Source organism: Gopherus evgoodei, chromosome 5 (genome assembly GCF_007399415.2).
Source record: "Gopherus evgoodei ecotype Sinaloan lineage chromosome 5, rGopEvg1_v1.p, whole genome shotgun sequence".
NCBI classification, from domain to species: domain Eukaryota; kingdom Metazoa; phylum Chordata; order Testudines; family Testudinidae; genus Gopherus; species Gopherus evgoodei.
The window spans coordinates 102,844,018-103,132,375 of NC_044326.1; the positions used below are offsets into that span (position 1 = coordinate 102,844,018).

Consider the following 288,358-nt stretch of genomic DNA (forward strand, 5'->3'; position numbering starts at 1 on the left):
AGGTGCCCAGAATGCTTTATGGGAACGTGTCCATAAATTAAAACAGATTATGATTACAGTTTTTAAAAAGACAGGAAAAATAGTTGTCTGGAGATAATGATGGTGGATTGGCTGATATAGTTACGTAACCAGTTTCTGTATTTATTATGTACTGTCTATCATGTCCTGACCTTGCAGCAACTCAGCTGCTGATTTCCCAGTTACAGAGTGATTGAACTATCTACAAATTTATTCAGACTTAATCATTTGCACTGGACAAAAATCATTGCTAATTTGTTAAAATCTTATCTGTTCTGCATTCTATTCATCCATCGTGATCCTGAATCCCTTTTGTAATTCAGTGTGTTGCTTCCTGAGGTATATGACTGTGCAACAGACTGGGTGGTTCAAGAGGTTAGGAACAGGTTATGTGGCCTTTCAGCTGGGGGTTGCTGGTTTAAATATGGCTCAGGTCAGCAGTGACCAAAAGTTGTTGCTATCTGTCAGTTGTTTTGTGGCCAGTATGAAATGAGCTGATTTTGTTTCAGTCCAGTTCCTACAGGTTAGTCTAGGACAAAGACATAAGGAAATGATTTTCAAGGTGTAAATGGGAATTGGGTATCCAACTCTCTTTGACTTACAAAGGGAGTTGGGAATCTATCTGCTCTTTGCGCCTTTGGAAAATCTCCCCAGTATGGACTTGAAATAAAACTACCTACTCAAATGTAAATATTGACGCTACTCAGTAATGAAGTACACAAAACACTTAAAGTGCCAGTAGCGTACCTTGACTTGAAGACAAGCCCTAAGTCCAATAACCACGTCTGAATGGTTAAGTGAAAGGGTATTTTACTAGGGCTGGCACAAAAGGGAAAGGTTGCGGATACCCTATGCGTAGAGACTTAACAGTTACAGTTCAAAGTAAGCAATAGCCATGCATGTTTGGATTCCTGGAGCAGTCCAGGTGTGAGTTAGGGCTCTTCAGGCTAGGGCTGGGAGGTGTCCTCTTCAGTCCAATCTCTATTCAAGCAAAGAGAAGCTTGTAGGTTTCTAAGCCAGGTTCAGTTAGTGTGTCTCATCAGTGTCATTTCTGCATTTGTTCCCTGCCCAGCTGATGCTGCTTCCCAATAAGTCCGGTGTAGACCTATACACAGCTGTAATGTCCAGCCCTTATAGCCTGTTCCAAACACTGCTCTGCGAACAGTTCCTGTGGAATTCTTTCTGCATCCAGCTTCTCTGCAGCTCCTTGCTTGACATGCAGCATCTACTTCACAGAACCAGTCTGGCTACTTTCTGGTTCAAGACACTTTTCTCTGTCCAGGGAAAAAGAGAGGGAAGTCCTGTGAAAAGGGGACTCATGGGAGTTGTAATCCTGGTTTAGCAGATCCATCAAACATAACTAGATGCAGTTGCTGTATCAAGGCAAAAGCATATTGGCAGGACAGAATGGGGAGGCTGCTACTACTGCATCTTCATGTGGTGTTGATCTTCAGTATTTGTGCTGTCAATCTAGCACCTTTCATCAGCAATAGATCTGCTAAAACTAGAAATACAACTGGTTTTCCCAGAGCAAGACTTTTTTCCTGTTATACATATGAGTTTTATACAAGAATTTGCATAATGATCAACAACAAAAACTAATGTGACAGAACTGCCAGCATGTGGGCATGCCTTTGTGGCCTTTTTATTCTTCTAGGGCTCAGTTCTGCAAGGTGCTGAACATTCAAACCTAGATACAGGAAAGCCCTTAAGCAGGTACTTAACTTTAAGCATGGAAGTAGCCTCACTGAAGTCAGTGGAAATATTAATATGCTTAAAGCTATGTTTAGTAGTTCCTTGCAGGACTGAGCCCCTATTGACTGTGTCTGGAACTAGCTTAAAGTATTGTTTGCCTCCTGTGCTACCCTCAAGATTGTGAGTGGACAAAGCTTTAGTTTTATAAGAGGCATAATTTCTTAAATGGAGCACCTCTTCCTGCACATTCTACAAATGAAGGGTACTCAGAAGCAAAAATCTCTTCAGGAAATGGTTAGCGTTCTTGGATACCTCAGAAGCAGTGTCTTAGAGGATGTTTCAGTTCAAAGAGGAAATCTTGATGTTATGCACTGCAACATTTTATCTTCTTGTTAAAGGCTCCATTGATACATTATTCTATGCTAATGTTAACAGTTTATATAAAAGGCAATGGGGGCAAGAAGGGGGCTACTCTACCATAACTAGACTTGATAGGTCTCTAGACCAGGGGTAGGTAACCTATGGCACGCATGTCAAAGGCGGCACACAAGCTGATTTTCAGTGGCACTCACACTGCCTGGGTCCTGGCCACCAGTTCAGGGGACTCTGCATTTTAATTTAATTTTAAATGAAGCTTCTTAAACATTTTAAAAAACCTTATTTATTTTACATACAAGAATAGTTTAGTTATATATTATAGATTTATAGAAAAAGACTTTCTAAAAATATTAAAATGTATTACTGGCACACAAAACCTTAAATTAGAGTGAATAAATGAAGACACGGCACATCACTTCTGAAAGATTGCTGACCCCCGCTCTATTCAATGTGTCAGATAAACAAAACAGAAGAAAGACACTGGATTCCAATATGCCTAATTTCAAAACATCATTCTTTCCACCTGCTCTCAGAAAGGCTAACAATTTGGTTGTAAGGACTTTATTTAAAAAAAAAAAGGGACCTGATCTTGCAACCCTTGCTCATGCAAAGTGTCCCAGTGATGTCAGGACTGGGCACACAAACTGGGTTAAACTCAGCAGTTTTGGTTCATGCTCTTATGACTTGCAGTCACATAGATTCATATTCCTTGAGTTCCAAGTTCTACCTAATCCCAAAATTCAAAGAGATGCTCAATAAAAGCAGCCATGTGTTTGGGGGGTGGGGGAACATATTGATTCAGGTTCACTTAGTCAACTGGTAAATCTAGGCTCAGATTGAGTTGGTAACAAAACCAGAAGCCAAATGAGCTTTGTTGGGTTAGGGGGGGTTTGTGAATATTTTGCCTAGCTCTAATAATAATACATCATCCGAATTCTAGAAAAGTTTAACAACCAGAGGGCCAATTATCTTCTTGAACTCTGCAGTTGGAGGGGATCTTCTGGAAACTGAGGTCAGTTGTCTTGGCCTCTGCCCACCTTAATCTTACACTGGAGACTTGGATTTAGATCTGGATCATATTATGTAATAAAAGCACTAGGACTCTCATAGGGTCTTGAATCTTAATTATACACAAGAGTCAGATAAAACAAAATACCTTCCCACTTAATGTAGCAACAAATTGCATCTCTTCTGAAGTGAAATAAAATATGAAGAAGAGAGAAATGCAGCTACAGCAATCTAACTGGATTAAGAAGAGAAAATATTGGATTTAGGGGAAAAATAAGATAAATTCCAATATTTTCCCTCCACTTATCCTAATTGAGTGGTTTTAGGTCCTCTTGAACACAGAATAGGAATAATCTATGAGGTTAGCAATGACAGCATGGAACTCCAGTAGCATTTTAGGCTGAAGACAGAACCACAGCAAATGTATAGTTATGTATATTGTGAAATGGCTAATATTGAATATAGCTGATACTCAACACAGAAAAGGTATTAGAAAGTATTTTAAATTAAATGACACACTTTAAGATAGACAAAGTGGGTGACAATATCTTTTATGGAACCATCTTCTGTGTGGCTCGAAAACTTGTTATCTCTCACCAACACAAGCTGGTCCAATAAAAGATATTTCCTCAACTATCTTGTCTCACTAATATGCTGGGACTGATACAGTTGCAATTACAATTCATACACATTAAGATAGACTACTTAACAACTTTCAAGGTCTAAGAAAAAGTTGGTAGATGAGTACAAAATCTATAGAACCAGTAAACTGTTCTAAGCATTAGTCTTAGACCAATGATCAGGACATTTTTTCTTTCTTTTCTAAATAGTAGGTAGAACCAAGGCATACCAAATTTATATTCTGTTAATCCAAATTGGGGAGGGTATGATGGTTGTGATTCAAAATTATACTCCATGTAACTTGCAGAGCTCTCCAGATGTTTGCAACTTTTAGGTTGTGATATCTTGGATGAATCTCTTGAAGCATCACTGTGCACAATGTTATATAATGCTGGCTCTTTATAATGGTATATATTATCATTCTTACACTCTTTTAATAAACTCAAAAGTTCAAATATAACTTAAATTGCTGAATATCGCCATACAGTAACTATTGTACCAATTGGCACAGATACACTCCATTTATCCATTTTTCTTTGCAGCACTACCAGCAAAAGAAAAACATTGAATTGATTAGGAATTTTGTCTTTTTGACAGTAAACTTGTTCACCTGGCAGATGCCCACTTCTATACAGCAACAAGATGGGCTCAATGTTTGCATCTGTAGGGAGTATTGACTGAGAAAAGGGCATTAGGTATGATTTTAGTGAAGGAAGTCCTGGCTTGAAAAACCTTGTATTTTGATCTAAATATAGATGATAGAAAAGCAAAATATACTATGCTTAATTAATATTTTATTTTTAAAATATATGCAATCAGCACAGCAATGTATAAAGAAGTAAAATGATCCTGCAGCCCTTATTCTAGTAATCTTTCTACTGACTTCTGATTTCAGTAAGAGGAGAAGAAGAAGGTTTATTGTTTATAGGATGAGGACATTGGTGACTTGTGCAAAAAGTATGCACAGACATTGGATTTGTATGCAGATTTACCTAGCTAGGCTTATGCAAATGTTTAGACCTACATACACTTGCAGAGTTTCACAGGAGAAAAGGGTGTTGATCCATTTTTGCCTGGATCAACCATTATGTAGACCTTTCAAAATATGGCTAGTATCTTCATCAGCATGATGCTACAGTAGCCACTGAAATCATATAATACAACTTCAAAACATAACTCTGAGAGTGATTTTCCTCTAGTGATTTGGTAATATTTTACAACTACTCACTTTGCATAGAGCTTAATGACTACACAAGGTGCATAGAATCATAGATTCAGTTCAAATTTTGTGTATTCTTTCATTAGCTTAGTCCAGAGTTCTGCTTGAAAATAAATGACTTGATATGACCCCTTATTTTTCTTCATGCTAGGTGAGACATTCAGGATTACATGGAAGTACTTAATTCTGCAGCTAAATACCATTTTAAATATTGGACACTTGGCAAATTCCATGTAGGAAACAGAAGGCCAACTCTTTTAATTTACACTGTTGGAATTCCCACTGACTTCCTGATTCCCATGAAAGTTGCATGTATGTAAATGAGAGCAGGATTCAACTGAGCATAAAATCTAAATTCTATTCCTGGCATTGCTGCTGATCTGTTGGTCAAAACACTTTACTGCTTTGTGGCTTTCTTTATCTATCTTTAAATGGGGGAAAATATTGCTTACCTACCTGACAGAAATGTTATGAGACTTAATGTTTGCAAAGAACTTTGGCATCATCATATAAAATTTAAGGTAATATTGCAGGGTACCTTTTTTTTCTTGAATCTTGCTGATGCTTAATATTAAATTTATATCTTCTGGGAAATAATGCCTAGCTTCAACAGGTAGATTAAGTCCATTATCAAATTAATTCTTAAACATGCCTTCTCCCAAAATTCTGTTAATGGAAAATCCCTGATCTTACGAATAAAACACCTCTTCTTTTCACCATCATCTCTTACTGACTTTCATTGCCACTCTCATTATGCACGCTAAAGCCCAATAAGTTCTGAACAATTTTGATTTTGGTTGAAATAGCTTCAGTTGAAGGTAAAGTTGTTATTTTTAAACACTGGTGTCAGGCTGTTATTTGTTTTATAATTCAGATCTTTGCTCCATTAATTTATCTTACAGAGATAGAAACTAGAAAATAGATAAGGCTGGGATTCTTGTTTTTTATCACACTCAAAGGAAAGTTATGACTGCAATTTCTTGAAGCATTTTATTCCATTTTAGACCTGCCCTCTGGCCGATAACCTCGGCTAGAGATACTGTCAGTGGGTGTTATCTAAATCATGCACGTCTCTTAATTTTGAGAAGGATAACAATATTTCTTCAGAACAGTTGGTTTATATAAACAATCTCCTTGTCCAATACAATTTTACCAAAATATTCCTGGCTTGATAAACTCATTCTCTTGATAAGAGTGAGAGATTGCCTTAATTCTGCTGTTCCAGCTGAGATCTATAATACTTATGGAACTAAAGCTACACCACAAACATTAATGTGAAAATTAATTCAACAAACAGAACTCTATGTAATAAAGACTACTGCCTCTGCCATGCTCCATTATTTATTTTAAATATCTTACTCTTTTAGTATTCAGTGTGTCCCTGTAGTAACATCTTTCTTTTACTCCTATCTAAATGATTACCAAGTAGGGGGTTTCTAAACTAAAATCATGTCATTTCAAAATACTGTACATTCTATTTGTTCAGTGCTCATGGAAAAAGTGCCAAACTGACAGCCCTGAAGACATAGGTCCTCACTAAGCCAAGGCAGTAGCAGCACATGCTTCTCCATGCTGTTCCACCAATATATCTCAAACCACTTCTGGAGGGACCTGTTCTTAATTCTTTGGTCTCTTTGCTGTAGCTTTGATGTGAACATCTGTTCACTAAGAACTGCAGTGATGTCACTGAATAACAGGAGTAATGCCTCTGGACTATTATTGACTTGGGGTTATACTTTATAAGTGACTTTGGAGCACATTTTCAAAAGTGACATTTAGGGCCAGATTTTCAAAGGCTTAATTTCAGTGAGAGTTAAGCACCCACTGGAATTCTCAAAAGCATGTAACTGTCTCCTTAGACATCTAAGTATCTTTGCAAATCTGTCCCTTTGGAGCCTTGGTCACTTTTGTTAATGTAAGAAAGACACTTAAGTAGTTTTGAAAACTTTACCTTTGGGCTGCATTTGAACTGATGACTACTGACATACCATGGTGGTGGCTAAGGTGCAAGAAGACAGAGGAGCTCGTAGCCTAGCTCTAATCTTCCTGTTCCTTCAGATTATTGTAGATTATCTATATATATTACTTGTGCAGGTTAGAAGTACAGCTCTACATAGCTCCTCTATATTGCTTTAAATGATCTGAAAATATTGGTTAGAATACAAGGAGTTTGAGCTACACAATGGAATTTTAATGGACATCTCAGCTACTTCTCAGAAAGGATTTTCTCCTCCCTTTGGAAAGGAGAGTTGAAAAGCAAACCTCAGCTGGCTAAAATTGGCTAGTTAACAAGTAAAATAGGGAGGGCAGGATGAAGAAGAGCATAATCAGCATCACCTAGTCCAAATCTGTAGAGACCCTTCAACATTAACAGTATTTATTTGGGCTTTGTGGGTTGGGGTAGTAAGACGAGGCAGATAAAGGGATATAACTGATTTATGTGACATTATCTTCTTCCTAAACATCTGGAATGAATGCAATCATGACAGCCTGACCCAGAAACTTTTATGAAAACCCTCTCTGCATTTTTCTCCTCCATCACATAGAGAGATATGAGTGAAGGCACAGAGAAGGCATCTAGTGGAAGCAAGGTTCCTAAAGGGATCATGTTGCCAGGAAAGAATGCAGTATACAAGGGCAGCTCCCCGATACAGATGTTCTGGCCCTTTGTACAGATGGCTCTGTGGTACTTATTTGCAGATCTGTGGGACTGGAATGCCATGCCCCTCCCACTCCTTTGAAGAACAATTCCCTCTACTTTATACCATAATGCCTCATAAAATTTGACTTGAAAGCCATTGGGGTTTGTCTGGGTAACTTGTCCCCTCCAATTGTCCCCCCCACACATACACAATTTGTGAAATCAATAATCTGATTTAGTAGAACTCCACAAATTGTGAGGGAAACTGAGGATTTAAAAAAAATTTAAGTTTAAAAATAAGACTATCACAAGCCTTATTAACAAAGGCTCTCAAGGTGCAAGAAATTGCATACAAACAAAATAGAAATAAAATTAGTACTGTTAGTAATTTAATAGCTAATTTCCTTAGGATGTTTCTAAGATAATTTTTTTTGCTGCTTGATGTGATTAAATGTAACCTAGTGTGTCATGTTTAGTTACATAAAATTTCATTGTTACATAGTTGAAAAAAAGCTGAGGTTGTGGGCCCATCAGCCTGACCAGCAAGAATTCATAGTGGATAACCCTCTGAGACTCACCTGCCAGAAGGGGTGGTTCTGCTCCACCGGATTAGGAAAATGTGAGGAGCCCACAAAGAAGATGTGCCTCTCCTGTGTGCTATTGAGCCAAGTTTTCCAAAGGCTCCTAGTACACTACTGTACAGTGGAAAGTTTGCTGGAGGAGCAGGGAAAATGGATCCACTGCTATGCGGCCATTCTCCCAGCCCTGAAGCTGCCGTAATGGCAGCTGAGTGGCTCTTTTGCCACATTGCAGTATAGGAGGAGGAATTCCTCCCCACCTAGCCTATGGCTGAAGAGATAAACATATAGCCTGGCTGTTGAAGTTGTGCACTGGGGGTAGGACTTGGAGATCGGTGCATTTTGGCAGAAGTCCACATTAAGAAGCCCTCATTCTTCACTCCTGGAAGTTTTTAATGACTAAGGGCATTGCTATTGGGCACTGTCTCTCCTGTGAAGTTCTGTATGTGAAGGCAAGTGTATATGAGTTAAATATTGATTCTCAAGGGGTAAAGTTAGGATTCTCATTATCAAAAGATAGCATTTGCCACTCCATATGAAAGAAGTAATGCTCTAATTGGGAGATTAGAGTGGGGGGGGGAATGGTGGTACTGATTTTTTTTTTAAATCAAGTCACCGCTCATACTTTAGGTCTTTTAATAACAATATATCTCCCCACAAACTTAAATTTTCATCCTAATATTCATGTTGCTATAGAAGCTTCCTGTTATCTATAGATGTGTTTACTTCATTCTCAAAGCACTTTATCAATAGTTTATTTATGATATAATCCATGCTTAAAGATTGACAAGACACTTCGTATGGCTTGTCTCCCAAGATAAGGGTGTGGTATTAATTACTTAGGGGACCTGATTTCAAATGGTCATAACCAGTTTTCTCAGGATAAATAAGTAAAATTCAATGTAGGCAGTAAACAGTCTTTCAATAATACATATTAGAAATTGTAGCCATTCAAATGTTAATACGCTTCCAAGTATCCCGGAATAGATATATAAATTACATATCTGTGCTGCACACTTTCAACTGTCATTTTTGTTCTGCTAGATATAAAAAATATTCATTTCTCTTGGAAATAGTAGAGCCTTTCATATTTTATATTAGGCAATGTTGAACAGCTGGTTAGATAAGTGACTGGAAATGAAATGCTGGCTAGATGTAGGGTAGAGGGTTTTAATTTTGTGGAACATTAGATCACCTTCCATGGGGAGAAGGAGGTGTATAGTTTGGATGGCCTTCACCCCAGTAGAAGAGAGACCACTCTCCTTGGGGAGAGGCTGGCTACATAAGTCAGAAGGGGGTTAAACTAATATCAAAAGGGGAAAGGGGAAAAAAGGGAAGCTATGAGCGCTCATGAGAAAATAGAGATGTTGAGAACAATATTAATCAAGGAACCAATGGACATGAAGAGAAGAAATTCTTGAATTGCCTGTAGAACCAATGCTAAGAGCCTGGGAAACAAATAAGAGGAATTTAAATTGCTCATTTATGAGCAAAAATTCAATCTAGTTGGTATTATTGAAACCTGGTGGGATGATTCACATAATTGGAACGTTAAAATCAATGGTTATAACCTATTTAGGAAGGACTGAATTAGCGAAAGGGGAGGGGGCGTGGCAGTAGCATTCTGTCAAAAATGGCATTATCTGTTTCCAAGACACTAACTGTGAAGAAAATGATCTTGAATGCTTACGGATCAGTGTCCTAACAGATAAAACACAAGATGTCTTAAGGGCGAGCGACGGGGCGGAGGGGTTGGAGGGACAAATGATGGGCATGGCCTTTGAGGGGAAAAGTTGAGACGGGGTCCACGCCAGTGGCTCCCTTACTTTAAGGAGTTTCCAGTGCTCCTGCCTGGCAACCATAAAGGGCCCCTTCCAAGTGTGGGCCTGGCGCCATTGGTGCCATTGTAAACCCAGTTCTGTCCATTAATTACGTTACCCTCATTTAATTCTTTATTAATCAAGTCCCATATGAGCCGCTCATTATCTTGTCCAGGATGAATGTCAGGCTGACAGGACTATAATTACCCAAGTCATCCCATTTATCCTTTCCTGAGTAAGGAATGCAAAATGAGTATTATCGTTTTAGGTCAATGAGACTATGCAGGAGTCAGTGCTGGCAGAATGCAGTGTAGAAGAATTAGGTTTAACATCTTGATGTCTGTCTTGTATGGATGATCCTATGTGATTCTAAATTGCTGTGGTTAGCACTTGGTATGGTGATGAGTGCTTATAAATATTTAAAACTGGGCCAATTCTGCCCTACAACTTATGTAATCCTATTGAAGACAAAGCTGGTTAGACATGGTATAAATGGGCAGAAAATGGCCCACTGATATTTTTTTAATGGATTATACTGACAAAGACAAACTGATTTATTTTCCAAATGCCAAAATTTTAGCAGAACTGGAATGAGGTTATGCATCTCTTCAGGATTATTCCTACACATGCAACAATACAAACTTATGTGTGGTGAAAATACACAATGCAAAATTGCAGCTCATATTGAAAACTAGTTGTGCATCAGAAAAGGAAGAAGTGGGGTATTGCAAACCTTTTCTCTAGGCATACTGAGGAGACTTGGGGTAAGTCTACACTACCCTCCGTATCGGCGGGTAGCAATCGATTGCTCGGGGATCGATATATTGTGTCTCATCTAGACGCGATATATCGATCCCTGAATGAGCTTATATCGATTCTGTAACTCCACCAACCTGAACGGAGTTGCGGAATCGACAGGGGGAGCCGCAGACATCGATCCCGCGCCATGAGGACGGTGAGTAATTCGATCTTAGATACTTCGACTTCAGCTACATTATTCACGTAGCTGAAGTTGCGTATCTAAGATCGATTTTCCCCCGTAGTGTAGACCAGCCCTTGTACGCTCAGCCCTAGGAGAGGTGAGTGTCTTGTGTCAATAATTATATCTCTGTCTAAGGAGGGAATAGGATTTGGGGATGGATTCTTCTCCCATTGAAATAGATAGTGAAACTCCCATTAGCTTCAGTGGCAGTAGGATCTGGACTTCAGTCTTTCTCACCTGGTTGCAGTCTGCAGTGTGAGATAGAGAATAGCTATACTGTAATGAATAAACTAACAAATCGATTGCTGTACAGACTCCTTATGAAAACAGATGAAGTTACATTCTCCCTCAGTGCAACCCCACTGACTCTAATGGGGTTGCACAGTTATGAGGGCATAATTTGCCTCATAATATAATTACCTGAAACTCTCATAGGAACAAAAGAAGAAGTAACTTTGTATTCTCCTTTTTACAATAAGAATCTTTGTGATTGAGCTCTATACAAATGGATATAATTAGCTTCAGTTACCAGTAAGAGGCATAATAAATGTCTTAACATTCACATTTTTTTAGCTTTATACTTGTCACTTAAAAATAATTTGGAAATCTAGATTGTCATTACATTTTTGTCATAGGCAAGCCAGGGAAAATGTTGAACTCTTCTTATTTTCATGTGTAGGGAACCTTATTTAAACCATTTTCCTGGGCTGGGGCTGGGGGCGAAGACTGCTCAGAAATGTAATATGTCATGAGACTTATATGATTGTGTCAGGCAAATGATTGCTTTTTAATTTGTTTCTTGGACATTTTTGTGGAAATCACACTGTTTGGGGCCATGCACTGCTTCATTCTGCTAGGCATATAAAATATGCAATTTGTGTCTTTTTGAATATTCTTGAAAGCACCATGTCCATGTTAATATTACTGTACATATAAGCCTACTTAGAAGTTATGCCTGGGAGAAATTTACATTAATTTACATTAAATTACATTACAGTTACATTAAATTACTATTTACATCGATAAAATGCACATAAAGACTGCTTAGTGTGGGCTTCATTTGTGTCTGGGGAGCCTTATAACTGCCCCGTAGCAAAGTTGCCTTGCCTGTCCTTTCGTCAGTAGGAACTGTTCTTAAATGTCCCAGCTTTGTTTGAGACATGCACTGAGTTGAGGTGGGAGAGGGAAGCTGTTATTTCCCCTGCTCATGTGCAGGTCAGAGTGGAGTCCCCTCCTCTCCTCACCGCCTGCTTTGGTAGATGATCGATTCTCTCTCGGAGTGACGATGCTGTCTGTCCTAGCAGTAATGATGAAAAGGGAGAGGAGAGGGGCAGACCTGGAGTGCTTTCTCCTCATCAGCTCCTCACTCAGACCTACTCCCCAGCTCTGCCTATCAGGCTGCACATTGTCCTTCCTTCCTGACAAGCAGCAGCAGCCTGGAAGGAGAAGGGAGGGGACGGGATATTCTTTTTTGGTGAGGGTTTTGTCCCTTCCAGCTGCTCTGTCCCTTGCTGGGCAGGGCTTTCCTCCTCGCTTCCCCAGCACAGACTTGGGAAGAACCTGAGCATGTCCAGCAAGGGCAGGCGATGTAAGGAACAGGGGAGAGTGACCTTCCCCCAGCAGCAGCAGGACGAGGAGGACGGGGGAGAGGAAGAGGAGCAGCAGCGCCGGCGGCGGGGCTGGAGAGGCGTTAATGGGGGGCTGGAGCCTTCTCAGCAGCAGAGAGCAGTGAAAACCCAGCGGGATCCCTACGGCTACTACCCGCCCCTTCCACTGGTCAGCAGCATGTGAGTACCCGGCGCTGGCTGGCGGGTGGCCCCCTTCCTGCGGGTGCGCTAGCGGCGCCTGGACAGGAGATGTGCGGGGGGCCGGGGAAAGGCTCACAAAGTTAGCGCTTTTCACGCCAGCGCGCCCCGGCTGCGAGGCAGGTGAACAAGCCCCGGCCCGCCAAACCTGGCACCCGCACCCCGCTCTTCTGTCCCGATCAGGCACCCGCCTGCCCGTGTCTCTCCAGTGACATCAGGTGAACGGCGCGGGCCAGTTCCCTGGGAGCCGCTCCGAGGCGATGCCGAGGCGATGATCTCCCTTTAGAAATACACATTGAGCTACAAGCAAGCAGGTCGGGGCTGGGGCTGAGAAATGCAGAGCGGATGGGGGAGGAGGTCCAGGTAACTAGCCTTGGGGTGGATGCTTTCAGTACAGCCCTGATGATGGGGTTACAAACCCCCTCCCCACGGAGTTTGCTTTATTACTCTGGGCAAGGGACCGGGAAAGTTAAGGATGCTGCGTCAATAGAATTACATAGGCAGAGCGGGTGCTTGGACCACTTGCAGAGAGGTCAGTGAGATTTGCTGTTCCTGGGAAATTAAATGTAATGCTAGAATGTGTCTCTTTGAATTGGAGGAAAAATTGACTTCCATTCATTTCCGGAGTTACATCTGGCTTTGAAGCAAGACGGCAGGGGGCGGGGGAAACCCAGAGGAAAGGGGACAGCCTGGATCTAGATACGGTAGATAGATGCTTTCTCCTTTCTTTAGGCTGGGTGGGGTGGCCTGGATTTGTAAAACAGCCTTTCAGTTTGTTTCTCATGCAGAATGAAGAAGACCCCCCCCCCCCATATCCACCAAGATTATCGTGGTAGGCAGGAGGCCCAAGGATGGAGCTCGGAGACCGAGGGTCAGCAGTGCCCCCTGGTGTCTCTCCTGCTCACTCCACCAAACTGCGCCGGACAGGCAGTATTTGAGCTCCTGCCTTGCCTTATCCCTTACTAGCGTTTACCTCTTAGAGCTACACCCAGCAGACGCAGATGAAATATTGCAAAGGATTTTGTTGGATGAAAACAGGAGAGAAATGCGATGGTTTATCAGTTTGTTTATATATCCTACCAAGAGCAGGTTTTCTCGGGCAATCTTTATTCTATTAAATCCACTGTTATTCACACAAAACTTTAAAAATTAAATTTGTTTTATGTGACACAGCACAGATCCCTTCTGCAAAAGCCAGGATGGAAATATTTTACCAAACTTATTAGTAAGGTTACTCAAAATCCAAGACATATCCTAAGAGAGGATGTTTTAATATCCTACTGGCTAAACTTAATTTATATTGACAGCAGTTATATAACAGTCAGCTATATGATGTTTTGTGCCTAGTAAAATAGTTTTCTGAGAAAATCCAGTTGCTGGCTTAGTCAAAGTTTTGGGAGTTAATAAAGTTATCTTGTCCCAGTGGTAAAAAAACTATTACTTCCACACAGGTACAAAAATATTTTTACATTTTCATGTAGTGAAAAATATGTTCAAAATCTATGCTGATAGAATCACCCCCCGAAAATAGAAAACTGAAATAACTGTGCAGAGGGACAAACTTTTGAACTGCATCTTGTAAGTTTATTTCAAGTTTTGACACCTTCTGAAAACATCATGATGGTTAATAGGAGGACTGACCTGCAACAGAAATACATTTACTTTTGTAAAGATGTTAATTTTTTTGTCTGTTTTACAAAATCAATACAATGTCTAGCTAGAGAAAGAGGAGTGGGAAGGGACTGGCTTGCCCAGTTTTTGTGTGTGGTGCCTAGGAATTGTTCAGTCCTTTAATATGTTATAGTTTTGGTTAACACTTCAATATTTTGGTCCCCAAGGATTACCTGAATATCTTACAATTTCAAGTCAAATTAATTCTTAATTAAATGTTTTCATTACTAAGCAAATAAACACTTTTTGAGTTATATATTATTACAGAATGTGTTCTTTGCTTGTAAACATACTTAATTAAAATCACACTGGGGAAGATTTTAAAATACAACAATTAGAGTAGCACTTAGAATGTGATAATCACAAATATATGTACATTCTACCAGCCCTGGTTAGGAGTTTTACACTGTATTATGCTTTGTATCCAGTGGCTCAGGCATCAAGAGACTTGAATTTCTAGATCTCTTCATTGACAATATAAATGGTGTCACAGAGCCACTGGCATACTCCCTTCCTTAAGAAATGAATATTACACCAACATGGACTATACCTGAGTCCAGTTTACTCAGCTCAAGGCTTTTGTATCTCGGATGAGCTCAACCTGTTGGAATTACTTATCAGAATACTGCTCTTGCATTCCTATCCTAGAAGAGACTATCCACTGGGCTGATACTAGTACTCCCCAATCAACGTAATAGGACATGCTGAAGCAACACTGTATAGAGGGGAAAGGATATGTAACTTTGGTTATCTCTACTGAATGCCCAACACTGCAGTCTGATTCCAAACTAACATAGCATGTTAGGGAGGGTTTCTGCTAGATAGTCAGGTTGTTTCCTCTGGAATGCTGTTTTAAATAGGATTTTAAATGCTAAAAATGTACCACATATTAATGAAATCAATGTGAATAAGTATACTGATTAACTGAGATAAGGTGTCCTGGCACGTGCTGTAGTTGTACAAACACAGAATAAGAGACAGTCCCCTCCTTGCAGAGTTTACCATCTAAGTCAACATAACAGACAAAGGATGGAAGGGGAAACAGGCAAAGTGGACTAAAGTGACTTGCCCAAGGTTATACAGCAGGGGTCAGCAACCTTTCAGAAGTGCTGTTCCAAGTCTTCATTTATTCACCCTAATTTAAGATTTCGCGTGCCAGTAATATATTTTAACATTTTTGGAAGGTCTCTTTCTAGAAGTCTATAATATATAACTAAACTATTGTTGTATGTAAAGTAAATAAGGTTTTAAAAATGTTTAAGAAGTTTCATTTAAAATTAAATTAAAATGCAGAGCCCCCCAGACCGGTGCAGTGTGAGTCAGGGCCACCCAGAGGATTCGGGGGCCTGGAGTCTTGTTGCCAAAGATCCTGCACTTTGGCAGCAGGTTCCATAGTGGAAGGATCCCCCGCTGCCCAATTGCCGCCGAAGGCCTGGCACTGTGGCGGTGGGTCCTTCTGCCCTGGGACCCACTGCCACAGGTCTTCGGGGCACTTCAGCGGTCGGTCCTGGAGCGGAAGGACCCCCGCTGCTGAATTGCTGAGGAACATGCTCCGGGGGCCCAGGCCCCGCAGGAGTTTTCAGGGGCTCCCAGAGCGAGTGAAGGACCCCGCTCCAGGGGCCCTGAAAAACTCTTGTGGGGGCCGCTGCGGGGCCCAGGGCCTGGGGCAAATTGCCCCACTTGCCCTCCCTTCTGGGTGGCCCTGGTGTGAGTGCCACTGAAAATCAGCTCACATGCCGCTTTCGGCACACATGCCATAGGTTGCCTACCCCTGTTATACAGCAAGTGAGTGGCTGTACTGGGAATAAAACCCAGGTTTCTTGATTCCCAGTCCCGTTATGTCTATCCAAGTTATGTACTGAAAAGTGCTGGGCTGCTACATGATGTATACTATACATTCATATATCCAGGGTTCTGGTTCTATTCATCATAGTTTTGTAAACAAGACAAAATGATGGAGACAAGTATTGATAAAACACTGTAAAAGAAGGAAGGGATTATATTGGTAGTGTGATCCTTGATCATTAAGTAATTTCATGCTAACAAACTGGTTAGCTACTGGTCAGCACTTCTTCTATTGCATATATCACTTGGGCATTCTGAATGTTCAGGCACACGCCCTTTCTAGACTAAGGCTATGCCATGTGTCACTGGAAAGGTATTTTTTCCCAAATGTGCACTAGAATAACATTTGGATTATGATCTTGATTTCACAAAATACTAATGGTCTTGTCAAAGAACACACCTAATTCCCTGAGACTCCATTGACAATCACAGCTCAGATCAGGGGAAGAAGTGCAAGGGAGTTTAATGTTCTCCTCTGCCCACCCCTTACCATGTTGCTTCTCTGAATAGGCTGTTTCCCTTGTGCTGTGTCTGCACAGATCTGGCCCTGAATCTGTCTAGCTGTAAACTTATTTTTCCTGTCAAGCATATGACTTGTTCTTTCCACTGAGCTTATTTGTACCTAAGCAAATAGGGATGGTAAAAAAAATGACTTAAAGATTTTTGAGGAGGGGACTGGAATGGAGTGATGTCTTCCTCTGAATATCTTACCGTATCTTACCTCTGCTGACATGATCTGACTGTTGTCTTCACAGCCATGAACCAGCACTTCCACTAACAATGATTCATTATATCCACTTTGGATGAGATTACTTCAGAATGGACCAGTGTTCTACTGTGGGTTGGGATCAGACTGCTCAGCTGTCCTAGGTTATGTGAGTGCATTTCAAGTGAGTGAGCATCTCTGTTCCAGCAAGCCAGGTGATATTTCACAGATGAGAGAGAAAGAAATCCTCATGTTATACATTTGGGTTTAGGGGAATGTGCACTGAGCCAAGAGGCCGTGAGTTTAAGTTCATCTCTTCTACTGACAGGTATTTATATTTCTGGGCACTTCAAAACATTTATTGTTGGGCAAGGCCTCAGCATTGCTGTCCTCCGAACAAAGCTAGTATCATTCCCTCCACTATAAAAATGTTAACTGAGAGGTTGCAGAAGGTTACTTTTGACAGAACTGGGAATATAAACGATGTCTTTTATACAGCAGATTCAAGCCTCATCTATGCTGCTTTTCGATTGATTTACTGATGTGCTTAGCTATTCTGACTGTAACTGGTAGACAACAGTCCCTTCTTACGCACACATATACAACCTCAGGAATGGAGGTTGTTCATAACTCTGAATGTTCATAACTCTGAACAAAATGTTAGGGTTGTTCTTTCAAAAATTTATGCCCAAACATTGACTTAATACATCTTTGAAACTTTACTATGCAGAAGAAAGATGCTGCTTTCCCTTTATTTTTTAGTAGTTTACATTTTACACAATATTGTACTATATTTGGCTTTTTTATTATTATATATTTTTTTGCCTCTACTGCTGCCTGATTGCATACTTCTGGTTCCAAATGAGGCACGTGGTTAACTGGTCAGTTCATAACTTTGGTGTTCGTAACTCTGAGGTTCTACTGTATACAGTTGTCACTTCTCTCCTTACTAGCTGGTCCAAAGAAGATGGCAGTTGGTTTTTTAATCAGGGCCACCTGGAGGGGTAGGGAGGGGGGGCAAGTGGGGCAATTTGCCCCAGGCACTGTGAGCCCTGGCCTGGTGGCAGTTTGGGTCTTTGGCCAGCATTTCAGCGGTGGGGGACCCTTCAGTGCTGCCGAAGACGTGGAGCGACTGAAGGGCCCCCTGCCGCCGAAATGCCCTGAGAGCCATGGCCCAGTGGCAGTCTGGGTTTTCTGTGGCATTTTGGCGGCAGGGGGCCCTTCAGTGTGGCCAAAGATGCGGAGCAACTGAAGGGCACTCTGCTGCTGAAATGCCGCCAAAGACTCGGACGGCCACGGGTGAGTACAAGCTCTGCAGCTCCCCTGCTTTGCCCCAGGCCCCCTGAATCCTCTGGGTAGCCCTGTTTTTAATCTCAAATTACAGAAGTCATTACTGGGGATCTAAAGTCCCTGCTCTCAACTTATGTGAGGGATCCTTATGGCTGCAAATAATGCAATTTCTGTTTCTCTAGTTTTCTTTTTTATAATTGGTTAATTTTGTGTTTTTACTGTGTAAACTAACTCAGAAACAAGTTTTATAGTTAAACATTATCTGTCAGTGATGACAAAATGAGCAGTAAAGCACAGGTGTCCCACGTTTCAGTCATTTGTCACACATTTCAATTGTCAGTCACACTCGGCAGATTTGAAGGTTAAAAGGTATGGTTGGTGTGGCAGAGGGCAGCAGCTTATCACATTACATTTGAAAAGTAAAGGAACCAACAGCTGAATGCCCAGCTTGTCACTGCTAAGTATAATGTTTCTAGCTTAGTGTATAGCAGTAACAATATGTCCATCTAGAGGGAAAATTTAGCTGCAGGAGCAGACTTGAGTGTTCAGGTAACAAAGCAGTGCACTCCAATGTGATAGTATTATGTATGCAAATCACAAGACGAAGAGACTTCTTAAGCATCTTTTTCTAGAGAAAAGAGGGCTTTAATGCCTCTATTTTATTTATCAAAGATGATGAATTTTGTGGACAAAAATATGGTTAAGAAGTAGGATAGTTTTTATTTGTTTATTTTCTGAAACCTCATTGTGTGTAAATGAATCACAGACTTACCAGGAACATATTATTATTGCTTCTGAAAGTGCCTGCTGTATCTCATTAGGATTAAGTGACTTCACGGAGTGTTTTCTCCTTCACTCTAAAGCATGCCCATACTACGGAGGGAGTGGGTGGCACAAAAGGGAAGAAGGAGATGTACTGTCCCTATTTCATGTTATCCTAGAAAAACATAAACATGGATTATACTATGAAACTGGAGATTATACTATGAAACATACTCCACATTTTGCCTTTGGAAGGATATATCTCCTCCAAAGAAACCAAATGAGTCTATTTACTCTAGCAGTGGGTTCTGAAAGCATGATTTATAGAACGGGAAATAAAAATGTATTGAATATTTGAGAAATGAATGGTATGTTAAACACTTATTTCATAAAAGATAGGTGCATTGCAAAGTGAATTGTTAGAACCTCTTTAGATCAAGGATTAATCATAAAAGAATTTATTCTGTCTTTATTTGCTGTTTAATAAAATTATAATAAAAAAATTACAATATATGAGAGCGATCCTCCCTGCAGGTACCATTACATCTTTGGATGGGAAAGACGGGAGAAACCAAGCAGCATGTCAAATATTAGTTATGATCTTGTTTAAGTAGCCTTTTTATATTTACTATAGTCTAATTTTTATTTGTGACTTAAGGACAAGAGGGTGATAGCATACTGACTGTTCATCACCTATACTCCACAGTCAAACCTCTCTCAAAATGCTTTCACATGTAAAATATGCCTAAATCAGTTCCGAGCTTAGCACAAAGTCACAAATTCTCTTTGTAACACAGCTTCTCCTTTTTGTAGACATAAATAAAGAGGTTCAGGAGCAAAGGTTAATGAATGTGTCTTCTTGGGCATAGCCATTTGGCATGTTTCAAAAAACAGAATTTCTTTTTGCATAGACTACGTGGTAATGCCACACAAGTCACTGCTGCTATACAAAAACACTGATCATGCGTGAACATTTAAATAAGATAAAATACTTTATCATGGGAGAGGCCTGCCATTGGTAATTAATATTGTAATATCACCATCCAGCTTACAATGAAACAGCACATTTCTGTTAGCTAAAATAGCCAGGGGCTGGACCAGTGTGTTTTCAGGATGCTTGTAGCTTTCATAAAGTTATAAAGAGTTTATTTTGCTCAATATATTATGGGCTGATGCAGACAGCTGCAACAGCAGCATCCCTCCTACATCATGAATGGAATTTTGCACCTTGTATTGAATTCCCACTGAAGTCAATGAGAGTTCTTTGTTGACTGGATTGTACTGCCATGGTACAGAGTACACTGTTATGAAGGTTGCATTGTCAAGCACTCAAATGTTAGAAAATGCCCAAATTAAGGTTGTCTGTTTAACCTTAATTCGGCCCCATGTGCATGGTGATGCAGTCTTTAATTACATCATCACATACTATTTTTTTCCACACGACTCCTGACTCATTCAGTGCATAAAATGGACTGTACTTAATGAACAGCTAATTCATATTTTATTACTACTTGTTGTTCAATGTATAGCCCAAGGCCTTATTTACTGTACACTATTCTGCTCTGACCCCCACATACAAATAATTTCCCAGGACTGTGAAAATTTAAATTGATAAAAATAAAAAATGCTTCAAATGAACATTGATATGATCTGTTGAAATTATAAAAAATAAAATAAAAGATGAATTCTGCCAAGCCTAGTCAAATGTGAGTGACTTTTCACAGGAAAAGCAAAAGGCATATCCCTCACACTAAGGCCACCCGTTGTTAAATTTCAAGTCCCTGCTCCAAGACATGGAGACTTCTACAGCAACTTCTAAAAATAATTCTTAAAACCAATTCATGAACATGGACAAAACTACGCATTTTCCCCTAATCTTATGTCCAGAAATAACTGAACCATTTTGCTTAAACTTTCCAAAATAATTCAGCTTGAGACAGACACCCAGCATGGAAAATTTAAGCCCAAATGGTTAAAGTTTGTCAGAATTATAAGCAACTGAAAACAAGATCTTATAATTGGAAGCGTTAATACCTTAATAGCAGATGGTGCTGCCAGCCACACCTATAATAAAAACATGGCTTACAGTGGCGGAAGCTATTTTCTGTTAATAGATATCGACTTCATTACTAGCTGTCATACAGTAAAATGGCATCATTGGAGATAACTTTGTGACCAGCAACAATGGACCAAATAATAAAGTCCTCACTCTCCTTTTACTTAGTCTTTCCTCAGGCAAAACTCAGACTGAAGTTAGTAAGGGCTGAGTACAGTTTTTAGAACTTGGCCAAATACTGGTAGTGGTGCATGCTAAAAAATATGTAATTGGTCTTGTCCAGTCTATGTTCAGAGATCACCAGCCAGGGTCAGAAAGGAAAGTTTTCCCCACTTACAACATTGCATGTGGTGCAAGGTACCATATGTTTTGTTTGCATTTTGCCTTTCTCTAAACCAGGGGTAGGCAACCTATGGCACACGTGCCAAAGGCAGCACGCGAGCTGATTTTCAGTGGCACTCACTCTGCCCGGGTCCTGGCCACTGGTCTGGGGGGCTCCGCATTTTAATTTAATTTTAAATTAAGTTTCTTAAACATTTCAAAAATCTTATGTACTTTACATACAACAATATTTTAGTTATATATTATAGACTTATAGAAGGAGACCTTCTAAGAACATTAAAATGTATTACTGGCACGCGAAACCTTAAATCAGAGTGAATAAATGAAGACTCTGCACATCACTTCTGAAAGGTTGCCGACCCCTGCTCTAAACCATCAGGTCTGTGCCACTATTGTGGGGAGGATACAGGACTTGATGTTTCCTATGTGTACCTATTGAACGTGCTTAGAAGATATTTTTAAAAGGAAATGATGTTGCACATAAAAATAGTTTACCATGGTCCTTGAGGAGAAATGGCCCTACAGAAAATGAGTCTGTGAACACTTTTCAGTTGTGAGCAAGAGACAATATAAAGGTCTGTGACCCCTCCTCTACCAAGAAGCCTTTTCTATGCAAGGATAAAGGGTGAAGGGCCAGGACAGAGGGAGACACAGGCAGACAGCTGGCAAATGACACAAGACAAAGTCATCAGTGTCTATAGCGGCTGGCAGAAGAATCTGCCAAGGAAATGACTGCTATAATAGTCTACAATTATTTTATTTTTTCTGCTTATTAGGTCCATTGAAGGAAGCCCGTCTCTGAGACGTATGACTATGATGAGGGAGAAGGGAAGACGGCAAGCTGTTAGAGGCCCAGCGTTCATGTTCAACAACAGGGGCACAAGCCTCACTGCTGAAGAGGAGCGTTTTCTGGATGCAGCAGAGTATGGAAACATTCCCGTAGTGCGCAAAATGCTGGAGGAGTCAAAAACACTAAATGTCAACTGTGTTGACTATATGGGCCAAAACGCCTTGCAGCTGGCTGTAGGGAATGAGCATTTGGAAGTGACAGAACTTCTGCTGAAGAAGGAAAACTTGGCACGAATTGGAGATGCACTGCTGCTCGCTATCAGCAAGGGGTACATCCGGATAGTGGAAGCAATTTTGAATCATCCTGGTTTTGCAGCAAACAAGCGACTGACTCTGAGTCCTTGCGAGCAGGAGCTCCAGGATGATGATTTTTATTCCTATGACGAAGATGGCACCCGCTTTTCACCAGATATCACCCCCATCATTTTAGCTGCCCACTGCCAAAAATACGAGGTTGTGCACATGTTGTTAATGAAAGGAGCAAGGATAGAAAGACCTCACGACTATTTCTGCAAATGCAATGACTGCACTGAAAAGCAAAAGCATGATTCTTTTAGTCACTCCAGGTCGAGGATAAATGCCTACAAAGGCCTGGCTAGTCCTGCTTACCTGTCCCTTTCCAGTGAAGACCCAGTTCTCACAGCTCTAGAACTCAGTAACGAACTTGCCAAGTTGGCCAACATTGAAAAAGAATTCAAGGTGAGACATCTTTTTTGTTTGCCTCTATTTTTTTAATGTTGACTTTACTTGTAAGGTCATCAGATGCTTTACATAATTTCCTGTATTTTACCTTCTGAGTTACAGTTGTTTGATTTATATTTTCCTTTTGGTTCTTGATATTTTGAATGCTCATTGAGTAAACCATTAAAAAGCAATTTTGCTTGAAACAAAATTGCTTTTATACTTAATATGCGTCAAGAGATACAGAAAAAGTGTCAGTGTGAGCATTACTAACCCTACAATGGATGGGAAACAATTTTATTCACTGTAACAGATAATAGTTGTTTTGCTGATGTTCACTCTATAGGAGTAATATAATCTGATCATCAAGCAGCAAAATTACACTTTTCATTTACACAATGACTTTGTTTCAATTTTTTATTCACACACATTTTGAATGATGTTTTCTACAAGTTATGAAGATGAAGTGTGATTGTTGTTTCACCACTGGACAGTCAATTTTTTCATTCATTTTTCAGGAGTGTATTTGTCTGCCCAGAAATGTATTTGTTGGTTTACATATCAGTCCTTTTTATTCTCTTTTTGACTTGTATGTTTTAGTTTCACTGTACACTAATTATTTTATATATCTCAGCATCTCTGTTAGGTAATTCATGATTAAACAATGATAAATATTACCCAATGCTTCCTCTTCATGATATGCAGTTCCCTGTAATACCGCAGAAGGTAAACTCACAAAAACCAGCTGTATGGTTGAGGCTACATTACATTAAAAAAAGCCTGGATCAGGGAATGACAGATTGTAAATAGAGTGGTTATATAAATGATGTATCTAGTTGCAGTAAAATTTTTAATGGGGTCCTGCAGGATCAATGTTGAGTACCACTTTGTTTAATTAACGTCTTTACACATGATATGAAAGAGGGGAAAAGACTCATTAATCTTTGCAGATCACAGCCAGCTTAATTTATTACAAACACAATGGAGGACTGAGAAGAAATACAAGTGGATCTAGAGTGAGTGGGGAAAAATGGGTAGGAATGAATAGAATGAAGTTTCATTTGAACAAAGAACGAATGTATCCTTCTGGACAGGAGTAATCCCAAATATTGCTGGATAACAGAAGCGAAGCAGAACTAGTAAGAAGGAAAGCTTTAATGCTGAGAAAAACCTTATGGTTATGAGATAACCTTAACAGAACATGAGTTTGTGTTCCAGGAATGGCCTTCACCGCTGACAGAGTGTAATGCCAAAGCAAATATTTTATGATTAGGGGCTTGATTCTGCACAAAATTCACATGGGCTCTGCAGCCCTTACTCCAACCACTGTGGCACTTATTTAGGTAAAACTCTACATTAAGGGCTGCAAGATCTCTCGGTTCTGTAAGGTTTCTTATAGCCTAGACATCCTAGAGCCTCTTTTAGTCTTTTTCCATCATCCTGAACTTCTCATCTTTGTTACATGGGGAAAGAAGCTGCCATTACAGAAATAACATACTGTCTATTTTAAATTCCCCACACCACCTGCCAAATTATATTGAGGTAGATCAAATTATGTCTTTATTTCCACTGAAATATATTTGTCTGGGAAAGGATTTTGCAGAGACAGAACTGAAAAATGAGAGAGATTTTTTTGCCAAATAAGGACTATCCCTCCAAAACAGAGACTGTTGGCATATATGCCCCACACTAAGAACTGTAGTTACCTGCTTCACACGCAAATCATAATTGACAGAAAAACCATAGTTGACACCAATTTAGTATTTTTTTTTACCATAGACTATTTTCCAAATAAGCCAGGATCCTATCTTCCAGAGTTATGTGTGTACATGCTGATGACTCATGTCTTTTAAAATAATATGTCAGTGATCAGAACCATAAAGTTAATGCCTTTTTCTGACTCTTCTTAAAAATCGCTCTTCTACTGGACCAACACAACACTAAATCCTACATGCAAGGGTTTTAAAATGTGTGTTACATTAATTATTATGACACTAATGCTTAGATCCCTGTTAGACCTGGGTCCCCTTGTGCTCAGTGCTATACAAATACATAGTCCGTGCCACAAAGAAGTAAATTAAGATAAAATATAGGTGTATGTAACCAACAAACACTGTCATGAAGATGCAGTTGTGCAAAAACATACCGAAGCAAACCCCAGCATCAGTAGAGCAGAATTCTATACAATATAAACCCAGTGACAGGGAAATCCCAAAGGTTCAGAGTTTGGATGCATCTGAAAGGCCAGATGGCGGCAATTATACCACTGCTGCGTGAAGTGGGTGATATGGGTTCAAATGACCCCATGAGGAGTACTGGAGATCTTATGCCTCAGGTCAAAGGCCACTCAAGCCAGTCTGCTGCCCCAGGCAAAACTTCAGAGTGTTGCCCCTTTCCTACTCCCTTAGAAATTTCCAGTAAGAACCCGTTTCCCATCCAACTCCCCTGCAACCCTCCCCCACAGCTTCCTCCACACACTCCCTGTAACCCCTCTTCTGGAACTGCTAAGCTCAGTCACAATGGGACCTGAGCACCTCTTGCCCAGCCTCCCCCACTTAGGGTTGCCACCTATAATTGCTGGTACCCAGACCCCTGAGGCCCTGCCCCTGCACCACCTCTTCCCCACAGGCCTAGTCCCTTCTCTGTCTCTTCCCTCAAGGCCACGCCTCTTCTCCGCCTCTTCCCTTGAAGCCCTGCTCCCTTCTCTGTGTCTTCACCCTAAGGCTCAGCCCCTGCTCCACCTCTTCCCCCTAAGGTCCCACCTCCATCACTCACTGGATCATCTCAAGGAGCCTGCCTGCAGGTAGGAGGTGGCCGTAGCTGAGCAGAGGCTGGCATGGATTAATGACCCGGCTTGACCTACTGTACAACATTGTTCATAACCCTGGTTATAGAATCATGGTTTTCCCATCCACATTTGCAATAAACTTGTTAGAATACAAATACCCCCAACCATTGTAGATCCCTGATCTTCTAGTTTCAGCAGGCCTTTAGGACACTGCAGCTAATTATTGTATAGTTCTTAAAGTATGTGAGCACTTTGCAAAACATTACATTCATAGCCCCAAAGAGCTTCTACGTCCATCTGTTTGCATCATCTTATTGATAACTGATTGGCTGAGACTTATTTTTAGATGTGTCAAAGTTTTCCCCCCCACTTTGAACTTTAGACTAAAAATGTGGGGGACCTGCATGGACCCTTCTAAGCTCAATTTCTAGCTTAAATTTGGTATGCTGCCACCAGCCAGAAGTCTGTGTCTGGCACACTTCTGTTCCCCCAAAACCTTCCCTGGGGAACCCAAGACCCAAACCCCTTGGATCTTAAAACAAGGAGAATTTAACCATCCCCCACCTTTTCTCCCCACCAATCCTTGGTGATTTAGACTCAATCCCTTGGATTCTAAAACAAGAAAAAATCAATCAGGTTTTTAAAAAGAAAGCTTTTAATTAAAGAAAGAAAAGGTAAAATTTATCTCTGTAAAATTAGGATGGAAAATGCTTTACAGGGTACTTAGATTCATACAGACTAGAGGGACCCCCCACCCCTAGCCTGAGATTCAAAGTTACAGCAAACAGAGGTAAAAATCCTTCCAGCAAAAAGACACATTTACAAGTTAAGAAAACAAACATAAGACTAATCCACCTTGCCTGGCTATTACTTACTATTTTGAAACATGAGAGACTGATTCAGAAAGATTTGGAGAACCTGGGATAATGTCCCGTTCCTCTCTGTCCCGAGAGCGAACAACGAACCAAAAAAAAAGGACAAACAAAGACTTCCCTCCACCAAGATTTGAAAGTATCTTGTCCCCCTATTGGTCCTCTGGTCAGGTGTCAGCCAGGTTCACTGAGCTTCTTAACCCTTTACAGGTAAAAGAGACATTAACCCTTAACCATCTGTTTATGACAAGATGTTTTATATTTCTCAGATTAAATAGATTATAATCGGTTGTTTTACATTTTTAAATTTTCACCATGGGACAATGGAAGGCTTTCTAGCAGTCAGATCAGCTGACAGCCCTTTGGTATAATGAGTGATAAAAGTTAAATATGAACCTACAAAGGGATGAGGTTGCTAAAAATGGCACTGCTATATTGTGGTTTACGTATAATGGCATTGGGCTAAATGCCCTCATTAATCTTTAGCAAGAATTGCACTGCTTTCACCAGGGCTGAATTTGGTCCTTCAGGTCAAGGATCAAAGAGCTCTCTAGTCCCACTTTATACAGGACAAATTCCTGGTTGTGCCTGAAGCTCCCGTTGAAACTGATGGAAGATATGGATATCCATTTAAGGGTAGATATTGTCTCTTTTCCAAGTCAATTTACGTAGTCTTCCTTATATGAACTAATAAAGAGCATTCAAACTTCTACATTTAGGACCAGATTTTAAGAGCTCGAGTCAATATGCATTAATGTATACAAATTTGTGTTTGATTTTTGCATGAAGTTCTTATAACTCACACACAAATTAGGTATTTATGCACATGGTCTAAATGGCCATTTTTATACTTTCCAAGTTTGCATGTGCACTTGCACCAGTTGTGTGAATGAATTAATTATTCAATTGTATGTGCCCCTGTGCTCTGGCCATTTTGAAAATATGGATCATAACATATATAATATGCAGTAGATATATACATTTTTATTTGCATAAATACTTTTATTATTTAAGAACTTGCTTACAAATTCTTAAAACGTTTAGTGGAGGAAATCCACATTAGATTTTGGTCCCAGTTCTTCATTCCCTGTGCATATTTCTGTAGGAGTTTTGGGTGTACACATACTGGATCAGACCCAGGAAGCAGTAATCAATGTAATGGTTGAAAAACTAAATGTGCAAAAGTCAGGAAACTTTAGTGCTCGCAGCAATCACACTCCATCCCTCTTTTGTATAGGTAGGGCCTAATTCTCACTTACCTTAAGGCCACTTTGCACCACTCTGGCAATGTAAAGGGACCTCAGAGTGAATATAAATGTAATTTATAACCACTGTGATATAGCCTTAGTTTAAACGAAGATCAGGCCCACAGTATTTTGTATTCAGGGCCGGCTTTAGGAAGTGCGGGGCCTAATTCAAACAGTTTCGAAGGGGCCCCGGCAGGGAAGACAAAAAAAAAAAAAGTAAAAAAAACATGTTGGGCTTGTACTCACCGGGCTGTGCTCTGAGTCTTCCGGGGCACTTTGGCGACGGGTCCGTCACTCACTCCAGATCTTCGGCAGCACTGAAGGACCCACCGCTGAAGTGCCGCCCAAGAACGAGAACAAGCAAAGGACCCACCGCCGAAGTGCTGCCGAAGACCCAGAGTGCTGCAAGGTGAGTAAAAATTAAAAAGGCGCCTCTAGCCAGGGAAGAGATTCTCACTGGGCGCAGGGCCCTCTTCGGCGTGAGGCCCAACTTGGTGGAATTGGCCTAAAGCCGGCCGTGTTTGTATTATTGCATAAATTGTTAAATTGATGCCTAAATATGTATATGTATAATGTGGCTAAGTGATGGCTTCAGCGGAGTGAAACTGAATTTTAATTTCCTAGCTTTTTTCTTTTCTTTTTCAAAAATAGCTTTTCACTAACAGCCTTTTCCATTAAATGTCCATATTCTTTTAAGAAAAAAGAAAAGCAAGTGAATGCTTAGATGGTAAAGGAAGTGTGAGCTGCTTGCATGGTACACTATTATTATTTTCAGATTAGAACTCCTTTACTTCTCAGCCAATTTCTTCATTGAGTAAATCCGACATTCATCACTCAGATCTATGTACATATCAATAAAGGCATTTTAAAGTGCAAGAAAAAGCCTGGTCAGTTTTCTCAGAACTAAATTAAATTGTATTCATGCAAGGACAAAATTTGGATCTTGCTGCATAAAAAATGTCATTTGGATAACTCAAAAAAAGCCAAACTAAATTTTACTAAACTTTTAAAAAATCAGCATTGAACAGAGAATAGGCCTAATTAATGTCAGAGCAAAGACTGATTTTTCTAAAAAAATTTAAGTGCCAGAAAACATAACTTAGGATGGCTGTGATTCCTTTCCCATCAATATAATGCTATTACGGCTGGCAATGAGGTTTTACGTAGGTGCATTCTCCCACACACTATCAGTTGCAGGATCTGAGCCATAATTTGTGGCCTTATGTTTCCTGTATGGCGTGCTGGGTAATAACATGAGAGGACTCCATGTTTCTAAAATGCCTGTTTATTAAGAGAGCTATGTATAGCAATGCTGCAACTGAAGCTAGCTTTGAAGCTAGGGTTGCCAACTTTCTACTTGCACAAAACTGGCACCCTTGCCCTGCCCCTCTTCCGAAGCCCCATCTCTTCTCTGAGACCCCGCCCCTGCTCACTCCCTCCCTCCCTCCCTCCCTCTGTCACTTGCTCTCCCCACCCTCATTCACTTTTCATTTTTACCAGGCTGGCTCGGGGTTTGCCTGCGGGAGGGGTGAGGTCTCCGGCTGGGGGTGCAGGCTCTGGGGTGGGGCCAGAAATGAGGAGTTCAAGGTGCAGGAAGGGGCTCCAGGCTGAGGCAGTGGGTTGGGGTGTGGGAGAGAGTACGGGCTCTGGGCTGGGGAGGGGTTCCACGAGGGCCTAGAAATGAGGGGTTCAGGGTGTGGGAGGGGGCTCCATGCTGGTTGGGGGGGGGAGGGCTTGGCTGAGGGTGCAGGCTCCGGCTAAGGGTGCAGGCTCTGGGGTGGGGCTGGGGATGAGGGGTTTGCGGTGCAGGAGGGTGCTCTGGACTGGGGCGGGGTTTGGGTGCAGGTGGGGTGTGAGTGCTCTGGCTGGGGTTGCAGGCTCTGGGGTATGGGTGGGGATGAGAGGTCTGGGGTGCTGGAGGGTGCTCTGGGCTGGGACTGAGGGGTTTGAAGGGTGGGAAGGGGATCAAGGCTAGGGCAGGGGGTTCAGGTGCTGGGGTGTGAGGGCTCCAGATGGGAGTGCAGGATCTGAGGTGGGACTGGATGTGAGGGTTTGGAGTGTAGGAGGATGCTCTGGGATGGGATTGAGGGATTTCAGAGGGCGGACATGGGATCATGGTTGGGGCACGGGATTGGGTCAGGGGTGCAGGCTCCAGGTGGTGATTACCTCAGGTGGCTTCCAGAAGCAATGGCATGTCTCCACTCTGGCTTCTCTATGGAGGCACAGCCCAGTGACTCAGCACGCTGCCCCGTCCACAGGTGCCACCCCTGCAGCTCCCATTGGCTGTGGTTCCTGGCCAATGGGAGATGCGGAGCTGGTGCTTGGGGTGGGGGCTGCGCGCAGACCCCTTGGCTGCCCCTCTGCCTAGGAGCCAGAGGAGGGACATGCTGCTGCTACCAGGAACCGCCAGGAGCCTGCCTTAGCCCCACCGACTGGACTTTTAACAGCCCAGTCAGCGGTGCTGACCGGAGCCACTAGTGTCCCTTTTCGACCAGGCATTCTGGTCGAAAACCAGACACCTGACAACCCTAACTGAAGCTATATGCACAGTGACTGGCTTCTTGGTGCCTCCTCCAAACTCTTTTCTCTTGCAACCTGTGCTCCTCCCTCCAAATTCCATGCAGGTTGCTACTCCTTATATTATTAACAAAATATTAAGTTTTAATTTCCTTTCTTATGCATGTTGTTTTAACTCCAAATGATTCTGTAAATGGTGATTAATGTGCTTTCCTTTCCACCATTTATATAAATGCCTATTTAGTTGTAGTGAAAATGGTAGCAACTGTCTTTAAGTAGCAAATAAATTATTTATGAAGAGACAAAGGATTCACATTGGTCCTTTTATGGCCTATAGGAAAAACTAGCTGGAGCAAATGATTGGGGGATTTTAAAATAAAAGGGAGTACAATCTTGAATTGGGTCCTGAAATGAATGATGACTAGTAGAATTGTTTATGTAACAGATGGGATCATATTTCTTTGTACCTGTGGGAAGATGGCCAACTGCACATGTGTATGAGGGAATCAAGTGCTGGGTCTTGGCAAAGCCACTGAGGAAGGTGTTAGAGAAATCAAGGTGAGGAGATGAAAGCATGAATGAAGATTTCAACAGAAGTGGAACTGAGATATAGGCATACATGGCTAATGTGACAGAGTTGATGATAGGCAGATATGCAGACATAAAAGTTTGCAGAAGGAAGGTTCAAGGTTAGGCATTACACTAAAATTATGTACAGAGGTTGGAGTAACAATATTGAGATGCAGCCACAAATTTCCTGTGAAGATAAGCAAAGAGGGTGGGCAGATGGAAATTGTTAAAGGTGTTGACAGATATGAACAACTGAGTGTCACCAGTGTGAAAGTAGCAGCTACAGTTAACGGTAGAAATAAGATGACTCAGTGGGAGGAGGTAAATTGAAAAGGGTAGAAGAGTCAGCAATGTGCTATGTACTGCATAGAACAGGGGCTTACACAGAAAAGCTGTCACTGCAGCACTCTAGAAATAATAGTTTGACAGGTATAAAGTTGGGATCTCGACACACCTGCATAACAATGGGTGTAGTCCAGGAGAATAGAGTAGCCCACAATGTCTAAGGAAGCAGTGAGGTCACAGAGAATGAAGAGAGTCCCAGAGACAGCAGAAAGAGAGAAGTATTTAACTATATACAATTGAGAGATTCCCATGCTATCACCAGCACTAAACCCAGACTGAAAATGGGCAAGGATGTAGTGCAAAACTGGAGAGATGAGAAAACACTACTTTTTCAAGTGCTTTTTAGAAAAAGAGAAGTTAGGACACTGTGGGGCACCATCTATGCTGTGAGGATGGAGGCAATGGGCAGCTGACGTAAACGGGTTAGAGCACTGTTCTTAACAACACTGTCCAGGCAAACCATGTTTAAATTGTGTTAAACTACGTTTAAAACTAGTTCAGATAACACAGTGTTAATTCCCAGGACAGGGGACTTTAAAAAGAATCTCTTAAGCAAGGGAAGGCTTTTTAAGAAGGGGGGCAGATAGTGACACATTTTAGAGACTTGCGGAAGGTAATAAAGACAGCAATTATTGACAGTAATGGTAGTGGAGGGAGAAACAGTGGTGGAAAATGAACAAATGAGAGGAAAGAGCAGGGGATTAAGAAGGTAGATAGTTTTGTGAAGGGACTGGTTCGTATCAGACATATTAAGGAAGGTACATAGGAGAGAGGGGAGAGGAAAGGAAGGGAAAGGTATCTAAGGAGTGCTGGAGAAGACACAAATTATGGCAATTTGGAATTTATTGGAACTGATGGGTGGGAGAGAGGAATAGAGAAAAAAATGAAACATAAGAACAAGGATTATCAGCACCGTTAGCAATGATGGAGGAACAGAAATTAGATTTTGTAGCTCAAATGGCGATCTCTGTAGATTCTATCTGGTGCTTAAAGATACATTGACATTTTTTGCAGCAGTAAGGTTAAAAAGTCCAGGGTTCTGGTCTCCAATTTGGGTAATTCCATTTTACCAATGAAATTTCCTTAGCACTTCCATTTTGATTCAGGATTCTTCTTCACTTGTCCTAAACCTTTGTGTAGTATTGTAGTGCAGTGTTAAACAGTTGCCACCTCAGAGGTGATCTGTTTCCTTTTAGTAGAGAGTGAAGTGATTGTAATATATAATATAGTGTAATATAAATTTGTAAAGTACTTAGAGAGTCACAGGATGTAAAGTGCAATATAAATATGACACAATTAAGCTTTCATTAATTTGTCCATATTTCCTTATTGTCAACTGCTAAGCATACCCATATTGTGAGTGAAGGGCTATTATTTTTTAACTTCCTTTTCAGAATGACTATCGCAAGCTGTCTATGCAATGCAAGGACTTCGTGGTTGGTGTCCTTGATCTCTGCCGAGACTCTGAAGAGGTAGAAGCCATTCTAAATGGGGATTTGGATGCTGAGCCAGTTGAAACACAGAGGCACAGAGCTTCACTGAGTCGTGTCAAATTAGCCATTAAGTATGAAGTAAAAAAGGTAACTGTGTAACCAGCACTTTTAAACAATTTTGTATGTGACTGCATTGTATCATATTCAGCATGTATTAATAGACTGACAGTAAATTGTCTTAAGACAAAATATGTGGGCCAGATTCACGGCAGGTGTAAACTAATACACACAAAAACCCTCCAGTGGAACTATGTCAGCGTATTCCACTGAGAATTTGGCCCTGCATTTTTAATGACAGAAATAGCATGTGCCAGAAAAATGATATATTTACACAAATTACAGTGGGTGAAATCCTGGTCTCATCCAAGTCAATGGCAGTGAAGATTTCAATGGGGCCAGCATTTCACTTCATTAATGTAGTTATGTGCGTGAGTCTTCTTGCCAATCCCTGTGATAGCATTTTAATCAAAAGTGAAGGCTGTAGCCACAACAGGATTTCTTTCATGTTATCATAAAAGGGCTATTTTGTTAGTGCTTTTTTTATTTATTTATTTTATTTACTTGCTACTTTCAGTACTGGAATTGATTAAATAAATTATATCATAACCTGCTTGGAAAGTCTTGCATCTATCCACTAGTATAACTATTTACACATATTTTTCTTTTTAAGGAGAGCCTTCATTTCACTGCTCTGAAAGAGAACACATTTCAATTGTTACTCTGTTTCTTTATCATATTTTTGAAAGCATCATATTAGCACCAAATAGCTTATCTGCAAATGTGTTGCTTTTAATCAAGCAGCCTTGTAGAAAAAATTTCTGTCTGACTTATAGTGTCTTCTGTTTAAATAAATCAGAGTGAGTTCAATAGTGGAAATATGCACTTCAGTTTTATTGTCAGTTAATCAATTAGTTTATTCATATGTTTTTGTAAATACTCAAAGCACAGTATATCTGTGGAAACAAATGGCAAAGATTTTTTTTGCCATAAAAATACTTTATTCTGTGAAATGAATATTCTTTACAGCCAGAAATACAACTCTGTAGAATGCAACCGATCAGTTAAATGTTTATCAGTTCATTGTATGCAGTGTAGTTGTAGCTGTGTCAGTCCCAGGATATTAGAGAGACAAGGTGGGTGAGATAATCTCTTATTCGACCCACTTCTGCTGGTGAGAAAGACGCTTTTGAGCTCTTACAAGAGCTTTCTGTGGCTCAAAAGCTTGTCTCTCTCACCAATAGAAGTTGGTCCCATGAGAAATTATCTCACCCACCTGGTTTTATCAATTCATTATTATGTAAAGAAATTTTTCCATGTATAGTTATCTTGTTCTTTCTCCAAGATGCCAGTAGGCCAACACAGATGACAGTTAATATGATGTCCAGCAGCACATACAGAAGAAATATAGTGACAGCTGTATTTTATTTATTGGATGACTTATGCTGATGGTTGTGTGCAGAGGCAGGATAAAATTACCATAACAAAAATACTGCTATTTTCACAATGTTATGGTTTCCCATTTAATTTTTTTTTAAATCCCCACAAAAATATGAGAATTCCCAACTTTTCAAAATTCCCATTTTTCACTTTATTTACCCACTTTTCCACTAGCTATGGTTATATGCTTTTCCAACAGGGTGAAATACATGAGTAACCATCATATAGTTTTGTAAAAGTGTAAAATATTCAAGTGAAGGAAGCTGTTCACCACGAGTGTCCTCTTCTGGTTTGGCACAGGTGTGGCAAGGCTACTTCTTCTCTGGCATCGCCCCTGATGACAGCCACTCCAGCCCTGTGGTGGTCTGCTCTTCTTGTATGCCAACCCTCTGCCTAGGTCACACCTGTTTGTCCACCTCTTTTACAGTTATATAAAGAGTCCTAATGGGGTAGCCTTGTTGGTTAGGTGATAGGCCTTTAGGATCTTCCCTTGCCGAGGTTCTCCCCCATTAGGCGTAGGGTTTATGCCTTCTGGCCTCCTGGTTGTAGGGGAACCAGGGCCTGCCCTTTTTAAGTCCTGTGCCCAAAAGAGCTATACTGCTGCCTCCCTGGATCACTTTCTTACCAGTCCCTTCTTTCCTAACAGATAAAGTAATAAACAATAAATAACTGACATCAAAGGTAAAGTCTCAGATCTTCTTAGTGTTGCAAATCTCTCCCTTATGGCTCTGGTATAGTCTCTGTGACCAGAGCCTCGAGCAACAGGACCTTTCTCACTGCTCCTTCCCAATTGCTCAAGTGTAGGTCAGTTCCCTCCACTGTCTGCTCCTCTACTAAGCTGGCCTGTTCCCCTTTTGATCTCCTCCTCCAAGCTGTGTGTGCTTTGCAGATAGGATGGCTTGTGCACCTGGGGCCAGAGCAGCTGCTTAATTCCTTTCTTTCCGGGCTGGTGTTTGCACAACCTGTCATACTTCCAAATTGGGAAAAACCAATACAATTCTTGGCAAACTTCACAATTTTTGATACATGTTTAATGATGGGAACAGGAACCTTTCTCTAGATCAGTGGTTCAAAGCTAGCCAATATGAACATGGTCTAAAAGCCTAGAAGGGATTGGTATAGACTGAGCCCTGGTTTACACTGGGGGGTGGGGGATCGTTCTAAGTTATGCAACTTCAGCTGCATGAATAACGTAGCTGAAGTTGATGTACTTACATCTACTTGCCGCAGTGTCTTCACTACGGTGAGTCGACTGCTGCTGCTCCCCCGTCAGCTCTGCCTGTGCCTCTCGCCAAGCTGGAGTACAGAAGTCGATGGGAGAGCATTTGGGGATCAATTTATCACGTCTAGACTAGATGCGATAAATCAATCCCTGCTAAATTGATTGCTGCCCACCGATCCGGCCGATAGTGAAGACATACCCTGAAAGTTCTTTACCATCTGCTTTTCTTTCAATGCTTTGTTAAATGAGCCATCTTTGTAATCAAGTCCCAGTAGACAAGCATCTTCAATGCAAGAAATCACCTCCACTGTGGTATTTTTCTTAGCATTCTCAGCAGAGAGAGAGAGAGAGAGAAAGAAGATTGCTCAGTCTCAATGTCCATTCAGTCTCCTCACATCCAGTTGAGGAGCACATTAACAGGGTGGCATGGAGTGTATGTATCTGGTGCACACACTGTACCTGTTCTACAAGATGTTAAAGTCGAAAACAGCTATGTAAAATTGGCTTATCAGAGCTGTCCTCTGTTCCTATTCAGAGTTCTGTGGGAGTTGGATTGGGCCCTAAAATAGATAAATGTAATGAAAGATGAGGCGGGATGCGGGTGTGAGAATGTGAGATGATAGAAATGCAGAAGGCACCAGTGGAAGGGGTGATATGGTTGGAAGAGAGTTTGAGCTGTAGCATCCTGAAGAGATTGTAGGAGGAAAGCTGAGAAGATGGAAGCCAAAGAAGAGATTACAGTGGTGAGGTTAGAAATGACCAAAGCATGAATTAAAATTTTGGTAGTGGATCCAGTGGGTTTCAGAACTGTTATAGGAGAAGCGACAAAATTTGGCGAGGGATCCTTATCTTCAAGGTGCTCTATGATCTGGGCCCAGGATGTTTAAAAGACCACCTAAAGCACCAGGATGAAGACTGTGGTCAAAGACTGTGGTCCTCTGGCACAACGAAGCCTTCTCCAATAAGCGTTGTCTGTGTGGGAGCCAGAGATTTATTTGGAGGCCCCCCTGAGACTGTAGAATTAACTCCCCCAAGATCTAAGGACCATCACAAATCTTATCACCTTCCACTTCAAGTGCTGGGCACGTTTTTTTTGATCTTGCCTTCTCTAACACAAATATGTAGCAACATGTATATTTATAACAAAACCAAAATTCTCTAAAATCCTACATGAACAAAACACTCCAGTGTACACACTTCCCCGGGGAGAGGATGAGAAAACAAAAACAAATGACAGATGTGTAGTCATGTTGCTTAATGCACTTCTGGAAAGTGGTCAGATACTATGGTGATGAACATGGTTTAAAAACCTACATAAAATAGAATAAAGAGGAGATAATGCAGTTATCAATGGTTAAATTCACCTCTAATCTCCTCTTGACAGCTCTTTGATCTGCTTCCTAAAGGGAACTTGCATAACTGTTGACAATACTCTCTTCCCCACTTGGTCCTCTCTCGTGTCAGTGAAGAAATAGATAACATGGGCAATTTTCCTCTTAATGTCAAATCAAAATGCTGCTAAACCATTAGCAACAAGCCTACTGGGTGGCTAGACAGGTCTGTGGATGTGTATTAGAAGTGTGCTTGCACTGGGGGACTTCACTCTCTAGGACCAGGACCCCTGTACCTTCCTAGCCTAATAACTATTGGAGTAGAGGGGCTGTTTCTTCCCAGTCCCCCAGATATTTGGGGTGAGGCAGGTATTGCTTCCCCTTCCTCCGAGATTTTTTTAGGGCTGGCTTAAATACAGTTTTGGAAGTAGAAGTAACCTGTTGACTTCAGTCTTTCTCTGCTGCTCAAGGTGAACCTGCTGCTTCCTGCTGGGTGCCCCTGCTGGTGAACAGTGGATCTATCTGTGCAAAGGGTGGGGCTTATTCTTGCAAAAGGAAAGAGCACAAGAAAACTAGAACTCAAAACAAGCTAAATTGCAAATAAAATAATATTTGTGTGGTTTTTTTTTTCAAAATGGGCCAGGTTGCTAATTAATTCAGGATGACCCTCACTTTTCTAAATGGTGATAGTTAGTTAAGAGATCAGATATCCATTAGCTCTTAATGACTTTTAGCTTTTGATCTGCCATTCCATTGTAAACAGAAAATGCTTTAATATGTGATTTAGTTGGCACATGAGTCAGCATATTTAGAGAATTTTCTTTCTAGCAAAGTGGATTAAAAGGTGAAGATCACTTCCCTGTTTAAAGCCACTGCATCAAATTAACATTTTTCTCCCTAAGAGATTAGAGATTTCCTTGTCTTCATTACCTGCATCTTGATTTAATTTTTGTTAAGAAGCCTGCCCTATTTTACTATAAGCATTTAAAAATGATATTTGACATTAAGTGGAAGTTAGCTTGCAAGAGAGTTGGCAAGCAACAATGAATGGTACCTTATGATGTCAACAGAGAACGAAGAACAGTAAAGTGGATGTACAGGGCTTACATTATATTTATTTAGTCTGAGGAACTCAGTTCAAACCATAAAATGCAGTCTGAAACAATGTCTGAGCTACATAGAGAATTTGCTAGCATTCCTACAGGAGTACTGTATGGTGTTATCAGAACAATTTTTAAAAATAGAAGATTCCTATAACTTCCTAATTTAGTGGCAAGTTCTCACAGATAAGCAGGATCTGTGCTATGCCCCAGGTTTTGCACAGTCTTTTGGAGGAACCCCTTTAGTGTGCCTGACTCCCTAGGGGTCTTACTCTTCTTTCAGGGTAGGCCATACAGCCTCATCACCTCCTAGGGAGAGCTATTGGGCTCCAGCAATCCTGCTTCACACGCTGAGCTCTACCCAGTGAGTTCAACTGAGAGAGACTCCTGAGAGAGACTTGTACACTCTTCAGGTACTAGTGCACCCCAGCCCGTATTGTAATGGCATCCAAACAGCATGTTCAAAACAGATTAGGATTTATTAATTAAGTGGAACACAGCACAGGAAGTCCTTAGGTTAGCACAGAGAAATGAAGGTTAAAGCATAGTCCATTCTGGACAAGCCATAATTCACCAGCCAATCTGTAGTGAACTCCATTTTCAGACTCTGTCTCTCTGACTCCTCTTTAATTAGTCCCCATGTGTGAGAGCTCAAGTTTCTTCCAGTGCCCACACTTATCCCCTCCTATCTCACACATCCCAGTCCTTTGTTTTCAAGTTGGGATCTCTGCTCAGCTTCCCTCTTGAGAGTGTCAATCCAGGAGTTATTGGAGCTTGTATTGTCTCTTTAGACCCCTTATTGATCTGGGATCGTTTTGGCCAGTTTCTTAATGACTCTATTCATTGCACATAGACAGGGAGGTAACACACCTATGTCTCTTAGTCTGCCATGAGATCAAACGTAATCCTTTTTTCCCAACTAAGTAGCATTGTAAAATATGGGGAAAACTTAGGCAAACAGAGGATTCATAAAAATATTTAAAAATATTCTCACTTTCTTACACAGATATTGGCCAATTTAACTACTTTATAAATATTACAAAGTAAGTATACTTTGCTCTTGTATAGTACTTCTCATCTTTAAAGTGTCTGGCAAACATTAATTGAATCTTCACAACAAGGTGTGAGACAGTCTGTCTCAGATAAATGCTATTTATTATCTTCATTTTACAAATGGAGAAACTGAGGTTAAAAGTCAGACTTGCCCAGAACTAGAAAAGGAATCAGTTACAGAACAATGAGGATGCTCTTATTTTGTGCTTTCCCTGCTTAGTCTTGTGCACAACGTCACACAACTCTCTCACTACATGGTGGTCTTGCTGTGTACATCTTCACAATAATATAGAAATGCAAAGTCAAGGTTTAGAAAACAGTGCTAAACAAACTCATTTTTAAACAAAATCAAAACAAAACTGATTTTAATAGACTAAAGCTTAAAAGTTATCAAAATAAATGCAAGTGTCTTTCTTTTACACTACATTTTCTATTTCTTATGACAGTGTTTATTTTAAGTACCGTATTCAATGCAGAGTTAGTCACAGCTTGTCAATATAGAATTACATTTTGGTAAATATACCCTTCTCTATGTATATGTGAATCTCTTACTGATGATAATGAAAGTAATGTGTGCATGCACCTACTTGTTGCAGATAAATATAATGGAACTGAAAGAAGAAAGATCCCTGTACATTAACAGGACATAGATCCCATAGGAAGTCTCAGTTTTGCATCTAAAGCTTTCATGTATTATTTCCATTAAACTTTCTGACAGCCAGAAAAAAAGGCTGTGGAAACTACAAGACTGTAAACCTCGCATGAATGATAGCATCTGACAAGCAACCCAGTGCTGATGTTGTATTTATTAATAACAGTGATAATTAATAGCTAACTGGGAGAAGCAAGTTCCTATACTCAACTTGATAGCATTTCTCTGTCTGTCTGTTTCTGTCTGTTGTTAGGACACTGATCACTTCGCTTGTATGCTATAAATCTTTGCCTCACCTTTTGTCTAGTTTTTGCCTTTTTAGATTCTAAAGCGTAAAAGTGGAATTTTCAAAAGTACTTAGAAATGGCATGGGAGTTTTACTATTCACCTCAGTGGGAGTTAGGCCAGCACAGAAGGATTTGCAAATCCCACCCCAAATGTACACATTTGAGTCTCTGGAAGTTAGGCATGTAAATTCATTATTCAGGTATCTAAATAAGTGGCCTGATTTTAAAGATTTAGAGTTAATGAGAGCGGTGTATACTCAGCACCTCTGAAAATCAGGCCACTCTTATTTAAATGCTTAAATATGGATTTAGGTGCATAACTTTAAGCACTCAAGTTTAAAAATGTTGACCTGAGATCTTTTATGGCAGGGATCGTGTCTCCTTATGTGTTTGTCCAACATGTAACACTATGGTGTCCCAATTCTGATTGAGGGTTTTGAGCGCTACTGCAATCTAAATGAACAAATAAAAATAATGTGCACTAGTTATCAAAAATAAAATAAACCTCCCATATGAGAGATTTGTTCAAAATCAAATGATCTACTATAACTAAGAATAACAGATTTTAGTATTTTTAGTTAAAACATACACCTCTCAGGTCTCATTTGAGGTGTTGGTAAGATGGTGTTATGATGTTAACAGCTCAGTAAAACTAATAAATTAATAAATAAATGTAATGATAGCATAAAACTGCATAGTGGTAACAATCTCTATGTTCAAGAACCTTTTGATTTTTAAAATAATACAAGAGAAAGAATCATTTTTGGAAGACCATCAAACTATGCCATTTAATAGTATCTTTCAGCTAAGATATTGTTGAGGTCATTAATTTCTGTAAGAACACAGGAAACATGATAATAGATTGTGATATCTATTTTAAATGTTTAGAATAATTTATAACAAAGTGTGTAACACAGTAAACTGAGAGTTCTGGCAGCATTATAGACCATGAGAGTAGCTTTTCACTAGATTCCCAAAATGGAATTTCCTTGTATTACATCGTGGCAATTTTTGTTTGTTTTCCACAGAATTCCATTCCATTGGGATGTTTTGTTAGAGATGTTCTGTGATTGCTTTCCATATTGTCAAGAAGTCAGATGAGTAGTGGTACCATGCGTTGTTGAGACTAATATAACTACACAGTGCCACTACAATACACATTACAATATAGCTTCTACTGCTCAATAGGAATGTTCCAAACCTTATATTATAATCTTGCTGTTTATATTTCTTGTTTTAGTCCATTTTAAACTTAAAATGGGATAGTTAGTGAAAGAGGTGCTTAATGCTTTCAAAAAGTAATTAGGTTTTCAAAAAGAAATTAAGATTCTTTGTGTGTGGGAGTGACAGGGGGTAGGGTTACAGGTGAGTTAGTTTCAGATCTGAAAGTTCTGGGATCCATAGAAACACTTCATACAGATTGGAACAATTTTGGTCTGCTGGGGCTCATGAGAGCACTCAGCTCCCAAAGGAGCTAGCCCATAATCTGTAGAGCCAAACTTGGTCTCAGATGTGAGGCTTTTGTTAAATGTAATGAGCGCTCCCCACGTGTGCATCCAAATGCAGAATTTGGCTCATTTATCATTTCAGTTTCTATTTCTTCTCTTTTTTGTTTATTTATAAATTAACCAAAATGTTAGAAAAGGACAAAAAGAACAGGCTTTTAAAGAGCTAAATTAATACTTGTTATTTATTTATTTATTTGTTGATTCTGCATGTAATGTTTATATAATTCTTATTATAAATTGTATTGAACCTTGATTTTCTTTCTTTTTATCTACAGTTTGTGGCCCATCCAAACTGTCAGCAACAGCTTTTGACTATCTGGTATGAAAATCTGTCAGGATTACGGGAACAGACCATAGCTATCAAGTGTCTCGTTGTGCTGGTTGTTGCATTGGGCCTTCCACTTCTTGCCATTGGTTACTGGATTGCACCATGTAGCAGGGTACAGATTTTTTATAAATTACACATTAAACACCTTGTACTGGTCCAGATGTTCCTTTTCAGTTACTGTCATCTGCAATGTAATCTTGCACTCCTAGTTTGTATCACCTGAATTTTAATTGATTATTCAGATTTTTTAGAAATCTCAGCTTTGAACCAAATTCTCTTATTTTAAAGAGGGAATAAGATTGATCAAGTATAAGGAGGAAATGTTATTCTATGTGCAAGTAAATTGTGTTTGAGCACTAAGATATGTAATAAGCTCTCTCAGAACTCTATGATATTTATGTATCAGAGAGTAGCCGTGTTAGTCTGGATCTGTAAAAGCAGCAAAGAATCCTGTGGCACCTTATAGACTAACAGACGTTTTGGAGCATGAGCTTTCGTGGGTGAATACCCATGCATCTGAGGAAGTGGGTATTCACCCACGAAAGCTCATGCTCCAAAACGTCTGTTAGTCTATAAGGTGCCACAGGATTCTTTGCTGCTTTTACATGATATTTATGTTTGTTTGAATATTTTGGGTTAGATTCTCTCCATGATACCAGCTATATACTTGAACTTGTACAAGTACTATGTACTTTTTGCTAATGACCACTTCCTACAGTGGTCCAAAAAGCTCTATATCAGTTCCTCTCAGTTGGCATCTTAGGGATCTGATTCTCCTTTCATATAATTCTATAGCAAAACTACCATTGAATTCAATGGTACAGGATTGAGTTCTAAATGAAATATTTGTTGTTGCTAAACTGTTAGGTCAGATTGCTTATAAAGGTGAATTGCAAAGCAAAACTTAAATGAAGCACAGTTTTCTAACCACACTGGGGGGGGGGGGGCATTCAGAAGAGAACAACATTTTTTACAAATAATTTCACATTTATATTTTCCCTCGGTGAAATCATCCTGGTGTTTCTAGGTTCACAGATGATGTCATAATACAAATACCAGCAGTCTCACTGAAATCCATTCATTCCATGATATGTGTGATGTCAACCAAATGATGTATTCTGATATATCTTCAGTAAACTGGGAAGAACAAAAGAGGATTTCAGAGAGAAGACTTTTTTAAAGTTTACTTAGAACTTACTTCTTTGTGGAATGTCTTCCTGGCCCTTCCCCACAAGCCTGTTCAGAAGGGGTATCCAGAACAGAAATCTGTGTTCCATTTGAGTTTATATTTTGCTTTGCAGTTCACCTTTAAGAGGTGATAAGATTCTGCACACCCCATACATTTTTAAAAGGAAACTGATGTTTTCTTTCTTTGGTCATTTGTTTATTTATGAAATAGCATCATTGTTACTCAGATTATCTTCTGAAATGTCACTTCCCTTGATGAGCTGTTGTAAAGGTACCCCTTATAGCTGCATGGTAGACTGATGTCATGTAAACTCATGATTAGGTTTTTTTTAATGTCTGATATGGAAAAAATGGCATTTCTCCATGAGCTTTAATTCCCATTGCCAGAAACACTTGGCCCTTTTTGAATGCTTATGTGAAACCAAAGAATTGGACGTACAGATCAACTGCTTAATATTGTAATCTAAAAATGCTTTATAAAGGTCAGGTACGAACAGGGGCTATTGAAGTCCTTTGTATAACTAGTGAATGTCAAATTAGTGCATACTTTACTGCTCAGCTCACTGAATCTAACCCCTGACTTCAGGTCCAGGAAAACTTTGAGATAGGGAAACTACTTTAGACTCCTCACTCACTAAATTCACTGGCTTTCTTGTGAAAGGATATTGCTGTTAGTGCAGACCTTCAGATGAAGTTTTAAAATCTTACATAATATTTTGTCGTATGTCATAATTAATACCGTTCTTGGCCATATGCTATTCAATATTTTTATCAATGACCTGAAAGAAAACAGAAAATCATCACTGATCAAGTTTGCAGATGACACAATAATTGGGGGAATGGTAAATAATGAAGATAGGTCACTGATATAGAGCGATTTGTATCACTTGGTAAGCTAGGTGTAAGGACACATGCATTTTAATGGGGTTAAATGTAAATATATACCTTTGGGAACAAAGACTATAGGCCATACTTACAGGAACTCTATTCTAGGAAGCAATGACTCTGAAAAGGATTTGAGGGTCGTGGTGGATACTCAGCTGAACATGAGCGTGCACAAAGTTCTGGAATGTTATTGATAAATTGGAGAGGGTTCAGAGAAGAGCCACAAGAGAATCATTAAAGGATTAGAAAATACGCCTTACAGTGGAAGACTCAAGGAGTCTTAAGAAAAAGAAGGTTGAGAGGGGACTTGATTACAGTCTACATGTACCTATCTGAGGAACAAATACTTGATAATGGATTCTTTAATCTGTTAGAGAAAGGTATAACACAATCCAATGGCTGGAAGTTGAAGACAAATTCAGGCTGGAAATAAGGTGTAAATTTTTAACAGTGAGGGCAATTAACCAATGGAACAATTTACCAAGGATCGTGATAGATTCTCCAACACTGCAATTTTTAAATTAAGATTGGATATTTTTCTAAAAGCTATGCTCTAGGAATTATTTTGGGGGGTTTTGTGGCCTGAGTTATACAAGGGGTTAGAGAAAATGATCACAATGGTCCCTTCTGGCCTTGGAATCGATGAATACAACTGATATGTTTGAACTAACTTAGTGTTACTCCCTTGCTATATTTGGGGAGCCAGATAATTTGAGAGACTGTGCAGGGGTTGAGGCAAGATGCTCTGACCACCACTAATCTTGCAATATCTCATGAAAGGACAGGAGTAACAGTAGTCCTTATGCACAGGGGTCTTCAGAGACTGCTCTGTGCGTATATCCCCAAGGGTGCTATTCACTCCAAAAGGGGTTGGAAGGAAGCTGGGAGAGGAAACTGGTAGAAACTGTATTTCCTAAGATGCAATCCCTCCTGGATTTCCCAATGGTGTAGGGTAGTTGCATCTCTGCACAGTCTCCACGTTAGGCCAACATCTAAATGACACACTGGTCCATAGTTACCCAGAAGTCTTTGGCCAGAATTTGATTGCTCTTTTGTGGGTGCATTACAAGAGGTTAGGGGGAAAGAATGCCCATCCCCCAAGAACCCTTTCATTGGCACTCATTGAGTGCATAAACTGGGGAGTGACAGCACCAACAGAGGTACAAGAACACCTCCTCCCCCAAGAGGTTGGCAGTAGAATCCCTCCAGAAAAGGTGAGCTATGGCCCTGCCCCTTACCACACTGGCTTGTGGCACCGGGCTAGTGCAAATGGGCTCACATGCTCCCTCTGTACAGGAGGTAGTAAATGCAGCTCCAGAGTGCTTTCCCTTCAGCTTCCCTATAGTGTGCTGCTTCCTCTGTCTTCTGCAGGAAGACTGCTGCTGGCCACTGCCTCTGTTGTAATGCACCTCCACCCACCCCAAATGCAGCAACATTAATAGCACCACTCTCTAGCCCACAGAGTGCTCTTTTAATCCAGATGAATTCATTTAAACGTGTTAATATTTCTGAACTTGTTTTACTTACTTTGTTGCTGTGTAAATTTTTCCAATTAGTGTTTTTTTAAAGCATTTACCAAGTCTTGATCTGGGGAATATTTTATGCTCTGAATACATCATCCAGAGAAGAGTCTGCTTTTCCTCAGCCATGATATAAATAGTACTTTTATGTTCTGATTTGCTGAACTCGATACAGCTAATTATCATAGGTAAAGTAATAATGCCCTGAAAACTTTGGATATCTTCCCTGTTGGTAGAGAAGATATTTTGTTATCCACTTCTCCCTGGGCCTGATCCACCTCTCCATTGACTTCCATGGGCATTAGATCAGGTCCTCTCTGAACAGTAGTGAATACTGATATGGTGTGGATGTAATTCCTGAGAGGATTACTCTGCATTGTCTTCTATGTGATTATGGAGCATCAAAAATGGTGACTGACAGGACACCATCCTGTATGGGTTGCCTTCTTGAGAGTACTGTCAGAAATGATACCATTGCAAGACTGTTCTTTTTTAAAAATGAGGGACTGGTTTTGTTTTGCCTTCACAGCTCGGAAAAATTCTCCGCAGCCCATTTATGAAATTTGTGGCACATGCAGCATCCTTCATTATTTTCTTGGGCCTACTGGTGTTCAATGCCTCAGACAGATTTGAAGGCATCACAACCCTCCCGAATGTCACTGTTACTGATTACCCTAAACAGATCTTTAGGGTGAAAACTACCCAGTTCACTTGGACAGAGATGTTGATCATGGTGTGGGTGCTTGGTAAGTATAGAATATTGCTGCTTCACTCCAATTCCATGACAGCTGTATTGTGTAGATAGGCATTCTAAAAGAAAAAAGCGAGGCCCAAATTCTGACCCCCACTGCAGCCGTGTATATAGCTTCAGTGGTAGTCAGGGGCTACATTGGCTCCCAGAGGAAAACTTCCAGCAGCCAACAATTGGCATAAGCAGATCCACACTGCCCCTCATGCAGCCCCTGGTGTACAAAGGTGCTATGGGTAGGAAAGGCATGTTTCTAGTTTCTTCTGCTTTCAGTAAGAGCTGTCTCAGTTAAGTAAACATCACCAACATGTCTTCTTATGTTCAGTGTAATGAACAATTTTATTTAATATTGTAAAATGCGTAATTTTCCACATATTTGCAAGAGTAAAATGCCAGCTGTGTTCTTCAGAGGACGAAAATTGCACCACTGTGTAATAAATGGAAAACTCAATGACTCACAGTAATACAACTACAATGTTCAGAAATCCCGGCATTTATGGCAGAAACCCAGATTTGGTGTAATATCATAGATATCATATCAATAATATCATAGCTTTCAGAATGTAATAGGATTGGTGTAATATCACTGATACAATAGTGTAATAACATAAACTGATTATTTTAAACAAGATCATAAAGCCTATGCCGTTGTATATGCCAGAAGATTAGGGGTTTCCATGGCTTGATGTTAATGCATTAGCTAATTAGGGCTTACTTAGCACTGGAGGAAATCAGAGCTTCTTTCAGTGTCAAAGGGCTAATGAGTCAGTTTTTGTTACTAGACTTTTTTTCATTGCCTGATCATCTGCCAGCCTGTTTGAGATTTTATGAATGTTATTAAGTGAAATGGGAGAGGAGCGCTGGTAGGGTTATCCTTCCACTTTTAAAAGATATCCTTCTGCAACAAAAACATCACATTGAGAGGTCATGATGTTTGCACTGTGAAGTCATTATATTACAATGTAGCAGCCCCAATGTATGATGACTGAGCTTTGGCCCTAAAGACAGCCCCAGGAAAGTTGATCTAGGTAGCAACCCTGTAATACTGAAAATGTGTACTTCAGTGCCTTCCTGGTGAATCCTGATTTTATGGGAGGGAAAGTTAAATGGTTCTCAGTTGTGATCAAACTTTCTCTATTGCTTTCTTGTTGCAGGTATGATGTGGTCAGAATGCAAAGAGCTCTGGCTAGAAGGACCCAGGGAATATATTTTGCAGCTGTGGAATGTTCTGGATTTTGGGATGTTGTCCATTTTCATTGCTGCTTTCACAGCCAGGCTCCTAGCATTTCTGCAGGCCACCAAAGCACAGCAATATGTGGACAACTACATTGTGGAGAGTGACCTCTCTGTAGTCACACTTCCACCAGAAATAGAGTATTTTACTTATGGTGAGATTGAACGTTACTTTCAAGTAGTAAACTAGTAGGCACTCATCTAAAGGGACAGTGTTAGGATTGTTAGGCATAAATAGAAACCTTTTGCAACTATTTGATTTCATAATATTTACCTTAAGGTTTCTGCCGATTTGTTTTTATTTTTTATGCTTTTTGAACAGTATTTGTTGTGGCCATCAGTTTAACAAATAACGTATTGACATACTAATACTAAACGAAATAGGGCCAAATTCAGCTCAGGCTTAACTGGGTATAACCATGAAGTCCATGCAGTTGCTTATGCCAGAGCTAAATTTGAACCCTAGGGCTAGATTCAACAAGGGATTTAGTGCCTTACTGCCACTTTAGGTGCCTAAGTCCAAAATGTAGATCCTCAAACCCTCTGCTCAGCTGCCACCTAACCCTGTAGGTGCCTATATTTCTGTTGGTGGGCATGCAAAAAACTCCCTCACCTATCTCTTCTGTGGAGCCTGATCAGGTAGGCATGCTTAGAGGCTGCCTTCTGGATTGAGCCCCACACAAAACACAGCTGAGGATATAGTGCCATCCTCCTTATATCCAGTTGGTTGGAGCAGTCGCGTGGGATGTCAGGCACAAGTTAAAACCCTCAGTCTGCCTGATATAGAGCAGGAATTTGAAACCAGGTCTCCCAGCTGAGTGTTGGGGCATCGGATATTTTTTAGAATGGGTTTCTCTCAGTCTCTCCTGTCAAAGCTGTTTCACTTTCTACAAAATACTTAAATATTCATTGGAGCAGGGACTAGACTCTGGGTCTTCTAGGTGAGTGCATTAACCACTAGGCTAGAGAATCATTCTCATCCTCTTTCTGGTCCAGTGAATGCTTAAGCATTTTATAAGGGAGGAACAGCTTCAACAGGTGAGATTGAGAAACCCACCCCAAAATATCCTAAATCTAGGCTTGGCAAAAATAGATTTTTATGTTTTATAATTTTGATGGGTAATATTGCTGTTTATTTTTAAGATTTGTTTTTAGACTTTGATCTATTTAAATTTTCACTGCATGAAATTATGACGGGATCAAACAAATATTTAATGACAGTAGATGTTGCAATTCAAAGAGTTCAAGCTTTATAAACCATTAAAACACAAATTGTCAACATCGGATGTCAAAATATACAACATAAATATCTCTAAATCAACATATCATACCTGTTTTTACTGCTCATTCACTTATTCATTTATAATAAGCCTAATTCACAAGTCTACATTATTGGATTTTGACGCTAAATTCCCAAGCATCATTTTTCTTACTTGCCTATTTGTTAATTTTGATTATTATCGATGGAAGTATTTTTTGTCTGTTTGCATGTCTATGGTGACATCAGTGTTTACCAATCTAATCCCAGAGCCGTCCCTTGGGTAGGGCAAATTGAGGCGACTGCCCTGGGCTCTGCCCTTTGGAGACGCTCCGTGGGCCGGTGCTATTGGCCAGCGTGGTCAGTCCCAGAAGACATCGGCGTGAGAACTAGAAGTGTGGAAGGTGCTGCAGCACCTCTGGGCTCCTGGCTGCCTCCCCACACGCCCAGGGTCTGGGCCCATGGTCTTAGCAGAGACAGTGCCTAGCTCAGCTGCCCATGTTTCGGTGTAGCGAGTCCCCCACCCTGGCTGGAGCCCTGAGCCACCGTGGCACTATGGCTAGCAATAGCCCAGCAGTTGGTGCCAGCAACTGCCAGCAGCAGCAGGCTGGATCCAGCCCAGCCGCCAATGCAGAGTGGGGCCCCCAAGCTGGTGATGGCTAATTTGTCCCAGGCCCTGCATGCCCCCTAGGGACTGCCCTGTCTAATCCTTCCAAGGCTACCTTAGCCCAGTAGCTAGGGCCCTCACCTGGGAGACTTCGGTTCAAGTCCTTGCTCTGAATCAGGAAGAGTGAGGATTTGAACTGGGCTAATGCGTATAAGGGGGACACTCCTCTCTCTTGTTTTTTTGGTGAGAAAATTGTAACAAAAACCTAAATAGCCTGTTTCACTCAATAAACTAATTTTTTCCCTCAGCCATCACTGCTGACTTTCCGTAAAACAAACCAAACCACCCCCCTGCCCCTTTCATACACTGCTGCTGATTCAATCCTACATATAACTGTTAATAAATTATTAGCCTTTCTATTGCTTTAATTAAAAAACAAAACAAACAACAACAAAAATCCACAATCTTTGGTGATATTGACACATTAACATATGTTACTGAAAAAAAACTAATATTGTATTTATTTTGACATAATTCACTGTTAATTTTTCTCTAAAAAAGTTTTTGTATTAAATATTTATTTTACTGTCCTTATTTATGATGTCATTATTACTCTTTTATGGATATTTTATATGATTTTAACCTACAAAATAACTTTTTTACAGAATGTATGTGTGGTTATATCTTATTAAAAGCAGTAGTCTTTAGTCATTGATACAATATAAATAAAAAATAATTATTGTTGTTAAACAAAAATGGACTAGGACATAGAGTCCAGACTCAGGAAAGACTGAATAATGATTAGTGGTCCTATATAGCTGTTATAGATACCTAAACAAATTAAATAATAAAAAAGAGAAATAAAGATTAGGGTACATATAAGAATACTACTATGTTTTAATTTTATTTGAAAAAATTTTATCATGTACAGAAACATGCAAATATTAGCAGTGATTTTAATTATTATAGAATCTATAAATGTTATATGTAATAATATAAAAAATTCATACTATGGTGGGGTATATCCTCATATTAATTTTCATGCTTAACTACCAATAGAGAGGTAAATACTCACACTATTAGAAGAGATCCTCATGTTTCTTTACATTATAACTTTCACTGAAAAAGTATACGTTTCAAATTCTTCATTTATAACTTAAGAACTAATTGTAATACAACATCAGCTACTAGACTCCACAAATGTTTCTTTATTAGATACAGATATGTACATGACAATTCCCAATCTATAGCTATATTTTTCTAAACATGGTGATAAGTAAGAAACTCAATTATTTACCCCTTTATTTCATGTATTCCAGCCAGAGACAAATGGCTCCCATCTGATCCACAGATAATATCTGAAGGTCTCTATGCAATAGCTGTTGTGCTTAGCTTCTCTCGGATTGCATATATCCTGCCTGCAAATGAGAGCTTTGGGCCCTTGCAGATTTCCCTTGGAAGGACTGTAAAGGACATTTTTAAGTTTATGGTCCTTTTTATTATGGTATTTTTTGCATTTATGATTGGGATGTTCATACTCTACTCCTACTACCTTGGAGCTAAAGTAAACTCTGCTTTTACAACGTAAGTATGAAGTTGTGCTTAAGCAAAAGGAAATACAAAATTTTAGTCATTACCCGCTAGGGGCCTGAGGCTTGAAATGTTATATTGGCATAGCTATATGTGAAAAAAACCACCCCCACCAACACAGTTATGGCAACGAAACCCCTGGTGTAGATGAAGCTATGTCGACCGAAGAGTGCTTTCATCGATGTAGCTAATGTCATCTGGGGAGGTGGCATTTTTACACTGACAGAGAAACTCATTCTGTTGGTGTAGACTGTATCTGCTCTAAGGACTATGCTGGTGGGACTGTGCTGGTAGAGCTAAGCTGGCATAGCTGTGCTGCTATCATCTCTGTTGTGTAGACATAGCCTGAGTTTGTGAGATGTTGAGTTCCCTCTGCTCCCAGTATAGTCAAATCAAGATGGAAAGAAATCAAACATTCTGTGAAAAAAGATTTTTTGTATTTGTTGCTTTGATTAAACATCTACACTAAAATCCCTTTCAAAACTTTAAAATCTAAATCACAGACAGATATTTGAGGTTATTTACTAAATTTGTCATAAGAACTGTGTATTTATTTATATAATTAGTAACATTCCTCTCGATTCTTTCATACAGAGTTGAAGAAAGTTTCAAGACCTTGTTTTGGTCAATATTTGGTTTATCTGAAGTGACTTCAGTTGTCCTAAAATATGATCATAAATTCATAGAGAATATTGGCTATGTTTTGTATGGCATATACAATGTAACAATGGTTGTAGTTCTGCTCAACATGCTGATTGCTATGATCAACAGCTCCTATCAAGAAATTGAGGTAAGGCCTCTCTCTCTAAGGTATCTCTTTTGTTATGTTCTAAAAGGACACTAGAATCCTCTTAATGGGCACATTCTGATGGAAATAAGTATGAGTAAAGGGACTACCCCAGTTAAAGAAGCTCACAAGAAAACACTGTGCTAAGAGATAATGCCTTATTTCATGAACAACTTTAGAGAGAAAAAAATCTACAAAATATTACAAAGTAGAAGTTAGAGTGAGAACAACTCATTTGCACCTTATTTAAACAGTACTTTGAACCATCCGTGAAAAACATAGTTTAAACTTTTTTTTCCCCAGTCTGGGTTTGGTTACCAGCATTGAAAGGCCAAAACTTTTTATTTTCAAAACAGTTTGGTCTGGGCCACACAGACAGGAATTTGGTAGGCAGAACCATGTTTAAGGGCCTGTCTAGACAGTTGTGCTTTACCATGTCATCATGTAGTTTAAATCTGTAAATAGTATCAAATTGTGTTATAAATATATTTCTTACACAATGATATAGCCCAGTAAAAACCCAGAGTCCAAACAAAAATTCAAACACAATCAAATTTCAACCCTCTTCTGGATGGAAGCAGTATCAGTGACAATGCAAGTATGAACGCAATTCCAATCAGAATCCCCCTCTTCCTTCTTTCTATGGTTGGCAGCTGAGTCCTGTAGCTTAATGATCCCCTACTGTATTTGTTCTACAACCATTTAACACCTGCCAGTCTGGTTCTCTGCCCTGCAGACATGGCAGAAAAACTGGGTTGAGGGTTTGGGTCTACCTGGCAAACAAGCCAAGCTGTTTGGGACCTCCCAGGATCTGGAGAAATAGTATAGCTCATTGCTTTTATATAGACATGAGAGTATGGTAAGCACTGTACAAACAGTAAAGGTCTGTCCCCAAAAAATTTCAACTTAAACAAACTTTCAAATGAAGGATTGGATATAATAGACAGCAAAGCTATTGAGCAGACCATTTTAGCACGTGTCTATTTGATTCCCTAATTCTTACTTTTTAAACATTTCATAACACCTTTTCCTGAACATAGGACATTTGACTGGGTGGCCAGGCCCTCAGTGCTGGTTAAATGGATTTTACTGTATTCCATAAAGATAATTGGCTCGCTAGTCCATTTCCCCCAAACCTTTTAACTAAACATAGATGTGTTAAATACTTCAGCTTCATTAATACATACACTTTCTTAGGTTTACGCACTGTGCTAATGCATGACATAAGCACAGATTTTCGTATCAGAGTGTTCTGATGACTAAATCACATTTAACAGCTTTTTCAAGCTTAATTATTCAGTCTGAAGTGTAAGCACCCTTTTTCTGCTTTCAGTACAATATTTAAAACTTGATTCTAATCTTAGCTACACATTGCCATGTGCCCTGAAAACTTAGTGGCTGCACTCACGCACACCTGCAGAGTGGCAGATTTTTAATGCCTGCAGTTTATCTTAAATTAGAATGAGTTTTCAAAATTATGAATAGCTATTTCATCTATAAGACAGATGTTTTATTTGGGGTTCACCGGGACAGCAAATAACTTCATTTCAGAATTTAATTAATTCAATTTAAGTGCTTACCGTTCAAATACTGTGCAATAAAAGGAAGGAAAGAAAGACACACCCAAACGGGTGAAGATTACTGGTTTTAAAAGTCAAATCAAGATTGCTTACAAAGACAAAAGTATATTTAAGATGCCAATCAATCTGTTGCCTTACAAAAACAGTTTTACCAAAATTTCAGCTTGTTTTTGTGATATCAGAAAGTACGTAAAAATTATGTGCAAATAGTTTTCTTGGGAAATTCTAAGATGATTTACTCTGTACAGAATATGATGGAAACATCACAAACTTTAGGGTCTATTCTCTGCTCCCTACTCACATATTTATGGTCCAGATCATGAGAGGTGTTAGCATCTGCTGGCTCTGGAGTGACCTATATTAAATGGAATTGATGATCTCAGTCAACCCTTTCTAGATAAGAGCCCAAATTATGCAAACCACTATCATGACTGGCAAAGACACTCTGGCTAGCAATCTCAGCAGACAAGCCAAATCTACTGCCATAGGGACTGAACTATGCCATCACACCTAGTTTAGAGGTCCCTGCAGTTCACCTTGGCAGGATATAATGGGAAAAGTTTTCCTCTTCTGTACCTATTCTGTGGGTAAATGCTGGGCTCCAGTATCCAGGGCTGTAATTTTGGCATTTTTTGATGAGTAATAAATTGACTTAAAAATTTAAAATAAAAGGAGAAAAATCAAAACATGTTTTGCACATGCATTTCTGATACATGTTGAAAATACTTTATATTTCTTAGGATTAAATTTAATCTGGAAACAAATAAACTAACTTTTCGTCTTTGGAGAATGTGTTCAAGTTTCAGTTAGGTGAGGCTCGCAAAACTGCCATGAGATTTTACCAGTCTGGGCACAAAATCTGTTTGCTTATTCCTTCCCATGGATGCCAATAAAAAATAAGTCGGTTAACCATCAAAAGAAGGCCAAAGTAATGTTCATAGGCAGGGCTGTTTGGAAAGGCTTGCACGTTAACTGCTCACACTATTCCTACCCAAAAGGCAACACTATTATTTCCTCACTTGCACAGCACCACATTTCAGCATTAAATTTAAGGAAGAAAATACTTGCTTTTATTAAATAATTTTCTCTTTTAATAGCAGGACCTTAATATTTCAGTTTTCACTCATTGCAGATACAACATTTTTTAAAACTATTTGCATACTTCAACTAAGTATGACCATAAAAAGCCCACGTAAATAGACACAGCAGGAATTAAGTTAAAATAGACTTGATAACGCAGCTGCATTGCAGTTGAACTACTGGGAATCATTCACACTAACAAGTTCATCACATTTCTGTATAAAAAAGAGAAGCTATTTAAGGTAGACTCCTTTTGAAAGAGTCTTGAATTATATGAAACCTAAACTTAAGTAAAACAAAGTAGACATCTTTTGTTTCTAATGCAGGATGACAGTGATGTGGAATGGAAGTTTGCTCGCTCTAAGCTCTGGTTATCTTACTTTGATGATGGAAAAACATTACCTCCACCATTCAGTCTTGTACCAAGCCCCAAGTCTTTTTTCTATTTCATCATGAAGATTGTCAGCTTTTCTAAGTGCAGGAGGAGAAGGCTGCAGAAAGATACAGAAATAGGGATGAGTAACTCCAAATCTAGGGTAGGTCTTAACATTTTTTCATTGCACTGGATAAATGTGTTTGCCTCCTAGCTCTTTGCTTTCCTTTAAATCTTAGGGAATAGTTTTTACTTGTGAAGGATAATACCATAATTAATCAAGCATTTTATTTTTAAAGTGCTGTAACCAGATGCCTTTTAAGCACAGCACAAAAGCAAAGTAAAATGATACATTTTTGCAAAGCGGCAAGGTCCCTTTACCAAATATAACTGAAAGCATAAATAACCCAACAAAAACATCATTCCTAGCCAACTACCAAACAACAAAAATAAATCCCACAAGAAATGCCCTAAATGGTAAACAAAGAAGTCTTTAGCCTTATCCAGAAAGATGCCACTGGTGGACTTTCATGTATTTTAAGGGAAAAAGACTGGAAGATCTGGAAAGCTAACTTTTCCTTTCATCACCAGAATAGGTGAAGGGGCAAGTTTAGCCAGCTATATAGTATACCATTTCCCAAACTTCTTCACTGCCAAAAGCTATGTTCCTGACAGGGATGAGGGATAATTGTGCCTTTGTGGCATAATAATATCTAGCGCTTCCCTAATATCTTCACTCATAGTATCTGAAATGTTCTTCACAAATAGCAATAAATTCAGTCTTGCAACACTCCTGCGAGGTAGATAACCATTGTTCCCATTTTGCAGATGGGTAACTGGGGCACAGAGAGGTTAAAAGTGACCTTCAAAGAATTTTTTTATAAATTAGGATCATAGTCTTTTTTGATGGTTTAGTGTGTATTTAGAAGGATTTAAAGATTTTTTTAAATCATATATTTTGGTTGATTTTTATTTTATAACATATGGGAAATGTCAAGTCTGGTCTTTGCTGGTTTTGATGAAGGGCTTCCTAAAACTTCTGTTTGTTATGAACTGTCAGGAGTGTTGAATCTTTAACAAAGATATCTCTCTACCTTTATATTATTTGGGCATTGAAGTTAAATATGTGTGTAAATAAATAAATAAATAAACCCCCACACATATCCCCAAAAGTAGTTTGAAACAGTTCAGCTAAAAAACCTTTCCCCTCCTAATTACTGGGTTGTCACTCTGTGGTCTCTTGTAATGTCCTCATTTCACTAGTACTCCAGTCTCTAGAAAGTCTTTCAAGATAGGTAAAACCTCAACTTATAATGTAAAAAATAAAATAAAAAATTAAGCAGAATTGTTTCTGTTATGATAAAAACACAGGCTTTCTTTATACATCACAGAGAAACAGAGTGTGTGTGTGTATCTATCTGCATCTATAGTTTTAATGGTCACTTTTAAATGACTGTAAATGGTCACACAGGAAGTTCATGGCAGAGCCAGTAATAGATCCCAGGAGTCTGATTCTCCTCTCATCTGCACAAGTTTTTCACTGCTGTGACTCCTAGTTCCCACTGCTATAAATGAGGCCTCAGATCTTCTAATCCCCAACCTTATGGTTTAGCCACAAGACCATCTTTTCACAACCCTTTCCCCCATATCTTTCTATTCCAGAGCTATAAAACTCAAGTATTTGGACTCTGATAGCTATTACAAGAGTTTATTGCTGCACTAATAACTTGATGGTGAACTGTTTTCCAAATATATTATTATTATTCCTCAAGGCCATGGTTCAGCAAAACACGTAAGCCTATGCTTTGACTTTAATGAGAGTTGGGCACATTCTTGAAGTATATGCTTAAGTGATTTGCTGAATAGAGATGGCCTTAAGCACATAATTAAACTCATGCTTAGGTGCTTTGCTGAGTTTGGGCCCAAATTATTTTCAGTGTTTTCTGAAAACAATATTCTGAAATGATGCGCTATTGCCGTATTATTCTGTTATATCATATGGAAAAAGCTGGGTTATAGCAGCTGTGAATTCCATAGAATATGTTCTAATTTAGCTTTATTGTTTCCTAGTTAAACCTCGTCACTCAGTCTAACTCAAGGGTTTTTGAATCGCACAGTTTTAACAGCATTCTCAATCAGCCAACACGCTATCAGGTAAGGAATTCAGTGGGCTCTAGTTTAGAGCAATGTGATAATGTGAGGGTACTAACAGAATTCTGTGCTTCAAATACACTGAGTCTTCCAAGATGAAAAAGAATTGTCTCGGCAATCAGAGAAGCATATTGTTGCTGCTATTGTGTACACACAGTACTTGTTTTTCAAGCCCCATCATTTGAAACATTTTAAACTAGTTCTCCAATAGGCCTTTTCTTGATCTGGCCATTTTGACAGCCTGTGCAGCAAGTGACAGAAGCAAATCTCTGGGGAAAGATCCAGAGAGCACTGGGTTGATATTATCTTCTCTTCCTTTCTTTAGAGGTTCTTTCTGATTAATGTGCTCTGTGATGCTTGAATATCCTGGAGATGGAGGGGAAGAGAGACGTGGGGGACATGGTGGCTCCTTCTGCTAGGATGTGGAGCCTGTCAAAGACCATTCGATACAGCTCAGAAAGGGAAGAATATTTGCTCTGGCCCTTACTGGAGAATCTTTTGCACACTAAGCAGATCCTATGAGGGCCATCTCCAGATTTTTTGCCACTCCAAGCAAAAAAAAAAGAAAAAAGCCAGAGTGCCACTGCCGAAGCAAAAACAAACAAACAAACAAACAAAAATGGAGTGCTGCCCCTTGAAAAGCGCTGCCCCTAAAGGGCTGGAGTGCCGCCCCTTGAAAAGCGCTGCCCCTAAAGGGCTGGAGTGCCACCCCTTGAAAAGTGCTGCCCCCAAAGGGCCGGAGTGCTGGCCCTTAAAAAGTGCCGCCCCAAGCACATGCGTGGAACGCTGGTGCCTAGAGCCGGCCCTGGATCTTGTGAAAGTGCCTTTAGGAATCTATAGGGGTTAGGTTAGGCTATATATCAGTAAATACACTTGCATAGCCTCAGATATGAGCAGGGCAACAACAAGAGTGCACAGAAGGAGCCATTGCAGTAGGGGTGTCCAAAAGATGGCCCAATGGCCAGATCCTGCCTGCTTAAAACATTTATGTCAAAGAAATACTTAGACTATGCAGAGTTTATTGTGAAAAAAGGTGAGTTTCTAGCCCTCATGGTTGCAAAGATGACCTTCCAAGTGCGAACCAAGTATAACTAAGACAGTGCTGTCTTCCTGAGGCTGCCAACAGCTTTAGATAATAATGTAGAGGTGTAAACTCCCTTGTCTCAGTGTCAGCTCTGAAGCCCAATGATGATATGTCAATGTTAACATTAACTATTTCATTGCTGATCATTTTGGTTTATAGAATGGAGAAGGGAGTGGCAGTGAATCCCACAGGAAAGCAGGAACTGAGTTTTTCTTCAGGGAAGGAAATGCATGGAGGACAGGAGACTCACAAAGACAGAGAGAGAGAGAAAATGAGAACAGAAAATAAGAAATGAAGAGAAACAAAGGGTAGAAAAGCAGAGTGGAGCACATTTACTCAATGAGTGATACTGACAGACAGCAAGGTGCTGAAAAAATAAATAATAACTAAAAGTTATTTATTATTTGGTGGGCTGGCAGGATTGTGAGGCACTCAAGGAGCCATGGAAACATTTAAAAAATGTCTAACCAAAATGTCATTTTGACTTTCTAAATGAAATTTGGCATTTCCTATTCTGCAGGAAATCTTGAAACTTTGTCTTTTGTTCTGTTTTAGAACAAAAACTTGCCTTAAATTTCAGAAGTTATCACCGATTTGGAATTCCAGTTTCCAGACAGCATTAGTTCCCACACTGTGGTCCATAAATCCCTGGTGGTTTGTGGAAGCATTTGCTAGCTAGTCACATTCTGCTGACTTTTTTTTTCTTGTTTCCAGCTGCCAAACTGAAATAAAAGCAGCTAAAAATTCATTAAATACCTTCTGTAATATTACTTAACCCTGTAAGCAATTGCTGTAGTTGTCACAGGCATATTATGCAATGATGAAGGGATGAGGAGATGGCTAATGCCATGTGCATTGGAGGAGTGGTAGTCCACTTGATCTGAATGGGCAGGAGGGTGACCTCAAGACAATCTTCCTGTTAAATTGTGACTCACACAATGAAAACATCTCAGAACCCCTGCCATAGATAATGATAAAGTGAATTCAGCTGCAAAAAAAAAAATTACTGTGAATGGGGCAGAATTAAACCCCTATAATTGAGAGGTAATGCTGGAAACTTAGGGGATATTGAAACCCTAACCTTTTCCCATGCACAATCATATAAGTTAAAGGGATGGAGTGGTAAACAGGATGATCAGTCCTAATTCTGAATGATCTGACTTCAGTGGATTTAAACGTGTTTTTAAAATAGTTGTGTTTGAAGTTTTTGCCCATTTGGTACATACATTAAACTAAAGAAACAAATCCTAAAGGAAGATCACAACACACTATATATTCAGGCTTGCCAGGATCAATCACAGTGAAAAATTTATGACTAGTTAATTTCAAACAGCAATTCCCATAGATTAATCCAAGCATATATGTCAACTGAAAAGATTGCTCCTATGTCCAGATACTTTTTACTCTTGATCTAGAGCTGACCTGTAGGCACACATAAAGTGCTTAAGATGGGGTTGGTGGCTTATCAGAGTTCAGTACCTCGTGAGATACCTGAGTTTTAATCCACCCTCAGGATGCTTATGCCTTATGCCTCATGCCTAGGGGCAAAACCTGCTGCCCTATTTGGGCACAGAAGGCTCCAAACACAGTAAAACCACCACAGTTCTGCTGAAGCAGGAAGCTGACTGCAGAGAGGCTGCACAGGATAATTCCATACCCTTTGTACAGTGAAAAACAGAACAGTTCTTCACAGCTATATCAAGGGAGTTGGAACAAGGTGGGAGGGGTCGCAATTGAGTCCATTTTGGCTTGTTTCCAGTCAAAATCACAGCATGCGGAAAGGGCTGTAGAGGAGCTGTGCTGGTATGTGGGGCCCGCAGGATTCCGTCCCTGATGATTGTGTAGATATCTCTTGTATAAGGCCTATTACTTAGCCTTTGCATGGGGGTCCATAATTTTAAATCTTAAGCAATAACAATGGAGGTAACTTGGTATTTCCTGAATATTAATGACTGGCTGGAAGGAGTTGATGGCCTGAAGTTCATATAAATACAAATGCCAGCTGGTCATTAATCCCCAGGAAATGTTCTATGCTGAGGTCATTATTGCTAAGTCCTGCAGTTCTTTTCAGACAACTCTCTCATTGGCTCTTAAGCTTGAGTAAGGGACACTGATTGAACCATAAGATGAAAATGAAATAACCAGATGAATGTGCGGTTTGGGCATTGTATTTTCAGGTGGTATTTACAGGAAATTTCTATAGCGTTAATGCCTTGTACAATAGCCAGTTTGATTTTATAAATCATCTCTCAGCACTCCATTCAACCTTATACTGTATGGTGCATTCTGGTCAATAAAGAGCTGCTTTATTATAGCCTCAGGGAAGGTAGCAAGTCCTCTAAATCACAGCATGTATGCAGTGACACAGTTCCTGCCAAAGCACAAGGAAATAGAATGGGACCCTAGGAAGTAAGGGATGGGGGAAAATCAGCTCGGAAGGTGTGAGTGAAAATTCTACAGTTAACCTAATATACTGAGTCCCTGACATAGGGAAGTTAGAACTAGAAGTCTGCACAATATGTATAATGTAATGGAAAGAATTTTAAATTTGAAGATTTGGATATTTTGTTACAAGTGAGAAGAGTAGTCATATTTTCTCAAAAACATTGCCAAATTTTGCTAATTTTTTCCAGTAAAAACTGACCCATTTTCAAGTGAATGTGGCTTTGCAGCAAAATCATGTGAGGATTGGTACATGTTTTAGATATAAAAAATAGTCATTTTGTAGAATTTTGTGGAGAAGCAAAATTTCAGGGGTGTGAAATTGCTTGGAATGAAGGGACAATAATGTCATGAAAATATTGTTAGCACTTTTGTACCAGTTAAGACCTCCTGCTGGCCTGGGCTGCATATAAGAGGAATGCAGACAAGGAAGGGATCATAATTTAATGTCTGGGTCTACTTAACCCACCAATAAAAGCAAAGATGAAGAAAGTACTTAGTTCTTGGCTGTGAAACGTTTCACTTACAGGCATATGAGACGTTTAAGTGAATAGAACACAAGCTGTCTAACTGCTTAACTATGTATTCTTTGTCCAACAGCAAATCATGAAAAGGCTTATAAAACGTTATGTTCTGAAAGCACAAGTGGACAAAGAAAACGATGAAGTGAATGAAGGTGAGAACCACTGTAAACACAGCATGCACGGATATTGTTTTTCTGCAGGACTATATTATTATTATTTATTTGTACTACAGTAATACCTAAAAACCCCAGCTGAGATCAGGGCCTCATTCTACTAGATGAACTTAGCACAAATACATAGCAAGAGACAGTCCTTGCCACAAAGAACTTGCAATGTAATAGGCAAGACAGACAAATGACGGGAGAAAGGATATATTATTCCTATTTTCTAGACTGGGGAACTGAAGGACAGAGAGATTAAGTAACTTGCCCCAAATCTCACAGGAAATCAGTGGTGGAATCCGGAAATGAACTCAGTTATCCTATGCCCCAGTCTGGTATCTTAAGCACCTTGAAAATCATTCCTCTTCATTTCATTTCAACTGAACACGCAATGTATTGTATTACACTGTGAACCATAAAACTAGAAGAGGGAAATGGAAGAGGGAACATTCACCTGTAAAATTCCATGGCCCTGGGAAAACCACCAATCCACATTGAAAATGGCTAAGTGGTAGCTGTATGGTGAGAAAAGAAAGGGGCAATGGCCACAGTTCCTGATGTGGGCCAGAGTCCTATGAGAAATGGTAGGACAGCCCTTAAAGAATCTTAGTTGGCCTCAGAAAGCTTTTCTGACTCTAGTTCTATTTCAGCCAAGGCAATATGGCTCTCTAACTTGCAGTAGTGACTTTGGCCTGTCATTTGGTCACTACGTACCCCATAACTCTCTGCAAGGAGAAGCAGACATGGAAGCAGGAAGTTAGTTATAGTCAGAGAAAAAATATTTACGATGCATCATTGGTTACTCTGCTTGAGAGGCAAACATGCTGCATAGCGTCTGTTACCCTGACTCCTCATCAGATAGCCTTTGCAGAGCTGAGCTTGTGCACTGTAGAAGCAGACGCTGCAGGCAGTTTGTATGATGGGGAAGGATGCACTGCATAGCTTTCTTTCCTCTATACAGCCCTCTCACCCCGCTTTCTGTAGGATTTCCATGGTTTTGCACTCATTCACACTACACAGTGAGGGGAATCATATAGGTCTATATTCAATCACAGATGCATTGCACTGCTGAGCAATACTTCTTCAAACATAGGGCTATCAAAACCATTCATGTGACAAAAATATCACTCAGAATATTGCCTAAACATTGGTGTGAAGAAAAAGGCAGTTCTTTTTTACTGCCAAACTGTAATAATTAAAAAATTTTAAGAAAGATATTGAAAAATATATTTGAAAACAAACATTCTGCATGTTAAATTTGTTAGTTAGCCCTCGTTGATGTTAGTGCTCATGGTCTGACATCTAGATTTAAACTGGATCTTATTTAATTACCATCACTACCAATCCCAGCTCTACAGTTAGGGCTAATTCATGCAAACGGTGCCAGATATAGGGTTTAGTGTCTTGATTTATTCTAGTGAAATCAGTTGGACTACCCATGCATGATAGAAATGTGCCCTTCTTTCAGAGCAATTTGGCGCTGTATTTTTAATGTTAAGCAATAGCTTTCTGAAAAAAATTGATGCTTTATACACAGGAAGCCTTGCTACCATACTAAATATGCTTAAATGTAAATAAAAATATATTCTAAACTATCTGACATTAACTAAACTTATTTTTCACTCCCATAACCTGTGAATCATTTTCTGAGTGTTATGGCATTGGCAAAATAGTGACAGCGGCAAAAAGCCATCATGCTGATTGAAACCTGAATCTAGGCTTGAAAAGAAATTAAACTATAATGTATACCTTAATCTTATTTTATACACTGTAAACTAGAAATTTCTGTACATTTGAAAACCAGTAAAATATGAATAAAAAGAAAACAAAATCAAGAGAACAGCTGTAGTAACTGAACAGTCCACTCTGAAATGTGTGTTATTAGTAGTGAACTCATTTCTGACTAATAGAATAGAAAAAAGAAAGTGCACATGAGACACAAATCCCAGGGGTGCTGAGTTTCTAGATGATGCCAAGGGTTGTACAAAAAATGAGTACAGCATACAGTTCAATTTGGCATTTTTGGCCAGATGCCCAGAAGTATGTAACTGTACCAGAAAAACTTTAAAATGTATATTCTGGTTTTGGTATTTTTAATTTACACATATATCTTTTGCAAAGCAGGATAGATGATGGTATCAATTGTTCTGTCACCAAAATGCTTGACAAAGCACAAGTCTTTTGAAGGGTTTTGTCCCTTCTTGTATTTGCACTTGGATTTCAGGTTAGCAGTACGGTCAAGCAGTGAGAGCATAACACTGAGTTAGGAGACCTAAATTCTGATCTTTCACTGCTTCTCCTTCGTGACCTTGAATAAGTAAGCTGACCTCTCTGAACTACAGATTTCTCAGCAGTAAAAGAGATCATATGTACTCTGCATCATACTTATCTCACAGTGGGATTGTAAGGATTAATTATGGTTTTCAAAGCACATTGGATATAAGGTGCTATATACACTGCGGAAAATCCTTTATGATTGCTAAGTATCATTATTTCAAATATATGAGCCTAAAGATTTCACTTTAAGAGAACAGTAAAGGTCTTATCTTGTGCTCTGTACTTCACACATAGCAAGCAATTTTCTGCCCAGGGTACTGGATAAAAATTGACAGCACTCATAGTTTGTGGGAAGAACGATACTTTGAATATTCAAGAAAGGTTCTACCCTGGAAGCCCTGAAATAAAGATCGCTGTTGCTTGTCACCAACCTTGCCTTGATATTTGTGTTTTGACCAGGAAGATGTTAGACTCATAGACTCATAGACTTTAGGGTCAAAAGAGACCAATATGATCATCTAGTCTGACCTCCTGCACAAAGCAGGCCACAGAACTCTACCCATCCACTTCTATAACAAACCCCTAACCTATGTCCGAGTTATTGAAGTCTTCAAATTGTGGTTTGAAGACCTCAAGCTGCAGAGAATCCACCAGCAAGTGACCCATGCCCCACGCTGCAGAGGAAGGCGAAAAACCTCCAGGGCCTCTGCCAATCTGCCCTGGAGGAAAATTCCTTCCCGACCCCAAATATGGCAATCAGCTAAACCCTGAGCATGTGGGCAAGACGCACCAGCCACCACTCAGGAAAGAATTCTCTGCAGTAACTCAGATCCCATCCCATCCAACATCCCATCATAGACCACTGGGCATACTTATCTGCTGATAATCAAAGATCAATTGCCAAAATTAAGCTATCCCATCATACCATTTAAGTACCATGTTTATACTTGTCAAAGCCTGACATCCCTTAAAATAGGTTGATTTTTTTTCTGCTTTCTAAAGATGTGCTTTTGGTTAAGGAAGAAAACAGACTCAGATGTGTTTTTATTACCAGCTTTGCCACACTCTTCCTGTGTGAACTTAGTAACTCATTTAAAAATATCCATGCTTCTTCTCTATAAAATAGAGATACTTACCAGTCTCACAATGATGTTATGATTAATTTATTAACATTTGTAAAATGTTTTGAAAACCTTAGATGTATTATATACAGGTGAAGTAAAGTGTTAGTTTATTGGGTCAGGGAAAGACATGGTATTCTGATGAATGTTTTGGTTGAGTGGAAGATAATTCTAAAATATGCATCGTTGTTACTTAAACTATATTTGTTTAACAAACAATACTAAAGTATTTCTTTCAACAATTAATACAGGTGAATTAAAGGAAATCAAACAAGACATCTCCAGTCTTCGCTATGAACTTTTGGAAGATAAGTCCCAAGCAACAGAAGATTTAGCAATTCTAATACATAAACTCAGTGAGAAACTCAACCCCAATATGTCAAGATGTGAATGATTCAATGAATTATTGGGATTCCTGGCATTTTCTTCAGCACAAATATTGGCAATAATATTTTGGAGTATCTTATACTTGAAAAATATATGGTAGATTTTTAGCACTAAATAACTTTATGTACAGCTTTCTTTAAATTTAGTCAGGAAATTTTATTAACTCATCACGCAAAAAATGCTCTGTTCATTTAAGTATATTAAAAAGTAAGAACTCTCATACCAGTTTTTGCATTTAATAGGAAAGTACACTTGAAAGTGAAAAAATCTTGCATTGCTGATATTTTGACTGTTTTATGAACAAACTTAAAAAACTCTTTGCACTAAACAATTTGCGCACACACACACACACACACACACACACACACACACACACACACACACACACACACACGGCACTGCAAAGGACCTTGTTCCCTGCAGCAACTGGTGCGAACAGGATCCTGTAGAATATAATAAATAAGGAGTAGTCAGCTGAGTCTCAGTTAAGTATTATTTGAAATATTTATGTTTTTTCAATTATTCTAATAACAGATATGACCGAAGAACTCACAGAATGGATACTTTAAGATTTAACAATGAATATCAAAGCGTGAATATAACTTTAGGAGCACTGTTTAACATACATATACTACAGTTTGTTTCTTAATGCAGCATAATGTTTGCTTTCAACAGTAGGGACTAGAAACCCTTAAAAATACTTTTGAAGGTAAAGTGAATTCAGTCAAAAGTTATTCTTTCTTGTGGTAGAGATGATTTTTTTAAATTCAGATTCTATGCAGGGCTGGTATTTTGTTACACTATTCTAAATGATGCCTCGGATGCTTGTTAAATAAAATATTCATACTTTACAGACTCTTTAACTTGCCCCATTTATTCAGCACCTGATTTTGAAGTGTACAGTGGTAGACAAAGAGACTTTTTACAACAATCAGTCAAAGGTAGTAAAAGGCTGTTTCAGGAAGTATTGGTAGCAACACCTATACCTAACATTACCTAACATTTTCCATTATAAGATCTTACAGTTGCTTAAAGCTTTGGCAAACCTATAATGTTCAAGCTGGAATTTTCCATTGCAAATGTGTGTGCACCTTAGAGTGAAGTTTTTGGGGAAACTTCAGCAAAAGCTAAGCCATTTCTGAGACAAACTTACAGGAAAATACGTTTTACTTATCTCAAAAAACTCTGTTTCACTGAGAAGTCTCAGAACCTCCTTGCTTTGGAGAAAGGTAATCCCCTTGCCAAAAACTTCAAGTCTATCTGTCAAGGATGGGACTTTTGCTTTTCCATGCAAATCTGTCCAAACGTGTCCAAGCTACGTGCCGCTGAAAATTATAGTTTGAGCATGTTTGGTAGAGTCTGGCACTGAAATTTTCCGAAGATTTTGTCTGCACTGCAAGTGTTCTGTCCCCACAAAGCTGCAGCACACCAACTAGATAAGTGCCATTCCCAGAGTGACTGAGCATAATCTACTCTAGGGCTGAGCAGAATTTCCCCAAAATTGCCCTTCTAGGGTGCAGAGGCCACCAAAGAGCAATCTAAGTACTGTAGAAGATATGATGGATCAACAGGTGAGTTAATGGAAACAATACTGATCAGCATGGTAACCAGTGGTTTCAACACACCAGTAGTTTAGCCCCTCTTGTCCAGATTAGTTGTAGGCATCACAGCACAGGAGTTTTGTAAAGCAGTGCTAACCTAGAGGCATTTTGCCTCTCCCATATATTTCTTACTGATGCTGAGCAAGTCACTCATTGTGCGCCTGGCTCATTTCCTGCCAACTAATCACAGAAATCCAAGGCCTGATTTACAGATATGATGGCCATTTGCAATGGCAGCTAATCAAGGGGGCACACCATGCCTGCAAAGCTCCTTCAATGACTCTCACTGCCATGGTACTTTTAAGCCCCACCTAATAGAGATTAAGCTCCTGGGGAGCCTTCCTAGGAGCGCTGCAAAGCCGGGAGGCAGGATGCTCCCAGTTGCGTGAACCCCCTTGCCAGAGGGCAAGGACTTTCAGAAAACTGGGCAGCAATTTCCCCGCCCAGCTTCCGCAGATAGTTGGAGTTGGACAAGGAGGGTGAGGTTGTATCTTCCAGTAGACCAACGCTAACAGCGATGTCACCGGGGGCCGAGAGCTCGGCCCCTAGGGGCAGCACCGACCTCGGCAGCCCCACCATGGCCACTGGGCTGGGAGACCCCCGTCCCCAGCCTCCTCTGTTGCAGCAGCTGCGGCTCTCGCCCCAGCGGTATCTCCGTCCGGCCCACGATAAGCCTGGGCACCCCGCTGCCTACAACCAGCCGCAGCCCTGCCCGCCCCGCTACCACCACCCGCCGCGGGCAGGCAACCCCTCCCCGCCGCTCTCGGCCTCTGTGCCAACCTCACCCCGAGGCTCCTAGACATGCCACCCATGCAGAGAGGCGGTGACGCTTTGCCCAATCACTGCGCCTGTTCAATGCTGACCCCGCCCCTTCTCCGGCCTGCGTGTCCAATAGCAGGCCGACTTGTGGGGATGTGTCTTTTCGGCGTCTCCATGGTAGCGGGGAAGGAGCTGTCTCCGGGAGAAGGGAGTGTTGGAGCGGGCCGCTGGGTGGGGATAGAGAGGCTGGGACCGTGGCCCCTCCGCCCGCTGGGGTCAGTCCCTGGACCGTGCGGCTGGAGTCGCCCCCGGGCCTGGTGCCATGGAGCTTCAACTGGTCCGCGTGGATTATTTGCAGGTAAGGCCGCAGCCGCGCCGCGCCGCGCGGGGTTCCCGAGTGATGGGGCAGGGCTGGCGGCGGGTCTATAAACAGAGACCGCCTGGGAAAGGCTCCTGTGCCGCCAAGCCCCGCTCCTGCCCTGCGCTCCCAGGAGTCCTGCCTGGTTATCACACTATGTAACATCTGCGGGGGAGTTCCCGCATGTTTCTTTGCTGTATTTCGCTATCCGAGACATCACAGGCTTTACTAGATCTAGCAACACCTCAGCCAGGCAGGGATTGCCCCACTTTACAGATTGGGAAACTGAGGCACGGAGAGGCTCTTTGACTTGCCCAAGGTCTCCCAAGAAATCTGTGGCACAGCAGGTAAGTGAGTCCGGCTCTCCTGAATCTTAGGCTAATGCCCTGAGCGCTGGACCATCCTTTCTTCCTTTCTCTCTCTCTCTCCCTCCCTCCTTCTTCCTGCCTGAGCATCTGGTAGGCTAGTCTACTGGGTTGCATGCTGGGATATGTTTATTTTATAGCAGAAAACTATTTGCGTTATAATTAAAAGCAAAATATATTAGTGTTAAGTGTTATGAAACTTTCATTCCCCCTTCAAAAAAAAAACCCTAAATTTGTGGCCTAAAACAAGTTAATAATGCACCTTTAAAAATATCAAGTATACCTTAAAACTGCTGAGTACAAAGGCCCAAATCCTGCAAACAGTGTTTCACTTTATGGACATGAAAAGTCCTACTGAGTCAGTGGGACAACATACCTTTGTAAAGCTAAGCATCTGCTTAAATCTGTGCAGTGTCAGGGCCTAATACTATAATCATAAATAGTGTTTCTATACTATCTATATAGTTAGATGATCTGTAGTTGTGGGACTCTGCAGTGTGGGAGTCAGTAATGTCTGGGATAACATGCATCAGAAATATCAATCAATATTAATAATTGGATCTATTGTTAAATATTGCAGTCTTTGAAATATTACACCTGTTATGCATGTTGCTTTATTTTGTCTGTCTGCCTCAAGTAACTATCCAGGAAACAAGTGGTGGTCACATCTCTGAAACCAGTACCCCAGCTAGAGGAATTAGCAGACGTGTCAGCAAGTACAAAGCATTACAAGTCTCAGATGGATAGTCTTTTCAATTCATCTTTTTATACGAGAGTTGTGGCATATTATTTTGGCTATCCAAGCAATGCTGAATTACTGTTCTTCTTACTTCATGGATAGAGGCATTAAATAGCATGAATGCTAATGCATGAAATTTAAAATAGAGGAGTGGGACTTAAATGTTTTGAAATGTAAGAGCTGAGATGTTCAGTAACGAGTTGATGTTTTCAAATAGGTGGGAGTGACATCTCAGAAGACCATGAAGCTTCTTCCTGCATCAAGACGTAGGGCAACACAGAAGGTAGCTTTTGTTGACAATGAGATACTTGTTCTGTTAAAAAATGATATTATTATTCCCTTGGAACAATGGTGGTGCAAATAATCTTTTGATTCTTTCTATCTGGGACAGTATAGGCAAAGCTTCCCAAGTAATTCTGATTCAAGACCTGCTGACAATGCATGGACATTCTTAGGCTTTAGTATTAGTTATATATTTCTCCTCCCTTGTTCTTTTTTGCTAAGAACACTTGTTGAAAACTGGAGTTTTTTTGTTTTTGTTTTTTTTCTTTCTAAACAGATCTTTTCTGGTGAATTCATGGTTGTGATTTCTCTGTGGGAGGAAAGTATCAGAATAGATGAACTTTTAAGAAGCAATTATATGCTTTTCGCTTCTGGTAATAAGTAAAGGATGAGCAATATAAAATACAGAAAATCAGTTTTATCAAAATAATACTATTTTTTTCAAAGATTCCATTATGTGACAGATATTCTTTAAAACAACAAATACGAGAGGGTTGACAGTTAAATTATTTCAGAGAAATAATTTAGATTTTAAGCTCTGTTACTAAAGGACTTTCTGTCTTTATATCTATAAAGTGTTGTGTGCTTGTATGATATAGTATGATCATTAAATATGCAGTAGTTGGTAATACTTACTTTCCATACTGCAGATGAACATGACTAATATAAGGAAAGTTCTTCCTTTTTAAGATGGAAGCTTATAGGAATATCTATATCTTTATAGGAATAATTGTGATATAATTATGCATTACATTTTTGCAGATTGTCATTGGAGATCATGATGGTGTTGTTACATGTTTTGGCATCAAAAAGGGGGAAGCTATGGTAAGGTCAGATATTTATGTAATTGTTTTATAGTTCTTGATGTGCAGTTTTTCATTTGTGCCCAATATTCTACATAATGAATATTAAAAAGCTGTTTGTGTTAATGAAAGGAACAAGATAGCTCCGGAAATTGGCAAAAGGTTACTGAGCCCCGTGATTCTAGATCAGTGGTTAGCTTCCAAACTATGTCAGCAATGACTTTTTTTAAATAGTTAACATCTGATATATAAGTGACTTTGTGAACTAATTGCTCTGTAGGAGCTAAAGTTGTGGATAGCAGGACAACTTACAAAAACAACTTTCACAGCTTGTATCATGGTAGTGTATCTGATAAGTTAATTTTACATGTCCATAAAATCGTTTCTTCATTACTAGAGATGATTTTTCTGGAATCAGAATGCAACATGTATGTGGGGCACTATGCAGAAGCTTGCACTACAGCTCTCTGTACTGTGCTTCAATAAACAGCACTGGAATCTTAAGTATTTTATCTATTAGCTTTGAGAGCACTGAGTTGATTTATAAAATGCCTGATTTCTTCACTGATACTGAGGAGCAACGTATAATAAGTATTATGGTGTTGGTCTATATCCACAAAAACAACAAGGAGTCTGGTGACACCTTAAAGACTAGCAGATTTATTTGGGCATAAGCTTTCGTGGGTAAAAAACCTCACTTCTTCAGAGGCATGGAGTGAAAGTTACAGATGCAGCTCATGCCCAAATAAATCTGTTAGTCTTTAAGGGGCCATGGGATTTCTTGTTGTTTTAACGTATAATAAAACCTCATCAGGTATACACGTTCTGTAAAATCACTGCAATTATGTCAAAAGTCCCAATGCAAATTTGACATCTTCTATATTTAAAAAAAAAATGCAAATACAGTATTGAAATAATTAAGTATCACTTTCTTTTTGACTTTCACAGCCAGTGTTCAAGACACTGCCAGGGCAAAGGATCACAAGGCTGGAGCTGGGAGGAGCTCTTAATACACCACAGGAGAAAATTTTTGTGGCTACAGGATCAGAGGTTAGAGGTTTCACAAAGAGAGGGAAGCAGTTCCTTTCATTTGAAACTAACCTCACTGAAAACATCAAAGCTATGTATGTGCAGTACTTCGTTTTTCAATATTATTTCATGTTAGTAAAACTAGTTTGTTAGTTTTTGGTTCTGTGAAAGAATTTTCTGTCACATTAGTCTAAATTGGTTTTCTGGCAGGCAGCTCAGGAAAGTGAGCATCCAGATTAAGCACATCCTAACTAAGTGCAGTCTACTATTGTGTTCTAATACTTATTTTTGTATCACTTTTTTTTAGTTTTCATGTACTCCTAGCACTCGTTTTTGTCCCTCAAAATGAAATTTGAGGGTTTATTTTTCTATACAACCAAGTAGTTGTATTAAGCTTTTCTCTAAAAACAGTATCTGTGCAGGAATTTCACTCTTAAGTCTCTTCTCTCTATCCTGAGAGAGGCAGAACTCCTGTAAAAGTATCAGTAGCAAGTGGGAGAGGGAGCCTCATTACAACTGCTTGTCATTCATTAACTTAACTGCTGCAATTGAAAGCTTCTAGCCAGTTCCTCTTCATCCCAGCACCAGAGTCAGTGCCTATACAAGGGGCTGCATATTAACTTCTGAAGAACCACATGTGGCTCTGGAGCCACAGGTTGGCCATCCCTGGACTGGTCGATGTAGACCATGCTGGTGTGCATTAAAAGTTACTTAGTGCACTTGAACATAGAGCTGTTCAAACATTCAGCATTGTGTTCAAGTGCACTGGAGAACTTATAGCGTATACCAGCAATGTCCACACAGACCAGTCAGTGAGCTCCAGAAATCACACCCCTGTCGTTTTGTTGCCGCACCTTATAGACATGCCTTCAGAGGGTGGATGCTCATCATTTGCAAGTTAGTTCCATTTCTGTATACAGTATCCAACTAACCAAAAACTTTTAACTGTTTGGGTTGATGAGATAGCCTTGACATTATAAACCAGTGTACAACATACTTTTTCTAGCTGACGGCTAAACTGAAATAATATCAAGAAGTTCAGCCTTCTATCCAAACGTGTCAAAACGAGCGCTCCATTCCATGTTCATGTAAATATTAACTTAATTGCCGTGTTTGAATCTTATACCAGCATGAATACAGAGTTCAACAGCAGTGGCTGAAGGTGCTCTGCTGGGAGATATGAATTGATTTGTTGACTCAGCTTTCTTTACTACCCACTCTCCCTAACCCATCCTATACCCATTGTGGCTCCCTCCAGGATCTTGATCAATCTCACTACACTTCCATTGGTATGGCCGGTGGAATGGAGTACAATTTTTGTTGCTGTAGTAAACATTCTCTTTACAATCTTACGGCTGATTTTTTTTTTTTTAAATGTTAATCAAACACTCCACTTGGGGTGCTAGGTTGACTTGACTACTACACATGGCAAATGGCAGAGTGACTAGTTCAGCAGGATATGAACAATAAACACTTGCAGGGACAGTATGCCAATAAAAATTAAAAACTACGTTTTTAAAAACATTTTTTCCATACTTTAACATGGAGTGGCCTGTCAGGGAGATGAAACAGGACTTAAAGCAGTCAGAAACACTCTTGAAGTATTCATTCGAGTGTGTGTGTGTATATCTGTATCTATACACACTTGAATAATAATTAAACCTCTTTTTCTGTCTGTTATCATACATGTAGATAGGGCTTTTTAAAAGGTATAAAGTAAAGAAAAATATTACAGTCAGAATCCTGTAAAATGAACTAGAATCTAGTTTAGATTAATAACTTGGCCCCCTCCTTCACTGTTAATCATCTTCCTCTCTCTCTCCAAAAAGTGTTTAAATGTAATTTAGCCATAAGATCAGAAGGGGGCCAACTTTGTAAACTTCTTGTCAAGAGGGAGGTAGCAGCAGAAGGAGTGAATAGGTTGGGATGTTGGGCTCTGCTTCAACTCCTGTTAAATCAGAAGTCGTCTTTCTGAGAGCCACAAGGTGGCAGTAAGTGAGGAAACAAGTAACTTTAATACTGGAATAATAGACAGTCCTATTATGCAGTGAAACAAATGGAGCTCACCATTGAATTGACACATTTATTAATGTAGACATAATTTTAGAAATGGGCCCCCAAAAAACAGATCTGTATGCTTTTCTTTTTTGTATTTGGGTCTGAATTAATATTAAGTATAACTTTTTAAATAGCTCTTATAAGTAAACTAGGAACATAAATATTAAAATGTACTTATCCTTATTCTCAAAGCTCCATTCAATACAAAATATTTGGAACTTTTTGATTCAGCTTAAGAAAAATCATATTGAACTACATTTAATCATTTCATTGCTACTTAAGTGGTAGGTGAGGCAAAACATCATTCCAAAAGTGACCTAATTGTTTGGCCAAAAATGTTAATTTTCTGTGGTGATTGAAGATATCCAGAATGTAACATTGCAACCCATCATATGTGATGAGACTCCTGATACTTAGGGTGTCACAGAATGCTGCATTGTGGAATGCTTTTGGTGAACCAGTAAATTAACAGATATTGAGGGGGGAGGAGTGTAACTTTTCATAGGACTTGTTTACACTATAGATTTTAGCTTTTTGTTCAATGTAGTTATAATGGTACAAACCCCAGTGTACACACAATACATGGTTGTAAACTATCCATGTTAGAAGTTTTCACTATTATAACTATGTCAGTATGGCTTCACTGGTGGCTAAAACCTCTGTAGACAAGGGATTAATGCCTCAGTCACTCTTAAATATAGAATTTAGGCTCCTCAAGTAACTTGGGCACATTAGAAAATTTACCCAAGGCCTTAATGAAAATTTAGTTGTGTGCAGAATGCCACCCTTCTGTTTCACCATTCTACTTATGGTGAGTCATTTTAACTCAGAATCTGTGTTCACTCAATTGTTGTTTTTGCTTTACAGTTAATCTTCAATGTTTGTTTAGTTTTTTGGAGTGTTTCTCCAAAGTCCAAAAGGGTTACTGCTCCAGCATGTTTAAATTTTCACTCCCATTCATTCTTTATTTTTATTTTTTTTTAGTGAGCCCTTTCTCTTGCTCACCTTTCACCAAAATTTAATCTATTTACCAAAAAAAACCAAAATCAAAACAATGCCCCCACTCACTCTGCTTATATTGTGCTTCTAAAAATATATTTTAAAAACATCTTAACTACTTCTCTGGAGAAACACATGGAGATCATTTTTTATGTTCTCTCATCCTATTCTAAAAGGCTCGGGGGAACTCTGCCTGAATATGCTTTAATCAACAGGGTATTTCTTTTCTTTTCAATAGTTTTGTTTCTCTTTAAATTTATATTACGAAGAGTATTAGTAAGATCTCTTTAGCATTTGTTGTCTGTAGACCCTTATGCAGATGAAAATAAACTAGAGGAAAAAAATAAAGGAATGTAAACTATATGATTTCATATATTTTGTAGTAAATAACAAGTTTAATTTATTTAACCAGATTAATTGCTTATTTTGCTCAGTAAGGCCCTGAATGAACAAACAGTTATACATATGTGTAACTTGATCCACATGTATATTGGGGCCTAAGAGAATATCACTATAACTTTAAATGCTGACAAAATTAAATACTTTTTCTTTTTCTCAGGCATATATCGGGAGCAGATCTCTTTCTTTGTGCAAGCTATATCTATAACCATTACTGTGACTGCAAGGACCAGCACTACTACCTGTCAGGAGATAAAATCAATGATATCCTCTGTCTTCCAGTAGAGAAACTGTCTTGTATTAGACCAATATTGGCATGCCAGGATAGAATCCTTAGGGTTTTACAGGTTAAAAATCTTTGCTTTGTTGTCACTTCCTTTACTGTACTATGGAACCTCACTAATTCACACTAATGACTAAAAGATCCACTCCGTGCATCTGAAGAAGTGGTTTTTTTTACCCACCGAAAGCTTATGCTCAAATAAATCTGTTAGTCTTTAAGGTGCCACTGGACTCCTTGTTGTTATTGTGAATTAGTGAATTTTGTGAAATGTTAAGTAAGCAAACAAACACAATTTTAAAATATCAAATCTAACACATCATGAAGTATGCTTTGTGTATTGGCTATAAATAGTCTGTAGCTTATTTTATAATGTAGTAGTTACTGCTCTTAAATCTGCTGAGAAGTGAGATGAGTGCTGTTTTTTTTTTTTAAGAATTAACATTTGTAGGCTAGTGAGATAAGAATTAGTGAAATTCTGCTTAAAGATGTGTGTGGGTGTGCACTTGCTTAGACCTCAATCCTGCATTTTACTCACATGTATCGTTAACTTAAGCTATAGTTCCTTATAATTTAAGTGAGTAATCCCATTGATTTCAATGGCACTACTCATATGAGTAAAATTTAAACACACATGTTTGTAGGATGGGAGCTTAAATCTGTCTCTCACAGTTTATACATTTTCAATTTGAATAAATCACTTGATCAGATCAAGTTTTATTAACTCTATAAATCATAGAAATAATTATGTGAAAGATCATTATATGTATATCAGACATGCCAACCAGTGGGAAAAAACACAGAAATTGGGCTTGTTTTTGGCTTAATTGGTTTGTGAGTTGCTTGTTGGCTAGCTTTTGGCTTGTAGCTTGTTGCTTCTTTTTTTCTATTTGGCATCTTCTGTATTGGAGGAAAGGGAGGGAGAGAGTCAGGGGTGCACAGTGGGTCCACCACAAACTGCATGTTGGGGAGATCTAGTCACATAGAATGTTGGGATTCTTAGGGAGTGGTTTGTTTTGGCCTTGTTTTGAAATGGGATTAGCTTGATTTTTGGCTTATTATGAAAGTCAGGGTGCTTATTTACCGTGTAAAAGTTGGCAGCTGTGTTGGTACATGAGTTTTCAGGTTATGTTGCCACAAAAACTGAGTTTAAAAACACTAGAAATACATTTTAAACATCTTATTTAACATCTTTTAATAAAAAGCCAGTCTTGTACTCCATTTATACACTTCACTGTTCTGTAGTTTTGAAAGATTACCAACACGAACATAGCATGTGGGTAACTAAAGTTTATCCATATGTGTAACAAGAATGCACATACTCATGCAATTTTAAGTGATTTTTTTTTAAGGGGGAAGGATAGCTCAGTGGTTTGAGCACTGGCCTGCTAAACCCAGGGTTGTGAGTTCAATCCTTGAGGGGGCCAAATCAATATTTGGTCCTGTTAGTGAAGGCAGGGGGCTGGACTTGATGACCTTGCAAGGTCCCTTCCAGTTCTAGGAGATAGGATATCCCCATTTTAAAAAAAAATGGGGTTTTTGGATCATTTTAAAAACTCTTTTCTTTCTTCTTCATCTGTAGGGGTCTGATTTGCTATATGAAGTGGAAGTTTCTGGACCGCCTACTGTTCTTGCTTTAAACAATGGAAATGGTGGTAACTAGATCTTAAATGTATCAGTATTTCACTGAAATGTATTTTAAATAAAAGTAGCAAAATCTGGATGTCTTATTTACAAATATTGTAAAACCTTGGTTAACATTGTCTAGAAGCTGGTGTTAAAAATCCAGAAAGGGTCACAGCTCTGACCATGCAGTTTTTTCTTATAATAGTTTACATATAACATTTGGTAGCTTTGATAGAATTGTGACTAATAAACTTATGTCAGAAAATTTCTAATTAGCTCATTGTCAATTACAAAATTGCTCTGGTTAAGAGACAAAGCAAGATTCCTGTTAGTCTTCTATTCAAAGTTTCATATGTCCAAAGCTCCATTTTTCATACAGAGAGATAACTAGCACTAGTGTTATTAAATGCAGCCTTTGTCCCCTTCAGGCAGGAGTAAGAGGCTAAAAGCCCTCCTACTCCAGTTTAGCTCAGTTTAGCTACATCTTTCGCAGGTATGAGAGATGGCTATACTGACCTAACCCCAGGTGTAAACTAGCACTAGGTTGATAGAAGAATTATTCTGTCAACTAGCTACTGTCTCTTAGGTATAGGGAATTCATCTCCTCATGGGAGAAGCCCTCCTGTCACCATAGGTAGTGTTACGGTCGTGCAGCTGTGGTGCTGCAGTGTTTTAAGCATACACAAGCACTAAAAGGCATGAAGTGGAACCTCGGGGAATATCATAGCCGCCCATCCAGATGTGGTGCGAGAGGCCTGCAGCGATTTGGACATGGGGGTTGTTCAGGAGGGGAAGGACTTGACAGTTTCTCCCGCATACCTTTTTCTGTCTCTGGCCCTGATCCTCTTTTGTTCTAAGACTCTTTACACCACTCTGGCAGTGTAAAGGAGCCACAAAGGGAGTGCAAATTACATTTACAGTCCCTTTAAGTTTCTTTTAAATTGATATGAAAAGTAACATTATTGTAAATGAAAAACAGGGCCTTTGCCTCTTTTTTTTCGTGGTGTGGGAATTCTTTTTGTGGACGTTGATCTTTCACTGTGCCATGGATTTCTTTAAACTTATCTTCAGTAGCTGTGATTTGGTGAATGAGAAGGTTGAGCAGAGCTGTCATGATCTGGGTGTGTGGAGGAGAGATCTAATTTAGGTTTGGCCTGAACTTAAAAATCACACCCCTGACCAACATAGTTATTCCAGCTTAACCCCAAGGGTAGATGCAGTTATGTCAACAGAAGAGTGCTTATGTCAATGCAGCTAACGTTCAGGGATGTGGTGGTCTACACCAGTGAAAAACCCCTTTTGCAGTGTAGGCTGCGTCTACGCTATGGGGTTATCCCAGCATACCTATGCTGACATAGTCTCTGTAGGGTAGACACAACCTTAAAAGTTTAAAATTGTTTAGCCAGCCCTTTTGCGATCTGTCACCTGAATTTAGCACCATAGGTCAAAAAACTTAACGAATGGTTCTAATCCGGCTCCTAATCCATTTTCTTTCAGTCAGGCCATTTGAAAGTAGCACTGTGATGGCAGCAGCTGGTTTGGGAGGGAAGAATAAGTTTCCCTTTTAAATCCCACTTAGCAGAAGCTGGATTCTATAGCCTTTATCCAGGGAGGTGAATGAGTGAGGTAGTTTTGTTTAGTTTTGTCTTTTTGAAGACCTCTCCATAAACCATCTAATGGGGGTGGGGAAGAGGAATGGGAGGGAAGTACTTGTCTTGCTAGTCTTTTCAGAAGCTGGGAAAAATATCCTTACTTTAATGTCTTCAGTATTTGTATCATTGATGTCCTGCTCCTTTTAAATTAACAGCTATTGAGTTGAGTGAGAGATGCACGCATGTAAGAACAGGAATGAACAAATTATTAAAACACCAATAGTTCTCAAGATGTTTGAGTGTCCATCTCCTGAAGTACTAGCCTTGTTTCTACCACTATGTTTTGAAAAAGTCTGGTAACGCTGTTGCAGAACATGAATTTGAATATTTTGTGATTCACACATTACATTCTGAAGGAAAAGGTTAAAGAAAAGACTTAAGTCCTTAAAATATTTGAATAGTTTAAAACCTAATAAATAGATGTAAAAAATAGAACCAATCTAGTTCCTATATGCTTAGGTGATTCTGGAGAAGAACTTCTGTTTGGAACATCTGATGGAAAAGTTGGTCTCATTCAGGTTTCAAGTGCATCTCCGGTACATAAGTGGGAAATCAGAAATGAGAAGAAGAGAGGAGGTATGTATCTTGGTAATATTTCCAGATCACTGGCATTCCATTATACAGCAGGCTGTATGAAATAAAGTTATTAGTAAATTTCTTATACTTATGGGCATTTTTTTGTGTTGTGGTAAATTTTTTTGAAGATACATCACAGTTTTGCCTGTATATTACAGTAACTTGAGTACTCTGTTTCCTTGCTCCTGATCTCTTGCTGAAGAAGTTTAATATTTTGAACTAACTGAGGAAGTTTTTATCTTGTTTTTGTTTTTTTCTTATTCTTCATGCAGGTTATTTCCGGTTCTTATTTAGTATGCTTTTGTTTACTATTTTAAGGTGACCTTTTAAAAAATAAGCTCCTTTAAATTATTTTATATATATAATTTGACTGTCTGCTGTAGTGGTGGTTGTACTTTTAAATCCAAACATGAAAATCATATTTTTCCAAACCTGTGTCATTTTGAATTCTTCCCACAGCACAGGTTATCACTATCCCTGTGTAATATTGTTTTTTGTCGCTTCGTACCAGCTTTCAGTCTGAGGATTGGCCAAGGCTCTTTTTGACGCTCTGCTATTCTCTAATTGGCCAAAAATTATTGCTTGGATTTCCAGAACATTGATTCCCTTTTATGTTTAGTATGCTGGCTCTGCAGCAATCTCAGGTGGTGGTCCTCTGAAAAGGGAAGGACCATGAATAGAAAGAATCCAGTTATCTCGCATGCCTGTAGAGCATGCTGCTATGTTCATTCTTTTGTCACTCAAAAATATTTTTAGTAAACTTCTTAGTATGATGTCATTTTTCAAATATGAGTAGTGATTTTGATTTTGGGTGACTGAGAGATGCTTTAAAGGGGCCTGAATCTTAGATTTGGTTTTGGGTTCTTTACAATTGATTTCTATTGAGTCTCTTTATTTCTGTGCTTTGCACTGGAATATAGTTCTGTTTTTTAACCTACTTAGTCCAGTACATTGATTCTGATAACAAAGTGATGAAGTCACTCATTTTACTCAGAAGCCAGAAATGACATTAATAAAACCTTACAAACTTACCAAGAATGCTCTGTCAATTTGTTTTTTTAAGACTACTAATATATTCTAATGCACTATAATACCTTTTTTATGGGCTACTTTGCAGATCATTCATTGAGAGACAAAAGATGAAATGCGCAGTGAGTTTGTTGTTCATAAGAGGTTTTTTAAATATATTTACAGGTATCTTATGTATTGATAACTTTGACATTCTGGGTGATGGAGTTAAAGAATTACTTGTTGGCCGAGATGATGGAATGTTAGAAATCTATAACTTCGACAGCACAAATGAGCCTGTCCTTCGATATGATCATGTAAGCGCATCACAAGAAATGCACTCTTCACAGGGCATATTTTAAACTTATTTGCTTTAAATTAGAAAATAAATGAATTATTATTTGTTTAATTTCTTAATTTTTATTTGTAACTATATTTAGGGCACTACCAAATTCACAGCCTACCAAAAACACATCACGGACTGTGAAATCTGATCTCCCTGTGAAATCTGGCACCCATCCGGGGGCTCCTACCCTCCGCAGGCCTCCAGTTGCTAGTCCTAGCCGGGGATGGGGAGGGAAGAGATTTTCTCTTCCACTGAAGGGGCCACTCCTGAGGTGGGTTAGACATACCTCCGGAATCTGCCCCAGCTGAAGGAAGCTCTGCGGCTCTAGCTGTCAGCCCCGGGCTGCAGGAAGCTCCATGGCTCCACTTGGGTGGGAGACTGCTGGGAAAACTGAAATATGGTAACCCACTTCTCCATACCTTTCGACCCTCACTTTTGTGCTGCTGCTGATGGGGGTGCTGGCTTTAGAGCTGGCTGCCCAGCTCTCTGACTGTCCAGCTCCGAAGGCTGCATCCCTGCCAACAGCAGGGCAGAAGTAAGGGTAGCAATCCCACAGCCCCCCTATAATAGCTTTATGACTTCTCTCACCCCCTGACCGCCTTTTGGGTCAGGCCCCTTACCATTACATCTGAAAATGTGCCATTGACTAATTTTAAAACCCTGTGGCCGTGAAGTTGACCAAAATGGACTGTGAATTTGGTAGGGCTCTAACTATATTGTTACACAGCTAAATCAGTGGTATGCCATAGATATGTATTTGCACGGTCTTCCTTGCCCTTTGGTCATTATTCAACATTTTATATAAATTTATTTATTTAAACGGTCTGCAGCCGTTCTATCTGCACGATATAGCCATATTCTTATATGCTGTCAAAGAGTGTTTAAAAGGTGGTTTGTTCAGTGCTGTACTTCATTTTATTTTTAGGCACACTGCATAATAGCAATTACAGAAACGGCCAAGGGCTTACCAAAACTGTTATGAATTCAAAAATGTGATTTGTATTTAAAAATGTTATGCTTCCATGTAATGGTAGAAACCCCAATACAAAAGGAATATGCTAATATATGAGAACCAGAAAGTGAAACAGGCCAGTCAATTTGAATGAAATGCTAAAATTAAACAGCACAAATGGTAAAAATACATTTTGAAAGTTCTCTCTTTTTTTTTTTTTTTTTTCATTATTTAAGAAGGTGTTACTAACTCGGGTTAGTAAAACAATCTAAACAAAACAACAGCCAACCAAACAAAAACCACCCCCAGAACTTTAAAATATATTGATTTTTCCCCCCTCTTAAATAAACAAGTAACTCTTTAAAGTCTATACTTTCTGGTATAGCTGTATTTATTACTAATTGTTTAAAATAGTGGATTTAATTCAGTCATCTTCTTTCCTTCCAGCACATTCTGGTAATTACTGTTTGAAAATTAGACTGTGCATCAAGGTTTTACTTTATAAACCAGTTCCTAATATATCTTTCAAGGTACATATATAGTAGAACCAAAAATATATGTGCTGAAACACAATAACAGGTAATGAAGTATTCCTTATACTTTTGAGGTGTTGTGCATCTGAATAGATTTTCTGCACTACAGTTAAAGAAGGGGAAGTGTTTGTTTTTTTTCTTCTTTAAACAGCATTCATATAAAATGAATAAAATAATGTATCTCCTGAGTGCTCGTCTGTTTTTATTTTTTAGGCCTTGTCAGAGAGCATCACATCTATCCAGGGTGGCTGTGTAGGAAAGGATGGGTATGATGAAATCTTAGCATCCACATATTCAGGTAAATTGTCTATTAAATACTTGAAATAATTTTGGCTATTGGTATTATAATGGTTAAGCAAACTGTGCTGTTAATGGAGCTGGAATTTTATTAATACAGTGTAATTTGTTCTGGTTACAAAAGAATAGTATTCTGGCACAAAATTCTCTGCTTTTAAAATACTTCTAAGTGTGGGAAACATTTTATTGTATATACATCTCTACCTTGATACAACACTGTCCTCAGGAGCCAAAAAATCTTACCGCTTTATAGGTGAAACTGCGTTATATCGAACTTGCTTTGATCTGCTGGAGTGCGCTGCTTTACCGCCTTATATCTGAATTCGTATTGTATCGCGTTGTGTTATATTGGGGTAGCAGTGTATGTTAAATTGCATTACAACCCTGTGATTTTTCACTTTATATCTCACTATAGTATACTACAGCAATTAGTTATTGTCAGGTACAGGCAGCTGTATAACAGTGATGAGTACGTTAGAGATGTTTAGATTTTATACATGATGGGATTGTTTACAGTTTCATAATGTTGTAATTGTGAATATCTTTTTTTGGTTCTTTGTCTTTTCTGTGTCCCTTTTAGTCATGAATATGCATCTTGCTCGGTGTCTCAACAGCTTTGTTTTGCTTCTTTTGCCTTTTCAGTAGTGCTGAACTTTTGGAGCTGTCAAAGCAGCCACTTTTGAGAAATTAGAAAACAAGATTACCCTTCGTAAGGAGGCTTATGTAGACTTGAAGTCTTCAGTAGACCCTCAGTAGCACTGTTCTGTCCGTGAGGGACATCTAGTAAGAAAAGTGTTGTATGTGTTTTGTTCGATAGTTTAAAGCAATAAAAGCTCACTTTTTAAAAATTATTGTTGGGTTTCAAACCTGATTTGCTGAAATCCAAGTTTTAATTATGTTAATCTTTATAGTAGGTTTTAGACTGAATCAATGGCAAATGTTTACTTTGTGTGTACAGTGCAGTCTGCAGAAGGCTAACGGGCTGTGGGGCAGATTCTCATCTGGTGTAAATTGTTAGCTTCATTGCCTTAGTAGTTATGAGCTATTACAGTTTATACCAGCTGAGGAGCTGCGTGCGATTTCTCACTGTCTGTGATAAGGTTACTGTAAAGATCACAGAAGCTATAAGAGGATTTTCTGAGCAAGGTGGAGGAAGGAAAATATCTAGCTGTGGGCTTCCTAAGGTAAACTGCAGTAGGAGTGCAAAGTACATTAGACTCATAGACTTTAAGGTCAGAAGGGACCATTATGATCATCTAGTCTGACCTCCTGTACAGTGCAGGTTTGATGGATCACAAAAATAATGTTTAGAGCAGCAAGTGATAGATTTGAATTTGGCACTGTAGCATTTTTTTATTTTATGTATTTTCTGCCTTTTTTATGCATAGTCCTTGACTGAGGCTTTTTGTTGTTTGAAAAATGGCTGAGAGGTTTGAGATGCTCATTAATAACAACCTTTTGCTATGTTGCTCCTAAGGCCTTGTCTACACTAAAGAGAGGTTGATCTAAGCTACGCAATTTGAGTTACGTGAACAGCGTAATGCAAATTGACATAGCTTAGATCTATTTACTGGGGGATCCACACTATGCAGTGTTGACTGGAGACGCTCTCCCGTCAACTCCCCTGACTCTTCTCAATCAGGTGGAGTACAGGAGTTGACAGGAGAGTGATCGGCAGTCGATTTAGAGGGTCTTAACTAGACCCACTAAATCGACCGCCAACGCATCAATCGCTGCAGCGTCGATCCTTCGGTAAGTGTAGGCAAGCCCTAAGTAGCTATTGCTGGTATGGGGAGTATCGACAATTCACAGTAGGGAAAGTATTCCCAGGGGAAATTTTGCTCATAAGCAGCATTTGCAATTACAAGGTGTTGCTGCAAACAAGCATCTACTGTACTGGATGTGTACATTAGTTTTCATGGTACATTTTGTAACAATACTGTGTCACTATTCCCCCTTTACAGGGGCTGAAATCATTGAAAAGGTCTAGAAACCATTCAAATCCACATAAACATAGTTGGGGTGTCAAGACAAAGCCAAATCAAGTGCCGTGGTGAAATGAAGCAAAACACTACTGATTTAAAAGAGATATTGAAACAGATGTATACGTTCCTATGCTGAGCCACATACTTGGTCCATTATACAACATTTTACTGCATTTTTATCCTTAAAAACAAACTATCTGTGGTGTCATAGGAACCTCTGTTAGAGGATCAACATTAAGTAATACAACAATTAATTAGCACATTATTAGCACTTTTCATCAGATCTCAAAATTGCTCAACTCTGAAAATCCGTGCCCAACCCCATTGTTCTGAATCGGTATCAAAACTGGGAATAGAGCCCACACCTTGACTGCCTGTCTTCTGGACAACTCTGCCTCTTATGTTCTACAGTGTTAAGGCAGTGTGGCTCAGTTAGGACTTTTCAAATGCTTTCTTGTTTGTACTTTATAAGGAATATTTCATAGTTCTTTGTATGTTTCTTTCAGGATGGGTGACAGGACTGACTACAGAGCCTGTCCATAGGGAAGGCGGACCTGGTGAAGAACTAAAGATAAGCCAAGAGATGCAGAACAAGATTTCATCCTTAAGGTAGCTTAAATAAAGGAAAATTGTAAAGAAGGCTAAGTCTAAAATGTGACCTATGTTTAAAACTGTGGTGATCTGGGGGAATAATCCCCTGGAAATGAAAGTAATGCTATCAGCCTTTGATGCATACTTTTGTGTTACCCCTGGAACTACCAAAACGGCTAGAAATTTGTAAAGGTGAAAATATGTATGGTATTTACAGTGTGTTTATTTTTTGCATCTGGCATAACATATAGAGAGAGACAGTGGGTGAGATAATATCTTTTATTGGACTGACTTCTGTTGCTGAGAGAGACAAGCTTTAGCGCAGGGGTTCTCAAACTGGGGGTCGGGACACCTCAGGAGGTTGTGAGGTTATTACATGGGGAGGAGGTTGTGAGCTGTCAGCTTCTACCCCAAACCGTGCTTTCCCTCCAACATTTATAATGGTGTTAAATATATTTAAAAGTATTTTTAATTGATTGGGGGGATCACACTCAGAGGCTTGCTATGTGAAAGGGGTCACCAGTACAAAAGTTTGAAAACCACTGATTTAGAGCTACAGAGAGTTCTTCTTCAGGTCTGGGCTAGGTACTGAGAGTGTCACAGCTAAATACAAGATGGAATAGGTAGTTTAGCACCTATTCTAAGGACCGTTCAAGGTGAAGTGGCCTGTTGCTCTGGAGTTATAGGACAAAAAGGAGGGTTAGTGGGTTACAGATTGTTGTAATAAACCATAAATCCAGTGTTTTCCTTAAAGCCATGATTCTTAGTGTCTAGCAAAGTTATGAATTTAAGTGCCCAGGCTCATCTTTTGAAAGTGTTGTGCAAGTTTCCTTTGAGGATGAGGGCTGATAGGTCAGATAGGAATGATCGCCTTCTGTTTTGTCTTTTATTGTTTTCTTGTATGTGAGCTCATTCAAGAGAACAGTAATTGGTTTCATCCACATACTTGTTATGGGGCATTTAGTGCACTGGCTGAGGTACACCACATGCTGTTATATGCATGTGTAGGACCCAGGGATCTTGAAAGATGTGTTGATGGGAGGTTGTTGATCATTTTAGCAGTGGAGATCGGGCTGCAGGTTTTGCATCAGTTTTTCTGGCAGGGTCTGGTGCCACTTTGAGTTGATGTGTTCTGGTTTGTGGGGAGCTTGTATCTGATGATGAGGTTGGGGGGTTGTTTGAAGGCCAGAAGAGGGAGTTCTCTTCCCACAACATCACTGCATAGCACATTGTATAGTCAGTTTCACTCTTCTTTGATTTGCTTTCACATTGTCCTACTACACTACCTGGCTGCAGTGACAGTTTGTCTTTTTTGCATATTCTGAAAAAATGGTTTGGGCCTGTTTATCTAACTTTGGAACATGTCACAGCAATGTTATACAGTAGAATTTTGTAACTTTACTTACAATGTTGCCATACATATTTTACCAGGACAGTAATGTTCAGCAGATTATGAGTTCTCAAATGATACCTCACAAGGCATACTTTGTACAACATTTATCATAGTTTTGTAAAAAGGAAGAACATAGGGATATTGTCTGTCACAACATACCCTTCAATTAATTTAACTATCAGGGTAAGTTAATCACAGCCACCCACCTAAAACAATAGGGGGTATGAAACTACCCAGAAGTTTTGGACTGACTGGGCAGGGAGCCTTTGAGTCTTTACTTGGATAAGGGGTGTGCGTGTGTGCGTGCATGTGTGTAAGAAAGGACAGAATAAGAAAGGACAGAGTAAGAAAGCCAAACAGTAGCCTGTAAACACAGTGCAACCCTGAAGAAACCTAGAGAGAGATTTGGGTCAAGGTTGCTGGCTGTACAAAGTTTTGGCTTGTAAGCTACAAAACGGCTTCTTTTGATTTTGGTCCCTCCTGCATTCAGAGAAGCAGGATTTTGTACATTCCTTGTAAATAACAGTGGAGTCTGGTGATTTCTTGTTTAAGTTCTACTCCCAAGTGGGACATCCCTAAGGCCCCAAACTTTGAGTAGCTGCGTAGATCCAAAAGCAGTAACAATATTTCACGTGTTATCAAAGGAGGATACTGAATATTAATATGTAGTGGTCATTGAGATTTCACATCAGGAGTTTATTGTTGGAGGAAATTTTGTCCTCCTTCCTATATCCTCTTGAAATCTCTCTACTCTTAAAAAGAAAAATATATTGTAACATGTGCATTTCCTTATTTTGTAATTTAGATGATGTTTGGAAAAAAAATGCTTTGCCATATGATACCTGTGGAAGGGTGGTTGGTGACTATATTCCTTTTTGTCCTATCTGGAAAAAAATAAGGAAGAGTCACTTTACAGAAACAGTGGATTGAGTTTCTAGGGCAGCTTTGTGAAAAAGTTACCTTCAGAATTTTATTTTTACATCTGACAGTTTTTCTTTCTTAGGAATGAGTTGGAACATTTACAGATAAAGGTATTGCAAGAACGTGAAAAATACCAGCAGTCTTCTCGGTCCAGTACTGCTCTTTCAGCAGTACCTGCATTTAGTGTGAATGACAAGTTTACATTAAATAAGGATGACGCCAGCTACAGTCTTATCTTAGAGGTGCAGACAGCAATAGATAATGTCTTGGTACAGGTGAGTGATGTTTTAAGACCTAGAATCTAACAAAAATGTATGACTTTAAAACTAAACAATGAAGAAAATTGTAACATTTGTTTTTTGATCCAGAACACTGTTAGCTGGTTGTTGCTTACTGAATTAATATATTTTTTTTAATTTGACAAGTTCAATTTTAAAGGACTTCTTTAATGCTAAAAGCCTCTTTCAGTTTGTTTTAATACTGGTTCAGAACCACATTGAAATACAGGCTTTATAAATATCTAAATTATTATAAGACAGAACTGCAGTTTGTATCTTATTGAAAAAAATATTGTTTTGTAAACTTTCCATGTGCTCTTAAAGAATAGCTGGAATTTAAACACTTTTTTTAATGTAATGGAAGATTATATTTTTATACTAAAATAAAACTCAGACATATGGCATACATTTATCAGCAGGCTGATGTGGAACTTCTGGGTTTACTCTTGAGCTTCACTTGTTTTAATAAGTGTAGCAAATATAATAAAAAATATTGTTCAGAATCTTGAATGTGGTGTTCGTACTGAATTGTGATACGCTGGTGTTCTGTAGGTCACTTTGGTGTCCTAGGTACTGACCAAGTTGCATTAGAACATTATAGGTCACAATCCTACGATATGATCTGCTTGGGTTGGCCTCCTGGCATTTGGCAGGGTTGTAACGGTCCATCAACCTGGATTAGATCACAGGATGCAATCCTAGTTTGTAAAAGCATGAATTTGAAGTATGACTGTGGTGAGGCTAGACTTCCTTCCAAAAGGAGGCCCAGTTTGTCAAAGGAAAACGAAAACAAGGTTTGTTTGTGTTCTGGTCTTCTCTCTTTTTCTCAGGCACTTGGCAAAAGTAGAATCTTCTGTTGCTCTTGGAATACTCTATGGGTGAAATGCTGGCCTTGTTGAAGTCAGTAGCAAAACTCCTATTAATGTCAGTAGGACTGGGATTTCACCTTGTAACTGGTTCTGCTTTTGCTGAGTCTTCAGTGGAAATGATTCCTCTAAATTTAAAAATCTAATTTGTTTTAGAACATTCTTATCAAAATACACCTTTCCTTTTTTAAAAAATCATTACTTGAGGTGAGGTTCCCTTGTAATATTTACTGTTCCTGCAAGTGTGGAGGATGGTAGGATGTAATTATGTAGAAGAAAATCTGATTTGTACATAGCTGTTTCTAAATATTTTTCCCATCTACAACCATCTTAAATTAGCAGAGAGTCCTGTGGCACCTTATAGACTAACAGATGTATTGGAGCATGAGCTTTCGTGGGTGAATACATGCATCCGACGAAGTGGGTATTCACCCACGAAAGCTCATGCTCCAATACATCTGTTAGTCTATAAGATACCACAGGACTCTTTGCTGCTTTTACAGATCCAGACTAACATGGCTACCCCTCTGATACTTGACATCTTAATTAGTTATTCCTTCTATCACATCAGCTGGAGTGAACGTTATCTTTAACAGTTTAAGGAGTAGATACCAAGATAACTAGCTTTGAGGCATATACAGGGAGAAAAATTTATAAAGTGTTTGCTAAGGGGAAGTTGAATATAGGTAAGCTGGCCAGGTTTTTAAAAAAAAACATACACAAATGATATGACATTTTTTCATTGGTGTCTGGTGGAAACATCTTCTTTGATGATAGGTTGACTCATCAAGTGGAGCCTAATTTGCTGAATGTTGTCTGCACTTTAATGGCACCTCTGAATCAGGGCTGGTCTACACTATACACTTACACTGACATAGCTATGTCTGTTAGCACTGTAGAAAATCCACAGCACTGAAAGACGTAGCTATGTCACCCTAACTTCCGGTATAAACAGCGCTAGGTCAACAGAAGAATTCTTCCATCAACCTAGCTACTGCCTTTCAGGGAGGAGGATTACCTACACCAGTGAGAGGGTTCTCCTACTGGCTTAGGTAGTGTCTACACTGAAGCACTACACTGGCACAGCTGCAGCTGTGCTGCCGTAGTGTTTTTAGTGTAGAGATAGTCTCAGTTGCATCATGACTAAACGCTAAACTTAATTGATTTATATTTGAATTTAATGCAGAGGTTAGCGTTTGTCTACATTATAGGGACTACACTAGCATAGCTATGTTGGCATAACCCCACAGTGTAGATGCGATCTACACTGAAAGGCTACATCTACACTTAAAATGCTACAGTGGCATAGCTGCTGCGGAGCAGCAGTGTCCCTGTATTACTTCAGCATAGACACTCACTACAGTTTGAGGGATTCTCCTGTCACTGTAGTTATTCCACCTCCCCAAGAGATGGTAGCTAAGTTGACAGAAGAATTCTTCTGTCGATCTCGCACTGTCTATACTGGGGCTAGGTTGGCATAGCTACATATCTCTGGGTGTTGATTTTTTACACACCTGAGAAAAATAGCTATGCTTATGTAAGTTTTCAGTGTAGACCAGTCCTGAGCAGTTTTCTATCAACCTAGCTCCCTCTTAAACTGAGGTAACGGTAGGCCTAGTTATGTCAGTTGGGGTATGGATCTTTCACACCCCTGACTGACATAGCTATGTTGACCTAAGTTTTAAGTGTAAACCAGCTTTAGAGTTCTAAAGTACAGAATACACTGGACAGTGCAACAATGCTGTTGTTCCATTGGAAGCAGTGGGATATTGTTCCTCACAGAATTGTATATGGAGCTACAAAAATAGCATTTCAACCAGAGGACATCAAGTAATTTAAAGAAACCATAATACTGTAAAGCCTTTTCATTCCTGTATCAAAATACTGGCTGTTCTAACTTCAAAGCAGGTGAAACAAATCTAGAGCAAAAAAATTAATTGTGTCCAACTTTTAAAAAGTATTTTAAAAAGTAAAAAGGCAGTTTATGCAGATCTATTCTGATACTTTATTTCCAAATGAGATTTAGTAGTCTGTGTATTAGAGAGAGGCATCCCAGTCATGAAATTAATGCATTTGCTATTTTATTTATCTTTTCAAATGTATACATCTTACATTAGCTAATATTAGAACAAATCTCCAGTTACAAGATGAAGTTTAAAACATCACAAATAAGATAGACTTAGAAGATAAATATCTCCAAAATGTCCTGGGATTTCAATTTAACAAATATGCTAAACATCTATTTACTCTTTTACCTTTCTCAAATTAAGATTATCAAACAATTATATTGCATCTTCCTCACTAATATAATTTTTTATAATTAGAGGATATATACACTAGAAACTATTCAGAAGTTTATGCTTTTTTTTTTCCCCACCTCTTCCCTTAAATGTTCTGCACAGAGTGATGTCCCAATAGACCTACTGGATGTGGATAAAAATTCTGCTGTTGTTAGTTTTAGTGGCTGTGATTCTGAAGTAAGTAGCACAGAAAGGTAAAGATATAAGTTAATGGTCATACTTGTATAGAGACTACTGGATGAAAGCTGTTAACAGCTATGTATTAGGATTTGGATTTGTAGATTCATACTTTAAAATCCTAGGAGTTAGAATGATTTATTTTATGGCTGAAACTGAATAAAATGTTGGGAGGGAGGAAATTTGGGAAAATCTAGTTTTGCAGGTAGTATAATAGACATCAACTTTTGGTCCAGTATATTTCTTTACTGAAAGTTATTAGGCAGAGAGCATTAAATTTATACAGGCGATTCGCATCATACACAAGGGTTAGGTTCTGAAGTCAGTGCTTAAGGGGAAAATAGCGTATAGTCAAAATTACCCTTGATAATCCCTTAAATCACCCATAAAGTACAGTACTGTATACTGTACATGGTTTTGTGTATACAACCCTGTACAGTAACATGTATAAATGTATAATAGTAATGTAGAGTATATAATAGAGTACATATGCAAAATATAATTTTACAATACTGTATTTTTAATTACAGGGGGTAATTACAGGGGGTCGTAGGGGCTTGATGTCGATCCAGGACACAGAGGTGTCAGAGAGCTTTGGTGACTGAGAGAAAGTCATAGACGAAGTGGTTAGCTCTGGTTCAGCTTGAGAAGTTGATTGCTTAGGCTCATCTGCTGCTGGTTGTTTTTCTTTGAAAAACATGGTGATCGGCAACTGTTGCTGTTGTCTCTTGAGCTGCTCGAACATTTCTTGATATAGTCTCAAATAGTCCATAACACAATGTGTGATTTTAAGGCTTCGTTCCATAGAGAGATCATATTCAGAAATTAAATCATTAAAGTGTTTTGCTGCTTGGAACACTTCAGCACATTTATGAAGATTCCAACTTGCTGGCTCTTCCTGTTCGTCGTCGTCATCTTCATCTTCTGTAGACGATTTTATCAGTTCCTCTAACTCTTCGTTAGTCAATGTTTCTCTATGGCTCTCAATTAATTCTTCAATTTCTTCCTCAAGGATGTCAACGAAGCCTTCACCACCCACTTGCCTGGCCTCCTGAACAATGCATTTCACTTCGTTGTCGATGGTCGGGAAACCCTTAAAATCATTTACACATTCCTTCCATAGGTTTCGCCAACATGCATTGACTGTTTCAGGCTTGATTGCATCTATTGCCTGTTTAATAGAAGTGATGCAGTCAGCAACGTTGAAGTCTTCCAACACTCCATCACATTATGATTGGGATCAGCATCCATAGCGCTACGTATCCATCTGTGAGAACGTAAGCCTTGTGTTCGTGGCCTTGGAACAGCTAATCATGCCTTGGTCGAGAGGATGGAGGTGGTATTGGATGGGGGGAGAGACTATTTCAGCGTTGTTATGTGCAAACCAGAGTGCCGCAGGGTGGCCAGGAGCGTTGTCTACGATCAGCAACACTTTAAAGTCAAGTCCTTTCTCTTCGAGGTACCACTTGATCTCTGGAATGAAACACTTGTGAAACCAATCCAGAAATAATGCTGCCGTCACCCAAGCCTGTTTATGTGATTGCCAGATCACAGGCAGGAGATTTTTGTTCTTGCCTTTTAGGGCCTGGGGATTTGCAGCCCTGTAGAGCAAGCCTGGCTTTAAATGCCCAGCCGCATTGCCTCAAAACAATACAGTCACACGGTCTTTAGCTGCTTTGAAGCCTGGGGCTTGTCTTTCTGATTTCGAAATGTAAGTGCGGTGGGGCATTTTTTTCCAGAAGAGCCCAGTCTCGTCAGCATTAAAAACTTGTTCCAGAAGATAGCTGTTTTCTTCTACGATTTTCTTTGTTTGGGGTAGGCTTTTGCTGCCTCTTCATTGGCAGATGCAGCTTCCCCAGTAGTCTGCATGTTTTTGAGGTTGAAGCGGTTCCTAAAACTGTTAAGCCAACTTTGGCTGGCTTTGAATTTCTTCTCATCAGAAGTCTGTCCCTCTTCAATAGGAGGTTTGAACAACACGTAGAGGCTAAGAGCCTTTTCTCGCAACGTATTGCCATCGATAGGCATGCGTTTACGGTTCATGTCTTCCAGCCATAAGTGTTAATGCCTTTTCAGTCTTCACTAAAGTCTTATCACGCACCTGGTTCGTCACCTTAGCAGTTATTGGAGCACATGATGCCATGGCTTGATGAATTTCTCTCTCTCAAATCTTGATGGCACGATGCTACATTCGTTGCAGCCATATTTATGCATCACGTTGGAGACCGACATACTGTCTCTCAGTAAGTCCAACACAGCCAGTTTTTCCTCCAGCATTGGAACAGATCTCTTCTTTTTTCAGTTGAGCACCAGATGAAGTAGTTGGCTTGCATTAATTAAAGGCGCATATGATGCGATTCGCCTGTACTTACTATATATCTTTAAAATGTAAAATTGGTATCATGGAAACGCTATATTCCAGATATTCTCATGTTTGACTAAATACATTATTTTTACAGATACTGTTTTCTTAAAAAATAATTTTAGAAATGAAATTAGCATTATGAAGATCTTTTGAAGTCTCTCTTTTTTTTCACAATTGTCGTCTTAATATTTTTGGTTTGTTAGTGACTAATTTGGCACATCAAAGGTTTATCCTTAAGATTACATAAATTAACTGCTCGCTTTGAGTTTCTTAATCATTCTGTGTGATCATTACTATGGCTAATGTTGGTTTAGCCTACAGTGTGTTTTCTGACTAATTTTTCTTTGCATAATTAGAATAATTTAGCTTGTCAGATCCTGGGCTGAGTCAGTATGAGGGAAACTGGTAGATCATTATATCTTTTAAGTTTGCAGAATGGAGTTTTCAGATATATTTTTCTTTTCAGTTTTAACAAAGAGTTCAATAGATTTCATATTTGTTGTCTTTATAGAGAGAGCTGCTATTTATTAATACAATATGGGGTGAAATTCTGGCCCTACTGAAGTCCATGGCAGTTCTGCCATGGACTTCAGTGGAAGCAGGATTTCACTTGTGTTTACTTTTCGTGTAACCGTTTTTCATAGATAGCTAAAACTGTCACTATGCTACTAAAGTTTTGATGAAAAACTTCTATAAATTCAGAAATATTTATTTTTTATTTATTTGGTTTTTCATTTTGAATTGTTCACAGCCAACAGCAACTTTCTCCTTGCCACTTACCGATGCCAAGCAAATACTACTAGACTGGAGCTTAAGGTAAAGATGCTACAAAATATTTCTTGTACTTTTCAAAAATGTGTTTTATCTAGAAATGTAAATAAGTATGCTTTTGTGCACACAGGTTGAATGAGTGGGTTGAATATGTTAACTTGAGCAAACTGACTAGTCCAGCGATTCTTATATGGTAGTCTTCAGACCACTGGTTGCTCACTGAGAAATTTTTGGTCACTTGCATGATGCTGATGAGAACTCCTGCTTTATAGCTACTTGTACAAATATTCACCTTGGATGCCTCTAAAAGAGAAGTGGAGTGGTGAGGGAGAGAAAGCATAGCATCCTTGCTTAAGGACTTCTGATTTTGAGAAAAAAAAGAGGAGTCAAAAAATCACCAATGAGTTTAGAAACGGAGACTTTCTCCGAGTAACTTCAAAAAGGATGAAGCAAGGAGAGAAGTGCAAGGAAATAGAAGTTAGAAACAAGAAGGGGAGAATGTTTCAGATTTTGGAATAGAAATTAATTCAATTTTAAAGCTTGACTATATATTTACAAACTTGTAAAATCAAATGCATAGTTTGATTTTTTTTTTAATCTTAAACCATTCATAGAATTATAGAAATGTAAGACTAGAAGAAATGTCAAGAGGTAACCTAGTCCAGCCCTCTGCATTGAGGCAGGACCAAGGAAACATAGATCATCCCTGAGCGGTGTTTGTCTAATCCAGGGGTCGGCATCCTTTCAGAAGTGGTGTGCCGAGTCTTCATTTATTCACTCTAATTTAAGGTTTTGCATGCCAGTAATACATTTTAACATTTTTAGAAGGTCTCTTTCTATAAGTCTATAATATATAACTCAACTAGTGTTGTATTTAAAGTAAATAAGGTTTTTAAAATGTTTAAATGAAGCTTCTTAAAACTAAATTAAAATGCAGAACCCCCGGACCAGTGGCCAGGACCTGGGCAGTGTGAGTGCCACTAAAAATCAGCTCGCGTGCCGCCTTCTGCACCTGTGCAATAGGTTGCCTACCCCGGTCTAATCTATTCTTCAGAAATCTCCATGATGGGGTTTCCACAAACTCCTTCAGTGTTCCAGAGCTTAGCTACCCTTTTCCTAATATCTGACTGAAATCTCCCTTGCTGCATATTAAGCCAATTACTTCTTGCTCTACATGGAGAACAGTTGATCATTGTCCTCTTAATAACAACTTTAACATACTTCAAGACTTTTGTTGGGTTCCCATTTAGTTGTCTTGTCTCAAGACTAAACGTGACCAGTTTTTTCAACTTATCTTCATAGTTGAGGTTTTCTTTCATCATTTTTTGTTGCTTTCCTCTTGTCACTCTCTAGTTTGTCCACATCTTTTCTGAAGTGTGACGTTCAGAATTAGACACCGTACTCCAGTTGCGGCCTCACCAATGCCAAGCAAAGTGGGACAGTTACCTCCTGTGTCTGGCATATGGCACTCCTGTTAATTCACCCCAGAAAGACACTAGCCTTTTTCACAAGTGCATCACATTGTTGACTCGTAGTCAATTTGTAATGCAAATCTGTGAATATCCACTTCAAATCTGCGGATCTCCACAGACAGTGTTTGTGGATAACAGATTGGATGCGGATACAAATTTTGAATCCGCCCAGGGCTCTAACTATAACCACTAGTTTCTTTTTAGAAGTACCACCACCTGGACAATTATTCTCCATGTTGTATTTCTGCATTTGATTTTTCTTTAAGTGTAGTACCTTGCACTCAGCTTTATTAAATTTCATCTTGTTGAATTCAGACCAATTCTCCAATTTGTCAAGGTCATTTTGAATTCTAATCCTGTCCTCCAGAGTGCTTGCAACCCCTTCCAGCTTGGTGTTGTGCAATTTTTTATAAGTATACTCTCCATTATCCAAGCCATTAATGAAAAGATTGAATAGTGGCAGACACCCCACCCCCCACAACCCCACTAGATACATCTCCCAGTTTGATAATGAACCACAGACAACTACTCTGTGTATGTTTTTTTCAACCAGTGGTGCACCCACTTTATAGTAGTTTAATCTAGACCACATTTCCCTAGTTTACTTAAGAGAATGTCATGTAGGACAATGTCAAAAGTGTCACTAAAAGCAAGAAAAAGATCATATGCTTAACTTGAAGGTGAATAGCCTCATCAGTGGGACTACTGACCTGCTGCTTATGTGCTCAGTGATCTGGGAAATTCACAAAGTTCTGTAGCTGCCACGGGAAAGATGAGAGCTCACAGATAAGATGATGTTCAGGAGAAGAGATGATCTATAAGGCAGTCACTTATTCTTTAGTCTTTTTCTTGACAGAATTACTCACCATTGCAGCCTTGTAAGTTTAATATTTATTTACAATTTTTCTGTTTGAGATTCAAAGCAAAAAGTATTTATCTTTAGTGATTTTTTTAAGTGTACATTACAGAGTTTTTAAAATATTTTTAGTGAGGAGACAACACTGACCTAGCTGATGATAAACTAGACTGGAATTCAAAAGACCTGGCTTCTATTCTCAGCTGTACTATAGGCCTTCTGGGTGATCTTGGATAAGTCACTTCCCCTGTGCCTCATTTTCCCCATCAGTAAAATGGAGATAATGTTATGGCTCGCCTTTTGTAAAGTGCCTTGCTATTTGATGAAAAGAACTATACAAAGAGCTGGGTGTTATTGTTGTATTATAAAACAAAATATATTAACTGACTGCATTTACAAATTAAGAATAGAGATTTCTACACCACAATTAAAGGATTTATATATTTGCTACCTCCTTACTAATGTTCCAGCACACATTTATGTCAAATGTGGATTCTAACCTGTTAGCTAGATGTCATCAATATATTTTAATTATCATTGATATCACTCTTAGATTCTGATGTGATGTATCTATTCTGTTTTATATAAATTCTTATACTACTCATATTATTGTAATATATAACCACCTTCCATGAGTGCATTAAGTGACATGACTGTCACATGTAATTTGTTCTTTTTCATTCACACATGGGGGCCAGGGAAAGAATTTTATATGTGAAGTATAGTGGTTTTTTTGTTTAAATGTACACACTGCTATGAGTTTGTAAGAAAGGCACATTCTAAGAAGTGCACCTTGCACTTGGAGTGGAAGATCGTGAGGATTGTGTTAGTGCTTGGTTCTGGTGTGAGTTCATTCCACCGTCTTGAACTGGCCCCCAAGCGAGTTTTGTCTCCTGCACAGATGAGCGTTACTCTTACAACAGAAACATCAGTTGTACCTGAGGAGCGGAGTTTCTGAATTGCTATTCTTAAATTATCTTCTCTTTTGCCACATATTCTAATATAATTACTTGACAGTCCTTTCCTCTGTCCTTTTGAAGATATTTTTTGTTTTTTCTTCTAATAAACACCATGGGCTGGATCCTATCCTTCTAAGGAAGCTTTCTGCCACTCCATTGGTGCAACACTGCCCTAAAAATGACCACAAGAGGACCTCCCCTGCGTAAAGAGAATCTTTGTATTCAAGCAGAGATGGCTCTAGGGATTTTGCCGCCCCAAGCACGGCAGGCAAGCTGCCTCCGGCGGTTTGACTGCGGAGGGTTCGCTGGTTCCACGGCTTCTTCTTCCACCAAAATCGCAGGACCAGCGGACCCTCTGCAGGCATGCCTGCGGGAGGTCCACCGAAGCCACGGGACCAGTGGACCCTCCGGAGGCAGCCTGCCTGCTGCCCTCCTGGCGCTGGCAGAGCGCCCCCCGTGGCTTGCCGCACCAAGCACGTGCTTGGCGTGCTGGGGCCTGGAGCCGCCCCTGTATTCAAGTACTTCTATGGCTTTTGTCACAATATCTGACTGCTTGTGAGGCACTCAGTTTTGGATTTTGGGACTGGAGTCAAAGCCCATTTAAGTCAATGGGAGTCTATCTATTGACTTCAGTGGGTTGTGGATTGGCTCTTTTATCCTCACAATATCCATGTACCTCAGTACTCCCCCTGTAACAGGGTAAGTTCCTTGTAACTTTGTGCAAGTCATTTAAGCATGTGCCTGAGCTTGGAGTTAAACCAGGGTTTCCTGAATGCGGGTCTAATGTGCCAGCCAGTATGCCATCCTTCATTCAGATGGTATAAAGCCATCTTAGTAGTACCTTATGCCTTGCTCCACCCTTGTGGCCTGCGAAGGGGCAGTGGATAGTATATCCCTGTACCTTGGCAATTCCATTGGAACTGCTGACACTGGTACACGTTAGAGCAATCTAGACAACAAATTAAAGTATACAGGACTGGGTTGATGTATAGTGAGGTTTGGGATGGGGGTGAGTGCAAAAATGGCTCAAACCCTGTTTTGCACACTCCACTTTTCTTAGTGTTCCCTAACTACAGCTGAAGATATAGACCCATATCTTTTTTTAAAATCTTGTTTTAGGGGAGCTGAAGGATTTTGCTTGTTGTGAAGAGGTGGGTGCTATTGAGGTGGTCATTTTGGAGTAGTTTTAAGTATAGAATGACATGTCTTATGTCATTATCTTACATAGCATAAATTCTGTAAGAACTTGTACAGTAACTCCAAAGGATTAGGAGTGGCTGGACAAAGTCTTTGGGCAGTCAGAATCAAAGCAAATAGATTTTCTTTTCCTCTGTAATAAATCTGTGCCAATTCTAGCAGTTTCTTATTGAATGCTGTTCCATCTAGTTTCAAAAAGTTAGATTTGCCCCTTTTATAGGAGTACTATTAATTACTTAGTTACTGTAGTTTAAAAAAGAAAAAAAAATTAATTCTGGTAAATTCATTATTTTTTTCCTCTCCTCTTTACGTTTATTGATGTAGATTCGATCAATTGAAGGCCAGTATGGGACATTGCAAGCATATGTAACACCAAGAATTCAACCGAAAACCTGCCAACTTTGTCAATATCAGATTAAACCACTTTCACTTCATCAAAGAACTCACTTTATTGATCATGACAGGTATTTACAAAGAAAGAGCAATACTTCTTCAAAAATAGGTTCAATCCAATTGAAACTGAGTTGACTGCATAACCTGCAGTAATCATTTTAGCAGCTGATTGTAATACTCAACATCGCAAGTCTTTTCTAGGGTGGTTATTTTTTTTTTTATTTTTTTATTTTTTTAAAACAAATAGTGCCCTCCCCTATCTAGCTGAGCCCAAAAACTGGTCCAGGTTTCTTGTTTGCCTTTTATTCCTCTGTTGTGAGGCTGCCGTTTTATCCCGTTATACTTAATCTCTCTGTTATTGCATTCTTTTTAAAAGGACTGTAGGAAAGTAGAATCCCAGTGAACTAGACCAAATGCGTTTACTCCTTCTTGATTCATTTGCTTGAGATGCTAATGGGAAAGGTTTCCTATTCTTTCCATTATGACTATTTCACATGTATTACCTCTACAAAGTACTTGCATATCTCTGGTTTAGAGAACAGGAGACTCAGGAGAGTGTTTGTTTCTAATACTCTGATTTTCTGCACTGTCAGTTGATCACCCCAACCACAGCCTGCTTTGGTTTTTAAAATGCAAAACAAGTAACCTAGAAAAACAATTTGCCAGTTTATGATGTTCTTGCCTAGTTGTGACTCATCTGGATTGAGAATATTCAAATAAGAAGTGTGTCTCTCTCTCTCTCTCTCACACACACACACACACACACACACACACACACACACACTCTCTCTCTCTCTCTCTCTCTCTCTCTCTTGTGTTGAATTCATCAGAGAATACTACTGAATTCTGATTGCAGTTTTCAGAATATATATCAGTGTGCAGGAAGCCTGAATTAGTTAGGACTTTGCTAGAAGTCAGTGAAAACTCATGTTTGAGGCTTAAAGGGCAGAAGACATACCATATGAAAAATAAAATTTGTCTTCAATTGCATGGCTATTGCAGAATCAGTACTGCTCATAAATAACTAATTCCCATCTTCTTTCTGTATTCAAAATACTATAGACCCATGAACACGCTGATGCTCAAAGGCCACTTCAGTTTTGCTGAAATTCACTCCTGGGTTGTGTTTTGCTTGCCTGAAGTTCCAGAAAAAACTCCAATAGACGATAGTGTTACTTTCTACTTTCAGAACACCTTCCTGGATACACAGCTTGAAAGTACTTACAGGTAAAATCAAGTATGATTGCTGAAGCATGTTTGGGTTAAAATAGAGCTAAATTGTTCCCTAAATAAGCTTTTTTATGGAGGGGGACTGCAATCAGAGTTTTCATCTGGTTGTTTATTTTAGGGCTGGGGGAAAAAAACAGTTTGCATTCCTCCACCCTGTGAAACAAGAAAAGAATTCAGCCCCTGAAATCTGAGGATCTTGGGAGAGTTGCCAGAAGCCAGAGCAATCTGTTAGATGCAATATACCTTGGCAATGCTTCCTTGAAGACGTAGCTTGTTTCCTGTTAAGATGTATTATAGCAGACAATAATTTTTGCCCTGTTTGTCACCCAGTCCTTGTGAAATCCTCATGGAGAGGACAGGGTGAATAATTCCATATGTCCAGGATTATCAAAATATCCTGCCATGGAACAGAGTCTTCTCTTTTCCATATCTTCACCCTAGATGTGTCCATTCTGAATACCAGCCTCAATCAAATCCTACAGTGCTTATTCAGGCAAACTTCCTTTCAAGTCAATGAGAACTTTACTTACACGAGGACTGTCAGATTTGATCCTTAGTACGTATTATGCAGTAATTAGATGATCCTTCAAAATGTAGTATTTTTTAAGGATGAGATAATTGAGCATTGCTAAACAAGGAAGCCTTAATGTATTTGGCTTTGTAACTTGTGTCTTTAGCAAACTGTTTGCTGTGAGAGAGACAAATTCAGTGTTCCTTTTTTGCAAATGTAAGTGCCTGCCTAACAAGTATAGCAAAACTATCTTAGCGCACATGCTGGTTTGTAACTTTATTTTTTTTCCTTTTTCAGTAAAGGAAGCTAAATCACTAGAGAGTTCCTCTCTCCCTCTCTGTTACAAGTAAAATATGCTCTAATCATTATTGTTTTAATGGGAGTTTAATCTTCCTAAGAAAAAAGCATGTGATAAAGCCTCAAGCTGAAAAAAATCATCCTCTTTCTGCAGCTTCCATTACAGAAATGTTTATTTTCAGTGTTAGGAATGATATTCTCTGTTATCTTTAAATGAATCTGTGTGCTGCTTCAGCTAGCAGATATCGTTTTGCTTTATAATCAACTTGTAAAAGCTGGAAACATTAATTACTATTACTCTAATTATATAGATTCCAACTTGATCTTGGATTACAATAAGAAATGCTTATAAATTAATGTGAGAAAGTCAAAACACTTTCTACTCTTTCATGTAAAGTGAGACTGATATTGGGCAATGTTCCCTCTAATTTTTGACAGACTGCGTGCACAAAACATTTCTTCTGTGCAAATTTTTGAAGCAGAGTTCGGATTTGTGCACCATGAGGCAAATGTGCCGAAGCAAGGAACATGCTTATACATTTAAAAAGTTTTTTAATTTGTAATTTGTGATAATAGTTTTACACCATGTTATTTTATAAATGTCATTTTTAAATACTTAGAAAAAGGAAATTTAACCATTTTTCATGAAACAGAAGTTAGCTGTAAGCATTACGCTTTATGATCTTTTTTATAGACAATCATGAGCGTATATCGAGTACATATTAATCATGATCATTATCAGTCCATAGGCTTCTGCCCATTGGTGTCCACCCTCACCTTTCATTCTATACACATGTCCGAAAAGATTGATAAACATATAATAAAGACAATTTAATAAGTATCCATCCATCCAGGTTTAAATGAAGCTGCTGTTCTTTTATGCTTTAGACCTCTGGACAGTGACATTTTGGGATTGATTTTTTTTTACCAGATTAGTTTATTTAAAACTAATATTTTTATTATATGGCTAATATTTCAATGCGCTTAACATTGTGACTTGACAAAAGGGCAAACGGGAGATCATTCAGATCAGGATACCGGAAGTTTGTGCATAGCAAAAAAAAGCCTCAAAAAAAAATGCGGGAAAATGATAAATGTATGAAGTCCAATGCCTTTGAAAGATTTCAATCATGAAAACAACACTTACTTTGTTCATTTCTGGGAAATCTTTGCAGTTCCTTAGCAACTGTGGCCAGGCATTTTGACTTATTTGCACACAGCCAAATGAACAGACTACAAGATGTGTGGGTCCCAACGGTCCCGACATGATCAACGTTCCACATTTGAAATGCTGGCGGGGAGGGGTATGAATGATTGATTGCCCTCCTTTCCCTTTCCCCCCCTTGCCAGCTAGTAGAATCTGGCTTTGTTGATAGATGGCGGGTGAACAATGTCAAAAGTCGCCTGGAATTGATATTTTGGCCTGGCTCCAATGTAGTTCTTCATTTTTTGTGCGCATGGTGTTTTGCCGTGTGCGCGGGGTTTAGGATCTGTGTGTGCGCACGCGCGCGCACACACACACACACACACACACACACAGCTTAGAGGAAACAGTGATATTGGAGCGTGTTAGGCACTCATATTATGGTGTCAGAGACACTGTAATAATTTAGATAGCTAAATAGAAGTCAGGAATCCTAGATACTAAACTGTGTGCCAGTTTTTTGACATGCACACACGCACGCACATATAAACAAACCCTGCTTCCTCTGTGGCATAGGAAATCTATAAGAACAGCCTATGTTTTCTGACTGTCTTGAGAGAATGGTGTTCTATGGTGTAGCCAGATTGACAGGATTGAGCTCTGGATAGCGAGTGTGATGAAATCAGTTAATGAAATATTCTGATAGCTAGTCTGTGGAATAGCTTTAGGGATGGCCTCTAAGGAGGTTGTGCTTCATCCCCTGACTAGAGGGTGGGGAAGCCCTATTTATCGCTTTAAAATGGAAACCAAGTGCACTGGCCTGCCCTAACTCTACTTCTTAAATCTTTTTTTGTTTTGGCAGTAAAGGGGAGGGATTTTTCAAATCTGACAACATTTCTACCATATCCATTCTAAAAGATGTGCTCTCTAAAGAAGCCACCAAAAGGAAAATTAATCTCAATATATCATATGGTAAGATCTTTTTTCTCCTCTACTTCATTTTATCTTCTTATGCATGAAATGCATTAAAAGTATTGATCTGATTGCTAATTTTTTGTTCCTACTAGATATAAATGAAGTATCTGTGAACCACACATTAAAACTAATCCACCCGAAACTAGAATATCAGCTACTGTTGGCCAAGAAAGTTCAGTTAATAGATGCTTTAAAAGTAGGTATCTGATCATAACTTCTACTATGGAGAAGGGAGGGGGGGGTTGTTTTGTTTTAGGATGGCAGTGAGCAAGATGCATGCCATCACTGCATTTGCAGTATTTCTGTTGCCAGGACTGCTGTTCATGTATGTTGGTTATCAAAGAGATTTTGATAAAGAGAACTCCATACACCACTTGTATTTGAGCTTGACTAGTGAGTAATCTGTTTTAATGATTGATCAGTTATTTGTGACAGCTTTTTAAATATAGCTACCTCTTGCTACCCTAACACTGGTTCTTCAGCTCCCTCCTTCTCTTCCTTGGCTCCAGATAAACTAAAATAGAACTGGTCTTTAAACCAGAAGATAATCACCTGCAGCAAAAGATAAACTAAGACTCTTGGGGTTCTGCACTGCTATCAGCAGGAAATATGTGGCAGTTATTCAGAAGTTATTAATCTTTGACCCTGGAACCATGTCAGTAATCATTTGAAGGTGGAAGTAGTCTGAATTGGAGAAATGATTGATGTCCTGCATTTACTAGTCCTAGTACACATTTTTAAGAACTCCCTTTAAGGATAGGCTTGAAGGGAGAACTGTATCTTTTCTGTGGCTACACAGAAATCTAGGCTGTTCAGAGTGTTACACTGAATAGGCATCCTTCTAAAGATGCAGATCTATAAGAAATGGTGGTTTATTCTCCTGTACAATTGTGTCAGACATCTGTCACACCTGATATATTTATCTGGCCTCCACGACAAATGCAGATTCTGCAAAATGTAAGCCTTAAATAAATTCGTAACCCATATGATTACAAAAAATGTAAATTTCCAATTGTGAATCAAGCATAGACAGCTTTAAATGTCTCTAAGAGGTGTAAACCATCCCAATTGTCTCAGTCAAGTGTTAATTCTGAAATCCAAAGATGACCTTTTAAGAGACAAATTTTCAAAAAATGTAGGTGTTTGTGTGTGGCTACACAGTTACTACAATTGTGTGTGTGCTGATCAGGGAATTGCATGTGTAAATAGCCAAATAAAGAGCAGCAATAGCATCAGTTCTAAATGTGCCTAAGTCAGTTTCTCCACTGAAGCCCTAGGACAGCGAGGAAAAACTATGGTTAGATGTGGGAGGGTAGTTGTGGTATTTAACTGCTGTCCACAGTACCACAGCAACTGTCTGCTTCTGCTGAAATAATCCATAATTAATAGTTAAAGTGTTGATTTGCCTCTCCTTCATTTTTGGCTGCTATGATGGGGAAGTCTCTGCTACCTATTCTTTCTTAAGCCTCCTTTCGCCCTAGCAATAAAATCTCCACTGCCTTCCTGTGTTACTGTTCATAAATTTCTCAAGCAGCAACAGAGTACAGTTGACATGATTCTTCTTTATTTAATTGCTGTGCAGAGGACTGTGTTTTGATCAGTTTCATGGCTGCTAGTTTAGTTAATTTCATTTGCGCTGTTACCTTTTAAGATTAAAAGCAGCTGACCTACTGGAGCTCTGTTTCTGTACACTAATGAAGACAGCACTGCATTGATTCACATTTCAAATATTTCCTTTACAATCATACTCACTAGAAACTTTTTTAAAGGAAAGCTTTCAATTCTGTAATTTAAAGTTTTCCCCCTCCCCATGTGCTAGTTGGCAAATGGATTGTTTTAACCTCTTTCTTAATGGTCAAATGCCACAAACTCAGCCTGGAATCTGAATCTGGGTTCTCTGGCTATTTAATGTCCTACAACTGTGGTTCTCTCAACCAGGAGTGTGTGTACCCCTGGGGTAAGCAAAAGCCCTCCAGGGGGTGCATCAACTCACCTAGATATTTGCCTAGTTTTACAACAGGCTATATAAAAAGCACTAGCTAAGTTAGTACAAAGTAAAATGTCTTACAGACAGACAGTGTTTTTACTACTCTGTATACTATACACTGAAGTATAAGTATGATATTTATGTTCCAATTGATTTATTTTATAATTATATGGCAAAAATGAGAAAGTAATATTTCAGTAATAGTGTTCTGTGACACTTTTTTTTTTTAATTTGATTTTGTAAACAAGTAGTTTTTAAGTGTGGTGAAACTTGGGGTATGCAAGACAAATCAGACTCCTGAAATGGGTACCATAGTCTGGAAAGCTTGAGAGCCACTGCCCGACAATAAAGGTTTTTTGACTTGAACTTTATTAACAATTCTATTGATATATGAAGAGAACCTGGCTCCCTTTTTCATTTCTGTGTTTGGTTCTGTAGCACTAACAGAAGTGAAATATAATAAAGGTTTGTTGCCAATCAGCAGGCATGACTTGGAATAATATATAGGTAACCGCTCTGTTAAGTGCCATTTTACATAGACATTTTTCTGAGGACTGTCTCCCTTGAACATCCCAGTTAAATACATGGAGAAAGTTCACATCTCACAGCACTATTGTTTCTGTCTGTTGGGGGATTCAGGCGGCATAGCATCAGGTCATGTTGAGAAGGTTGTCTCTTCAACCAAAAAACAGATTTTTTTGTTGTTGTTAATGAAAGTTTAGGTTTAGAAGAAATAGATGAAAATACCAGACAAATGGTGGTATAAAATGCTAGTGAGTAATAGTTTTAGTCTGTCCTCTTAAAGTGTCAAGAAGAGTTTAAGCAACTGTTCTTTCCTTATTTCATGGTATCATGTTGTTGTTGTTTTTAAAAACACTGTAACTTGAAATGAAGTCTGTTTGTTTTTAAACACTAATTATAAATAGTTTCAGATACTCTACTTGCCCTAGATTCCTAGAAGACCCACTGGCAACTTTTTGTGACTTCTGCAATCTAACTTTTCTACCTTTTTCCTCTTTTAAATGTTTTCCCCTGTTTCTGTGCGAACAACCAAACAGCAATGGGAAAATGACTACTAAATTGGAAAAATGGCACTGACTATATGCTGTGTGCCCAATTCTAATCCTATTGTAGTCAATGGAAAGACTTTAATTGATTTTTAAGGGGAATGGGATGAGACCTAAAGTGCTGTCATTGCTGCACTGTGTAAACAAACTGAAAACATAGAGAATTTGTAGCAATAACAACTCCAATTTTTAGATAAAGTGTGTGTGTGGGGGGAGTGTTTAGGGTTTTGTTTTGTTTTTTAATTGGCTCACCCTTTAACTTTTTAGGGTGGTGAATATATCTCTTGGCTACTAGATTGTTTTGTTTAATTTTTTATATTTTATTTTAATATATGTGGCAGCCAAAAAAAACCTTTTGAAATAATTTTTCCATCCCCTAGCACTCAGTTTGCATCAGAGGGAGAGTCCCATTCCTGCAGCCAGAAAAGAATAATGTCTGCATTTAGTCTAAGAAATGATTAAATATAAGGAGGGATGCGGGAGTATTGCTCATAATCTTAACTTAGTCTGAAAGAATAAAGGATAATTTGAGCCGAGGTCTTTTTAAATATTTTGTTTTCATATATTCCAGTGAATTGTCAGTGTAAAGCAAGATTATGTAGTCTTTGATGGAGTTCTTTCTCCTAACTACTTGAAAATGTATTTCTGTTCTTTCTGTGGACTTACTGACTTTAAAAAGTGACTATATAAAAATGACACTTTCTTACTCAGCAGATTTGATCTCTGGGTATCCTATTATCTGATGTTGGTAACCAAAATATGTTTTGGGAGTTTTATTGCTTTTTACCCTTTGCAGTCTTGAAGAATCAAGAAAGTTGAAGGAAATTGAGCAGTTTTTTGTTCCTTCTTGTGAAATAACAGAATTGTCTATGTAATTATTGGCACTTCTGAACACCTATATAACTTGGGCCTAATTTGTCCTGGAGAACCTTGCTTACAAGTGGTGATCGAAGGGCGGGGGAAGGGGAGAGAATCCATCTTGATTCTCAGATTACAGAGTTTCTGAGGCTGTCAGCTAGAGAGAACATCTTTTTAGTTGTAAGCTATGCCTGTTAGATGCAGAAATCAATGGGAAAAATACACAACTCCACAATGCCACTTTTAGTTGTCTATTTCTGCAGTAAAACAACATTGTAAGATAACTATAATACATGTTGTTAAAATTTTATGTTTAGGTTTTTTTTTTAAAAAAGTTACAGGACCAACTTCTTATGGAGTCAGTTACAGAGCCAGAAGATAATGAAAATTGGGAAAATTCTAAGATTTCAGGTGCCCCAATTCATTCTCTTTGAATTGGCCAGGACAGGGTGAACTATCACTCCTATTTTTGACAGCCAGTAGTTTCTATGTTGAATTTTTCAGTATGAGTTCCTGCCTTACTATAGTATTCTCTACATTGGGATATTGCGGTTTGTACTTTTACTCACTTCAGAAAGCTCCAAAATCCAAACTGATTTTGTAGCGTAGAAATGGCCCATTGAAGTAACTCCAAATGCTTGTTCACTTGATGATTCCTTCGTCAGTCCATAGACTATTTCTAAAAAATGTGAGCAAACTAGTATTTAAAAGTAACACCTCTAATGTGGTAGCAAATTCTGAGTAGGATCCATTTTCACCTGGTGATATTGTTTCTTATTCTGAGTTCCCAGAAAGACACCAAAATCAGATTGAAAAACTCGGTAAAAGATCACTGTTCAGTTCCAAACCACCAGCCAGTGAAGAAACACTGATGAACTGTGAAGGAGAGTCATATTCTGCTGTTGTTCAGAAATGGAAGCTGTAACACAGGAGATTGAGAATCCAGTGTTAAAAGTGGGCAATACTGTTTGGAACTTAGTGAGAAGAGGGAGAAAATTACATTTCCAAAGTAGTAAGAGCAATTTTGAAGGACTGTCTGTGCACTGCCTCCTGTGAGGTCTAAACTCCATTTTCATTTCTCTTAGGTTTTTAGAGTTGACAGCCTTTAATTCTTTTGTAACATTTTAAAATCTATCTGAAGGAGTTGCAGGTTCATGAGGGAAACATGGACTTCCTGATACCAGAGTACCGCTGCATTTTAGAGGAAGCAGACAACCTTCTTGAAGAGTACAAGAAACAACCTGCACATCTTGAGAGACTTTATGGTTCGTTCATTAATAGAGCTTTTCTCTTTTTTAGATTCTTTTTCTTTACGCTAAAAATATTAACAGCCAGAGAGAGAGAGCGCGCGCAGTAGACAGGATAAAAATATAGTTTTGAGTTTTCTAGTAATAGCACTAGACTAAATTGGCAGGTAGGTACAGTCAAGTAGCACTAGGAGGACCAGTGGATCACAGTGAATATGCATGTAAAACAACTCTTCTGGGTAAACTTCAGAGTCTGAGTATTACTGCAGATTTTGATATTCTGAAATAAAAGTAAAAGTCAAATTATGCACTTTGCATTTGTTCTTATATGTATGTCAATAATACTAAGTACACCACTTAGGAAGGAACAATCATTTCCACACATACAAAATGAGAAATGACTGCCTAGGACAGAGTACTGTGGAAAGTGATCTGGGGGTCATAGTGGATCACAAGCTAAAGATGAGTGAACAGCGTAACGCTATTGCAAAAAAAGCAAATGTTATTCTGGGATGTTAACTAAGAGGAGTGTTGTAAGCAAGACATGAGAAATAATTCTTCCGTTCTACTCCGGGCTGTTGAGGCCTCAACTGGAGTATTATGTCCAGTTTGGGGCACCACATTTCAGGAAAGATGTGGACAAACTGGAGAGAGTCCAGAGAAGAGCAACAAAAATGCGAAAAGAGGAAGCCCCACTGTATGCAGCTGAAGCTTGGGGCCCCGAGCCCTGCCACCTGGGGCTGATGCCAAAGCCTGAGCAACTCTGCTTTGCAGGGTCTCCTGTGACATGGAGCCCCAGGCAGTTGCCTTGTTTGCTACCCCCTAACAATGCATCTGAGGAAGTGGGTATTCACCCACGAAAGCTCATGCTCCAAAACGTCTGTTAGTCTATAAGGTGCCACAGGATTCTTTGCTGCTTTTAAAAATGATTAAAGGTCTAGAAAACATGATCTATGAAGGAAGACTGAAAAAATTGAGTTTGTTTAGTCTGGAGAAGACTGAGGGGGGACATAACAGTTTTCAAGTACAATAAAGGTTGTTAAAAGGAGGAGGGAGAAAAATTGTTTTTCTTAGCCTCTGAGGATAGGATAAGAAACAATGGGTTTAAATTGCAGCAAGGGCGGTTTAGGTAACAATTCCTAACTGTCAGGGTGGTTAAGTACTAGAATAAATTGCCCAGGGAGGTTGTGGAATCTCCATCATTGGAGAACTTTAAGAGCAGGCTAGACAGACACCTGTCAGGGATGGTCTGGATTAGTGGTTCTCAGCCAGGGGAAGGGGACCCACTGGAGGGCCGTGAGCTGGTTTCAGGGGATCCACCAAGCAGGGCCGGCATTAGAGTTGCTGGGGCCCAGGGCGAAAAGAGGAAGTCCCACTGTATGCAGCTGAAGCTTGGGGCCCCGAGCCCTGCCACCTGGGGCTGATGCCAAAGCCTGAGCAACTCTGCTTTGCAGGGTCTCCTGTGACATGGAGCCCCAGGCAGTTGCCTTGTTTGCTACCCCCTAACACTGGCCCTGGCTTTTATATGCAGAAATACAGTTGTGGCACAGGCAGGTCATGGAGTTTTTTATAGCATGTTTGGGGGGGCCTCAGAAAGAAAAAGGTTGAGAACCCCTGGTCTAGATAATACTTAGTACTGCCTTGAGTGCAGGGGACTGGACTAGACCTCTCATTGTCCCTTCCAGTCTTATGATTCTGTATGAAACTTTTCAGAAACTCAAGAAAGATTCAGAAGAAAACCTTTGAAAATGAATCAATGAGATCTAAGGCAGTGCTGAAAATTCAGGAGTTGGATTATTCTAATGAGATTCATGCACTTTATTTAGTGGAATGCTAAAACCGAGAGATGACTGTTTGTTATAACCCCAATTCAGGAATGCATCCTTATTCAGGACAGCTCTTCAACACGTGCTTAACTTTGGATACGTGTTTTAAGGCCTGTTGACGTAATATGGAAAGTGCTATCCTGATCAAAGATGGATTTAAGCATGTCCTTAAGTTCTCTCCTGAATCAGAGTCTGTCATTGTATTTACACTGAAAGTCAAAAGTGAAAGACATAGTGAAAAATATAAATACAAATTGTAGATATATAAAATTGAAATCTGATTTTTCTACTAAAGTGCTGAACTTGCTGGATCAGAATTTCTTAGTAATACCAGTAGAAAATTTTCAAGGACTGACTGATTCACAATGCACCAGAAGCCTTGCGACCCTATAGATCTGAAAATTATCCAGTGTTGAATGGAATCTTTGCATATCTGGATCTTGAAATCTGTAAAGTAACCACTGAAGCTGCTCACAGCACATACACTGTCACACCAGCAGATTGTATAGGTTTCAGTAAGCCTACATACACAGGCTGTTAGTTGAATAACATATTTTAAAACTTTTTTTTTTTTTTGGTAAGCAATTTTCTTTCTGTCCTAAGAGCACCTTCTGCTTGAGATGCAGGTAATTCAAAGGCAGAAATGCTGTTATTTGGAATGTAGCTGAAACATAAAGTATTGTAGGCTCCCACGGCCTCTGGTACTTCAACTGTAAATGAATTTTGAAACATATAGTATTCAACTAAATAATTTTAGCTCTATAATCTAAAAGAAAGTCAACCATAATTTAACTCAAATTACATTAACTGTAGTTTTCTTTTAATAAAAATAAAGCAAAGACTAAACCTTGTCAATGAACATTATCTTTGCAGGTATGATTACAGATCTCTTCATTGATAAATTTAAATTTAAAGGCACAAATGTGAAAACCAAAGTTCCTCTTCTTCTGGAAATTTTGGACAGTTATGACCAAAATGCACTGATTGCATTCTTCGATGCTGCTGCCTAAACTAGAAGAAATGAAATACTGGGACAGTTTTCTTACAGATGTGAACCAGGACAATCAGATATTGAATATTTTTAATTTAAGTGCTTTTAGTATATCTTGATTTGCTTTTTATGTATCTAACGTTTTGCTGTGTTGACAGTTCTATAATGTGGTCCTGTACTTGTATTTATTACAGTATGTTGAGAATTTCAGCTGAAGATAACTGTAAAGCCTGTTGCATATAAAATATGTTTACTTGAATACCAAACATAATAGCTGAAGAAAATTGTGATATGATCAGGTGCAAAGACTTTTTTTTTTTTTTTTTTGAAAATACTAACTTTTATTACTCTAGTTAAACAGGACATGGGAGAAGATTCCACAGTTGTAAGAGTTCTAGAGAAACAAGTCTTTGTGGATTTGGCATCTGTCTAATATTAAATATATTGGGGGAAATTAAGAAAGTAACAATTGAAATGTATAGCTATATCAAACTTTAAAATACTCACTGTATATAGAAAATGATACAATACTGTAAATTACCTGTATGTTGTATATATTATAGATATTGAAGACAATTTTGTATGTAGGAAGGGAAAGAGGTACTCAGTTGCTTTTAAGGGTAATTAGGTGTATAACTGCATTATGTTGCATAAGCTATCTAGTAAGTATAAAATTCTTAAGAATGCATATAAATTATTGTATATAGTCTTAGAAGGGATTGAGTTAGATTGCCTCCATACTGCTCCTATGCCTGAAACACTCTCACTGTCGCAATCGATCAGGCGCTTACCCTCTTTGTGGTTTTTTTCCCTTCAAAACCTTCCTGAAAACTTTCTATTACAAAGTCCACAGTCTCTAATATCTTTTAGTAACAATGGCATCTCCTATCTCTCTCAAAGCATTTTTGAGAGAACACTTTTCTGTCCTATGGATTTAGATGGTAAGCATATTAGGACAGGAAGACTAACTACTTTTGTCTTGTACAGCATCAGTCATGCTGTCTGTGCCTAACAAAAAATAAATCTGTTTTCAATGGGTGATATTGCATTTAATTATTTACACTTGCTTAAATAGCCAGTGCAGTTATGTAGCATACCAGATGATCCAGAGGCAGTGATGGTGAACTGAGCCTTATAGCGTCATGGAGTGATGCCTAGGAGCCTTCCTCTAAACGTGTAGCAAACAATTATGTTTCTATCCCTCACGTTTGCCAAGAAAAAATTGAAAATGTGATCAAGTGTAACTGATGCGGTGATATTTGCCAACAACCTACATCAGCTATTAGAGACACAGAGGAAGCTGCCTTCCCTCACACCCACTACCCAAAAAGTCAGGATGCTCTGCTAGATTGGCTTTCCCCATGGTTGGAACTACACCCCTCATGTCTCCACTTCTTTGCTGCAAATCTTCATATTATGGTCATTCCTCTCCTTTTTTATATCTGTGATTAGCAGTGAGATAGTTAAAAGTTGACACTTGTGTTAAAGGTATGTGTTAAAGGTTTGTCCTTAACATGCAATCAAATACCCTCCCAGAAAAGTTACAAGATAGCTTCATCTTCTACAAGTGCCTGAGTCTCCTTGCTATTTTTTTCACTTTTATAATAATTTTTATTGCATTTTTTTTCCTGTTCCCTGCTATTGTGTGAAAGATCCACTCAAACAGAAGCCAGGCTTTGATCCAGCATCAGGATCTGACAATACTGTTCCCTGCATGTGTTCAGAATCCCATTGTACTAACATAGAGGTCTGCAGGAGCAAGTCAAAATTGACTGCCTATACCAGCATAGTCCTGAAAATGATTACATAAAGTGCTGTCAATTACACAAAATAATGAGAGAAGAGAAAATGGTTTTTCTCATTAAATTTCTTGTTAATATTTAGGATGTTTTTAAACAAAAGTAGTTTAACAATTTTCAGATAGTGGTGTGGTTTTTGGAAGTTGAAAACAACCCTGTAAGTGTGGAGGCTACTATCAAGCCTCTTGGATCTGGCTTCCTTTACTTCCTCATATTCTCATTAACCCCACCACTATGTAGGAGGCAAGCAACTGCGTGCTGGTTTTGAACCTACTGTTTCCTTTGCTGATGAGATCCAGAAGTTAAAAAAATCAAACAAACTGAGCAGTTACAATTATTCCAGAACATTAAAAGTACGGATGAAGAATTGCCTGCTATAAAATTTAATGGAAAGACCATGCTGAAAACTAGATCAGATAGTATTTTAAAATAATCATTATTTTCTAGTTATTCGTGTTAAAATGACAGTTAAAAGGGAAATCAGGAACCTATTTTGGGTCTCATTTAACATGATCAAGATGCAAAGAGTCTAAGGTATATGTACTTTGCTGACATATGCTTTTGTTCAGAAGGAATCCATCCAAGCTGACAAAGAATGTACCTGATGGATGTAGTTATTTACACCTTAAATGACTGCTTCTTGGAGTCCTGGAACCAACAAGAGGAGAGGCAATTCTTGATTTATTCCTAAGTGGAACACAGGATCAGGTCCAAGAAGTGAATATAGCTGTAGTGCTTGGTAATAGTGACCATAATATAATTAAATTTCACATCCCTGTGGCAGGGAAAACACGAACAGTGGCCCAACACTGTAGCATTTAATTTCAGAAAGGAGAACTACCCAAAAATGTGGAGGTTAGTTAAACAGAAAATAAAAGGTACAGCACCAAAAGTAAAACTCCTGCAAACTGCATGGTATAGAGCCATAATATAGGCTCTACTTAAATGTATACCCCAAATTAAAAAACATAGTAAGAGAACTAAAAAAGAGCCTGTCAGGGTCTCTCCCACTTTGAACTTTAGTGTCCAGAAAGTGGGGACCTGCATGTACCCCTCTAAACTTAATTCCTATCTTAGATCTTATAGCGCTGCAACCAACTAGAGATTTCGGTGTCTAGTGCACTTCTTGTCCCCCCCACAACCTTCCCTGGGGAGACCAAGACCCAACCCCCCTTGGTCTTAAAACAAGGGAAAATAAACCACCCCCCCTACCTTTCCCCTCCCAGGCTTTCCCCTCCCTGGGTTACCCCGAGAGAGACTGTGATTCAAACTCCTTGAATCTTAAAACACAGAGGAAATTTACCTTCCCCCCCTTCTCTCCCTCTCCCCGACTCTCCCTGAGAGAGAGAGACTGATCCCAACTCCTTGGATCCTAAAACAGAAGAATCAAGCTTTTCCTCCCCCTTCTCTCCTTTCCCCCACTAATCCCTGGTGAGTTTAGACCCAGTCCCCTTGGGTCTTACACAAGGACAAAATCAATCAGGTTCTTAAAAAGAAAAGCTTTTAATTAAAGAAAGAGAAAGTAAAAATTATCTCTGTAAAATCAAGATGGAAAATGTTTACAGGGTCTCAGCTTCACCTAGACCAGAGGGACTCCCCCTCCCAGCTTAAGTATAAGTTACAGAAACAGAGGTGAAATATCCTTCCAGCATAATACACATTTGCAAATAAAGAAAACAAACATAAATCTAATCTGCTTTCTATCTATTACTTACTGTCTGGAACATGAGACTGTTTCAGTAAGATTGAAGAAATCCGGTTGCATGTCTGGCTTCTCTTAATCCCAAGAGAGAACAAAGAACAGAACAAAACAGCACAAAACAAAGACTTCCCTCCACCAAGATTTGAAAGTATCTTGTCTCCTGATTGGTCCTTTTGTCAGGTGTCAGCCAGGTTCACTGAGCTTGTTAACCCTTTACAGGTAAAAGAGACATTAACCCTTAACTATCTGTTTATGACAGAGCCACCATGGCTAAACAACAAAATAAAAGAAGCAGTGAGAGGCAAAAAGACATCTTTAAGAAGTGGAAGTTAATTCCTAATGAGCAAAATAGAAAGGAGCATAAACTCTGTCAAATGAAATGTAAAAATATAACTAGGAAGGCCAAAAGAGAATTTGAAGAAGAACTAGCCAAAGCCTCAAAGAGTAATAGCAAAAAAATGTTTTAAGTACCTCAGAAGCAGGAAGCCTGCTAACTGACCAGTGTGACCGCTGGATGACTGAGATGCTAAAGGAGCACTCAGGGACAATAAGGCCACTGGGGAGACACTAAATCAATTCTTTGCATTTGTCTTCACGGTTGAGGATGTGAGGGAGATTCCCAAACCTGAGCTGTTCTGTTTAGGTGACAAATCTGAGGAACTGGCCCTGACTGAGGTGGTTTTGGAACACATTGATAAACTAAACAGTAATAAGTCACCACGACCAGATGGTATTCACCCAAGAGTTCTGAAGGAACTCAAATGTGAAATTGCAGGCCTACTAACTGCAGTCTGTAACTAATCATTTAAATCAACTTCTCTATCAAATGACTGGAGGATAGCTAATGTGATGCCAATTTTCAAAAAGGGCTTCAGAGGTGACCCCGGCAGTTACAGGCTGGTAAGCCTGACTTCAGTACCAGGCAAACTGGTTCAAACTATAAAGAACAAAATTGTCAGATACATGGATGAACATAATTTGTTGGGGAATAGTCAACATGGTTTTTGTAAAGGGAAATCATGCCTCACCTATCTGCTAAAATTCTTTGGGGTGGGGGTCAACAAGCATGTGGACAAGGGGGATCCAGTGGATATAGTATACTTAGATTTTCAGAAAGCCTTTGACAAGGTCCCTCACCAAAGGCTCTTAAGCAAAGTAAGCAGTCATAGGATATGAGGGAAGGTTCTTTCATGGATTGGTAACTGGTTAAAAGATAGGAAACAAAGGGTAGGAATAAATGGTCAGTTTTCAGAATGGAGAGAAGTAAATAGTAGTGTCCCCCAGGGGTCTGTACTGGGACCAGTCCTAGTCAACATATTCATAAATGATCTGGGAAAAGGGGTAAACTGTAAAGTGGCATAATTTGCAGATGATACAAAACTACGCAAGATAGTTAAATCCCAGGCAGACTGCAAAGAGCTACAAAAGGATCTCTCAGAACTGGGTCACTGGGCAACAAAATGGCAGATGACAGAAGAACTGGGGAGTCCAATGTACAAAAACATTACATTTTCCAACACCCACTGATGTTCTCTTCAGGGTTGGCCTTCCAAGACAAGGGCTTGCACCAATTCAGAGTAGCCCTCCATTGCTTTTGCTAGCTCCCTGGCAGTGCAGCTGCAATAGAAGCTTGGAAAGTGCTTGCTTTCCTTGCAGTGCTGCTGCCAAAGGGAACAATCCACACTGTGCCTTTACTCAATTTCTTCATGCTTGTAATCTCCTCTGCGAGTCCACAGAGGCATTATTGTTAACCCCCTTGTGTCAAAAGTAGCATGCACTGAGAAGACGGTGTATATGGGTATACTCAGTTCAATCTGGCTCTCATTCTCACACTGGCTTCCAGTTTATTTAAAGATTAATTGCATGTGGTGTTAAAATGATCTATTTGTATTACAGCAGTGGTTAGAGGTCTCATCTGAGAATGTAGGGCCCAAACACCTGAGAGACAGTCCAGAGAGCTTACAGTGTCCATTAGGATGGGAAATAGTGGCACAGATAGGAGATGTGACTTACCCAAGATCACAAATCTGGTCACCAGCAGAGCTGGGAACAGAATCTAGATTCCCTGAGTCCCTGGCCAGTTCTCTATCCACTGGAGAATGCTGCCTCTCCATATTTATGTGATTTACAAATGCAAATAAAACAGCACAAAATAAAATGAATTTTAAATTATTTTCAGCATTTCTGGTGCTGGAATACTGTTGTTTCTTGTGTATCTCTTCACAGAGTAGTAATATAAAGAAAATGTGCTACATTCTATAAATCAAATGGCCCTTAGAACAATGAATTTAGCAATAAATATATTTATAGTTTTACCATATTACATCAAAGTTTGTATTCATTTATCATCTTCAAGTAACTGAAGTCTGTTCACAATGTGAAATGAGCATATTTTTTTATTCCATGCCTTTTATTCATCTTTCTACAAGTGTTTTCGTCTATTGTTTACTGAAAGAACAGTAAAATGTCATTTATGAACATTTTTATGGTTTCAGAATCAAAATGATAATGAAGATACAATATTCACATAAAATATATCATCCAGGAAAAAAAAAATTGGCGTAAAATTAGCCAAAAGCTTCTTGGAGGGGAGAAGAGAATGCAAAAATATATGTTGGTATATCCTGAACATCTAATAAATTAATAAATGTTGCTTTAAATGCTACAGGGGATCATGGTTAAATATTCAAAGTTGTGGACACATTTCATTAATAATTAGGCAAAACAGATAATCCTCAACAGCCGTATTTTTATACTTCCATAGCTAGGATTTTTTTTAATCATCTTAGTAATAGAAAATCCCCATTGCATTTAAACATTACATAAGTTATATTTAGCTCAAAAAAGAAGCTAAGAGCAATTAATTTAGATCATATCAACAGTGATTTTGTCTGTCTAGACCAGCCGGCTTTTGATCTACCAGGCATTAGAAAAACGTTTTTTTTATTCAATATATTATTTAAAATAAATTCATGTGCTAACTAGAACTATTTCCTGCTTCCCTCCCATGCTCACTCTCTCTTCTCAAAGTACAAAAGCCAACCAGTAGGAGGGACTGGTGGTGATGGGATCAGTGGCTCCATGTCACCTATAAAGGTGTGATCCTGCAGTCTTTAGGGTGGTGAAATGAGTTGTAATGGTCTGAGTTCAATTTTTAGTGGATAGCTGTTCTCAAAAAAACATTATCACAATTGGTGCCTTTGTCAGTGTCAGCAGAAGGATTGAACATTCATGAAGACTGAATTATTTTCTGACTCCCAAGGTGGTCTCTCCAGAAATTGGTGGAGATATTAATGCGGTAACTTATACTGCCAGTGTCACTGCTAAGCTAGTTTTAAAGAAAAAAACAGAACTTCAGTCTTATGTACATCAGTGTACACCTTTAACACAAGCACTACATTAACTTAGTAATATACCAATCTTTTTAATATTAATTTTTATTTACATTATATGCATTTCAAAATATAAAAGCCCAGAAAATGTCTCAAATCTTAAAAAAAATAAAATCAGTGGTTTTAAATACCACTACAAATTTCATTAATAACATTTACCATGTTTCAAAATTCACTCTGTAAGTAAAGGCCTGTATGTGTAGACAGTTTTGTAATACTGTGAACTTTTAAAGGATTATTAATTTACTGTATGTTGTTATAACACTAAAAGTAAATGTTTACTGTGAAATAAGTACTATAAACGGCCTTTATAATGAGAGAGATGTCACATAAAGCATCACTTATCTACCAGATTTTGTGCCATTTAATAGCATGGGGGAATGCTATATACAGATGATAAAAATGTGATTAATAATTTTTAAATGAGTCAGTAATTTGAAATTAAAAAATGACTATCTACAGAGGTGCATATATAAACAAAAGTGCCAACTCCCAGTCAGGAAAACAAGCTATTGGGTCCTTACACAGGTGCTGGAACTAGGAGTATGGGAGATGCTGCCACCCCCAACTTGAAGTGGTTTCTATTATATACAGGATTTACAGGTTGGTACAATGGCTCTCAGCACCCCCACTATAAAAATTATTCCAGCACCCCTGAATCCTTGGTAGAAAAAGAAAAGGAGATAAACAATTCCCAGTTACAGACATAAAAAACAAAAAAAAAATGAATAGCTGGTTCACATTGTGGGGCAGAGTCTAGCTAGCATGGTTTTTATATTCAAAACTATCCCATGGGTCTGGGAGTTTGGATGAGCTGAAGCCCACCGAAGTAAAGTGAGTCTTTTAATTGACTTCAATGGGTTTTGGATCATGCCCCATCCTAGGCAGTAGAGTTAAAAGGGTAATCTGACCAAAACAGGGGTTGAATCTGCCTTTTCTGTGTTTGGCTCCATTAGAGCAGTGCGGCAAGAGTTGAGCTGTTACTCCATACTTTTTGCTGTAAAATTTCTGCTTTAGGGTTTGGTGTTAAAATCCAAGCGCACGTAGCTCTTATATTCTGCAATGCTGCTGATCCATAGTATAATATGATTTATTTAATACATATGACTTACAGTGTTAAAACTATCTACATGAAATAAAATTGTTTTCCAATTCTGACGGTTTTAGAAATATATATATTCCATGATACAAGGTACCGAGTTGGGTTTCTAAGTTTTCATAAGAAATAGATTCTTAACTAAAAGGGGAGATTTTATTCAACAATGATCACTGCCTTCTCCAGTGCACAAATATACAATGTAAGGGCTTGTCTACACTAAGAAATTAATTTGGATCAATTTGTGACTATAAAGCATAATTACTATCGCTAACTCTGTGTGTGGAGCTCTTATTCTGGAATAAGGTTTTTTAAAAACCCAAATAAATTTAATCCACTTCCAGAGTAGGTTAAAATAAACAGGAGAAAAGAACTCTTACTCTGGCGTAAGAGCACCCACACAAGAAGTTAATAAGGAACAGGTGTCCCTGTGGACAAGCCCTAATTAAATCTAGTTTTACTTAAGAAAGGGAAAAAGGGAAAAAGATTGTAGTGATGTAGCCTCCGGGTTCAGACTCGCCCAGCTCCTTCACAATGAGTGTTAATTCTCTGGTAGTGTCAGCTGCTGGGCTCCCAAATGCGGAATTACAGACTGAGGCCTGGTCCACACTACGCTGTTAAACCGATTTTAACAGCGTTAAATCGATTTAATGCTGCACCCGTCCACATCACACTGCTCTTTATATCGATTTAAAGGGCTCTTTAAATCGATTTCTGTACTCCTACAAAACGAGGAATAACGCTAAAATTGATATTACTATATTGATTTAGAATTAGTGTGGATGCAAATCGGCATTATTGGCCTCGTTCTTTTACAGTAGCTACCCACAGTGCACCGCACCAGAACTTGACGCTAGCCTCGGACCACAGGCGCACACCACCGAATTAATGTGCCTAGTCTGGACGCACACAATCGACTTTATAATATCTGTTTTATAAAATCGGTTTAAGCTAATCTGAATGTATCCTGTAGTGTAGACGTACCCTGAGACCACAGAAAACGGCGAGGTTGAAAGCCCGAGGAGTACTGAGGTTGAAGACACTACGCCAGTACCCTGACTGCAAGCATCCCCACCGAGCCCGTTTGTCGGGGTTTGCTCTGCACCGCGTCGCTTTAGAGAAGAGGCGCGCGCCTAGGTACAGCGCTGCCCGGCCTCACGCTCTAGGCGCGAATCAGCCCCAAACCCCCAACGCCTTTTTCACTGATCGGGGCCTTGCGCGCCTGCCGCTCTGCCGTCAGCCTGGCTGCGCCGCGCCGCACGAAGCAGCAAACTCCCACCCCGCCCCTGGCTGCGCCTCCCCCTGCCCCTCTCGCCGTTCTCTTCCGCCCCGCCCACGCTGACTGTTCGCGCAGCGTGTTTGGCCCCCGCGAGGCGCCGTAGGCGGTGTGACGTATGGCCTGGGTTCCCCATTGGCGGATTCAATAGTCGCGGGCTACTTGAACGGTGGGAGCGGAGCGGGCTGGAGGAGCTGCCTGCAGCGCGAGTCCCCTTTCTCCCGGGCACCCCAGCGGCGTCGTGCCGCACCTCTATCCCCAGGGAGCGGCCGCGGAGCCGGGTGCCCGCCGAGCCCCCCCGGCGCTAGGATGATGCTGGCGGGCGCCGCTGACCCGGAGCAGGAGAACCAGGAGAATGTGCCCCCCGTCGGCAAAGCGCGGCCGCCCGCCGCTGCCCGCCCGGTGTTGGCGCTGCTGCGGGGCAACCAGCGCCGCCCGACCCAGCCGCAGGCAAGGCGGGCGCTGCACGGTGGGGCTGCCGGGCGGGGGCGCTACGGGCCGGGGCTCTGGGGGTGGCTGTGCCCGCGTCGCTCCTCCGCTTCTAGTGTCGGGCGGGCGCGTCTGCACCGTGGCGCTGCAGCGACCGGGACTGGCTCCTGTGCTTGGGCCCCGGACTCCCGCACCCCGCAGTGTGATCAGCCGCCCGGCCTCCGCCATCTTAGGGCCGCGCTTCCCTCTGCTGCGCCCCGCGGAGCAGTGAGCGGGCCGGGGGCAGCGAGCTGTCAGCAGCCGGCCGGGGGAGCTGGCTCCTGCTGCGCTGGGGCTCGGCTGGGGTGGGCGAGGAAGCTAACCAGCAACGCGCCAGCATTGCTCCTGCCTAGGCTGAGCACCTGGAGCGCGGGCCGGGCACATGGGGGTGGCTCTCCTCTAGCAGGAGGGAGAGGGCGGACTGCTCAGGCACAACGTATCAGCTCGGAATAGCGTCGGGGCCTCCATGGACAGGCCGAAATCGCGATGCAAGCCACAGGGCGTTAGGCTGCAATGGAAATGTTGCGCGTGTGCTGCCTTGGACTACGGAGCCCCGTTGCATCGAAGGAGGGCTCCACGGAAACACTAATGGCAAACTCTTATTCTAGGCTGCTCTTGCTCACGCACCCTGGAGTATTAATGATGAAAACTATCCCAAAGTTCCCGATGGGAAGGCGGGTAACAAACAGCCTGCTTTTGCCATCCATATGGATGAGCCCGATGGGGAGAGACGAAAGAGACAAGTGGTGCCTAAAAAGGCTGTGTCCCATGAAGAGGTCCTAGGCTTAAATACAGCTGTAACGTCTTTAGGAGACAGAAAACCCTTGGCACCCATAGACAATCCAATGGATCTTAGTTTTGGTAAGTATGTTAGTTACTAACAGAAAATGGTGTCTAAAGCATAGAGTCTGTCTCTGAAATTGACATGCCCAATTCAGTGCTGGACTCTCATATAGGCTACTTCATACAATACTACATCAGTTTAACTGGGTAAATTTAATTGGAGTTGAAAGTTACAAACTTGTAGTCTGTTCAAACACAAAGTATTGTGAAGAGGTTAAGTCTAGTATTCTTGCTACAATTCCTAATGCATCTGTCAGTTCCAAACAGCAGTGGTTCTCAGTCTGTTAACTATCCTGAGCTGCATATGCGGCTCTGTGAAATGTGGGCCACATCCATCCACACTACATATATACTATCTGTTTGGCCCTGGGGATATTGCATGGGTTGCAGCTATGCCCTGATTGGGTTAGGGGTTGAGAACCAATGCCAGTGTCAAGGCACTGGGGGGGTGGCAGGGCATTAACTCGCTCTCATCTAAAGCTGCTTCTCTTTTCCTTCTTTCCCGCCCTCCCCATCCCCTTGGAGGATCCACTAGACCTAGGTGTCAAGATTACAGGGACAACAAATGAAAAAACAGGGAGCAAAAGTGATTTCAGGTTCAAAAACAGCTATCCAGAGGGGGCCACTGACTAGAGAACCTCACTTCCCACTGCATCTTATATGCATTTGTCTGTAGTAGAGCCAGAATGTATTCACTTCAGAAAAACCAAATGAACACTTTTTTTCCCCCACTACACTCCTGTACTAAATCACTGCCTCTGGTACCAGATCAGTGAAAATAAACTTGGAAAATCTTAGCAGAAACTAGATGCATCTTTTAAATCACACTTCCAATCTCAACCTCAATTGGAGTATCAGAAATAATTTATCACAAATAAGGATTCTCAACTTGATTGTGGGATGACCACAGACCATTCTAGATCTCAGATCAGAGCAGTACCCATGGGGAGGTGTCAGTCTTGGCTGTGATCATTCCCTAAGTAATGGAACAATAATATCTTCCTATAAAGGTCCAGTTTGAGTGATTTAGGGTTGCTTAGAAGACCTCCCAAACCTAGAGGCTATTGGAGAGGACATAGATTGAGTTGGTAGGTGGTACATTGGTTAATCCCTGAAGCTGCTCTCTCTCTTCCTGATGCTTCCTCCCTGTGCATTCCCAAAGCTATTTTCAATCAATTGCTCTGCTTTGCCCACTAACTGCCATATTTGTGTGTGCCCTTACCCTTCTCAGTCCCACTGTGGCTCATGAGCAACTGACCTGTTTGAGCCCTGCCACCTTGTAACTTTTATTGGAGGGGGTTATGGATTGCAGGTAGACACAAACCACTCTAGAGCTTTGCTCCTGGCTACAGTCCTAGAGGCTAAATGGAAGAGGAACAAAGTATTTAACTCCAGGCAGGGGTCTCTGCAGAGACTGCTGGAATGCTCTTGGCTCAGAGGCTACTGATAAGCTAGTACCCCTAGCTCCTGCTGTCTCTAGATGTCAATACAAGAGCTCAGAGCTCCAAATTCACTCTGAACATAGTGCTTCAAATGCTTGAATTCGTTGGGGGGGGGCTCTACTACAGAGGGATGTGGAGGTCAGGGGTTATTGTGAAGGAAAGTGTGGGGGGGCAACACGTAACTGCTGCTATGTTGCAGTCTTGCTACAGTCTATATTGACTCCTTGATGTGTGTGCGCAGAGGTACATCACAACATGCCATGTATTAAAAACATAACTGACATTGACTGAATCTAACAAGAGTAATACTTAATTCTATAGTTCCCTCTTTACACTGCTGTCTGAAAGATCTCATCCAATTTCCAAAAATAGAATCCACAATGTAATGCCTTAATCCCCTCTGTCCAAGTATTAAATTGACCCACTCTAGACCCATTTACATAATTTTATATGGTAGCCTGCTGGCTTGTAGATTCCTAAAATAATGACACTGGGACATTAACTACAGTGTGTCTAACATTATCTACATGTAAATACTTCTGCGGAAGGACAATATCAATAGCCTAGTTCTGTAGCTCTGGCAACTACTTAATCCCTATTGTGAAAATCTACCTCCATTTTAGACCAACCTCTAAACTCACTGATCAAAGGCTTCAGCTTATTCTAAATCAGCACAGAACTTGAATTTTTATTTTAACATTGTAATACAAGGTGACTTCTCCTGATTGTCAGGCTAGAGACACCCTTTGCACTTCATGTTTGCCATTGAGCTCTCCTTCCCTTGGGCCAGTTGATAAGGGATTCCTGAAGAACAAATGTCTCGTTCCGTGACTGGAATGAAGTATGATAAAACTGCAAACTGATTACTTTTTCTGGTCTCCCTGGACTGCTGCAGCTTTGGTGGCTCAAATGCATAAGAAACTGACACCCACTGCTAGTTTAATCATTAGACTCTCTTGTAAATGTATGGGCTGACAACTCTACAAACTTAAATTAATGTTGCTACTATCTTGAAATTTTTTTTAGATTCTCCAAGTATTATGGATATATCAGTAACTCAAGAAGTGGAAGAAAAAGTAAATGTTAATCAGGTGCCAGACTACATTGAGGACATCTATAAATACCTTAGGGAAATGGAGGTAAGAGGCCATAAATATGCCTTTAGAACTACAACTGTTTGGTCTAATTTCTGGACAGAATGTAGTAATTCTTACGTGGTGTTAAAGCTAGTACTGTGACAGAACTAGCAATTTATAGGTTGAAAAAGGAAGATACTAGACCAGGGGTCGGCAACCTTTTAGAAGTGGTGTGCCAAGTCTTCATTTATTCACTCTAATTTAAGGTTTCATGTGCCAGTAATACATGGTTTTTAGAAGGTCTTTCTATAAGTCTATAATATATACACACAACAATAGTTTAGTTGTAAGTAAGGTTTTTAAAATGTTTTAAGATTTTTTCATCTAAAATTAAATTAAAATGCAGAGCCCCCTGGACTGGTGGCCAGGACCTGGGCACTACAAGTGCCACTGAAAATCAGCTGACTTGCCGCCTTTGGCACGTGTGCCATAGGTTGCCTATCCCTGCACTAGACCGTGGAATCATTTCCTGATGAAACTGCTGAACCCTTCTCAAATAATACTAAAACTAGCTAGATAATCCACTGAACACAAAATAGAGAACAAGCCCATACTGGCTGGACTTGGTGACATAAGACCTTTTAATATCTAAACTAGATTCTACTTTAGATGTACTACATGTGTTTAACCAACTCCCGGATTCTTATCTGTGGTGGATTCTTGGTCAGTAAGAATAAGAACATAAGAATGGTCATTCTGGGTTACACCAATGGTCCATCTAGCCCCGTATCTGACAGTGGCCAATACTAGGTGCTTCAGAGGGAATGAACAGAACAGGTAATCATCAGGTGATCCATTCCCAGCTTCTGGCAAACAGAGGCTAGGGAACAGCCTCTTCTCTGCAAGATTCAAATGCTAATTACATCTCTTATGTACATAACTCACAACTGTCTTAACAGGTGAAATGCAAGCCTAGAGTGGGTTACATGAAGAAGCAGCCTGATATAACAAACAATATGCGAGCTATTCTTGTGGACTGGCTGGTGGAAGTTGGAGAAGAATATAAATTACAGAATGAAACTCTGCACTTAGCTGTAAACTACATTGATAGATTTCTTTCTTCAATGTCTGTGCTGAGAGGGAAGCTTCAGCTTGTGGGGACTGCAGCTATGTTGCTAGCATCGTAAGTTTAACTGGTATCCATTGCTTTTCAACTTCTAGAACTTGATAACCTTTCCTGTAGGTGTCCAGAGGGGAAAATCTGGGGGCTGTGTTTTCTTTTCCTCTTCTATAGAAAAGATCTGTGGATGGTGGCACAACTTAGTGAATCCTTCCTTTCCCAGGAAGACTCAAGAGGCCTAGATTCACATGTGGTATCCTCATGTGCTTTTGTGTGTGGTGTTTTTTTTTTGTTTTTTTTTGTTTTTTTAAACAAAACCCTGACATTTGCGCAAACAACATGGGATGTGGCTTCTGTCTTTATCTGAGTTCATGTAACTAGCACTCTAAAACCAGTACTCAATGGCTTTTAAAAAGCCTTTGTCTCCAGGTAATGAGAACATGAAAAGACAACTGTATTCAAACTCAAACACAACTCAGTTTGAGATTCCTGGAACTATAGTAACTACGAGTACTAGTTTTGGTACTAAAAATCACATACTACTATCAATAGTGCATTGGGAAGAATTGCTTAAAGCTTTCAGTAAGACATCTCGCTCTCTAAAGCCACACAAAGTGATTTAATGTAGCAACCAGCAGAGTTTCTAGGGAGGTATAGTTCTCAGCCATCTCTCAAACTGCAGTCAGATTTGGCAAACATGATTCTACTAAACACTGAGACTGATGGACATGCTCTTTACCTGTAGCTGCCAGCTTATTATTTCTTTCAAACTGCAGGAAGTTTGAAGAAATCTACCCTCCTGAAGTAGCAGAGTTTGTTTACATCACAGATGATACCTACACCAAGAAACAAGTCCTAAGGATGGAGCACTTAGTGTTGAAAGTCTTGTCATTTGACTTGGCAGCTCCAACAATAAACCAGTTCCTCACTCAGTACTTCCTACACCAGCAGACCAATGTTAAAGTGGAACATTTATCAATGGTAAGTATAGATTTGGAGTTAACAGACCTTTCTGGATGTGTTAGGCTCAGTACTTGTGGAGCTTGCAGGCTTGCTGCTGTTTCCCACTGGAGAAGAGAATGGATGTGCCAATTGTGATAAGCTTTTGAAGAACTGAAATTTAGAAGTGGCAGGCTGAGAACAGCAGCTTTGCTTCCCTGCCTGGTTTCTAGAGGTTGCAGCTGGCACTCTATATTCTAATGGTGAGTTTGTAGCACTCTAGTGCTCACTACAGTGAGAATTGGCCATAAAAGATGACCTCTCATACCTGTCACAATGAGAATTCAAATACTGGTTCAGCCTTGGCTGAGGGGGACATAAATTCAATAGATGAACTACAGTAAACTAAAAAGTAAAGTTTATTATGTGATCTCAGGAAGATCATATATAGTAAGTCTACTTAGTAAATATGTGGTCTCTGAGCCTGAAGGAACCAGTGCTGTATTGTAGACCGGGGTGGGCAAACTTTTTGGTCCAAGGGCCACATGTGGGTGGGAAAATTGCATGTAGGGCTGGGTGTGGGGTGCACTGTGCAGGAAGGCTCAAGGCAGGGGGTTGGGGTGCAGGAGGGGTTCAGGGTGCAGGTTCTAGCCTGGCACTATTTATCTAGAGTGGCTCCAGGGTGGCAGTAGGACTATGACAGGCTCCCCACCTGCCCTGGCCCTGCATCATGCTGCTCTGGAAGCATCTGGCACCATGTACCTGTGGCCCCTGGAGGCAGGATGGGCTCAGTGCACTGCCCTCATCTCCAGGCATGGCCCCCCCTCCCCCCCGTTCCCATTGGCTGAAGTGCCTGTAGGCAAGGGTAGTGCATGGAGCCCTCTGCTGCCCCCTTCTCTTTCCTCCTCCCCCCGCCCCCCCATCAGGATGTGGTGCTGGCCACTTCTGGTAGCAGCATGGGGCCTGCAGTGCCATGGGGGGTGGCAGTCCTACAGGCTGGCTCCAAAGCCCTGATCGGTTGGATCTGACCCCTGTGCTGTAGTTTGCCCACCCTTGGTCTACACCAATATTTGACTAAATCCTAGCTGAGATGAAAAGGACACTTCAAGTCCTCTCACTGGTCTGATTGTAAAACTAAACTCTCCCTTGGGACACAGGCAGCAACTATAGAAATAGACATATTTCAAAATATTTTGACTGAAGTGGAATAACATGGGCAGCAGGGTATAGAACCAAACACATCTGGATCTGAGACTTTCCTTTGAATATTAAGAGCATATTTATATTGCTGCAAAAATCAGATGCTTGTCTTTTTGTGTCTAAAGAGCTCCAAATCTTTAAACACTGTGCTGAAGGCTAGTTAACAAATAAGATGCTAAGACTAACCATCTTGTATTGGTGATAGTTTCTAATTGTTCAGCATCGACTTTCTTTACAGTATCTGGGGGAGCTGAGTTTAATTGATGCTGACCCATACTTGAAATACTTGCCATCACTTATTGCTGCTGCAGCATTTCATCTAGCAAGCTATACAATCACTGGACAAACCTTGGTATGTAGAACAAGTAGCTCTAGAAAAGTCTCAATTATAAGTAAATAGCCTTAAATACAGCCAACTGCAACATTACGTATGAGCTGTTTTTGCTAGAAATTATGCATTGCTAGCCAAGAATAAGTTTTTTACTCTTTGTATGGGGTTGAGGGTGTGCTTAGTCTTATTTTAATTGTCCTTTGAGAACTCTCAGTAATGGTTTCTACACCAGCCCTTTTGGCTAGATTCCAAAATCAGCAAGCTTCTAACAGTGGGTGACCCCTAGAAGACTACCTTTACAGTGTGTGTGTGTGTGGGGGGGGGGTCGTCTTGTGTCCCCTCATTTTCCCCCCCCCCCCCCCCAACAAAGACAATCTTGGTGCTATCTCCAGTACCCTCCTCCTAAAGATTGCCTCTTGCAGGGACACTTAAATACCCTTTCAGTAAGGAAAGCTAGTTCTTTTGCCTTAACTACTTGGAAGCACATAGAGGAAAGGCCCACTACTGGAAGAACAAACTGTCTTTACTGTGCTAGGCTCTAAGATGATGAATAGGATGTTTTTTTTCTGATAGGTAGTTATAGCTCCACAGGTATGGGTATACAGTAGAAGATTACATGCAGCTAAAGATTCTGTAGCAGTTCCAGCTTGATATTTTCATTTTTGTAAAGTGCATTGGCATAAGACTAATAGCTACTTACTACTTTGCTGAGAAATCAGGCATTCTGCTAGTACCCTTTCTAGTCGCAGGTGGAGACACAGAATACCTAGTCTAGGATAGTACTAAGTATTCAAAGTACAATAACTCCTTGTTATTGGTATTTATGTTCCTGAAAAATGCAACTTTAAGCGAATCCAATGCCTCATAAGAATTAATGTAAATGGGAGTGGGGGATGCTAGGTTCCAGGAAAACTTTTCCACCAGACGAAACTATATATTATATTATATTATATTATATTATATAGATACGTACACACAATACACATTTTAAACAACTAATAGTGTTCTAAGCTATGATTGTGAAGCTTGGTTGAGGCGGTGAAGTTAGAGTGGAAGAGGGAGGGATCTTTCCCAGGGAATGCCTTGCTGCTAAAGGATGAACTAGCACTCGGCTGAACCCTCAAGGGTTAAAACATTTTTGTTAATGTAGCCTCTCATACAAGGCAGCACGAACAGGAGGAATTGGACAGGGTAGCAGACACACCTTGTTTGTGGGGGAGAGAGATGCACACTGCCCCTTTAAGCTGACACACTCTTAAGTGCATTGTCTTTTTAAATGGATCAGGACTTGACAGCAGCTGCTGCCCCAAGATCTGTGTCTCCATCTATGTCACCTCCTTGTTCTATATGGAGAAGGGGTAAGCGGGCTGTAGAGGGGAGGAGGACACTCTGACATTAGCCCCCCTTCCCCTCCTGCACAGCAAGCAGGAGTCTCTGGGAGCAGCTCCAAGGCAGAGGGCAGGAGTAGCACATGGTAGTGAACTGCCTGGAGAGCTTACTGGGAGGCTGCAGCACAGGGAACTTAAGGGGGCTGCTGGTCCACCCTGGTCACAAGCCCCCACCATCTAACTCCAAAGGGCTGCTCTTCCTGCAAGCAGTGGACAAAGCAAGCAGCTGCCAAACAATGTTAACCAGGATGACTAAGTGAGCAATTACTGTATGGGCTGCATCCGACGAAGTGGGTATTCACCCACGAAAGCTCATGCTCCAAAACGTCTGTTAGTCTGTAAGGTGCCACAGGATTCTTTGCTGCTTATATGGGAAAAACTGCTGCAAAGTACCTGATGGAAAATATGGTGCATTAATCTGATCAATTTATTTTCCCTTTCCTCAGCCTGAATCTCTGTCCAAAATGACAGGATATACCCTTGAAAGCCTTAAGCCTTGTCTCATGGACCTCCATAAGACCTACCTCAGAGCAGCACAACACACACAACAGTCTATAAGAGAGAAATACAAGAGTACAAAGTAAGTACCCATGTTAGTGGGTAAACTCCAGTACATACCTCTAATTTTAAGCTAAGCAGGTTAGCTAGCCTACTGTTAGAGTAGACTGCTGAGGACTGTCAGCGCACTCAGTACTGGAAGTCTTTTTTTTTTTTTTAATTTCTTTTTATTTTTTAAACTTGCTCTTTTGAGCCAGTGACTCCTGTCACTGATTTGGCCACTGTCTCATCATATAGATGAGCTAATAACCATAACAGATGTGGTGTCCTGACTTACAACTCAAGATGTAGTCTCAGTCCAGAAATGGAGACTGATTGCAGGAATTGCTTGGTGAAGCTCAATCACCTATTAAGAGAGAACCATTATGTCCCTTTTTAGCCCTAAAAATCTAAGTACAAAATAAGGAGTTTTAAACCTATTAAGTGTTTGATTTAACATGTTCTGCCCCATAGCAGGCAGATGCTAGTTTACGAATTAATACTGTACTGTCTTTAATATAATCCCTTTAGCAAAGTTTGTTCTAACATGACTACATCTGACACCCTTTTCTCCTTCAGGTACCATGGAGTATCGCTCATTGATCCACCAGAGACACTAAAGTTATCGTAACAATCAAGAGACTCTTAATGTGTATTATACTTGCAAGCAAATGTACAGTTTTAACTCTGGTCAGTATTTTAGATGTCTTACAATCATTTCAGAATAATACCACATGTGGTGTAACTTGAAATTATGAAGTTTGTTAGTTTTTATATGGGTTTTAATGTAAATCTTTGTACATGCAATCTTGTTCTAAATATTTAGCTGGAGCTCTTTTATAAAGCTGTTCTGTTCAAATATTGAATTAACCATGAAGGCAAACTGTTAATGTTTGTTCCAAAACTACTAGAATGTCCAAATAAGGAGCAGTGCATTAAAATGGGGATTTTTAACTTTTGGAGTGACTGAAAGGGGAAGTGGTAACTTCAGTTGTGCTGAACAAATGATGATAAACTTGACAACCGTTTGTGGCAATATAAGATGCTACTAAGGTTTAGTTTCACCTGAGTTTAGATCATATATTTGGCTTTAACTATCATACCGCTAGAACTGGTTTGATCTAACTTATATAAAAAATAACCACTTGGAAGAAATTGAACTGACTTTAGTAGCTTGCAGGAATTAAATTTGGACTCGTTTCAAAAGCAGGTTTTCCAATTTAGTGCTCAAACTATCACTAAGTAGTAGTCTCTAAAGCAGCCATCTGATAGCTAGAACTACAGCGGCTGAAGTGTCCTTCTGTAAACAGAAATGGCCTCTAACTTACAGCTCTTTTCTAGTCTAAGTGTACAACTGATACTAGTAAAAGTTCATGCTGCATTTTTAGTAAAACTTGGGTTTCTCTACAAGCTTCCTTGTCGTTAAAGCTCTATTACTACAGCTCTACCTCCCCACTGCCACTACTCTGCTAGGAAAGCAAACTACAGCAGGGAAAGTGGCCACTAGCACTACACCCTCCACTGGGGGAGAGAATAATACAGCTGCCAACCACAGCCTGCAGGCATGCCATGTATGGGTTATAGCTAGTGACACTGAATTCAGAACAGCCCATTGGGCAGGCTTTCATGCAGCATATAGTGAAAATCTTATGTCAGTGTCAGGTTTTAATTGGTCTTCTGCTTACACTATAGCACTCTGCTAATGTGGTAGCTGAAAACTTTTTTTAGTTAAATCAAACTGACCTTTCTCCTCCTGTAAACTTGTATTAACACGGCTTAAGATTAACTGTGCTTAAACTATAAAGCAGGAACAGGGTTTAAAAAGAAATCTGCAAGTTTGTCAAATAAACATCTTGTACTGAAGCTCATGCCAGTGGTCTTGCTTATCTTAACCTGCGTTGATCACTGTAGCTGACTTATAACCAGTGTGATATCAGTGATTCTAATTCAAAAGTGGGACTGTCTTTTTTTCATAAAGCAGGACTTGACTGTTTCTAAACTTAGCCCAAGAAACACATCCATCTTCCTAGTCAAGCTAACTAATAGGAGTGAAAGCAAATTCCTTTCTGAATCTAACACAACTTAACTCTGGTATCTAATTCAAAACTGACAACTGTCCCACTAGTCAGCTTGACACCAATTATATTCAATCTCATTTCAATTTTTTTAAATATGGAACAGCCAGCTTCCTATACCAAGCAAAACCATTCTTGTTAACTCTCAGTTTAACTATGCTGCCTTGGCCATGAGATGCATTTTAGTTTTCAAAAGACAGCTAGGAAGCTATTTAAGAGGCCTGCTCCTAGGCTTGACTTAATCAAATGATTAAGACAGAGGTGAAGGGTGGCAGGGTTAAGGAAAGTAAAAGTGGAGGGTAGGGTTGGTGCCATGAATTTCCTGTCAGCTTCCCTGTGCATGCTTGACTATACATCCACTGGGCCTATGGAAAGGAGCAAACCATAGCCTAAAGTACACAGAGGATCATATTAATGACCTTCCAAGGATTAACAGGCTAAAGTCTCTTTGCCACAACTTTAGAAAGAAGTCAATCTCTATGCAGGGGTGGTGGTGGTATGTACACACTATCAAATTCCAGCAGCGTTCATCCTAATTACTGTATCACCACCAGCCTTAACTTTCATATGCTGTTTTTGAAATGCTCTAAACCATGGTTGTAATTTTATGTCCTCGTTAGTTTTGGTTTAGTAGTGGCTTTGGCTCAGGGTTCCTGTGTGACTTGAGCAACAACTCTGATATAGATACCAGTCACTTCTTTCAATCCAAGAGAGTTGTTATACCTTGCTAAAGCTGCTTGATTTGATAGTGGTGTGTATAAAGGCAAGTGGCACATCCTCTAAAAAAAAATTTGGGGGGGGGGGGGGGGCATATTCATGATAAGATATAGGTAACCTTAAAGCATATACTACATCAAAAGCAGAGTTTAACAATCTTGTCCTTTTAGAAGAAATGTCACTATGAATGTCTGCTGCTTGTTATACTGCTTCTGATGGCAACAAAACTGCAGCACTATTGCCCCACTCAATGTACCAGGGTACTGAAAAACACCTCTGCTCCTGTAAGTGGACAGCCTAGGCCTCTCCAAGATTGAGGAAGCTGTATTAGAGAGCACAGCTCTGGTCATATCTCTCTTCCCTGTTTTACTTCATAGTCCCATCTCTATTATCCCTTGCTCTTTTCCCTGTAAAGTTCTCAGCATCTTCTGTCCCTTACCTCAGCTATAATGCACATAAAGCTGCATTACTAGGTCAAACCTTTCCCTAAGGCACAAGCAGATTATACTGTACACCAAACAATAGCTTGTTTTTGTATGGCCTTTCTCCCAGAACCAGGTCCAGTTGCATGTTTTTCATCTACAGAAATGTAGCCTAGAGGTTGGAAAAGTGATGAGACAAGAGAGGGTACTACATGTTCACAGCTATCTTTCTGCTGTGTAAAGTTTATGAACCACTGCACTCTATTTACAATAGTGCCTTACATCAACTTAAGTGAGAACTTCACCTGCAGCAATTATGAAACACTGAAATTGGACCCCTTCATATATTTACACTAGCCAATGCTTCCCCATTTAAAAAAAATCTGACATTGCAACTAAACATGTTGTTTCTTTTTAAGACGACAATTATTAAGAGGCACATAAAAAGCTCTGCCAAGAAGCACTTTTTGCAAGTTTTAAAGTTACAGGGGCAAAACTAAATCTCCAGTTTTACTACATAACTTTTATGGACACATGAAATAATGTATATATTATTTCTACTCTTGTATGTATTTTCCTGTTTGTCTATTTCATCTTCCTTTTAAACTGTCTAATGAAACAGTTGAGATTAACTTGTCTAAGGGTACAGTGTAGATCCTGTTTCTTCCTACTTTGTCTCAGTAAGTCCTAGTGTTATAGGATAGCTCTTTTTAGACTTGTAGTTTAAGAAGTATTTCTTAATTTTCATGAAACATGGTTAAACTGAAATTTGTTTAAAAATAAACATTAACAAAGACCATGGTCTGTCTCAATTTCTTACAATTTATAAGGGAAATTTTTTAGGCTGAGATGCTTTGAATCATCTTCTTGGTAAAGAAGACAAAGGAGCTACTTTGTCTCCAACACTCATCTCTTGCAGACATGAGGCCTGATCCACTCACACTAATTCCACTGCCAGTAATTCTATTGGTGTAAAGAGGTACTGGATGAAGCCTATACTTAGACTGAACACAAACCATGCCAATCCAGAACCTGTGAATAGTTAGAAATGTAGAGTTGCATTGCCTTAAATGAAGTTAAAGGCTGTGAGAAGATGTTCTTACTAGATAGGAGTGTTAATATTGACAGATGTTTTTATACTTCAATAGTTATAATAGACAATTCAAGAGTTTGCTTACATATTTAGTTACCACTCTTTTATACCACCTCCTCAAATAGTGACACTTTTGAATGTTTAATTTATTGCAAGACAATGTACAGTATTATATAAAAAATATACAGAGTAGACCTGAGTTACAGAAATGGGGAGGGAGAGAAGGAACACCGATCTACAAAAATACATTCAGTAGCTTAATATACAGAGTATGAATGACTTGTTTCAGTATTAATCTATAAAATTATTGTGAAGGGAACATGACTAATGAGTAGCTCTCTTCTTCTTTCTCTTTTTGTTAAATGCTTTCTTACTTGAATTTTCCTGTTTGGCAGTGGTGTGGGTTCTGTGAACAAACAACATTTTAACCTAAAATAAGGCAGCATAATAAAAGACTGAGCAGCTAGACTCATACTCCCTGCAAGTCAAGCCCCAAGTCACAGGTTTTCAAGATCTCAGCTCTGTACATGACCAACCTACCACAACCCAATCGTGTTTTACTTGTAACAGGGTTTAAAGAAAACTAAGGGAAATCCTCATCTAAACAGCAAACAACCTCAGCAACACAAATCCACATATAACAGACAAGTCATAGTGGACTATCTTTCTAGATACCATAACTTCTCTTAGCATTGAGTTGCATGGTTCTTATAAAGAAGCTAATAGATCTGTGTTAAAAATAATACAAGCTCCTGTTGCATTAGTAGTTAGAGTCCGCATTTCCCAGCTCTATCCTATTCACTGGGCAGAACCCACTGCAGTACACCTGAGGAGTAGGGTAGGTGGTTCTAACCCAGGGTAACAGAACATCCAAATATCTGGTTTAAATTGCACCAACTAGAGCGGTCCCATAGGCACTACTTTGCCCAAACACTGCATGCTTTGGCCTCAACCCATATGCAGAAGAAAATATGGGTGGCATAGAGTTGAGCCTGCTGATTCAGGGCAGAGACTGTCTTTTTATTCAGTTTGTACAATAACGAGCACAATGGGCTGCTGGTTCATGACCAGAACTCATAGGCACTAAAGAAATACAAAACATTATACTACCCATATATTTCCCCAACATTAAGAGAATCCTTGGCTGCTCCCTTAGGCAGCGCAAAGAACCTAGAACAGACTGAGGATCTGGCCCCATTATCTGAGTGCTTGCATTATTTTGAGGAACGTTTTCCTCAACAAGCGTAGACACAAAGAAGCATGCCGAAACTATTCCTTGTCTCAACACGGTATGCTGTTTTAAAGATCCCCTCCCTTTACATAGTTGTGGTTACCGTGTTTTCTTGTGTGTCTCCTCTGGTTCCAGAATGACAACTTCCTCCTCTTCACTGTCAGACAGTATAATTGTGTCATCATCTTACAAACAAACAAGAGAACTGTTATTTCTATTACTGTAGAACCTGAGTCTAAGTATTACTACACACCTAGAGACATTTTAAAGCAGTGGGACATGTTTGTGCAACTTACTCAAGGGCCAAAATCACCCTTCGAGCACAATAACTTTAAAACAATTGATACTTTATTTTAGCTGTTATAAACTGAACACTTTTATAAGAGTGGCTGAATTTGGTTAAGTATCCTGCTGCTTCTGTGACATCTCTCAACAGTAGGTATAGGACAGAGCACCAAGAGCATTCTCATCTTGTCTGGTATTTTGTTTTGATTAGATACTGCCATAATAGCAACAGACACAAAACAAAGCAGGTCTTTCCCTAAAAGCACCTTTTTTTGTTACTTTCTTGTCCCTACTAATTCCTCAGTGTAGGGTTTCCCTCTTGTAAAAACTCCCCCCTCTACTCCCAGCATGTCTTTCTGGGGTTGGATATTTACATTTGGCAGATTTAAGCCATAACAGCTCTAAAGTCATTTTGCAGATGGCAGCTGCATATTCCTGCTGGCAAGTACCTGTGTTTTCCCTTTCTTACTGCTTAGGAGAGGACACAGCTTCAAATACACCAGAATACATGTACAGTTGTTTTCAATAACATTACATTTAAAGCAGATACTAACCCTTCTTAGTTTTGCTCACAATATTTATCTCTTCCGTTTCCATTTTCTGACCTCCTGAGGTGGTAGCATCGTCACTGTTACCTTCCTCTTCCTCCTCTCTCTCAGATTCTTCAAAGTCTCCCCAGGAGTTCTCTAGTCCCTCCCCAATTTGGGCAGTCCCAGGCATCCGTAGTATTGGTTTGGCAACACTGAGCTAATTAAGAAAAATCCAGGAGTTGCCAGAATTCTTATTTGTACTCATGGTACAGCATGTTGAACTAGATACATTATTTGGAACGTTTAAGTACCAACATACATATATAATCTGTGGTGAGTACCAAGGGCTAAGTATATGATGTGAAGAAATTCATCTGAGCAAAATGGAAGTCAAATGTTCTCTTGAATGGCTGATAAAGTAAAAATGCCTAAGGTATGCACAATGACTGAGACAACTGATCTCCTTCACATCACAGCCCAACATTGCCATGCAGAAGATAGCTGGGTTCATCTTTTGCTGCCTGTACTGCAGAACTCATCTCCCCTAGAAGGGCCCCACACTGCCGTTCAGTGATTAATAACGCCACATGGAGCTGCACTGAACCCTCCTTAGCAGTAGGATTCAGAGGAATTAGGGGAGTAATGGAAAAGGGAGGTAGAGAAAGAGTCTGGTGGAAAACCCACACACTGCTGATCAACAAGCTATACTATGAATTCCTCTATCCTGATACACTTTCTATAAATAAAACAAGATCTAGATGATCATAATGTAGTCTTATAGCCTGCGAAATGAGAAACTCAAGATCTATTGGGTGATTCAGAAAGCTTTAACTGAGATATCACTGTCTTCTCATGAAAGTGATATAGTAGAAAAGATACAAATCTGAAGGAGGGTCAGCCTTCATGATGATTTCTTCAGCTTGCTCTTCCACATCATTAGTATCAACAGGAGCTCTTTCCATTTTAAAGGCAGAAATCTTTTGATTTGGTATAGACTCTGCAAAGCCAAACTTTCCACCTTCTTTCCTATTTATTAAATAAATACAAAAATTGTATTTCAAGACATTTCATATTTTAGAAAGTCAAGTTAAAGAGTTCAGCTATATACAGAGATTTACAACAACAAGACAAAAAAACAGGTTAGCTATTTAAACTGTTAAGTCAGTAGTTCTCAAACTTTTGTACTGGTGACCCCTTTCACATAGCAGGCCTTTGAGTGTGACCCCCCCCCCTATAAATTAAAAACACTTTAAAATATATTTAACATCATTATAAACGCTGTAGGCAAAGCAGGGTTTGGGGGAGGGGCTGACGGTACACGACTCTCCCCCGCCCCATGTAATAGCTTCATGACCCAAGGGGTCCTGACCCCCAGTTTGAGAATCCCTGTGTTAAATGAAATAATACAGCAAATTTGTTCCTGATTTAGGAGATCAGAGACAGAATCTTTGAACTGAGAAGGCCAAGTTTTCCCTAGTTGTGGTCTCAGTCACCTGAGAACAGCAATCCTTTTTTGAATGTGGCTGTTTTATTAGTATCATGCTACCTTCTTTAGACAGCTAAGCTTTTCTTTTTTCAACTTTATTCTCTCCCCTCCTCCCCAAGGTAGTCGTTTTGCATCATGCAGTGAATACTGTTGGCTTGAGTGTGTCAATACAATCATCTCTTCACAGAAAACATAACTATTAGTTGAGTCTGACTATAACACCACTTATTGAAGACCATCAGTTGCAAAGCTTCTCTTTCAGAGACTCCTCTCACAGGAAAACAGTACCCGAATAATCTGACCCCATAAAAGGTTACTATTAACTTCCACTTCATTGCATTTTAACAACCTCACCTAACTTTCCGGTCATTCTCCAAGGCCTTTTGAATTAGCTCTGTGATCTCTGCTACTTTAACACCAGTTATTTTACTGCATCTCAGAACCTGTTTGTAGTGAATAATAGTTTATTATCATGCAATTAAAATAAACACAACTTTATTTAAGTACAAAGTGAAAACATGTACTGGTTTTTTTGTACTGCTAGATCAGCAGTGGCCAACCTGAGCCTGAGATGGAGCCAGAATTTACCAATGTACATTGCCAAAGAGTCACAGTAGTATGTCAGCATCCCAAATGTGCCTCCCTCTTCCTCCTGATAAGCTGTTTTGTGGCAGGCAGGCAGGGTTTTTGTTTTTTGTTTTTTTTTTGTGTGTGCATGTAGGGAGATGTGAGGACATGGCGGAGTGGGGGCACGGCCTGTGGCAGAGCCAGGGGTTCAGCAGTGAGCACCCCTGGCACACTGGAAAGTTGGCACCTGTAGCTCCAAGCCCGGAGTCCGCACCTACACAAGGAGCCGTATATTAACTTCTGAAGAAGCTACAGGCTGGCCACCCCTGTACTAGATGCTAATGCCCCATGAATGATGTCTCAGTCGGGAAGTTCAAATGGAAACTTCCCCACAAACCTTTAGCTTAGAACTTGTTTGACAGAGGAAATATGCTTTACACATAGTTAGTACTGTTTAACCAGAGCGTCTGTCAGCATGTTATATACTGTATGCCCAGATCTATACTGAAACTACCAAATGTATTGATAATTACAAAAAGAGCTATGTGCCACCTTAAGAATGCAAAAGATTTCCAATATTATTACCGGCCTTAAGAAAAAAAATTGAGTTTCATTTCAGTTCAAAGTGACAAATGTTTCAAGACTAGCTGCTACACAAATACCAACTGAGGAGCATTGGAATCTGGCAGCAGTAAGTTATTTGTTATAGTCAAGAAGTAAGTTTATTTTCAGAAAAACTTCTAAAAACCACTTAGAAACGTTAATAGATTGCTCTCCCAATTACCTTAAACTTCAAGAAGTACAGAGTATGAGAGCAAACATTTGACCTTTAAATCATCCCCACAAGGTACTGTCATATTTACATTTCCTATGAAATCAAACAGAGATACCATTCTTCTCTCATACCAAAACACTAGATGCCCTAAATATTACAATACATCAAGAAGTTTATATCAGAGAGAATGACTAGTCAAAGAAAATGCCATTTACCTGATCTTTTAACAGCATAATCCCTCCACTGGACTGGATAGTACAAATCTCACGATGTTTATTCATTGCAATCACTAGGAGGCCATCCATTACACGTTCCTCTCGTTCACTGGGATCCACCAACAAATAGGTCCTGAAACCATTGTAGAGTAGGACACAACAGTTAAGTGTAAACTGCTTGCCTGAAACCTTAAGGGCAGAAGATAAATTATACAAACAAGCTTCATGGTTTTTGGGATAAGTATACCTAAAGAGACTGGTTTCAGTGTACATTTCTATGAAAAGTCTATGGAAATTTCATGTTATATCAAGCAGCATGAAGAAGAACACCTGAAGTATGATCCATCACTCTCACAGATCTTGGGAGACAGGCCAGTCCCTGCTTACAGACAGCCCCCAAACCTGAAGCAAATACTCACCAGCAACCACACAACAAAAACACTAACCCAGGAACTTATCCTTGCAACAAAGCCCATTGCCAACTCTGTCCACATATCTATTCAGGAGGTACCATCACAGGACCTAATCACATCAGCCAAACTATCAGAGGCTTGTTCACCTGCACATCTACCAATGTGATATATGCAATCATGTGCCAGCAATACCCCTCTGCCATGTACATTGGCCAAACCGGACAGTCTCTACGTAAAAGAATAATTGGACACAAATCAGATGTCAAGAATTATAACATTCAAAAACCAGTTGGAGAACACTTCAACCTCCCTGGCCACTCGATTACAGACCTAAAAGTCGCAGTATTACAACAAAAAAACTTCAAAAACAGACTCCAATGAGAGACTGCTGAATTGGAATTAATTTGCAAATTGGACACCATTAAATTACATTTGAATAAAGACTGGGAGTGGATGGGCCATTACACAAAGTAAAACTATTTCCCCATGCTTATCTCCCCTCCTACCCCCCCCAGGTTCCTTATATCTCCTTGTCAAGTGCTGGAAATGGGCCATTTTCATTACAACTACAAATAGTTATTTTTCTCTCCTGCTGACAACAGCTCACCTTAACTGATCACTCTCCTTATAATATGTATGGTAACACCCATTGTTTCATGTTCCGTGTGTGTGTGTAGCTATATAGATATCTTCTTTCTGTATTTTCCACTACATGCATCCAATGAAGTGAGCTGTAGCCCATGAAAGCTTATGCTACAATAAATTTGTTAAGTCTCTAAGGTGCCACAAGTACTCCTATTACACCTCTTCTTCACACCTTCTCATTTCAGATAAAGCTAGTTCATTAGTGCATTTTGTTAACACGGCTATTTATGGAAACTTATGTTTTTATTGCAGTTCTACAGAAACTGGTAGATGATTTAAGTCAGTGCCGTAACAGAAACCTACCCTTGCTGGAAGAAGGCAAAACTGACACAGATAGGCATGTGATGGATACTCAAAGGGACAGGATCACGTTCCTCAGGGGTATACTAAAAATATAAAAAGTCAACGTGGCAATTTGTTACTTACTCAATTCTATATATAATTTATAAGAAAGTACTAAAGAAATTAGGCATTTCAGAAAGATAAAAAGTAAGAAAAGCCCAGTCATCTAAAAATTCAATAAGACTTGATTCTCTCTCTTTTCAAAATGTTACTTCCTATTAATATTACTCATCTAGGTAACTATACTGCACTCATTTTTGTGCCATTTGAGCTCTTCCAGTTTGACTGAGAAGTACAAAAATGTGCTATAAAATGTCATCCTAATTTAATTTTTTAATGTTCACAGTCTCTCAAATTGAAAATCGATAACTGTATACTATACATATTGATAAAAACAAATGTATCTATTCCTATCCCTTGATATTTTAAGTAGCTCTACCTCTAAGACTTAACTTGTCTTTATTGACAGAGATCCATTTTATATAAAGCAGCAATCATCAATGAAATTTTAAATTTCAATAATCCCACCACTTTCACCTCATGCTACTCACCAAAGTTACTTCCTCTCCTTGCACAGATACATCTGGTCTACGGAAGTGACACAAAGCCACTATTGCTGCTATACTTGCAGCATCAATAATGTTTCCATCATGATTCAACAAATGCAGGTCCACACGAATTTGCCACACCTGAGGTGGGAAAAAAAACCAACATGAAAATTCACTAAACTGTAGTACTAGTAATTTGTCTGGATTTTCCAACATCTTTTCAAAATAACTTTTTACTATTCATGTTGAATGTACGTATAATTCAGTCCTTGACCATCAAAAATTACGATGACGAAAACTGAATAAATCTGAACAGAAACAGTATCTATTTTCAACATTATTAATTTGTGATAAAGAAAATAAAATTGAAGTATGATTTCAGCCCCAATCCTGTAAACTAGAGATTCTCAAACTTCATTGCACTGCGACCCCCTTCTGACAAGAAAAATTACTACATGACCCCGGGAGAGGGAACTGAAGCCTGAGCCCCAGCCCAGGTGGTGGGGCCAATGCCAAAGCCCAAGCCCCAGCCCAACTGCCATGGGCAAGGAAGCCGAAGCCAAAGCCAAAGGGCTTCAGCCCCAGGCAGGAGGCCTGTAACCTGAGCCTCACTGCACAGGGCTGAAGCCCTCAGGCTTCGGCCCCAGGTGGTGGGGCTCAAGTTTCAGCTTTGGCCCCGGGAAGTAGGGCTCCAGCTACACTCTGGCCCCAGACCCCAGCAAGTCTAAGTCAGGCCTGGTGACCCCATTAAAAATGGGGTCATGACCCACTTTGGGGTCCCGACCCACAGTTTGAGAACCACCACTGTAAACATTCATGCATATGATTAGCTTTAGGCATGTACATAGCCCATTGACTTTAAAGGGAGTACGCACAATCTTAAAGTTAAACACATCTATGTTTGCACAGCTGGAACCTTAGTCTTTTAAAATAAAATCAGGATTACTGCTCCTCAAAGACAGACTGACCTCTAAATGCAACATATTAATCCCCTAGTATTACAGCCCTTTTGATTTCATAGCATTTTCCACACCTTTACACCAGCAACAACACAGAGAGATTCAGTGTCTATACATTTTGAGTTTCTTAGGCATCTTTCTAGTAGTCGATTCAGTTTCACCAAAAGCTCAGGTTGCCTGGAAAAAAACAAGAGATTGAGTAAATTTTAGTTGTGAGTTATTAATAAGTCTGACAACTATGATACTGAATAGCTTTCCTTATACAGACGCTCCCCAGGTTACGCAAGTCCCGATTTACCCAAATTTGGACGTACAGGAAAAGTTCCATAAGCCAGAAATAGGATTTCCAAATTGTGGAAATTTTTGTGTAACGTACTGGTACACGTTTCCAATTTACACGTAATGCGAGTTATGCAAGGCTTTCCAGAACGGAATGACTGCATAAGTCGGGGGGCATCTGTACCATCCTTGCTTGTAGTCACTGAAGAGACATACCTGCCAGGCTCAAAAGCTGGTGCGGCCATTGGGGAGAGTTCAAGATTAAAGAAAAGTATACCCTCTGTAGCTCGATTTAGCTTTGGGGAAACAAGTTCACATGAAACCTGTCCAAGGACTCTGCAAAAGAAACCCCCCACAAAGCCCCAAAAGACTTCAATATGGGTGACAAAAAATAACTTTAACATTAAAGCAACTTGCACTTGAATTTTACTGCACATCTCCAGTTTATTACAGCTTCTTCATATATAGGATTTGGTCATACAGATAAAATGCCAGTCACTAACAGGGGATAAGAAGGATCTAGATGTTAGAACACAGGCCAGAAGTTCAAATTTTTGTGGTTTATTCCCAGTTGTACTACTGTGGGAGCTCGAACAATTTACTTGTGTCTACTTCAGTTCCTCCAGCCTATAAAACAGAGACACCATCTACTTCAGGGGTCAGCAACTTTTCAGAAGTGGTGTGCCGAGTCTTCATTTATTCACTCTAATTTAAGGTTTTGCGTGCCAGTAATACATCTTAACATTTTTAGAAATCTATAATATATAACTGAACTACTGTTGTATGTAAAGTAAATAAAGTTTTAAAAATGTTTACGAATTTTAATTTAAAATTCAATTAAAATTCCAAGCCCCCCGGACCAGTGGCCAGGACCCGGGCAGTGTGAGTGCCACTGAAAATCAGCTCCCATCCCAGCACGCATGCCACAGGTTGCCTACCCTGATCTACTTCATAAGGGTGTTGCAAGCCTTAATTTGAGATCCTTGGATGGGGGAATTAATGAATTGCCAACATCCAGAGTTAGGATATAAAGATCCGCTTATCTGTAGCTTTCCAATCTGCACCTATAAATACCTCAAGGGAGACCAACCTCTATTTCTTTTCCTCAGCGCCATCCCCTCCCCCCACTCACCGCTACCGCCCTCCTGCAGGCGGCTGCGGTCACTCTGGACTCCCCGTGCACGCGCGCAATTGGGGCCGAGTGAGCAGCGCGCGCTCCGGCAGGACGCGGCGGCAGTTGGGAGACAGACGGGCCGTTGACCGGGCGTCTCCCCGCGGTACCTGGTCCTCCCCAGCTCCACGATGCAGCAGCCGTAGTCGGCCCCGAAGGAGATTCGCACGTTCCTGTAGTCGTAGCTCTGCCGCCCGTCCAAGCGCTGCAAAGCCGAGAGCAGAGTCACTACCCCCGCGCGGGAGCCCGGCGACTCGGGGAGAGATGGGGGCTCGCCCGGACCCCGCCCGCGCTCCCATGGGAGGGGCCCTGGCCCGTGGTGGGGAAAGGGGGGGTTCGATCTCGTACCTTCCTCTCCTCGACGGCGCGCAGCAGGAAGCGCCGCTCACAGTTGGACAGCGGCGTCTCCTTCATGCTGGCGGCGCCTCGCGGCCTGGGGCCCTCTCCGCTGGCGCCCCTGAAACGTCATCAAGAGGCGTCGCTATAGCCAGTGCGCAGGCGCGGGGGTTGGACTCCTTTCGCCGCTGTGTTGTCGCCGCAGGGACAGGGCGGTGCCCGGGTGGGGCGGGGCCGGAATTGGAGGCCGTAGAGCAGGAGATCGGGGGCAGCGTCCCGGCTTCCGTGTCAGCGCCGGGAGCGCGGTGCCAACGGACATTCATAGTCTTCGTTCTACTGGCACAAAACCAAACACCCTTGTCCCGCCCCTCCATCGCTCCCTCGCTCTCCCCACCCTCACTCACTGGCTACTTTTAACCGGGCTGGCTCAGGGACTTTGGGTGCAGGCTCCGTCTGGGGGTGCGGGCGCTGGGCTTAGGGTGCTGGTGGGTGGAGCCATGGGGTTCGGAGTATGGGAGGGGTTCTGGGCTAAGGCAGGGGTTGGGGTGCAGGGGCAATGACCACTCTGCTGTGGGGATGAGGGATTTGGGGTGCAGCAACAGGAGGGGACTCGGCTGGGGATGAGGAGTTTGGAGTGTGGGAGAGGGCTCCAGGCTGGGGCTAGGGATTGGGGTGTAGGAGGGGGTCGGAGTGCAGGCTCTTGGCAGTAGCAGGATGTCCCTCCTCTGGTTCCTATGTGAAGGTGCAGCCAGGCAGCTCTGCATGCTGCCCCGTCCGCAGGCACCAACCCTGCAGCTCCCATGGGCCACAGTTCCCAGCCAATGGTAGCTGCAGAACCGGCGCTTGCAGTGGGGCCAGCATGCAGAACCCCCTGGCTGCCCCTAGGCATAGGAGCCGGAGGGGGGACATGCTACTCCTTCTGGAAGCCAGGGCCAGCTTCAGGCACCAACTCAGCAAGCGTTTTGGGTGGCCAACAGGAAGGGGTGGAAGGTTGGGCAATTCAGCTGCGGGTCCCTCTTGGAGGGAAGGACCTGCTGCCGAAGAAGAAAGCAGCATGGTGGAGCTGCCGCTGATAACGGTTGCAGCTTTTTTTTTTCCTTGCCACTTGGGGCAGCAAAAACCCTAGAGCCAGCCCTGGCGGGATCAGCACAGAGCCTTCCTTAGCCCCGCTGTGTCACCAACCGGACTTTTTAACAACTTGGTCAGCAGTGCTGACCAGAGCCGATAGAGTCCCTTTTCAACTAGGCATTCTGGTTGAAAACTGGGCCCCTGGCAACCCTAAGTCTTCCTCACCCTGCTGGTGTGCATCACAGGGGGCTGTGCGGCCTGGCAGGGGTCGCGGTTCCCGGAGCGGTCTGCCTGGCAGAAAGGTTCCAGGCTGAACTTGAGGTACCTCACAGTAGTTCTGCTTTCCCCTCTTCAGCCGCTTGCCCCAAAAACTTCAGAGCGGGGGTTCAGGGTTTGGATGCAATCTGCTGCGGTCTCCCTGCCATTTGAACCTGTGTTGGCAGTGAAGCTTTGTCACAGTTAATGCCATTTTTTCAATTGGTTCCTTACAAATGTATCAAGTCGTAATGTCGTAACTCAGAACCACAATCTACTCCATTGCAAGATCGAGCGTCGTAAACTCGAAACCTATAGTCGTAAGTCGAATCGGTGTCAATGTAGAAGGGTCATTAGTGCCATTCATTGTAACTCGAACATCATAAAGTCAAGGACTGCCTGTACCAGCAAAACCAATCAGCAGCATGAAACCAGCAAGCTCAGCTGCATGTTGTATAGGACTATGGTCACCAGAGCTCTCTGTTCAACACCATAGCCCAGAGTGAGCATCCTTACAGCACCTAGGACATGTCCCGTCTAGGGGTTTGATTAAGTGAAGCGACAGCTCTCATTACACATTTATCAGACCAGGCATGTCTATGAAATGTTAATATAGAAATAAACTTGGATAAGTGTGCTGGGTATTCTTGCATGTGAACATACTTTGTGTTGAATAAAAGGTAACCAAATATCTAGCTCTCTGTCTTCTGTCTATTTTGCTGGGTATGTATTTGGTGTGTGAATTTTCCCACAACTACCACCTATGGTTTTTGAGCCATTCTTCTACAGTTGGACTGTTTTTTCTTTTTTGTCCAATGAGAGGTTAGCTATAGCAAAGCAGCTACACGGAGCTGAGAGATTTAATTTTTTATTTCCTATTGTGTGACCATTTCTTCCAAGAAGCTCCAGGAGAATTAGCAAAGAATCATTTGGTAATAAATATCCAACAATTTGTGATACTTGTTATGGATTGCATCCCAATACTCTCTAATGACTGGACGTTTTCATCATATATGCATAAAATCTCTTTCCCTACAATTTTTACACCACTTATCCCCATTCAATGTACTTATTTATTCTGTGGTTCGTGATTTGGGTTAAGATCTTGCTATGGGTGTCATGGCAAGGCAGAATAACTTCTTTTTAGTTATATCCCAAACCCATAGAGTGGCCTTTGCAAAAGGATGTGTGTATGGTTTGGGCTAACTGGCTTGATTATACCATAGAAAATTTGGAACAGCTACTCCATGCTGACTAAGGGGTCTGTATAAAGTATCTGTGCTCACTCTAGGTCTTTTCTTATTCCATATAAATTCTGACAGCCTCTGTATTTGTGCTAGGGTTTTGTCTGGGATGATCACAGAAGGATTGAAACCAGAAAGATGTCCTAATCAAAACTTTCATTTTGACTAAGACTGTTATTCTCAATCAAAAAATGGCATACTTTCTCCAGCACTCCAGATTTTTTACATTTGCTGAAGTAGTGGATTGACATTTAAACCACAGAGCACTTATGTGTTGTTTGAGATTTGAATTCCCAGGTATCTTATAGGGTTTGCTGCTCATTTGTACCCAATATTTTTTCTGGAGGAGTGACTTTTCAGAGTCTGGTAAATTTATAGCTAGCATTTCATATTTGGTATATTTTCCTTTAAATCCAGATGCTTTCCCAAAGTCTTGGATTTCTTTAGAAACTAATTTTAGGGAAATACTTGATTTAGATAAATATTACATCATCTGTATATAAAGCTGTTTTCTGATGTGCTTCTGGAAGTTTTAGTCGTACGGTAGATTTCTAGGACCAGTGCAATAAGTAGAGAGAGAACGGACATCCCTGCCTAGTCCCTCTGTGTAGTTCAAATAGGAGATTTAACTCCATTACTTCATATAGCTGCTTTTGTGTAAAGAGCAGTTACCCATTTAAGGGATTGGGGACCAGTGTCCATATGGGGCAGGATTAGAAACAAAAAGTTTGCTATATTCTATCAGAGACTTTCTCTGCATCAAGTGATAAAATAAATTCATCTTTTTTTCGTCTGGCATTATGGATGATTCCAAGTATTCTCCAAATATTATTGGACATCTGTCTATCCTTAATGAATCCAATTTGATCTGGATTTATATAAGCTGAGAGCATAGACTGCCATCAGCTCGCTAGTTTTTTGCTAAAATCTTTTTCATGATAAGGGCTGCAGATTTGTCTTGGTGGGAAGCAATGTCATGGATACTGTGATTTTCCTGTTTGTCCATTATGTGTTTTTGTGTCCATGATTTTAATAAACACACCCTGCAGCAGCAGCTCCTGCCCTGTGGAGCTGGGCATGGCTCCCCGCTCTGGGTGTTGCAACTTGGTGCACATGGTCACAATGCCACTTAGGTTTGGCCCAGCCACCCTGCCATCATGATGGGGAGGCAGCAGGGCAAAATATGAGTGAGTGGGGCTGTGACCTCATGGGACACTGCTGCGGGGTGAGCGTGGGGCATGCTCTCTTCATCCCCCTTCTCCATCCCAAGCTCCCTTTATTTGTCAGAGTATTTTTTATTAAAAAAAAAACAAAATTTTACTAAATGTACTGTGACTGCTCTGTAATTTTTGATTAAAAAATGCTATGACAAATCTGAAGCCCTGGTCATGGTTCAACAATGATATGGGCCTATGAGAGCTGCACAACAAGATAATGTCTTTTCCTTCTTCAGGGAGAACAGCCACTGCAGTTCTTTCATGAGCTGTAGAAATACCTCTCCTAACCAAATAGCACTGATGGTGCCACTCAAGGGACCCTCTTAAATACCTTGCAAAATTCAGCTGGAAAGCCTTCAGGTCCTGGAGCTTTACCACTTTTCATACTTGCTACAGTCTCTAAGATTTCTTCTTCTATTATTTATCAGTTTTGTTTATCTTGGGCATTTCTGCTACCTCAAGATATTTTTTGATAACTTCAGAGCTTGGTGTATCTGAGTTCCAGAGGTTTTTACAATAAACAGCAAAGATAATATGTATTTCATTAGGGTAAAAACACCCTATTTTTTGCAGTGGAGATACCCTCAGTGCTGGCTGCCATCTCATTGATGCTTCCCAGCAGGGCCCCATTTAATAGTGCAAAGTAGGACTGAAATAATCATCTTTTCTGCTTGAACCAAATGGAAATGACAGTTTCAGAGATCTATGTTTTAAAAGGTTTTGTTTGTGATTTATCATGTGTTTGTACTGCACCTACCACAAAGGGGTCCAGCCTAGGTATGGCCTCTTGGTACTACTGCATTATAAATAATGATACTCTAACTGTTGGCTGCACAACATCCAGCTGAAATTTGATCCTCTAGGTTTACTCTGGGAGGCAACCATATAATATTGAAAGGAAAATGTCAAGGGGAAGGATATAGATTGAGGATAAGCCATAGTACCCAGACCCTCTCCAGAAACAACATTAAATACATGACAGTGACATGACGGCTAAGTCCATAAATGGCTATTAGCCAGGAAGGGTAAAGAATGGTGTCCCTAGCCTCTGTCCATCAGAGGATGGAGATGGATGGCAGGAGAGAGATCACTTGATCATTGCCTGTTAGCTTTACTCCCTCTGGGGCACCTGGCATTGGCCACTGTTGGTAAACAGATACTGGGCTAGATGGACCTTTGGTCTGACCCAGTACGACCGTTCTTATGTTCTTACAATCAAAAGGAAAAATTAACTCAGTTGTAAACAAGTTGAGGTTGCCAGTGCCTGGAATAATTAGCCACCTCCCAGATAGTGCTAACCAGCTCTACCTCTTTCAAGTATAACCCTGCTCATCACCCATAAAATTATCCATGGTCTCCTGAGCAACACTCTCCTACCCTGTCCGATAACACTGCTTTCCATCTCAGGTTCCCCTGTTCAAGTCTGTTTTCCCTTGCTTGCTGACCTACAACAGTCCTGTGGAGAGACAGTTAAACTTTAAAACAATTTTAAAGGTCAGCTAAATATCCAAAAATCTGAATGCTTTTTTAAAAGTTTAACAATCAATTTATATAGATCACCCTCCATCTTGCAATGGGGGATTTAGACTATATTGGGCCAAGATCACCAAAACTGTAGCACTGCTTCCTCACATGAAAACCTTACATTTCTTTCTCCCCCTCCCATGACCTCCGTTTAAGTCAGCAGTGCACTTATATGAATTGATTCAGAATCACATCGCTAGTTAGTACTATGGCATCTGTCACCACAGAAATTGAGCATCCCACTAGTGTTTAGGGATTTATCCTCACAACCACCCCTTGAGATAATGAAGAATTATTATTCTCATCTTTTACAGATAGGGAACTGGTGCACATAGGATAAGTAACTTGCCCGTGGTCACATACAAAGTCTGTGATGGGACAAGGAATTGAAGCCAGATCTCTTGAGTCCCAGACCTGTGACTTACTCATTGTCCATGATTCCTTGCCTCTGCTTGCCCCTATTTTCTCAAGTCTTATAACCTAAAGTGGTGTGAACCAAGGTACATTACTTCCCTTGATTTTGTCCCAGCAAAAATCAGATGTGTGCTATTCTGCTTATTAATTTACTATTGTATCAGGACCCAATCCATCTGCCAGGCCTGGATCCTAAGGATCCTCCCTCTAGCCCTCACCCTACAGAAGTTCAGGATAATCTTCGCTCTCTGCTACTCCACATATCCCTTCTTCTATCTGACAATCTATTTCACTCTCGCTGCTACTAGAGCCCATTTCAATTCCCACTGATCACCTAGTCTGATTCTATGATCCTTCTGCTGCTGTAACTCCTCTCTGCCTTTTAATATGGGGCTCAGCAGATCCAACTGATCCTCTCTTTAGCCCTTACCATATGTCTAGAAGCTCAAGGAAATCTTCTGTCCACCTACTGCACATAACTCTTCTACCAGTTGACAAGTTAGGTTTTGGTACATTGCTCACTGCAAATTTGCTGGTGCTCTAAAGCTTTCCCATTACTTGGGTCTGACACTACATGACATGTATGTGTCTGACTGGAATCTGAAGAGCAATAAATCTTAGATGTTTTCCGGCTGTTTGTCACAGGTGTGAACCGTGTGATGTACATACTATGACACAAACAAGAGAGAGAGAGCCACAGTGCTGTTGGTGATTTGTCTTAAAAGGTAGGAGTGGTAGAGAAGCCAAAATGTATGAGGAGTGTGGGTCAGGGACTGGTTGAGGAGGTTTGGGTAAAAAGCTGACTGGCATTTGAAAATCCAAATTGGGAGTGATTGGTGAAATTGTGACCAGTGATTTTGCCTTAACTCTTTTGCCCGTTCCCAATATTGAGACATCCCAGAAATCTTTGAGTTCTGCTTCCTCTATACCTGACAGGAACAAGGCTCTATGAGCACACTTTTGCCCTGCTTTAAAATAAAGTTTATGGGAAATAAATACATTAGGAACATGAGAGAGATAAATGGTGCCACAGACTTGAAGGGAACACAAACACCCACAGGTAGGTGAAGAAAATATATTTACTTTTGCTTGAAAGTTTCACCCATGGGTGGAAACTCATTTCATACTTCCTGCTGCTTGCAAATAGCTTTTATGTTTAGTTTATGATATATGTTAGCATTTATGGCTGCAATTTCACACCAACTCAGTCAAAAAAAATTAGTATTGCCATAATTAAATTGAACTTTCCCCATGCTAAATTGTTTGAAGTCACTTCATTATATGACATTTTAAAACTTGTTAACATATTTGAATACAGACTTTGAGATGTTTATTTTATTTCAGTCAGGGATTCAAAGATTCCTAATCCTAATGCAAACTAAAAGTTATGTGTCAGATTCAAAAAAATCTAATGCCTAGACAAACACAGGTTCGTGTTCTAGGATTGTCAAATCATTTAATTAAGTCTGTTCAAAATCTAATACAATCAGGAAATAAAATACAAATGTTTAGGTTGAGTAGGTATTGAGGAGGGAGCAGAAGTCACTCTACTGTATAAGCAGCAAGATGATGTTAAGCAAGTACTTTCTCCTTCCAAATGAAACAGCAGGTGAAATGTTCTAAGCACAGTGACATAGTGATATGCAGTAGTTTAGTGCTTGATGGCTCTCCTGTCCTGTCACAAACATATGTTACCACTTGGAACAGAACTCTCTCAGGTTATATTAACAAATATGTGATTTAGAGGGTAGTCTTCCTGCTGAACATCTTATCTTAGGCTCCTTTGTCAGATAAAACTACTCCTTGCTGGTTTCTTTTTGACTGCAATTGGAGTTTTCTTGAATAAAGACATAGGGTAAAATTGTGGTCCCATTGAAGTGAATGGCAAAACTCCCATTGATGTCAATGGGGCCAGGATTTCACCTACAAATACAATATTAGGCCCTGAGACAAAAAAGGAACCAAAACCAGGGCATGCTGGTGCCATTTTTGGATAAGATGAAAAATTCAGGTAGTGACCGCTTGTGGCTATTAAAGATTGTATGGTATTTTTTTATAAGAATAGATCCAACAACAGTGGAGCTAGTTTACCTCAATACTATTATATGGAGCTGGATAATTAATAATTGGCTAGTCTTATTATCTATTTTTTAAAGTATCACAAACAATGTAATATTTTGGACTTAATATGCCTGTCTTTTTATGTATATTAACACAAAATATATTAAAATAATCATTTAGATTTTGAAAAATCAACATAAAGTCTGACACTATTTTATAAATTGGGGTAAAATGTTAATTTAAACTGAAATCCCAGATTTGAACACCCTTGAACTTAATTTTTGACATAAATGTAAACTTTGCTGCTTGAATGAGTTTCAGATTTAAACATTTTATATTTGCTAAGTATTATTTTGAGGATCACAGTCTCCTCTCACTTATACTGATGTAACCTGATTGCTCCATTGAGGTCAGTAGATCTTGCTTGTGTAACTAGGACTAGAATTTGGCCTTGATCATGAGAAGCATATCTCATAATATGGAAGGTGTGAATGATATTTGAGAATAAGGTTTTTAATTAACTAACAGTAGCCATTTTAAAGCCACTTGGCTGGTAGCCCTTATGGTAAAAAGTGTCTGTTTCCTTTAAACAAAATTGATTGTAAAGGGAGGAAAAAAGCCTATTTAGCTAGTACACTTCCTGTAATTCAGTTGTGAGCAGTTCACATTTATGATATTACAGATTATTTGATCTGCTCAGAATATGAGTCTATATTTTTCAGCATAGAGTTAATTGCCTAAATAAGTGGTTTGGTTTTCAGAGGTATTTAGTAGCTGCTACTGAAGCCCATGAGAGCTGCTGGGTGCTCATCAGCATTTCTGAAAATCAGGACTTTAGGACAGATTTTCAGAATTGGATATGACCTGTAAGTCTCGTGAGATGTTTTCCCCCTAACATCTTCACATGAAATAATATCACAGTACTCATTGGCAGAAACTCAGCACAAGCTTAAGCCCCAAACATTTCAATGTCTTTTAAGAGATGTCATGTTTGCATAGTCAAATAAAACAAAATGAAACCCATAAAATCCCTTATTTCAAAACCTTTTGCTGGTGTCTTTAATTTGATAATCTCAGACTGCCAATTTGCATTTATCAGCACATTACCTTCTCACTGGGGCCCAGTCCTACACCCATTGAAGTCAAAGGCAATAATCCTTCCATCATCTGTGGGAGCGGGATCATGCACTAGCTCTGTAGTCTGAAATTTTAAAAAGGCTTTTCTGGCACTGATTAGAACTTGCTCAGTGAAGTTATTTGCAGTATATATCTGTAATACATGGACTAGAGAAACCTGAGAATTTTTCAGACCATATCTTCACTGGTGTATGTTTGTGTGCACATGCACATGCTGGCTCACTAGTCTAGCAGAAATGTGACAAGACATCTGTGTCTGATCCTAAGCTTGATTTCTCTTTTAACCTCCTCCATTTTCAAGGTGACCAAGGAGTTTAGATTCCAATAATATTTAATCTAGTATCTTTCCTTTCACTTTTTCAAGGTGGATCCTGGAAAAACATCTCAATACAATATTGCCACTCTAAGGAATAAGAGAGTTCACCTAAAGTCCGAGATCCGTGGTATCACAATTTGTGCTAGATGAACCTCTGGCCCAAAGGCTGGGAAGTCAGAAGCTATCAAGGTTGAAAGAGCCTATTAAGCCTTATGAGGAAATGGTTCTTTACAGGAGTGGGACAAATGCATTACACTAAATATGGGGGACATATAAGTATGCAACCAATTAAAATACAGTGTTCTGTGGTGTACCTTTTCAATACTCCCTCCTCCCCTCCAAGTGCACGATTAATACACTCCAAAGCCGTTGGCACATGATGATATAGGGTCCCCCATGGCTTTGTTCCACCCCAGAGACTCACCAACCACACATGAGATGGCAGGGCCCTTCCTTTCCAGAGAACTGGGAGGGTGGTCCTCCTTCCTGCTCAGGAGTGTGGCTACCAGCCCTTAACAGCAGGGATGGCCTCTTCTCCTCCCCTGCCCAGAGAGATAGGGGCAGCAGCAGGTACTTTCCTCATCAGTTGCTAATTGCAAACTTCTCCTGCCACACACACATAGTCCTTCAGCTGTGGTGATGGTGTCAGGGCCACCCAGAGCAGTGGGTCTTGGAATTAATACCTTTGAAATGCATAATTTTACACCTCTCAGATGTATTGTTTTAGGCAGGCATCTGTTACCTTCACATTTTCAAACTTTTCTTCATAACCATGAGGTCTGATAACTTACTTTTTAAAATTAAAACTGAGACTTCGATGTAATCACATAATTAGGATCTCAGGCCTGAGACATGTTATAATGGGCTCTTCAATCTAGCAGAGAAAGGTATAACATGTCCAATGTTAGACAAATTCAGATTGGAAATAAGGCAGGGGTGGGCTTTTGGCTCAAGGGCCACATCAGGGTTGCAAAACTGTACGGAGGGCTGTATCTGTGAAGATAAGGGAGTTCAATCGGTGTTGCTGAAGGCCTAATGTGGCAAACAGACTCTTTTATTTTTGATAATTATGTGCAAGAAAGAAAGCTCTGAAGTTTGAATAGCAGATTCCTGATTGAGTTTGCAGGGCTGGTAGTTGCATTTGAGGTGGAAGCCATCAAGACACAACGAATATAGCATATACCAGTGCCATTTCCTCAGAGTGGCATATACTGTAAGGCATATTGAAAACGTTACCTCTCCTTGTAGGAAAACACAGCTTTCATGGTCAAATGGGTGACCTCAATACATGGACCATGAAGACTCAGCACAAATAATATTACAGTCAAGAAGGCCTTTTCCAGAAGTCTCCTATCTCTTGTTTGCTTAAAATTTTATATGGCTGACAGTGACAAGCTGTTTTCATTAATACATCCTGCCCATGTGCATCTCTTTAAGACCTCTTTCTTCTATGTGCCCAAGCTAGGGTGACCAGATGTCCTGATTTTATAGGGCAGTCGCAATATTTGGGGCTTTTTCTTATATAGGTTCCAGTTACCCCGCACCCCATCTCAATTTTTCACACTTACTATCTGGTCACCCTCCCCAAGCCTTCAGGTTAAAATCTCTTCCAGGCCTTTTCCTTGTTACAGCCAGAACCATTGCTATTCATTAAGCATGTCGTAATTCAATTGCATTAGCCCTGACCAAAAATAGACAGCTTTTACTCATTATTTCTTTCTCCCTTTGCTTCTGGTGTCTCCTGCTGGAAAAGCTGGAATTTACTGGATGATTAGGGGCCTGGTAATTACTATTACTATAAATTAACCCCAATCCAGTTTTAAGGAAACATTACAATACAGAATGTAGCCCTCCAAAGGTTCGGATGGCTGAAAAGTGTGAAACCCTGATGTTCAGGAGAGTATAAAATTCCCCACACTATTAATAAAAACAATTTTCTGGAAAGCAGTTTCCTTAATTGAAGACAGAGCATACATCTCTTAGGAAGGAGTGGACTCGGAGGACTTCATTTTGATTGTCCTCTATTTTACACCAAAGGAACTCCACTGACATAACTGGAGGAACTCCTTATTGACAGTGGTGTAAACAGCTGCAGAATCACAGCCTGAAGACTAGCCATCAATTTAAGAGCCACATCTCTCACTCCAGGCGGGAAGAAGCATTTCCTTATTATCTGACTCCCCTACTCCGTTCCATCATTTGATGCAGCCAACTGAAACTAAAGCTTTTTTTAACTTAGTTCAACTTGCATAATTTCTTAAAAGAGACACAATCCAGTTAAAATTCATATTTTAACAAAACATTCCTTAACTGTGTAACTGATAATAATTTATAATGATTAACATGGAATGGAACAAGTTTTTAATAATATGTACTTTTCACTATTTATGTTGTTTGCATTTAGGGCAACCAGACAGCAAGTGTGAACAATTAGGACGGGGGTGGGGGGTAATAGGAGCCTATATAAGAAAAAGACCCCAAAATTGGAACTGTCCCTATAAAATCGGGACATCTGGTCACCCTATTTGCATTTCACATCACTTGGGCAATGAACACAGATGGTCAGTTTTACTTGCTGGTCCTCATGCAGTAGAAAATGCTGCAATGTTTTAGTTGCAGACACTGCAGAGGAATGTTTAAATCCCAACAAATATGTTTTGATGTTCTTCAGTAAAAACAGTTTTATATCATCCAACTCTTGTAAGAGAGAGGTTTGGAGTCTGCAAATGTGTTAAGCAGGGCTTAAATTATCATAGATTATTTCCCGGAGCCCACATGCTCCCAGCCCCATATGCTACAAAAACTCCACGGGGGTTGAAAATATTTACGAGAGCGAGAGCTCTGCTTCGGACAGCTGTGGCTGAATTTAAGCCCCAGTGTTAAGCAAATGAGCTCCTGGAATGGTTTGTATTGAGTACAAACCTTTTAGGGAACTCAAGGAGAGTGCTCCTCCTGACCTCCAGAGGATTTCTAGGTCCAGATCTTGCTAGTGTTTTGTCTATTCCATGCAAAGTCCCAAAGACTTCAGTGTACCTTTAGGGTTTGTTTCTTAAAGGTCTTACCAAACTTAGTACTAAACAGAAAACTTTTTCTTTTTGGTAAAAGCTCCATGAATACACTATACACTCTAACTGTACCTGCTACACTGGTACTAGAGATGAGCTTAGGAGGCTGAGGATTGTTTTGGCAGCCCCTCAAACCAGTTCTGTGTTATATGAAGTATCAAGGTTTGGGAAGCACAAGCAGGACCAGCTCTAGTTTTTTGCCGCCCCTGCAAAACAGGACTGATGAAGTTTCACAAAAGCAAACCAATTTCTGGAATCCATCTCTAAAAATTGCACAGGAAGCAAAGTGAGGAGATACTATTTTTGTTTATTTAATATGTGTCATAAAACCTAAAATGAATAACTCTAAACCTAAGTTTTAGGCTTAATTTCCCTGTCAATGTCACTTTAAACAACTCCACAAAGGAGTTCTTTAATTTGCAGGGCCCACATACATTGATTTTGCATATAAGAATCTCATTAAGTCAGTTCAGAACTGAAGCACCAGCAATGAAAGACCAGCCATGCACAGAATAGTACTCTGAGGTGTTTCAACGTGTCTTTTGCTGTTACATATTGCAAGCAGGAGAGAGGGGTATAGAAGGAGACAAACATTAAAAAATATATCAAAAACATTTCAAAGCATAGTAGTAAGGAGTTTGCCTTTCCATGTGTGCATGGCAACAAGTAATAAAACGGTCTCCCAGGGAGAAAGCCCACAGTTTATTTAATCATATCTTTCTGTTGATGTGTTTTGAATTTTCTTTTTAGTTTGCCTTTGGATTCTATTACATAAAGAGTAGGGTGAAAGTAGGGCAAATTTTGCAAAGAATTCACAGAGGGTAAAATTAATTCACTATAGCAAGGGGATGTGGAAGGCAGTGGAATTGTGCAGGAGTGGCAGCTGAGTAGAGCAGTCAAAACTACAAAACAAATGTTGGGAAACATTTCAAAGTTGTTTTCTTTTCAGTGTTTGAAAATAAAGCATTTTTCTTTTTGTTTGTTTGTTTGCCATAAAAAACATGGAGGGGGAGGTTTGTGGCAAACACTATCAAAATAGTTATTGAAAAATTTCATTTGCAGAAAACTGCAGTTTAGAGTAAACAAAAAACAAGCCCATGAACTGTAATGACTCTCCATCAATAACTGTAAAGAGAGGAGAGGCAGGGTAAAGTTTTGCTTTGGGGTAAGGTGACCAGATGTCCTGATTTTATAGGGACAGTCGCAATTTGGGGGTCTTTTTCTTCTGTAGGTTCCTATTACTCCCCACCCCCGTCCTGATTTTTCACATTTGTTATCTGGTCACTCTACTTTGGAGGTAGAGTAGAAAAGGGCCTGTGCATATTTGGCCAAGCCTTTTTATTAAATGAAATGTGCTCCAGCCAGCCAATCCAAAAGCCTGTTGTAGGATCCCAAATTACCCAATGAGATTTCCTTTCTGAGTGGCGTAGTCCATTGATTGACTTGCATCACAGTTGAAAGGGTGTGGCCCATTTGCTTGGCCCTGCCTAGCAAGCCATTGGTAGCGGTTATAGATGAACAAAAATTGTCCTAAGCATTTTGAGGGAGCTTTTAGTGAAACCTGCCTTTTTTTAAAAAAGGAATTAAATTTTTCTTGAAAAATTGAAAATTCAGCTGTCGTCAACTTTTTTATTAAAAATTTCATTTCTTCTCTGCTCCTGCCTCTCTACTTTTCAGTTAAATACTTTTCATTCAATAGGTGTTCATCAGCTCTATGGCTGGGCGGGGCCTTGGCCAGAAAGGGTGGGGCTGGGGGTCAGCATCCCAGCCAGCCTTTCCACTCTGCCTCGCCTGTGCCGCCAGGGGCTCCAGCAGCAATTTAAAGGGCCCGGGTGTCTGGCTGCCCCTGCCACTACCGCAGTGGTGGCCGGAGCCCCAGACCCTTTTAAATTGCCAACCCCTGGGCAGTTGCTCCTTCTGCCCTCACCCTCACCTCTATTGGCAGCCTGGAGGGGGGGCAAAAGGGGCAGCGACGATAAAGCGCTGCCACAGCAGCTTTAAGCAGGGTCCTTTGCCATGGCAGCACTAAAGGACTCTGTTTAAAGTGCTGCTGCAGCAGCACTTTAAAGTAAGGCAGTGGGGCTAGTATCGGTGGCAGGGCTGGGGCAAGGATGTTTCACACCCTAGGCGAAACTTCCACCTTGCGCCCCCTCTCCGCACCCCCGCCCTGAGGTTCCTCCCACCCCACAGCAGCTCCCCCCTTCCTCCCTTAGGTGCCCCCATTGTGGCAGATCCCCACCCCCCACCTGCTGCCCTGAGGCACCCCCCACACCAGCTCACCCCTGCTCCGCGCACGAGCATGAGCATCTCGAGCACACCGTCGCTGCTTCACTTCTCCTGCCTCCCAGACTTGCAGCTCCTAAGCCGATTGGCACCGCAAACCTGGGAGGCGGGAGAAGTGAAGCAGCTCACCCTTGCCCCACTTCCTCCCTGAGCACACCCTGGCTGCTTCACTTCTCCCACCTCCCAGGCTTGCGGCACCAATCAGCTTAGGAGGCATGGCAGGGGTGAGCTGGGGCGGGGAGTTCCCATGTGTGCCGCCCCCCCCTTACTTGCTGCAGGTGGCCATCCCTGCGCTCCCCTGCCCCAGCTTCCTCCGCTTAAGTGCCTGCGGCAACCGGGGTGACCAAGGATCTGTCCGTTGCAGTTGCTGCCGAAGAAAATGGCGCCCCCTAAATCCCAGTGCCCAAGGCAACTGCTAAGGTCACCTAAATGGTTGCACCGGCCCTGACCGGTGGCCACTTTTTACCGGTATGCTGTACCAACCCGTACCACCTTATTTTCATCCCTGCTGAAAGGGCATACAAAGGGATTCCTTCCTCATGAAACTGACTCCATGCCAGCTCTGCATAGTATAGCACTACACAGTATTTGACTGTAGGCTTGAGGAGGAGCCAGATCCACTGTTATCCTGGTCCACCTGCCACAAATGCCTATACAAGGAGTTTGCCAGAATCACAGATACTACTCCAATATAGAGGTTGGAATTATAACTATCCTGGAGCTGGTCATGCGTGCACATTGGGGCTGAACTGACCTCCTTTAATCCAGAGTTTGCACAAAGTCTTGTTTGGGGAGCTTTTTGTGTTGAGGAAGATGGGGAATTTCACACTCAAAGCAAGGATGTAGAAAACCAAACAAGTGCACGTAAATGGAAATGCAGGGCATGTAAAAGGTAAGGTTGTGGATAATGGAATAGATAAGACAATTTCTTAGTGTTTATGTGAATAAAATGCAAGAGGTGCAATTGAATTAAATAATAGAAATAGATCAAGTGTTTGAAACCAGAGAGAAAGGGGATGAACATATTACAGTGCATAAGTAAATAAAAACACTGGCACGTAGGTTAAAGCAGGAATTATCTAGAAGATATCTATAATGTCACTCAGAAGTGTCCACGTGTGTTGAGATTAATATTTAATAGGCTGAAAAATATTAATTGGATTATCTTATTGGACTGAGCAGTAAAAGAAAATCTCACTTGATGACTGAATTCTGAATCTAAAACCCCAGCAACCTCAATTTATGGCTTAATAAAAATCTGACCTCCACTTTTCCTGGTGCCCTTATTACCTGCAGTGTACTCCAGTCTAGCTAGTTGCTACCCCCACCCTTGAGTTCTCTGTTCTCTCTCTCTGCACAGCATGATGTATGCATAACATACAGTGTATTAAATGCTTTGGGAGGATAAACTATATAAATGTAAAATATCATTAATAACTTGTCTTTACAACATCCTCTAAGGCTTTGAAACACTAATAAAAATCACTCTGTTTGAATGGAAGGCTGGGTAAACATTATGAGCAATGCAAACTGAGGAAGTGTAACCATGTTGTGGGTGGTCCTGGCATTAGTTTGTTTATTATGATGCAAGGATTTTTACACACATATAATAATGTCCTTGCACCCAAGAGGTGTATGGAATTCCCTTTTAATTCAACTGTACTTTTTACAATTAACCACCTTAATAGCATATAGCACATTGTTACAAGCCTTCATTCACCCCGTAGCCAGCATGGCAGCAACAACCTGTCCCCAGTCAGTCACTTCAACATATTAATGATATTGAGAAAACTTACTTCATTGTAAAATATGTGACACTCAGGGTGGAATTTTCAAAGGTACTCAATATTTGTCTTACAAACTTCCCTTGACTTCAACTAGGAGCAGAATTAGGTCAATGCTGAGCAGTTTTGAAAATCCCACCCTAAAAGGCCTAAATGACACTCTTCAGGAAGTGGGGGAAGGGTGTTCTTGCCTGCTCAAATGACTGTAGTGTTATGGACCTATAGGTCCTGTTGTTTATTGTTGTGTCACTGCTACCACAGCCCTTCTCCTGGACTCAGGTGTCAGGCCCTGCTATTGTTGACTGAATATTGGGAGAAGAAACGGGCAATGAGCGTTCTGACATCATCTGCTGACCTTCTCTCATCCATTAATCACATCTACCCAGCTTTTCAACAATGAAAATATAGCAAAACAGTGTCACCCTGATCCTTTGCAATGATACAAACATAGAAAATATAGTACTAGCCCTGTTCCTGGACTCCAAAGTACTGATCCAGAGTGTGGATCGGCAAACATAGTTGACACACAACTGAGCAAGGAAAAACATCTGGATGTGCTGAACTGTGTTTAGTTGCTGCAGTTGGCTGCAGGGGCACTCAGTGTGGGGAGAGCACACGGTGGCACAGCCCCGCCCCACCCTGCCACTGGGCCGCAAGGAGAGGACAGCAGCCACTGGAGCAAGCAGGCAGACGCTGCTCAGCTCTGCTGTGCAGCCAGGGAACCTGATGGGGAGTGCCCCAGGGGTGGCAGGTGGGGCCAAGGGAGAGACCTGGCCCCAAAATTGCTGGAGCCCTGCAGGCCACATTGGGGAGGCTCGTGGGCTGCAGATGACCCACGGGCTGGGAGTTTGAGACCCCTGGTCTACAAAGTGCCTTGACTTTTAAATTAAATGCCATAGCTTTAATTGTATCTTGACATATAGGACCCAGTTTCTTTTTTTTTTTAAATGTAGCTTGCAAAAGAGTCTTTTAGAAATAGAATTCTATTGTGTATGGAAGCCATTTAACAAGCGATGTAATCAATGTGCATCACATAAGAGCTGCCATTAATCTTTCATAAATCTTCTAGATTAATATCCTCTTCGAGTCAGAGTCAAGTGTTAATATTGTCCTATTGCTTTCCCAGACACAGTAATTCTGAAAATTTACAAGCAGGACAATGCTAATGACCGTACTGAAGAAATTACAAAACAGGGACGTGCCAGTTGCTGGAGAGTTCACAATAGGAGGCTTTCACAGTTTTAAAATGAATCAATGTGATCAGACTATACCAAGTCCAGTATTGATGAAAATGTGAGAATGAGGCCTCACTATTTGAAGGAAAAAGAGCTAAATGGTAATTTTTTTCCAGATTGTTCCTATTTAACTCTGTAAAGTGTTTTGAGATCCAATTTGTATAGAAGGCATGATGCCATATGGTGACCCAATACATTCACTTCTTGCACATCCGAAACTCCCATTAATGCTATACTGTATTTAGAAATTTGGGGAGGGGACATTCTAAGCACAGAATAAATTATACATTTATTTAATCCGACTAAGACATTTGTATAAACATAATCCAAGACATTTCATATGGTCCTAATATAAAAGATGCAAAACAGGCAGTAGAGTATATGTTCACTCTTGTAAAAATTGTAGTCTAATATTTGGTACATGTATGTTTTGGGAATATTAATTCAGTATAACCAAATAGTTCACTGATGTTCAGAGCGGCAAAGAGTTCTGTGGCACCTTATAGACTAACAAACATACTGGAGCATGAGCTTTCGTGGATCCGACAAAGTGGATGTTCACCCACGAAAGCTCGTGCTCCAATACGTTTGTTAGTCTATAAGGTGCCACAGAACTCTTCGCTGCTTTTACAGATCCAGACTAACACGGCTACCCCTCTGATGTTCAGAGACACTTTTTGGCCCTTTCAGTCAGTTTAACTGCTTAATGTTTTAGCTAGTTCAGCATAGAAGGCGTGTCAGGAAAAGAGAGAGAGGGAGGCAGGCTGATAGAATGGTTGAGCAGGAGTGTGTGGAAGAGGGGAGTACATCAGTATTGTACTCAGTGTTATCATCCAGAGGGCATAATGATCCTTGGTTGATACAGCAACCACTGCAGCTGGTTTTGGGACCACTGCAGCTGGTGTTATTTACTGTTGTTCTAAGTTATGGCTGGGACCGTTTCAGCCTCTTGCTGCCTCAGGACTGAGAGAGGCGTAAAGGTGGCTTTGATCCACCTCGCTTTCTTCTCTCCTCAGGGATCTTTCTCTTTAAGGTCCATAAGACAAAGATCAAGCATGAATGTTCGACTCTAAAGCAGAATTTTTCAGATAGTGGGTGCAACTCCCATTGATTTATGCCAAATCTGACTCTGGCTATATATATCTACTTGTTGTGAAGAAAATAGCTCTAAGATATTACCTGGATAAGAGAAAGGTGAGTGAGACACTGAGCCATAATGTGCTATTGATTTTTAAGCAGAAACATTCATTGATTTTTAGTGGGGAATTGTGTCTAAAATCAATGGTATGATAAGGCCCATCTTAATTACAATGTTCATCAAAACAAAAACAAAAAAACAGACGCAATTAGTCTTTTAGAATGTATTCTCTATTTACTTTGTAACATGATACCAGTAAGCAATCCAAACTCAATACTTTTGTTTTCTAAACTTGTGGATGGGATGAGTGCCATTTTTGAATGGGGAGAGGGGGAGGAAGGGAACGAGATGCGGTGTTTAGGTAAAAAACCCAAAAACAAAAAAGGCCCCTCCTCCGCCCCAAATCCCTTTATGAAAACTAATGCATGTACACATATATCCAAGCAGCTTTCCCTTTCATCAGCAGGCTCATCTGCACTTGCCTGGCAGGATTGGCTTGGCTTGACTTGACTCCAGAGGAGTTTCAAACAGTTCCTTGCTTGTGGCATTCTTGGCTCCCCTGGCATGTCTCCTCCTTTGCCTCGCTGTTCATGGCAGGGGTCACCACCTTGGGTTCCTGGGAAGTGTTATCTGTGGGCTGCTGGTTTGGTCACTGCCAAGTCTGGCATGCAGTTTGTCTTGAAAATGGCAGGTCTGTGGGGCAGCACCACATTTCTTGTTGCTTTCCCTCACCTGGTGATATGCCTGGCAAAGTTCCTTTGCTTCCATATGGCACTGCTGTTCATCCCTGTCATGCCCGCATTGCAGCATCTTCTGTGCAATCTGCATGTAGACTGTTGATATTTCTATGGCTGTTCCATAGCTGTTCTTTCACAGCCTCTTCTCTTCATAGGGTGAGGAGATCCATGACTTTCTGCTCCTGGCAGGAGTGCATCTAGTAGCTCGCTCTGTACACGGAGCTGGCATGCTAGGATGCACACAATAAAGGAGAGCTGCTAGGTGTGCTTTCCAAGGTAGGCAATCAGGAAAAGACATTTCAAAAACACGTGTGTGGGGGGGAGGGAGGGGTTGAAGGGAGGGGTGGCCTTCTGATCTGTGACCCCCGGGGAGTAGAATTCAAAATTGGGGCCAGAGCAGTCAGTTATGGGGATGGGACATTGTGGGATTACTGCTGGAGGAATCAGAGTAGCAGCCGTATTTGCTGGAGGAATGTTAGGGTTGACACAACTCATGCAGTGTCTACCCATGCACAGCATCAACCTAGTTGGGTTGACCATAACTCTTTGTCACTTTGGGTGGTGAGGTTATTACATTGCTGTAATAGGGTGGGAGACAAATTTTAGTGTAGCCAAGTGCATAACTAGGTGAACACAAGTCCACTTACACTGACCTAACTTTGTAGTATAGTGTAGATTGTGACTTTTCCATCCCAATGGCAATATTATTTAGCCGTTTCACTCCAAAGCAGAGCAATGCCTTCAAACTTTTAGAAGCCGAAAACTTCTTCTCTGATATTGAAAAAGTCAAGGAGCGCTTGATTAGTTAAAACCTTGTAAAACCAAAAATGTTGGCTCAGAACAGTCCTGTGGGAAGGGACCTGGGAGCTGGGGAAGTAGGGAGAGAAAGCTCTCTGAGGATCTTCCTGTAGAGTTTTCCCCAAATCAATCCTTGGGGAAATTCTTTTCCTCCATATTTCCTGAGAGTAAAGTGCCAGTGAACACTGTAAGGGATTCCCCTGAGCACAGCTTCCCTGGAACCCTCCCACCTTCAACTGGCATTCCCCCATGTGGAGGGGTTCCATACATCTGAGATTGTATTGCTATTTCCTAGTCATCTGTATAGAGCTGGTGAAGGTACAGTGCAGCCCCCCATGTTAAACCTCTCATATGGCTCTCTCCCACTTCCCCCATTTGGGTCCCAGCCCCTATGCACAACCTTCTGTGGGATCTTGGGAAGTGGGTGACTCCACCCCTCTACACCAGGTAGGAAAGTGTGCAAGTATATTGGGGGCACACTCTAGCCTGTTATTTTGATGATATAGAGGGGATACCAATCATTCTGTACATCTCTGAAAGACTTGACAGACACCACTTTGAAGACCAACATCCTAAAGCAAGGAGCAATTGTACCAGAGCCAGGTATTTGCATGCATCCTACTCCTGAAGCTATGAAGTCAACTACGAAAGTCCGTTGGCTTTAATGGGAACAGGATTGGGTCCATTGCAAATTCTAAAAACAGATGTCCATTGTAAAAAGATAAGGAAAGAGAGAATATAAATCTATAGAGACCTGTTTGGTACTGATGTTCTACTATACAGCACCAGGTACCAGACGTTATGGTGCTATATGAAATGAGGAATGTTAATAGTACACTCCGCAGGCCAGGTTTTATTTCTGCAGTTATATCACTTCCTCAAAAAAAGCCTTATATTAGTTGTGAATTGGTCCACCTAGAGCCATTTAGGGTATGAATCATTTTAACTGTATCCCAGTGGAGTGATTAAATGTCTACCCTTTAGGTTTTAAGCTAAGCAGGGCCCCTTTTACACTGAGGCCAGGAGAAAAATCATCTCTGTTCAGAATCCAGGAACTATCCTGGATCAGCTCAGGAGGCCAGCAGCTGGTCCAGTGTCTAGTTTATGAGAAGGGCCAGAACAGAAGCCAAAGGCTTCAGGGGAAAGGGCAACCCGCCCCCTCCCCAAAAGCTGACAGTGATGAGCCTGCGAAGACTTTTTTCCCCAATGCACAATTGTTTCGGACAGCTGCAGCCTGGCTCTGCCTAGTGACACTGAAGGTTCAGCACAGCGATTTCTCTCAGTCCTGGAAGTTGCCTCGTGAGCGGAGCCAGCGGCCCTGATCAACCCCTGGCTGGGGCTGCCCTTGGTTCCGGGGCCCCAGAGGCAGCAGCTCCGCCTGGGGGGCTTCGCCGCAAGCCGGAACTGTTTTTTTCAGTGGATCGTTTCGAAGCGTCGGTCCCTCCGGGAGGGTCAGAGTTGGAGCTGCCTCGCGCGCACTCCACGTGCCTGCGCCCCTCACTGATCGCCCCCTGCACCACGATGACCAGAAGAGAGCCCGGGATGCCTTCGCCCCAGCTCCCGCAGCAACCGAGCGCCGCGCAGGGGCCCGGACGCGCTGTGGTGGGCAGCGGGCTGCAGCCCGCGGGCCCCTGTCCAGGCAGCTGTTCTTTACCGCGCTAGGACTGACTTTGCGCTGGGCGTGTTTCGGCGGCTCTCCCTCCGGCCAGCGGGCAGAGCCCTGCCCAGGAAACCCTCCCACCTGTCGCGGCCAGCGCCCAGCTCTGCCCTGCCGGTGCATCGCCAGCGTGTGTGCGCTGGGGGAAGAAACTCCCCTGCTGAGCAACTTCCCGCCTCCCGCCCCGGCTCCCCTGGCAGCGGCAGCATGGCGTGGTGGGAGTTCAACTTGCTGCTCTACCTGGCGCTCTTCTTCCTCCTGCTCCTCCTCCTCGGCCTCCTGCTCTTCCTGCTCATCAAGCAGCTGAAGAACTCCGTGGCCAGCGCCGGGGCTCTGCAGCCGGGCCGCCCGCCCCTGCGGGAGCCCTGGGGCTCGTGCCGCGAGCAAGCCCTGTGATTTCGGGGTCCGGGCGCAGTCCGGAGATGGGGGTGTGTGTCCCCGCTGCAAGACGTAGCCTCCCTGCTGCCGCCCAGAGCTTCCCTCGCTCCCGGGGCGGCCTGGGGGTCGCAGCCCGCTGCATTTAAGGGAGAGCAGTAAAGTTTGGCCAGAGCAAGTTGGAGCTCCGAGGTGGCCCAGGGAGTTGTCACTGCAGCTCTGTATGGGACACATGGTCCCGGGGCCGAGCACTGTCGGCAGACGCCACCTAGTGTTGTGCTCTGCAGCGTCTGTGGGCTGCGGTGAAGTAGTTTCTTACGGGAGCAGGGAAATTCCTGCTGTGTCTGCGGTGTGCGAGGAGGGGCGGTCAGCCGAGGGAACAGATCGCAGGCTAAGCAGCTGATGGAAAAGAGGCATCACAAGCTTGGTGAAGTATTTCCATCCATGTGCTCTGAATGGCTTCTGGCCACTTTTAATCTTTGAGATCGATGACTAGATTAGTGGAAAATTACTCATATTCACGTCCTGACAACGGGCAGAGCTACTGCACAGTTCCTGTCACTGCTTTCTGCCCTCGTGCAGTGCAGCAGCGGAGAGAAAACTTCTGGGCCACAAGTCCTCACAAAAGGATCAAGTACCTCGTTTTCTGCATAGCAGCCTCAAACACAGACACAATCTTATCTTTACATTCATCTTCCCCTTGGAAAATACCTGCTCGTGTAAGGACTCTGTTGCTATTCATCTGCAAACTTCCTCCAGTTTTGATTCTCCCCGAGCTGCTGCTGCCTTTAATCTATCAATCTCCCTCAGTACATAACAAAGGAGAAAATGTGACGATAAAAGCCTCAAACCTGAAGTCTTTACTCCAGAGGAAAAAATTCTATTAGGCCAGATTCATCTGGGAAATTATTTTGGATTTGCACTGGCATAATTGACATTAGAATTAGAGCTGTTTGGAAAATTCTGAAATTTTTCAACAAAAAGGGATGCACTTTTTTGCAAATATTTTAATGAAAACAATACCCATTTTCCACTATATCTATTCAGAATTCAGTCTATTTATTTTGTACTTTCTGTTTCTTGGGTCCTCTTGAAATCACAAGCTTCACTCAGCAGGTAGAAGTCAAAAGTGGCTTGTAGTGGGGTGACTACTCACTACAGCCCGGAAGGGGTTGGAAAAGAACTGTAGAGGGCTGGGGCTGGCCATGGTAAAACCCTGGCTGATTGGGGGAAGTGGCTGCAGCTGGGGCCAGGCCCCAAACTAAGTAACTGGGCCTTATAAGAAGGCCAGGGAAACCAGAAGCAGCAGTTTCTCTCTGACTGGAGAGGGAGACAGGCCTGGCTGCTGAGGAATTCACTCAGAGGACCTTAAGTGAGGTAGGACTGGAGAACAGGCCTTAGGAGCTGGGAAACCCTAGGCCAGCAACTCCCCAGGCTGCAGGGCCTCATTTTAGGCCCACCTAGGTATTGGGCTTGCAGGGGGGCAGCCTGAGGGTGTGGTAAAGGCAGCTGGTCCAGACCCCTTTGCCTATGATGAGTGGCTGATACTGCAGTCTGTCCCAGTGAATGGGGGCTAGATGGAGACTGGGCAGTACCCAAACCTGAGGTGAAGTGGGAATAGTGGGTTGGGGGTTCCACAGGGAGGGGAGACCCAAATTGGTGGGGTGCTGCCAGGGAGCAGCACCTCAATTAAAGGGGCACTAGGGTCCAGGAAGGTACATGGGGGCCAGAGGACAGGCAGATCACTAGCCTGCAGAGGGTGCTCTGGAGCTGGAATGAGGTAATTCCTGGAAGTTACTAGCAGGAGGTGCTGCAAGGGTGAATCTGCACCTCTACATGACTGGATTGTATTTTTCTACTCCCCAGATCTCAGCAGTTAATAGGAACCAATTTAGTCTCTGTGCAAATGAAAGCTGCTCTCACTTATATAATTGAGTAATTGTTTCCATGGGCCATTTTGCTGTCTGAAGACCATGGGAGCACAGCTTGAGTTGGAGACACTTCTGTTGGCCACATCTTACATGGAACAAGATGCTTCCCATGATGGAGATTCCTGCAAGACATGGGACTCTTCAGTTGCCCATTTAGGGCATCTTACTGTGGTGTCATGAGCCAGGAGCTGACCAAGCTAATTTCCTGAGAGTTTTACTTAAATGAGGATCCTGAGATACAGGCCAATTATTTTCTTTTTTGTTTGAGAGGCTATGTTGGCTCTTCCTTTTTACATTATAAAATCTACTGAAAACATGATTTTGAAACAGCTTCTGCCTTGACTTGTGTCATCTGCAGTCTGTGAGCTATGGAGGAATGAATCAATAATGGAGTACATTAGGTTTGAGTTTACTGATCCATATAATAGAGATTGTACTTAAGTATCTTCATTCACATGGGGTCAGTTGTTGGTCTAAAACATTGCAGTGGTTCTGTGCCATGACAAGTGGACAACCACAATCTTGCCCTTATAACAAGGGCAATTTTTTAAAAACCATGATCACGATAGTAACATCCATACGCTACATTTAGTGAAACAAAAGGGTTGCATAAAAGTGTTGTAATGCTGATGTACCTTTTTTTCTCATTTGTTGCTATCAAGTGTTAGATAAATACATTTTACATAGTATTGAGTCTGCACACTCATCATGGGTGGCAGGTATAATAGACCAGGGAAGGTGGGGTGCTGCTGCCGGCCTGCTGCCAGACTCTTGGGCCCTAGTGGCCTCAGCCCTTCCCCTAGATCCCCACCCCCTCCTCCACTCCACACCCCCATCACTGCTGCTTGTTGTGTCCCTCCTCCTTTGGCGCTGGGGCTAGCGGCTCATGGGGGAGGGGGGGCAGGGCCTCTGGGGTGGGAGGAGCTGGCACTAGGGGGCTGGTGGCTCAGCTTGGCAGGCACTGGGTGGGGGGGGCTGTGGGTGCTGGCTGCTTGACCCAACTCTGGGGGAGGCCGGTGGCTTGGCCTTGCCTGGCTCTAGGAGAGGCCAGTGGCTTGGCCTGTCTCTGGTGGGGCAGTGGGTTGGGGGGGGGGGGCTGGCAGTCTTGCCTCCCCAAAGCCAGGGTTCACCTGCTGCCTGTGACACTCGTGCAATACATCATAGTGCAGTGGCCAGTTAATGTCATACAAATGAATACACCAATATTCATTTTTAATGTGAACTCAGTAGAACAATATGGGTTTTAATTATGGATGCTGGCATTAATTATTGAATATTCAAACTGTATTTACTTGTCTTGTGTCAGCTTCTTCTGGTGTAATCCAGAGTGCCAGGGCCTGATGACTGAAAGTTGTCTTGGGGTGGGGAAGGTTTGAGGTAGCACAAATTGCTTGTAACCTTCTCCACTGCCAGTAGGTTGCCACTTTTTTTGGTGTGTCTAAGGGAGGGAAGTATGGGTTGGACCCCTCTGGCCTTCCAATAGACCTTTAAAGCTGCCCATCTCCAGTGGAAATCCCTGGGGAGAGTGGCAAGGCAGATACCTCTCTTCCCTGGGCTACAGCTGTCCCTGCTGGCACATGGGGTTTCAATTTCCAACCCTACGTGCCAGTGCCTATGCATGGAACCCACTATCTCCTCAATTTACTGTGCAATTAGCTGTGAAATTAATCATTAACAAGGTGGTGGTGATCAGTTACAAGATTACATAGTAATGCATCCCTGCTCTGTAACTTAGGGTAAAGTTACGGTGGAACTGTCCACAGCATTATTATTGGCCATATCACCTCCTACATAAGTTGTTCCAGCACTGGGAACTGTTCTTGAGTGCTTGGATTCATGGAGTTGACTTTTGCATTACTCCCTCAGGAGAGCTAGGTTTAACACCATCCTCCCCAGGGAACAGGAGGCTTTGGCTCCCTTAACCTATGGTTGAGACCTGAAGACCTATTGTCAGGGCCCTGTGTCTCCACACTGTTTTCAGGCTTTCCCCTGCTTTCTGGGTAGCAGGGCTCAACAAAGCCTTGTTGACAAGGGCTCCTTGCACCCACCACCCCAAGAGTCAGCCTGCATTGGAATTTCAGAATGCAGAGGGGGGAAAGATGAGTATATCAGTGCTAATAGTGTCTGCATTTGATTATTTACAAAATTCCCAAAAGGTTGTTGTGGGGACGATTCTCTGGACAGTGTTCGTCCAGTCCAGTCCTGCGTTCTCCATAATGTGGAACCCAAATCGCACCCAGGGGTAGGTTTTGAAGGTTCATGGAAAGATGGTGGAAGAACAATGCTGTGGAGGTAGTACTTTTCCCTTCTGTGACCCCTCAAGCGCACATCTGCCAGGTCTTAATCTTCCTCTATAAAGACGGAGGGAATTTCAAAAAGGATGGCTAATGCTTTTGTTTACTTGATACAAACAGCCATATAATTGTCCTGTCCTGGCATAATCTGCATTAGCACAAAGATTACTTTTATACCTTGTAGATTGTGCAGAAATTAACAGTGAACTATTTTAATGCAGTGGAAATGTCTAATATTTGAAGAATTACTGTTTGGTGGTCTTCTGTGAACTAGGGAATGGTTTGTGGTGTGTTCAGCACTGCTATTGACAGGCAAGGAAGATGCTGAACTGCATTTCTTAGAAATTTGGGAACTGCGAGGAACTGAATCACCTCACTTATACAAGTTTTACATTAGTAGCCTCATTGGAGTTGCTCCTGATTTGCACTAGTGTAAGTGAGAGGCAACTCAGGCCTCTAGTCTGTTGTGCTATGAGTGAGTAACACATCTCAAATGTTCTGATTTTGCAAATTTCTGCCATATAGAGATGTGTCCCTAAATTCCACTGCAAGTAGCCAGGTTCTGTTTGACAATCTCCAAATTTCACTGTAGTGATCCGCAATGCGAGTTGGATGGACAATCAGTGAAGTTGTCTGTCTCACACACACACAAAGTGAAGACCGACATCTGCACTATCCAAATAGATTTCCATTTTTGGATATGAAATTTTAGGGCACAGCTGTGGAGGCCATCTAGAGCACAACAGGACAAAAGTCAGGTGGAGCTCAAGCTTCTCTATGCCAATGTCATATCTGATATTTTAGAATTAAAATGCCATACATTATTCCTGATACACTTGCTTAGTGAGGAAAATGGACAGATACCATGTGGCACAGATGGTGCAGCATCCTAGTTCAAGGGCTGTTTGTGTGAAGTTTCTTGGTTCAGTCACTATGATCAGCTTTTTTGCCTTCAAAATGAGGGCCATGCATTGTTTTGTTTAACCAGTGAAAAGAGAAATAATACAAAGGATCTAAGAGAATAGTGACATGGGCAGAAAATAACACAAGACTGATCTTAAAAAAAAAAAAAAAAAAAAAAAAAAAAATTCCATCCAATATATGTGGATGGAGTAGGAGAATAACTTGAAGTCCTGAAGGGACAGGTAGCAAATTAATATTGCTTTCTAAACTCACGATTACAGTAAATAAATAAAAATGCCCAGTGCACTGCTGGGCTGCATATGCATATCACTGGGTGGGGAGGTAAGAATCCCTTTCTATTCAGCTCTGGTGTGACTGAACTGAGGATACTGTGTTTTGTCTGTGCACTTAATTGCTAAAACAACATTGACAACTGGAGGGAGTCTAGATAAAACCAACAAAAATGGTTAAGGAACTTCTGAGGAAAGATTAAAATAGTTAAATATGTTTAACTTTGCTAGTTGACAACTAAGGGGAACATGGTAAGTCTACAAACACGTGAAGGATGTAAACACCAAGGAAGATGAGGAATTATTTGGCCCAGCTAAAGAATTTTGTAACTATGAGAAATGAGATGGAATTAAAAATAGGAATATTAAAATGGATAGCAGGAAAAATGTCTTTACAGTATTAAATTATAGAATACTCTCCCAAGGACTGTGTTGGAAGCATAAAGCTTGGCACGTTTAAACCCAATGTACAACAGGGAATTATCCTGTGCTGGCAGGAAGTTTCAGTAAATATCCAAACAATTATTTGTCTAGCTCCACACTCAGGGAAACTAAGAAACAGTGCACCAGAGTCATTCCTGGTGAACCCAGATGAATTATACCATGGCTTTGGACCAATTTGAGTTCTGGGAAATAGTATAAAACAAATGCAATTACCAATTTCTGTATCAGATACTTAATTGAGTTTATAGAACTCTCTAGTAACAACACATTATTCTTCGAGTGCTTGCTCATATCGATTCCAATTAGGTGTGTGCGCACTGCGTGCACACTCGTCGGAAGATTTTTACCTAGCGACACTTGCTGGGTTGGCTGGACGCCCCCTGGAGTGGCGCCGCTATGGTGCTGGATATATACCCCTGCCAACCCACGGCCTTTCAGTTCCTTCTTACTGCCCGTGACGGTCGTTGGAACTGTGGAGTGTGGCCACATCCGTAGCTACTCGTAGTTCTTTACTGTTACTGTATCTATAGTTCGAGTTCTTTGTAGTTATGGTTGGTATTAGTTAGTGTATATAGTTTTAAGGGGAGGATCGGGAATTAGCCCCTTTCCTCGACCCCGGTGCGGGCCCATGCCCAAGGCACCCGGATTTAAACTGTGCTTGGCGTGCCAAAAGTTGATGCCCAGAGGGGATCCCCACGACTACTGCCTCAAGTGCCTAGGGGAATCCCACCTTCCTGATAAGTGCCACATCTGCAAGTCCTTTAAACCAAGGACTAAGAAGGAGTGGGACTTTCGATTGAAACAGCTCCTCATGGAGTCGGCACTTAGTCCTGCAGCGTCGGCACCGAGCACCCAACAGACTGCTTCGGTAAGGAGTGCCTCTTCGGCACCGGACTGCTCCGGTACTGAGAAGGAGTCCCGGCACTGACATCTGCTCGGCACCGCTCCCTGTCCCCGAGACCTGGGAAGCAACATAGTGCCTCAACTTCGGCTCCATGGAAGGAGCGCTCTTCCAAGACAGTTTGTCCGGCACCATCATCTGCCGTGGCACCGTCAACTGCAACACCACAGATTGTGGCTCTGCCAAGCTCAGCACGTCAATTCCAGTTCCACAAAGGCTGTTGAATCCAGTTCCCGACAGCTTCCTGGCTCATGATGTGGTAGAGCTTGCCCTCCCTTCTATGCCAGAGACCTTCTCCACGGCGGAGCTCATCGCAATGACAAAGTCAACACAGCCTCAACCACCGGTGCGGGTCATACAATCCATCGGCAAGCCGGCCATGGTAAGGCCTCCTTCCGTTGGTCCACCAGAGACGTTGTTCAAGATCCTGGTCTTGCAGACACTCTCGATTGCACCGTTCCCGCTCCTGGCACCGCTCGCAGTCCCGTCACCTCTCTCCATCGTGGTACCGGTCACACTCGCGGCATCGTTTGACATCTCATTCACTGGACAGACACTCCTGGTACCAATCCGGCTCACGGCACCGATCTTGGCACCGTGTATCTCGCAGTCGCTCCAGACGAAGGGACTCGAGATCTCGGTCGACCTCCCGGCACCAATACATTAGAAGGTCCTGGTCTCGCTCACGGTGCCGTTATAGCTCCCGGTACCGCTCCCCAGTACCACCCCAGGCCCGAAGATCGAGAACAGTGGTGCCCTCCCAGGGCCTATTGGCACTGCCGTGGCCTTCCAGACACACATCGATGTCATCGCAGGCTGGTAGCACATCCTAGCAGGAGCGTGACTCTGACGTCCCCAGCCATATATTCTTGGAGAGACAGAGCCACGAGGAAGGGCCTCATCACTGGTCCTTCTGGACATGGTGGGCATACCACCAAAGCCAAGGTGCACCATCAGTGGCTCAACGGTCGGCCCCATCAGAACACTGGGTACCAGAGGCGACAGTAAGCCGCGCCGCCCCATCCCCTGGCACGGACGAGGCGCCAATACCATCTGCAGTTGCTGAAGTTCCACCGGATGCAGATGACACCCATCAAGTGCAGGAGCCACCACAGGACCCTTTGGTCCTGGGCCTCTCCTCGCCTGATGAGGCAGTGGCGGGGACATCCTCCTAAGGCCCTCCGCCAATTGATCTCAGGACCCATCAGGACCTTTTGTGGCGAGTGGCTCAGAATATGAACTTTCAGGTGGAGGAAGTCCCTGAAATAGAGGAACCGGTCGTGGACATCCTGTTGGCTGATACTTACTAGAGTTGCTCTTCCATTCATCCGCACTATACAGGCTAATGCGGACACCATTTGGCAATCCCCAGCTTCAATTCCACCTACAACAAGAGGAGTAGAGAGGAAATACATGGTCCCCTCAAAGGGGTATGAATATCTCTACACTCACCCGCCTCCTTGCTCTCTAGTTGTCCAATTGGTGAACAAACGGGAGTGTCATGGCCAGCCAGCCCCAGCTCCTAAGTCAAAGGAGGCTAGGCGTATGGACCTATACTCGTCCGGGGGCCTCCAGCTTAGGGTGGCGAACCAACAAGCCCTCCTAAGTAGGTATAACTCTAACACTTGGGTGTCCTTGGAAGTTTACAGAGCTTCTTCCCCAGGAGACCCATCAAGAATTCACGGCCCTACTTGAGAAGGATAAAAAGGTAGCGAGAACCTCCCTCCAGGCCTCTCTGGATGCAGCGGACTCTGGCATCAGGAGTGACAATGAGGCGTATCTCCTGGCACCAGCTATCCAGCCTTCCCCCTGAATTCCAGCAAACTATTCAGGATTTACCCTTTGAAGGCCAGAGCCTTTTCTCAGACAAGACTGACCCTAGGTTGCAAAGTCTGAAGGACAATTGCGTTATAATGCACTTGCTGGGTATGCACATGCCAGTGATCCAACGCAGGACCTTCAGGCCCCAGCTGCACCATCCTTATGCCCAGACTAGGCCGCGTCAGGACATTACTAGAAGGCGTGGCAGGGGGAATCGTCGGAGACAGTCTGGCCCTCAAGGAGCTCAAAATCAGCCCCCCCCCCCCCCCCAAACCACCAGCGGGGCCTAAGCAGAACTTTTGATGGGACGCCCAAGGATGGCCCACTAGTCACCCTACCGGATCCTTCTCCTGTTTTCAGTCACCTCTCCCAATTCCTCCCTGACTGGTCCCAGCTAACTTCAGATCATTGGCTCCTGCGCACGGTGGAAGATGGCTACCACCTCTAGTTTGCTTCAACCCCACTCTCCCTGCCCGTCCCTCTTCAAGGACCCCTCTCACGAACAGTTCCTCTTAAAAGAGGTCCAGTCGCTTCTAGCCATGGGAGCCATAGAGGGGGTGCCAAAGACATGAGGGGCAAGGGGTTTTATTCCTGCTACTTAATCCCCAAGGCAAAGGAAGGTGTATGACCCATCCTAGACCTGCAAGAACTCAACAAATTCATGATAAAGCTGAAGTTCTGCATGGTATCCTTGGGGACCATTATCCCATCCCTGGATCCGTTAGACAGGTATGCCACCCTCCATATGAAGGATGCGTATTTCCACATCACAATTTATCCACCACACAGATGGCACCTCCGTTTTGTGGCCAACCACCAACACTTTCGGTTTACTATACTTCCGTTTTGGCCTTTCTACAGTTCCGCGTGTCTTCAAAGTGCATGGCTGTAGTTGCCGCTTCCCTCTGCCGTCGTCGAGTACACATCTATCTGTATCTCGACGATTGGCTCATTCGAGGGTCTTCCCAGTGGCAAGTATCACAGCACCTGCACATCAGCAGAGGCGTCTTCAGGAGCTTAGGTTTCATGATCAACATGGAAAAGTCTACTCTCATGCCCCCGCAGAGAATAGACTTCATTGGAGCAGTTCTGGACTCCAATCTGGCCAAAGCCTGCCTTCCGCAGTCACGTTTTCAGACAATGGCTTCATTAATCCGAAGTCTTCAAACCTTCCCGAAAATGTCGGTGTGCACCTGCCTCAGCCTATAGGTCACATGGTCACAAAGGTGCAGGAGGCCAAGCATGCCAGGCTACGCCTCCATCCCTTCCAAGCCTGGCTTGCTTCAGTGTACCAACCACGCATAGACAGCCTGCTCACTATCCCCAGGAAGGTTCTGCATTCCCTAAGCTGGTGGCTAGATCCCACTCTAGTCTGTGCAGGGATGCCATTCCACCCACCTCAACCCTTGATGGCCCTAATCACAGACATGTCATCTCTGGGTTGGGGTGCCCACCTCAGGGGACTCCGCACTCAAGGCCTCTGGTCACCTCAAGCACTGGCCTTATATGTCAATGTGCAGGAGCTGAGAGCAGTCCGCCTAACATGCCAGTGTTTTGAGACCATCTCCAAGGCCGTTGTGTATCAGTGTTCACGGACAACACAACGGCCATGTTTTACATAAACAAGCAGGGCAGAGCATGCTACTCCCTCCTTTGCCAAGAAGCCCTCCACCTTTGGAACTTTTTGCATAGCCCACTCGATCAAATTGGTAGCATCTATATATATAATTTTTTTTTCTCCCAGGAGTCCAGAACACACTGGTGGATCACCTCAGCAGTCCTTCTTGTCTCACTAGTGGTCAACTTGCCTGGACGTCATCCATTCTGTTTTGTGGAAGTGGGGGGCTTCCCCACATAGACCTCTTTGCCTCCTGAAAGAACAGGAAATGCCAGGTGTTCTGCTTCTTCCAGGGATGCTCCCCCTCAGACGCATTTCTGATCCCATAGAAGAGGCATCTACTTTATTCCTTCCCACCATTTCCACTTGTCCAGAGTCCTACTCAAGCTCCGCAGGGACAGCGCCCACCTGTTCCTGGTTGCTCCAGCGAGGCCGAGGCAGCACTAGTACACAACATTGTTCTGCCACTGAGAGGCAGACCTGATTCCTCTGGCACTCTGGCCGGACCTCATAACACAGGACTTCAGCATGCTTCACCATCCAGACCTGCAGTCCCTTTGTCTCACAGCATGGGTGCTGTGTGGTTGACCCAGTCTGAATTGCATTGCTCTGCCTCAGTCCAACAGGTGCTCTTGGGCAGTAGGAAGCCTTCCACTAGGATGACACATTTCGCCAAGTGGAAGCGTTTCTCCTGTTCGTGCGCTCAGCATAACTTAGTCCCCAGACAGGGGTCCATTCCCACTGTCCTGGACTACCTCTGGTCCCTAAAGAGCAGGGCCTAGCAGTCTCTTCCATAAAAGTGCATCTGGCAACCATTTCCACCTTCCATCCAGGGGAAAATGACCAATCAATCCTCTCACCCTATAGTCTCACAGTTCCTCGAAGGATTGGAATGTTTGTATCCTCAAGTTAGACACCCGACCCCTACTGGGGATCTAAACCTGGTGCTAGCCAAGCTTATGGGTGCTTCTTTCGAACCACTGGCTACCTGCTCGCTGCTGTACCTTTCCTGGAAGACAGCCTTCCTCGTCGCTATTACTTTGGCAAGACAAGTATGAGCTTCGGGCTTTGACAGCGGACCCTCCGTACGCTGTATTCCATAAGGACAAGGTACAGCTGCGACCACACCCCTCTTTCCTCCCTAAGGTGGTGTCCACCTTTCATGTCAACCAAGGCATCTTCCTCCCGGTCTTCTTCCCGAAGCTGCACCCATTGTGTCGGGAACAACAACTACGCACCCTGGACGTCTGCAGGGCTCTCGCCTTTTTATATTGAGAGAACCAAACCCTTTCGAAGGTCACCTCAGCTCTTTGTAGCTGTCACGGACCAGATGAAAGGCTTACCAGTCTCTTCCCAACAGATTTCATCTTGGGTAACATCCTGCATACGCACATGCTATGAATTGGCTCACATTCCAGCTAACCACCTCACCGCCCATTCTGCTCGGGCGTAAGCTTCATCTGCTGCCTTCCTGGCCCACGTCCCCATCCAGGAAATATGTCTGATAGCTATCTGGTCATTGATTCATATCTTTGCAGCACATTACGCATTGGTTCAACAGTCCAGAGATGATGCAGCATTTGGCTCAGCAGTTTTGCATTCTGCAACATCTCGCTCTGACACCACCGCCTAGGTAAGGCTTGGGAATCACCTAATTGGAATCGATATGAGCAAGAAGAAAACACAGTTACTCACCTTTGTAACTGTTGTTCTTCAAGATGTGTTGCTCGTATCCATTCCAAACCTATCCTTCCTCCTCCTCCTCTGTCGGAGTAGCCGGCAAGAAGGAACTGAAGGGCCGTTGGGTCGGCAGGGGCATGTATCCAGCGCCATAGCGGTGCCACTCCAGGGGGCGCCCAGCTGACCCACCGAGTGTTGCTAGGGTAAAAATCTTCCGACGAGCGTGCCCGCACACACACCTAACTGGAATGAATATGAGCAACACATCTCGAAGAACAACAGTTACAAAGGTGAGTAACCATCTTTTATCCGCAGTCCAGAACTACACAAGACTCGCTCTGTTTTTTAATTTGCAGGTGTTCCAATGAACCTTTTGCTTTCCACTGCCCCTGCCTTTACTCCCCTTGAGTTTGAAATTCAATACTGAGGGTATGGCTACACTCACACTTCAAAGCGCTGCCACAGGAGTGCTAACGCTGCAGCGCTTTGAAGTGTGAGTGTAGTCGCAGCACCAGCGCTGGGAGAGAGCTCTCCCAGCGCTGCACGTACTCCAACTTCTCATGGGGATTAGCTTGCAGCGCTGGGAGCCGTGCTGTGGCACTGTTTACACTGGCACTTTACAGTGCTGTATCTTGCAGCGCTCAGGGGGGTGTCCTTTTTTTCTTTTTCACATCTTTTCTTTTCTTTTTTTTTTTTTCACATCCTTGAGTGAGAAAGTTGCAGCGCTGTAAAGCACCAGTGTAGCCAAGGCCTGAGGGACAATTCATCTCTGTGCTGAGGGCCAGCACCAAAACTACACACCATAATAAGTTTTAAATGGGACTTCAGTGGTGCAGACTTTGTGCTTGGCCTCTGCATGGGGATTAATGACACCCTCAGCCAATGCTTGTGATTTTATTGCCAGTCTCCTGATTATCTGTGGGAGGGGTTTAAGCCCCAGCTCCTGGAGTCACATGGTTATGTGAGACTCTCAGCTTTCATTTAAAAAAAAATAAAAATTTCTCTCCTGTCATAGGAGCTAGACAAAGCTTGAAAATATAGCTCCTGCAGGCTCCAATAGCAGGAAGCAACTAAAAAGAACCCAACATTTAGGCTTAAAAATCTCATGATTTTTAAAAATCATATCTAGTGATTTTGGGGGGCCTGACAGATGATTGTTGAATGCTTGGGGTTAGCATTTAGCTGAGAACATTACATTTATCCAAGATTACTGAAAGTTTCCTGAGCCTCGTCTGCATTTTTAGTTTGCATGGTTGTGATTCACATTGCTCAGTATTGTGACTCTTCAGGCTGTTTTTTACTCAGTGTGGGAAGAGGCGTGGGGGAATCCATGCAGGTTCACAGTTCACAGTTCTCTAGTTGTATCTCTGACTTTGCTACAATGGATGAGAGAACATTTGATCCTCTTTAGGGAACTAGAAGTTGCTGTGAATGCATGAAGTTGTTGTCTTTGATTGGTCCATCTTGTTTACTCTCAGCTAATCATATGTTTAGGGAGCATGTGATATTAATGGACACACAGACCTATATATAATTTTTTTTCCAGATAGTCTAGCCCACTGAAACAGGCCATTTCAGTAGTTGCTGAGAGTTTTAGAAAATGGGACTATTACATTTGGAACAGAACAAAGTGACATGACAGCTCTGTCAGGGGACTGGTCAAGTATCAGAATAACTAAAGAAGGCCACAGAAATCCAGGCATCATTATGATTACAGTATTCTTTTAAGTGAAGAAATAATAATGTATTATCTCTCAACAACATTCATAGACTTTGTTTTCCAAACTCCAGAAAGCCTGTTCGCCTATATATAACTTTCCCAGCTGAAAGTGCACCAATAAGAATGGAGGGTTGGTATGCTTTTGCTGGTTTCCTGTTTTTGTTTTTGCAAAACAAACAAGAATGGAAATGCACACACCAATGACCTGCCTAACTTGTCTACATATTCATGGGTTTTTATTATTATTTTATTTTTTTTACACATGAACTCTGTGCTCTGTTTTTGTGACTATTTGTACCTGCCTTGCTGGAAACAGTGTTCTGAAACAATGCATATTACAGGGTTGAAGAGTTTTTATGTTACTCCTTCATTGAAGATGACAAATGATGAAGAAAACTGAATTACATTCTACTCCTAACTGCATACAGAAAGATCTACTTAATCAGCACCTTAATAAATGACTGAAGTGATTCAGTACAGTGCATTTCAAACACTGGATAAACTGAAAGCCTTGTGTGATCTCTGAGCCCATTCACCATATTAAGCAAATGTGAATAGGTTTGCTAAATGAATTTCCTTCTGCACAGCTCTTTAAGCTGTACAGTAAATGTTGCTTCCCCTGCTCTATTGTGGGCTGCTAAATCAGCTAATATTTATCTCGGTATATATTTCAAGAGTTTGATTTGTCCCATGCTTATTTTTTAAAGCAATTCATGGAATATGTAAGAGTACAGTGTGTGTTCCTGAGCTTTCTGCTTCCACGTGGTTGTCCATTTAAGAAGCTACAACTATACAATAAATAAATGTGAATGTTAAGAGAGAAGTTAGTCTCCTGCCTTTGATATAATTTTCAGTATAATAGCCAGAAGATACTGAATACGAAGTATAAGGGCTATTCAAAAATACTCAGAATTGGGGTACATAGATGACTAATAATTTGGGAGGACAAACAGTTTAAGTGATGATGCAGAGCAGCTGAATCTTGTAAAGTGCATGGCAGAAATAAACTGAGGCCCTTAAAGATATAGACCATTGGGAGGGGCATTGGACACAACTTTGTAGCTGTTCCTCTCTCCCCTGCCCCCCAATATTGAGACCTCAAGAAGTTATTCCTCTAAAACGCCCAGCAGGGCTAATGCTAGCATAGCTAGCTGTTTGTGTATGCTTTATTGGAATCAACACTGCACTGAAGAAGATGCTAATAGGCAATCCTCTGTCTTAAGTATCTCCGTGCAGTTTCGAATAGAGTTTTATTCACTCTGTAGTTACGAAAGATCACCTCTTATTAGCAGATCAAGTTTTGCTGGTGCCTTGAGGGGCTGGCTGTTTAGGCAGACATTGGTATTTTTGTTGCTACTCAACTATACTGCTGCCTAAACCATGCTGAATCAAGGCAAGTATGATCAGCAATCTGGATTTCTTTGGCATTTGAGGCAAAAATTATAATGTAGGATTTTTTTTTGTCAGGCCACATTCTACTCAAAAGCTAGCTTCCCTGTCATAGAGGCAAACCACTTAAGCACATGCTTATCTCTAAAGCAGTGCACATTGGAAAAAAAAACCCCAAATATACATACACTATGATGGGGGGCTAATTTAGCTACAGCAAATCAGGAACAAGATCTTGGAGTCATCATGGCTACTTCTCCGAAGATGTTCACACGGTGTGCAGAGGTGGTCAAAAAAGCAAACACGATGTTAGGAATAATTAAAAAGGGAATAGAGAATAAGATTGAGAATATATTATTGCTCTTATATAAACTGATGGTATGCCCACATCTTGAATACTGTGTATAGATGTAGTTGCCTCATCTCAAAAAAGATATACTGGCACTAGAAAAGGTTCAGAGAAGGGCAACTAAAATGATTAGATTAGGAGAGGGTTCCATATGAGGAAAGATTAAAGAGGCTAGGACTTTTCAGCTTGGAAAAGAGGAGACTAAAGGGGGATATGATTGAGTCGTGGAGAAAGTGGATAAAGAAAACTTATTTACTTATTCCCATAATACAAGAACTAGGGGTCCCCAAATGAAATTAATAGGCAGCAGGTTTAAAACAAATAAAAGGAAGTGCTTCACACAGTCAACTTGTGGAACTCCTTACTGAGGAGGTTGTGAAGGCTAGGACTATAACAGCATTTAAAAGAAAACCTCCATGAATTTATCCAGTTAAGTCCATTAATGGCTATTAGCCATGATGGTTAAGGAAGGGTGTCCCTAGACGCTGTTTGTCAGAGGGTGGAGATGGATGACGAGAGAGATCACTTGATCATTACCTGTTAGGTTCACTCCCTCTGGGGCACCTGGTATTGATCACTGTCGGCAGACAGGATACTGGGCTAGATGGACCTTTTGGTCTGACCCAGTACGGCCGTTCTTATATTCTATGAATCTGATCAATTCTACTGGCTGACAAAACTGAATAAAGTGGAGAATCTCTCCATGGACTGTGTATTAGACAGCATACTGAGCTACAGATGAGTTTGCACAGAGGAGGTGGGAATGCCCCCAAATAAAATTTTGGAATCAAATACTGAAACACTGAATAGATCTGATAAGCAAACACATTCTTCTTTTTCCAGCTCTAGAACTATTAGTCATAAGTCCCCCATAAAAAATATTGAAAGCACTGACATATTTATTAGTGCCAGCCCATGATGTAAGTGGTGCTGGATGGTATAATCTAAGTGTTCTGATTTAGGACAAAAAGACAGTGAAAGTGTGGAATGTGTTGATAAAAGAAAAATGAATAATTATAGGATATTCCTACAAGACCTGCTTGAGCACATTACTGCTGTTTCATAAACTACTTAGAAAAGGTAGCCAGTGTGCAAATCTCTTGTGTTCCTAGCAATTAAAGTTTGCTTGTATTCATACTTTGCTCATACTTATATTCAATTGTACCAATATGTATTAATCTCTCCCTTTGACAATGATAAATAACAATCTTGAGATCTACAATTTAAAACTACATTATCAAAAATGGATGCTGCATTTTCTAAAAACAGGTTGTGAATGTGAGATCTGCAAACCTATCACGAAATGTCTTCTTTTCCAAAAAGAAGCATAATTGGTGCCACTTCGTAAAAATTCAAATATCATTTACATTTGGACAACAGAATGGCTTTCAGTATATCAATGGTTAAATGCTTTCATCTTTTCACAGCCCCTTTGCTTAGCTATACTTATTTGCCTGAACTTTTTAACAGGTCCTAGTCGTAATAGACCTACTTATACTAAACTGTTTGTATCAAGTTAGAGCAGGGGTCCCCAACACGGTGCCTGTGGGGCATCTAAATGTGCCCGTATCCTGGCCAGCAGTCGAGCATCCACTGAAATGCTGCCGAATTTCTGCAGCATTTCACCAGCAACATCTCTTGATGACGTCGCTTGTCGGTGGCAAGTGGCGTCATTGAGAGGCGTCGCCGCCAAAACGCTGCAGAAATTTGGCAGCATTTTGGCGGATGCTCCACCACCGCCACGGTCCTTCGTCTGGCTCCCACTGAGTTAGAGCACCTAAAATTTCTTTTCAGGGGCTCACAAGGAGTGTGTGTTCAGTGTTCTAACTGTGTGGTTTTGCCAGTTATGCTCGTCTGTAGGAAAATCATTCATTCTGTCATCTCACAAATTACATTGTAACACAACACCACTAGCTAAGGGCATAAACTTCAGTGGAGTCCAAACTAAAGGAAACTACCAATCCTGCAGGCGCTGACAGCATGAATTCAGCATAAATTCTCCTTCTACATACTCACAAATGGTGCTGGATGACTCACTGATGTACTGTGGGTGTGCCTGAGTGCCTATGTGTACGAATCATAGGAGGAGATGCAGTACTCTTTGCACAAAGCCTGTGAAAATGGGCTTTGAGAACCCGAATGTGGATTAAGCTGCGGTTGACTGGGATTCTAGAATAGCATGTGCACATGTTATGAGGATTTCTTGGTCTCTGGATCCAAATAAGCCTCTCTTGACCATCCTCACTGAAATTCACTTGCACTAACCCGGCTGGTGCAGAAACCATTCTATGAAATACAGGGGTTCTCTGTATGGTTCTACACACACACCATCCCAAACAGGGCTAATAAATTCTGCATAGACCATTGTGTGGGACATATTGTATCTGAGACAGGAAGGAATGTTTCCTATTCCTAATGGCTGCACAGAATATTGTCTGATGCAGACGGAGAAAGATGTAGCTATAGATCTCTGTTAGTTCCTGGGGGTTTTCACTTCCTCCTGTGGTTCAGTGCAAACTCCAGGAACCTACAGCTTCTCTAAGCTGTAGTTCAAATGCTCAGCCTTTCTAGTTTTTCCTTTGAATGCAGTGGCTCAGTGGTGCGAATATTTACATATGATAGAACAGGTTTATACTGCGATTTGGGCGCTTTAGTAGCCTAAGTAAAATAGTTCAAATGTAACATGGTCTTTTACAAGTAACTTAAAATCAAGGAGTTAGTAAGCTAGGCATTTTCTAAAAGTGGAATGAACTTGCTGTCATTTCCTGTGGCCGGGATGCAAAATCCACAGTTGCTGATTCACCCAGCCTCCATCAAACAGATGTGAACCTATTAATTTTTTCAACAGCCTGCAATATAATCTCTAAACCTAGGTACAGTAATGTCTCACTAGATAAAATTAATAGGTACAACCACACAATTTAATTTGTTCACCACAACCATTTTGGATTATGAGAGTATGTGGGGCACTATACACGGTGCTCTTTGAGGTCCACTGCTGCGTACCCTGTTTCCATTGTCTTCAGTGACATGCAGCACTTAGAAGGATGGTACCTCCATTCTCTTTTTTTTTTTTTTTTTTTAATATATCTTTGCTGGAGCCATCTTCATTTTGAACCAGATTCTGCTACCCTTATGATGACTTCTCACGCAGTCCCCTTGAATTCAAAGAGACAATTTGTGGAATAAGATATTACTCAGCGTGTAAAGGATGATTGGCTCTTTTAAGAGGAGATGAAGCGGGATCCACCTGTGCCATTATTAATTAGCTGCTTGCCAGCATGAGGGTGTGGGACTAAGAGGGTCAGGTGACAATTTAATGGACAACTGGGCCTCATACAAAGATCTATGAGTGCTCAGTCTGGGGTGTGGAATCAGAGTGTAGGCCGGCTCCTGAGGAAGGCCCTCAGTCAGGGTTTATAGGTGGCCGGGTACTGCAGAAGAACCAGCCCCTTTATACCAGCGCATGGAAGGATGCAGGCAACAGAGCCTAGCAGGAGTTGAGAATGGTACTCCAGTGGAACCAGCCGGGGGCTGCCTGAGTGCGCTACCCTAGAGCCAATAAGACTTTTTCAAAGGTAGCCCAGACAGGGGATGGGTGGACTGAGGAGAAGCCCCTAAAGAGTTGAAGAACCTTTTTTGTTGCGACATTTTAGTTGCCCTTTCCCTACTCTGGAAGGGGTTAAGATTGTGACTTGTTTTACTGGGGATGCTGAAGGAAGGAAACGGAGGTAGGGAGTGCCTGTAGAGCTATGCTTAGCCAGCATGGGTGCCACAGGGCCAGCATGCCCTATGAAACAGTAGCAGAATCTAGTCCTAGGCATTGCTGAAATAAATACACAGAAGTGTGCTAGGTGCCTTACAGAATAAACAGAGAGGGTCCATTCTACTTACTACAGCTAACTTCTCAAATTTAGTGAGATTTACCAGTTGATTAAGTACATCTAATAGTTACAAAAAGTGTGCTAAAGTTTCTCTGGTGTTGCCTCCAAACTTATTTACTCATCATTAAGCACCGCTATGCTTACTTGTACTCTTACGGACCTGTATGTGCTCTCATTTACAATGGTGTAAATCTGGAGTAACCCCAGTTAAGTCAATGTATATGCAGTGTGAGTGAGGGCAGGCCCTAGAACTTGAGGAGTATGCAACAAGATTGTAAATGCAAAAGAGTGCTTCCTGTATTAACATATTCAGAGAACTTCTAATGATTGCAAAGCAGGGTATAAATCACGGGCCAGTTACACTCAGGCCCCTTCAGCAGCAGACAAGGTGAAAGGTTGATCTAGTGGTCAGGGTGCTAGGCTGGGACTCAGGAGATCTGGATTCAGTTCCCTGCTACTTTATGCAAGTCACTTAGCCTCTTTGTCTCAGTTCTGCATCTGTAAAAGGAGAAGACTAGCACTTCCCTACTTCCAATGGGCATGGTGAGAATTAACATACTACTACAATAATGGGGGACTAATATGTACTTCAGATGGATAAAGGAGCCTTAAACTCTTATTCCACTAGAGGCCCCATAATTCCTCTTATAATTTATTTTTATAGGCTGTTGAAATAATAATATATGGGCCACATCCTTAGATGGTATAAACTGACATAGTTCCACTAAATTCAGTTTTTATTTTTTCCCTGTGGTAGCTTTGTATTGCTGCTTTCTGATTTCATACTTCTATCGAGATACATCTACAGCAAGTAGCAATGAATGTTCATTGTCCTGCTGTTCTTTCATCAGGGGCATTAAGGAACTTACCAATAGAGTGACATTTCTTTGCACTTACATCTCTTATATTTGATAGTGATTTACTTAGCACCTCATGGGTTTTAGCCCGGTGTGATTTAGGGCTTGTCTAAACTTAAAATGCTACAAGTGTGCTGCTGTGTAGTGCCTCAGTGTCGACACTACCTATTCTGACAGGAGAGACTCTCCCAGTGGTGTAGGTAATCCATCTCCCTAAGAGGTGGTAGCTAGGTTGTCAGAAGAATTCTTTCGTTGGCCTAGTTCTGTCTACACAGGGACTTAGGTCAGCTTAACTACATGGCTCAGCAGTGTGGATTTTTTCATACTCCTAAACGACGTAGTTAAACCAACCTATTTTAGTGTAGACCAGGCCTGCGATTGCTCTTAAATTGTTTAAATAGTGCTGCTAATATCTTAATGGGGAGGAAACATTTTATAAATTAAATGGCCATCATTATTATTGATGTGTTACCCATTTCCACTCTTTCACTGACATCTGTTCTGTGGATGTCTGTCTGTTCTGATGCAGTGGGAGAGGGTGACTGCCAATGCAGAAAGTCTGGGCTCATTAATTCAAACGTAGTCCCTGCAGAAAGTGATGGATGAGTGTTGCCTTCTTCGTCTTGTGTGGTTAGTCTGCAAATCTGTACTCTGCCACTTCAATAACCAGTCAGTATTTAGAAGTGGTCTTTGTGTCCTAGAAGGGGTTATGACACTCTAGTTAGCTTCAGGAAGAAGGTAAGCAAATATTTTAATTGCCTTGTATTTTGACCAGCTTGTAGATTCACAAAGCCAAGCATAGATGGCATTTAAATTGTGTTATGAACTTTTGGAGTTGCCATTCATTTTCTACCTTTTACAAAGCGCTCAAATACTTAGCAAATATCATGTGCATGTGTCCTCTGAAAACTCTTAGAATTCTTTAGTTGGCCAGAGAGACTGCTTTTGAGTGAAATAAGTCATGGACTCTCCCTGTCTGGCACACTGTACTGCTTCCCTAATAAAATAATGGAGCACTTAAAATCTTTTTTTCAAAGCCCTTTGCAAAGCTATCCTGGTCTCATTTTTACGGATAAGGGAACTGAAGCACAGAGGAAAGACAAAAAGTGAGTCAAGAACACAGCCAGGAATAGAACCCAATTTTCTGATTCCTTGTCCTGTGCCCTGTATAACGGATCATGCTACCTCACTAGTCTTGAGGGAAGTAACTGTTATTTTCCCTAGAGTGCATTAAGCTGTGTCCAGAAATCAAATTCTGGCCTCCTGCAATCTTGTGCTGTTAGTTAGCATGCTGTCCCTTCATGTTTCTTTAACATCCTTTTTAGTATCTTCTATCATATACATACTGAGCACATTTTAAGCTATATTTATTTCCAGGCTAACCCATTTTGAGTTACTGATTGCTGGTTCTTAAGTGGCTCTTGTCCTAATTAATAATCACACACTTGATGAAGCATCTGTTGGGGGAGCAAACGAACATGATGAAGCATCTGTTGGAGCTGCAGGAAAGCCAACAAGAGCACAGACCCCTGCTGCATCCACTGTATAACCGCATGCCCTCCTCCCCAAGTTCCATATCTGCCTCACCTAGATGTCCAAAAACGTGGGGGAAGAGGGGAGGGAGAGGCTCTGGGCACCCAGCCATTCCACTCAAGAGGATGGCCCAAGCAACAGAAGGCTGTTATTCACACAGTTTGATTTTTAGTGTGGGTACAATAAATAATACGGCCTTGTCCTTTCCTCCTCCTCCACCCTACCTGGGCTACCTTGTCCATTACCTTTTTTTTTTTTTTTTTTAAATTAATAAAGAATGCATGGTTTCAAAACAACAGTTACTTTATTTTGAAGCGGGGAGGGTGGTTGGCTTACAGAGAATTAAAATCGACAAAGAGATTGGGTTTGCATCAAGGAGAAAAACATACAATTGTCACACCAAAGCCCGGCCAGTCATGAAACTGATTTTCAAAGCCTCTCTGATATGCAGTGTGCCTTGCTATGCTGTTCTAATCGCCCTGGTGTCTGGCTGCTCAAAATCGGACACCAGGTGATTTGCCCCAACCTCCCACCCTGCCATAAACATCTCCTCCTTACTCTCATAAATATTACGGAGCACACAGCAAGCAGCAATAACAATGGAAATGTTGGTTGCGCTGAGGTCTGACCTAGTCAGCAAACAGTGCGAGCGAGCTTTTAAATGTCCAAAGGCACATTCTACCACCATTCTGCACTTGTTCAGCCTATAGTTGAACTGCTCCTTACTACTGTCCAGGCTGCCTGTGTAAGGCTTCATGAGCCATGGGAGCAAGGGGTAGGCTACGTCCCCAAGGATAACTACTAGCATTTCAACATCTGCAATGGTAATTTTCTGGTCTGGGAAGTAAGTCTCTTCTTGCAGCTGCTCGAAGAGCCCGGAGTTCCTAAATATGTGAGCGTTATGCACCTTTCCTGGCCATCCCACGTTGATGTTGGTGAAATGTCCCTTGTGATCCACCCAGTGCTTGCAGCACCATTGAGAAGTACCCCATGTGGTTCACGTTCTGGTTGGCAAGGTGGTCCGGTGCCAAGATAGGGATATGCGTTCTGTCTATTGCCCCACCACACTTAGGGAACCCCATTGCAGCAACGCCATCTAGTATGACCTGCACATTTCCCAGAGTCACTACCCTTGATAACAGAACGTCAATGATTGCATTGGCTACTTGGATCGCAGCAGCCCCCACAGTAGACTTGCCCACTCCAAACTGATTCCCGACTGACTAGTAGCAGCCAGGCATTGCAAGCTTCCACAGGGCTATCACCACTCACTTGTCAACTGTCAGGGCAGCTCTCACCTTGGTATTCCTGCGCTTCAGGGTGGGGGAAAGCAACTCATAGAGTTCCAGGAAAGTGGCCTTACGCATGTGAAAGTTTCGCAGCCATTCTAAATCATCCCATACCTCCAACACTATGCAGTCCCATCAGTCTGTGCTTGTTTGCCAGGCCCAGAATTGGCATGCCACTGTATCAACCAGCCCCACTGCCACCATGATTTCCGAATTGCCACAGTCCGTGCTTTCAGGAATGACTCTGTCCTTGTCCTCATTGAAATCCTCCTCGTGCTCACATCTCCTAACCCAGTTCTGCATATGCTCCAGGATAACGCACGAGGTGTTTACAATGCTCACAACAGCAGCGGTGACGGTGAGCTGAGTGGGTTCCATGCTTGCCGTGGTGTGGCATCTGCATGGATAACCCAGGAAAAAAGGTGCAAAACAATTGTCTGCTGTTGCTTTCATGGAGGGAGGGGTGACTGATGACATGTACCCAAAACCACCTGCGACAATGTTTTTGCCCCATCAGGCATTGGGATCTTAACCCAGAACTCCAATGGGCAGCGGAGACTGTGGGAACTGTGGAATAGCTACCCACAGTGCAGCGCTTGGTAAATCAATGCTAGCCATTGTAGTGAGGGTGCACTCTGCTGACTTAACGTGCTTAGTGGGGACATAAGCAATCAACTGTATGAAATCGATTTCTAAAAATTGACTTCTATAAAATCGACCCATTTTCATAGTGTAGACATGCCCTGAGGCCAGGTCTACACAACTCACTTACTTTGGTATAACTGTATCACCCAGGGTTGTGAAAAATCCACACCCCTGAGCAACCTAGTTATACTGACCTTAGTCTCCCCAGTGCTGACAGTGCTATGTTGGTGGGAGAGCTTCTCCTGCTGACATAGGTACTGCCTCTCACTGAGGAGGTGTAACTAAGCCAACGAGAGAGAGCTTTCCTGTCGGCTTAGAGCATCTTCATCCAAGTGCTGCAGCAGCTCAGCTGCATTGGTGCAGCTGTGCCAATGCAGTGTTTGTAGACCAGCCCTAAATCCAGCATCAAATGTTGGCACAAATCACATGCTTTGTTTCCATTAACATTCTTTTACAATACTGAGTCTCAAGAGAGGTCAAATACCTACCAGTAACATGTATCTGTAATGGACTGCGTTTAAAAGTTATTAATCACTTATGGGAAGTAGTCACTCCTGGGACCCAAACCAACATCTCTAATTTTCAAAGTAAGCCTTAAAACAATAAACAAAGCAACAAAACCCTTCCCATTATTTGCTGGGCTTACTTAGACTTTCAGTGCTAGTACATGCAGCACAAAAATAATTTCATCAGCTGTATGTCCATTATGGTAAATGGAGCCTTTTGGATCCTGCCAGTAATGCAGTGGCTTTTCTATATACTACTAAGATCATTTATTTGCACTTGCATAGTACCTTCCATTTGAGGCTCTCAAAGCACTTTGCAAGCCACACCTAAATTAGATGAAGAAACTGATGCCCTGAGAAATTAACTGAGATCTTCCTCACCACACAGGAAATCTTTGGTAGAACAAGGGATAGAACCCAGATCTCCGGAGTTCCCATCATTAATATTAACCAAAATTTGAGAAGTGCCTTTTCTCCCCTCTGAATACTGGTTTATCATACAATCAACACCCCATCCCTAAAGTCCCTTTGGAGATGTTTGCCCCATGATATTTCACTGCCACCCAGAGAGACTTTCAGTCCAATCTATTGCACTTTGCAGCCTTTATAATAGGACTTGCAACATGTATCTCTTTTAATATATCACAGCAGAAATTTTTGGAGGACTATAACACGCTGCAATCCAGGAAATCCTGTCAATTTTTGGCTGTTCTGTACAGTGTAGGAAAGACTGTATACCGGAATCATTAGGTAGAAACTCCATGAAATAAGCTAAAAGGTCCTTTCCATTTTCAATACAGTTTTGATATGTAGTAGTTGTAGCAATCCTTCCTTTAGTATGCCTTTGTTTTTCTATTATGATACAAGCTAATTGCTCATATGTTGTGAATGTTATAGAATACTTCTGCAGTACTATTGGTATCAAGCTGGTGCTCTTCCCTTCCATACAGTACTCTTGTTCAGAAGGTGTAAGACTCTAGCGGAACTATCATCACCTGGCAAAACATCTAACATTTTTTTATAGTACAGAAATCCCACTTTGAAAACAGCTGCAGTTGAGTTTGATTGTCTTTTGTCTAGGGAGGCTACTGATTGTTCATTGTAGCTGATAGGTGCATATACAGATCTCTTCCATTGTTCTTGTAGCCATGTTGGTTCTTGGATATGAGACAGAAGAAGGGTGAGGTGATATTTATTACACTGATCTACAATTTTTGAGAAGTTGTCTGCTTCAGAGATAAAATGTGATATTTATTTTGTATTTTGATGTGCTGAATTCAAATATGACAATTAAAACAACTGATTGGCTACTGTTTCTAAGATATTTAAGTTTTTTTTACATTTTATGTCTATGTATATTGTGTAGATAGTAGAGTTTTAATCATAAATTGTAAACCTAGGTCTTTTCATGTGTTTATGGTTGCTTTACATGATAGGATTTCACCTGTCCTGTTTATGTAACACTTTAAAAATCAGCAAAAGGGTTATATAAATAAAATTTATTACGAAACAAAAGGCAAAAAAGGATTATGTACATAGTTTAGTCCTATTCAGTGTCTACTTGGCGCTTCTTGGCTTGTCTCTTGTATTCATTAAATGGAGCATCTCTTGTCACTGTCCAGCAATAGTCTGCAAGCATTGATGGTCTCCATTTGCCCTGATAGCCTGCCAGGAGATTCCGCTGCTGTAGTTTGGAGCCAAACAACTCTGCCTTACTCTTGGGTAGTTCCAAATCCCTGACAAGGTCATTCAGTTCACCTCGTGTTATGAGGTGTGGTTCAGAGGAGAAGGATGGGAGAAAATGTGGGTCCTGTGACATTAATGGTTCAGGACCAGAAGTTTCATCCTCTTCCTCTTCCTCGTCTGACTCAAGTGAGAATGATTTTGGTGCATCAGGAGCCGGCAGCCCTTCTCCATGGGGTACTAGGCGTATAGCTGCTGGAATGTTTGGATAATGCGCAGTCCGCTTTTTCTTCTTTGACACACCTTTCCCAACTGGAGGCACCATGCAGAAGTAACAATTGCTGGTATGATCTGTTGGCTCTCTCCAAATCATTGGCACTGCAAAAGGCATAGATTTCCTTTTCCTGTTCAACCACTGGCAAAGATTTGTTGCACAAGTGTTGCAGCATATGTGTGGGGCCCACCTCTTGTCCTGATCTCCAATTTTGCAGCCAAAATAAAGGTGATAGGCTTTCTTAACCACAATGGTTATACTGCACTTTTGTGATGCAAAAGTCACTTAACTTCTGCTATGTTTGTGGTGATCTGCACTGTTCACATAAGTACGAGGCATCTCTGCTCACTTTGGCTAAACAGAAATGTGTCCCTTTGCAAAATCAAACACTGACAAATAAGAGAGCAGGACACTGTATGATTTCTAGAGCTGATATAGGGCAATTTGTTCAGCAGAGTGATGTACGCTTCGTTATGATTGCATCATCCATGACTTCTAGGAATAACATGATGCAATTCATAGCATGTATGATGCAATACCAGCTTCAGATTGCATCATTCATTGTTTTGCCTAAAAAGCAAGTACTGTCCAAACCCAGTCATTGATTTATTCATAGATCCAGTCAAAGATGTATTTTAGTCATTTCTGGTTTAAATTGAGATCCCTTCCCTTTATAACTCACTTATCCTCCGCCATTCCCAACTCAAAGGTCGTATATACTGACCCAATAAAATATCTTGAAAACTAGAGCCAATCAACAATTTTAAGCATCATTTTCGTTCTCAGTGACCCAGAATTAGTAAAGTTGGACTACATTTATTTCAGAAGCATTTTGGCTGTAGAGCAGTGTTATTGGACCAACTTCTGTTGGTGGAGAGGACGAGCTTCCTCAGCCAATGCTCTGTGCAGCTTGAAAGCTTGTCCTCTCCACCCATAAAAGATCCAGTAAAATGTATTACTTCACCCACCTTGTCTGTCTCATTGACAGATCTCAGCATTCTGAATTTCCTTTTGCAAGGCCTCATCTGTAACGATCTCTGAAATCATTATACATGCTTAATGGAAACATGCATGCAAGGCATTTATTTCAACCTCTGGTCACTGTCTACTATGTTAATGTCCCCACGACCTTTACAGCTGAAGATACTACTACCAATCTAGTTTGTGATTATGGGAAGATGGGCTTTATTCTGAAGTCTTCACTCAAACAAAACTCCCATTCACTTAAATTAATGCATGCTGTGCCTCACTAGAGAATGCAGTATGGGGTCCTTGGCTTTCAAGCTAATGGCGCCTGTGTGCACACAGAATTCCCCACTTGAATAATAAATTGTTCACCATAAGAATAAGTGCAGCAAGTCTGTGTATAAGGTGTATGACAATTCAGGACCAAAACATATTCCATGTTCCACATGTAGCCAACAAAATTCTCCCACAGGAAACACTTTAGGGCCCTATTCCAGATGCCAGCTGCTGTAGTTCCGTTGAATTGACTGGCCTTGTCTAACCTTAGAAAAAATTGGACACTTTTTACCACTGTAGTTAGCTACCAAGGAAGCTATTGTAGAAATAGGGCTCGAATTTTTATCCCACTCTGACTGGGATCAGATAACAAGGTGATAAAAATGGTGTGTGCCTTGTCTGCACTGCAGCCTCCTTCTTCACTACCATAGGTGTCACTGCACTGGTGGAAAACTGTGAGTCTGAATGTTGGCATTGTATAGTCAGCCAATGGGCCTACTCTAAGGGCTGGTCTACACTACGGGGGAAAAATCAATCTTAGATACGCAACTTCAGCTACGTGAATAACGTAGCTGAAGTCGAAGTATCTAAGATTGAATTACTCACCGTCCTCCCGGCGTGGGATCGATGTCCGCGGCTCCCCCTGTCGATTCCGCAACTCCAGGTTGGTGGAGTTACGGAATCGATATAAGCACGTTCGGGGATCAATATATCACGTCTAGATGAGATGCGATATATCGATCCCCGAGCAATTGCTTCCTACCTGCCGATACGGCAGGTAGTGAAGACGTACCCTAGGAGTGCTATGCTCGGCCAGAAGTGTTTCCAGATCTAGCCCTCAGTCTTTAGAGATTTGCTCTATTTTGGAACTGTTTGCTTGAATTACTCAGTGTGACACTGGCAGACCAGCTAGTGCCAAAGCCCCAGCCCAATTCACTTGTGTATTAGTGTATATATAGATCAAAGTGATTGTTAATGTATAAGAGTATGTATAAAAGAGTGTTTAAATTTCATGAAAACTAATGGGATGTTACTTGCATTGTTTTCACTTATCTATATCCCTTTAGAAGGTAGTAGCAAACATTTACATTGTGTGTACCCCTGTAACTAAATAATCCATCGAACGAGAAAGAAGCCTTGTGGAATGCAAATGAAGAACTTTAACAGAAAAGTGCTAATTTCAAAGAAAGTGGCCATTGTGTGTGATGATTGGAGGTCAAAGACATTCCTCATTCTCCATTATCAAAGGAAAAGCCATGTGTGTAATGGCCCTGTCAGCTTGTTTTCTGTGAGAAGCTGGAAGTATGGAATCAAGGAACGATCCTGCTTCTCTGGACTGTTTGGATTCTAACAGGGCAGAATAACTGAACAAGAAGATGGATATCCCCAGAATAATTCTGGGTAGCCCCAAGAGACCTTCGTGAAACTGGTAGATTACTACATCTCTGCTACCATTTGGAATTATGGACTGTATGTTTTTTACCTGCTTTAGCATCTCAATAACTCTCATTTCTTTTTCTTAGCTAATAAGCCTTCAGTTAGTTTATTATAGAACTGGCTACCAGTATTGTCTTTGGTGTAAGATCTAGGGTACCACTGATCTGGAGTAAGAGACTGGTCTTTTGGGATTGGGAGCAACCTAAATGTGATGTGATTTTTGGTATAAGTGATCATTATCACTGTCCAGTTTGGGTGACAAGATATACTGGAGAGTCTAAGGGGACTGTCTGTGACTCTATGGTAAGATTGGTATAGAGATCCAGTACTCCACATTTGTTACTGGGTTGGTAAAATCCAGTTATAGAACACACCACCAGCTTCGAGAGTCTGCCCTGTTTTCTGACAGTCTGAGGTAGGCACTCACAGTCGTGAGCTACTCCAGACAGCATGACATTCAGAATATATAATATTCACAGATTTGCCTAGTGGTCCTGGCCTAGGCACACAGATATCCCTGTGCATTATACCTTGCATGTATGATAACTTGTGCTGTTTTTTAAAATACTCTTTGAAAACTGTACATTTCAATAGCCTAAAAGCTAATTTAGGTCAGAATTGTTGTTAATTAAGCAAAAAATTCCCTCTCAGTTTATAAGCAGAAATCTTTTTGCTGTCCAAAGTGATTCCAATATGCTACAGCCTGTTGGTTAATTCAGAGTTGGAAATTCCATCATGTTGTGACAGATACAGGAATTTCATGCAACATTCTTGAAAAAACATAAGTTTAAATAGCTTTGGAGTCCATTGTATTACAAATGCTAAGTTTATGTATTATTGTGGGATTGTATGTAACTTCTATGGGGAGAAATGGGACCAATGTTAACCTTGGGAAACGTTATATTTTTCAGAGGACTATTTGAAATAGTGCGTCAGACACAGATAAACTGATAGACCAACCAAAGTTAGGGGGAGCAGTATCAAATGTACCACTTCTGGTTTTGCAAGAACTCAGCTTTTGAAGCTTTGCCCTGTGGGGGGTGGTAAACCTTTGTCCGCTGTGAGGTTTCTAATATAATCTGCATTTCTGAGGTTAATTTGGCTAACCAACTGCCAGTCACTGTACTACACTGTCTGGCTTCAAATTCGGTTAGATATTTTGGGATTAATTTATTCTTTCAGTGAATGATCTTGAGACTAAACCGAGACTTTTACTTTGCATGGGCCAGGTTCATACCTTCCTGTGTATTAGGAGTTTAGCACAACACATCCCCAATCCTGATTTGAACCTTCAGGGTGCTGCCATAATTAAATAATTATCATGTGTATGTGTTCAGTTTCACTTTGGGTTGGATTGCACTTTGTGACAGAGCCTGGTGTCAGGGAATGTAAAGCCCTGCATGGTTCCAACAACAGCTCCTGGAGGCATCGCATTTCAACAATGAGGCACAAAGCCACTAGGGTTCTCTGGTGCACTGGGAGAGTTGCTTCCACCTTTCAGGAATTTGCTAGAAAATTAGACCATGTTAGAAAATGGCCTGGAGCAGTTGTGTTACCCATGACTGAGCAGTCTGTGTAGACACAAACCATCATGTCAACTGTTGTTCATGGGCGAACCTTACTGGAACAATACGCTTAACCACAACCAGCTGACATGATGTTAAACACATGTACACTGGCTGCTAAATCATGTTTAATGTTGTGTTAATTAACACAAATCTCCAAGGCTATGTTTTAACATGACTTAATTTTCTAGAGAAGACAGTACCTAGGAGGAGACAATGTGTATTTTTCCCTGTGGTCATGAGTGCACTCTCTTGCTGCCCATTTTGGTTAGGTGAGGTTAGTACGAGTCTCACAAAGTTCTTGCACTCAGGTCAGCACACAGCCTGTGACTGTGGGAAGGTAATAATATATAATAAATATGGAGATATACCTATCTCAAAGAACTGGAAGGGACCCTGAAAGGTCATTGAGTCCAGCCCCCTGCCTTCACTAGCAGGACCAGGTACTGATTTTGCCCCAGATTCCTAAGTGGCCTGCTCAAGGATTGCACTCACAACCCTGGGTTTAGCAGGCCAGTGCTCAAACCAGTGAGCTATCCAAACTACAGCAGCTGTAATAGCTAAATGAATTAACTCATCTGTTGCACAAATATAGTCCAAACATCCTGAGATCCTCGGAAAGCCTCCTTTCTCCACAGAGTTATACAAATATTTGCTTGCTACTATAAACCTTGGTTATGCTTTAGCTGGTACTAAAGAACATCTGTCAGTCCCCACCTCATCTGGGCCTTGTGTTTGGCAAAGAAATTGGCCTGCACCACTCAGCTGAAGATCATAGCTGTTAGCAGCAGAAAAGCTAAACTGTATTACTCAGATTGTAAGTTTTCTCTGTACTGTGTTTGTACAGCATCTGGCACAATGGGGCCATGGTCCATGACTGGGACTCCTAGGCACTATGCTAATACAAATAAATTAATAATATGTTATAGCATTCAGACCCCTATTGGAGCAGGATATAATGGAGGCTGTCTTTAATCCTTTCTTTTTATAAAGAATTTTTTTTTAACTTCAGCACACTTGTTGGCATCTTTTCCATCCTCACAGCCCCTTTAGTGGCTGCTGCCACAGTTGAGGTAACTTGAGGAATTTCTTGTTTATTTTATGTATTTTAACACATTCAAGTCTGAAGTTAAATCAGTTTCTCTTCTTATCACTTTGCATGCTTCTTTCGAACTTCTAAAGTGGGTACCAAGGAATAGTTTTTCATATTAAATATAGAACAAGAGACATTAAATCAGTGGAGCAAAACTTCATCATCCATAATATTCCATAAAATTAAAAAGTGTATAACCTATGAATCAAGCAGGTAGGGTGAAAAGACAAGTTTCTCTAATGCGATTTGAAAGAGATCTCCTTTAAGATGGTAATATAAAATACATGTCCATAAGAGAGATGTCAATCATCCAGTGACAATAATTCTGTGTGTCAGGCTTACCTGGTTTAAACAATGTTTCTTTCTAGTAAACCAAAACGTGAGGGTCAGACCATTCAAAGCCTACATCATAATTCTAGAGCCTGGAGTCAGAAGGTCTGGAAGTGAATTGGCTCCGGGTTGGCTTGGTAGTGGGTTTTTGTCTTTCCGAAGAAGTGTAATTGCATTAGAGCTGGTCAGACAATGTTCACTGAATAATTTATTACACAAATTTATTAAAAAAATTTGTCTACAATTGAGTGAATATTTTCCCATATTTGCCTAACTTTACAGAACACTTTTTGCAATCAGCAAAGCTGACAGTAAAACCCTTGTGTAAACCTACTGATATAGCATATGTCAAGGCAAAGTCGGATTATGACTTTACTAGTGGATTTCTACACATCTTGCTAATTGCTGACTTTAGGATACCATTGAGTCTACTTGCTGATTGTCCAATTAATTATCCTCCCCCTTTACAGGGATTCTACTGTATGGATCTGAGTAATGAGTACAATCTGACTGAGCTTAACTTTCCTGTGTTCCAGCAGCTGTGGTTCTCTCTGCCTGGTGCCTTCGTGTATGCAGTTACATAGGTATTTACATGCATCAGTCTGACTTGGTTGGTTTAAAACTTTATTATCTTTCCAAGTTTGGATCCCACTGCAGGTTGATTCTTTTGCTTTCCTTCATCATAAAGTTGGAAACCTGGTTCCAAAGTACTGTCATTGCCTATGTAAAGAAAGAAACTGTCTTTTACTTTTGCACTGTGAGACCTGAATGCTTTAGGTCTAAAAGCAATCAGCTTGAACTCTGAGAAATGTTTTTGGAAACAACAATTTCAAAAGCTATAAAACTCTGCCATTTGAGGCCCTGATCTGGAATCTGATCCATATGGGTGCACCGCTGTGCCCATGTAGAGTTCCATTACCTTCAGTGAGACTCTGCATGTATGCAAAATTAAGATTGCAGAACCCAGCATGATACATGCCCTAATTAGCAAACGTAGTTTTAGGCCCCAGTCCTGCAAAAAGAATCCTTGGGTCTATATGGAAGTAAGTGGGGCTCTGGAAGTGAAGAGGTCAACCTGACAGTCTCTTTTCACAGTATCAGGAGGACCACAGGTTTCAAAGAGTCCCTCCCGCACACTGTTTGTAAGAAAACATCCTTATAATAAACTCTCCTCAAAATATATTGCAACATATTAAACTCTGATTCTATTCCTTTATCCTATTTCCTTTGATTTTTAATGTAGTGTCTAGATAAAATGAAGAAGGCAAAACAACTGACTCACCCCCCACCCCCATTCTACTGTTCTGTCCATGTTGACACAGATAAATAAATACACACATTTAAATTGGGTTTAAGTAGCTACAGTAAAAAAAACCAAACCCACCCTCATTTAAAGAGATCACATTCATACATTGTCTTGGCAAAGGGCAGGCTGCCAACTTCTCCCTATGGTGTAATTTCCGCTTCTTCTTGCAGCCCAAAGCAAACAGATTTAGACTCCCATGTGACTGAGGAAACAGGATTTCAACTCCTGGTGGGGAAGACACTGCACAATGTAGCATGTAGTCTGTGTGAGTATCTTCCCTGAGTTCTCTCCTCTGTACCTGGCTTACTAATGGATTCTTTCTCTTGTTCAGGACATCACAGACAGGAAAAAGCTGCATAGAAAAGCACTAATGTCCATAGAGGTCCTGCTCCAACTCTTGGATAAATTGGTGATTCAAGTTGGATGGTCTCAACCAATATTATGAAACAAAACAATGTCTTACATTTACTCCATTCGTAATTTGTGTGTGTCATCCCAATATATTTTACAAACATAGGCTCTAACTGTACAAGCTGTTCTGTGCTGATGGACCCATGTGCCAACACAGAGCCACACTGACTTGACTGAGGTTCTGTATATGCACAGGGGAATCTACCTGAATGGAACATCTTGCTGGATCTCAGTGGAGGTATTAACTAAATTAGCTGGAGGAGATCTATGAGGGAGGTGGCTTTAGCTCTTTCCATGCAAATAATACTCTGGGTGTTCTTCCATGCTACAGAGAGAGGGGAAATTAAAATAGTAGGGAATTCTATTTTGCTGCTAAGGTGTTCTCAGCTCAGGGGTACTTAAATTATAGAGAAACTAGGCAACTTCTTAATGACCCATTGTAACTTCAAAGTGTTTACAATTCCATTGCCCAGGCATGTGAGACAATATATGGAGTAAAGAAAGTTAATCTCGGGCTAGGTCATACTAATAAAAGGGACATTTTAAAAATAAGTGCAGGATTGTTAGGTCTTGTTCACAATGATGATAGGGCCTCAGCTGCCTATCCTGCCTCAACTGAAATTAATGGGAGTTTTGCCACTGACTTTAGTGAGAGCAGGATTGGGATTGAGGCCCTTATTTTGAAGGCAGAGCCTTCTGCAGCAATGCATTTGTTCTCTGTTTAAAGACCTGTTCATTTGCTGAAAAGCATCCCTAATTGCAACTCCCGGAGCATGGGGAGGCTGTCATTTAAAGGCAACCACCAGTGAGCTTCCTTGTGACATATAAAGAAGGCCCAAAATATAGCCTCCCCCCCTCCCCCCCCCGAAATATAAGTGTGGGCAACCCAGTGTTTTCTGGCCCAGTATCAAGGCAGTAAGGCCTGTGCATGGGACGGAAGGGAAAGGGTTTTTAATCAGCCTCTTTAAAACTTATCTTTGATTGGTTACCACCCATGTATTATCAACAACAGACAAGGTGGGGGAGGAAAGATTGTTCTGTTAAAGGTTTGACCCCCATCTCCTTGTCATCAGTGGTTGAGAAACCCTGGCTCCATCCAGTGCTTGGCGTTCCTGGAAGAGCATTCAGGAGGAAAACCCATGAAGACTTGATAGTACTTAGTTGTTTGCTTAGTTTTTTTTAAGCTTCAGGCTCCATCTCCCCAACATGCTCCCAGGTGCTCAGGCCAGGCTGCCTATCTTGCCCCTGTGCCTGTGCTGTGCGCTGCTACTAGTTGTACATGGGGAAAAGCAACCCCCAGGCCTCCCTCGCTCTGTCGGTGCCCAGTATGGCCGAGCGGGACGCAGGTAGAAGCCGGCCACAAGCAGGCTCCCGGGCCCCGGGGCATTCCAGGGCCTGGGGCGTGGCTGCGGGCGGCACAAGCCGAGCTCGGCCCAGCGGGGGCGGGGTGTGACAGGAGCACCGGGCGTGGCCGGCGTTGGATGGAGCAGAGCGGGGCTGGGGTTCTTCATTGCTCCGTGTAACTCGAGGCGAGCACAGCGCTCCAGGCCGGTGTCTGCACCCGGGGCCATCCGCGGTGAGTAACGGGGGGATCGGTGGTTACCGAGGGCTGAAGAGCAGCCGCAGGCTGTGTGGCACGGGCTTTCCTCGTCTCCCTGAAGCCCTTTGACGTGCTCTCCTTTCCGCGCGGGGAAGGCGGGAGCGATGGGGGTGCCCAGGGGTGGGCGTTGGCCCGGGGTTCCTGCTTCATTTCACCCGACACAAACTCCAGCTTCCCCAAGTCACGTGTTTTTGGCTTGCAGAGTTGCTCCGGATTTGGTGCGGAGCCGGTCCCCAACGGGCTGCTGCCCTCTTGGCCCCGGGCTCCACATAACTTGTCTTTCCACTAGGCTGAGCTGCCCAGGGGGAACCCAGGACGCGCCCTGTCTCTTGCAGTCCCTGCACGCTCGCTTTCTGCCCACTGATCCTCAGGAGCCATGGCAAAGGTGAGTCACTTCGCAGCTCTCCTTACTTTGTGCTTTCTAAGGTTAAAACGCTTCTCTTTTGCCGTGGTAAGTGCCTGTGTGCGTGGCAAACCCACGCGGGAGGGGCATTTGACCAAATCCGATGATGATTCCCGTTGCTTTAAATCCATCCTGGCGTTTCTTTCCTGGCTGGAAATTATTAATTATTCCTGTCAAGGTTTTCTGTTGCAGCTGCTGTCTTTAACCACAGCTCCATTTTAGAGTAGTGGAAATACAGTAAAAGTGCAGGAGTGAATGACGTGAGTTCTCTTAGACTTCTCCAAAGCTAGGCAACTTTCTTTCTAAATTGTTCTTTTTTTCCTTTTTAAAAACGTTTGGCCTGTCTCTAATAAACCCACCCCAAATTCCAAGGATGCTGAAACAGGAACTCTGACAACTCATCATAATCATGTGAGAGAAACATGAGAAACTTTTTCTCCCAGTTTCCTTTCATTTAGCCAAGTTTTCTGTAGTGCATATTTCTGCTATGAGTGGGTGTAGTCTTTTTCTACTGGAGTAAAGAGAAGAATTTTTTTTTCTTTACTCTCTTCCGCCATTTAATCTGCATTGCTTCTCAACACAGATTTTTTATGCTAAACTCCTCTGATTAGATCTGCAAACTGCTAATTTATTCTAGTGCTTTTTCAGCAATTTTTTTCCCCAGAAAGTTTTATGCCTTTTCCAGTATCATCTTCTTTTTTACTTTATTGGTCACTCTCATTTTCAGTGATTGGCTGACTCTAACATTTTAGGCTGAATGCTTGTTTGAAAAACAACCATAACAATAATTTCCCTATATGTTTGTACAATCACATCAAATGTAAATACAATGTCTGATAAGCCAAAAATCAAACTTAAAACTGCTGATCTATATCTTTAACTGTTTACACAAGTTTATTAAATATATGTGCATGTTCCAAGTGTGTAGTCTGTGGAAGTGATTAATTATGCATCAAGCTGATCTTATATTAATGAAATTGCTAGCAGTAGCTTTGAGTCTCAATATGCATTTTGAACAACCCTCAATATTTACATAAATTAAGGGAAATTGTTACTGATTTAAACACTATTCTACTGAACTTTACCTTTTTGGTAAAGATTAGATTGCTTAGGCTTTTATTGTTATAAAACTCATTTTCCCAGGAGTTTGGAATGGTTCCAAGATGCTGATTCTGCTCATGATAGTCCAGTTAGGCACATGTAAGTTTGGTACCCTGATCATGGAAACAGATCTCTTGTACCTTTACAGAACCCCACTGACTTTGTGCAGAACTGCCTTTAGCAAGGGGACCATATTTTCTTTTTTCCCTTTTTAAAAAGCTGTAAGAGGCCATTCAATTTCCTCAGTCTACTTCAAATGGAAACTACATTTTATTTTGCCATGCTCTAATAAACAGTACCTCTGTGAAAATACCATTTCGCTCTTCTTCAGTGTAGAGTGATTAACAGAGAGACTTAGGTATCTAAAGAGGCAGATAGGCACCTAATCCAGCATTTAGGCATCACTGATATTCGCAAAACCACAATTCAGGTGCTACCTGACTGTATAGATGCTTACATTTCTGCGGGGAGGGGATGAAGAGGGGGACGTGCAAAAGCCTCCAAAATCCTGCCACTAAGCTGCTCATTGCCCTAGCTCGCTACTAACTGCCAGGGGTTTCTCAAACTAGGTGTTCCCCTGCCCACCTCACTTCCAGGGCCTGATCCGGTAGGTGTGCTCAGAGCATTCCTAACCACACAAAAGACAGTGGGCATGAGCAGGTTGGGAATTTTGAGGTTGATTGGGGTATTTGTGCTGTTTTACCCAATAGCCCAGTGGTTAGGGCACTTACCTGGTATGTGAGAGACCCAGGTTTGAATCTCCACTCTGTGAGTTTTGGGGCAGGGACTTGAACACACCTCCTATGAGGGTGCCATGATCACTAGGCTATTCAGGAATGAGTATCTCTGCTTCCTTTTGAAGCTGTTTAATTTTGTAGAAGTGTTTCTTGGAGTAGACACTTGAACCACTGGTTTAACATGTTTGTTGCTGTTTTTTTCTCTCTGTGTGTTTATGCAGCCATGGAGGGCTGTATTTGGAAGTGTCTCAACAGTTTTAGCCATAATAGATCCCAGAGAAAGACAGAACCTTTTAGAAAGTCTGTAGAATAAGCTCTGTTCATTGTGTACACGCACACACACACAGAGTTTTATTAGTGTCTGGCCTAGATAACTTCATAGCATTTTTGAAACAGTACTATGAAATTTAAAATGCAAATCCAAGTAAAAATGAAATAAAACTATTACCATCTAATTGCATATGTGTGTGTTGAACTGAAGGTTCACAGAATTTGAAATAGTTATACAGTGCAACATAGCTTTTAATAAAAGTGTATATATGCTTAATAACAAATTGTTGAAAAGGTGCAGTAATATATTTTCTTTAGTGTCTCACCTAATTCTTTAAACATTTGCTTATGCTTAGTAATGGCAGAAAAAATATTTTAGTTACTAGCATTTTTGCATGCTACACTTCCACAGAGAGAGGTTTATTTATCTGGTGGAATAGCTGTAATGACATGGCTACGCTATATAGTGTAGACCATCCAATGGTCCAGGGACGTCTACACTGAGCACATCCCCGGCCACCAACAGTACCAGGAGGTGTGAGCCAGAGTGACATCGTTCTTTGACTACGAGAAAGGGACAGAGAGATTTTCTCCGTTGGATCATATGATCTAGAACCATAAACTCCCTGAACATTAAATCTCACGAAATGAGGGTCAATCCATCCTCGTCATCATAGCCGCTCATTATTCTCCATACCCAAACATAGCCACTTTTATGAACTTCATACCCTCATATCTCAATGTCTGTACTTTGTCCCATCAAACTTTTATCTCCAATTGGAGGTATTGCAGATTATGTATTCCTTATGCCACCCGATCTTAAACCATACTTTTCACCCTTGATAATCTGTATGTTGTTCTGTGATAACCAGAAACTTCTGTGCTTAAACTCTGTACCGTTCACTTTTTTTAACGTAATCTTAATACAATTTCTAGACTGAACTCTGTGTGTCTCTGTTCACTAGTCTCCATTGTATTTGGAGGAATGCTGTTGACCTAAAGGGTTGGCTTTCCTCACACTGCATCACTCACTAAAGCTGGGAATGGGCGACAGGATTAATCACTTGATGATGGCCTGTTCTGTTAATTCCCTCTGAAGCACCTGGCATTGGCCACTGTCGGAAGACAGGATCCTGGGCTGTATGGTATGCCTGTTCTTATGGCATTGTCCACAGAAATATTTTCCTAATGTTCAGTTGACCTATATGGTTTGGAAACTGTACCTGCTGATGTGGCTTAATTTAAAAATAATTTTTTTTAAAAAAAAGGGAGCAGTAAGAAACTATGGTTTATAAATAGTGGTTAGATCTGACAGTCCCAATATACTTGGGTCCCAGTCCTGCAAACTCTCATATGCTTACTTTCAAGCACATGGGTAATCTCATTTTGTTCATTCAATGTATCATGTATCTCATTGAATTGTATCATTCAATGAGATTTATTTTTCATGTGCTTAAATCAGGGATGGGCAAACTCCAAACCCTCAGGGCTTTGGATCTGGGCCACGGGATTGCCCCCCGTGGCGCTGTGGGCCCCATGCTGCTCTCAGAAGCAGCCAGCACCACTTCCCTGCAGCCTCCGGGCTGGGGGGCAGAGGGCTCTGTGCGTTACCTTTGCTTCCAGGCACCGCCGCCCACAGCTCTTATTGGCCGGAAACGGGGAACTGTGGCCAATGGGAGCTTCGGGGGAGGTACCTGGTAGTGTTGCAAGTGCAGTGCATGCGGAGCCCTCCCCGACCCCCACAGGCTGCAGCGCTTCCTGGAGCGGCATGGCGTGGGGCCAGGGCAGGCATGCAGGGAGTGTGCCCTGGCCCCGGTGCGTGCTGCTCCCACATTGGAGCCACTTTAGGTAAGCGGTGCCAGGCCGGAGTCCAATCCTTGTCTGCACTCTGCTCCCCAACTCCCTGCCCTAAGCCCCCTGCCTGCACCTTGCATCCCTCTTGTACCCCAACCCCTTTCCCTGAGCCTCCTCGTACACCCTGCACCCCAACCCCCTGAGCCCCCTGCTGCACCCCTCCTGTACCCCAGCCTCATGCCCTGAGCCCCCTCATACACCCTTGCATCTGTCCTCTGCCCTAATCCCTTGCCCTGAGCCCCTTCCTGCACACCACACCCCGCACTCCCTCCCACACCCCAACCCCCTGCCCCGGCCCTGCATACAATTTCCCCACCCAGATGTGGCCCTTGGCCCAAAAACTTTGCCCACCCCTGGCTTAAGTACGTGTGTGTTTGCTTAACTGAGCCTTGAGTAGTCTCATTGACTTCATTGAGGCTACTTGTGTAAGGACTCTGCATGAACAAATTTTCAGGGTTAGCCCCTAAATGAATTGCATACTTAGGTTTCTCTCCTCTTCTGTTTCTTTGGGCAACTGGTGTCAGGATCAGCCTGCACGTGTTCTGTGCTAATGTCCAGGAACTGACTCACTGACTCCCACTTGGATGCTGTGTAATTCTTTCCTTTGTCAGAAGTTTAAGTTTAGTAGAACAAACGTGGATGGAGTCTATTAACCAAAGCTTAGCTTTTCTCCTTTAAAACTACGTGTCTAGATGGCCAAAACGAAACACTGCTCTAGTCATTTGTCATGTGTATTTAAAAAAAATTATGCATATGCACCCACACTTCTGTCAGTGGGGGGTATGTATGATCCTGTGGTGCCTGGGACAGCATTCACTGGAGATGCCAAGGTCAGGACAGGCTGCAAAAGGGAGAGCAGATACTCCCAAGACTAGTGTAAGTAAGCTATGCGGAAGGATAACCCTGCTCCTGTCTAAAAGACTGTGATATGAGCTATGTAGTAGGGCCATTTTATAAGTCTAATAAGTACACACAGTGGCAGTATAGGCTATCACATCTTTGCTTCAGAGTGGAATGTGTAGCATGCAAATGAACCCTTGTCATAAACAGATAGTTAAGGGTGAATGCCTCTTTTACCTATAAAGGGTTAAGAAGCTCAGTGAACCTGGCTGACACCTGACCAGAGGACCAATAAGGGAACAAGATACTTTCAAATCTTGGTGGAGGGAAATCTTTGTTTGTGCTCTTTGGTTTGGGTGTTGTTCGCCCACGGGACTAAGAGGGACCAGACGTCAATCTAGGCTCTCCAAATCTTTCTGAATCAGTCTCTCATATTTCAAAAATTATAAGTAACAGCCAGGCAAGGCGGAGTAGTTTTATTTTTGTTTTCTCAACTTGTAAATGTCCTTTTTCTGCTGAGAGGATTTTACCTCTGCTTGCTGTAACTTTGAACCTAAGGCTAGAGGGGGTTCCTCTGGGCTATAGGAATCGGATTACCCTGTAAAGTATTTTCCATCCTGATTTTACAGAGATGATTTTTTTTTTACTTTTCTTTCTTTAATTAAAAGCTTTTTTTTGAAGAACTTGATTGATTTTTCCTTGTTTTAGGATCCAAGGGGTTTGGATCTGTGTTCACCAGGGAATTGGTGAAGTTCCTCAAGGCAACCCAGGAGGGGAAAGTTTTGGGGGGACAGAAAGTGCTCCAGACACTGAAATTTCTGGATGGTGGCAGAGTTACCAGATCTAAGCTAGTAATTAAGCTCAGAAGTGTCCATGCAGGTCCCCACATTTGTACCCTAAAGTTCAGAGTGGGGAAGGAACCTTGACAACCCTAATACCCAGAATGATTTTCTAGCTTACATCTATGCCAAAAAAAATCCAGGAAACTTTGGGCAACCTCAGTAAACCCAGAGGTTTTCTATGGTAGGCTTTGCAAGTGAGAATTTTGAAAGATTTGCTTTAGTTAACAAAATTTAAAAAAGGTCCTGGAGAGAGTGACTCTCGATCAAAGATACTTAGTATCTTTATGTGTAACTTGGCTAAAAGGTGACTAAGGAACTTAGGTTCATTGAAAGGAAGTTTAGGAATTGTTCAGGGTGATTTCAGTTAGGTATAATTGGATAAGCAAAGGAAAACCTGAGGCTAGAAACCACTTTCTAAATGTGAGGCCTAAGCGCACGTCCAGACTAACCTGCGGCATCGGCGGGTTAAAATCGATTGCTCGGGGATCGATATATCGCGTCTAGTCTGGACGCGATGTATCGATTCCCCGTGCGCGCTTACATCGATTCCAGAACTCCATCAACCCGAACGGAGTTCCGGAATCGACACGGAGAGCCGCGGACATCGATGCCGCGCCGTCCAGACGGGTGAGTACCTCGATTTTAGAAATTCGACTTTAGCTACGTTATTCCCATAGCTGAAGTTGCGTATCTAAAATCGATTTTAATACCTAGTCTGGACGTGGCCTAAGTCTCCCAGGGGAAATGGTGATAGTTCCATGGCTTGAATTATCTAAAACTAAACTATGAAAAGCCCTAGAGAATGTTCTGTTGAATAACCTTGCCAATGCAAGGGTTATGGACAAGGTGACCTGATGGAGACCTTTTTTAATCTCAGATGTCTTTTTTGCTAAATCAAATTCTGTTTGTTAATGTGATCAGTAGAGACTTATTTCCAGGGGCTACTGAGAAAAAACAGTGAATATATGCTGTGAGGCTTATAGTAGAAATACTGCCCATTGTTTGAAATGGAAAAAGAAAAAGCTGCAAGGGGAGTATCTCATCCCTCACATGTTTGAACTGAAGAAATCTATTAGAAATGTTGTGTTGCTGTGTATATGTTTTTAAATGCTGATATGATACTGGTTAATTTGTTTACCTTAGTGCTTCTCAGAGTGTGAGATGAGATTAATTTGAGGCACATGGCAATACTCCCACTAGGGCATGATGCAAACTTGGCTCGAGAAACTATTATTTCCGGTGTGCACTGATGCTGGTTACTGCTCACATGTCAGTTTTATGCTTTCTCCTTTCCATTCTGGCCGATTTCCTCTCTCCGCTCTTCCCCCCTCCCCCTCCCAATGCAAAATCACTTCCACCAATTTGTAACAATAGCATTGAGTAATTGGAATTACTAAGCTGAGGTCAAGACTTCTTTGCAGAAGCTAGGTGGCTATATGGCTTGTAAAATATGGTTGAAGAGAAATAAACAAATTATTTTCTGGGTTTCTACTGTGTTTGCATGTGTCCTTGGTAGTGGGTTGTTTTTTTTTGTGGGAGGAATGGGGGGGAATATTCAACTGATATAAAGAAAGCTTATTGACAGCAGGCTGGGCTAGAAAAGGAGGAACAGGATTTGGTATAAGAAGCCATATCTTTGAAAAGGCCCTGGGATTATTCAGTACATTGTTGCAGGTTATGTGAAATGAACATCTAGAACATGGACAACATAAATACTTGCCTGAGAGTAAAAGTGTTATAAAATTTAATTGAAAATGTACAGCGTTTTTATCGACGTTTTAAACATCTGATGGGGGTTAATAGAGGATTATGTCCCTACTATGGAATCCTGGAAGATTGTATGTTTGGTTTTTTAAATCTTCCTGTCCATGGCTTAGTTTCTCTCTCTTTTTAATCGGTTTTCAGAGAAAATTCTAGATGCTCCTTTTGGTTTCCTCCACTTTCAGGGCCCTTTATAGAGCTACCCTTCTCTACTTACTCATTCCTGTTTCTTAAATACATCCACCTGCCAGCTCTGCTGTGCTAGCAGTACCAGTCTCAACTGTCCACTTCTCCAACAAATGCCTTATACGTGGGACATTGTCTTCGTGCTGATCACTACCTTTCTGCTGTGGAACCTACAAGAAATCTCAGTGAATCATGGCTAGGCTTGGGGTAGAGGGAAAAAGGGGGGAAAATATAAAATATATAGCATTTGCTCTGGTGTTTCCTCTCTCCCATCCCTAGTATATCATTTGTCTTACAGTTGTAAGATTTTTGGGGCAGGGATTTTGTCTGCCTAGCACAATATAATGAGTCCTTGCTCTGCAGTGTTTACAGGGCCCAATCAGATCTAACTGCTACATAGTAACTCCTGTTAAATTCTATGGGACTTTATCATAAGGGTGGCTAATTTTCTTTGAGTGCTTACTCATATCGATTCCAATTAGGTGTCAGAAGATTTTTACCTTAGCAACATTTGGCTGGTTGGCTGCGGCACCCCTGAAGAGGCGCCCTTATGGCACCAGATATATATCCCAGGTGACTCAGCATCTCCTCAGTTCCTTCTTATTGCCCGTGATGGTGGTTGGAACTCTGGAACATGGCTTAGCTGAACTCTGCTTCTCTAGCTTCTAGTGTAGCACTCGTTTATAGTTGTAAATAGTTTTAAATGTAGTTGTTGTTGGTTCTTTAGTAGTAGTTGTTCTTAGTGTAAATAGTAGTTGGGGGTAAGGGGCTCCTCCCTCCCGGTACCTGGGCTGATGGCTATGTCTCCAGGTTTCAAACCCTGCTCGCCTGCCTTAAACCGATGCCTATGGGAGACCCCCACAACTCCTGTTTGAAGTGCTTGAGGGAATCCCATCAATCCGGTAAGTGCTGCATTTATAAGACATTCAAGTCTCGGACTAAAAAAGAGCAGGGCTTTCGCTTGAAGCAGCCCCTTTTGGAAGCGGCACTTAGCCTGATGTTCTCAGCTCTGCGTTGAGACCTGGCACCAACCTTGTCGGTTCGAAGTGCGCCTGCGGCACCTGAAGGGTCAGCACTGCATCCAGACGCTGGCATAGACAAGATCCTTCCCCGCCTTTCAACAACTGCCTCTCCTATTTCCTCCATGCGTGGTCCCGTATAGCGTCAGGCCACTGGGTCCTACGTGTGGTGGAAAGTGGATACCACCCCTCTCATAAGCAACTCCTTCTACAAGAGGTGAAAATGCTCCTACCTATCGGAGCTATAGAGGAAGTTCCAAAGGAACTGAGGGGCAGGGGGTTTTACTTACATTATTTTCTAGTTCCGAAGGCAAAGGGCGGGCTACGGCCTATCCTGGATGTTTGTGGACTCAACAAATTCATGGTAAGGTTGAAGTTCCACATGGTTTCCCTGGGGACCATTATTCCTTCACTGGAGACTGGTATGCTGCCCTTGACATGAAGGACGCGTACTTCCACGTAGCAATTTACCTGCCGCACAGGCATTTCCTTTGCTTTGTGGTCAGCCAACAGCACTTCCAATTTACCATCCTTCCCTTCAGCCTATCCATGGCACCAAGGATCTTTACAAAGTGTACGGCCGTCATATCTGCCTCTCTCAGTTGACGTCGGATCCCAGTGTTTCCATACCTCAATGACTGGCTCATTTGGGGTCGCTCCAAGGACCAGGTGCAATCTCATGTTCAGTTCACCATGACCTTGTTCAAACAGCTGGGCCTGCTGCTCAATGTCAAAGTCGACTTTGGAGACGACCCAAAGAATAGACTTCATTGGAGCAGTCCTAGATTCAAGACTTGCCCGTGCGTGCCTACCGCATGTCCGCTTCCAGTCCATGGCGAGCATTATCCACAGCCTCCAAAGCTTCCCGACCTCGACAGCATGGAGGTGCCTCAGTCTCCTGGGATACATGGCGTCTTACACCTTCATGACCAGACATGCCAGACTGTGCCTCCGTCCACTTCAGGACTGGCTCTCAACTGTATACCGCCCAGGCTGGGACAACATGGGCACAATGGTCACGGTACTGCTGGAAGTCTTAGTCTCTGGTCTGGTGGCTGAACCCCAACTCAGTATGCGAAGGGGTACCATTCCATGCCCCACAGCCCTCCCTGGTCCTAACCATGGACGCATCATCTTTGGGTTGGGGTGCTCACCTTGCAGACCTTTGCACACAGGACCTTTGGTCCACACGAGAGATCCCTGCACATCAACGTACGGGAGCTGAGAGCAGTGCACCTGGCATGTCAAGTGTTCTCCAAGCACCTTCAGGGCCGTTTTGTTGTCTATAAGAACTGCAACACAACGGCAATGTTTTATATCAACAAACAAGGGGGAGTGCTATTGTCCCCCCTCTGTCAGGAAGCCATTAGCCTGTGGGAATTCTGCATAGCCCACTTTATCAACCTGGTGGCGTTGTTTCTCCGAGGAGTCCAGGTCACCTTGGCGGACCACCTCAGCAGATCCTTCCAGGCTCATGAATGGTCGATACGCCTGGATGTCATCCACTCTGTTTTCTGGAAGTGGGGGTTTCCCCAGATAGACCTATTTGCCTCTCGCGAGAATTGGAAGTGCCAGGTGTTCTGTTCTTTCCAGGGATGCTCCTTGGGTTCCCTGTTGGAAGCCTTCCTGATACCGTGGAAAGACAGCCTGTATTATGCCTTTCCTCCATTCCCGTTAGTCCACAGGGTCCTTCTCAAGTTACATGGAGACAGGACCTGCTTAATTCTGATCACCCCACTGTGGCCCAGGCAGCATTGGTATACCACTCTCCTCGATCTGTCAGTGCCCACTCCAGTTTCACTTCCGTTGTGGCCAGACCTGATCACTCAGGAACACAGACAACTCTGCCATCCAGACCTGCAGTCCCTCCACCTCAAAGTGTGGATGCTGCATGGCTAACTCGATCTGAGCTGAGTTGCTCCTGCTCAGTGCATCAGGTACTTTTGGGTAGCAGAAATCCCTCTGCTAGGTCCACATATTTGGCCAAGTGGAAATGTTTTTCCTGCTGGTGTGCTCTGAGCAATACGGCCCCAGTGGAGGCACCAGTACCTACCATCTTAGACTATCTGTTGTCCTTGAAACAGCTGGGCCAGCAGTTTCATCCATCGGAGTACACCTAGCAGCGATTTCTGCCTTCCACTCAGGTGAAAATGGGCACTCGGTCTTCTCCAATCCCATGGTCAGCAGGTTCCTCAAGGGACTAGAACGTCTGTATCCGCAAATTCGGCATCCAGCCCCTATGTGGGACCTCAGCCTGGTCCTATCCAGACTCATGGGTGCCCCATTCGAGCCAATGGCCCCCTGCTCACTCCTGTACCTTTCCTGGAAGACAGCCTTCCTCACAGCTATCACCTCAGCAAGACGCATGTCAGAGCTTAGAGCCCTCATGTTGGACCTATAAGGTGTTCCATAAAGACAAGGTACCGCTGCAGCCACATCCTGCCTTTCTTCCGAAGGTGGTGTCTGCCTTCCTCGTCAACCAAGACATCTTCTATCCGAAGATGCACGTGTCTTGACGTAACAGCTGCACTCCCTAGACATTCGCAGGGCCCTCGCCTTTTACATAGAATGAACTAAACCTTTTTGGAGGATGACCCAGCTGTTTGTAGCTGTGGCAGACTGGATGAAGGGCCTTCCGGTCTCCACCCAGCACGTCGTGTCCTGGATCACATCATACATCTGTGCGTGCTATGACTTAGCTGGTGTCCCAGCTATGCACTTTACCAACCACTCCACTCGGGCTCAAGCTTCGTCCTCCGCCTTCATGGCTCATGTACCCATACAGGTGATATGTAGGGCAGCAACTTGGTCATTGGTGCATACCTTTGCTTCGCACTATGCAATCGTCCAGCAGTCAAGGGGTGATGCAGCATTTGGCTCAGCGGTTCTCCACTCCGCGACATGTCACTCTGACCCCATTGCCTAGATAAGGCTTGGAAGTCACCTATTTGGAATCAATATAAGCAAGCACTCGAAGAAGAAAAGATGGTTACTAACCTTTGTAACTGTTGTTCTTTGAGATGTGTTGCTCATATCCATTCCAATCCCTCTCTCCTTCCCCTCTGTCGGAGTAGCCAGCAAGAAGAAATTGAGGGGGCTGAGTCGGCTGGGGTATATATCCGGCACGGTAAGGGCACCAAATCAAGGGGGCGCCTCAGCTGACCCACCGAGTGTTGCTAGGCTAAAAATCTCCCGACGATTGTGCACGCGGTGTGTGCACATCTAATTGGAATGGATATAAGCAACACATCTTGAAGAAGAGTTAAAAAGGTGAGTAACCATCTTTTCTCATGTATTTGATTCTAAAAGAACTTATGAAGGTGATGTACAATGGAAACAGTGTAATCATTTGTGTGTGTGTGCACATGCTCATGTGCTGACCCTTTCATTCTTACGCCGTGACCTATATTGCCTATTGTGATTAGGGTGATCAGATCACCCATGTCAAATATCGGGACGTGGGGGTGCGGGGCAGAGGGGGAAAAAATGGCGGCAGAGCAAAAAAAAAAAATAAAGTCCCCCGCCCCTGATTCCTCCTCCCTCCACAAGCGCTGGAAGGAGGCCCGGGAGACTCAGGGAAACGTGGGGCCGAGGTGAGTGAGAGTCCGACCTGGCCCCGAGCAGGCAGGACTTGGGTGCAGTCGTGGAGGGAGAGTAGGGGACGGCCCACGGGGCCAGGCAGCAGCTGCTCTCCCCACCTGGGTAACAGGACTCTAAAGCAGCCGCTTCTGCAGCTCACACTGCCGTGGGGGGAGGGGGGAGGAAGCAGCTGCTGGCCAAGCTCGGCGGCTGTGGCTCTGGTGCCCACGAACTCCCCAAGCCCGGGCCTGTTGCAGGGACCCAGCGTGCATGCTGTACCCAGCCCCTGGCCAGTCGCGTCTGGGCTGGCTGTCCAGCTGGTGCAATCCTGTGGGCAGCCCCGGAGCGGGGGCAGCAGGCCCCAGCCCCCCCGTCCCACTCGGGTCCCACAGGGGAACGAACGGGGCTGGGCTGCCGATGCCTCCGCCGCGGGATTGCACCAGCTGGGCAGCCAGCCCAGACGCGACTGGCCAGGGGCTGGACGCAGCATGCACGCTGCTGGGTCCCTGCAGCAGGCCTGGGCTCGGGGGAGGGGGGGTTCGGGCCCAGGTGCCAAAGCCGCAGCCGCCAAGCGCAATGTGCTTGGCCGTTTCCTCCTCCCGCAGCAGTGGGAGCTGCAGCAGTGGCTGCTCCCAAGTCCCGCTTCCCAGGTGGGGAGAACAGCTGCCGCCTGGCCCCGCAGGCCACCCCCCTACTCTCCTTCCAGGTACTGCGCCCAAGTCCTGCCTGCTTGGGGCCAGGCTGGACTCACATTCACCTTGGCCTGCGCTCCCCTGTGTCTCCTGGGCATGGCGGGCTTGGCAAGAGGCGGGGATTTGGGGAGGGAGCCAATGGGGCAGTGAGGGGGCGGGGATTTGGGGAGGGTTCCAATAGGGAAGTGAGGGGGCGGAGTCAGGGCGGGGGAGGGTGCGAGCCCTTCTGGGCTCTGGAGCCTTTGCTTGTTTGTCCAGTGTCCCCGACCTAACATTGGTCGGGATGCGGGACAAACAAGGAAATATCGGGACAGTCCCGATAAAATCGGAACGTCTAGTCACCCTAATTGTGACTGACTTCTTACCAAATTTAGCTCGGCCATTCAATAATAAAAAGGTGCTCATGTCAAAGGAAACAGGAAGTAAAGTTGAATGCCAGTGTAGATTTTAAAGTGTCATATTGTTTTTCAGAAGAGTATCATGAACTTCTTAAAATGTGGTGCTGTGTGACAGATCTATAATACCTTCTTCTCCAGATAAGAGAGATACCTCTTGCATTCTATGTCTAGGGTCAATTCTTTTAAAACTGCACAATTGTCCCTAGGTTTCTCTGTATAACTCTTCCTAGGACATGTCCTGTATGTAAATGTAAAGCCACAAATGGTATGGTTCATTATAGGAGCCATGTCACTATGTTGCTTTCAGGTGCTAATGTTTACGGGCTGGGTCCTGCAAGCCACTTCACGCAAATGGACCCATGCCCCTGGTAGCTCCTGTGTACACTGAACTGAAACTATGTTAGCACCAATCTAGTAAGAATTGTGTTTAGATATTGTAGCAAGAACTGGTTTAAACGGCATTTTTCTAGCAAAAAAATTTAACATTCAGATCTCAGTCCTAAGTCACAGCTAGGATCCTAATATGAGCAGATGTGCAGTGGACTCATTAAATAAATCAGTATCTGCTGCTTCATGGCATTTTTCTCCTTTAGCTCTCAAGAGGGACTGTGAAAGACTTCCCTGGTTTTGATGCCAGAACTGATGCTGAGACTCTCCGTAAGGCAATGAAAGGATTGGGTAAGAATTATGGATATGTCTGCTCAGAGGTAGTTATTTCTTTCAGCTAGATGGGAAGCTCTTCATATTCCTTTTCTAACACAATACAGTGGCTGTTTACTGAAGTTTTACATTAGCTAAAGCAAACAAAGATAAGAGATTTTTAATTTTTACATGTGGTGGAATTATAACCCTGTGAGCACAAGAGTTAGGGTTTGTTCCAGTTCTGGTTCTGCTATTCTCAAAAAAGTTCACCCCTGCCCCAGCACAGGGAGAAGTAAATCCCTTCTCTTATTCAAAAGCAGAGTTGTGTGCAGAAATTCAAGTTTGGCCCCTTTTGCAGGGGCATTCTCTTCCCCCATCCTGTCATGATCTCCCTCCATCCCCAGCCCAGGAGGAACTAACTCTTCCTGTGGCCTGGCAGGAGCTCAACTTCCCCCTTTCCATCCTCACTGCTGGGGCTGGAGAAGTCCTGTGCCCCTGACAATTACTGGGGTGTGTGTGTCCATGCCCCTGCTTGCCCCCCACTTTGTACATGGCCCTGTTCAAAAGCTGCTGCCCTAGCTTGCATTCCCTACTGCCTTGGTCTCTGTGAGGCTAGCAGCAGGAGGGAATCAGTGGAGGTTTAGAGAGTCCCTTGCTACACTTCTACGGCAATCTGCCCTTTCCCTCCTCTAGCCAGACCTCCATATCAGGAGTTTTTGTGGGGGTAATGCAGAGCTGGAATGACCAGCTCTGTGTCTTACAGAGAAGCCCCCATTCCTGGTGCTGTTCCTCAGGGGCACTTAGCTCTGTCTTATAGCCCATTTGCGTCAGTCATTCACTGTGTGAATCTAGCCCCCTCCGAGCCTGGGTGTAAGGCATGAGTATACTCTCTGTACCTCAGTTTATCCATGTAGGCACCACACTGTGATACCCCTGCTCATGCTGCATCATTAATGGAAATAGTAACTGCTCAGTGTGAATAAGGGTTTTGCCATCTGGTGCACATAAAGTAAGAATAGGATATAGCTACCCTAGCAGGCTTAATGGCTAGATGCATCCCTGATGTTAACTCCAGGGGTGCATTTAGCCTGAAGTAAATCACTGAGAGTCACAGATGAGAAGTTTTATAGAAGTGCAAAGTATGATTAATTTCTGTAGCTGCTGTCCGTCATGTTGGCAACTGAGCCTGCAGTGGTATCCTGCCTGAGAGCAGCATGTTAGAACTCAATCCATTTTATTCTTATACCAGTGTGTCAGAATCTAATGTTATGGCTTGAGGTCTACTGAAATTTTCATCGGTGTGGCTATTTAACTAAACTGTCTGCTTTTTACCTTTGATTTAGTGACTGTTCATAATGTTCAGTCCTTTCAAAGTTTACACTATTAGATTTCTAAAAAAATTTTCTAACTGTTAATGTTCTTTTTCCCCCTCTTCAAATAACTTCAGGTACCGATGAAGAGGCTGTCCTGAAGATCCTTACTAGCAGAAGCAATGCTCAACGCCAACAAATTGCATCTGCTTTTAAAACCTTATTTGGCAGGGTAAGAGGAAGAAGAAAGTACTCTAAAAAATCAGCTGAATGGAACACACTCACAATCCATCCACTGTTCTGTAGAATGTTCATTTAATGAGAATATGTGGTTCTGTTATTTGTCTGACATTTCCTTAAAAAATATATCGTACTCACCAATGAAATAAGAATAATATTCAGTTTAGATTATCATATAGACATTACATTCTCTTTTTCATGTGCTCCTCCTGTGGAGTCTTCTGGCCCATTATAGTCCAAACGTCATCTTCACTTTCCTATTACTCTGTGTGCTTCAAGGATTGATCCTTGTTCCTGATATACAGAGACATACAAGTATTTTGATGCCAGAGGTGATTCTTGATCTAGTGGGACAGAATTCTCTAGTGCCTTGATTTGTCACATTTTGTAACTATCGAGTATTGCAAAAAGAGAGAGTAAACCCTAATTTGTTGATAGATGAAAAGAAGTGCATATAAGACAAACACAAAGAACTAATTTCCTTATCTTAGCACTGTTGGATAAAGTGCATCTCTCCTTAAATCTTTGTCTGTTTAACCTGTATTAAGTGCAGTTGGAGAATAAATTTTTTGTTGTTGTGTTTTAGCTTTCTGCCCCCACCTCCCTGATAGCTAAACAAAATTAAAAAGCACTGTGATTGCTACCAGTAATGCTAAACTCTGCTTCCTAAATATAATACAGGGGGTCCCTGGTTTATGTTTCCCCTTATTCATTGTTTCACACATCTATCGCACATCAATAGGGAAACGTGTTCCGATTCACTTTGGTCTGCATATCTGTCATTTGCAACTTACAGTACAGTACTGCAAACAACGGATATGCGGATCAGGACCAACGTGAATTGGAACACATTTCCCTACTGGTGAGTGATGTGTATGCATGGATATGCGTAGACATCCAGGCCCACCCTGCCCCACTATTTGTACCACTATGCCTGCCTGGTGCTCCAGCTGGGGAGCGGGATTGGGGTGCGGGGGCTTTTGAGCCCCTGTCCCTGGCTGGAGTGCTAGGGCAAGCCACAACCCTGCTCCCCGACTGGAGCATCGGGTGGGCAGAGCAGGGTGAGCCCCTGCGCCCGACCCCGCTCCCCAGCTGGAGTGCCGGATGGGCTGTGTGGGGCAAGCTCCTGCGTCCTGCTCCCCTGGCAGAGCACTTGGCAGAGCGGGGGAAGCCCCGAGAGCCAGATAGGGTGTGTGGAGCAGGTGAGGGTGTGGTGGTGCATGCTTTTATGGGGCCTCCCATTTCTCCGGGAGCCCCTAGCCAGAGCATCTATTCCCCCTGACCCCCAAGGCCAGCTGGAGGGTTGGGACAGGCCGCCAGATAACTCCTACCCTTCCGCCTCTATCATTGCCTGCCCACCCAAGTGTTTCCTCCTGCCTATACCACTGCTGTACCAGCAGGTCACCGATATGCATCGTTTCGTTATCCGTGGCCCTTTTCAAGAACACAACCCCAACATATACCGAGGACCTGCTGTAGTTAGTGTGTAAGATGCTAAAAAACTAAGAATATCTGTGTGCATTATGCGTAATAAGGATAAATAATTGTTCAAGCATTCTACAAATCAAAAGCTTGTACTAGGAAAACCAGTATACAAGGAATGAAACAAACAACTGGTGGTAACTAAAGAGAAGAGGTTGTGGGCCTAAATTTCAAAGTGCCTGTGCTTGTGGTGAGTGCCTGTGACTCCTTTGACTTCAGTTGGAGTTATGGGTGCTTGAAACTTTGGAAAATCTGGTCCTGGCACATGGAGTCTTCTCCAAATCTAGATAGAGATTTCCAAATCTGCCTAGGTGATTTAGCCTCAGCATTGAAAATCTCAACCATTGTTCTTCTGTTCAGTATGGGTATGTCTACATTGGAAACTTCAAATCGCTGCCATGGGAATGCTCCTGTGCAGAGCCGGGGCACCGCACAGAGGGACCACACGCACGCAGCCGACTGATATCAACATTGAATAGAGCAGAGCACCACACCGGTGGCCATCTGACGACAAAGGGGAGGGTGGACATTTAACTGTTAAAAAGAGTGTTTTTTTTTAATATGCAAAAATTTGCTCCATTTGCTGAAGTTGTATTAGTTCATTACTTTTATCCTGTTAGTGTCCTGCTTTTGCTTTCATCTAAAAATTGTAGTCCTCAAATGATGTTCACCAAAGTATATTCTGTAACCCACAGAACAAAATGTATTCCTGTATTACAGAATACCTATGCGTTCTCTACCTTAGACTTTCAACCACACTTCCCCCGTCTCAAAAAACTTAGCAACCGCTGAGCTATGTGCTTGCTTTTTGAAATGGCTTCCTAATTGTAGCACTGTTTATTCTGTGAGTTAGGATCTTGTAGATGACCTGAAATCAGAACTAACTGGCAAATTTGAAACCCTGATGGTGGCTTTGATGAGACCAGCACGACTTTTTGATGCCCATGAACTCAAGCATGCCCTTAAGGTAAAAGGAGTGGGAGAAAATGAAACAATTGAATGAAATATTTCTTGCTCCAATCTTGTTGCTTTAAGAATGATTCTGCTTCCTTAGAGTTAGAGATTTCATTTTAATGCTAATAACATACTATACTGATTACATTCATGTTTCTAACATTGATTTTCATGACTTGACTTGTTGTTGTTAACAGCTCATCAGAGACAGGTAGGTTAGAAATCAAAAATGTCTGTTTTCAAAGAAACACCAGATGTTAAAAGATCAGTGTCTGTGGAGTTGGGCATTACAAGGTGTGCACCTTGAGACTTGTCTTACTTAGTAGCAGTTAATTTCAGTGTAGTGGGTTTTGTGTGTGTGTTCTTTTTTTTTGTTTGTTTAAAAAAACTATTCCTTGTTGAATTGTTCAATATAATGTTTATTGTGCAGGACACAGAAAAGACAATTTACTCACATTATACTAGGAATCATAAGGTCCATAGATTGCTCAGGGCAGTTGGTAAGTTGGTGCAGTGGTTTCCAAACTTCTGTTCTTAACCTCTATTTAAGAGAGAGAGCCTCTTGTGCACCACTGCGGTATCAGGAATAGTTGATGATGATTGGTTTTATCCCTTCATTGGGTATCTGTATTACTTTCTTCCTTTCCTTGTATAGATCTACACTAATCTTTGCAGGTTCCTCTGTCGTTTGGTCATGTTCATCTCCATACTTTCCTCCCCTGCCCCCCCTTTCCATTTTTAGTATGGTCAAAAGTTTGACGGGTGAATTTACATCAGAGAGAGATGAAGCTGTACCTTGAGTAGAGATGGGTTAGTCAATGACATGCTCTTGTAAATTGATGCTCTAAATAAAAATTTATGGGCAGGTGTTTATCCCTTTTGAATCAGCTCTAAAAATGTACTATTAATACATAGGAAGAATTAAACTCCTGTAAATTGGTAACAGTTCTCTTTTTGGCTAAATGCATTGCTCCCTTTTTGGGGAAAAAGAAGCAGATAGCACCATTTTCCTATTTTATCTATCTAGTCCTACAGTTTGAGCATGTTATTCAGTGTGCCTTGACTTCTTTTCTGAAGCCCTGTTGCTATTTGTCCCTGATGACATTGACTTTGAAGGCCAGGGTTTAGAATATGGATATCTCTGATTTGTTTGTAGAACTTACTTATTAAACCAGAGAACGTTGAACTTGACATGGTACTATCTAGTGCTCGGCCAGGTGACCTGGAGAGGTAAATTCCCAAGACCTTTGTTAGCTAATCTATTAACTAGTGTGTTATGTAAACTGCTTTTCTGAGGACCTTCCTGCTGAGTATAGTATCCTAACCAAATGTTGACTTTGAAGTCTGGGATTTTTTTTGTAATGTCTCAAATAATATTTGGAGAGGGAAGGAGAAGGGACATTGAACATAGAAACAAGTAGAAACGTGGCTGAGAAGAGGCAAAAAACTGTCATCCCCCCCAATTACTTTAAAAAAAAAAAGGGGGCAAAGAAAAATGGGCAGAATGGAGGGTTGTAGCGAAGCAGGTATAAATAGTGAAGCAAGATTTTTTTTCTTATCCCTCTAACACTCAATGTTTAAAATAGAATAAATGGTATTAAACAAAGCTGGTGAGGTGGTTAACATTTTTTCTTTTTAAAAATAAGTGGGCTAGATTCGCAAAAGGACTTAGATACCTAACTGCCACTTTAGGTGCCTAAATCCCAGAATCAGGCATTGCTGGGATTTGCCAAACGCGCACTCAGATACTACCGAGACCTGTGGGCACGTAAACTTGTTAATCATCTAAATTTTTGCAGTAAAAGTTCACTTGACACCTATATTTCTGCCTCTCTGCATATGCTCTGCTGCTTCACCCTAGTCATCTGGATGCCTAAGCTCCAGTGCTATGCATGAACTGGGGGAAGACAGCTGCTCCTTTGCCTAACTTGCTTGCAGGGCCTGATCTGGTAAGCATGCTCAGAGCTCACTTGCTGGATCAGGCCCACATAGGTGAGCTCATAAAATGATGGGGGAAGGACCTTCCTTTGTAACATTTAGCCCAGTGGTTAGAACACTTGAATGGGGAGGGGTGTCTCCCACATGCCAAATAAGTCCCTCATCTGCCTAATGGGGAGAAAAGGATTTGAATTCGCATGTGCATCTGATGAAGTGGGTTATCGCCTATGAAAGCTTACGCCCAAATAAATGTGTTAGTCTCTAAGGTGCCACAAGGACTATTCATTGTTTTTGCTGATACAGACTAACACGGCTACCCCTCTAAAACCTGAATTCTCAGGTGAGCATCATAACTACTGTCCTGTAGAATATTCTGATAGGTGGTGGGACGGCATCCCTCAGTCTTTCCTGTTTAAATAAACAGGATAGATCATGAGAGTGATGGGGTTGGCAGGGAAGAGAGTGTCATTTTCAGGACCATGCATTCTCTATAGTTTGGTAGTTAGGGCACCCATGTGGGAGATCCAGGATCCAGTCCCCTTGCTCCAGTGACTGTTTTTATTTATCCACAGCTGAACAGCTTCAACAGGAGAGACTGAGGGAGCCCAATGTCAGAATATCTCACAGCTCACTGGCTAGGGCACTCACCAGAGAGGTGGCAGATCCTTTCTCCCCCTCGGGTGGCAGGGGGACTTGACTCGGAGGTTTCCCGCATCCTGGGTAAGCCCTCACCTCTGGGCTAAAGGCTATAAGGGAACTCCTCCTTGCAAAAACGATGTAGGCGTCTAATGCCAAGAGAGGGTTTGCAGGTCAGACTTGCAAGCAGAGAGAGGCGCTTCATTGTAGCCCAGACTTAGGTGGGGCCTTAGGACCTATCCTTCACCTTGGCATTTCCTTACCTTGTATGTAGGTGTCTTGGCTGCTTAGGCAGGGAGCTGCTGGAATTTGTGCATCCTAATCTGAGGCACCTCTTTCCACTTTCATTGTATAGAGAGCCTGCATGTTTAAGTCAGGTTTTGTGAATCTCGGTGATTTTTCTAGGTGGCTAAAAGTTAGGCATGGTGACACTCAGTGTCACCACTAGGGTGACCAGACGTCCTGATATTTAACTCTGTCTCACATCCCGACTGATGTATGATCGGGATGCCATTTTTCCTGATATTCAGTAGGGTTGTCATACTTCTTACCCAGCTCCGTGCAGCTCCTCGGAAGTGGCGACATCTCCTTCTGGGTCCTAAGTAGAGGAGAGCCATGGGGGCTCTGTGTGCTGCCTCCTCCATGAGTGCTGGCTCCGCAGCTCTCATTGGCAGGAACTGTGGCCAATGGGAGCTGCAGGGGCGACGCCTGCGAGTGGAGGCAGTGTGCAGAACTGCCTGGCTGCACCTCTGCCTAGGACCCAAAGGGAGACGTTGCCACTTCCAGGGAGCTGCCTGAAGTAAGCGCCACCAGGAGCCCACACCCGAAGCCCCTTCCACACCCCAACACCCTGCTGCAGGCCTGAGCCCCCTCCTGCACCCAAACTCCCTTTGAAAGGCAGCACCCTGCTCCCATGCCCCTACGCTAGCCCTGAGACCCCCCACTTGCAGCCCCCAACCTGTGGCATGTGCTGGGGGCCGTAGTTGTGTGCCTCTGACCCACAGCATGTGGCAGGGCCTGGAGCTGGGGCCATGTGCCTCTGGCTTGCGGCAGGGGCCAGGGCCTTGCGCCCCCCTCGCAGCTTCCTGTAGCTGACTCCCATGTGTCCCGATATTATACTCTTGCAATCTGATCACCCTAGTTACCACACCTTTGTCAGTCTAGCTGTATGTATTCAGATGATGGTGCATAACCTGATTGACTTTGTTTAGAGAGATACTTATAAGTAATTTATGAATAGAATTTTCTCATTTCAGAAGAGTTGTAAATGCTTGCTGAGGCCAGGTGGCTGACTGTTTGAAGAAAACCATTTTGAGCTAGGGCTGATTAGCATTCATTTTGTATCACCCTATAGGCACAGCCAATCCAGGCGTGCATAAATAAGGTGTTGCCTTGGCTTTTGCAAATATTATACTTAAAGGAATGGAAAGTGACTGTTGTGCACATTGTAATTAGAGCACGTTGACTTAAAATACTTGGGTGCCCGAGTAGGCAATTTTATTTAAAAAATGTGTGTTGCTGGTGACTAAAATGTTGGTTGTAAATGTTGTGCAATTCAAGTGATGCAGCCATAGTTCCTGGGTTGACTCTGTTATGCGCGCGATCCTGGTGAGATATTGTAAGACAAGGCGAGCACCAGAGAGTTGCCTGGGAAGTACAGTTACATCATTTCAGCTGCACTAATGTTACAGATTATGTTACCTAAATGAAACAGAGCTTGGTGTGCTTGAGCACTGAGAGTCTCCTCCAAAGCTCATTTAAGACAGAGAGAAGTCTTTCCATTATTTTCATTGAGCTTTCAATTAGGCCCCATTTAAAGTCAAACCAAACTTAAAAACTGACTTTATTTCACATAGAAAAGTACACAGCTGGTAGAAAGAAAACTCTGCTCTCCCCACCCCAAAGTTTGTTAGGTAGAATACTGCTGTTGGCTTTGTAAGAAATAATTATCTTTCTCTCAGTTACTGTATCAGTTGCTCTGTATTTGTGCTCTTAATGTAGGGAGCAGGCACCAACGAGAAAGTGCTGACTGAAATTCTTGCCTCCAGAACAACTGCAGAGCTGCGGAATATAAAACAAGTTTATCTGGAAGGTAAAGTTCAGTCAGTGTTTAAAATGTGTCCTCTCTTTATCCCTCTTAACATTTTTAATGTCTGTGTTAACACTGCGTACTTGAGAGCTGAGGGAAGAAATGGGGGTGGGAGTGCAAAATGAAGACTTGTCTTAAAATTAGAATTGTATTCTGATGGGTTGGGGACCCCAGCACTGCCAGAATCTAGTGCTCAGACACAGCTGTGCAGTCTAACTTTTTTTTTGGTGTGGCCAAATTGTAGTTGGGATATAATGTTTAATATTTTTCCATTTATAGTGGGATTTCACTTTAAATTTGGCCCTTTTCTGTTAATTTTATTCACTCTAAAAATGTGAGGGGAGAGTCCAATAATGGGGAAGGAGGAAATTGGCACCAAATAACGAACTGAAACTCTTATCTAAAATCAGCTGTTCATTATTAAGATTTTTGCTTGTTATCTGAGCACCACCTAGGGTTATCTTTTTTTTGAGCAATCTAAGGCTATTCATGCTAAAGCCAGTGCATCTCTTCCTCTGTGTTTCTGGGGTGGGATGAGCCACAGAGAGTACAGCGTCCCCAGTAAGAGTGATGGGTCTTCTCCCATCTCCAGGTGGCTCTTCCTTTTGATTCATAGGGACTAAACCTTTTTCTTCCATGGTTAGGGGGACTTCCTAAAAAGAAAGGCCACTAGCTAAATTAACTATGTATGCATCCAGGCTCCTGTATTGGAGGGAACGTTTCACATCTAAATACAACCAGACACGCCCTGCTTAGTGCAGAATTCTCCAGTGCTCTTTGCTTGCAGAGCCTGCCCTGACACTGGAAATGAGAACAGAACCTGGGTCTGACTTTGAGTAATAGTTGGTTTAGTGATTTTTTTTTTTTTGCTGATAAAGGCCAGATTGTACCTTCGGCCTCATCTTTGCAGTGCCATTGGGTTATGCAGATATCAATGAAGACAGCATACAGCCCTTTGCCTATAAGGCTCCTTGAGGCTGATTAGACAGATGATGATGATCAGATTAGGGGAGCCTTCAACTTCCTCTGTCTCTTGGACTAGAGAGGGCATCACTTTTTTTCCATTAGAAAGAGCTGAGAAATTCTGTAAGGTGATGTTCTCTTGCAGAATATGAATCCAACTTAGAAGATCATATCACAGGAGACACAACAGGTTACTATCAGAGGATGCTAGTAGTCCTTGTTCAGGTAAGTCTTCATTTTGTATGTGTGTGAGCATCTCTGAGATTGGAGTGTTAGACTGCAGAATTCAGGGCAGTGTTTGCTTATTTCACTACTGTTTAAAGATAACTCAGAATCTAAATCTGTTTTACATAGAGGCCACTCTGAATTATTTTCATACATCTATAGACATAGATCTTGGAGATTGGTATAGTTGCTTGCTTATTCCACCCAGAGAGCTGGTCTACAGCAGAGCTGCATGGAGGGGCAGTAGCAGAGTGCAGGATTGATCCCAGTGAGTGGATTGGAAGTAATGGTGGTTCAGTTTCAGGATCCAGTTGTGCTCTGGTACTCCCAATTTGCAGTGGTGTTCTTGAGAAGCTGTTAGATAACAGAGCTTGATACATACATTTTAGTTTATAATTGGGAGGGCAGTACTTAATTCACTCTGCTGAAGGAAGGGAAATAAGACTGTGGAAAAACACTAAATTACTGATTATTTGACACTGAATCTTATGTTCATTATATTGGACATGTTGTTTTGGACTAAACATTGGATATTATTTTTAGGCTAATAGAGACCCTGATGGAAGAATTGATGAGGGTCTGGTTGAGCAAGATGCTCAGGTAAGTGAAAAAAAATTTCCTTAGTGTGTTTCAGCTGGTTAATATACAAATAAAATGGATGCACAAGTGGGGCCCAGATGTGAGAGAGATACTTTGGTTTTGGAAACAACTGTTGCTTCCTTTCTGTTGCAAGTGATGTGAAAACAGAGGTCATGCAAGCTGCAACATTCAGATCCAGATTTCAAACACAAGTTTTAGGACTCTCTTCCCCTCTGTTCCACCTCTTCCTCACCCCAGTTTTGCCAGTTATAAAATGAGCAGCCTAAATAGTATGGCAGTGGGAGCATTACAGATGTCTGAGAGAAATGGATGTTTCCAACGTTGGATGTTCATGTTTGTCACCTGCAAATTTGGGGGCATTCAGATTCATTCAGATCTGATGTTCTGATATAGGCCAACCTCTACGTAAAGGACTTGTTTAGGACCTGTAATTTATTAGATAATGCAACATTAGCATTGCTCATGTATATGTGGTCCAAATATGTTGCTTTGTTGTAACCACATGGGAGTTCCAGAGCTGCCACTACTGATATGGTGACTGTCTGAATAATTTTCCAGGGAGTGAAATACTGGAGTTGAATTATATTTTCCATGGCTCTGCCGCCAACTCTTTAGAACTGCACTCCAAACAGGAAAAGCAGGAGTAGGAGAAATACAATAATTGAAATGGCACCTCTTAGCAGATCAGATTGGCTTTGATGTTAATTATAGTAGTGGTCAGATTCTCAGCAGTTTGATTGCAGAGATCGTTGAATGCATGTTGCATATTGGCTGTTTCAGATTCGGGCTGAAAACTTTCTCCTACAGGTTGTTAAGATTAGTCAGAAAAGTAATCAAGAAGGGAAAGTAAAGTACAAGATCAATAAAATACACTCTTGCTAGAGGTTTGGTACAAAAGTAATAGAGGAATTGGCAATATATATGTGTAATATATGCTCTTCCACTTCTATTCCTACCTCTGATGTGGAGCTGTAGAAATCCAGAAAACTTCCATCTCCATCTATTGAGCTTGAAAATCAGCCCTGAAGAAATCAGAGATTGGCAGTTAGTCTAGTTCAGGAGTGGGCAAACTATGGCCCACGGGCTGGATCTGGCCCATCAGGGCTCTGGATCCGGCCTGTGGGATTGCCACCCCCATGGCGCCATGGGGCTAAGTAAGGCTCCCTGGCCCCGTGTTGTCCCCAGAAGTGGCTGGCACCGCTGGGGGAGGGGCAGGGGCAGAAGGCTCTGTGTGCTGCCCTTACCTGCAGGCTCTGCCACCCCGCAGCTCCCATTGGATGGGAGCAGGGAACTGCGGCCAATGGGAGCTTCGGGGGAGGTACCGCAGGCGAGGGCAGTGCACGGAGCCCTCTTCTCCCCCCTCCCCCCAGGGGCTGCAGGGATGTGGTGATGGCCGCTTCTGGGAGTGGTGCGGGGCCAGGGCAGGCAGGGGGCCTGCCTTAGCTCTACTGCACGCTGCTGCCACCTCGGAGCTGCTCAAGGTAAGTGGCGCCGGGCTGGAGCCCACACCCTGAACTCCTCCTGCACCCCTGCCGTAAGCCCCCTGCTGCGCCTCTCCTGCACCCCAACCCCCTGCCCTAATGCCCCTCGTACACCTGCACCCTGCCTCGGCCCTACATTCATGGCCCTGCATGCAATTTCCTCACTCAGATGTGGCCCTCGGGCCAAAAAGTTTGCCCACCCTGGTCTGGTTAGCCAAGTAAGTCTCCCTATCTACTGAAACTTGTTGTGTCAGGATTTGTCTCTAAATTGATTAAGTTAGCCTAGGCAAGTAACAAGCTTCTGGCCTCAATAAATAGACTTCTTTTGGCTTCTCTAACTGAGGCTGGGCTAGCAGCTACTTTTCTGTGCGGACTTCTCTACACTCCAGAAAGTACTGTTTTAAGTCAATGTGACTGTTGATCTAAAACTAAACTAAATTTAATGTTCTCTCTGTGTACAGTGCTGAGCACGATGGGGTCCTGGTCCTGGAGCTCTGAGGCGCTACCACAAGACACATAATAAAAATCATCAGTTTAGAAACTGATGGAGTGAAATCAATGTAACCTTGTGTGGTTTCAGAGAAGCAGCCGTGTTAGTCTGTATCCGCAAAAAGAACAGGAGTACTTGTGGCACCTTAGAGACTAACAAATTTATTTGAGCATAAGCTTTCGTGGGCTACAGCCCACTTCATTGGATGCATGTATCTGACGAAGTGGGCTGTATCCCAGGAAAGCTTATGCTCAAATAAATTTGTTAGTCTCTAAGGTGCCACAAGTACTCCTCTCCTTGTGTGGTCACTGTTCAGTCAGTTTGAGTGCCTTCAGTTGATTTAGCTGTGGTCAGTGTTGTGCTCACAGTTTACGCACAAAGAAGTTAGATTAAAAACATAAATATTCTTGCTGGAAGGCTTCAACCTTACACTACTTTATTTCTTAGAATTCCTACGATACCACACAAGAACCAAAAAACACAGAGAGAAAACAAGCTGCTCTCAAAGGCAGAAAGCCACAACTCGCCCAACCTTGCTTTAAACCGTCTCATTCCAGATCACACACTTCACCACAGAGCCCCCTAGCCTGCAGGCAGTAACAGGACTTCTCTTCTCCCCGACCCCAAGTTCTCTCTCAAAATGATGCCTTTCATTTCCAACACAGTCCTCAGTATGGCACAGTCAGTAAGGAATCGGGGGGAGAGGGTTTGGAACAATATGCACATACATGTAACTATACTGTCTCAGAATAGTAAAGGAGGAGTAAAAGGCTTAATTCTTGATTTTTCTCTTGGATTGGAAAAAAAAAATCAGTAACTACTAATTGTGTTGCAAGTTGTGCAGGTGGAGCATTCTGTGAGTGTAATTGTGAATAAGTTCCCTATGACACAGCAGGCTAAACTTTAAACAAAAGTAATGCAGTTAGTCTCCAACTTCAGGACTGTCTAGATTTTAATGAAAGTATCACAGCTAAAGCATCCCTTAAGGGTTATTGTAGCTGAATTATCCATTGCTGCTGGCTATGACTGGGTTGTAAAGAGACATGTGTTAAGCCATTTTTATGCATATGAATGAACCTTTCACTTGTCACTAAAGGGATATAATGGATGCCACTTGTATTTCCCCATAATTCTAGCTTCATTCATGAATAACTATCACTGATTGCAAACCTCTTTACTCAGGAAAATTTATTGGGTGTTAAACTGTGGTTTACTAAAAAGCAGATGACTTCATTGTATGAAGTGTACTGTAGTTTTGACTGAAGAAGTAATTTTTATAATGTTCACAATGAAGGAACAAATTGGGATCTATTATCTCTGTAGACCATAGCTTCAATATCCCTCTGTGAAATCAGGGTTGGTGAGCACACTTCAGTTTGAAAACCTCATTCCTAAAGGTTGTCAATGTTTATAGTAGTGCCTTTTACACCAGAGGGATTTCAAGTAGGCAGAATGTAACTATCCATATGAAAGTTGGCTAAAACACTGGGGTTAATAACCTTATGCTTGCGTAAAATGCCATGGGATCTTTATTGATCACCAGCAGTCAGGACCTCTGTTGTGTGCAGAGAACTGCAATTCCAACAGCACAGTGCCTCTAACACCATGGTGGAGCATTAGATTTAGTAATGACTCAGATGGAAGAGTGTTAGTACTGATTTGGAATAGGGTATTGCCGACAGGACTTCCTGTAACACTTCTAGTTATTCTTTGAAGGTGAGAGCTGTTCTTAGGTTTTCTCAGGTCTGCCCTTGCTTAGCTTCTGGGATCTGACAGGATCCAGTCTGAGGAGGTGCAAGGATGCTTGGTCATATCTATACAATTGTGGTTGTCACCCACTTGAGTGTTGCATATTTCAGTTTTAAATGAACAGCCATGAAACTATTTATTGCTGTGTTCCAAAGAACTGTCGTGGCCACATTTTGTCTTACATACTGGATTTTCTGTATAAAAAAATAGAGCCTGGATGGTCATTAACACTGTATGTATTGTAGCAGTGTGGGACTCAGAATAAAGAGAAAACTCAAACCTTTTTGATCATACTGTGAAAACAAGACTATTATTCCTCTGCTCAGGCAGCTGGTCAAAGCAAGTTCTGTGCAGCAGATAAGGGCAAACAGGCAGATATTTGTATTCATGGGTTTTCTTCAAGAAATACTGGAACCCCTAAATACAGAGCCTGTTTGCCTAACGTCTACTTGGTGAGGACCATGAAACTGACCTAGATCTCTGTACTGAGAGATCTTTCACTACATGAACTGGCTAGCAGACAACTTTGGAGTGTGCATTTAAGCTTCAGCATCACTTCTTGTGTACCGCATCCAGAACACCAAATGCCCCAGTGACAACTATGTGGGTGAAATGAGTTGATCACTATGCTCTCGAATGAGCTTGCGCAGAAACATAATAAAATTATTTTTAAACATAATTATTTTAAACATAATTAAAATATATAAAAATAAAATTTTAATCAAATGAAGACATGGACTCCAGGGGTTATGATGCACAGGACTGGAGATGTGGGCCTAGGTCACAAATCAGGTCAAGAATATAACACCAGCAGAGGAAGAATATGAGAGAGTGTTAAATTTACGTCAAGAAATCTGTGTGTGTGCTTTAGATTGCATGTTTTTCTTGACTTTCCAATGCAAAATACTTGTGGGTCTGACGTGTCGTTGTGGCATGTGTATATTTTGATGGTGCCTGGTGAAGTGCTGCATTTTAATTTCTTTTAAGTGCTGTGTTCCTAGCCAGAGCAGCATCTAGCCTTCTGCTACTATATACATCTTGCCCTTCAATAAATTGCTGTTTTGTAAAACTTACTAAGTATGGGCTATGTGGAAATTGGATCAGTCAAAGGGAGACCTTGATTGCACCGGGGTTGAAGGCTGACGATGGGTCTTTCAAATATAATTGTTTTTGTTTGTTTGTTTGTTTGATTTTTGGAGAGGCGGGGGGCGCAGGGTGGGAGTATGTTTCTAAAACATTTGCTGGAAGGGTATCTCATGTTTATATGAAGTAGGACTATTGCTGTACATGTGCCATGTATCTCAGGGCATGAACGGGTTAATGAGGATAGAGCATCACTCACATGACAAAACTAAAACTGGGACTAAGGGAAAGAGGTGGGGGTGACAGAGGATGATGGAGCACTGGTGTGCATTTTGATATGGCGTATCCAGTTTTTCCTTATGTATATTTTTGGGACATGTCACTCAAGCTTCCTCCCCTCCAACTGCAGTTGTTATGGAGCGTAGAGTCCTTCAAGTGAATGTGTGAAGAAATTACTAACTTTGTTTTGGTTTCTTGAAATTTTAACAGGTCTTGTTTAAGGCTGGAGAGCTGAAATGGGGAACAGATGAAGAAAAGTTCATCACCATCTTGGGAACTCGAAGTATCTGTCACCTAAGGAAGGGTAGGTAAAGTGGTGCAAGTAGAACTGAAAACCAGAATCTCAGCTTTGTCCAGTATAGAGTCATAGACTTGAAGGTCAGAAGGGACCATTATAATCATCTAGTCTGACCTTCTGCACAGTGCAGGCCACAGAATCTCGCCCACCCACTGCTGTAATAAACACCTAACCTATGTTTGAGCTACTGAAGTCCTCAAATCATGGTTTAAAGACTTCAAGGTGCAGAGAATCCTCAAATAAGTGACCCGTGCCCCATGTTGAAGAGGAAGGTGAACCCCCTCCCCCCCCCCCCCGGGCCTCTGCCAATCTGCCCTGGAGCATGGGGGTAAGACTCACTAGCCAGACACCCAGGAAAAAATTCTCTGTAGTAACTAGGATCCCACCCCATCTAACATCCCATCACAGGCCATTGGGCATATTTACTGCTAATAGTCAAAGATCAATTAATTGCTAAAATTAGACTATCCCATCGTACCGTCCCCTCCATAAACTCCATGCAGCCCATAGGAGAGGAGCCATGAAGGAACTGTTTTTGGCTCCCTGAACTTGGGGAGGGTTCTATGCATTTGCGCTAGATGTTGGATGGGGAGGCTGTCTCACATCTGTGGAAAGTTGTCAGGTGTGATGGTGCAGGCAGCTTGATTGAGTTTAAATGCGGAATCTTCCAATTATTCAATATAGATGAGAGCTTTGTTAGGGATATGAGGTAGATTGTTTTTTCAAGATGGTGTCAGTGTTGTTCTTATTTAAATATGCTGCTCATGCCAGCTAGACTGTAGACTGCTGTCAGGGGACTCGAGAGACTACATCCTCCTCCCTGAAGAATTGTATTGTACAATTACAGTCTGCTAGGAAAATATATTTTAAAATAAGGTGGTGGAAGAGTGTCTGTCTGCAGGATGAGGTTTGCGCAATGGATAATATATGGTGCTTGGATGAAAATAGCATGCACTGTGGGGGATAGTGGGAGAAGTAATGTTTACATACATGGAATCAGTATGTATTTTTCCTTGGCTTTTCAGTGTTTGACAGATACATGACTATCTCTGGTTTTCAAATTGAAGAAACCATTGACCGTGAAACCTCTGGGGATCTGGAGAAGCTGCTTCTGGCAATTGGTAATTAACAGTCTTACTACTGCTACACTATTTTGTAGGCACTATAATGTGAGCTCTGAAAAGATGACATGGCATTTCCTTTTAAAGGGATTAAAACAGTGCTGAGTAACCTGATCAACAGCCTGAGTGAAGCTGACACCTGTTTTCTCAAATCAATGACCTAAATTCTAAAATCTCCAGTAGCACAGGGGATTACGTTACTATTTATTGTTGCCATCCTGACTCTCAGGGTAAATCCAGCTGAACTCTAATTTACTAAAGCTATTTATATTGTCTAGGATGCAGGAATTCCAGAAACAGTTTCATTTAGTCTGTCCCAGATTAAAAAATGTTATTTTGGTTGTTGATGTTAGAATGACTTTGGTCAAAAAGTGACTGTAAAAATGCATGTGCTCTTATGAAGTAAGTAGCTTATTTGGAATCTTATTATTTATTTAGCAAATAAGCATTTCTTCTTATCATCAGCTATGGGAGAATGAACTGGATTCTGTTCAGCCACAGGCATAATCAAAAGCACTGTTTAATTTATATCTAATTGTGGGACCAAATTCTGCCTTCATTTGCCCAGACCAGCCTACTGAAGAAAATGTGTTGGCACATTTGTGATTTTGAGGGTAGAGTTGGGCTTGCAGGATCTGTATTGCTGATGAGATATGAATTCTACCTTTCAGATCCCAAGTAGAACTATTAGAAAAATATTTGGGTGTAAACTGATCATTCTTGTTCGGGAGTCAGTGAGCCACAGACATAGACCCATGCAAATGAAGCAGTGAGATGTTGGAAAGAGAGTGATAGCCTTGAGACAGTTTCTGCTCCAGAGCTTAAACCTGTATTTATTGTGTAATCTGAAAGTCAAAATATTTACCTCCCCTCAGATTGTCATACGTGTTCAATAGAAACTGATTGTTAATGATTCATTTTCTCAGTGAAATGTGTCCGAAGTGTACCTGCTTATTTTGCTGAATCTCTCTTTTATGCCATGAAGGTATGTACTTATTCTCCACATGACTCTTTCCCCCCTCCAAGTAACCCCTTTCTCTCTCTCTCCCTCCTCCTCCCCTCTCATTCTTTGTCCCCCCCCTTTTTCTTTTTTTTGAGAGAGAGAGAGAGAGAGAGAGAGAGAGAGAGGGAGAGAGAGATTAAAGTCACCCAAATTGTGCCAGGCTGTGACTAGTTTGGATTATATATATATATATATATATATATATATATATATATATATATATATATATATAATATATATACACACACACACCAGTATGCAATGTTCCATCTTGCTCTCAGGGGCCTTCTCCTGGCCTGAAAATAGAGCACATTCAGCTGAAAGCTGTAATTTCTGCAGGTGACATATGTTTTGAAAATGAGGATGACTAAAAGCTATGTTGTAAAATCTGCAGACCGCAAAGTGGCTCTTTTTTTTTAAGATGACTATTTATAGACCCATATCCCAACTTTAAAAAGTAAAATTCTAGTTCCTCATTCAAATGGTGTTTTGAAGTCCATCCCATTTTTGAGAAGCAGAGAGGAGCTGCCAAAAACTGAGACTTAAACACCAATCTGGCTTTAATGATTGCTTCATTCTCTTTTTTTTCCCCACCCCCTCACCTCAGTTCTCCCACCCTCCTCTCTTAGCTACACATGCATGCTTCCTTTTAAGCCTCGTTGTCTTGGAAAAAAAGATGTGTTCATGTATTTAGTTAGTCAACATGAGTTAAAATCCTAGTGAAGACAGCCGGCAGTTGATAGTTTTCGTGTGAATTAGCAGGTTAATGACTATGCTCCTCATGGGTTTTTCCCTTAATGAAGATAAGGCCTTCATCTAAAATGGGTTTATCATGAAGTAAAATATATTAATAAAATGTCTGCATGAATAATTACTTGGAGGAAATCATAAATTGATATCTGGATTTTTAAAGAACAGTTGTTCTACTACCCTTATAGAAAAGCTCTGTAAAATGTAAATGAGATGAAAACATAGGGTTCTATGCAAATATAACGAAATTTTGAAGAAAATACTCTACAAATCTTTGGCATTTAATAGAAAAACTTTCTATAGGTGCATTGAACCATATTTTAGGTTTCTATTGCAGACATATATTTCTTATTAAATTCTACAGGCTGGTTTTTTTTTTAAAAAAAAAACCTATAGAAAGTTTATAATTTTGTATTAAAATCTGTAGAACCTATTTGTAAACAGACCACTTTCTCGTAATTTCAGCAGAAAAATTTACTAATATAATCTGTCGTGACACAATCACCCATTCAGGAACTGCACACAAGGCTCAATCCTACACTGCACTTGAGCCTCTTGAACATCTGGAAGAGGTAAAGGTGGTTTCCAGTCCTTGATCCTGGTCAAAAAAGGGGCTTTTTGGTTCCTGGCATATCTGAGAGTGTCCTTAGGTCAGCCATCTAAAACATTCAAATGTGTGCCATGAAAACCACCACCAGTCACAACCAAAAGTTTAAGGATTGACTGGACATTGAAAATAGGGGCTAGAAATAAGAGTAGGGGGCTCAGCTGGTACCTTGTTGAGGCATATTGGTGTAGAAACTTGCATTGCTGTTTCCTGTGTTGAACCTGACTGCTTGATCATTAGGGGGTTGGGACTGCAGGGCTGTCAATCTGGCACTATTCATCAGTGCTAAAACTCACTAAGGCTAGCCTGTTTGAGCTAGCCTGAATCCAGCTCGCTTGGGTAACAATAGGACGGAAGACAGTGCAGTTAGTACTTTGCTGTTAGTACAAATCTGGTATGGATCTTGGGTATGTGCTCAGCTCACTAGTCTGCTCTGAAGCCTGTGCTGTATTCATTGCTATTGTTATGCATGCTAGCTGGAATCAAACTAGCTTGGATAGGCTTGCCTGCATACAGCTTTTGCTGTGCAGACGTATCTCAAAACTTTTTTTAAAGCGACAAACACCTCTCTCTGAACAGAGTACACGCACGGTTATACTACATTTACCACAGTCTCCATTCATATGAGCAGTCAGATAATTTTGAAAATAGTTATTTCTACCAGTGACTCAGACTTGTACAGGAAGTCACATGCCTTGATTAGTCATCACTGGGCTTTGTGCTCCAACTTCCAGTTAAACAAAGTCAATTCTTAGGGTGGAATTGGGGATCATTTAGTAAGATACTGATCTTGATCATGCAAATACCATACTGTTTGATTTTTGGGAGCTGGATCATTTCCATTTGTTTGGGCACTTGTGGCCTGAAGCTACAAGCTAGTGGGCATGAACTGGGAGGTTCTGAGCATCCTCAACTTCACAGAAGTTCAAGGCACAGAGCACTTCACAACATCCATTCTTTGCTTTACACTGAATTTTGAATGCCCTGTGATACAGAGGAAAACATTTTGTACTAATAAGATAGAAATACAATGCAGTGGTTCTTTGAAGACCCATAGACATTCTCACTGTATGTGAAATGTATTTCAGTTATAACCATACTACAGAGGGCTCTCAAACTTTTTCTAGATCACAATACCTGTGCAGCATAAATAGATGCTTCAAAATTATATTTAAATATCTTTTAACATAGGGAGGTGGCACTGATGATGATACTTTGATCAGAATCATGGTTTCGAGGAGCGAAATTGATTTGCTGGATGTTAGACGTGAATTCAGAAAGAATTTTGCGAAATCATTGCATCATATGATTCAGGTAAAATCTCTCAAATCCAGTTCCATGATAAAGAAATACTTGGGTGAAAATTAGTATTGATAGATGGTGTAAGACTACTTCTTTAGGTAGTGTAGGTAACATCTGAAGAACGATATTGAATTAATGAATTTTTGTAAAGGGCTTAAATGCTGGAGTAGTTTGGGAGGAAGATCTGATAAGAAAATCTGAAACATTTTTCCCCCTTCCTGCCTTTTTTACACTTTCCTGGTCTGAGTTCTTTACCTTTCATTTTCCGTGTCTCAGAGAAGCTGTTAGTGGCAGAAGGAAATGGACTGGGGTTGTAATCCTGCATGCGATTCTATTCCATCATTCCCCCCCCCACCCCCCACCCACGGTGCAAGCAATTTGGTGCAATGGAGCTGGACTGAAATTACAATCTAGTCTCTATTTACATCATTACCCAAGAGAGCGTTTAATTGCAGAGACAAAGGCAGAATCATAATAATTTAAGTGGGAGGGAAGGGAGTTAATAAGAAAACCAGTTATTGTAGGATTTCCATGTATTTGGTTTAAAGTAAAAAGCTGTTTAATATAAGCCATAACTCTTTTCTATAGCACATGATTTGTAGAAGTATTCGTCATATAGTATTGTCTTCATTTTCATGTCTTACTCAATTCTGTTTATACACTGCAGCCTTCAGTTCTGCTGTGTCAAATTGCTTTTGAAGTTATCAGGAGGGACCAGACTTCCTTCCTCTGGAGTCAGTAGCAAAATTACCCATTTGACTGCCAGGGGAGTAGGGTTGGACCCCTGCTAACTTATGGAAGGTCACTTCCAATATGTAAAAAGTTGTAATTTGTAAAGCTTTGGGTTAGGATGGTTGGTTAGTTGGTTTGCAAATGGAAGAAATGACTTTGTAACTTGCAGTAAACGGCCCAGCTCCAGTATTGCCATTTGAAATCTGTCAGGAAGTTTTATTTAAACAAGAAGTCTGGATGTTTAAAAGTAACACATTAATCAGAGAATCTCCTTGTGTCATTCCTGAGCAGATAGTCATACAAATGGATTTCCTGTTGGTGGAAACTCTGTCATTTGTTGAAGTATTTCCTGGGTTTGACCCTTTTTTTTTTTTTTTTTCTTTTTTTTCTTTTAAATGTCTTTATGGTTGTGACTCACTGTGATTAATACTATGTTTCATACACAGAAAGATACATCTGGGGACTTCAGGAAAGCACTCTTGCTCCTCTGCGGTGGAGATGATGAGTAACATTGTCAGTGATATGAAGGATTCAGTCCTGCTCCCGCCTTGCAGCCTCTGTTAGCATATCTAGCTATGTTTTGCATGTTAGCGCTTTATAGCGGCTTACAGCCACGCTAGTATTCCAATGGTTAAAAAGACCCAGTGAAAGTCTTTTTGTTGAAGTGATATGCAGTCTCTCTTCCTACCGGCATCCAGGGAGAAGTCTGTCCATCCCAGCCCCCAGGAGTTTAGGAAGTGCCTCTTATGACTATGCGAATGTTCTCCTCTTCATAGAAGATGGATTTTTGGCTTAATGCTCAATTTTTTCTAGATGTTTTGCTGAAGTAGAGAAAACCCACACATTCCAAGAAGAATTGAAATAAAATTTAGTCTCTAACCTCTTTTTTTTAACTTCATTTATAGTAACTCATTTTAATGGAAATATTAAGGTAGCTTTTAAAATTATGAACTAAGGAAAATTATCCCTCATGTGTAATAATATATATTTGGTGCTATTAGACTGAATCTGCTAAACAGCAATGTGAGTTATCAATGGAAACATAACATACCAATAAACTGTTCCCTCCCCCAACAGAGTTGTATCTATTTTGACAAGCAAAAAATCCATTCTTTCTTCAGATTGCTTAAATGATCCTACTACCCTGTACATAGTGCTTGCTGTTTTCATAGTGCTTTGGAAAAGGATAAGTAATAATGTGATAGGTGGCTTCCAGATGGATGGATTGGGGTCAGGGGAGAGCTTCAGACACCATTTTTGCTTTTCTAGGTTGTGTATTTGGTCTTGTAAACCAGGCACAAGATAGCAACATTGTTGGAAGAAAGTATACTCAATAAGGTACAGGTACTGCATGTGAAATACCAGGGATGTACAACTTCTTCAGTCCTTTGTCTTTCTTTTCTTTGCAATGGAGGTGTCCCAGTGCAGCCTGTCCATGCCCCAATTAGGACAGATGCCAAGAGTGCACAAATCTCCATGACTGTGATTGCATCAAGAGTCTTCAGTCTTGAATTTTCACTTTTCTGCTGTCCATTGCCCTCAAATCTTTCCCCATTTTCAGTCACCACTTACCTGTTGGAACTGGCATGGACAGAATAGAGTAACACAGTTCTCATTTACAGCAAATTGCACAGTGATATTTTTTTCCTTCTGAAACTTGGAGTACGTGTCAAAATTCCACACCCAGATCTTTCTTAATCCTTTTTATTCCCTTATTTTTTGACAGGAGGAAGTCCTTAAAATTCTTATTTAATGTTCTACCTTTAAATTCAGTGCCATTAGCTTAGCATTCATGAGCAACCTTGTAAATCAAATCAATGTGTGTGTGTGATGAAGAATAAACTTACAACCAGAGAAACAGATTTCTGTTTCTAGCTTCCAAAAGATATTTATAAATAACTGCTCAAAAATTAGCTCATAAGTCAGTCACAACTGCAGAAACTCCACATTTTTTTTAAAAAGTGCTATTGAAATTGACTCGGAGCAGAGTACTTTAGTTCTTTAAAATCAATATCTATTCAGTATTGAAATGTAACTTTCTAATGAAGGATTGAAATCATAACCATAAAACTCAAACATTATTTTAAAGTAAATGTAAACTGAAGTCTAATCCATTGAAATAACTTTTTCCCCCAAGATGCTTTATTTTTTCCAATATCTATCTTCCCTGCCTCTATGCAGTTTTAAGAAAATATTGTGTTAATCTTGACTGATAACCAACAGAAATGGTTGCACTACGTAGTACTTATGAAAGCAGTTTGATTTACTCTTGCTAGTTAGGCACTTGTTTGGTCCATAGGTGAGGATAGGGAAAGACTATCATCTACATTTTACAGGCAGGGAACTGACACACAAATTAAGTGACTTGCCAAAAGTTACACAGGAGGTCAGGGGCAGAGCTTGGTTATTGAATTCATATATCATGGGTTGTAATAAAGTGCCTTAACCACAACCCCTCCCCTTCACTAGATGGTGATGCAGACTGGTATCAAACTGGGCCAGAATCTTGGCAATGGAGAAACTACCTAAATATTCCATCAAATCTAGATCTAAAATGTTATGGTTGCATGGTTTAAACACTATCAGTCAGGATATATGTAAATTATGCTTGCATGCATTACAATGGTTTGAGGACATGAGCAAATGTTTCTCAAGTAATACAGTAGTATAATACCTAGCACTTACATAGTACTTATAAACTAGCTCTGTTTCACAAAGGAAAGAAGAGAAATTATATACTTCTACACCTTTGGATATGTGGGTGTAGTTTTGTGTACTATGCATATGCTAGAAACACCCTTGTAATTAATTTATACGCAGCTGTGCAGTGTATGAAGCGGGGCTCTTGGAAGGTGGAGGAAGGTATGATTTGAAAATGTTTAGTATGTAGCTAAGTTAGCCCAGTCTTCCTTAGCTGAAAGTCACAAACTTACCATGATTATTGTTTTAAAAAGTACTGTACTTGTGCAAAGTTTGGCTTCTCTAAAAAACATAATGTGCCCAATCAAAATAAATTTTTACTGGAACTACTATTCTGTGCCAAACTTCAGCCATTTACTCCAGCTGCGTGAGGGCTAAAGCTGGCTTTTGTTTTCTATAAAAGGTAACAATGAGAAGTGGAGGGAATATGGGTGTTTTTCACTTTGTTCTCAAACTGCTCAATCATTTTGCCTGATAGCAAAAGAAAACAAACTCTTGTGAACAAAAATTAGAGTCTAGACGTTTTGGGGAGGTTATGAATAACTCGGAATGGGGTTAAACAGAAATGCTTAGGCAACCTTAATTGTAAAGTGGGAATACTATCAACAGCTACAATATTTCCCTCTTTAGGATATCATTTAGATTGGAGTTCTGTAGTGGAGAACTTCTTGACATGCAGTATTCAATGCAAGGATTACGTGGCTTAAATTCTCCTGTAGACAAACCTGTTGCTTTTCTCAATCTGTCACGAGGGATGAAGATACTGTTTGCCTTTCCTGAGAGTGGCATCTATTGATATTGGTGAATAGGTATGGTTTGTTCCTGTAGCTGGTCCTTGGAGCAGCACTCATGGTGAGTAAAATTGTAAGATGGAGGAGGTGTGATGAGATGGAATTTGCAAATCTGAGTAACAGCTTTTCAAATCTAAATTTACTTCCCCACTGGTGCCCTGCCACTGACCCTTTCATGCTCTGTTACACTGTTGTGTGTGCTTGTTCTGTGCCTGTGCCACTGCTTTTTAAAAGACCATTTATTATGTAAAGCTTTAGAGAGTGCCTTGTTGCTGATGGCCTGTTTGTGCTCTCAGGCCTTCCTGGTTATCCGTGTTCCATCATAGGGAGGTAAAGGCAACAAGTGGCAGCAGTAATGTGAGCCAATAACTTTCGAAGCACACTTCTGTGCCCCAGTTCACTTCCAAAGTGTTAGCCTACAGCCCCACTGCAATGGCAACCAACGTATATAGCTGTGGGGAGGAGTTTTGTCTGGGATACTAGAGACAAACTCCAAGTGATATGGCATTAGCAGCACTAATTGAAACAATATAGAACGTTTGGTTGTTGGGTTTTTGTTTTGTTTTTTATTTAAGATCTCCTTTTGAAAGACTCATCTTAGCAGCAGCCTGCATTGTACTGTCCATTTATCTCTGGAGTGGAGTGTGGAGTGAGCAGTTGGTGCTTGAAGCTGTGCTAGCAAGGTGGAAGGTCATAACAAACCTGATGCTTGCAGATTTAAACCAGGTATTCTTACCGTTAGGAGTTATGAAGAAGGAAATCACTTAAAAGATGCAGCAGATAATGGTGCTGGTATAACAGGTTCTGGTTGGGCCCCATTTGCAATGTTTGTCACCTAAGAATCTTTATTAAAAAAAAAAAAAAAAAAGTGGCAGAAGATGCAGAGCCAGGAAGGTACTTTAAATTCCATGTTTTTTAAAAAAATTGTTCTGTTAAAAAGTCTGACCACTGCACCTTTCTTCATGAATAAGAAATAAAACTGGACGGAGGAGGGTTATTTAATTGAGGTGTTCTGGTACTAAGGTGTGTTGGTTTTTTTGTTTTGTTAAGTACTGATGATGGAACTACTGGGAATTCCTGATAACTGTACACAGCTAAGAAATTTTAAACTACATAGTGAATAAAATATAAAAATAATCTCTCGGTAACAACAAATTATTTTCTGAGGGACTGGAATCTTATTCTCCCTCCCCATTTTTCTTATTTGTTTCCTGAAATCGTATCATTTTGTAGTGGTATGAATTTCACAATTCTGTCTTACACTGAGAAAGCATCTTACAGCTCAAGTAGTCCAACTGGAATCTGTTGCTTTGTAATCACAGTAAGGGGGCTACTTGCAGTAAGGGTGGTGGAATCAGGCCCCTAATTTGACAGGGGCACTTTTTATTTTAAAGCCAACTTAAAATTCTAAGCTTTCCAGTCTGTGTCTCAGGGCTTCTCTTTCAAATTTACCTGTGAATCAAAATAAGACACTGCAGCATAGCCTATTTTCATAAGGAGATGTTACTCTTAGTACTGATTTGTTTACAGCACATGTGAAATAATCCTTGGGATTTACCTAGTTTATTCAGACAGCTTCTCCATTGGTTTGTAGTATTAAGTATGTGGTATTAAGTATGATTTCATTCTATTTGGATTTCCAGTAAATTCTTGTTAAAACTAAAGCTAGGGATCTATTATTTACTTGTGAGTTACGGGTTGTAATTCCTCCATGACATAATTCAGTTTTTTAGATTAAATATTCCTACTGAGTCCTTTAACTACGAACACCAAGTGGAAATGGAATGAAATACTTGCTGTGCAGCTCACAGTTCATGATAAGAACTAAGCAGGATCATATGGGGCACGTGGTTTGTGGATAACAAACCAGCACTGTTTGATATCAATGTTCCTTTTATCCCTTTGATTCCAGGACAGCTGGAACTTTTGCTGACTCTTATTTACCGATTAAACCATTGCTCTCAAAGAGGATTCCTGAAAAAGCAATAAGGGACTAATCTGATTTAACCCATACTTCATTGCATTTCTCTTAAATCTAGCTACAAGTGCATTGTAGATATTGCTGAATAACTCATTAGGTTAAGAGACCAAGTGGATGAGGTAATATCTTTTATTGGACCAACTTGTGTTGGGGTGAGAGACAAGCTTTCCATCTTTCCCAGATCAGAAGAGCTCTGGCTAAAGTAATCAGGGTGTTACAGCTAAATACAGGGCTATGCTGAATCTGTTTAGCATAAGAAGTTAATATGCTGTAAGAGACCATTCTAGGTGAAGTGGGCAATCATAGGACAAAGGAGGGTTAGTGGGTTACAGATTGTTGTAGTGAGCCATAAATCCAGTATCTTTGATCTTTTTAGCGCCTAACAGAGTTATGAATTTAAGCTCATAGAACAAGGACTGAGAGATGAGATATGGAATGATCATTTTGAGAAAGGATTTGCTCACAGCTGATATGGCGTGCTTGTATTTTATCACATTCTATGTGACCTCATTCAAGACCATAGTAATCCTCATTTCACTCACATAGTTGCGGCATTTAGTGCACTGGATGAAGTACACCACATGTGGTAGGCATATGTAGGACCCATTGGATCTTGAAAGGTGTGTTGGGTGGGGTATTGATCATTGTAACAGTGGAGATATGTTTGCAGATTTTGCATCTGTTGTTCTGGCAGGGGCTAGTGTTGCTTTGAGTTGGTGGGTCCGAGATTGGAGTGTTGTTTGAAGGCAAAAAGTAGAAAGTAAGGGTAATATTTCCCCACTGAGTATGAGTTTTAACTGTCTGGGTTCCAATGTGGGGTGGTAGGTGACAACTAGGGGTGTGCGATTGGACGGGTTTCTTCTTTTCTTGCATTGAAGCAGGATCTTTCGGGGTATTTGAGTGGTCTGTTCCATGATATGATCTACTCCACCAGAGCAGTAGATCCTTGTTTTGATTAAGGCGATCCTCAGAACATATGCTCTGATATCTGAATGCCTGGCTGCAGATAAGATTTCTGGGTGTGTTTGGGTGGTTACTGGATCTGTGAAGGTACATATGGTGATCTGTGGATTTCTTATACATGGTTGCCTGTAGGGTTCTGTTGTTGAAGCTGATTGTGATGTCCAGGAAGTTCATGCTGCGAGACACGACTGGTGCCTGCTGGTTGTGTGTCTGTGTGTGTGGCCACTGCTTTCCACAGCTCTCATTGGCTGGGAACAGCTAACCGCGGCCACTAGGAGTTGCGAGTGGCTGTGCAAATGTAAACAAACTGTCTGGTGGCCTGCCAGTGGATTACCCTGATGGGCTGCAGGTTGCTCAGCACTGCTATATAGACTTGATTTAGCAAAGCACTTGACAATGTGTTTAAGTCTAATTGAATCAATGGGATGTTAGCATGTGCTTAATGCCAATGAGTTGGGGACTACAGTAACTCCTCGCTTAACATAGTTAAGCTGCTGAAAAATGCTACTTTAAGTTTTATGTGGAAATTTGATTCGCTTAATGTAAATAGGGGGAATTAGGTTCCAGGAAAACTTTTTTTTTCACCAGACAAAAGATTTTATACATTTTTACACAAGTTTTTTTTAAACAATTTTAAACAAAGCATTTAATACTGTACACAGCAATGATGATTGTGAAGCTCGGTTGAGATGGTGGAATCAGAGGGTGGGATATTGCCCAGGGAATGCCTTGCTGCTAAATGATGAACTAGCACTTGTCTGAGCCCCCAAGAGTTAACACATTGTTAATGTAGCCTCACACTCTACAAGGCAGCACTGGATTGAGGCAGAGAGAGGAGACACAATAGATGCACGGTGGTGGCTGCAAACACTTCCCTGCAGAAACTGAACGTGATGAACCCACGCTAACCTGCTGGAGTACATCACTCCCTCCTCCGGATGGTGCATGCATGGTTGTAGGGGCACTGAAGAGCCAGGGGGGTGCGTGTGTGTGAGAGATAGACACACAGCGTTTGTTTGAGAGAGTTGCCTTGCCCCTTTAAGTACTCTGACCCCACTTTAAGTACACTACCCTTTCAAGTAGATCAGCAAGTTCAGACAGGAGCTGCTGCCAGCAAGCTCCCTCCATCCTAAGCCCTGTCGTGTCATTCCCCCACCCCCTGTGCTTTGGAGAGATGGAGTACAGGTACAAGAGCAGGGGAGGGGGGGACACCCTGACATCAGCACCCCTCTTCCCCCCTGCTCCCACACAGCATGCAGGAGGAGAGAGCAGGAGCAGCACATAGCAGTTGGAGCAGGGGCAGCTCCAGGCACCAGCGCAGGAGGGCGGCATGCCGGTTGCTGTGAGGGCAGCAGTCAGGCAGCTGTCGACGGCACGCCTGCGAGATGTCCGGCAGTCCCGCGGCTTTGGCAGCAATTCAGCGGCAGGTACGCCGAAGGCGCGGAACCGGCAGATCACCTGAAGAAACGCCGCAGAATCCATGTTACTGTCGTGCTTGGGGCAGCAAAAAACATAGAGCCGCCCCTGTGGGGGAGGAACACCTGAACTGCCCGGCCATTGATAGCCTGGCACAGGGGACTTAGGAGAGCTGCTGGCTCGCCCTGGTTCCAAGCCCCCACAATCTAGCTCCAACGAGCTGCTCTTCCTGCAAGCAGTGGATAAAGCAGACGGCTGCCAAACAACATTATGAGGGAGCATTGCACAACTTTAAACGAGCATGTTCTCTAATAGATCAGCGATGAAACAACGTTAACGTGTATTGAAATAAAGGTGAGAGAGATGTATATGAAGATCAGGATTATGACTCTGAAATTTATTCATCTTGTCATAGTCTTTGTCATAGTCTCTGCTTTTAGGAAATTTATAATAATGCCACTACTTCAGAGCTGGCATGTGAACCTGATTCTCTTCTCTCTGGAACATTTTAACTGTTAATGATTCAGTAAATATTTTTTCTAAATATCCTTCACTCTATATCCTTGAAAAAGTAATATTTGCTAAGCTGTATGGAACAGTGATACACTATTATATCACTTTTGAGAAACTTGGGTTCAAATTCTGATTAGGTCACAAGTGTTAGTAAGTGTGATGTTTGCACCTTTGTCTCTGCTAGGTATTTGATTGTCAAATCACTGCACAGCTAGGCATAATTCACAGCCTTTGCCTTTGGGAGCGCCATGAATTACAGCTCAGTGGGGAAACCTCCAGTCTTCTGCCGCTAGCCACTGAGACATCTCTCTTCTGTGCGACCCAAACTTGCGTCCCTGTCAAACAATGTTTTACGTATTTTGGTCATTCCTTTTGCAGAATTAGCGAGGGAAAAGTATTATTTTAAAGATTTGCTGATAGTCTTTTTAATATGTGCAATATTAAAGCAGAGCTTCTTCAAAGGGAGATTAAATATAAATGTTCTAGATTGGAATTTAAAATATTTCACACAAATCCAGCACTTGCATAGTTTGCATTGTAGCCAGTGGGTGGTGCTATTGTTTTACATATCTTTGTCAGTCCATAACTATACAGAATTGTTTCTTTCTCAAGTCACTGGTTTAATGTTTTTAGTATTCTCGCTCTTGAGACTATTTCCTGTTCACTGTGATGACTTTGGTCATCACCTTAATGTGCTTTTTTTCTTCTTCTCTATTATAGCACATCCTCAACCTGGAATCTGGGCCAGATGGGCCATTTAGATTTTTTCCTGTTGATCTAAAATCAATTCTTTTTCACTGTAAAATAAGAGATTAACGTGTGGGTATTGAGATGCTCAATACACATTGACATGAATGGGGAGCTATCCTAAAATCCTGCCTGCCTATTGAACATTTATCCCTGAATTTCTCAACATATGTACACAGCTGTGCCTACCTCTCCCCTGCTCAACCATATGCTCAAATAAGTTTGTTAATCTTGTGATTAAATACTTTGGAATACGTTTTGATGCCTGCATTAGTGTGTACAGCTGTCTGTTCCAGTTTCCCTTTGCTAAGCTACTAACACGCTTTAATAAATCTGGCATAATAAATGCTGTTTTATAGCTTTCAGGCTTCTGCACAAGCTTAAATTGCAGTGTATGGGAAACTAAAAGGCTTTGGCATTAAATTATTTGAGAAATGCTACTAGGTGGGAGGAATGAATGAACAGATGGATTTCTGACTTTCAGATGGTTGTGAGGCGATATAAGATGTTAATCACACTAAGAGATGAAGACATTTTTGTGGGGTGCCCTTGACTGTGAGACACCTTTTTACTCCCCTGCCATCAGCAAGAAGATTTGCATAAATGGATATCAGCTCCCTGACCACTCCAGTCTGTAAGTTACCCAAACAATCTCCTCGAGGATCTGCCAGCCCTTCCTTTGCCTTGCAGGGGTAATAGGTGCACTGCAGTCCTGAGTGCCCTTGAAGCATTCCCCTGCAGCGTTCAGCCTTTAACTCCTGTACTTTCCCAGAAATGACCAGCTAGGGTGTCCCCAAAGGAACAGGACACAGACCAACTTGTTTGGGATGAGGATCAGCTCCAATATAACATTACAGCAGACCTATATTTATGGTGAAAACAGTCATAAGATTATCATCACTAAGGCCTTATATACACTACACAGTTTTGTCAACAAAAGTCGGTTTTCATCGACAAAACAATAGAGGTGTACACACAACTATGCTGCTCCTTCTGATTTAACTTTCCTGCTATGCTGATATCATAAAACCACCTGGACGAGCAGCACAGAGCTTTTTGGAAGGAGGTTAGAGCAACGCAGTGACCTAAGTGGCTTCCCGGAGGTGTCCCACAATGCCCATCATGACCGCTCTGGTAAGTAGTTTCTATTTCACTGCTCTGTAACTAAGTACCCAGGGCAAGTACTCATTCCCCTTTTCAAGTCCCAGGATTTTTTTAAATTACCTTTTCTGTTTGCTTGGCGTGGACAGCTCACATTGCATCTTACCTGCTGACCATACCGGCTTTCTACAGCACAAACACTCCTGCCTGGAGTACACTGGAGTACACTAGAGTTGCTGGATCTATTGGGTCCATAGGGAGGGAAGGCTGTGCAGTCGCAGCTCCAATCCAGCTGTAGGAACTTTGACAACTACAAGCAGATTGCTTGTGGCATGGATAAGAAGGGGCAGAAAAGGTGCCAAGCTAAGAGTCAGGAGCTGAGGCAGGCATACCAGAAGGCAAGGAAGGCTACCCGTCGCCCTGGTGCAGCAGCGAAAACAGGTCACTTCTACAGGGAGCTGCAGGCCATCCTCTGCAACGACCCCAGCTCAACTGCCAAGAGCCCCATGGATACTTTGGGGGGACTGCAGGCAGCAGCCAGCAGTCCACCCTGAGGACAAAGTGGTGGAAGAGGAGGTTGAGTTGGAGGAGGATGTGGGACAGGTAAAGGCTCATCAGGTGGTGTGGCAACCCGGAACCTCTTTTTGACTGTGGACGGGTCTAGCCCGTCCCAGCAGTCCTGCTCTGGTGTGCCTGAAGCAGGAAAGGGGAGCGCTGGTAAGTACTCATTTTTCTTTGATAGTGCATGGTTCTGTGAAGTAGAGAGGCCTTTAGTTATATGGTGCATGTGGGAGAAGGGCTTGAAATTAACAATGCTAGGCACTGTTTGCATCTTTCTCATTCTGTGGGTGGTCGGTCACATAGGCTGGGGAAGGCTTTGCCTCCCCAAAACAGCCAGGTGAGACCCCCACCCCTTGCTGTGACTGCTCCCTGCTTGCAGCTCCAGTCCTCCTGCTCCAGCCCCCAAGTGCTCCACTGGGGCCATGTGCTGTCTGCTTTCCTGTGCTCTGTGGCTGGGCCTGGGCTGCATGCTGCCTGCCTTCCCACACTATGGAGGTAAACAGTGAGATGGCAAAATTTGCAGATGATACAAAATTGCTCAAGGTAGTGAAGTCCCAGGCAGACTGCAAAGAGCTACAAAAGGATCTCACAAAATTAGGTGAGTGGGCAACAAAATGGCAGATGAAATTACTTTGCACTTATCAACATTTAATGCACAGTGGAAAAACATAATCCTAACTATACATGTAAAATGATGGGGTCTAAATTAGCTGTTACCACTCGAGAAAGATCTTGGAGTAATTATGGATAGTTCTCTGAAAACATCCACTCAATGGCAGTGGCAGTCAAAGAACCAAACAATGTTGGGTGTCATTAAGAAAGGGATAGATAATAAGACAGAAAATATATTGCCTCTATATAAATCCATGTTACACTCACATCTTGAATACTGCGTGCAGATGTGGTTGCCCCATCTCAAAAAAGATACACTGGAATTGGAAAAGGTTCAGAAAAGGGTAACTAAAATGGTTACGGCTTTGGAACAGCTTCTGTAAGAAGAGAAATTAAGACTGGGACTTTTCAGTTTGGAAAAGAGGTGACTAATGGTGAATATGATAGAGGTCTATAAAATCATGACTGGTATGGAGAAAGTAAATAAGGAAGTGTTATTTACTTATAAAATGAGATTAATAGGCAGCAGGTTTAAAACAAACAAAAGGAAGTATTTTTTCACACAATGCAGTCAACCTGTGGAACTCCGTGCCAGAGGATGTTGTGAAGAGTTCAAAAAAAAGCTAGATAAGTTCATGAAGGATAGGTCCATCAATAGCTATTAGCCAAGATAGACAGGGCTGGTGTTCCTACCCTCTGCCAGCAGCTGGGAATGGGCAACAGGGATGGATCACTTGGTGCTTACCTGTTCTGTTTGTTCCCTCTGGGGCTACTGGCATTGGCCACTGTCAGAAGACAAGGAACTGGGCTAGATGGACCTTTGGTTTGACCCAGTATGGCTGCTCTTATGTTCTTATGAGAATGTCATGTGAGACTGTGTCAAAATCCTGGAATTAGGGAGGTTGCACACCGCCCGCCCTGTGAGGCTAGGGAAGCTGGGGCTGTGTGCCTGCCCTCCCGGTGCTCCTTTGGGGCTGGGGAGCTAGCCGTGGGACTGGGCTGGTGGCAGTGGTGGAGAGGTGGCTCTGGCAGGGGGGAATGGAAAGGGAGACTTGGCTCCAGAGGGGATGGTGGAAGGGACGGGGCCTTGAATGGAAGGGACAGGGCTGGGGGCTAGCTTCCTTCAGCCTGCAGTTTGCATGCCACCCATGCCTGTGAAGCTAGGCAGTGGGGTCTTGTGGCAAAGTTTGTTAATGCACACTGGGGTGTCCCGGGAATTCCCTATAGAGATCTCACCACACACATGCAGGAGATGCACTCTTGCGTCTTTGGTTGCCCTCAGTAGAGTGATATCGGCTTCAATTGTCCTCGGCTGTGGAAAAAGGTGCCAGTGTTCAGAGTAGTGTCCCCAGGCACTTGTAGTGATCCCCTTCTGAAACCACCAAGGCCCTTTGTCTTATCTTACACCTCTGCCCGCCCTCTCCTGGCCAAACTCACCATGTTTAATGTTCTGGCTGTGCTGTGTGTTTGCCAAGGGAAAGTGAGAAAGAGGCGTGTATAACTTTTATGATTCAAGACTTTGAATACATTCCATTCCTAAGGACATTTTCCATAACAACAGCTAGACCTTCACACAGCTGAGAGATTCTCATTTCAGCGTGCTGTCCATGTCCCTTGTAAGAAATGTTAATCTGTGTATTGCTGTTTAATAAAAAATGAGTCTTATAAGGAGAGTGATTCTTTATTTGTGACCTACACACAGTGTTTGCAGCAGAAATTCATACACAGTGGCAGTCAGCCCATTTGCAGACTACAATTAACGCTCAGGCAGGAATCATTACAAGTCATTCAAGGTGGCAAGTAAACAATGCCTGGCTGAATGAACTACAGAAAGACACATTACTGGGGCTCATTATCAAAATCTGCCTCAAAGCCTCCCTTATTCAAATAGCCCCCCATGGAGCCACTCGAGCAGCCAGACACCAAGGCTATTAAAAACCATCTGCCAGGCGATCCACTGTGGGGAAACATTTCCCCCTTCGCTTTACAAAAGTTATGCAGAGCACAGCAGGCTGTTATGACCATGGGAATATTTTCCTCACTGAGGTCTAACTTGCCATAACGGCAGCGCCAGTGACTCTTTGATCTGCCAAACACACATTCAGTGGTCATCCTGCACCTGATGAGCCTGTTGTTGGAGTGCTCCTTGCTGCTGTCAAGGTTTCTGTTGTAAGGCTTCATGAGCCATGGGAGCAATGGGTAGGCCTCCTAGGATCACTATGGGCATTTCCACATCCCTTATTGGAATCTTCTGGTCTAGAAAGAAAGTTCCTCCATGCAGCTGCGATGGAATACAGGAGTTGACGGCAGAGCAACCGGGCATCGATTTATTGCATCTACACTAGACACGATAAATTGATCCCCGATAGAGCGATCACTACCCACCGATCCGGGGGGTAGTGTAGATGTACCCTTACAGAAGAGGGAGGAAGTTCCCATCTCTCTATTAAATTAAATTCTTCTTTACAGTGGAGCAACCACTGAGGCTTTATTTCAGGTCTGGAAGAAAGGGAGAAGAAGAGAGAGATGAAGATTCTTAGTAAGGAAGAGGAGTTCCCAAGTACAGGACCTCATTTTCCCCTCATTATTCAGGACCTCTCCCTTTCTATTTAACTTTCATAGGGAGTTCCTGTGTCTTTCTCCTCCCACTGGGGACAACTCTCCATTCTCCCTGCTCTGAGGATCTCAAACTGTCTTGCCACCATTAGGATCCCTGTGTCCCTCTCCCTCTGATGGCATAGTCTGTTTCTTCCTTTTCCTAATCCAGTTTGAGGCTGTTCATAAATTATGTATTTGGTAATTTTCAAGACCACCCACCTGTTGTAACATTGAAACAAAACAACCAAATTAAGGACCCAACCACCCCCATAATGCATTATGCAATTTAGGGGCAGCTCCTTTATACCTCTCTCCCTGTCCAACTAGGCTGTTCTGCTCTTAATTGTGTGTGAGCTTTGGCCATGTCGTATTGAGGGCAGGGCAGCTATTCTGCAGCACAAAGGGAACCCAAAAAAATAAATGTCCCAGCTTCTCAAATGCAAGGGCTCAATTGTCAGCTATCGTATCACTTAAGCACCTTTAAACCTGGCTTCGTTATTGAGATAGCTGTAGCTGCAGTGGCTATTAACCCCTTCTGTGGGTTCCCTCCCCCTCTCAAATGCTGCTCATAGCAATGAATGTGAATGTCACATTTTCATTATTCTTGATAAAACATGCCACCTTAATTCTTAAGGTTACCATATGTCCAGATTATCCTGGAAATGTCCGGAGTTTTGGGTTTTAAATAGACATCCAGGAGGACTTTGTAAAAATCTAAAAAGGTCCAGGTTTTCCTTCCAATGCCTCTCTCCTGCTCCCACCTCACCCCGCAGCCTCAGCGCGCTGCGCCAGAAGCACTCTGGGGGGTGGGGCTATGCACTCCACAGGGGAAAGCAGCACGGTAAGGGGGCTGGCGGGTTGGAAAAGGGGCAGGGGGTCCCAGGGATCAAGGGGGATTGTATGGGTGGGGGGTTCTGGGAGGGGCTGTTAGGGGACAGGGATGTGGAGAGGGGTTGGGGCAGTCAGGGGACAGGGAGCAGAGGGGGTTGGATGTGTCAGGGGTTCCTGGAGGGGCTGTCAGATGTGGGGGTGTGGAGAGGAGTTGGGACAGGGAGAAGGGTGGGTTGGATGGGCCGGGGGATCTGGGGGGGGTCTGTTGGGGTGGGGGTGTGGATAGGGTTCGGGGCAGTCAGGGGACAAGTAAGAGGTGGAGTTGTAGGGGGAGAGTCAGGGACAAGGAGAAGGGAGGATTAGATGGGGGCGGGGTTCTGGGAGGGGTTGGGGCAGGGGTCCCGGAGGGGGTGATCAGGAGACAAGGAGCAGGGGGGTTGGGTGGGTTGGGGGTTCTGTGGGGCACAGTCAGGGGGCAGGAAGTGGGAGGGAGTGGATAGGGGACTGGGATATCCCCCCCCCCCACAAGGTGGTCTCCTCTTTTTTGAAAGTTCAAATACGGTAACTCTACTAATTCCGTAACTGTCTCACTATAAGAACTTTCAGAGCTGTGTTTGAACTGAGGAGGGGATACAGCCAGGGGTTCTTCTCTATCTTTCATCTCTCTTTCTGGACATGACTAACCCATCCCTGCTCTGATGACTTTTATTCCTTGGCTCATAGAGATATCCTTGATCAGATCTATTTTATGTTTAGAGTTTTAAAAGATCATTTAATGGGGAAAGATACACCCTCCTCTGCACTTTAGTACAAGAGCTTCATCCATGCCTCTGCAAATATGTAAAATACTGACAGAAAACAAGTATCTGAAATCAGCAGCCTTTCTTCTTTCTGTCAAAACCTTTCAAAGCCCTCACAACTCTCACAGCAGACAAAGGCACCTCTCAGGGACTGGTTCTCAATAAACAATTACAGGAATGTTTCATGGATCAATTTTATTTGCAGTTCTAAGAAAAGGCTCAGGATTTTATTTCAGCCATGCACAGGCCAGGAAACTCAATGTTATTTTCTAGTCACTTGCCTCTGTTCCCATGCAGGTGGCTCATCCAATTTATTTACTTTCTAAAACATCCCCATTGGAGAGTGAGGTTTTTTGAACTCTTGTTCCAAGAGTTAGTCAGCTAAGTCCGGATCCCACAGCGACATCAAGGCAAAGGCCAAGAAAGCAGCAGTACAAAGCTTTTAACCCCTCCTGAGGTGAGGGAAATGTTTTCTTCTTCTTTTCTTTTATTTAAACTAGTGCCTATTAAGGCTTTTGACTCATTTTGCTCTATAAAGAAGAACATTTATGGCATTGGCATCTACAAAGTATCATTTTTGATTTCTTTGGTGTTTAGCCAGCTGTAAAAGCAGTTTGCTCCTCTGTCACGAAGATCATTATTGCTAGCACCTAAAATGTTAGTATTGGTAACAGGTCTGTACGTGCCAGTATCAAATTGTGGCCTTCAGTTGACATTATAACTGACATTTTGAAGAATGTGTGCTGCATTTTGACGGTCACTAACAGCCTAGACATAAGGACAGACCAAGTGATAAGTGGTCAATAATAATACCTACTTCTCATATAGCACTTTTCATTAGTAGATCTCAAAGCTAACAAGTATAATCAACTGTGATTATTTTCCAGCCAAAGGGGTCCATTCCCTAAGACAATGGTCTTGCTATAGGGAGTGGTGAGACTCAAGGAAACAGGTTTTTTGCAATTGTTGACTTTGAGAGGGGCTGGGACCTTCCAGCTAACCACCCGACAGGGGTTCTGCAGCTGATCAGGTGGTCATGTGACAGATGAGACAACTCTTTTTAAGGGCAGGACCTCCCTCTCTCAATGGCTGACCGTCACCTGACAAGAAAAGGCATTCAGGAGGCATACCCATGTGATGTATGGACTGGGACTAAAAACTCTCAAAAAAAGGGCTGAGCACAGACTCAGGGGCTTTTATTGTTTTTTCCTATAGATGTATAGCTCTGGTGTGCTCTGTAAGAGTTACTATGGGGTTAGAAACTCCTGGGCACAGCATGTGTTCCTTACTCTACCTGGCATGTTGTCTCTGAGGAATTAAGCTTTAAAGCGGAGCAGCCACAGAGGTGAACACTGCATACATAAGTAACTGGGGAGACTTACAGGGAGTCACCACTGGTCTTGGGGCACAGGACAACTGTAGTGTGGAGTCCCATTCCCCAAGGTGCCAGACGGGGAGTTTGCACCCAGCTGTATATCTTAGAGGCCCAGAGCTAGAAACAGTGGCTGAATTCTGCCCAGACCATGCTGGTGTGGAAATATGGGGGATCCAAAGGTTGGGTCCTGTTGCAATAGACTGGAGCCTGTTCATTTAAGCGTCCACAGCCAGGTCTATAACAGTTATGTTAACCTTTTAAAAAAGTGTTGGGCATCTTATGTTGCAGCTATAGTTTATTAGAGTAAATCAGTCACATTTGCTGAAGTACAATTATTTGTCTTTCACATGATTGTATACAATGACCAGGGCAAACATTTTGCTATATGCCTCATTACTTTACTATTTTCAAGTGCTTGTGGAGGCACTGGAAGTTCTTTTTTGATGGTTGTTTTCTTTTCTGATTTTGCAAAATTCACTTAAGCTTCTCTACACTATGAAAATTACCCTTTGCTGACAACAGGGCCAGTTATACTTGTTTAATTGTACACTGTGTGCATCCAAAATTCCCGAGGAGACAATGGGACTTTTGGGCGGGGGGGGGAGGGCAAAAGGAATGCAGGATTGGACTCAGAACTAATAATTAACTAATGCTAAATCTGGTAGGGTAAATATGCTGGAACAATAAACAAGAACCCAGATTACAATCATACATATGTAATCATAAATAATAGAAATGACTAGATTGTGACTTCAGGCACTGCTCTGAGCTAAAAGGCTGATGTATAAATGACACCACTCCAGGAGCAGCTTTGGGAAACACTGTGATTCAGGGCTTGGCTACACTGGAGAGTTGCAGCGCTGGTGAGGGGGTTACAGCACTGCAACTCAGGATGTGGCCACACTTGCAAAGCACAGCCAGCGCTGCAACTCCCTGGTTGCAGCACTGGCTGTACACCTGGTCTGCCTCGGGTGTAGCGATTCCAGCGCTGGTGATCCAGTGCTGGTCAGCAAGTGTGGACACCCCCAGCGCTTTTATTGGCCTCCGGGGTATAAGGAGGTATCCCAGAATTCCTGTCCACAACAAACCAGAAGAATGGCTGAACTCCGATCTCCGCATAGCTACTTGCTAAAAAACAAACACAGCTGCTCTGTGCTCCAGCGAGCGAGCCAGCGAAGGCAGGAGAATTGCTTTGGAATGTTCAAAGCTGTTTGCTTGAGGAGAGAGGGGGGAGGGGTTGGAGGGGTACCAACTGTTTATGTGGTCTGAAGGCTATTTAGGAGTGCATAATTAGCATTTAGTGAATAAGAGACAGGTGGGGGAAAGGTCAAAACTTTTAAAATGATTGAAGGTAGGCACTGTGTATCTTCCAGTCCTTAGAACTTGCAAGGCAGGGAGCTGAGAACAGTGCCAGCTCCAAAAATCCACTCTCTCTGTCTCCCCCACGCTCCCTGTCACATTCCACCCCACCCCCATCTTTTGAAAAGCACGTTGCAGCCACTTGAATGCTGGGATAGCTGCCCACAATGCACCACTCCCAACAGCGCTGCAAATGCGGCCACACTGCAGCACTGGTAGCTGTCAGTGTGGCCACACTGCAGCGCTGGCCCTACACACCTGTAACTACCAGCGCTGCAGAACTGTAAGTGTAGCCATGGCCTCAATGATACCTCTAAGTCTCAATTCCTCTCTTGCTTCCTCTTTACTCTGAGGAGAGTTGTAATAATTCGATCCTAGCAGCAAATTATGACAGATTGTGCTGGGCAGCAGGTCAGGGTAGAGCCAAGCCTCTGCCCAACCCAGACTACTTTCTTCAGGTGTGAGGGGAGCAAATGAGAATGCAGCACTTGTTTATGCTCGTGCATGCAGACCCACAGTCTGGGTAGCCTATATACGAGTGTAAAGTGTGTGCGTTTGGGGTGTGTGTGTGACCTTTATTCCTCCTTATTTTTTTGCATAGGCATATGTCATAAACAGATAGCTAAGGGTTAATGTCTCTTTCACCTAAAGCACCTGACCAGAGGACCAATCAGGAAACCGGATTTTTTCAACTTTGGGTGGAGGGAATTGTGTGTCTGAGGTTTTTGTTTTCTGTTTGCCTGCTTTCTCTGAGCTTTGGAGAAGTAGTTCTGCTTTCTAGTCTTCTGTTTCTAAGGACAAAGAGATCAGATAGTAAGTTATATGGTTTCTTTTCTTTGGTATTTGCATGAATATAAGTGCTGGAGTGCTTTGATTTGTATTCTTTTTGAATAAGGCTGTTTATTCATATTTCTTTTAAGCAATTGACCCTGTATTGTATCATCTTAATACAGAGAGACCATTTGTATTTTTTCTTTCTTTTTATATAAAGCTTTCTTTTAAGACCTGTTGGAGTTTTTCTTTACTTCAGGGAAATTGAGTCTGTACTCACCAGGGAATTGGTGGGAGGAAGAAATCGGGGGAGATCGGTGTGTGTTGAATTGGCTAGCCTGATTTTGCATTCCCTCTGGGGGAATAGGAAAGTCCTTTTTGTTCCAGGACCGGGAACGGAGAGAGGGAGTCACTCTGTTTGGATTCACAGAGCTTGTGTCTGTGTATCTCTCCAGGAGCACCTGGAGGGGGGGGGAGGGAAAAAGGATTATTTCCCTTTGTTGTGAGACTCAAGGGATTTGGGTCTTGGGGTCCCCAGGGAAGGTTTTTCAGTGGGACCAGAGTGCCCCAAAACACTCTAATTTTTTGGGTGGTGGCAGCAGGTACCAGGTCCAAGCTGGTGACTAAGCTTGGAGGTTTTCATGCTAACCCCCATATTTTGGACACTAAGGTCCAAATCTGGGACTAAGGTTATGATATGGTGTAGCAGTGGTGGAATATAGACAGAATCCAGAAGCCAGTAGGAATATTATATTTTTCTTTTCTCTGCTAAGGGCTTTTTAGCAGAGAGAAACAGTTGGTTTTAAAAGGGAACCAGAGAGAATTTTTTTTTCTTCTGCTCTCTCTGGCAGTTTGTGGCTTGCATGTTAAGCAAGAAGCCATTACCAGACTGTTAAGGGTCTTTTGTCACACAATAGCACTCCCATTGAGAGTCATACCAGCACTATATAAATGCAAATAAAGTGGTTTTTCAGGTTTACTTGACATTGAAGATTAGCTAAAGGCACTGTTGCTAGGCAGACTTCAGGAGGCAACAGAGCCTGCAGTTCAGAAGAGAAACACCGGAGGGCACCCCAACACAAGAAAACAGGAACCATGTCTACCAAGACAAAAATGGAGGCTGACGAGCACTTCAAAGAAGCTGAACACAGGCGAGAGATGGAAAAACACAAACAGGAACTAGAAATAAAACAAAAAGAGATGGAGCTGAAAGAAAAGGAAGAAAGCATCAAACTGGCAGCCTTCCAAAGAGAACAGGTGGCCAAAGAGGCAGCACACAAAAGAAAACTAGAAGAAGAAGAGGTGGCCTACCGAAGGAAACAAGCAGAAGAAGAGTTGGCCCACCGCCGAGAAATGGAAAAACAACAAAAAGAGAATGAAGAGAAGGAAAAACAGAGAAAACATGAACTGGACTTGGCAAAAGCTGGGCTGCATGTGCCAGCCAACCCTAACAACCCGGCGCCAATTATTGCTCCACAGCACAGGAAATTTCCCACCTACAAGGCAGGTGATGACACCGAGGCCTTCTTGGAAAATTTTGAAAGAGCCTGTCTTGGGTACAGCATCCCCGAAGACCAGTACATGGTAGAATTAAGGCCACAACTCAGTGGACCTTTAGCAGAGGTGGCAGCTGAAATGCCTAAGCAGCAAATGAATGACTATAAACTTTTTCAAACCAAGGCCAGATACAGGATGGGGATAACCCCAGATCATGCCCGTCGGCGCTTTAGAACCCAAAAGTGGAAACCAGAGGTGTCATTTCCCAAACACGTCTACTACATTGCAAAAAACTATGAGGCCTGGATAACAGGAAACAACATTCAAACCTTGGAAGAACTGAACCTCCTCATACAAATGGAGCAGTTCTTGGATGGTGTTCCTGAAGACATCACATGGTACATACAAGATGGAAAACCCAAAGATATCGCTGAGGCGGGGGAGATTGGAGCCAAATGGATGGAACTGGCAGAAAGCAAGAAAGCTACTGTCAAGGGGAACGATTACCCCAGGGGGCACACAGACCATAAACCCTACAACCGAGGACAGCCAAAGACCCCACATACCACCCAAGTAAAGCCACAGACACCCTACCCTTCCACCTCACCAGTCTCCAGTAACTCACCTCGGCCCAGTGACCCATCAGATGGAAGATGCTTTAAGTGTAATGAACTGGGACATATCAAGGCCAACTGTCCCAAGAACACCATGCGAGTGCAATTCATTACACCACCATCACACCAAAGATCCCCAGGCCCGGATGCCTCTCAAATACCCTTGGAGCGAAAGGAAAATTTGAGAGTGGGCGGAAAGAAGGTTACTGCGTGGAGAGACACGGGGGCACAAGTGTCAGCTATCCACCAATCCTTCGTTGACCCCAAATTCATCAACCCAAAGGCCAAAGTTACAATTTACCCCTTCATGTCACAAGCTGTAGACTTGCCTACAGCTCAACTGCCTGTCCAGTACAAAGGCTGGTCAGGAATGTGGACTTTTGCAGTCTGACAATTATCCTATCCCCATGCTACTGGGGGAAGACTTGGCCAACCAGGTGAGGCGGGCCAAGAGAGTGGGAATGGTTACCCGTAGCCGAACCAGGCAAGCTTCCAGACCCATTCCTGTTCCTGAGCCGTTCACAGAGGCCCCGTCTGTGTTACCTGAGACCCAGACAGAGGTAGTGGACCCAGATTCCATGCCTACCACTGAAACAGCCACAGCATCTCCAGTCCCAGGCCCGGAACTGGAACAGCAACCAGCACCAGCAAGTGCAACCACATCTTCAAACTCAACGCCAGAGGGCGCCAGCGAGCCAGAACTGGCAGAAGCACAAGACAGCCATACCCAAAAGGCTCAGCCAGAGCCTGAAATACCCTCAGGTGCACCAGCGGAGAGCGGTTCACCAGCAACGGAAACAACCCCATCACCTACATCGCTTCCAGAGGGACCAAGCCCAAGTCCACAGTCTGAGGAAGAACTGGTGACCCCAGCCTCAAGGGAACAGTTCCAGACTGAGCAGGAAGCAGATGACAGCCTTCAGAAAGCGTGGGCGGCGGCACGGAGCACCCCACCGCCTCTCAGCTCTTCTAATCGATCCCGGTTTGTTATAGACCAAGGACTTTTATACAAGGAAATTCTTTCTGGTGGACACCGGGAAGAATGGCAGCCGCAAAAACAGTTGGTGGTTCCAACTAAGTACCGGGGGAAGCTCTTAAGCTTAGCCCATGATCATCCCAGTGGCCATGCTGGGGTGAACAGAACCAAGGACCAGTTGGGGAAGTCCTTCCACTGGGAGGGGATGGGCAAGGAAGTTGCCAAGTATGTCCGGTCTTGTGAGGTATGCCAAAGAGTGGGAAAGCCTCAAGACCAGGTCAAGGCCCCTCTCCAGCCACTCCCCATAATTGAGGTCTCATTTTCAGCGAGTAGCTGTGGATATTCTGGGCCCTTTCCCAAAAAAGACGCCCAGAGGAAAGCAGTACGTACTGACTTTAGTGGACTTTGCTACCCGATGGCCAGAAGCAGTAGCTCTAGGCAACACCAGGGCTAACACTGTGTGCCTAGCCCTAACAGACATCTTTGCCAGGGTAGGTTGGCCCTCCGACATCCTTACAGATTCAGGGTCTAATTTCCTGGCAGGAACCATGGAAAAACTGTGGGAAACTCATGGGGTGAATCACTTGGTTGCCACCCCGTACCACCATCAAACCAATGGCCTGGTGGAAAGGTTCAATGGAACTTTGGGGGCCATGATACGAAAATTCATCAACGAATTCTCCAATAATTGGGACCTAGTGTTGCAGCAGTTGCTGTTTGCCTACAGGGCTGTACCACATCCCAGTTTAGGGTTTTCACCATTTGAACTTGTGTATGGTCACGAGGTTAAGGGGCCATTACAGTTGGTGAAGCAGCAATGGGAGGGGTTTACGCCTTCTCCAGGAACTAACATTCTGGACTTTGTAAGCAACCTACAAAGCACCCTCCAACACTCTTTAGCCCTTGCTAGAGAGAACCTAAAGGATGCTCAAGAAGAGCAAAAGGCCTGGTATGACAGACATGTCAGAGAACGTTCTTTCAGGGAGGAGACCAGGTTATGGTCTTGAAGGCGCAACAGGCCCATAAGATGGAAGCATCATGGGAAGGGCCATTCACGGTCTAAGAGCGCCTGGGAACTGTAAACTACCTCATAGCATTTCCCAATTCCTCACTAAAGCCTAAAGTGTACCATGTTAATTCTCTCAAGCCTTTCTATTCCAGAGATTTACAGGTTTGTCAGTTTACAGTCCAGGGAGATGATGCTGAGTGGCCTGACGGTGTCTACTACGACGGGAAAAAAGACGGTGGCGTGGAAGAGGTGAACCTCCCAACCACCCTGGAATGTCTGCAGCGGCAACAAATTAAGGAGCTGTGCACTAGCTTCGCCCCATTGTTCTCAGCCACCCCAGGACGGACTGAACGGGCATACCACTCCATTGATACAGGTAATGCTCACCCAATCAGAACCCCACCCTACCGGGTGTCTCCTCATGCCCAAGCTGCTATAGAACTGGAGATCCAGAACATGCTACAGATGGGTATAATCTGCTCATCTACCAGTGCATGGGCATCTCCAGTGGTTCTGGTACCCAAACCAGATGGGGAAATACGCTTTTGCGTGGACTACCATAAGCTAAATGCTGTAACTCGTCCAGACAACTATCCAATGCCACGCACCGATGAGCTATTGGAGAAGTTGGGACGTGCCCAGTTCATCTCTACAATAGACTTAACCAAGGGGTACTGGCAAGTACCGCTAGATGAACCTGCCAAGGAGAGGTCAGCATTCGTCACCCATGCGGGGGTGTATGAATTCAATGTCCTTCCTTTCGGCCTTCGAAATGCACCCGCCACCTTCCAGAGGCTGGTAGATGGTCTACTAGCTGGACTGGGAGAATTTGCAGTTGCCTACCTCGATGATGTGGCCATTTTTTCAGACTCCTGGCCCGAACACCTACTCCACCTGGAAAAGGTCTTTGAGCGCATCAGGCAGGCAGGACTAACTGTTAAGGCCAAAAAGTGTCAAATAGGCCAAAACAGAGTGACTTACCTGGAGCACCAGGTGGGTCGAGGAACCATAAACCCCCTACAGGCCAAGGTGGATGCTATCCAAAAGTGGCCTGTCCCACGGTCCAAGAAGCAGGTCCAATCCTTCTTAGGCTTGGTCGGATCCTACAGGCGATTTGTACCACACTACAGCCAAATCGCTGCCCCATTGACCGACCTGACCAAAAAGACCCAGCCAAATGCCGTTAAGTGGACTGATGAGTGTCAAAAGGCCTTTACCCAGCTTAAGGCGATGCTCATGTCTGACCCTGTGCTCAGGGCCCCGGACTTTGACAAGCCATTCCTAGTAACCACAGATGCATCTGAGCGTGGTATAGGAGCAGTGCTCATGCAGGAAGCAACAGATCACAACTTCCATCCTGTCGTGTTTCTCAGCAAGAAACTGTCTGAGAGGGAAAGTCACTGGTCAGTCAGCGAAAAGGAATGCTATGCCATTGTGTACGCCCTGGAAAAGCTACGCCCATATGTTTGGGGACGGCGGTTCAAACTACAAACTGACCATGCTGCACTAAAGTGGCTTCATACTGCCAAGGGGAACAACAAGAAACTTCTTCGTTGGAGTTTAGCTCTCCAAGATTTTGATTTTGAAATTCAACACATCACAGGAGCTTCTAAAAAAGTTGCTGATGCACTCTCCCGTGAGAGTTTCCCAGAATCCAGTAGTTAAAAAGTGTTCTTAAAATGTAAAAGTCTGTTAGTTATATACTTAGTAGTATATGTAAAGGTGCATGTGTTGTATTAACCTGTTTATTTTCAAGTTCTAGAAGGAAATTGCCGCCAGTGAGATTCCCCACTGTCTGCAATTTGGGGGGCGTGTCATAAACAGATAGCTAAGGGTTAATGTCTCTTTCGCCTAAAGCACCTGACCAGAGGACCAATCAGGAAACCGGATTTTTTCAACTTTGGGCGGAGGGAATTGTGTGTCTGAGGTTTTTGTTTTCTGTCTGCCTGCTTTCTCTGAGCTTTGGAGAAGTAGTTCTGCTTTCTAGTCTTCTGTTTCTAAGTGTAAGGACAAAGAGATCAGATAGTAAGTTATATGGTTTCTTTTCTTTGGTATTTGCATGAATATAAGTGCTGGAGTGCTTTGATTTGTCTTCTTTTTGAATAAGGCTGTTTATTCATATTTCTTTTAAGCAATTGACCCTGTATTGTATCATCTTAATACAGAGAGACCATTTGTATTTTTTCTTTCTTTTTATATAAAGCTTTCTTTTAAGACCTGTTGGAGTTTTTCTTTACTTCAGGGAAATTGAGTCTGTACTCACCAGGGAATTGGTGGGAGGAAGAAATCAGGGGAGATCGGTGTGTGTTGAATTGGCTAGCCTGATTTTGCATTCCCTCTGGGGGAATAGGAAAGTCCTTTTTGTTCCAGGACCGGGAACGGAGAGGGGGAATCACTCTGTTTGGATTCACAGAGCTTGTGTCTGTGTATCTCTCCAGGAGCACCTGGAGGGGGGGGGAGGGAAAAAGGATTATTTCCCTTTGTTGTGAGACTCAAGGGATTTGGGTCTTGGGGTCCCCAGGGAAGGTTTTTCAGTGGGACCAGAGTGCCCCAAAACACTCTAATTTTTTGGGTGGTGGCAGCAGGTACCAGGTCCAAGCTGGTGACTAAGCTTGGAGGTTTTCATGCTAACCCCCATATTTTGGACGCTAAGGTCCAAATCTGGGACTAAGGTTATGATAGCATACAGCCCAAAGTGCAATCTGGCCCTGAAGAAATAAAATCTTTGGTTGTACATCTGAGTGAAATCTTTTAAAGGATTCATTGCACATTTTACTAATTGCAGTTATTTTTCCTGGTTAATCAGCACATTGAGAATATTTGCAAATGCTGGTTGATAAATAAACTGGAAGCCACAGGCACACAGAATTAACCTCTTTTGTTTTATACAGTAGACCACGAATTTCAGACAATGTAGAGTTTAGGAACCTCATAATATAATCTGTGCTTTAAAACCTTAGGACACTATTAGTAAGTTGTCTTCCTACTAAGAACCTATTAATTCACGAACAAATTTTGCCCTCAGACATGCACACAACTCCCACAGAAGTCAATTGCTTCATACTTGTCTGCTCTTAGTTCCTTAAAACTTGGATCCTGCTGTTTTCCCCTAAAGAAGATCTGAGTTTTGGAGACAAATATTTAATATGGAGACTGGGAGCTTTACTATTCCCACATGGGTTTGTGTACCGGCATCTACTTGCCACAGCTGCTTCAATGTTTTTGTATTTTCAAGGAGAATCTGGGCAGATATCCCATACTGCTTCAGCAGAGGATGGCAGTATGCTGGGCAGTGCGTTTGGGTATGTCTGGATGCTGGGAGGAAGGAGAACACAGGTTCCATGAACTTGACTTGTCAGAACTGGAAAAAGCACTGTGAACTAGCTACAGGAAGATAGGTGTGTTTAGAGTTAACCATGCCAGTAAATAGTTACTAACTCTGCTAAACATTGTGTTGGGGGCATGTGCCCATCCCATAGGACTGAGGTGATGCCTAGATTGGGATTTCTTGGCACTGTAAAATCAGAGTGTGGTGTATAAGTACTGCTTTCTCTGGTCCTCAAAATAAAATCCTGGGAGAAATTCAATGTTGACCTGCAAGATTGTGGATTGTAACACTGACTGATCCCACTGCTTTTCCAGCAAGCATGTTGAATTCATTCACAATGTGTGATATAGGAACTTTTTTTGGGGGAAGGGGGGGCTCTAGCAATAGTCACTTATTCAGAAGGACAACAATTTACTGAAGTGGTTTAACGCTTACAAAATGGAGCCTAACTTTCTCCCATGAATCAGAAACAAATTGCATGCCCTAATTGCATAAGAAAGTGCTAAAGTGCTACCTTGTCAATCCCTGACCTTCAGATTGTACTAACCAGAAGTCTGTTAGCACTTGGTAACCATGCTCTGGCTTCTGCACAACCAAAGGAGAGTTTGAGAAGCATGGCCAGTGTGAGGGATCTTTGGGTGTGCCAGGAAAGGGCAGAACTGAAGGAAGAGAAGAGAATGATCACTGTGGAGGGGATGTAACCAGACTCATTTTGAGTTTGTAAAACAAACTGGGAACTGTTTCTTCATGTTCTTAAGTGAAAGAGTGAACTGGATTTGGTGGAGAAAATTGCCATTTGTATGGCAGCTGCTTTTTGGATCAGATTCTGCTCTTATTTACCCCATTGTCGTCAGCAATGATTCCACTGTAGTCATTGGTGTTATCTTGGTGTCAATGAGAAAATGAGGCTGTGGTAAGATGACCTCTGCCTGCAAGAAGCTGCAGCATCTCAGGTGTGCCTGCCTAACTTTCCCTCCTTCTGCCCATGAAAGGAACATTGTTTCTAAGTGTTTGATATAAACCCCATCTAGGGGCATGACACTTACCTTATCAAAGTCTACATGCTATAGCTAATGCAATACTTCTTAGGATTTCAGAAGTTAAGGACTCCGTTCCTAGTTAAAACTATCAGGCTGCCCCAGACTTGTAATTGATCTTAACTTCATATAAATGCACTAATTTTTTTCATACACAAAGAGCAGCGATGGCCTTTCAGTCTGAATGACTTTTATTCTAGATTAGCGGGACACCACCACAAGAAAGGAGTTTGTTTCCTAGCTTGAAGACTCATATTTGTGCCAGATCTGTTAGAGCCAGCCTGCTAAAAATAGAAATGTAAGGGGCTAGCCACCCCAAGTGTATGCGTAGTGACTTTGACTTGTATATACTCAGGATGGCATGTCTCTCCTGCTGCCACAGCTACACTCTATTTTTATCATGTTTACTTGATGAGAGCTAGTGTCCGGTATGTTTTCTTGAGCTGGGAAGCACACTCCCAGCTCAAAGTGTACACATACCTCAGGAAAGAGTTCAACATGGATCTTCTCTTTAACAAGCTGCATCAATTCTGACTCACAAATGGCCAGACTATTTAGAAATTTAGAAGTGCAGTACAGAGATAATTAAGTCATAACAGTAGCAGAGATAGATACATCAGATATACAAATTTTACAGGAAAAATGAGGGCCCTTTTCAACCTGCCCCATGCTCCTTCCTTGGACAATTGTTATGGATCCCCTAGAGGTTACAAACTACAGTTCTGAGGACCACTGTTTTAGAAGCTTGTTATTGTACGTTAAGAATTTAGGATACTAATACTTTGCCCTTTGATAATTTACACAATACTTTTCATCCATATAGCCTATAATTGTGCACAAATGGGAACATTATTTTCTCTGTTTTACAGATGAGGAACTGGAGGCAAGAGGCAAAGTAGCTTTCCCCAGGTCCACCCAATGAGTCAATTACAGAGCTGTCTCCATAGTTCAAGGATTGTGGCATTGGACTTGGTGTCCCCTTTCTTTTGGGGATCTCAAAACATTTTACAAATATTAATTGATGATACAAGGGCTAATCGGTTCAAAGTCTGGTACAATTGCAGAGCTCTAATAACCTGGGGTTCCCTTAGGATTTGTAGAACAGTGTTTGTGTTGCTGCTTTGCTCGAAATGCTGTATTCTTCTGGACTATAGACAGTGTGAGAAATCAATACAAATTTTTATTCACCTGCTGGTCAATTTGTGTTAGTGTGACTCTGCAAGTAATAAATTATCTGTTGTGTTGAAGAGTAATTCCTTTATTGCATTGTACTGTTGCTGCCTTAAATGGGAGGGATAGATTGTTTTTAGGGTGATTTAGCACTTTTTATTTTGCTGGGTTAAGCAAACCACTCCCTGAAGTTTTATTATTTATATTATGATGGCACCTAAAATGTCCGACTCACTATACAAACACATAGAAAGACCTAGTCCCTGCACTGTAGATATGCAAATTGACCAGACAGAACTCATGCACAATGTTTTACGTGATGTTAAGTACTTCTTATCTTAGCTCATTACTTTTCTTGTACTCTTTGATCACCTCCCTTTATCCACCCTTCTCTCTGGCCGGGTGTCCTAGCCAACCTGCTCAGCCATTGCTTCTCCAGTATGACCTCCTTGCAGCCCACATGCTCACTGTGAGGTTGAGGAGGGGGAGGGAAGACATCTATATGTGAATGGCAGGGCTCCAGCTCCCCTTCCTCATATAATGTGTGGTGTGGTTGAGAGGCTCATAGTTCCAGGCCTTCATGGCTGGTAGGGGCAAGCATGGCCTCTCCCACCACTGTGGTTCAATCTGTCTCAGCTGTGGCTGCTCCCTATACAGTGAAGGGGGAGGCTGTGAATTATGGTCTCATTTTCAAATGGAATTACTTTGTCTTGCTTTTGCTCCCAGCTGCAATTCCCTTCACTGAGGTTGGCACATTCTTTTCTTCATCTGCTCTCCTCAGCTTGGTCTCAGCAAAACTCCCTCCCACTAGGGTCTAAGTTTCTAGTCCCTCTTCTGACAAGGATAGCTTTTCAAATGTAACCAGCACAAACCAGTTAGAAATGAAAGGAACAAGCTGCTGGGATCCACGTCTGCAGCATGAGCCAGGGAGGGGAACCTAAGTATCTCTTAGATAGATCCACTTTTGATGTAAAATGAGTCAGTTCGGATAGGAGTGTATCACAAAGAAAACACCCATTAACCCAGCCAGAATCCTTAGGCTGGGCTTGCTTGGCAAGACTTGGTTTATGTTTGGGCAAAAGAAGAGGAAAAATAATTCCAGAGGCCTGCCCAAAAATGCAAAGGCCAGCTCCTCCACTTTGTCTGCAGTTCCTTTTAGTCCCTTTACTTATCTTGTTTTCTGTCTTAGCTCTCACACATTTTTAAAATCATTAAGACAAAGGAGTGTCATTCAGGGCCTGATCCAAAGCCCACTGAAGTCATCTGAAGACTTTCCACTGATGTTCATAGGCATTTGATTCAAATCAAGGAGACTAGAGTGTTTTTTCAAGAAACAAAAATGCCATGAGAATGTCACACTTAATATTGCAAGGGTAATTTAAAACAGATTAGAAAATCAAGTGCAGTAAATGTCTCTCAGGGATGGTCTAGAGCATATTTGGTCCTGCCATGAGGGCAGGGGACTGGACTCTATGACCTCTTGAGGTCCCTTCCAGTCCTAGAATCTATGAATCTTTGCTGCATTTGAATTTCTTATCTGTTTTAAATTACCCTTGCAATATTAAGTGTGACATTCTCATAGCATTTTTGTTTCTTGAAAAAACACTCTAGTCTCCTTGATTTGAATCAAATGCCTACGAATGTTAGGGCAGTATATAATAGACCATGATTCTAGCAAGAAGAAGGGACTCAGCTGTATAAAGAATTGTGTGTTTATTTTCTAGTGTCTGATTTACTCTCCGATATGTAATTGTCAACTGAAATTTTTACCATTTCACTGTAGTCCTTCTAACTATGTGAGCACTTACATGAATAACCTCATTGACTTCAGTGGAACTGCTCGTGTGAGCTAGTGCTCACTAGTGTGAGAAAGGTCTGTGCTAATCCCTTTTTTCTCTCTGCATTCCACTCCATCTATGAAAAGAGAGACAAAAATCTTCCAGGAAGAGGGGTGGGGAGAGAAGAAGAGAGTAACAGAAAACAGGAGGGGAGAATATGATCATGGAAACATGGGGAGAGCAAGAGAAAATATGACATGGAAAAGGGGAGGAGGAGAGAGTGACAGAGGAAAGTCAAGACAGACTGGGATAAGGAAAGCATAGAATGAGAATGGGAAAAGTAGAGTGAGAAAGTGTAAGGGGAGAAAAGAGATTAAAAACTAGGAGAAAGGTGGAAAGAAAAACAATGAGGAAAAGAGAGGAAGGGAAAGAGGTAATTACTAAGCATTATTATAGGAAAGTTGTGGAGAAAAACAAATTAAAGCTATATTGGGAAATAGGAGAGAGAGGGCAAATTCAGTAAACTAACTTTAAAACAATTTGTAACAGCAAACTGCTAAAATACAGTACATAAAAGGAGCTGTATCATTTGGGTATGAGAAAGTTGCAAAAAGCATTTTTTTTCTTGTAGAAAACAAAACAGTGAAATCCGTAACAATGGCTCAGTGGTTTTGAGCATTGGCCTGCTAAACCCAGGGTTATGAGTTCAATCCTTAAGGGGGCCATTTAGGAATATGGGGAAAAAACTGTCTGGGGATTGGTCCTGCTTTGAGCAGAGGGTTGGACTAGATGATCTCCTGAGATCCCTTCCAACCCTGATATTCTATGAAAACAGAGAAGTGGATTTAATGTTAAAAAACAAAGCAAGCAGAAAACAATGACTGAAAAACACACTGGTTGGATAAAACATCACACCTCTGCTTCTTCTCTGGGGGCCTATAGGTACTCCTTGAGGCCCTGATCTCAGACTGAGGCACAAAATGAAGTGCACTGACCCCAAAGAAGGCAATTAAAAAGGCTGTCTGCAGAGAAGCTTGAAGCTATTGTGATCCTAAGCTTCCTCAGCTGGAACTGCTTGTGGTAATTTGCAAGGTTTTTAAAAATGGCCATTTAGGGACTTGTATGCTGTGTTGCTGTAGCTGTGTCAGTCCCAGGATATTAGAGAGACAAGGTGGGTGAGGTGATATCTTTTATTGAACCAACTTCTGTTGGTGAGAGAAACAAGCTTTTGAGCTTACAGCGAGCTCTTCTGCAGGTCCTGGGAACATAGACCTTTGAATGAATTATGAAGTGCAGTTTGATTCTACAATGGTTATGCTCCTCTTGAGTGTGAACACTTAATTCAGCCCAAGTTACCCTCCTCCATCCCCCCTTTTTTTGGTTTGTCTTGGAATAAGGTGGGTCTCTGCTAGGAGCACTTACTTATTGCCTGGTGTGGGAGCAGGCATAAGTCTACAAACTAGAGCTGTTTCTCCTGGCTGGAGTTCCCTAGGGTGACTTTTAGGAATACTCAGTGAAACTGCAGGAGGAGGAGAATTAGCAGGGGCTACTACCATCAGAACAGAAAATAATATAAAATAAAAATAATTAAAGGAAAGCTCTGAAAGGAGCTATGGGTACTTACCAACTAGAAGACAGTGAGATGGAGTAAACAGGAGCCAGTTGCAAAATTGCTTTTCTTAGGATTGCAGCTGCTAGAATCTCTCAATTTCAAAGAATGAGCCCCAGAATTGCCTGGGAGATGGGGTTTTTGGTAAGAGGGAACCTTGCAATAAGGAATGTTACACCTGCCTAGCTTCTCTATTTGGGGAAGGAACTTCTCCTTGTTGCAAACCACATATATATCTAGGCCAGTGTTTTTAATAATAAAATATTTATAATAGGAAGAAGAAACATATTTTTACCTGACTCTCCTCATTAAATAAAAGTAAATATGTATAAAAGAATTTCTGAATTATGCTATTGCAACTGGGTTGTAATCATCCAAAAATTTGTTTTAATAAAAAATTACAATGAAATAATTATTTTGTTAAATCTAAATGACACACATTAATTTTAAAGAGTTACTCTGAACTAACCAACTATATTATTTATATATATACATTACGATAGTCCAGATGTTAAGTAATGCCGTTTTCTTTCCAGAAAGCATACACTATATCAGCATGGGAGGGCCTCTGTATGTAATTAATTGATTGAATTGATTAAATTCAGGGTGGTGAACAGAAATTTTTCTCCATCATTTATGTTCTGCTTTGGATGTTCCCTAAGCAGGGGCTGAGTTATCTCTGCTCAGTAATAAAGCTTAATGAAGATGAGCACCTGGTTATATAACTAATCAGCCAGCTTAAGCCAACAGCTGGAACTTCATAATGTTTGCATTTCAAATCTTTGATATGCAGAAAGAGAAATGAAGACCCAGTCAGGTTTTTTTTCTAAGCTGTCAAGTGATGCAGTAACAGTTTAAAATGGGGGAAAAAAATTTTGTATTACAGCACTAGCATGCTTTAAAGGGCACACATTATATTGTAATTGTTTCATGTCTCTCCATGCTCCCCAGCTGTGCCATTATCACGGTATTACTCAGACCTGGTTGTGGGCTATAAAATAGCCACTACTAAGGAAGCCAATGTTAGCTTTTACACTGAAAACTACAGGCACTCTCTTCTCCCACAAACACATGATCTAAGTGGTAATGGTGTTAGAGGAAGCTGTTACTCTGTACTGCATATAAAAGCAGCACTGACAGTATGGCCATATGTAGTCAGTCAGTAAATCCTAAAAGTAATTTATTCTGGACCTTAGAAACTGACCTGGTTACAATACAACAGAACATACATTAAAAGATCAGAACTGAGAATGTCTTAGAGGAAAATACAGAATTTAGTGTAATGTACTGGAAAATATGTAATCTGGAAATCTGCAAACTTTTTCCTTTGACTACTGACATGCAAAATTGCTCCAAACCAGCCCAGTTTATTGATAACTTACTACTTGTGATAGCTCTTGTTAACAAAGTGGGTTTTTCTTACTCTCATTTAATGCAAATATATTGAGCACACTATAATACTACATGATGATGATGTTAAATACATGTCTGTGTTTAAAATTACTGTTGGGAGAAGAAAGGTGACTTATAGGTGACTAGAAAATATTATGCAGCAACCCCTGTTGACAACACTACATGCCATTTTTCTGCTAATGAAGACCTAATTAAAAATGTTTGTATCATTGGTCTCTTGCCATGCAATCAGTAGCATTGGGCATCATTTGCAAAGGGGTGGGGTTTAAAAGAATAGGCCTGATTGGCCATTGCTGTGTACCCTGTGTAATCACTTACACCTGAGTAAAAGAGGGTGTAGCACACTACCAGGTCAGAATTGTAGTTTTACATCCAGTTTGCAGAAGCATAAATGACTGCACAAGGTGTAGAGCAATGAAGAATAAAGCCTGCTCAGTTAAATAACCTCTTCTCTCTGCCTTGCAAAGGACTGGTTCTTTTTTTGCTCAGAACAGTTTTACATCTGTTGTAGCTTCTCTGACTTAATAGAAGTGGATGGTGATTTATACCAGAGTGTGATGTTATCTGATTAAAATATAACCATATAGATCATTGTTGCAACCACTGTTACACATTTGCAGCAAATATTGTACAAAGGTTATCAAGAGGGGTGTCTATGAAAAGGTTATTATTTGCTTGTTATGATTATGCCATCTGAATGTATGTATTAGTTTTTGTATTTGAAGTTATGAATATTGGCTCTATAGCTGGATTTCAAATGTTTGCTCCTGGGGTACCACCCACAGGGTAGCTTGTCAGCACGTCCTGGAGGGACTATTCAAATTGAATAGCCCATGGAAAGAATGTTTAACTGACGATGGACCATGGAGAATGCCTACCTACCCTTAATGGAATTTCCTGCAATGACTACTTGAAATGCATGGACATGTGAGTTGTCCATATGACTCCAAACTCCATCTTGTTGCTGTAATTTTCCACAGTAAGAACAAAGGGATTCCCTCCACATGGCTGAAGCTATAAAAGACCCTGGAAACACCTCTATTTAGCCTCTATCCTCTTTCTTGCCCAAATCTCTGGACTATATTAATAGGAGCATTCTAACTAAGGGACTGAGGACCTTCCAGTGATTTGAAAGCAACCAGAGACTTGTTAAGTTGGCAGTTCATTCTATCACTGCTACACACCTTTTAGATTTTAGATACTAAAGGACTGGCATCAGCATGATTTTTGAGTTAAGATCTCAGTTATGTATTAACCTGGTGTGTGGCTGGTCCTTTGGGATCAGAAGAACCTTTCATTTGATGAGATTGGTTGTATAGAACCACTCCACTCTGAATCCAGTATTTTTGGTGGTGATATAAGAACTAGAATGCCCAAGAAACTGCTTTTATGACTTCTTGTTAGCCAGTGTGGTGAAACAGGAGTTTGCTTTTGTCATATCTTACAAAAGAATAACCACCAGTTTTGGGTTGAGTTTGCCATGTTTCTTGGCAGTTTGTCCTGATTTTAGCATCCTCAATTGTGACCCACTGAGGCACGGTTACACAGAATAAGTTTAAAGTCAGGATCCACGTTTCCAGGTGTGTTTGTTTTTTTTAATTGGAGAAGTCCATATTTAAAGTGCATGATCTCTCTTTAGTACTTTACTTTATAGTCTTCCAAAGAGAAGAACCAGGAGTTAATCTGTTGGGCTTAAGCTCCTTATTAGTAAGCACTGGCTATTACACTTGATAAATTATCGAGGGCCTGGCCATCAGATGGCATTAATCAGTGCAGATTTATCCCCCTCTAACTATTTTAGATATTGACAATTTCCTGTATCATCATAGTTTTAAAAAAAGGGCCTATCCGGAACTCTTTCTTCCACATAAATTGTGGTAAGACTTGAATAAATTCTATATTTTATTATTTTAAAATGCAGGGTCTGGATTGTGCTCATTTATGCTGAATCTACTTCCTTCCCTTTGGAGAAGCTGTGAAATTGCAGTAATATCATACTCAGGTAATTTCAGTAAATTATCTATTTTTAGTAAATCAGTCACTGTATGATCTGTGGAAACCTTGAATTGTCAATGGGTCTGAAGCGAAGATAGACGCTCCTGGATTTTCAGGAACGGCTGGTAGGTCTGCATTTTCCAGTGTAGAAGTACTGTATGTTGACTTTTAGATTGCTGCAAGAACTGCTTTTTCTGTTGTTTTTAATTCAGTTTGACTTTGCCTTCCTGCAAGTGTTGGAATACAATTACACCAGGTACATTTTGTACTGTACTCTTGTCATATGACTAGAATTGTGCTTTCTAATGTTGTGTTTGGACAACCAATATATTTTATGGTTCCTACAAAAGTACAGCACATTGTTGACTTCAAATCTTATATTTTTTTCAAGCAATGAGCCAAATTTTGCTTTCAGTTACTAGCGTGAAACCTCTCTTGGAACTGTATGGTGTAGCTGAGAACAGAATTTAGTGCATGATTATTGGTGCTGAATGTTATGACTGACAAGTGACAGTTCTTTTGTAGAAGTGTACTTAGGTTACATGACGTAGTGAGTTATCTGATCCAAACAGAATGACACACATACAGGTCTCCCTTTTACTGTCTTTTTGTCTTCTCTCACTTCCTTCCCTGTCTGTGTCTCATTGTTTTTCTTTTTTTCTTCTTTCTTCTGACCCTCTTGTCACACAGAGAGGTAAGATGGTAATGAATATTATTCACCTCCACTTCCATATGACAATATTATCTCCTTTTTTCATTGCTACCCTTTTTCCCCCCTTCCCCTAAATACTGACAGACATGTTGGACCCAATTGAAACTTTCAATATTTCCTTTTAAAGGTTTCCCACCCACTTTCATTCACTCATTTCCATTGATGTTTCTTTTTATGGACTTGATCCAAACTACTCTCATGTTATTCAACCCATCCTATGTGCTCCTGAGCATAAATTTTCTCAGCCCATTAGTGGTGGAGGTCATCCCAGGCAGTGATTGGTTCCATGGTTAAGACAGCACACAACACATAGCTGTAAACATTCAGCTGTGGTCTCTTTATTTTGTTTCAAGTAATAGTGCAAGCAGCTCTGAGAGCCACCTACCAGTAACACCCTGAGAGCCTGAAATGAACTCAGTTAAAGAAGTAAAGAAATACAATATGGGGAAATGCTAGAATATAAATGAAAACACTATTTTTGCTTGTGGCTGTTCATGCATGGTTGTAAAACAGATAAAGTGCTTTAATAAGAGAGGCAAAGAGGCATTTACTTTCTCTCCACTGTAGAGAAGTTAAGGAGCTTGTCAATTCTGGATTGTGTTCATTTATGCTGAATGTACTATCCACCCACCAATGTTATCAGTGTCTACACAAAACAGGTGTCCTACCACCAATTCAGCTTTTTACATGTAGCATTGACCAAGCATTTATTTCATACACACTTATCTTGCTGTATTTCTGAGGCCAGTGGTTGTGTCTACTATATCTTTTGCTGCGACATCACTGTTAGAGACAGCTGTGTCCCAGTGCAGAAAATGTACGTGTGGGGAGCAGCTGGTTTAAAATGTTAAAAAAGCTTTCTATGTGAGTTTTTCCTTCTTGTCAAATGTCAACACACTCTTGAGGACAATTTCTGCCTTTGGATATTCTGGTCACCACTGTTCACAGATGAAACACCAGGCAGAGAGCTGCAGTGGAAATCAGGTTCTGAATCTGTTCTGTAGGTCTTTGAGGAAATATGTTATTCTCTGGCTGCTTTTGCTTACTAAGAAATCATTTTGCTTTTCTGAAATAGCTTCAGCAAAGTCTTGATGTGCAGAGCTAATCTGCATAGTGGATTGCTCAATCAACCTGGAATGCCTTCATCTAATTCTGAGTTCTCCTGTAACTTTCTACAGTGCTACTTTTATAGTAAAGATTGGAAAAAAAATTCCTGCTGTGCGGAAGCATAACCCAAGTAGAAGGAAGTTGTTGTTCCATCAGCTCTGGCTGAGTTCCGAGCAGTCTGGCAGGCAAAGATACTGCAACTGTGGGTGTAGTCAGTAGCACTGTTTCTAACTTAAGCCATGTCTACACTACAAGTTTTTGCTGCTACAACTTATGTCAGCATTAGGCTGTGGCAGTTAGTATATCACTGTGTGTGTGTGTTTACTTGGCTCCTTACATCGGTGCTGTATGTACTCACCAGGAGTGCCTGTGTTGATGTACAGTGTGGTGCACCGTTGGCAGGTATCTCAGTGTGTAACTCACCACTGTTCAGTGCACTATCTTTTGGAAAGTCTTGGCAATGCAAGGTTGGGTGGAAATGGGTCATTCGGGGAGACTAGGAGCAAGGGGTCATCTTCCCAGCATGCAGCTGTTTCCATCCCATAATTTTTGCCTTTTAAAAAATCCTATGAACTCACATGGCCCACCTTGCTGTCCGCCATCTCTGATAGAAGCGTGGAGCTTGCACAGTTCTGCACTATTGTCATGAGTGTTGCAAGCACAGTATGCACAATCCTCTGGTATTAGCAGAGCTGGAAGAAGAACTGAATCTGTGGGGAACATGATGATTCCTTGGAGGACAGATTGCTGTGGGACATAGTGAGAACCAATTCATGGTTGTTTGGTGACATTCATGAAGCAGCTGTAGACAGTGGCATGCTGCTTCTGGGTCCGAGAAACATGCACTGACTGGTGGGATTGCATTGTAGTGCAGGATTGGGATGACAAGCCGTGGCTGCAGAATATTTTGGATGTGCAAGGACACATTCCTGGATCTGTGTGTCTAGCTTGCCCTGGCCCAGCCCTCCAGTGCAGGGACTCAAAAACTAGAGCTGCACTGAGAATGGAGAAGTGAGTGACAATTGTACTGTGAAAACTTGAGACAATGGAGCTCTACCAGTCAGGAAGAAATCATTTTGGTGTTGTCATGCAAGTATGCAGGGCCATTGATTGCTTCCTGCTATGTAGGAATCTGACTCTGGCAACTTTTATATGGTTATTCAAGTGTAGGTGGATCACTGGGGGTGCTCCATTAACATCAGTGTTGGCTGGTCAGGAAAGATACATGACACTTGCATTTTTAAGGACATAGGACTGTTCAAAAAACTACATGCAGGGATGTTTTCTTGACTGGTGGATTACCACTGACAATGTTGAAATGCCAGCTCTCCTGGCTCATGAGGTCATACACTGACCACCTTGACAGCACCAAGGAAAGATTGAACTACAGGCTCAACCGGTGCAGAGTGACAGTTGAATGTGCTGTTGGTAGACTGAGGGGGTGCTGGCATTGTTTACTCTCAAGATGGGATTTCAGTGAAAAAGAATCCCAAATCATTATAACTGCGTGCTGTGTCCTGCTTAATATCTGTGAAGCAAAGGGGGAAAAGCTGCTGTTGGGCTGCAGAGGGAGGGGCTGTCTGCTGAGTTTGAACAGACAGACATAAGTGTTATCAGAAGAGCTTAATATGGAGCTATATGGCTGAGGGAAGCTTTAAAAAAGCACTTTACTGAAGCTCACTGATAATGAGTTGTGGTGGACTGTGCTCTTCCTGGCCCTGCTGTTTTGGGGTTTGTACACCAAGCACCACACAACTCCTAACATCTATGAATATAACGCTGTCAATGCACCTGTGAATTTTGTTGTTTGCTGTACATTTATGATTATTACACTATCACTGATCCTATGACATGTGTCACACTGTACAATAACAAGTAAGTGGCTGTTCTCAGTACTGCCAGGCATTCCTCAGCATATGTTGGGAACTAAGAAAGATGAATCATTTAAAAAAAATAGTTTTATTAAGTAATAAAAATTCTGTGCAAGTTTAAAAGTGAATACATGAAAACCTTAATAAATATATGGAACTGAGCTTAAAAAAGGATGGGAACTTTCATGTCCATTTTAGCTACACACACACAACCATGGCGCTCTCAGGCATGTGGAGCTGTGATTGTCCTTAATGTTGCCTGGTGTGGAGTTGTAGGGGGAGGGTTGCGGCCCCTAATACCACGTGGAATGTTGGGGGTGGAATGTAGGGAGGAGCTAAAATAAAGTTTTCCATCGCCTGCAAAGGGAGGCTATCCCATGATCATTACAGCTCTACTTCTGCTTCCCTGATGAAACTTCAGCTGCTCATGGGGTGGTTAGTGGGCTGGTCCCATCCCAGAGTGGGTGGTGAGGTGGAATGCAAGCCCTGTCTGGGGGGGGGGGGGAAGGGGTTTATGTGGTGGGCTGTGGGGTGGGTAAGGTCTCACTGATAGCTGTCCCAGGGCAGGTTTTGGGATCTGGCTTGCTCTGTGCTCAGCTCTGGCCCAGATTGCTGCTGCTGCTTGTATGTCTGGCTGAGAGAAAGGTGATGTCACTGACAGTGCAGAGATTAGGAGCCCCGGCTTGCCCTACAGTGGCACCCTCAGGCCCAAGAGAGACTGCAGTGCTATGAAAAGTTGGGGGAGGAGGAAGACAAACCAAGGTCTGGGAGGGGCAATTGTCCCTCTCCCCATAGAAAACACCCCCCACCCTGTCTTCCAGATCACCTAGGTAAAGTTTGGGAGCCATGGGGTCCTCAACTCTCAGGCAGTCTGCATGGCAGGGCTTCTCCAGAGCTGAGGACCTTTGAAACATGTGCCCCCAGCAGCTTGCCACGTAAATTGGCAGAAAAACAAGCTGGTTCAGTCAGAACACTGCCTGTGTTCCAGTGGGAGTTTGTCAAAACAGATACACTTCCATGATGCATTTCAGTTTTGAAAAATCAGGATTGTTGATGGAAAACCGGTCTTGTTGGAAAATCCCCCACCAGCTCTAATCATGAACATCATGATCCAGGATTATTTTGAATGCTGTGGTTAAATTATACAACCTCTAATTAGCTAATGACAGGTCCATATTGGGTCATCAGTTTTTGAGCAGAGTTCACTGCTGATATGAAAGTGGGAAGTTTTGCTTGAAAGCTGATGGTATGATATGAACTTTAATAAATATATTTCATATTTTTGAATAGTTTCCCGATTACAATTGACGCCGCCTCTGGGAATTGTCTGAATTCAATGGCACGGAACTGCAAAAGTCAGAGTCTGTACTGTAGTTGTACCAGAAAAGTTGTGTGTTTAATTTGCTAATAATTAAGATTGTTAGCAAATTGATACCTAGTTCATTCATCTAACCTTACTGCAATATACAATTTTTTTGTATTAGAGAGCAAATTTCACACTTGGGCAAATTTTGAAGCAAAAAGAGGTATATAGCAAAAGGAAATCTACTTTGCCAGTAATTTTCTGTAATGTCATTGCCATTGTTAAGGAGGAGTGTCTAAATAAAACTGGTTTCTTTTTTAGCACAGCTTCTCTTTCTGCTTTGCTGATGTTTCTTGACATCAGAAATGGGAACTTTGTAACAATCAGACAGGGTGAGCCACTTTTTTCCAGTAGGACCTACAACACTTGCTTCTAGCCCTGAAAGGCCTTGAGATATCAGATTTGAAGCTAATAATTTTATGGAAAGAAATGATTTTTTAGGTCACTTCTAGAGGCTTGGAGAACAGAGAAATAATACAAAGAGATGTACATAGGTTGGAAATGTGGGTAGAAAATAACACAATTTTCAACTTGGGAAAATGCAAACTAATATTCCCTGAGGAAAATAATCCAATCAACAGATTCTTTTGGGGGCAAGAAAACTTTTGGGTAATAATGAACAGCATATGAGGCATTTCCAGTGGGATATAGCAGCAAAAATGCTATTTTGGACAGGATACTTTATCACTGAGCAGGGAACTAATACCCTTCCCTCAATAATCTTCTGGCATAACCACCATTGGAAGGCATTTGGGCATCTCGTTAGCAGAAAGCTATTGGAGGGAGTTGAGAGCAGAAAAAACAAAATGGTTAGAGAGTAGTCGAGGTACTGATTTATATAGGAAAAATAAAAGGATTTAATATTTATGACTAAACTGGGTCAGTCTAAACTATCTGAAGAATGTAGATACCAAGGAGTGAGAAGAATTATTTATCATAATGGGATGAAGTGTAGGCTGTGTATATAACTTCCTGATGGTTCCTGTGAGAAACTTCCTGATGGTAAGGACTATAGGCAGAAGCTGGAAAAGGTTGAGAAAAGGGCAACAAAAATGATTAGGGATATACAGCGGCTGCTGTATGAGGAGAGATTAATAAAACTGGAAATTTTCAGCTTGGAAAAGAGGTGACTAAGGGGAATGTGATAGAGGTCTATTGAAATCATGACTGATGTGGAGAAAGAAAATAAGTGTTGTTAACTCTTACTTCTAACACAAGAACTAAAGGTCATCAAATGAAATTAATAAATGGAAGTTTTTTTTTCCACACACAATGAATGTACAGTCAACCTGTGAAACTCCTCGCCAGAGGATGTTGTGAAGGCAAAGACCATAACCGGGTTCAAAAAAGAACTAGAGAAGTCCATGGAGGATAGATCCATCAATGGCTATTAGCTAGGATGGGCAGGGATGGTGTCCCTAGCCTCTGTTTGCCAGGAGCTGGGAATGTGCGACAGGGGCTAAATTCCCTCTAAGCTGCGTGGCTGTGCAGCAGCCTGTTAAATGTTGCTCAGCCCCTCTGGGCTGTGGCAGGGAGAGATACCTCTCCCCTAGCCCTGGACCTGCTGTGGCCGAGGGACAGGTGCCCCAGCCCCAGCCCTGCCACAGCTGGGGGGAGAGGTGCCCCACCCCAGCCCCCACCCATCCCCGGCCTGGACCTGCCATGGCTGGGGGGAGAGGCACCCTTCCCTCAACCCTGGCCTGGATCTGCACCAGCCGAGGGAGAAGCATCGATCCCATGACACCAGCTCCAGAGCTGTTGGGACAGGGAGAGGCATCTCTCTCCTCAGGTGCTGCTGGGGGGAGTCCTCTCTCCCTGCTGTAGCCCCGGGTCAGCCTTCACCCCAAACCCCTCATCCCCAGCCACAGGCCTCACCCTCCAGCAGAGGGGCATTGCTGGCACATGATGGCATACATCACATTGGTAGATGTGCAGGTGAACGTTGGTAAGGCAACTCCCATCTTTTCAGACACTGTGTATTTATACCTGTCTACTGTATTTTCCACTCCATGCATCTGATGAAGTGGGTTTTAGCTAGTTTGAGTTGTGCTAATATGTGTCTGTCTGCCCCGGCGGGGAGGCATGCTCCCAGCTGCAGTGTAGACATATCCTTAGGGAGCTGGGCTTAAACTCAAGTTGAACTAAAAACTGAGTTGCCATCTCTTCACTACTATTTTAACCAGAGTTAACTAATCCAAGTGAAGAACACAGTGTTTTTTTTGCCATCTAGACATACAGATTCCTTTGAAAATTCCAGTCTCCATATATGGTGACACTTAAACATTAACAGCATGTTAACATGGAATACTTGACCTCCTTATAAGTGGAGGTTAAATAGTGCAGGGTTAATTAGCAATTTCCTTAAAATTTATAACTGCAGATAACTGTCACCTGATTTCATTAAAATTCAGGGACTATACTTGTAAAACTACTTAAATTATTTTTCAGCTGTAATGTCTAAAAGCCTGTTGTTAAACAAGCAATATGTATGTGTGACAAACTTCCCCAGGGTGCAACCTGGAACTGGAGTACTTCTCACACTGCAAGGCTGTGACAAGCTGCACACTGCTCCTGGTCCTGCACTCAGGCAGGGACGCACCCAGCTGCAGTTACATAAAGGCTTCTCCACAGCCACTCATGACCTTACAATAGAGAGATTCCAGCCAGCTCACCTCCCAACTCCACAGTTTAGGATCCCAGAGCTGTACCATCTTGCCCTGGTCAAAAGCCTGACGAGTATAGATTTATTACCGAGTCTGCCCCTCCCTCAATGTGGAGAGGACAATGCACCAGTTTTTGTTCCTGAGCAGATTCCCCAAGCACTTCAAGCAAAAACACACTGTTTTAGGTAAAAATATAAAACCGATCTTAAGTGATTGTAAGTAGTGAGCCTACAGAACAAAGCAGGTTACCTGAGAAATGAAACAAAAACACAATCTAAGCTTTATAAACTAGATAGGATTTGAATCAAGCAGTGTTTCATCTTGTTAGCTAATACAAGCAGGTTGCAGTTTTTGCATACACAGGCAGGAATTCTTCTGTCCCAGCTGGGACCCCCTTCTCCAGTTCAGTCTTTGTTTGTCAGATGTCTTCAGGTGTTATGTTGTAGAGGGAGTTGAGGCCAAGTGATGATGTATGTGTATGAGTCAAACAGTCTCCATTGTGTAGTGCTATCTCTGAGAAGTTTCCATTGTACACAGTTCCTGTGGTAGTCCTTGTGAGAGTTTGTATTCTCCTCAATGGGCCATCAAGGTTGTTTGACCTTTTTTATTGTTGTACTGGAAGGGCTGCTTGTGGGTGTTCCCAACCTCACAACTTGTTTGAGTGTTACATACATATACATATACATATACAATGATAGCACATTATTGTTCAACAGGTTGACTTTTAAAATGATACCTCACAAGACATTCATTGTACAAAACATATAATTATATCATCATGGAGAATATGGAGTGCACAGTGTCACAACATGTTCATTAGACATGACTGCCCCTTTCAAGCTCTTCTCATACAATACCAATTACACATTAATTGCATTTAGTTATCCTACAGAACAATAAAAAAAAAAAAGAGCTCAGCTTCATATACAATGCTGGAAACATATCTTCATGTCTCTTCAACAGGGCTGACCGACTATTATGTAAACTGAGTTCTGAGATTATTTTCTTATGGCCGGAATGGGTGTCCACATGTGCTGGTTCCAATCACAGAAAATAGTATCTGAGTGCAGAAGATGTGATAGGAAGAATGATAGGAAATATCTATATAGTAACAAGTAGTAATGACTTTTATGGAATATACATTAAATGGTGAACATATCTAGTAAATCCCAGGATGAGAACCAAATCTGACGGGGAGGAGGAGTAGGGGATGCATACATGCCTAAGGCCCCATCTTGCACCCACTCACGTCCATAAAGATTTTTGCCATTGGCTTCAGTGAATGTAGGATGAGGCCCACAGCAATGAACGTGCAAACATTAGCATGTTTAGCTTTAGATGTAGTCTCATGGAAGTCAAGGGGAAAAGATTTCCACACAAAAGACATTTGATAGGCTCTTCCTTCCTGTTTTAAAAAAAATAGCAGGTCCTGCTAGTTTGTTCTTAACAGCTTCACTGGGACATAGGACACTAGATGTTCTCTCAGAAATGCAGTTCCTGTATTGCTTTTTGCTTTTGACTTTATTAGTAAAAGGGTAATAGGGAGACTGATAGTCTGAGATCTTGTGACACACATGTAATATTGAGCATTACCTTTACCATTACTATCAGCACGTGAATTTCAAGTAAACTAGTTCACTCTACAGCACTTACAAATTACTCTTGATCTTTATACTAGGGTCACATACAGACCACAGTAAAGCGTTATTAAAAATTAACGGAACAGAACTCTTGACAATACAAATTATTTTCTCCTGTAAGTATCAAAAGAAAGAGTAGCTGTTCTAAAAGATAAGGGAATACAGAAAGTTGAGGGATTATAGGTCACGACTATCCTCAGTATATATGCTGTTATTGTCAAATGCTTTATCAATGATTTCTTTACAGTTCAACCCCTCTGGCACATCTTTCCTCAAATAGCTGAGCTGTTAATTTGAAGCAAAAAGAGGAATACTTGTAGCACCTTAGAGACTAACAAATTTATTTGAGCATAAGCTTTCATGGGCTACAGCTCACTTCATTGGATGCATAGAATGGAACATATAGTAAGAAATATATATACATACAGAGAACATAAAAAGGTGAATTTAAGGCATACATCCATGAAAAGCACTTGTGCATTCCATTTCTATCACAGCAGAATCCTTTTTATATTGGACAGTCTCAGAACTTATGAACATAGCTCCCCATGTGCATGTTGTATTTATTTTGTTCAATATTAATGTGCAAAAATATCTAATTATAATTTGCCCAGTGTATTCTCTCCCTGAGGGGGAACATTAAAGATCTTAATTCTTTGGAAAATTAATGGCAAATTACAATGGACACATTCTCATTCAAATCACTTGCATAATTACTTCAGTTCTGTGATCATATTTTTTTGAAAGTTTAAAAACTGTTCTCAAAGCTTTAGTGCAATTAAATAATGATTAACACAGTCAAAATTGGTCTTTCAATGCTATGGTCATTTTTTGTGTCCTTGTTGCTTCTATATCAAAATCTGAGAGAAAATAGAAGCAACAAGGACACAAAAAATGACCGTAGCATTGAAAGACCAATTTTGACTGTGTTAATCTTTATTAATCATTATTAATATGTATAAATAAATATTTAATTGCACTAAAGAACAGTTTTAGAACAGTTTTTAAACATTCAAAAAAAATATGATCACAGAATTGAAGAAATAATGCAGGTGATTTGAATGAGACTGTTTCCATTGTAATATATATAATATTCTAGCCTGGAACTACTATAAAGATAATTACTGCTGTGTGATAACTATCTCAAAGTTGGATTAAAAATATACAAATTGTAGTAATTAAGTCCATAAAATTATGAATTACTACTGTTTTAAGAACTGCTCAGACATCACTTTTAGAAAAATAGGACAAAGGGCTGGGAAAATGTTAAAAAGAAAAAAAATTCAAGATCTAACAGCAAAGTTTCTTCAGATTTTCCAAATAATCTGAGGAAACTCAATTTCTTCAGCCTCTCACAATAGTGTACAGTGTATATTTTTCCCTGTTCATGGATGAACTGCAATATAGATATATTAGTCGCATACAATACTGAAAATATGGCAGCACATTGAATCAAATACTATGATTAAATGAAGTTATATGTGTAAATGGGAAGTCAACTATGAGTGATACAACATTGAGAAAAATACTGTAAACTTTGAGAGAGTTTACCTGATGGGCAATCCAGTTGGGAAAGAAAAGGGTTGCATTCAAATTGAATGCTTTTAGATTAGTGATAAGGTGAAGAAATAAATACAGTTAAGCTGTTTATGCTATCAAGTTAGTGAAATACAGGTGTGCTGAAAGAGGCAGTAAATACAAGGAAATGAAACCAAATAGTGTGTTTGAGGATTCTAGATCAGAGTGGAATAATCAGAAATGTAACTGTTTGGAAACAGAAATGGAAGATTTATACAACTGTTCTGGCCTACGGGAGAACAACAGGTCTTGAAGTGACTTTCTGTTGTATAGTGGACTATTAAAACAAGTTTAAAGAGCATCAAAGAATGTGGATGGACTTTATATGAATTTTAAACTGGACATTTCAGCAGCTAGCTGAGTGTTAATAGAGTAACTTGAGAAAGCACAGTGTGTAAAGTCAGCCAAGGGATGCACTGGAGAGAGGCTCACAGAAAATGATTTGTGGAGGTAAATTGTTTACTTCAGCAAACCAGACAGTGTTCGGTGTATGTCCCAAGATAGTTGTACCAACAGCTATGGCCTAACTTGTCTTACAGAAGCTGGTTTGACAAGATGTTTTGCATCAAGAGACTGGAAAATTCCAGCCCTAGTTTCAAGAACTCAAAGATGGTGCTTTGATCCCTGATTGGATGGTGAGAGAGGACAACTCTCATTTTGATTTGACATTTCCAATCTTCAGACGGCATACGGGTTATCATCTGATTGGTCCATGCCAGAATCTCCAAGAAAAGGAACAAAGACAACTCAGTTGAAATGGGATAAAACAGCCTGTCTCCTTGAGCACATTGATTTCCAAAAGCTGAAGACACCTGTAAGGGAGAAGACTGAAGTCCTGGGTTAGGCACCTGGGAATCCTCTTGGTGACATCAAGTTCTTTTCCAGTAATTCAGGTTGCCTGCTAGTGCACTGGGAAAAGACTATAGTTGTGTCAGTCTTTCATCCCACCTGTGTTTGCAGGTCAATTTCTGCTGTGAATAGTAACTGAACTGAAAGCTGATGGCTGAGCAAAAATATTGTGATGGGTCCCCCCCCCCCGAGGTACCACCTGGAACTGGGGTACCACTGAGCCCCCTGACCCACCACCGTGGGCTCCCTCTCTCACTGTATTGCTGTGATAAACTGCAAAACCTCCCAGCCTGCACTTTCTCCAGCCTTCATACAGATAGGACCACCCCCAGCTGCAGTACATGCAGGCTCTCTGTCCAGCCCCTGCAATGAACCACCAATGGAAAGGGTACAGCTAAGGCACCTCCCAGCTCCCCAGGTGTGCACCCTTGTGGAGTATAAACCCCAAATTATACCATTTTAGTGGAAGTTCATAAAGTTCACCTTGTCCCTCAATGTGGAGAGGAATATGCAACAGTCTTTGCCCCTTGAGCTAAGATTCCCATACACTTAACTTCAGCTCACAGGTTCAGATAAAGCAAAACCACCTCTATTCACTATAATAGATAGATTTTAAGTGATTGATCTGTTTACTATCCATTATAAAGCAGATTACCTAGTAAATAAACAAAAAATGCAAACTAAGCTTAATATACTAGATAAGTTGGATATGAATTAGCTAATTCTCACCTTCAGAGATGATACAGGCTGCAGATTCTTAAGGGGCAAGCTTCACTTGCTTTACATCTTGAATCCCCAGGTGTTTCATTCACAGGCTAGAAATCCCTTTAGCCTGGGTCCAGCACTTCCCTCAGTTCAGTCTTTGTTCCTCAGGTGTTTCCTGGAGTCTTCTTGTACAGGGATTGTTGAACACCAGATAATGGCACTCCCTACTTTGTAAAGCTTTTGCATATAGCGGGAACCCTTGGTTTCCAGACCAGCCTGTGGAAAAATACTGACATTCCAAGATGGAGTCCATCATCATGTGGTCTGATCACATGTCCTTGTAGAGTCATAGCAGCCATTACTCACAGACTGTTTGGAGTGTTCTCAGGAAGGCTCATCACCAGGTAGGAGATAAGCTTCTCCTAAGGTCTGTTGTTTTTTCCTAAAGGCCCATTGCCCTGGATAGGCCCTTTCCCACTCACTAGCTAGACTGAAAGCAGCTTATCTAGTGGGTGTTACCCAGGTGTAACTACATCTGAAATACAGATACATAGTCAATATTAATAACTTCAGATACAAAAAATGATACATGCATACAAATAGGATAAACATATCCAGCAAATCATAACTTTTCCAATGGCATCTCACATGACTTATCTTGTACAAAATGCATCATAATTATGCTATAACCATGGGGTGCAGAATATGGGTCACAGATATATAATATAACAGATTTAATAATATCACCATGAAAAATATGGGGTGCAGAGTCACAGATATAAGTAAAACACAGACTTTTTCTTGGGTTATGACTCAAATCAGTTAGTTGACTACTTCCTGAAACTGGGTAGCTAATTAATATCCTTGTGTATGAGTTTTAAAGATTGTCACAGAGTTACCGTGTTTGTCCTTGTTTGGTAACAGGTTCCAATCAAGATTGTTGTAAAGTAGTTTTGAAACTGAACAAGTTATTACTTTTTGTGAACCATGTCTACCATAGTTAATGTTTTTTATATGCCTTTCAAGTTATAGATGTATACAGAACAAAAACAAGACAAAGGCCTGGTCTAAACTTAAAAGTGAGTGACCAAGCTGTTTTGCTCAGGGCTGTGAAAAACTGTAGTGTCCTGAGCAGCCAAATTAGGTCAACCTAACCCCTGCTGTAGACCCAGGTAGGTCAACAGAAGAGTTATTGCTTCTCAGAGAGGGGGATAACTACATCAACCAAGACAAACCATGTTCTGCACCAGTCAAGAATTTTAAGCATGGTTTTCTGAGAGTGTGGTGTACGTGGTTTGTCCTGATCTGTGCTTGCATTAAAACTGTTTGACACAGGGTTAGTTGCAACTGTTGCCAACACTGTTGTTGGCAATGGGTAATTTCTGTACTGAAAACCAGGTCTGTGACTGGAAACAAACCAATAGCCACCCTTCCAAAATATACCGTGGATTCAACAGATGCAGAGATGTTTCTGCAGACAGTCTGGAATAACGGTATTAAGTACTAACAGTACTAAGAAGATGTAAACAAAAATTCACTGGCCCTTGACCTGTCCATGACTTTTACTAAAAATACCTCAGACTAAAACTGGGTGTGGGGGGATTTGGGGGGCATCACAGGTGCTGGGGGGGCATGGCCTGGGGGGGCACTGCGGGTGCTGAGGAGGAGGGGGTGGGGCTGGGGCAGGGCAGGCTTCTTACGCAGATCATGGGCTGGGAAGCTGTGGCCTCAGCTCCCTAGCTCCACATATTGCCTCTGCTCCACCCCAAGCCCCGGTTCTGCAGCTCCCATTGGCTCCAAGCCCTGAGCGCCCCGACCCAAACTTCTGTTGCTGGGGGTCAGGGAGCCCCTGAGACTACCACAGCAGCACCAGTGCGACTGACCCTGGGATCTACCCGAGCTGCTCAGGTGGCTTCTGGGGCAGCCACATGGGGCTGATACAGAAGTCACGGAGGTCACGGGAAGTCACGGAATCTGACTTCTGTGACCTCCGTGACAAACACGGAGCCTTAGTCATGAGACCATTAAAGAGCATGAGTGGTCAGGGTCTTCATTTCAGAAAGCAGCATTCATAAGAAAACAAATCAGATGTTTTGCTTCTTGCTGCTAGAATCCCCCGAAGACCTAACCATGCTCCAGAGGTTGTTCTCCATACCATATGGTTATTTACAGCAACAATTTAGTTGGCAAAGTATATGTTGGAGCAGCTGGAAAAATGCAATTAATTTAGATTAGTCTTATTTAGTTTTGCTGTCAAACTGAAATAGATCTGCTTGAGATGCTTAAAACAGTGGGAGACAGATACATTTTAGAGCTTTCAGGGAAAAAATGAAATAAAACCTTCTGTACAACTTGAAGTATCTCGAATCAAGCAAAGTATCTAATGAATATTAATGAAAGCAGAACAAGTTGTTTTGAACCCAGTGGAAAGCTAACCATCTGCTCAGGTCTTGATCCTTTCTCTCATAAATTTCATCAGCTTCAAAGATAAATCTCAATTTCTTTGCTAAAATCAATTCAGTAATAAAAATAGCCTATTTTCCATACTTTCCATATTTAAAATATAACGTGTAGTGGTGCAATTAAATAATACTTGCTCAATGGAATAAGAATATACAATGCATGTGCTTTTATAATATTTACTGCATACCCCAGACTGATTCTGTGAGCTGCTGAGCTCCATTTGGTGGGAGTTGAGGTTACTCAGAACCTGTGGAAGTGCTTGGCACCCTGCAAGATAAGGCCCATAGTTTGAAGGCAATTGTAAATTGTCTCATGCCCTAGTAATCATTAAGGACCTCGTTTGAGCGAAATCTGTTGTCTGAATGCTGGCGGAACGAGGTCTTGAATGATGCATGTTTTTCATTGAACCAGATCCTAACAGGACACTTGAGCAAAGCTCTCACCATATGTCACCCTGTGTCCTCACCTGAAAGGCTACTAGATGATCACAGAGGATCCTTCTGGCCTTGGAATCTATGAATTGTATAGTGATTTACATATGTGCAAAGTGTTTCCTGATTTGCTAGTGTTTTTACATCTATTTTGCATTCACTTTATGTAGGTGTAAATCAATATACAAGGTGTAAGCCCACAGAGCAGTGGTGGGCAACCTGCGGCCCATGGGCTGCATGCAGCCTGTCAGGATAATCCACTGGCAGGCTGCGGGACCGTTTGTTTACATTGACAGTCTGCAGGCACAGCTGCTCACAGCTCCCAGTGGCCATGGTTCATCATTCCTGATCAATGGGAGCTGTGGGAGGCAGTGTTGGCTGCAGGGACGTGCTGGTCACAGCTTCCCGCAGCTCCCATTGACCAGGAACAGTGAACCATGGCCACTGGCAACTGCAGACAGGTGTACCTGCGGATGGCCAATGTAAAGAAACTGTCTCATGGCCACCCTAGTGCCGTAGTGAATCAGAACCACATTTACATCCCTCTCTCTCCCCCTCTCTTAGTTCTACAAGGTTGTTGTCAATTTTATTACCTTGTAAGAAATAAGATCTGATTAAGAGGTTTATGCTGAAGTATTGCTTCTCCAGAGAGCATGGTGTTTGTTTAAAATAATTAATTGGATATTTTATGTTTGCACCTCATCTCTTATTAATTTAATCTGCAATATTTCAATGTCTGTTTCCTTTTCTTTTCGTTTTAGCAGAGGCAAAACTGGAGTTTGCTTAACAAGTCATTATAGCTGCAGTCTATAATGTCATCTTTTTCTTTAAAGACATTATCTGGGACCAACATGGCTTAAAAAACACCTCAAACCACCTATTTTTTGTTATACAGTTCATTGACCTGTCTTGAAGTAACGTATATTTAGAAGAGCTGGTTGAAATTTTTTTGATGGAACAGTTTTGTCAGAAAGTGTGGTTTTGTCAAAATCAAAACTTTTGTGCAAATATGTCAAATTAAATACATTTTTGACGGGAAGAAGTCTAAAAGAAGCATTTCAGCTTTCTCATTTCATTTCAGTAATGCTGAAACATTTCTTTTAGCTACTGTCGAAATATTTTGATTTTGTATCTATCCATTTAGTTTCAACTTTTTTCTAATGTATATGTAATATGTTTTAACATTATCCAAATAAAACATTTTTACCTCAAGATGATTTGACATTATTGAATGAGATGATCTGACATTATCAAAGGCAGAGCCGGTTGGGATTTTTTGATGACTCATTTTTTTTGAGGAAGACAGCTGAGTTGTTGAAACTAAAACTTTTCCCTGGAAAGGGTTGATTTTGATGAATTTCATGCAGATTTTGTTGAAGACATTTTGAAATCATCCATTTGTCCTCTTTTTAAGATTTTTGAAGTAAAAAAATTGATTTTCTGGTTTTGATGACTTTTTTTCCTTTCAAATGTAAACCAACTGTAACACTTTTTTTTTTTAAAAAAGGTTCAAATCTAAATAAAATGTTCCAAAATTATTGAAAAAAATCTTTCAACTGACCTAAACTTTTTTTTTAATTTTCGGTTCACAAAACCATTTCAAAATTTTAACTTTTTCCCCCTAATTGGGGATGAGAATGTTTGTTTGATTTTCAAAATCTTGAAATTTTTTGTGGGATTAAAAAGACATTTCTCACTGAATTCTAATCCAAATGAAAGGTTTTAATAGTTCTGAAATTAAGGTT

At 41.7% G+C, this 288,358-nt stretch overlaps 5 protein-coding genes and 1 long non-coding RNA gene across 7 annotated transcripts; 4 read left to right on the top strand and 2 right to left on the bottom strand.

Annotated features, from left to right (window-relative positions):
• The first annotated feature begins 12,298 nt into the window (after positions 1 to 12,298).
• On the top strand, positions 12,299 to 65,568 carry TRPC3 (transient receptor potential cation channel subfamily C member 3). The gene is made up of 12 exons (XM_030564260.1): positions 12,299 to 12,747; positions 22,214 to 22,985; positions 32,701 to 32,886; positions 41,665 to 41,829; positions 45,840 to 46,056; positions 47,213 to 47,446; positions 50,476 to 50,740; positions 51,341 to 51,536; positions 54,520 to 54,729; positions 56,637 to 56,720; positions 60,844 to 60,919; positions 64,578 to 65,568. The coding sequence occupies exons 1-12, from the start codon at positions 12,527 to 12,529 to the stop codon at positions 64,718 to 64,720; spliced, it is 2,769 nt and encodes a 922-aa protein (XP_030420120.1). The 5' UTR covers positions 12,299 to 12,526; the 3' UTR covers positions 64,721 to 65,568.
• Positions 65,569 to 67,258: 1,690 nt separating this feature from the next.
• On the top strand, positions 67,259 to 110,428 carry BBS7 (Bardet-Biedl syndrome 7). Its single transcript, XM_030564261.1, has 20 exons — positions 67,259 to 67,431; positions 68,753 to 68,818; positions 69,580 to 69,642; positions 70,569 to 70,744; positions 74,266 to 74,452; positions 75,968 to 76,040; positions 78,123 to 78,239; positions 79,434 to 79,564; positions 81,292 to 81,376; positions 83,867 to 83,969; positions 86,348 to 86,540; positions 89,812 to 89,886; position 90,231; positions 93,000 to 93,064; positions 97,828 to 97,967; positions 98,959 to 99,123; positions 101,941 to 102,050; positions 102,146 to 102,249; positions 107,107 to 107,230; positions 109,912 to 110,428. The coding sequence occupies exons 1-20, from the start codon at positions 67,396 to 67,398 to the stop codon at positions 110,046 to 110,048; spliced, it is 2,151 nt and encodes a 716-aa protein (XP_030420121.1). The 5' UTR covers positions 67,259 to 67,395; the 3' UTR covers positions 110,049 to 110,428.
• Positions 110,429 to 115,908: 5,480 nt separating this feature from the next.
• LOC115652339 lies at positions 115,909 to 119,267 on the bottom strand. The gene is made up of 2 exons (XR_004000604.1): positions 119,003 to 119,267; positions 115,909 to 116,858 (listed from the first exon to the last, which is right to left on the bottom strand). It is a non-coding gene; the product is annotated as an uncharacterized LOC115652339 (long non-coding RNA).
• A 1,107-nt stretch (positions 119,268 to 120,374) lies between these two features.
• On the top strand, positions 120,375 to 130,497 carry CCNA2 (cyclin A2). The gene is made up of 7 exons (XM_030564268.1): positions 120,375 to 120,623; positions 123,074 to 123,186; positions 124,083 to 124,306; positions 125,020 to 125,224; positions 126,621 to 126,734; positions 128,548 to 128,681; positions 129,218 to 130,497. The coding sequence occupies exons 1-7, from the start codon at positions 120,470 to 120,472 to the stop codon at positions 129,267 to 129,269; spliced, it is 996 nt and encodes a 331-aa protein (XP_030420128.1). The 5' UTR covers positions 120,375 to 120,469; the 3' UTR covers positions 129,270 to 130,497.
• Positions 130,498 to 132,937: 2,440 nt separating this feature from the next.
• On the bottom strand, positions 132,938 to 142,862 carry EXOSC9 (exosome component 9). The gene is made up of 12 exons (XM_030564267.1): positions 142,740 to 142,862; positions 142,502 to 142,596; positions 141,437 to 141,556; positions 141,016 to 141,118; positions 139,986 to 140,123; positions 139,396 to 139,478; positions 138,035 to 138,167; positions 136,832 to 136,920; positions 135,871 to 136,017; positions 135,016 to 135,203; positions 134,280 to 134,361; positions 132,938 to 133,351 (listed from the first exon to the last, which is right to left on the bottom strand). Exons 1-12 carry the CDS (start codon positions 142,803 to 142,805, stop codon positions 133,270 to 133,272), a joined length of 1,326 nt encoding a protein of 441 aa, XP_030420127.1. The 5' UTR covers positions 142,806 to 142,862; the 3' UTR covers positions 132,938 to 133,269.
• A 57,010-nt stretch (positions 142,863 to 199,872) lies between these two features.
• Positions 199,873 to 236,757, top strand: ANXA5 (annexin A5). 2 transcript variants are annotated; one of them, XM_030564272.1, is made up of 13 exons: positions 199,873 to 200,006; positions 200,233 to 200,415; positions 214,306 to 214,390; positions 215,802 to 215,896; positions 218,240 to 218,353; positions 222,916 to 223,006; positions 224,112 to 224,191; positions 224,735 to 224,791; positions 230,084 to 230,177; positions 231,197 to 231,292; positions 232,219 to 232,277; positions 234,844 to 234,966; positions 236,133 to 236,757. In XM_030564272.1, the coding sequence occupies exons 2-13, from the start codon at positions 200,407 to 200,409 to the stop codon at positions 236,193 to 236,195; spliced, it is 966 nt and encodes a 321-aa protein (XP_030420132.1). In that variant the 5' UTR covers positions 199,873 to 200,006; positions 200,233 to 200,406; the 3' UTR covers positions 236,196 to 236,757. The 2 variants fall into 2 exon arrangements, with proteins under 2 accessions (XP_030420132.1, XP_030420131.1); XM_030564271.1 differs by having other exon boundaries at positions 199,874 to 200,006; positions 200,320 to 200,415.
• The last annotated feature ends 51,601 nt before the right edge of the window (positions 236,758 to 288,358 follow it).

Bases quoted from the DNA above. Each gene is read 5' to 3' on its own strand.
- TRPC3 (XM_030564260.1), top strand. From the start codon at position 12,527: ATGTCCAGCAAGGGCAGGCGATGTAAGGAACAGGGGAGAGTGACCTTC. The intron at 50,741-51,340 runs GTAAGTATGAAG...TCTTTCATACAG, and splicing joins GTAAACTCTGCTTTTACAAC to AGTTGAAGAAAGTTTCAAGA. The intron at 51,537-54,519 runs GTAAGGCCTCTC...TTTCTAATGCAG, and splicing joins GCTCCTATCAAGAAATTGAG to GATGACAGTGATGTGGAATG.
- BBS7 (XM_030564261.1), top strand. From the start codon at position 67,396: ATGGAGCTTCAACTGGTCCGCGTGGATTATTTGCAG. The intron at 78,240-79,433 runs GTATGTATCTTG...ATATATTTACAG, and splicing joins AAATGAGAAGAAGAGAGGAG to GTATCTTATGTATTGATAAC. The intron at 93,065-97,827 runs GTAAAGATGCTA...TTATTGATGTAG, and splicing joins CTACTAGACTGGAGCTTAAG to ATTCGATCAATTGAAGGCCA.
- CCNA2 (XM_030564268.1), top strand. From the start codon at position 120,470: ATGGATGAGCCCGATGGGGAGAGACGAAAGAGACAAGTGGTGCCTAAA. The intron at 124,307-125,019 runs GTAAGTTTAACT...TTCAAACTGCAG, and splicing joins GCAGCTATGTTGCTAGCATC to GAAGTTTGAAGAAATCTACC. The intron at 125,225-126,620 runs GTAAGTATAGAT...CTTTCTTTACAG, and splicing joins AAGTGGAACATTTATCAATG to TATCTGGGGGAGCTGAGTTT.
- EXOSC9 (XM_030564267.1), bottom strand. From the start codon at position 142,805: ATGAAGGAGACGCCGCTGTCCAACTGTGAGCGGCGCTTCCTGCTGCGC. The intron at 138,168-139,395 runs GTAGGTTTCTGT...CAATGGTTTCAG, and splicing joins TTTGCCTTCTTCCAGCAAGG to GACCTATTTGTTGGTGGATC. The intron at 135,204-135,870 runs GTATCTTTTCTA...TAATTAGCTCAG, and splicing joins GCTGACCCTCCTTCAGATTT to TGTTGCCAAACCAATACTAC.
- ANXA5 (XM_030564272.1), top strand. The intron at 218,354-222,915 runs GTAAAAGGAGTG...CTCTTAATGTAG, and splicing joins AACTCAAGCATGCCCTTAAG to GGAGCAGGCACCAACGAGAA. The intron at 231,293-232,218 runs GTAATTAACAGT...TCATTTTCTCAG, and splicing joins GAAGCTGCTTCTGGCAATTG to TGAAATGTGTCCGAAGTGTA.